Source organism: Plecotus auritus, assembly GCF_963455305.1.
Source record: "Plecotus auritus genome assembly, chromosome: 1".
Lineage (NCBI taxonomy): Eukaryota > Metazoa > Chordata > Mammalia > Chiroptera > Vespertilionidae > Plecotus > Plecotus auritus.
In genome coordinates, this window is record NC_137770.1 from 195,101,489 (window position 1) to 195,389,846 (window position 288,358).

Here is a 288,358-nt window from a genome sequence, read left to right on the forward strand (position 1 = left end):
CGGCCGTTCTAGCGGTGCTGAAGGCTCAGGAGATTTATTAAGCCCCTCAGGAAGGGATAACTTTTCTAGGCTGGGGCAAGAAAGGTTCTTGTCTTTTAAAGACAGCCTCTCTAGACTAGGACATGATGGACTTCTTTGCCTCATTCCCTCATTCCACCTTTTCCCTTCATGGCGGGGTCAAGACAATCCCGAATAAGATTCCACAAAGAAAATGTATCCACAGGCACCTTCTTCGGGCCATGAGCAGAATAATAATCTTGTATTCTTTTTCCAACCCTAATCCAAGTCTCAAGATTCACAGTCCCTTCTTCTGGAAACCAAGGACAAACTTCTACCACAAAAGCCAGAAAGCGCTCAAGCTGTTTATGCCCTACCCTAGTTCCCCGAGCGCGAAGCTTATTTTTAAGCACATGTACAAACAACTCTTTACTATTACTTTGTCCCATAATTTATCTCTCCCGACTATAAACTCACTGCTCCACTTACCTTACTCGGTGCACCTTCTTCTTAAATTGCAGTGTCCTTCACCGTTTCCCCCTATATCAGGTCTCCTGTTCGGGCGCCAGAAAATGCCGGAGCCTGCTGGCATCAGTCGAACAGTACCTGCAAGGTGGGGAGAGGATGAGAAAAGACAGACAGAAAACAGAATGGGATCGGGAGGACTGTAGCACTTCCTGCTTACAGTCCCGAGTTTATTTTTCACCATACATTTATACAGGGCCAGTTACATTCCATACAATACATCATTCCTGTTATGTGGTAAACATAATTATACCCCTTTGTTTTAGGTTTCCTACTAACCTTTACACAAAGTTCCTTATCTTGGCTAAGATTCCAACGGCTATACCTGTACATACACCTTTGATGCCACCTAAGTTCCTTTCCATGAGATAATCTAGCCATGCTCCTTGCTAAAGGATAATTACGCTTATACTAAACTGTGCTTGAAGGTTAACTAAGCTGTAGGGGGCAGAATGTGTGATTACTAAACTATTGTGCTTAAGGGTCTCTAAGCCCAAGCGGGGCAGGATGCATGACTAACCTTGGGAACAGGCAGGCCACTTTGTGAAACCTGCCCTCTCAGGACTTTGTCAACTGAGGTCGCTCCCAACAGAACTGTTTGACATTGAAATTGGGACTCAAAAGAACTCTTGGCCCAGAAAGAAACTCACTACAGACTGATTCATTTGCCTCTCAGCATAACCATTATTGCTTGTCTCATTTTTGGTTCTTATAAGTATATTTCTAGTATCACATGCTCTCACTCATCTAGGGGAAATAATGAACAACATAAACTGATGAACAAAAACAGACCCAGAGACAGGGAAGCATAGATCAGACTGTCCAACCTCAGAGGAAAGGTAGGGGAGGGTGTGGGTAAAGGGGAGAGATCAACCAAAGGACTTGTATGCATGCATATAAGCCTAACCAGTGGTCACAGACAACAGGGGCAAGGGGGCATGCGTGGGGAGGGGTTTGGGATGGGAATGGGGGGATGAAGACAAATATGTGATACCTTAATCAATAAAGAAATTAATTAAAAAATAGGAAATTAAGTACAATGGCAAACATTTATTTAGAAAGAAATCAGTAATTGCAATCATTTTATTTATTTACTAGAGGCCCGGTGCATGAAATTTGTGCACGGGGGGCAGAGAGGTGTCCCTCAGCCCAGCCTGCAGCCTCTCCAATGTGGGACCCCTCGAGGGATGTCCGACTGCCTGTTTAGGCCTGATCCTACCGGTAGGATCAGGCCTAAATGGCCAGTCAGACATCCCTCTCACAATCCAGGACTGCTGGCTCCCAACTGCTCGCCTGCCTGCCTTCCTGATTGCACCTAACCGCTTCTGCCTGCCAGCCTGATCACCCCCTAACCACTCCCCTGCCAGCCTGATTGATGACTAACTGGTCCCCTGCCAGCCTGATTGCCCCTAACGGCCCTCCCCTGCAGGCCTGGTCCCTCCCAACTGCCCTTCCCTGCTGGCCATATTGTGGTAGCCATCTGGTGTCCACATGGGGGCAGTCATCTTGTGTGTTGGAGTGATGGTCAATTTGCATATTATGCTTTTATCAGATAAGATTTATTTATTTATTTGTTTGTTTGTTTGTTTATTTACTTATTTATTTATTTATTTTTATACTTACCCAAGGATGTTTATTGATTTTATTTATTTATTTTTAAATTCCTTTAAAATATATTTTTATTGATTTCAGAGAGTAAGGGAGAGGGAGAGAGAGATAGAAACATCAATAATGAGAGAGAATCATTGATCACCTGCCTCCTGTATGCTCCGCACCGAGGATCAAGCCCACAACCCAAGCATGTGCCCCTGACTGGAATAGAACCTGGGACCTCTCAGTCCGCAGGCTGACGCTCTGGCCACTGAGCCAAACCAGTCAAGGTGATTTTTATTGATTTAGAGAGAGAGGAAGGTAAAGAGAGAGAGAGAGAGAGAGAGAGAGAGAGAGAGAGAGAGAGAGAGAAACATCAATTGGTTGTCTCCTGTAAGCACTCCAACTGGGGATCAAACCCACAACCTTTTGGTGGATAGGCTAATGCTCCAAGCAACTGAGTCACTTGTCCAGGGCAGAAATTGCAATAATATTTAAAGTTGACAAATACCTAATTTTAATTTCCAAATGTGTATTTCTAGAATACAGAAATAAAGTTGATATTTGTAGATTGACCATGTATCCTGTGATTTTGCTTAATTCACTTATTAGAACTAGGAGCTTTTTTGTACATTCCTTAGAATTTTCTACAAGGGCTCTGTGTCCTCTATAAAAAAGAAACTTTTAAAATTTATTTATTTTCAATAGGTTAATTTTATTTACTTTTATTGCCTCACTTCAATGGCTAGGATCTCCAGGTCATTGTTGAATGAAAGTGCTGAGAGTGATTGTTCTTGCCTTATTCCAAATCTTATAGGTTGAATAATAAATTATTCACCACTATGGATTCTACTGACAATTGATTTTTCATAGATATCTTTTAGGTTGAGAAAGTTCCTTTCTATTTGTAGTACAGAGTTTGATCACAAATCAGTGTTGAATTTAGTCAACCATTTTAAAAAAATCTATTGAAATAATAATTTCAGCAATTTTATTATTTTGTGTCCTAGCATGTTTTTCTTTAAGTTTTTACTGATTTGGTTTTATTGAGTTTGCTAGATTTGTAGTTTTAGTATTTCAATCAAATTTGGCAAATTTTCATCCATATTTTTAAAAAATATTGTTTTCTGTCTTCACCTCCTCTCCTTTGGGGGATTTAACCTCTTGTATGTTTAATTCCATTACTAATGCTCTGCCTACTTACTTTTCAGTATTTTTCCCTTTTGTCCTTCATTTTAGAAAGTTAATATCATGTCTTCAAATTCACTGATATTTCCTTCTCCAATGTTTTCCTTTTCAGATCTGGTATTTTACATCTCTAGTAGTACAAATATATATATGTAATTTCTTCCATTTCTCTCCTAATCATGGCCATGTTTTGCTTTGCCTTCTTAAACATATGGAGCTTATTTATATTAACTATTTTAATATTCCTAGCTCTAGTTCCATCATTTATGTCATTTCTCTGTGTGTTTCTATAGTTTGACTTTTATTTTTGTTAATGTATCATATTTTCTTATTTATGTCCACGTACTATAGTTTTTGATTGGTACCAGACATTGTGAATTTATGTTGTTGATGGATGAATTTTGATTTATTCTTTTAAGTAATGTCAGATTTTGTTCAGGTGCACAGTGAATCAGTTGTATTCTTTCAAGGTTTAATCTTGTTTGAAAGGATAGAAAACCCTATAGGGACTAATTTAGCCCCAGTACTAAGGTGATGCCCTTCTGAGAATTTCATCTGATAACCATCCTATATAATAAAAGGCCAATATGTAAATAGACCAAATGGGGAAACAACCAAACTACTGAACAACTGAACAACTGGTCACTATGATGTGCGCTGACCACCACAGGGTGTGTGAGGAACATGGCAGGCGTCGGCATCAGGCAGCAGAGTGCAGAACATGGTGGGCGTTGGCCACGGCAGGATGGTGGAGCAGGTGAGAGGATGCACCAGACCAAGGCAGGGCGCTGGTCACTGTCATCGGGGCGAGCCTCTGGTGGTTACTGAAAATTCTTTGCTCCTGTGCACCACAGTCCCGCCTGGCGCTCGCACCAGCTGCCAGCGCAGGCCCCACCCGCACCTGCAGCTGGCGCTGAAGCTGCCACTTGCACCCACTGCCAGCATCTGGCACCGGCCCTGGTCGCTCAGTGCCATCAGTGGGTGCGAATGGCAGCTGCTGGCCCCGATCATCCCTGAGGGCTTCTCCACCTCCCCCTGCTCCTGAGGGGTGATTGGGGCAGCAGCTGCTGCTCACACCTGCTGATGGCTTCATCCCCACTTGCATCCACTGCTGGTGCCAGCCCCAATCGCTTCGCGCCATCAGCAGGTGCGAGTGAAGCCTGCAGCCACCAGTTGTGGGAGCGGTGGGAGTGGGAGTGGAGCTGCCTGCAGACAGGGGATCAGGGGCTGCAGCGGGAGGGACCAGGTGGGGGTGCGGAGGATGGGCCAAGACTAATCCCTGTGCCTACCACAGCTTCACGGCCCACAGTTTCTTTCAAGGTGCATGAATTTGTTCACTGGGCCCCTAGTGTATTATGAGATGTTTTCACTCTGATTAGAGGGAAGACAAACTTTCTCAGCCTTGTGTGAGATCCAGAATTGCTTTTGCTATTCCTGTTGGGTACTTTCCCACCCCTGACCTTGCATAGTTTTTTTCTCAGATACATGGAGATCAGTACTCAGCCAAAGACTCAGTGAGATCCACCTAGAACTATGGAGCTCTTTATAGAGCTCACTCCTTTTCATTACTTTGCCCTGTAAATTATAGCTGCCTTGAACTCCATCTCTGTCTCCTCAGATAGGCAATACTCATGATCTTTGTTGGGGCTCTCTTCCTGTTCTGTGGCCTGGAAACAGTCTCCGAGCAATAAGCTGGTGAAAACGTAGGGCTCAGCTTGTGATTTGTTTCCCATCTCTCAGGGATCGATCACAGTCCTGTGCTACTGTGGTCCTATGTCTGAAAATTGTTTATTCATATATTTGCATGCATTTTTAATTGTTTAAAGTGGAAGAGTATATTTTATCTCTGTTACTTCATCTGGTCATAATTTGAAGTCTATAATATTATTTTTAAATTCTGTATACTATTCAATTTAACTAGTTACCTGGTTGACATTTACATTTTTCCAATTGTAAAAATTATGCCTAAATATTATGAAAATTATTATGAATTCATGTTTTTATATTTGTTAAATATTTTAGATAAAATTTCTAGGTCAAAGGGTATAAAAACCAAGACTTTTGGGGTAAACTGTATGGCAATGATCTCATTTAAAATAAGTACTGAGATTTCTTAACAACTTATTAAATAACAGTCTTCTTTACTATCTGGTTTTCAGACAAACTGACGCATAATACAAAGGAATGCATTTGTAGGCCAAAGTAGAATCTTGTTGCCTAGAGAAGGTAAGTTATATGATGTGAAAGCTAAATGTGCCTGCGAACTGAGCCCAGGGTGAATAGAATTGCCCAAGTATAGGTAATGCTGGACCAGGCTGAACATTACCATAGGGACACACTCTGAGTCTGGAGGAGTAATGGGTGGCATGTTCCCAGGAAGAAACAGGAAAGAGCTGAGCTAACAATGCTCCAGTTTATTCTTCTCAAATCTACCAAACAGATAAGTCATTTCATTTCTTGGGGTAGATAAAGTTGTGTGAACGACATCAGCAGTTACACTAAGATTTCTCAACATGGAAGAAAATATCAGAAATATCTGTTTCTTAATAATAGTAATAGCTATTGATAATTTCTATATGCCAAGTACCAGGTATTATTTCATTAAATCCTTGCCTTAACCCTAGGAAGTAGGTACCATTTTACAGAAGAGGATGATCCATTGACGAAGATCTAGAATTACCTAGTAGAGTTCACTGTATTTTTCAAGTGTGTTTTCCAGGTCAACAGCATCAGAAGAACTATATGTAGCAGGTAGCACAATTTCCAAAATATGTGAGAAAGTATAATTTTTTATAATTTAATAAAATTTTCATGTAACTGATTTTAACTTTTGCCTAGAGCCACTGTTCCCAACTGATGATAGAAACATTAACCTACTGACATTCAGTTAAACCCAGGAATTTATGGATTATTCTGTCATTGCAGGTTTAAATTAATTCAAATTCATAGTTCTGTTTCACCCCCTTTTCCTGGGGTTGTATCTAAGTTCCAAAGTTATATTTTAATGGTTCCACAGCATTAGACATTTGGTCTCAACTGTCCTCTAAGATTTTTTAATCTTTGCTGTCCCAGAATTTCAAATGCATAATTCTACTCTCCATCTGCAAGGTTCCTTTTCCTCTAGTTGGGCAAGCTCCATCTCTTTTTGGGCCGGGGTGGTTGGAATCTTTTTCAGTTTCATTGTCTATGGTATAATCCTTGTATTTTGCTGTTCAAAATAAGCTTTTTTCCCCTTTCAAAGTTGTAGGCTCTGGGGAATTAAACTTTCTGTTGAACAGTGATATTAGATTCTTGTTATTATTTTTTGTACTAAGGTAATGCTGCTTCTGACTGAATAGGGGAAGAGCAACAAGAAAATTTAGTAATGGGGTAAAGTGAGTAGAGAAAGCTCAGTTGTCTTAAAATATTAGCCTATTTTTTGAAAATACAGAAGGATATCTTGAATCAGAACCTCTGGACATAGTGCTGGGGAATCAGCATTTTAGCAAGTTCCCCCAGCTGGACACTGATATCAGATAGATTACAGAGGATTTTGAGGAGATCAGGGATGACCTTGTTGGTGTTTTAATGATGTGAATACTTGGCTTCTCAGACTAGACATAATAATTTACTTGGATTTATCAGGGTGCATGTGCTAGAAAATCAAGTACATAATTTTGTAATTCACTCTTCCTTTGGCTCTTTTGTCTGGATCTCTGTTTTTCTTCTTTCTTTCTATATTCAGTCTTATTTACCTGAGGTTTCACTCCTTCCCTCTCCTAGATGTGGAAAGAGTATAGCTTTGGATGGGGTGGGAAGATTAACAGTTATTGGGCATCTATGATTTTCCTGAAACATTTTATGATCTCAGTTCATTGATACGACGTCCAGTTAATTATCAGAAAGGTTAAATAAATTGCTAAAGGTAGCATGTGGCAGAGCTGGGATTAAAATCCAAGCCCATCTGATGTCAAAGCCAGACTCCACTGCTTCCTTAACAGAGGCATTAGTGGTGCTCATATTCCCTCATCATCGACATCTCTCCTACTTCCCAGCCATATGGAAGACCTAATCCATCCTCATATTTTCTCTTTCTCATACCAATGAGCAGATTGAGTCTGTAAAATAAATTTTATAAGTTGTATTGTTTTTTCTGTTTTAGATTTACAATAATAATACTCTTGTTTATAGGTATTCTATAGAGTCATAATTTAAGGCATTTTGATTAATATTGATGTGGATTTGAAGCTTAGACTAACAATTGTATGGACAAGTTACCCTCTAAGATCCCCATATTTTTATCTTTTTTGTTTTCTGTGTTAAGACAATATATATATATATATATATATATATATATATATATATATATATATATATATATATACCTTCCTCTGACTAAAATTCTTCAGGTCTAAGGTGCCTAAGAGTTTTGCAAGTGTCCTGGCTCTTGACTCAGTTATGTCACCTCAGTTTCTAAATCTCTTACAAACCTCACACAGAAAGACTGAGAGGATATTATTTCTTGCCCCTTTTTTTGTCCCCAAGTGTCATATGACAGTTTCTAACATCCATCAGATATCCTATGTTGATGATGGGCAATGTAGGTGATAATCTTCTAAAATTCCAAATGAGAAAGGGAAGAAACTTTTTACTTCCCATTCTGTTTAATTGTATATCTTACTATGAATTTCTTCCCAGAAGCAGCCCAGAAACAAATATTTGGGAGAGGATCTGTGGAAACACCACTAGGGGAGTGGGAAAGTGAGACCAGGAAGGAAAAAAGCCAATAAAGAGTGCATCATCAAGCAACTAATGATGTGGTTTGAAATAGGGTAGAATATAAGCCTCAGAGTTATTTTGTTTAAGGGACCACTGAGTTGGGGTATTTCTATACCATCCCCACCCGTCTTGGGTTGAGGGTTGATCTTGGGGGCATTCATATTCAAGAACTCTGTCTGCTGTGTGTGATGGCAGAGCAGGCTTTGGTGCCCATAGAAAGTATCAGGCAGAGAGATGGAGGCGCTGCCATTGGAATTCAGGCTGGCATGCACAGATGGTAAGGGCTGAGGGGATATGGCTGGGCTTCAGCAGCATCTGCGATAGTTCACACCTGGCTCCACTTAGACACATGACCCAACATGAGTTTACCCTATTCAGTCACTGCTTCTTCAAATGTGTGCTTGGTCAGAACTTCAAAAAAATAAAATAAATAAATAAAACAATACTAAAACCTCAAATAAACTATTTATTACAAGAGGGTTAGTGGGACAAATTACAGATCCCACTTCTGTACTTAATGTTGTGGTTATAACTGAAATCCATTAATTTTCCTCCTCCATCACATATTGCAGATTGTCCTCAGCCATAGACAGCACTTGCTCTTCTAAGTTGCTCACTCAAGTATCTTAAACCTTCACCCAGAGGGTTCTGAGCTCCTACTTACTATGTCTTTGTCTGGCTTAGATTCCTGTAAGTTATCACTTTTTTTTTTTTTATTATTCCTGATTGTCTGTATAAAGCGCCTGGGAAAAGCCCCTGAGCTGATTGTTGTCTGAATCCAGTGGCACCTGGCAGAGCCATGCCCTGGAAACATACCTTGTCAGAGGCAGGTGTGTTGTCAGTCCAACCTTTAGCTCATGTGCCAGGTGGTGTATTTCATTATCTAAATCCAGCCAGGCACCAGGAACAAACACAATTATCCAGGCCCACCCAGAAGTGACAATTACAAAGAAGCCACAAGAATGCACATATTTTCTTTATCTTAAACTTCAGTAAAACTTTCTGGTATCTTATTGTATAAAATGAACACACTCTATCAGCTCTGGGTCCCTGTCTCTCTATCAGAGGACAGCTGTCCCACCCAATCCCAGCTTTCCCTACCATCTTTGTGTCTGTCTATTTTATTTTCTCAATCCCCCATCACCCCTACTCAGGACTCCTGTCCACTCTCTAGCCCTGCTGGTTACAGAAAAAAGGGAAATATTTATAATTGTCATCAGGCATGCAAGCACTAAGAGGTGCTTCAGTAGAATTCCCTGAATTCCAGACACATCTCTCCCTATTTGATATCAGCCAATATAGTAACTGATAATCAGGTAGCCTGGTAGCATCATGACTTTTCCCTGCTTGTAACAACTTGGTGTCAGTTACAGGTTTAGGTTTATTGTGAGAGGGCACAGGCCTGGCTGAGGGATCCCCCCCCCCCCCCAGTCCTCGAATTTCATGCACTGGGCTTCTAGTATATGATAAATTCATTTTAACATGTTTATTTCTCTGAGCCTTTTACTCCATCATCCATACTTTGCCAAAGCAATTCTATCTCATTTGGTGCAGACCACTATCATCTCCACATTTCAAGAAGCTATCCCAGCAGCATGTTTGGATGGACTCAAAGCCTCTTTGTCCCTAGTGTCCTGGGGGTGTGGCTGCAGATCAACAAATTCAAAGCTGCTTTATATCTGGTCCTCTCCCATCTTCTACCCTCAGATCCATTCTTGGGGATGATTTATTGCTTCCTACTGATGCAAATTAGTCAGGTTCTGTGGTTTTTTTAGTAAATAACATCTTTCTTCCCAACAGAGACTGTACTTCCTTAATCTGGACGGGCCTGAGAGTTGTTTCTGATTATTGTTCTAAAACAGTGGTTCTGAAAGTAGAAATGTAAATTATAAAGTCCCATCTTGGACCCTACTGAATCAGAAACTGTAGGGGTGGTGGCTCAATAATCTGTGATTTAACAAGCATTCCAGGTGATGCTGATGCATAGTAAACACTTGTCTAGAAGCCATTAGCAGAAGTAGCGACAGATACTCAGGAATGCAGACAACATTTTGTGGGGCATCTACCTTAAGTGATGACTTTTCATTGTAAGAGGAATCTATGATCCTCTAGCAAGGAGAGAGTTGCTTTTGCTACAGAGTTTTAGATGACTTAGTGGTTCAAGATTCTTTTTAAAAATCAATTTTTATTGATTTTAGAGAGGAAGGGAGAGAGAGATAGAAACATCAATGATTAGAGAGTATCATTGATCGGCTGCCTCCTGCAGACCCCACACTGGGGATTGAGCCCACAACACGGGCATGTGCCCTGACCAGGAATCAAACCAGGACCTCCTGGTTCATAGGTGGTCACTCAACCACTGAGATACACCAGCTGGGTGGTTCAAGATTCTTATGTGCATGTACCCAGATGTTCTTATTTCAGATTTCAGTTCCTATTAGGGCCATGAATTTGGCAGAGGGACTTGCCAGGGGGTTGTAAATTGAGCTTTTATTTGTAACTGCTACATTTCCTATAAGATCCATAGCCTGATTTTCAGTACAGTCTGCCTTTTGATATAATCATATGATTTGCTTCCTTCATCTCTTTAATGGCACAACATCTAAACATCTTCACAGGTGTCATTGGCACTGTCCCCTAGCTTCTCAAAACCCAGAGATGTTGCATCAACCAGTGTTCCTATTCCACATCAATCCCATCCCAATTCACCATGGGTAAAACTGTTATTATGTTGCTACAGTAGTATAGGAATTACCATCTTCTCATTGCTGTTCCTCTAGAACAGTGATTCTCAACCTTTCTAATGCGGTGACCCTTTAATACAGTTCCTCATGTTGTGATGACTCCCAACCATAAAATTATTTTCATTGCTACTTCATAACTGTACTTTTGCTACTGTTATGAATCGTAATGTAAATATCTGTGTTTTCTGATGGTCTTAGGCTCTACAGCAGCGGTTCTCAACCTATGGGTCGCGACCCACAGGTTGAGAACCGCTAGCAGGGTCACCTAAGACCATCAGAAAACACAGATACTTACATTACGATTCATAAAAGTAGCAAAATTACAGTTATGAAGTAGCAACGAAAATAATTTTATGGCTGGGGGTCACCACAATATGAGGAACTGTATTAAAGGGTCACGGCATTAGAAAGGTTAAGAACCACTGCTCTAGAAGAATATTCTAAGACAAGGATTCAATTACATGTAAATTAGGCATTGTCTGGAATTGCCAGTACATGGCCTTATTGTATTCATGACTATCCAAGTGAATATTTAGTTTCCCTACCTGCTATAATGGGAAGCAATAAGAGAGGAGGGGATAGAAGTTGGTATTGACTCAGTCAAACAGCAATGTTTGCCCCAGAAAGTACCAGTATGTATGAAATATTACATACAAACATGCATGTGTAGGTTGCTCTTGGAAATCCTTGCATGTCTAGCTACCCAGGAACTCTAGTTCAAATGTATGCAAGGAATTCTAATTCAAATGAAAGAACTCAGAATAACTCATTCTTGAGTAATTTTTAGGTAGATATCTGTGGCCTGTATTTACTTTGTAATCTCCCATGTTATATTTAAATTTACTTTGCCAAATAAATTCTTTTCCTCATGGAAACAAGAAGTAGACAATGGCAAGGGTCATAGGGGATTGTGTGATATTCCAGATAGTGATAGATCCAAAGAAACTTATTCCCAATTTGTTGGGGATGAATATTTTGCTTTTCCCCCACTCTGGATGTCTCTTTCATGTGGAAGGCATTTAATTAGTGTAATATTCACACCCCCTACCCATGCCCTTACTCTTCCCTTAAAGAGGTAAGAGCAACTTATTTGATAGTTGGGTTTAGCAATTTATCTGATAGTTGAGAAACTTGTCAAGTGTAGTTTATTCCTCTTATCTACCATTTCTCTTGACATTTAGCTGTACAGAGAAAATACACATAGGGTTTCACTTCTCCTGCCATAAGTTTTACAGAGCATGCCACTCCACTTGGGGATGCCTGTGGTAATAAATTGTTCCCAGTGATTGAATAAGTATGAGGAAAGTCCCTGGCCTATAAACAAGTCTAGGTAATAAAAGTGGTATTTTGATTTGTCTGTTTGATTCCCCCTTGTTTTTCTCTTAATCAGTCCAAAATGTGGTTATGAAAAGAAGGGTGCTATCTATTATTTCCACCCCAACATTGTCCTATCTTCAAGTCATAGAAAGTTTGAAATTTCTTAACAGACTTTCCTTTTTGTATATAGTTACTTACAAATAATGACAATTGCAATGTTATTCAACTTCTTGTCATGAGTGTAGTTCTCTTCCACAAATCTTCCATCTACAGTTACATTTGCTTTTTTTTTTTTTACCAAATCAGTCATATGTTTCCACAACTTTTCTAGAACTGTGATATATTTTTGTAATTTTTCTATAATTTTACTTCACAAAATTACTCTTAATTCGCAAAAGTTCTTTTTTCTTTTTTAATCCTTATTCGAGGGTATGTGTGGCTTTTTTTTATTAATTGATTTTAGAGAGAGGGGGAGAGAGAGAGAGAGAGAGAGACATTGATGTGAGAGAAGTGCCCTGACAGGGCATTGAACCCAAAACCTGGGTATGTGCTCTGACCAGGAATGGAACCCAAGACCCTTTGAGGCACTGGACAACGCTCCAACCAATTGAGCCACACCAGCCAGGGTTCTTTTTCTTTCATTTGTTAATAACATCCATGCTTCCCATGGTTAACATTGCTACATGTTATGACTGATTGTCTTTTTTTCAGGTATTAAAATGGACTGTTTAATGACAAGTGTGTTGATAAATCTGATATACAGATACTGTGCTAGTTTGAGGTAACCTTGAAGCAGAGACTGAAACAAGCACTTTGGGTGCAATTAGTTTATTTGGCTGTGGGTGGGAGGGATTCTGGTTAGAAATTAGGAGCATAGAGATAGGGAAAGAAGGCAAGTCTATGGAGGGCATCGTACTGAGTTGATTTCTACATGTGCAACAGAAGCGGAATCCTGCTGGCATCCTCTGAGGAATCATGTAGAATATACTCAGAATTATCCCTCCAAGGGACTGGAGATCAGGACGCCAGACCATTTGTCTAGTTACTATCCTCTTCAATTGGTTGGGCGTTGTCCTTGGGATAATTAACTGCTTCCCGCTTCTGGGCCGCCCCCTGTGCAAGCAGAATGAAGAACGGTGGAAAGACACAGCAGGGATTTGGAGGTGTGAGAAATTAGAAGCCTGCACAGGATCTGTCCCCCAGAGCTACAGTTTAAGGTCAAGATGAGCTGAAGGGAAGTGATGCAGAGCTCTAAAAGTGTCTGCTTCAAGTATTACCCAGAAAAGTATCTACCCACAAAATGTTCAAAAGAGAGGAGCCATTTGATAGATTCATCCCATCCATCAGCACTTTAACTGTGGACCTGGTATGGCTAAACTAATTGTTTTTTCACAAATTCAAGTTAAGTTGTTTTTGTTGTTGTTGTTGTTTTTTTAATATATTTCTTTATTGATTTCAGAGAGGAAGGGAGAAGGAGAGAGAGAGAGAGAAACATCAATGATGAGAGAGAATCATTGATTGGCTGAGTCCTACACGCCCCCTACTGGGGATTGAGCCCGCAACACAGGCATGTGCCCTTGGCCAGAATCGAACCTGGGACCCTCCAGTCCACAGGCTGACGCTCTATTCACTGAGCCAAGCCGGCCAGGGCTCAAGTTAAGTTGTTTTGAATCCTTACAAATTCCAGAGCAGACAGATATATCTATATCTTTATATCTATCTATCTATCCATCTTTCTATCTATCCATCTAACTATCATTTCATTGAACCAGTCATGACTTCCATTATCTTGCAATGACTTTGAGTTAATGATATGTATTACTGGAATAATTATGTATTGATATTAATACTTAAATAGCATTAATTGACAGTTAATTAATTGGTTTTTGTAAGGAAATTGCTCCTCCTTGCACTCATTTTTTTTCTTTTTTTAAAAGAAATCTCTATTTTTCAGTTTATTACAATTGTTCCTCTTTTTTCCCCCCATAGCTCCCCTCTACCCGGTTCCCACCCCACCATCTGCCCTAACCCCACCCCCCCCCCCCGCCTCTGTCGTCATCCATAGGTATACAATTTTTGTCCAGTCTCTTTCTGCACCCCCACACCCCTTTCCCCCAAGAATTGTCAGTCCACTCCCTTTTTATGCCCCTGATTCTATTATATTCACCAATTTATTCTGTTCATCAGATTTTTTAGTACTTGATTTTTAGATGCACTTGTTGATAGATACATATTTGTTGTTCATAATTTTTATCTTTACCTTTTTCTTCTTCCTCCTCTTCTTAAAGAATACCCTTCAGCATTTCATATAATACTGGTTTGGCGGTGATGAACTCCTTTAGCTTATTCTTATCTGTGAAGCTCTTTATCTGACCTTCAATTCTGAATGATAGCTTTGCTGGGTAGAGTCATCTTGGTTGTAGGTTCTTGCTATTCATCACTTTGAATATTTCTTGCCACTCCCGTCTGGCCTGCATAGTTTCTGTTGAGAAATCAGCTGACAATCGTATGGGTGCTCCCTTGGAGGTAATTAATCTTGCTGCTTTTAAGATTCTCTCTGTCTTTTGCTCTTGGCATTTTAATTATGATGTGTCTTGGTGTGGTCCTCTTTGGATTCCTTTTGTTTGGGGTTCTCTGTGCTTCCTGGACTTGCAAGTCTATTTCTTTCACCAGGTAAGGGAAGTTTTCTCTCATTATTTCTTCAAATAGGTTTTCAATATCTTGCTCTCTCTCTTCTTCTGGCACACCCATAATTTGGATGTTGGTATGCTTGAAGTTGTCCCAGAGGCTCCTTACACTGTCTTCATATTTTTGGATTCTTTTTCCTTTTTGCTTTTCCGGTTGGGTGTTTTTTGTTTCTTCGTATTTCAAATCTTTGACTTGATTCTCGGGATCCTCTAGTCTGCTGTTGGATCTCTGTATATTATTCTTTATTTCAGTCAGTGTATGCTTAATTTCCAGTTGGTCCTTTTTCATATCCTCAAGGGTCTCACTAAATTTATCGGCAGTTTCTAGAAGATTCTTGAAAAACCTTATAACCGTGGTTTTGAACTCTATATCCAGTAGTTTGCTTTCCTCCATTTCTGTCATTTGTGACATGTTTCTTTGTCTCTGCATTTTGGCTGCTTCCTTGTGTTGATAGAGTGACCTATTGGACCCAGTGGCTCAGCCTCCCCAATCACCTGAGGTGGACACTCTTGGTGCACCCCTTTGTGGGCTGTGTGCACAGTCTTGTTGTAGTTAAGCCTTGATTGTTGTTGGTATCCCTGGGAGGAATTGACCTCCAGGCCAGCTGGCTGTGAGGATCAGCTGTGTCTATGATGGGAGAACTTCTGCGCTGGAGACACCCTTATGAGACAAGACTTGCTTCAGTGGGGCTTTGGTGCTCACTGAGTCTGCCCCTTGTGTGTGTCCTTTATGGATCTGAGGAGTTGTAATCTGGATGGTCTCATTCTGACCACTGGGAGATTCAAGGAGGTGCAAATTTAGCCTCTGCCTGAGGCCATCCAGTAGGACCTAAGGAGAGGTCTGCAGATTCCTCTTCTTTGTTTAGGGTTTGGAGGTGCCCAGATGAGGCCCAACTGTGCAGCAATGCAAGCTGTTGTGGGGCCTTGGGCCTTCTTATGGTGGCTCTGGGGCTCTCTGACCCAGCTGCAGTTTGTTATATAATTTTAGGTTGCAAAGAGCCAGACCATTCATATGCAAAAGCCTCTGTGCACACCTTGGGTGGGGCGGGGTCTCAGGGCGGAGCAAACAGCAATGGCTGACCTTCAGCCCTGCCCTAAGAGGCCCCCAGGTCTCAGTGTCCCTTGGTAATTGCTGCAAGCACCTCTGAGAGAAAGCCACCCTCGAGTTCCGCCCAAAGCCAGACAGTTCAGTTTCTCCCCATATGAGTCTGGGTCCCCAGAGTCTCATCTGGAACTGGAGTTCAGAGCAGTCGGGAGCTTGTGTCTCCCTCCCAATTGAAAAAGACAGGCCCATACTCAGTTGCCATCCCTTTCCTTGTGTGCACCTCCGTACCTCTGCCTTCCACAGTTCCTCTGAGTCTCAGTGTGCTTTTCTCTTTCCTTCTAGTTGTAGAATTTCCACTCAGCCAGCCTTCCTGTGGTTCTGGATGATGTCCATTTTGTCTTTTAGTTGTAGTTTTGAAGTGGTTGTGTGAGGCAGCAATTTCAGGTGTTTACCTATGCCACCATCTTGGTTTCCAACTCTCCTCCTTGCACTTATATGTGTGTAACTCTGGTACAAAAGTTGGGATTGTCTTGTGATTTCAAGATGATGGTTATCCTATTATGACTTACTTTATAAGAGTGAAGTCAGGGTTTCCTGGTCACAAAGTATATTCCTTCTTTAATGATTCGATTGACAAGGAAAGAAGGCAGTCCCCAGGTAGGAAACTGAACTTAAAAACAGGTTATTGAGTGGTGGGTAAAGGTGGGTACAGAAGAGCACCTCTCTTTTAGAACTCATCCAGAATCTGGATTGGATAAACAACTTCAGTTTCAGGGGGGAAATTTCATAATTTATAATCCAGATTCTCTAGATTCAGTTTCTCTTTCTGTAATTTTCTTTTGTTGTCCTCTGGTATGAAATAAAATCTTGTTGAAATTCTTAGTTTATTCTCTGTTGTGCTCATGGGTATTATGTAAAAGTTTTGGTGTTTACTATTGGCCCTTAGTTTTAGGGAAAATAAGCTCCACATCTTGTGTTCCGTTGATGGTTTGTAAGTAAGGGAATCTTTAAGAAGAGTGTCCAATCTATACTGTGGAGACTTTCCCTTCTTTGTCTTTTGTTAAAGAAGGGAAGGCATGTGCTCTGGCCAATGTGGCTCAGTTGGCTGAGCATTATCCCATGTACCAGAAGGTCACAGGTTCAATTCCCCATCAGGGCACATGCCTGGATTGTGGGCTTGATCCCCAGTAGGGGGAGTGCAGAAGGCAGCCTATTGATCTTTCTTTCACATCCATGTTTCTCTAGCTCCCTTTACTTTCTCTCTAAAATCAATTAAAAAAAGAAGAAGGTAGTTGCTTCCTACAGTGTCTTACTATGAATAGTTAAGGGTCTCCTTAAATATTGTTTCACCATATACAACAGTTGATTTACTTCATTTCTAAATCACTTTGATTCAAAACTGTCTCTTGCACTGATAACAAATATACCATTTAATTCTTCGTCATAAACTATTTTATTTTAGTGACCTCTTCAACTACTTAGCGTTAAGGATCGGCTCAGAGGCTGGTCTTATTAACATCTTTAGAAACAATGTGGAAAAGGAAGTGTTCACAATACAATTTCCAAGTTTTCCAATGACTCCAAGTTCCTCTGGTTATTAAAATGCCAAGCTGATATGAGATAAACTGCAGGAGGACCTCATGAAGGTGCATTCGTGGACAGAAAATTGGTATGTGACCCTCAAAGAGGGCAAGAAAAAGATGAGTCAATGCATTTGGGAAGAAAATAACCCAAACTATACTTGCAATGTAATGGCCTTGGGGTTATCCATTATAACTCAGGGATCATTGTAGACTTTTCTCTGAGGACAGAGACCTGTCTACTAAAGGCTACAATCACCAGGAAGGGAAGAGAAACAAAATAAAACATTGCAGCCTCCTGTTACAGAAAATCATGGTGCATATGTGCCTGTAATTTATACATCTGATCCCTATATTCAAGAATATAATGCAAAACAAAACAAAACAAACAAACATTATAGGGTAGGATATCTGAAACAATGAAGACTGGCAATACTGTCATGTAAATGTAGACTAAGAGGATATAAATTCCAAGCCCTCGCTGGTATGGCTCAGTGGATAGAGCATTGGCTTGCAGACCAAATGGTCCTGGGTTTGATTCTGGTCAAGGGCAGGTACCTTGATTGCAGGCTCCTTCCTGGCCCAGGCCCTGGTCAGGGCTTGTGCAGGAGGAAACCAATCATGTGTTTCTCTCACATCAACGTTTTTTTCTGTCTTTCCCTTTCTCTTCCACTCTCCCCTAAAAAATCAACTGAAAAATATCCTCAGGTGAGGATTAACAAAACAAATTAAAATAATAAAAACAGATAGAAACTCTATAAAATAACAGAGTTTGAGAGAAAATAGAACCAAAACTTTCAGAGTCCTTAAGGAGTCTATTTTATATGTGAAGACTAATTAACTCTCTTTTAAGAGCTCAAACAAAGACAAAATCCAAAGGCATTTCTGACTGACAGATTCAGTAGAGAGTAGATTTATGAAACTCATTTCCTGGAGAGATTGTTCCTCATGAAAGTAGAATTTCCAAATAGAATTTAATAAACCCTTCTAGTATGCATTTAAGTTGTTCTTTAAGGAGGGAAAATGATTGTATATTTATTTCTAGCTTTTAAGCTGAATATTCTTATCACCTATCCTCTTGCGTTCATCAGAGACAAGAAAAAAAACAAAAGCAGCTCTTCCTGATCAGTAGTTTCATGAATTGAGAAATTGAAAATGGAGCTGTATAATTAGTTCATGAGTTTCTCAAACATCTGTCACATCATATTGTTTAGTTACTATTGAGACAAGGCAGTGAACATCTAACAGATTTAATCTTTATAAAACAGAAACGTTTCTCAACAATTTCTTAAGCAAATTAATGAATTCTCACCTGGGGGAGCCTAGCCAATATGAGCAAAATCCCTGCTGAAAGAACCTGAAAACTTAGGAATTTCTTTGTGATTTGAGTTTAGTAACTGGACCACCCAGCCAGTGGCTCAGGGGTTGAGCATCAGCCTATGAACCAGGAGGTCAAGAGAAGGATTTTGTAAAAATCAGCTATAAACACTTAACTACAATAACAGTTACTGTTACCATTATCTTGGGTCATTGGTTAACAAGTGTCATTTTTTTGTCGGAATATCTTCACAGGCTAATTAATCTGTGTACTTTCCCTAAATGAGATGTGGATTAATCCAGGGAGAATCTGGCAATCAAATCTACTTCACTAAAATAATTACATTTCCCATGAATCATAAGGTTTTAGGAAATGTACACTCATAGAGAAAATAAACCCTAATATTTTTAAATCAGAAAATATAAAGAGAAGTTATAGTAGCTGATATAAATGATACTATGTCTTTAAGAAAAAAAATTGTTAAGGGGCAGGAAATAGAGAAATAAAAGAAGTGGAAGATGAAAGGTAAGTCAAGGGGCAAAACTGAAATAGGGCCAAGAGTGGGAATTTAGTGGGGAAAAGAATTCAAAAGGCCAAATTAATGAAAGTAGGTCTAGTTCAAAGTAAATAACCGAGTCTGCAGGCAAAGCACTAAATAGAAAACTTGCAGCTCTGGGCTTATCTGTCCTCATTACCAGTGTGACCATTTTGTCGTCTTCACTTTGATTCGGTTATTACACTTGAGACCTTCCCATTTGTATCTGTATTTTCTGACAGGCACCCAAAGATAAGGACCAGGCAAGCATTTCAAATAATAGCGCATAGTTCTATTGGGTCTGCATTTTTAATCAGAGAAAGCTTCCTTGAAACAAGTGACACTCGTGTGCCCTGACTACGAAATGAGTTAAGATAAATGAAGATTAAATAACAGACTTGTTCATCAGGATTTAGGGTAGACTTAAATTTTCACAGTCCATTTTCTTGCTCTCACTTTCTCGCTCTCTCAAGCCTGTATTCCTGCTTATACATTCTCACAACACACATCCACACCCACGCACGCCTGTCATACTTTCTCTACCCAGATGGATGAAATGGACTGAAGCTGGGTGCACCAATGTGTCTTTTATAATAAGTATTCACTGTCTCAGAGTCAGACAAATGAGAAGAAAATAAAAAGCATACTTTTTTTTAAAAGCAGAGAGAAATGACATTTCTATTTTTCTTCCTGTTATGACTCAAACTAACCTAGTTAGGTATCACATTCATATTAAGTAGATATTCAGTTCCTCCATCTGGAAAACAGAAGGTTAAAAGTATGACTGTTACAATTCAAGAGGCTTTCATTTTCATCTTCAAAAAGAAGTATTTGAAATACCTCTTCTTATCCCCATAGTTCAGTGGTCAGCAAACTGCGGCTCGTGAGCCACATGTGACTCTTTGGCCCCTTGAGGGTGGCTCTTCCACAAAATACCACGGCCTGGGCGAGTCTATTTTGAAGAAGTGGTATTAGAAGAAGTTTAAGTTTAAAATACTTGGCTCTCAAAAGAAATTTCAATCGTTGTACTGTTGATATTTGGCTCTGTTGACTAATGAGTTTGCCGACCACTGCCATAGTTCTTTCCAGTCACTAGGTTATATGTGGACTTGCCTATACCAGCAAAAATATAAAAACACACTGAAGAATTGTGTCTTTTGTTATTTTGGAATTGTAGTGGAGCTGGAAGTTTGGGCTTACTGGGAAAGGAAGAAATGCATTACTTTGAAGAGAGAAACTCATTACTTTGAGGAAAAACACTTTCAAAATTCTTTGAAATACTATCTAGGGTTCCCAAAGATGAAAATAATTTTTCAAAAAAAAATTAAGGTCAAATATTAATGGCATTTTAACTTTTTTTTGAGTTTAAGAATAGAGGAAAATGTGTTTTAGATACTTCCTAAGTATCCAAGGGGGGAAATGCATGTTCTGGTGGTTGTATCACCTCTCTTTGTTTCATATTTAGCACATTAGGTATTATTCAATAAGGAAAAGCAGAATTTTGTAAGGCCTTTCTCCTGGCATGAAATCCACCATCTTAAAAGAGAAATCATCTTTTGTGATTCCAAACTTAAACCCCTTAATGTTCTTCCAAAAAGCCTAAAATAGTCCATATATATATATATATATATATATATATATATATATATATATACCGGTATAATAAAAGGATATATATATACCGGTATATATATATCCTATATAATAAAAGCCTAATATGCTAAGTGTCTGATAGGCTGGTCGGCCGTTCAACCAATTAAAGTGTAATATGCTAATGATATGCTAAGGCTGCTCAACCACTTGCTATGATGTGCACTGACCACCAGGGGGCAGATGCTCTGACTGGTAGGTTAGCTTGCTGCTGGGGTCCGGCCGATTGGGATTGAGTGAGATGGGCTGGACATGCCCTGGAGCCCTCCTGCGGTCCCTCCCCAGCTGGCCAACCTCCTGCATCCCTCCCTGGCTACAATCATGCATCAGTGGGGTCCCTTGGCCTGGCCTGTGCCCTCTCACAATCCAGGACCCCTTGGGGGATGTCAGAGGGCCAGTTTTGGCCCGATCCTGCAGGCCAGGCTGAGGGACCCCACTGGTGCATGAATTCATGCACCAGGCCTCTAAAATATATACATACATATATATACACTGAGTGGCCAGATTATTATGATCTCTGAACACACAATAATCTGACCACTCAGTGTGTGTATGTGTGTGTGTGTGTGTGTGTGTGTATATATATATATATATATATATATATATATATATATATATATATTAGAGGCCTGGTGCATGAATTCGTGCATGGGTGGGGTCCAGCCAGCCTGGCCAGGGGGAGGGGACATGGGAGGTTGGCTGACCTGCCTGCTGGTCGAACTCCTGGTCAATGGGACAATTTGCATATTAGCCTTTTATTATATAGGACTAGTGACCCAGTGCACGAAATCCGTGCACATTAAAAGGGGATTAATTAGAGGAAATAATTTAATATTGCTATTTGCACTTAGTAAAATGTATATGAAAACCTTCCTCCTGTCAGAGTCTGGGGCTCACCACAGGACCCAGAGTCAAGTCCCCGCCCACCTCAAAATCGCGTGAGACCCAGACCCAGCTGCCCTCCCTCCCCCCCCCCCCCCCCGCATTGGGCTAGATCCAGACCCGGCCAGTCCCACCCTTGTCAAGCCCTGCCGGGCAGGGGGCATAGCCTCAGGTCCCCCGTCCTGGAACCAGGAGAGGGGCACAGCCTCAGGTCCCCTGTCAAGCCCCACTGGCAGGGGTCGTAGCCTCAGGTCCCTCATCAAGCCCCACTGGGTGGGGGCACAGCATGAGTTCCCCTGACCCAGCACTGGGGGTGCACCTTGAGGTTCCCCATCAAGCCCCATTGGGTGGGGGGCATGGCCTGAGGTCCCCTGTCAAGCCCAGCCAGGCAGGGGGGTACAGCCTCAGGTCGCCTGGCCCGGTGCTGGGATGGGGGGCACAGCCTGAGGTCCCCTGTTAAGCCCCACTGGGAGGGGGGTGCAGTCTGAGGTTCCCCAGCCTGGTGCTGGGGTTGGGGGCACAGCCTGAAGTCCCCTGTCAAGCCCCACCTGGTGGGGGGCATGGCCTGAGGTTTTCCAGCCTGGTGCTGAGGCAGGGGGAGCAGCCTGAGGTCCCCTAGCCCAACAACAGGATGGGAAGCACACCTTGAGGTCCTCTGTCAAGCCCTGCCAGGTGGGGGGTGCAGCCTGAGGTCCCCTATCAAGCCCTACTGGGTGGGGGACATAGCCTGAGGTCCCCTGTCAAGCCCTGCCAGGTGGGGGGCGAGGCCTGAAGTCCCCTGGCCTGGTGCTGGGGTAAGGGGAGAATCCTGAGGTCCCCTAGCCCAGCACCAGGATGGGAAGTGCACCTTGAGGTCCCCTGTCAAGCCCTGCTAGGTGGGGGGCAAGGCCTGAGGTCCCCTGTAAAGCCCCATGGGGGTGGGGGAGGGCGTAGCCTCAGGTCCCTGCTGATTGCTCGTTAAGGCTCCTTATGGGAACTTGGCCTCAGCTATGGGTGCAGCCATCTTTGTGACAGAGTGATGGTCAATTAGCATATTCCCTCTTTATTAGATAGGATATACACTGAGTGGCCAGATTATTATGCATTCAGAGATCATAATAATCTGGCCACTCAGTGTATACTAGAGGCCCGGTGCATGAAATTCATGCACTGTGGAGGTGTCCCTCAGCCCAGCCTGCACCCTCTCCAATCTGGGACTGCTGGCTCCCAATTGCTCACCTGCCTGCCTGCCTGAGCACCCCCTAACCTCCCACATCAACCTGATCAATGCCTAACTGCTCCCCTGCCAGCCCAATCGCCCCCAATTGCCCTCCCCTTCTGGCCCGGTCACACCTAACTGCCCTCCCCTGCTGGCCTGGTCACCCCCAACTGCCCTCCCCTACAGTCCTGGTTGCCCCCAACTGCCCTTCCCTGCAGGTATGGTCACCCCCACCTGCCCTTCCTCCCCTGCAGGTATGGTCACCCCCACCTGCCCTTCCTCCCCTGCAGGCCCAGTTGCCCCCAACTGCCCTACCCTGCTGGCCTGATTGCCCACAACTACCCTCCCCTGCTGGCCATCTTGTGGTGGCCATCTTTGACCACATGGGGGTGGCCATCTTGTGTGAGGGCGTGAGGGTCAATTTGCATATTACCTCTTTATTATATAGGATTATTATATATATTTATATTTATTTATTTTTAATGCAATGATAGAGAAAGCAGAAGACACAGTTAGAGATTTTTCTCAGAACTCTCCTCATCCAGGTCAATTATGGTTCCTACCACCAAACAGAAGTAGACAGCACAGATATCTGACTTTAAAAGTTTAATTTTATAATAGGTTTTCATTTTATCTCTATTCCCCAACTCACTCATAAGACAGTAGTTTCCAAACATAATGAGATCATTATTTTACCCAATAAGTAGAGGCAGGAAGACTTGAAAGAATGACCTGCATTGGATTAAAATTGCTTGTCTCTATATTGCTTTTTAGATAATTATAGATACCTGAAGTAACCAAAACATGTACTTAAGATTTGCAGAGCAGCTTGTCAAAGTCTGTTTGCTTAAGAATACGGTGTTTTTGCTCTTTTTAAAAAATGCTTTGCAGAAGAAACACTCCACTGTGGTAACATATGATGAAAGTGACACTGATTTGGAATGTAAATATATGCAGAGTATTTTAAACTGACAGCACTTTTTTATGTAAAAATACTTCAAAAATATATTCTATATTTGAAATTCAATTGACAGAGATTAAAACAATAGCAATCATTCTATTCTAATTTTTAAAGTATACATAGCGAGAGAATATTTACTCAAAGATACACTTTTTTTACTTTGTTAGAAAAGAGTAGATATCTTAGTGTTTTTGTTTTTTTTTAATACTTGCGTTTGAAATAGAGCTCGTCGAAAAATGGGCTTTTCATTAGATTGGATTATATGAAATTGCTGATATAAAAATTATTTTTAACCTATACAGAGGGTAATTTCACATGATTCAAGCTCATGTATAGACTGCCTCAAAGGAATAATATCAATCCAAATACGGATACTTTTTAAAACAGCAATTCTTTTATGTTTTATACTAGAGGTCCGGTGCACGAAATTCGTGCATGGGGGGAGGGAGGGGGTGTCCCTCAGCCCAGCCTGCACCCTCTCCAATCTTGGACATCCCGCTCACAATCCAGGACTGCTGGCTCCCAACTGCTTGCCTGCCTGCTGGCCTGATTGCCCCTAACTGCTTCTGCCTGCCAGCCTGATCACCCCCTAACCACTCCCCTGCCAGCCTGATTGATGCCTAACTGCTCTCCTGCCAGCCTGATTGCCCCTAACTGCCATCCCCTACAGGCCTGGTCGCCCCAAACTGCCCTCCCCTGCTGGCCTGGTCACCCTTAACTGCCCTCTTGCCAGCCTGATTGCCCCTAACTGCCCTCTGTTGCCAGCCTGGTTGCCCCTAACTGCCCTCCCCTGTAGGCCTGGTCACCTCCAACTGCCCTCCCCTGCTGGCCTGGTCACCCTTAACTGCCCTCTTGCCAGCCTGATTGCCCCTAACTGCCCTCTGTTGCCAGCCTGGTTGCCCCTAACTGCCCTCCATTGCCAGCCTGGTCATCTCCAACTGCCCTCCCCTGCTGGCCTGGTCACCCCTAACTGCCCTCCTCTGCTGGCCTGGTTGCCCCCAACTGCCCTCCCCTGCAGGCCTGATCAACCACAACTGCCCTCCCCTGCTGGCCATCTTGTGGTGGCCATCTTGTGTCCACATGGGGGCAGCCATCTTTGACCACATGGGGGCGGCCATCTTGTGTGTTGGAGTGATGGTCAATTTGCATATTACTCTTTTATTAGATAGGATATTTTGAATATCACCTTACATTTCACAACAATACCACTTGCAATTTATCAGATAAATATTTGTTCATACAACATCCCCAATTTTATTTTCTGGAAATCAGGTGGAAACATTTGGAATGTACATGGATTTAAGGCTCTAATCTAGGTTCACATTTTTAATATGTTAAATATAGCCATTGGTTTGCCAGGACACTTTAAGGAGTTGTGTTACATTTATACACCTATGTATTCATTACCAGAATCAAAATAAAACATTTCCTTTCCCCACCTATGCCCCCACATCTCTAGGCAACCACTGATCTGATTTCTATCACTTTAGATTAATTTTACCTTTGACAGGACTTACAAAAGTGGAATTATATAGTATGTACATTTTTTTCCAGGCTTCAGCCAGCATAACGTTTTAGACATTCATCCATGATGTTGTGAGAATCAGTAATTCATTTCTTTTTATTGTCTGCTATAGTATTCCACTGTATGGATATATCATAACTTTGTTTATCTATTCACCTGTTGAGGAACTGCTATCGGTTTTTGGCTGTTATGAATAAGGAGGCTACAAATACTGTGTATAAGACTCTATGTTTTAATTTCTCTTGGGCAAGTACCTAGGAGTGGAATTGCTGAGTCATGTATGTTTAACTTTAATATTACCAAATTGTTTTTCAAAGTGGTAATGTTACTGGATGAAGTGTGTATGCAGACAAGCTGTGGGTGCAGCCATCTTTGTGACAGAGTGATGGTCATAAGGCCCAGCACCGGGAGGTGTATGGGAGGTCCTCTTCCCCACTGGGTGCTGTTGGGGGTGGAATTCTTGCAATATCTCAAGAAAACAGGATGAGATATGGTAGAAAATTTTATTTTCAAGGAATTATATTCCTGGGTTTCTAAAATCCCATTTTCCTTTCTCTAGTCATAGAAGAAGTGTAGCTGGGGTTCCAGTAAAGCTAGAAGCAAAGCCAGTGTTCGGAGTTTCTGTTCCATGTTGCAACCCAGTCCAGCACAGCATCAGGATAGCTGCAGTCCATTAGTCCATTGTGTGTGTGTGTGTGTGGGGGGGGGGGGGGGTCCACATGGCTGTGGGCCACATGGGAGAATGCAGGGGAGCACGCCCCAAGAACAAGAGTTCCAAGGGTCCCGAAAGCACAAGAGAGCAAATTCCTTTGTTCAGGGGATTAACTATTCCAAATCTTCAAGTGCTTGCAGTGGCCACACCTATTCTGGTCAATGACTTTGTTCCCAGGTGAGACTGACATACTGTACACGTACCTTTCCCATGTCCAACTTTACTGGGCATGCATCTATCTTCCCTTTGTCCAGTCCCTGTCCCCAATGTTTTACAGGGAACATGCCTATAATATCTGGCCTTCCCTTTGTTCCTTTCCTATTAGCTAATTACAATGATATCAGTAACAACTTGGTTTTTAAAAAATATTTTATTGATTTCAGAGAGGGAGGAAGAGGGAGATAGGGATAGAAACATCAATGATGAGAGAGAATCATTGACTGGCTGCCTTCTTCACGCCCCCGTTGGGTATTGAGCCTGCAACGCAGGCGTGTGCCCTGACCGGGAATCGATCCATGACCTCCTGGTTCATAGTTCAACACACAACCACTGAGCCACGCTGGCCAGGCGCTGTCTTGATATTTTTAATGGCAAAAATACAGTTCATTTTCTTTCTATAATATCATGTCTTCCATTTCATGAATTCTCCTCCTCTGCCCCAACTATTACAAGATGACAGAATCAGATGACAATGAAAATAAAAGTGCTCAGGTTCTTCAGTCTTTAAGTCACACAAAGCAAGACAATATTAGGTGTTTGACTAGTTGTTAATAACAGCTTGAAAATGTGTCACTGGGCTGTAAGTATTTTCTGAAGTTCAGCATTTTAGCATTTTAATGTGCAATATTTTTTATAGGCTAGGGTGGGTGGGAGAAGTTGCACATCTAGCTTCTATTTCCTGTTGATTGTAATCCCCTTTGTCAGTAACCTGCTTGAACTGCTAAAACCTTCAGGAGCCTGATTGTAGAAGCCTCCTGTTAAGTGGGAAAAAGTCACCCCTGCCTCTTAGCAAATCATGGTAAACATGTCAGCACGTTATGGAATGGGGTAAACCTTTGAATTTGTGAACATCTGATGAGGAGATCTTTTTGATCAGAACTTTTATGTTGGTTCAAAAGGCAGGACTAGTTATCTTCTTTGTTTACTCTCAGGTGTCTGAGATGCGTAGACACACATGCTGGAATTTTGGGTTAGCTCTCTGTGAAATGTACTTAATACATGGGCTTTTGAGTTTCCCCTGACCTCACCTGGTATTTAAAACTGGAGGTCCTGCCTCTAGGATATATAGTACCTAGATATTCTAAAATAGATATATTAAATCCAGTACCAAATGCAGTTAGATTTTTTTTTCCTGGGTGTTTCAGCACATTTGTACAAGTTGTTAAAATACTTGTTTTGCTGAATTTTCATTAGCACATTCTTAGTGAGATAGTAACATTCAATATCACTGAGAAATATGTTGGACATCTCTAGTAAGTTATTTAATTATTATATTTGTAGATATTCAGAAGATAGTAGAAACTCTAAATACTGGTAACTTAAGGATTCCAAAAATATTATGATGACCCTAATATTCCAACTGATAATAACCACAGCTATATTTATGAAGCACTTATGTTCCAGATAGTGTTCATAGAGCTTTCTATGTATGATTAATCACAACAATCCTATGAGGGAGGTACTGCTATTATCCTCATTTTAAACATAAGGAAACGGAGGCACTAAGAGGTAATCTACTCTGCTCTAGGTTACATAGCTAGTGAGTGTTAAAGCTGGAATGTGAAGTCAGTTCAGCCATACAATGCTAATATTTCAGTTTATTTTTTACTTCTTTTAACTTTATTTTTAATATTATTAATTGATTTTTTTTTATTGAGGAAAGGATAGGGGGAGAGAGAGATAGAAACATCAATGATGATAGAGATTCATCGATCCACTGCCTACTGGGAATCGAGCCTGCAACCCGCGCATGTGCCCTGACTGGGAATCGAACTGTGACCTCCTGTTTTATTGATCTTTTTATTAAACTACAGGTATGAGGTGATATCTCATTGTGATTTTAATTTGAATTTCTATGATGATTAATGACATTGCCTATCTATTCATATGTCTATTGGCCATCTGTATGTCCTCTTTGGAGAAGTGTCTATTCAGGTCTTTTGCCCATTTTTTTTATTTGTATTGTTTGATTTTTGGTGTTCAATTGCTTGAGTTCTTTATAAATTTTGGATATTAACTCCTTATCAGATGTATTATTGGTGAATCTGTTCTTCCATTCAGTGGGTTGTATTTTCATTTTGTTGGTAGTTTCCTTTGCTTTGATTTCTTGTTATCAGTGCCATTGATTTCTGCTCTAAATTCTCAATATTTTTTCCTTCTGCTTACTTTGGATTTAATTTGCTCTTTTTTTATAGCTTTCTAGGTGAAAACATAGATTATTGACTTTAGAGTTTTTTCTTTTGTAATATATTAATTCAGTGCTATAAATTTCCATCTATTCACCATGTTTAATATATCCCACACATTTTTATGTTTTATTTTTATTTAGTTCAAAATATTTTAAAATTACTCTTGCGAGTTCTTCTTTGACCAATGTGTTATTTAGAAGTGTGTTGTTTATTCTCCATATATTTTGGGATATTCTAGTTATCTTTTCATAATTGATTTCTACATTGATTTCATTGTGGTAGAGAGGAGACATTGAATGATTTCTATTCTTTTTATTTTTTTATTTTTATTTTTTAAAAGCTTACAGACATTTTAATTCCACATTAACTGTATAACACAACACTTTGCCTTGATAGGGTATTACTACTTAATAGTAAAACCATAATTTTACTTTATTGTAGGTTATATTTGTCAACTATATTGATAAAATCTTACATATCTTTGCTAATCTTTTGTTTACTTATTCTATCAGTTTCTGAGAGATGTATGTTATAATAATATTGCTATGGTTGTAGATTTACTTATTTCTACTTTTAGGTTCTCTTAATTTTTGTTTTCCTTGTTTAGAATTGTTGTATCTTCCTGGTGAATTGAGCCTTTTATCATTATGAAATGACCTGTTGAGCCCTAGTAATGCTTTTTGCCTTAAAATCTACTTGGTTTAATATTAATATGGCTATCCTAGCTTTCTTTTGGTTAATATTTTGCAGTACATATATATGTTTTTCATTTATTTTTTTATTTTTAATTGTTTCTCTTGTAGGCAGAAAATAGTTGAGTTTTGTTTTTTAATTCCTCTCTGACCAGTATTTGTCTTTTAATTGGAACACTTAAGCCATTCATATTTAATGCTATTGCTGATATATTTGAATTTAAATCTACCATATTTCTATCTGCTTTCTATTAATCCCAAATAATTTATATTTTTCTTTTTATTTGTTTAATTTTTTCCTTTGGATTGAGTCAGTATTTCTTATTTTTTTAAATTTCCTCTATTATCTTGATAGTCATACTTTTTTAAAATTATTCTTTTAGTAATTGAACTAGAGATTAAGGCATGTGTCCTTAAATTCTCAAAGTAATGTAAATTAGTATTATTGTCTTTTTTTTTGATGCTACAAAGACCTTAGCACACTTTAACTCCATTAATCCCCCTCTCAATTTTATGCCATTGTAGCCATGTATTTTAGTTCTTAGTAAATCTTAAAGTTTATAAGACATCATTGATATATTTTATGCAGTCAACATTTATACAGAATTGCACACATAATTACCCGTTTTGTGTGTGTGTGTTTTTTGTGTGTGTGTTTTTTAACTTCTATTTTGTTCTGGAATCTGTACTTCTCTCTGGGATCATAGTTCCTCAACTTGAAGAATATACTTTAGAATTTCCTCCAATGTGGGTTTGAAATCAACCAATTCTCTGTTTATATTTGTCTTAAAATAATTGTATTTCTTCTTAGTTTTTGGAAGATATTTTCCCTCAGTGACAAATTCCAAGTTGGCAATTATTTTCTTTTAGCAATTTGAAGTTATTCCATAGTCTTCTGGCTTCTGTAATTTCTATTCATTCATCCTTCTCAGGTCTCTCTCTTCTTGCCTTCTTGGTTCTCAAGATACACATTAGATTTTTCTTCAGTAAACCTTCCATATATTTAATTTTTTTTCTATTTTCCATACTTTTGTCTCTTTATACTTTGTTTGAATCTTTTCCTCTGACTCACTTTCAAGTTCATTAATTATCTCTTTACCTTACTTAATCTATTCATAAACCCTTACACTGAGTTTCTAATTTGTGTTATTGTATTTTTTCCCTTCTAGACTATAGTTTATTTAGCCCTCTATCAAAATTCTTTAACATTTCAAGCATAGTTATTTTAAAGTTGCTGTTGACATCCTTGTGGCTCTCTCTTATCTATATATATAAAAACCTAAGAGATCATTTGACTGTTTGACTGGTAGCCATGATGTGCACTGACCACCAGGGGGCAGACGCTCAAAGCACAGGCATGGAAACATGAAACAGACTAATGAATCTCAGAGGGGCGGGGTAGGGTAGGAAGAGATTAAACAAAGATCTTATATGCATACTAGAGGCCAGGTGCATGGATTCGTGCACCAGTGGGGTCCCTTGGCCTGGCCTGTGCCCTCTCACAATCTGGGACCCCTTGGGGGATATCGGACTGCCGGTTTTGGCCCAATCCCTGCTGACCAGGCAGAGGGACCCTACCAGTGCATGAATCGGTGCACCGGGCCTCTAGTTTATTTATATTTTCCTTAGTTTTGATCAGGTTGTTTTGTATTCTCTATTCCTCTTTAATTTGGATTGCATATCTTACTTGGATATGGAACATTGTAAAGAAAATATGAAGCCTAAGAGATAGCATCTTTCTTTAGAGAGATTTTGCACTGGGTTCTCAGCTTTAGGGGCACTCTTCTATACCTTTAATTCAGTCAGGGATTGGGATATTGAAGATGGACTACAAAACACCTATTTTCCCTTCAGCCATCATTGGCATTGCTCTAGTATTCTGAAAAAAAATACTTTAATCCTCACTCTACCACCTTTCCCAAATTTTCAATGGCTATTTATTGTTCCGATTTTAAGAGTCTAAAGTACAGTGTTGGTAATTTACAGTTCTTTTAAAAATGACCTGTCTACTTTTTCATTCTTATCTTCCATTATTCCTCAAAATTTATTTCTATTTTGTGAAACGAATTTATCTAGTGCCCCAGGGATATACTCTTCCACTTTATCATTTCTATGCCAGCATTTTCCTGCCTAGAATGCTTACATCTGTCTTCCAAATCATTATCTTTTCCACCTTTTGGGCCTACTCCAGATTTTATCTTCTTTATGAAACCACCTTTTACAACAAGCTCATAGCATTGTTTGCCTCACCTTTTATGTAGCAAGTATAATGCATTGATAATATAGGTTGACTTCCTTATTGTAGGTACTTTGACTATCTGACCTCATTATATCTACATTATCCAAAAATATTTATATCTAATAGTTATATATATAGTTGTTGCTTGAACAATACAAATCTATTTTAAGCCTGCATTGTTTTCTTAAAATCTGGTAAGGCCATTAATCCTGGGTGCATATTTAGCCTGAAACAACCTTTATCATATTTAAGTCATGTGGGAATTCCTTCTAAAAGGGCTATTTCAATCTTCAGGTGGAAGTTAACTTAACAATATACACTGGACTTCTTTTTCTATTTGAACATATGGTTAAGAATCTTATAATTAAGCTTGTGGCATCTTTATAAGTTTGAATTGCATTTTAAGTGCCTTTCAACTTTGCTGAATAACTGAAAGAGAAGTTGCAGTGTTTGAGACATCGATTAATAAAGTCACCAGAAGATGATCTTCCAGAATTTCTAAAATTCCAGAAATTCTTCTAGTTTCTGACATAGAATAAATATCTATTTTCCCCCATTTGTGTTGATGGAGCAGATGTTTTGTTTTGTTTTGTTTTTGTTCCATATCCCCTCTGCCCATTAATTTTAGCTATTGCTCTCACATTTAGTTATGTGTGAGTTCCAACTCACCTCATGTTGATATCATCTATTATCCTGGATCTTTCTACTTTCTTCCTCAGAACCTTCTCCAAAGCCATGGGAATCTATTGGTGCTTCTTGGAAGTGTGGGGGTATTGATGCTCCCAGGGTGGCCCTCAATCACAGAGCCCACAGATAAATGCTTCTGCCTCCAATTTCTCAAGGGGACAGTTCTGCAAGTGTGCTATGCACAGTGAAGAGGTTCAGGGCTCCTATTACCTAGAAAGCATCCTTCATTATGAAACCTTACATTATCTTTTTCTTCTGCCCTAATTCATTACCCCTACCCCATCATTCCTGCTTCCAGGGCTCAAGTTCCAAATAAACTACAACAATCTAAGTCCTTGTCTGATCCTCTGTTTTGGGGGAATCCAAATTAAGACAGTTAGCTAGTTCCTTTATGAGTTTAAGGATGGGCTACAACTATATTCATTTAACAAATATTTATTGAGACCTACATTGTTCCTGGCACCTTTCAGGGTTTTACTGGGAATGCAAAATAAAGGAAAGAGACAAACACTCTCTTCATCTATCTTATGTTGTAGTGCAAATCACAATCAAGTCTTAAAGTTTTTCCATAGTGAGTGAATCTGGATTAGTTTTGTAAAGAGGTAAAGTAGATAAGTTTTTTTTTTAAGCTTTATTGTTCAGATTACTACAGATGTTCCTTTTTTCCCCCCATAGCTCCCCTCCACCTGGTTCCCACCCCACACCAGGCCCTTGCCTCCCCAGCTGTCCTCATCCATAGGTGTAAGATACTTGTCCAATCTCTTCCCACACCCCCACACTCTCTTCCCCCTGAGAATTGTCAGTCTGCTCCATTACCAAGCCCCTGATTCTATTACATTCACCAATTTATTCTGTTCATCATATTTTTTATTCATTTGATTTTTAGATTCACTTGTTGATAGATATGTATTTGTTGTCACTTTGTTGTTCATAATTTTTTTATCTTTACCTTTTTCTTCTTCTCCCTCTTCTTAAAGAATACCCTTCAGCATTTCATCTAATACTAGTTTGGTGGTGATGAACTCCTTTAGCTTTTTCTTGTCTGTGAAGCTCTTTATCTGACCTTCAATTCTAAATGATAGCTTTGCTGGGTAGAGTCATCTTGGTTGTAGGTTCTTGCTATTCATCATTTTGAATATTTCTTGCCACTCCCTTCTGGCCTGCATAGTTTTTGTTGAGAAATCAGCTGACAGTCTTATGGGTACTCCCTTGTAGGTAACTAACTCTTTTTCTCTTGCTGCTTTTAAGATCCTCTCTTGGTCTTTTGCCCTTGGCATTTTAACTATGATGTGTCTTGGTGTGGTCCTCTTTGGATTCCTCCTATTTGGGGTTCTCTGTGCTTCCTGGACTTGTAAGTCTATTTCTTGCACCAGGTAAGGGTAGTTTTTTGTCAATATTTCTTCAAATAGGTTTTCAATATTTTGCTCTCTCTCTTCTTCTGGCATCCTCATAATTCGGATGTTGGTATGCTTGAAGTTGTCCCAGAGGCTCCTTACACTATCTTCATATTTTTGGATTCTTTTTCTTTTTGCTCTTCTGGATGGGTGTTTTTTGCTTCCTCATATTTTCAATCTTTGACTTGATTCTTGGGATCCTCTAGTCCAGTGGTTGGCAAACTGTGGCTCGTGAGTCACATGCGGCTCGTGAGTCGCGGTTTGCCGCTCTGTTGACTAATGAGTTTGCCGACCACTGCTCTAGTCTACTGTTGAATCTTTGTATATTATTCTTTATTTCAGTCAGTGTATGCTTAATTTCTGACTGGTCCTTTTCCATTTTTTTTTTCTTTTGGCATTCTCACTAAGATCCTTTAAGGTCTCAGTAAGTTCCTCAGAGGTTTCTAGAAGATTCTTGAGTAACCTTATAACCATGGTTTTGAACTCTATACCAGTATTTCACTTTCTTCCATTTCTTTCATTTGTGACGTGTTTCTTTGTCTCCGCATTTTGGCTGCTTCCCTGTGTTTGTTTCTATTGGGTAGCTGCTAGGTCTCTTTGAGTTGATAGAGTGGCCTTGTGTGGTAGGTGTCCTATAGGGCCCAGTGTCTCAGTTTCCCCAATCACCTGAGGTTGACACTCTTGGTGCACCTCTTTGTGGGCTGTGTGCACAGTCTTATTGTAGTTAAGTCTTGATTGTTGTTGGTATCACTGGGAGGAATTGACCTCCAGGCCAATTGGCTGTGAATACCAGCTGTGTCTACAATGGAAGAGCTGCTGTGCAGGAGACACCCTTATGGGGTAGGACTTGCTTCAGTGAAGCTTTGGTGCTCACTGAGTCTGCCCCTTGAGTGTATCACTTAATGGATCTGAGGAGTTGTAATCTGGTATGGTCTCACACTGACCACTTGATATACTGGCTCTTAAATCTCAAAGGTGCAAAGTCAGCCACTGCCTGGGGCCACCCAGCAGGAGCTACAGAGAGATCAGCAGATTCCTCCTCTTTGTATCAGATTTGGAAATGCCCAGATGAGGCCCAGCTGTTAAGTAAGGCAGATTGCTGCTGCCAGCCTTGGGCCTTCTTTTGATAGCTTTGGGGCTCCCTGACCCAGCTGTTGCCTTTTCTATAGGTTTTAGGCTGAGAAAGGACAGGCCATTCATATGTAAAAGCCACTGCATACAGCTTGGGTGGGGTTGTAAATTGGGTGGGGTGGGATCTCAGGGAATCACCAGGGTGGAGCAAACAGCAATGGCTGCCAGTCAGCCCTGTACCAGAGAGGTCCCAGCACAGGAACAATGACTACTGTGAGCATCTCCATCTGAAAGAAAGCTTCCCTCGCATTCCTGCCCTGATGCCAGACAGTCCAGTTTCTCCCTATATGTGTCTGGGTCCCCCAGAGTCTTGCCTGGAACTAGAGTTCAGAACAAGTGGGAGCTTGTATCTCCCTCCCAATTAAAAAAGCAGCACATCCGCTTGCCAGCCCGTTCTGTGCCTCCGCACTTCCTACCAGTCTCAATGAGCTTTCTTCTTTACCTCTCTGGTTGTAGTACTTCCACTTTCCCATGGTTCTGGATGTTAGTTGTTCTGTCTTTTAGTTGTAATTTTGATGTGGTTGTGAGAGGCAGCAAGTACAGGTGTTTACCTGTTCTGCCATCTTGGTTCTCCCAGTAGATAAATTTTGAGAGAAGATTGAAGAGAAAGATCCAGAATCCGAGGTAGAGGAGCTGGTATTGATTCCTCATACACAGAGAAGCAGGAAGCCAGTAGAGTCTTAGAGGGAGAGATACATAGTTACAATTTGTTAAAGTTTGAGACTGGAAGGGGCCAAACTCAAGCTTTGCCTATGTCACTATTTTTCAAAAGGATAAAGCCTAGTTAATAAATAGGTGCTTAATAAATAATTTTTGATTTATGTACAAATTGAAGGTTAAGTACTAGTTCGTTCTACTGCACACTTTGAACACCTAATTTAACCTCTCTGTACTGTTTTCTACATCTACACTAAAAAAAGAGAAACATGCAAATTGACCATACCTCTGCTATGTCCACAAGGCACGCCCACCAGCCAATCAGGAGCGAGTATGCAAATTAACCCAACCAAGAAGCGAGCAGGAGGCTTGGGTTTCCCTGGCAATGGAGGAAGCCAAGCTTCCTGCCTGCTCTGGCTGGCCCTGGCCTCCGCTCAAGGCTACATAGTTTCAATTATAGAAGATAAATAAATCCCAACAAAAATGGCAGCAGCCATGGAACTGGAGAGAGCAGGAAGCTTGAGTTGCCCCTGGTGATGGAGGAAGCCAAGTTTCCTGCAGCCCTGGCCTGCCCTGGCATATGCTCAATGCTACAAAGTTTCAATTATAGAAGATAAATAAATCCCAGATACCAGGTCCTCCACTTGGGTTGCTGTGGGGGGGGGGGGCATGGCCAGCCTGCAAACCACCACAGGCCCCTCACCTAGGCTGCCCCACACCCCAAGGGAACACCCACACTGATCCAGGACACCCTTCAGGGCAAACCAGCCGCTCCCCACCCGTGCACCAGGCCTCTATCCTATCTAATAAAAGAGTAATATGCAAATTGACCATCACTCCAACACACAAGATGGCTGCCCCCATGTGGACACAAGATGGCTGCCACAAGATGGCCAGCAAGGAAGGGCAGTTGGGAGGGACCAGGCCTTCAAGGGAGGGCAGTTGTGGGCGATCAGGCAGGCAGGGGAGGGCAGTTGGGAGGGACCAGGCCTGCAGGGGAGGGCAGATAGGGGTGACCAAGCTGGCAGAGGAAGGAAGTTGGGGGTGAGCGGGCCTGCACGGAAGGGCAGTTGGGGTGGACCCAGGCCTGCAGTGGAAGGCAGTTAGGGGCAATCAGACTGGCAAGGGAGCAATCAGGTTGCCAGGGGAGTGGTTAGGGGGTGATCAGGCTGGCAGGCAGAAGCAGTTAGGGGCAATCAGGAAGGCAGGCAGGTGAGCAGTTGGGGGCCAACAGTCCTGGATTGTGAGAGGGATGTCCGACTGCCTGTTTAGGCCCGATCCTACTGGGATCAGGCCTAAACGGGCAGTCGGACATCCCTCGAGTGGTCCCAGATTGGAGAGGGTACAGGCTGGGCTGATGGACACCCCCTTGCCCCCGTGTACAAATTTCGTGCACTGAGCCTCTAGTCTATAAATAAGGATAATAATAATAATGACCTCATAGGATTGTTGTGCATTGTAAATAAAGGACTGTAAGTGAAAAATACAATTTAAATTAAAAAGCCAATATGAATATCAATTGTGGTGTCAGAAATGCAAAAGAGTGTATCTATAAAGGTCCAGGTTAGCACATGTTCTTTTAGATGTATATGCTAGAGAAGTGCAAAGCTCAATGGAAGGTTCTATGACTATTGAATCAGTTGTATTTCCCTTTCCCCCCTCCAACCATCATACAATTAGGTTAAACACTTCGATGGCCAAGCTATTTGTTAATTTTGTTAAATTTGACACAGGTATTATCAGCTTTCTGTGGCTTATTGTCCCTGCCTAATTGTTAATAGTGCTGAGTTTTTTGTTGATAAGGACACTGTAAATGTAAACATAAGTAAAGCAAGAAAACTGCCCTTTTAGGAACAGCTATATAAAAGTATTCTTTTCATTTGTAGACGTTGGAGGAAAAGCCTAAGCCTCACTGATGTTGAGTAGCATGGCTCTATCACTGTGCACATTTCCTTTCTTTTCCCCCTGTGTGCTTGAGAATGCCAAATTAAAAAAGAAAGCAGCATCCATGTGAACCATTGTCCTCAGAACTATAGGCAAGCGAATGAGTATTTCATAGACTTAACGTGACAATGAATTACACATCCAAAACAGGTTGTGTGTGGTTTAGCAAAACAAAATTAAGAGTCATTCTAGGGAAGGACATTGCCACAGCTTTGGCATAATTAGGAATCATCATAATCAAATACAGGAAATTGGCACATCTGCTTTTCAGGCTGTTGATCCAACTGTGCGGCTGCCTGTGTGCGCTGGAGCAAGCGGTTCTGATGCAGCTCGAAGTGTTCTGCAAAGCTGTCTTCGCATAAATATTTACATAATTTTCTCCAAACACCACTAAAAGCAGTTTTTTAAAAATTACTTTTTCTCCCTTGGTTATTATTTTTTTCCATCCCTATTCCTGGTGAAGGAGTGATCCCTTGTTATTCTAAGTAAGGATTTTTCTTTCTTTAAGAGAAATTTAGAGGAAAATCTTGGAACCTGAGAGTTTTATAAAATGAATGAAGTGGTAGCAGTACTTTTCATTCCGTATATTTTTCTTAATATACACAAAGAAGAACTAGACCCAAACCAGCTGTGGGGAATGCAAAGCAGAGGGACAAGAGAGAAGTTGGAGACAGGATTCACTCCAGGTTTTAGATGAATAAAGAACAGAAGGTCAAATTAGCTGAGGTGGAACAGCATAGCCTTGAAGAAGCAATATACCATACCCCCATTTTTTTAAATTATTAAGGTTTAAATAGTCTTCTATGGAAACACTGGTTGAGTTCTTTCACTTTTAGTCATTTAATAATTCTGATAGTTTCCTTTCTGTTAAAATGAGCTAAAGGATCTCTTTTGTCTCCTCCAGTTTAGATGTTTTGTTTTACATTGTTGGAACTACATGTGCCTTTTTTTTTCTTTGACTTTTCTTTTAAAAAATATATTTATTGATTTCAGAGAAGAAGAGAGGGAAAGAGAGATAGAAACATCAATGATGAGAGGGAATCATTGATTGGCTGCCTCCTGCACGCCCCCCACTAGGGATCAAGCCTGCAACCCGGGCTTGTGCCCTTAGCCAGAATCAAACTTGGGACCCTTCAGTCCATAGGCGGGTGCTCCATCCACTGAGCCAAAACTACACATATTTTAAATAACACAAATTTTATACTTTTTAAAAAAAGCAATTAAAAATATACTATATCACCTATTCTATTTTCCCTATTGGTCCGCTTTACCAATGTGCACAAGTCCTATTTTTATTAATGTAAGTTTTATTTATTTTTATTTTTTTAAATTTTATTTTATTGTTTAAAGTATTACAAATAGTACTTCATATGTCTGCTTTTTTTCCCCATTGACCTTCCCCCAGCCTCCCCTACCCACTGTTGCATGCCCTCACCACCCCTGCCCCCCCGGTCCCTCAATGTCTTGTGTCCATTGGTGTGCTTATATGCATGCATACAAGTCCTTTGGTTGATCTCTTCCCCCACTCCCCAACACTCCCAGCCTTCCCGCTGTAATTTACCAGTCTGTTCGGTGCTTTACTGTCTCTGTATATTTTTGTTCATCAGGTTATAATGTTCTTTATTTTCCATAAATGAGTGAGATCATGTGGTATTTTTCTTTCATTGCCTGGCTTATTTCACTTAACATAATGCTCTCCAGGCCCATCCATGCTGCTGCAAATGGTAAGAATTCCTTCTTTTTTATAGCAGCGTAGTATTCCATTGTGTAGATGTACCATAGTTTTCTAATCCATTCATCTGCTGACGGGCATTGAGGCTGTTTCCAAATCTTAGCTATGGTGAATTGTGCTACTATGAACATAGTGGTGCATATATCCTTTCTGATTGGTGTTTCTAGTTTCTTGGGATATATTCCTAGAAGTGGGATCACTGGGTCAAATGGGAGTTCCATTTTTAGTTTTTTGAGGAAACTCCATACTGTTCTCCACAGTGGCTGCACCAGTCTGCATTCCCACCAGCAGTGCACGAGGATTCCTTTTTCTCCACATCCTCACCAGCACTTGTCTTTTGTTGATTTGTTGATGATAGCCATTCTGACAGGTGTCAGATGGTACCGCATCGTCGATTTGATTTGCATCTCTCGGATAATTAGTGACTTTGAGCATGTTTTCATATGTCTATTGGCCTTCTTTCTGTCTTCTTTCGAAAAGATTCTATTTAGGTCCGTTGCCCATTTTTTATTGGATCATTTATCTTCCTTTTATTAAGTTGTATAAGTTCCCTGTAGATGTTGGAGATTAAACCTTTATCAGTGATAACATTTGCAAATATGTTCTCCCATACAGTGGGCTTTCTTGTTGTTTTTTTTGATGGTTTCTTTGCTGTGCAAAAGATTTTTATTTTGATGTAGTCCCATTTCTTTATTTTCTCATTAGTTTCCATTGCCCTAGGAGCAGTATCGGTGAAGAAATTGTTTTGGCATATGTCTGAGGTTTCTCTGTCTGTGGATTCCTCTAGTATTTTTATGGTTCCCCCTTTATCCATTTTGAGTTTATTTTCGTGTATGGTGTAAGTTGGTGATCTAGTTTCATTTTTTTGCATGTATCTGTCTAATTTTCCCAACACCATTTGTTGAAGAGACTGTCTTGACTCCATTGTATGTTCATGCCTCCTTTGTCAAATATTAATTGAGCATAGTGGTTTGGGTCAATATCTGGGTTCTCTATTCTATTCCATTGGTCTATATGTCTGTTCTTGTGCAAATAGCAGGCTGTTTTGAGAACAGTGGCTTTGTAATACAGCTTGAAATCTGGTATTGAGATCCCACCTACTTTGTTCTTCTTTCTCAGGATTGCTGTGGCTATTCGGGGTCTTTTTTTATTCCAGATGAATTTTTGGAGAGTTCTTTCTAGGTCTGTGAAATATGCTGTTGGTATTTTAATGGGAGTGCATTGAATTTATAGATTGCTTTGGGTAGTATGGACATTTTAATGATGTTTATTCTACCAATACATGAACACGGTATGTTCTTCCATCTGTTTAAGTCTTCCTCTATCTCTTTTTTCAGTGTCCTGTAGTTTTCCGCGTATAGGTCTTTTGCCTCCTCAGTTAAGTTTATTCCTAGGTATCTTAATTTTTTTTGGTGCGATGGTAAATGGGATTGCTTTTTTAGTTTCTCTTTCTGTAAGTTCACTATTGGTGTATAGAAATGCCATAGATTTCTTGGCGTTAATTTTGTATCCTGCTACATTGCCAAATTCTTTTATTAAGTCTAATAGTTTTTTGATGGAGTCTTTTTGTTTTTTTTATGTACAATATCATGTCATCTGCAATAAGGACAGCTTTACTTCTTCTTTTCCAATTTGGATGCCTTTTATTTCTTCTTCTTGTCTAATTGCAATGGCTAATACTTCCAGTACTATGTCCAACAGGAGTGGTGAGAGTGGCATCCCTGTCTTGTTCCTGTTCTTAGGGAAAATGGTTTTAGTTTTTGCCCATTGAGTAAATGTTGGCTGTGAGATTGTCATATGTGGCTTTTATTATGTTGAGGTATGATCCTTCTATTCCCACTTTGCTGAGAGTTTTTTATCAAGAAAGAATGTTGGATTTTGTCAAATGCTTTTTCTGCATCAATGGATATGATTATATATTTTTTATCTCTCAGTTTGTTTATGTGGTGTATCACATTTATTGATTTGTGGATATTGTACCATCCTTGCATCCCCAGAAAAATCCCACTTGGTCATGGTGTATGATTTTTCTAATGTAATGCTGGATTTGATTTACTAGAATTTTGTTGAGGATTTTGGCATCTATGTTCATGAGGAATATTGGCCTATAATTCTCTTTCATTGTGTTGTCTTTATCTGGTTTTGGTATTAGGGTAATGCTGGCTTCATAGAAAGAGCTTGGAAGTGCTCCTTCCTCTGATTTTTTTTTGAATAGTCTGAGGAGGATAGGTTTTATTTCTTCTTTGAATGTTTGATAAAACTCCCCTGTGAAGCCATCTAGCCCCGGGCTTTTGTTTGTTGGAAGTTGTTTTTTAGTATTGCTTCAATTTCCTCCATAGTTATCAGCCTATTCATATTTTTTCATTCCTCCTGGTTGAGTTTTGAAAGGTCATATTTTTCTAAGAATATATCCATTTCTTCTAGTTTAACCAGTTTGTTGGAGTAGAGTTGCTCATAGTATTTTTTAGTGATTCTTCGTATTTCTGTGGGGTCTGTTGTTATTTCACCTCTTTCTTTTCTGATTTTGTTTATTTGGGTCCTCTCTCTTTGCTTCTTGGTGAGCCTGGCTAGAGGTTCATCAATCTTCTTTATCCTTTCAAAGAACCAGCTCTTGGTTTCATTGATCTTTTGTATTTTTTTTTTTGTCTCTATGTCATTTATTTCCACTCTGATCTTTATTATTTCTTTCCTTCTGCTCACACTGGGCTTTCCTTGTTGCTCTCTTTCTAATTCTTCAAGTTACAGAATTAGATGGTTTTTTACCAGTTTTTCTTGTTTTGTTTTTTTTTTGAGGTAGGCCTGTAATGCTATGAACTTCCCTCTCAGGATTGCTTTCACTGTGTCCCAAAAATTTTGGATTGTTGTGTTTTCATTGCCATTTGTTTCCAGGATGTTTTTTTTTAAATTTCTTCTTTGATCTCTTTGGTGACCCACTCATTGTTTAATAGTTTGTTATTCAGCCTCCATGTGTTTGAATTTTTGTGGTTGTTTTTACTCTAGTTGATTTCTAATTTTATGCCATTGTGACCTGAGAAGATGCTTGATATGATTTCAATTCTTTTGAATTTGGAGAGACTTTGCCTGTGTCCCAGTATGTTGTCTTTCTTTGAAAATGTTTCATGTGTGTTTGAGAAGAATATATATCCTGTAGTTTTGGGGTGGAATGTTCTAAAGATGTTGATTAAGTCCATATGATCTAGTGAGTCATTTAGGATTGATGTTTCTTTGCTAATTTTTTGTCTAGTAGATTTATCCAGTGATGTTAATGGGGTATTAAAGTCTCCTACTATGATTGTGTTGCTGTCAATCTCTCCCCTGATATCTTCCAGAAGTTTTTTTTTTTTTTATGTATTTGGTGCTCCTGCATTGGGTACATAAATGTTTACCAGAGTTATATCCTCTTATATTGATCCTTTTAGAATTATGAAGTGACCTTTCTTGTCTCTTGTTATGGTCTTCACTTTGAGGTCTATTTTTTCAGATATAAGTATTGCTACCCCACCTTTTTTTTTTTTTCATTTCCATTTTCCTGGTAGATATTTTTCCATCCCTTCACTTTCAGTCTGTGTGAGTCCCTTGTTCTGAGGTGGATTTCCTGTAGATAGCATATATATGGGTCACGTTTTCTTATCCAATCATTCACTTGATGTCATTTGATTGGAGCATTTAATCCATTTACATTTAATGTTATTATTGATAGGTACTTGTTTGTAGCCATATCTTTACTTTATGCGTATGTTCCTTCCTCCCTTTCTATTTCTTGTTTTTACAGAATTCCCTTTAGCATTTCTTGCGTTGCTGGCTTGGTAGTGATAAATTCCCTTAGCCTTTCTTTTGTCTGAGAAGCTCCTGATTTCCCTTTCAATTTTGATTGATAGACTTGCTGAATAAAGTAGAGTATTCTTGGACTCAGTCCTTTGCTTTGCATCACTTTATATACTTCCTTCCATTCCCTTCTAGTTTGATGTATTTCTGTTGAGAAATCATTTGATAATTTGATGGGATATCCTTTGTAGGTAAATCTCTGTCTCTCTCTTGCAACCTTTAAGTTCTCTCTTTGTCGATAACATTTGCCATTGTAATTGTGATATGTCTTGGTGTGGGTCGTTTGGAATTCATCTTAATTGGGACTCTCTGTACTTGTGTGGCTTTTTTCTTCCCCAAATCAGGGTAGTTTTCTGTCATAATTTCTTCAAACAGATTTTCTAATCCTTGCTGCTCTTCTTGTCCTTCTGGAAGACCTATTATACGTATTTTACTTCATTTTGTGTTGTCCCAAAGCTCCCTTGGGTTCTCCTCCTGCTTTTTAATTATTTTCTCCAGTTGCTGTTCAGATTGGGCTTATTTCTCTACCTTATCTTTTAACTCACTTATTCTGTACTCTGCTTCTTCTAGTCTACTGTTGAAACCTTTCATAGTGTTTTTGATTGTAGCTATATCATTTTTGATTTCTTCCTGATTTTTGCATAGGTTGTTGATTTTCTCATCCGTCCAATGTATGAATTCCACGATCATTACTCTGAATTCTTTTCCTGTCATGTTGCATGCCTCACTTTCACTTATTTCCTTTCTTGGTGATTCCTTTTTTCCTATCCTCTGGGGATTGTTTTGTTGTCTCCCCATTCTGACTATTACCAGAAGGTTCAATCACTGAGTTGTGGGGGCCTGGGCCATGTGCAGTGGGAGCTTTGCATCACCCAGTGTCACTGAGGAACTCTGACACCAAGACATGTGGCTGCCATGGGTTGGTGGGAACCATACTTGCTCAGGATCAGAGTCACTGGCACTCAGAGCAGCCTCATGCATGCACCTAGAATCAGGAACCCCACCTGTGCCATGCTGATAAAGAGACCCGTCTGGTGTGTTCCAAAAATCAGAGTCCCCTAGCTCATGCCAGGAGTCATAGTCCCCCTGTTCCAGTGCTGAGAATCAAGTATTGGAGTCTCTGTTGCTTGGTGCAGCCTTGCACTGAGAATCAGTGTGCCTGTGTGTGCATGCGCCGAGAGTAGGAGTCACTGGCTCTTAGTAGGCATGCACTGGGAATCAGGAATCCCAGGCATGTGTGATGAGAAACAAAGTCAAGTCACTGGTCCTCAGTGCTGCCTCTCACGCATAGAATCAGGGTCCCTGGTCTCCTTGGGGGACTGGGTTGCACAGCCGCCCGGTCAGCAGGAAGTCCACTCCTGCGCTGTGAAAAACAGACTTCCATGTGCGCTTGCCCAGAATCAAAATCAGGTGGCACTGCTGCCCTGTGTGGGCGTGGGGTCCAGTAGCACACACTTGCACTCTGTGGTAATCAGGTTCCAAGTGCTCACACACCCAGGCTCAAATTCAGGCAGTGGAGCTGGAGCCACCCTGTGTGGGCATGGGTTCTGGTCTCTGTGGCAGGCAGGTACCCAGTGTTCACACACCCAGGCTCAAATTTGAGCAGTGGGGCCAGAGCCGCCCTGTGTGGGTGTGGGGTCTGGTCTCTGCGGGAAGCAGGTTCCCAGTGTTTGTGTGCCCAGGCTCAAATTTGGGTAGCAGAGCTGGAGCCGCCCTGTGTGGGTGGGCCTGCTTGCATGGGATGGGACCAGCAGTTCCTACAGTGCTGCAGCGAGGCTGCAGGGAGGGGGATGGGCTCTGTAACTCACAGAAATCTGTGGCTGGGATGTCTGGATTCTTGGTGCCTGTGGATCTGCAGCTGTGGTGGCAGGTCTTTGTCCCTAGTGGCTGAAGGTTCCTGGTTTGCATCTGAGACCAGATTGGGTGGTGCTGAGGCTAGGATCTCAGTCTCAAGCAGTTCTGTTTTTCATGATCACATGGTCTCTGTGCCCTCATTGGCTTCCCCTGGAGTGTCCATGGTGGCAGTGGGGTTTTGCTGTCTAAGACTGCCCATTTTTGCAGCCCCTTGGAAGACCTGCAGGATCTAACTGTCCCTAGCTCACACACACACACACCACACACGTCCACACACTCTTCTATTGCTCCCTCACTCTCTCACACACTCTCCCTCCCTACCTATTTTTTTTAAAATAACTCTTAATTGTTCAGATTATTACAGGTGTTCTTCTTTTTTTTCCCCCATAGCTCCCCTCCAACTGATTCCCCACCCCACCCCATGGCCTTACCCCCTGCCACTGTCTTCATCCATAGGTGTACGATTTTTGTCCAATCTTTCCACACCCCTCACACCCCCTTCCCCCTGAGGATTGTCAGTCCACTCCCTTTCTATGTCCCTGATTTTATTATATTCACCAGTCCATTCTGTTCTTCAGATTTTTTATTCACTTGATTTTTATATTCACTTGTTGGTAGGTATGTATTTGATGTCATTTTGTTGTTCATAATTTTTATCTTTACCTTTTTCTTCTTCTTCCTCTTCTTAAAGAATACACTTCAGCATTTCATGTAATCCTGGCTTGGTGGTGATGAACTCCTTTAGCTTTTTCTTGTCTGTGAAGTCTTTATCTGACCTTCAATTCTCAATGATAGCTTTGCTGGATGGAGTACTCTTGGTTGTAGGTTCTTGCTGTTCATCACTTTAAATATTTCTTGTCACTCCCTTCTGGCCTGCATAGTTTCTGCCGAGAAATCAGCTGACAGTGGTATGGGTGCTCCCTTGTAGGTAACTAACTCTTTTTCTTTTGCTGCTTTCAATATTCTCTCTTTGTCTTTTGCTCTTGGCATTTTAATTATGATGTGTCTTGGTGTGGTCCTCTTTGGATTCCTCTTGTTTGGGGTTCTCTGCACTTCCTGGACTTGTAAATCTATTTCTTTCACCAGGTGGGGAAAGTTTTCTGTCATTATTTCTTCTAATAGGTTTTCAATATTTTGCTTTCTCTCTTCTTCTGGCACCCCAATAATTCGGTTGTTGGTATGCTTAAAGTTGTCCCAGAGGCTCCTTACACTATCTTCATATTTTTGGATTTTTTTCTTTTTGTTTTTCTGGCTAGGTGTTTTTTGTTTCCTCATATTTCAGGTCTTTGGTTTGATTCTTGGGGTCCTTTGATCTACAGTTGAATTTCTGTATATTCTTTCTTTCAGACAGTGTATGCTTAATTTCTGACTGGTCCTTTTCCATTTTTTTTTTTGGCATTCTCATTAAGGTCCTTGAAGGTCTCACTAAGCTCCTCGGAGGTCTCATCAAGTTTCTCGGTGGTTTTTAGAAGATTCTTGAGTAACCTTATAAATGTGGTTTTGAACTCTGTGTCCAATAGTTTGCTTTCCTCCATTTCTTTAATTCGTGACATGTTTCTTTATCTCCACATTTTGCTGCTTCCCTGTGTTGATGGAGTGGTTTTCTGTGGTAGGTGACCAGTGGTTCAGCCTATCACTGAGGTGGACACCCTTGGTGCACCCCTTTGTGGGCTGAGTGCAAAGTCTTGTTGTAGTTAAGCCTTGATTGCTGTTGGTACACTGGGAGGAATTGACCTCCAGGCCAATTGGCTGTGAGGACCCGCTGTGTCTACAATGGAAGAACTGCTATGCTGGAGACACCCTTATGGAGCAGGACTGTTTCAGTGGGACTTTGGTGCTCACTGAGTCTGCCTCTTGAATGTGTCACTTATGGATGTGAGGAGATGAAATCTGGTGTCGTCTCACACTGACCACTAGGTACACTGGCTTCTGGATCTCCAATGGGTTGCAGGTCAGCTACTGTCTGAGGCCACCCAGCAGGAGCTACAGCGATATCTGCAGATTTCTCCTCTTTCCTTGGGGTTGGAGGTTTTGGAGATGTCTGACCAGAGCTGCAGTTTGTTAGGTTAAGCTGCGATAGGGCAGGCCATTTATATGCAAAAGCCGCTGCACAGAGCTTGGGTGGGTTTGTAGATTGTGTGGGGCGGGGTCTCAGGGAGTCACTAGGCAAGGGCGTGGCAAAGAGTGATGGCTGCCAGTCAGCCGTCTCTGCATCTCTGCATTTCCAAGTCCCCGCGTCCTGCGCCCCAGTGCAGTAAACAATGATTGCTGCGCGCACCCCTGCAAGAAAACCACCCTCACTTTCTGACCCAATGGCAGACAGTTCAGTTTCTCCCCATAGGAGTTTGGGTCCCCAGCATCTCCCCAGAAACTGGAGTTCAGAGTAATCGGGAGCTTGTCTCCCTTCGGGTTGAAAAAAGCAGCACACCCAGTCAACTGCTGCCAGCCTGATTCGCGTGCCTCCGTACCTCAGCTTTTCAGCACTTGTGCACGTTTCAATGCTCTTTTCTCTTTCCTTCTAGTTGTAGAACTTCCACTCAGCCAGCTTTCCCATGGTTCTGGGTGATAGATGTTTTGTCTTTTAGTTGTAGTTCTGAAATTGTTGTGCGAGGCAGCAGTTTAGGTGTTTACCTACGCCGCCATCTTGGTTCTCTCCCTACCTTCTTGTTGGTCACCATCTTTTTTCCTATTTTTTTTATTTTTTAAAAATATGTTTTTAATGATTTTTAGAGAGAGAGGAAGGGTAGGGGGGGAGAGAGAGAGAGAGAGAGAGAGAGAGAGAGAGAGAGAGAGAGAAAGAGAGAAACGTCTATGTAAGAAAGAAACATCGATTGGTTGTCTCCTACAGGCACCCCTATGGGAGATTGAGCCTGCAACCTGGGCATGTGCCCTAACCGGGAATTGGACCAGCGACCTTTCAGTGCATGGAACAATGACCAGCCAACTGAGCCACACATGCCAGGGCTATAAGTTTTATTAATAGCAGTTAAATTGGGACAGGTAAAGTATTTTATAATATTCTGAATATGTATAAGGACTCTTCAATGTGGAAGGCATATTTGTTCTATGTTAATATTAGCTCTTGGCCTTTGATTCAGCCTACTGGCATTTCTAGTGAGCTTGGGATTTGTACATTCAAGGGTGGTGTAATTATGTTTTTATAACAAAACTAGTGGCCCAGTGCACGAAATTCGTGTTAGGGGCGTGTCCCTCAGCCCGGCCTGCTCCTCTCCAATCTGGGACCCCTTGAAGGATATCCTACTGCCAGTTTACAGGGATCGGGCCTAAACCGGCAGTTGGACATCCCTCTCGCAATCCGGGACTGCTGTCTCCTAACTGCTCACCTGCCTGCCTGCCTGATTGCCCCTAACCATTCTGCCTGTCAGCCTGCTCGCTCCCAACTGCCCCCTGCTGCCAGCCTGCTCGCCCCCAACTGACCCCCATTGATGGCCTGCTCGCCCCCAACTGGCCCACCTGCTGGTCTGCTCACCCCCAACTGCGCCCCCCTGCTGGCCAGATCACCCCCAATAGCCCCCTCCACCAGACTGATCACCCACAACTGCCGTCCCATCCTGGCCTGATCACCCACAATTGCCCTCCCCTCTTGGCCTCTAACCACCTCTACCTTGGCCCCGCCACCATGGCTTTGTCCAGAAGAATGTCTGGAAGGTCTTCTGGAAGGTCTCCCAGTCTAATTAGCATATTACCCTTTTATTAGTATAGATAGAGGCCTATCTTGGTCCACGGGTGGGGGCCGGCTGGTTTGCCCTGAAGGGTGTCCCAGATCAGGGTGGGGGTTCCCTTGGGGAGTGGGGCAGCCTGGGTGAGGGGCTCATGGCTGTTTGTAGGCTGGCCACGGCCCCAAGCAGGGACTCTTACTTCATGGGGGCATGGCCAGCCTGGGTAAGAGCCTGAGGGCCATTTTCAGGCTGGCCACACCCCTTTCAGGGTGGGGGGTCCCGCTGGGGTGCCTGGCCAGCCTGGGTGAGGGGCTGAGGGCCATTTTTAGGCTGGCCACGCCCCCCAGTGACCCAGGCCCCCAGCCACTCCTTCAGCAGCAGCCAGGGTGGGTGGGAAACTTAGCTTCTTCCATCACTGGGGGCATCCGAAACCTCCTGCTCACTCCAGCTCCATGGCCATCACCATCTTTGTTGGGTTAATTTGCATACTCACTCCTGATTGGCTGGTGGGTGTAGCAGAGGGATGGTCAATTTGCATGTTTCTCTTTTATTAGTGTAGATAATTGAGGGGGGTTTACATGGGAAAGGTATGTTTATTTTTCTTCCCAAAGGCATTAGAAAGAGGCAACTTTTCAATAATTTGCAAATCAGAGAGAGGCTTCAAACTAGGAACATATAAGATAGCTCCTAATCAATTCTCCCACTTTGACTTACATTGATATACATACAGATTATGAATTATTGGCTATCAGTTGTGAGATTAATTATGTGTATATAGGAATGCTAGATTGAGTGAGGTTTTCTGTGTAAGGTGCTTATTTTAAACTTTTCAGTGAGCTATACATAGTTTGATTACAGTCCCTTCTTTTCAATGAATTCTTCTGTCATATTGGGTCACAAGACTTTCTTCAACCTAAAGAAATTAACATTAAAAAGGTCTGCTGATGAGTAAAAGAGATAAATGCTCAGTTGAAACTTACGATATTATTGGAAGAAAAGTCAATTTAAACAATCACAATAAATAATAAAAAGTCTCTATTAGGAAATGAATAGAGTACTAGTATACATAGAGGGTACATTTATTTTTCTCCAGAGGGAGTCAGAGAAAAGTTCTTGGAGCAAATTATGTATAAGGTGAAACCAAGAATAATAATTAGCAGTAATTAACAAAATAATCTTATTAACAAAATAGGTCCAGAGGTATGGAAGCATGTCACAGACCGACTGATCTCAGAGGGAAGGGGGATGGGGGTGGGTGGGAAGAGATTAACCAAAGAACTTATATGCATACAGGTGTCCCAAAAAATGTATTCACACTTTAACACCTGATTGGCTTAATTTTGAAAATGCAACATATTTTAATAAACACTGCCTTTATAATTATTCCAAGTGTGTATATACATTTTTGGGGGGTACCCTATATATGCATCGTACATGGAGACAGACAATAGTGTGGTGTAGGCCTGGAGTGGGGTGGGAACCAGGTGAAGGGGAGCAATGGGGGAAACATGGGGGACATCTATAATACTCTCAACAATAAAGATAAATAAAATGAAGAAAAGTAGCAGTGAAACAAAGAGGTGGAGTAGTATTTAAGATAGAAATTTTCCTATGGTATAAAAATGCTATTATTGGGTCATATTTAACTGTATTTATATGATACTAGAGGCCTGGTACACAAATTCATGCAGGGGTGGGGTCCCTTGGCCTGACCTGTGATCGGGCTGATCGGGGCTGGTCAGCCAGGGAGAGGGACCATGGGAGGTTGGCTGTGGAAGCACACTGACCACCAAGGGCAGCTCCTGCGTTGAGCGTCTTCCCCCTGGTGACCAATGTGTGTCATAGCTACTGGCCGGTTGTCTGGTCATAATGGTCACTTAGGCTTTTATATATACAGATAATCATTGAGAAGATAGGATTACTTACCTTTAGAAATATGGAACTTTGGGTTTGTCTGTAATGATAGATCCTTAATTACTTTTCATTTCCTGTTATACTTTTTCTTTGTCAAAAGCCCCTTTTGGGGCTTCTAGTTTAAAAAGTAAATATTTATTATTTGAGCTGCATCATTAAAATCAGGGGTCCTCAAACTACGGCCCGTGGGCCACATGTGGCCCGCCGAGGATATTTATCCGGCCTGCCGGGTGCCGCTTCCTGTCCTGCTTAGCAGCCGACTCGTCCCGGGCCCGCAGTGCACATAGGAATTTGTTCATAGTTTTTTTTTTAAACTATAGTCCGGCCCTCCAACGGTCTGAGGGACAGTGAACTGGCCCCCTGTTTAAAAAGTTTGAGGACCCCTGATTAAAATAATAGAATGTTCTAGCTGGAAAGAATCTGCAAGTTTATTCAGTCCAGCCTTCTTATTTTACAGAATGTTTCTTTAAGGTATAGAGATTAAGAAACACATTTACTAAGTTCTCATGGCTGGTTAGTGGTGGAGTTTGTACTAAATATAATTTCTGATCCTGGTTTTGTGATGGTTCAGTTATCTCAGCTGCTTTTTCATAACATGAGGATAAAGAAATGTATGTTTCCATAGTATTTCATATTCAAGTATCAGGAGAAGAAAGTTAAAAAAAAGGAATAGAAGCAGAAATGGAATGGGATAAATTTATTTATTTTGTTTTGTTTTTGATGTTCTAGTTAGTGGTTTCACCATTGTGATAGTTATGAACGTGCTTCTAAAATTTACAAAATGGACATATTTATTGTTGCTTTTTTCAAAATACATTTTGATTTTAATTATATATTTGTGCTAGTATTTTAATTGAGAAATAAAAATTGTTTTAACCTAGTACAGTTAACATGAGTCTGAATTTCTATTTTTTCCTAATGACATTTAATTTTCTGGTACTATCTTTCTTAAAAAAAAATATATTTATTGTTGAAAGTATTACATACGTTTTCCCGTCCCCTCCCCGACCCCCATTGACCCCTTCCAGTCTGGGCCCCTTCCACCTTTCCCCTGCCCCAGGACTTCACTACCATATTGTCAGTGCCCATGGGTTATGCATATATGCATACAAGGTCTTTGGTTGATTACTTCCTACCCACCCACCCTCCCCCACCTTCCCTCCAAGATTCCACACTGTTCCATGCTTCCCTATCTCTGGATCCACTCTGTTCATCAATTTATTTTGTTAATTAGATTCCACATATGGATGGGATCATGTGGTACTTGTCTTTCTCTGACTGACTTATTTCACTTAGCATGACACTCTCCAGGTCCCTCCATGGTAGTATCTTTTAAGTTAAAGATTAGTTTAAAATTCTTAGGTCAGTTTGTTTGGCTGAATATGATAGTGGTTAAGAGTTAAGGTTCTGGTATGATTCTTGGTTAATTCTGGACTCAGTATTTAGAAGTTTTGTGACTTTAGACAAGTAATCTGACTCCTCTCTATAATTCTATGATGATGATTTACTGAGATAGTTTATTTAAACCATTTAGCCTAAGCTTAGAAAAGGGTTCACTGTATGTCAGTTGTTATTGTTGTTATGAGTCATAAAAAGTCAAGTTCTCAGTAAAAATAATGGGTGTTGGTGGTCTCCAGAAATTACAGGAGTATTTGTCAAAGCCAATAAAAAACACATTTTTACATTTGTGGAATGGCCCAAACCAGTTTTGATATTGTTGTTACCACTGCTGTTGCTAGAAACCAGATTTAGTTTATGGGTCTTGGCTGCCAGATGAATGAAGCCTAGAGCCAATTTTGTGTAAGTGGGCCCCAGGATTCCTGGGAGTGTCTGGAATGTGAGGAGGTTGAAATGTGCGTTAATGTTGCAAATCTCTCTTCCTGCCAGGAGTGACATTATCTGGATAGCTTGGCTTAGCCTGGTTATCCCAACCCTATTGGAGGCTGCACAACTGTGAGACAGAAACAAACAGCCTGGGCCTGGTGAGATAAACCACTGGGGGAATGTGGGAGGGGGGTGCAGAGAGCTTGAACAAGGAAGAAGTGTGGACAGAGAAGTATTAAAATAAAAACTGGAGCAGATCAATCTCATGGGATTCCAACTGGAGAAGATGGGATAACATTTTTGAGATATGAATCAATTTTTTCCTGACATTTTTCATTCTCACTATCCTTCCTCCTGAGCTTATCCTCCATCCCTTCCCCCTTTGCAGACTGAACTTGGTTGGCACATGTGTGGACAGATAACACTGAGAACCAGATTTTACCATTCCTTCCCCCACTTTGGTACTGAAGAGCTTCTCTGATTGGAGATGCATCCTGGAAAAGGGAGTGGGAGTCACTGGGATAGGCTGAGATTGCTTACTTACTTCAGGGACTTTCTACTTGAGTTGAAATTTAGTTGTTAGAACAAAGGAAATAATATTAAATTCTTGAACATCTGAGTTTGCAGATGAGATTAAAATGTAAAACATACGTATATTATATATTTTTTTCCAATTGAATTTCTCATTTCTATCCAAATTAGACATTAGGTAGAATATTTTAGAAAGATTCGTATTCTTGCAATACTTGTGAATAAGGAACTACAAGGAAGTACAATGAAGAGTTTGCTGCTGTTCTCCATAATCATATAACCAGTATTGATACAATATAGCTCTGTTTGAAAACAACGACAATAAACCCTAAAATTTTCTCACTGAATTAAACTAAATCTCTACCTGAGGGATAGACCTTTGTATTTATTCTTTCAACACACATTTATTGAGCACCAATTATATGTCAGGCAGCATGCCTCACACTGGGCATATACTGACAAGAAGCATACATAGTCCAGGGGGAGGGACTGTATGCAAGCAGACAAGCTAAAATTCTATGTGAAATAGGACTGATGGGAATATGGTTCTTACAAGTAATTGTCACATAAGTTTATTTGATTATAGATTCAAGTGGAAATTAAATTATCTGTAATATTAGGATACTGAGAGCACCATGGACAAGTGAGTTCTTATTGGTTGATCTGGCTTGCTAAGTCAAAGTATAAGATCTCACCTCTCAATTACTTACTCAACATTCCAGTACATTTTTGGAACAATGGACAGTTTTAGAAGCTGCCAAGCAGATGGATGAATGGTAACTGACTTAGAAGATCTAGGAAAGTTGAAATGTAAGCTAACTAAAACTGCTGAATCCTGGAAATGCTCTCAAGTTGAAAACACAAGGTGCTTCTGGAGGTGAGAACTCAGGGTGGGGCTGAAAGCAGAATAGGCTGACAGTGTTGCCTGAGGAGCTCTCACTCCTCCTTACTCTCACTTTGCCCCAAGCAGAAGCCTGGAGGTGAACTGGTTGAACCAAAAATGTTTTGTTCTTGGAGATACCAGATCCAGTTAAGAGCAGTTATGGAGATATCATCATAAAAATGAGAAAATGTGCAAGTCTACATTCTAAAAATGAGACCCTGAGAACCCTTTTCCATGGGGTTCTTAATATCCGGAATACTGCAGGTCCAAGTTATATTCTTCAGGCAGGAGATTGTAGGATTCTTCTTTGAAGAAACATGGGCCATAAAAAAGGACCTATAGATATTGTCAGTAATATAGCTCTTCTAGGAAAATGGGGGGAAGGAAATGTCTGCATGTGAGGCTGTGATATAAGGGAGTTAAATCCTATAATTTTTTAGCATGTAATCATTTAGTGAGAAATCAAGATATATCACATTAAGCATGTTAGTTGTTTTTACATAGTATTAGAAATATAGAGATAACTTCAGAAGATGCTGCTAAAGTATTTGAAAATAGATTTATCCATTTTGTTTCTCCTATCAAGGTTTAGGAGTGCAGCGAGAAATGTATTACTTTATAAAAATAAGAAGATATATAAAGACAATCAATATAGTGCCATGGAGTCAAACATATCTGGATCCACCTTTTCTACCTATGAGCTCTGTGACCTTGGTCATGTTGCTTAAATTTTCTGAAACTCAGTTCTCTCCTTGGTGAATGAGTCGGGGTGTGGGGGTGGGGGGAGGGACTAAGCACATAGCAATCATTCAGTAAATAATATTTTAGGGTTATTTTGAATATTAAATGAAATAATATATTTAAATACTTAGTATATTACTCAATAAAGCCTAACTAATACTATTATGACAATGCTTTGTGAAAGATGGGAAGAAAATCAACTCAGAGTAAGAACAGGAATAAATATTTGACTGTGAATACACACCCATAGGCACAGACATGCACACACACACAGAGTATATAAACAGAAGGAGGAGTAAATGAGGGATAAGCACACTATAAGGGACAGTTCTATTTGTCCTTGATGTTTAAGTTAAAAGAACCAGATTAAAAGAAACAGCCAATTCTAGTTCGAAAGATGTAGAGAGATAAAGTTCCTAATAATCTTTTGTTGACTCACCTTAACTCTGCTTTGTGGAACAAGGTGACATATAAATATATCCAAGGGATTTACTGAGTACTTACAATGTGCAAAGTACATGTACTAATTTCAATGATAAAATTGTATAGTCATTATATTTAGTAAAAGTACTTTCGCTTTTATGCTTCCACTTTATTTTTATAGTTGCCCTATAAAATAGTCAGGGTAACACTTTCCAGTTGGCTTTCTTGGGAGGTAGGAGTTGGGAAAAAGTGGTGAAAATAAAAGGAGACTATAGAAGTTGCCTAAATATTAGCATAGATATAGAAGCAACATAGAATAACTTTGTTATAGGTGCCTATGTTGTAAGTCAGTGTGACAATTTGTTTCTTAAATTTCAGTGTGAAGTACAACTGCCAAATGAATCAAAATACTGATATCACCTGGTTTGCACATTCTCCCCTCTATAAAAAATATTTCCATGGAAACTCAAATTGGTTGGTAGAAATGCAATCAAACATACTTAGGGAATTATCTTAAGGGCTGATATAATCAAATTATGACAGCTGATGTCCCCCAATATACTGTAAGTCTGTATTTTCCAAGCCACCAGAATGTCCATCTTAGCTGGCCAAGTCACCTTCATCTCTGGGTGATGCTGAGAGTATGCTGACAGAATTGTGTTCTTTGACTTCATGTAGATCATCTGGTGATACTTACTCTTCGGCTATATTTCAGTACAGCTGGGTAGGTTAAAGCCTTCTTTTATATCAAGTCACATTCCAGGCATGTCTTCTTGATGAATATTACATATTTTAAATTACAATGTAAAAGCCCAGATTCTGTAGGGATTAAAAATGAGTAACATGTCCATATGGCTTTTTAAAATATTCTTATAAGTGCATTAAAAATAAACCCTCAAATTAACTAAAATGAACTTGAGTTCATTTTAATAAGAATGAAGCTAAAGATGATTTATTTATTGGATTAAATAAATATAGTATTGGAAGCATAGGTGCCAGTGTCAGAATATAAACTGCACAGTCAGTGAAATTCTTTATATTGTGTGTACATTTAAGATACTATCAAACTCTTTTTTTTTCAACCCTCACCTGAGGATATGTTTTCCATTGATTTTCAGAGAGTGTGGAAAGGAGAGAGAGAGAGAGGTGTGAGAGAGAAGGGCGGGGGAGGAGGGGCGGTGGGAGAAACATTGATGTGAGAGAGACACATGGATTGGTTGCCTCCCACAGGTGCCCCAACTGGGGTGGGGATCGAACCTGCAACCCAGGTACATGCCCTCAACTGGAATCAAGCCCTCCACCCTTTGGTGCACAGGCTGATGCTCTAACCACCGAGCATGCTGGTCATGGCAATCAAACTCTTTTAATCACTATCCTTATGTTAGAAGCTTTGTTTGTCTTAGCTAGTGAAATGTCACTTCAACAAAACCAAAAAAACTTAAAAAAAAATACCCACATGCTTAGAAAGCAGAAAATAGCAAAATGTGGGAAAGAAATCATCTTTGTAAAGAAAGGTCAGTGCAAACATATGGATCCCAAGTGAAATTAAAATAAGGTTTCTGTACAGACTAGATACTGCGGCAGATAACGGTGCCACAGGCCAGACAGAAGGTTGCCAAGGCCCCAGGCTGCTTTCTTATTTCTGCTAAGCTCAAGACTTTATCCAACATTATTTTGGTGATAACACTTGTTATATATCCTCTGGATCCTCAGATGCTAAATCATGCTGTAATAGACTTTATCCAGGAAACCTAAAGGCCAGCCATATTTCATCATTTCTTAGGTTTCAGTGATTATAAAACAGCCATCTGTACATGTCTGGAAGCATATTTTTATTTGGGTTATTATTTGATAATGTACAGACAATCCAATTACCAATCCTCTTTAATGTGTCTATTTTTTTAAGTCCATAGGAAAATTTTAAATGGTTATATTTTTTAAATTTGTATTTTATTTAACTGAAATGTACATAAGACTTCTTGCATTCATATTAAACCGGAAGATAAGTATTTACACAGAATAACAAAAATACGTTAATTGAAAAGTATTTGACTATATTATCTCTGAGTTTTTTGTTTGTTTTTTCAGTTAAGCAAACTGCCCATGTGCTTAGACTTGGAGATCAGACATAAGCATCCAAAATAGAAAACGCTTTTGGAACTTTTCATTAGAGTACATTCTTTTACTATTGTTTAACATTACCTATCACATTTTTATCTATTAGGTGCTTATATCACCAGCCAGATTCAAAGTAAAAGGTGAGTTAGGTGCTTTAAAAGTAGCTTTGAAATGCGGCTCTGGCAACACTCCCTCCCCTTAACTGCAGACCTTTGAGCCTACATGGTTAAAAACACCTGACAGTAAGCCACCTGCAACAGATGCCTGGCATTCTGCCATTAGAAGTTTATTCTTTGAGATTAAGGCAAATATGCAAATACTGCTGGTCAGCTTGGAGTTGGAGTATTAGGAAAGATAATGCATTAAATATTTATTAGTGATGCATATATCAGTGTGAATTTTTTTCAGATTGTTCTCTTTTTATGAGGAAACCTTGAAGAGCTTATTTGTCTAGACAAGAAATGGAAGAATGTACTTTAATGGGAGCAAGGGAGAGAGTATTTGAGACTGAGCATGGTAGAATTGGGAAGTGGGATTGGAAGTCAGTAGAGAGTCGGAGGATGCTGTTTAGGGGCGGGACGTACCAATCAGGTCTCCAGCAGAAAATAGATGGAAAACATTCAAATTGCATAACCTCATGGAGAGATGATTTATAATGGATGAGGTAGGAATAGGGCAGGAAGAAGTAGATTCTAGCAGCAGAGAGTTGTGCAGAGAGGGCTTCTCACAGAAGCCATGCCCTTGGATAGGAAGGTCGTGCTGACCAAGGGCCAAGGCATAGTGGAAAGAAAACTGCGCTGGGCATATGTCAGGAGACTTGATTCTCTGTGCCTCGGTTTTCTCATCTGGAAGATGTAATATGTTTTCTAGAAAGCAGCTGTGTGTCAGGCTGTACCATTTATATGAAAACTCCAAACAGAGCCCTATAGAGAAGGAAGGTCAGAAGGAAAACAAAGAATGTTTAATTTCAGGAGGATGCAGAAATTAAAAGCTCAGGTAAAATAAAAGGAAGATTTCTTTACCTGAGGCAGGTCCTAAGGCTAATACATGGGAGGTGTTTATATACATGTGCTCATAGATAAATGTTTCAGAGACATAGGTGTGTAAATATTGAATCAACTAAGTTAGCAATGTTAGGAAGAGAGGAAGAAAGAGGGAAAGTGCCGCCCCCCCCCCCCCCCATCCAAAATATTTGCCTGAATCATTAGGATAAAGAATTTTAAATATCTGTTTTGCTAGTGGAGATATGACTAAAGAGACAGCCAATCCTCTTTAATGCTGACTATAATTGATGCAGACACAATTACAGGACTGTCCTGGTCATACTGGAAATGGAATAGCTGTGGTTGTTTAGCAAAAGGGTGATTTTTATCATATTTCTTCAGAAATTTATTTTATACTAACATATACATTTTTAGCCTGCACTGTTAACTTATTAAGCCACAGCAAAGAGATTTAAGAACACTACTTTTTTTTTTTTGACTTGTTTCCCTATGGAAATAGCTTTCAGTTTAATCCCAGCATGCAGTTATGTATGAAGAATGTCAATACACTTTATCTCCTACAAGATACTCTTGTAAGAAAAATTGCTAGTTAATAGGGATGATACACTTCTTAAGTGTGCACCAGGGAAAAGAGAAATTATTTCTTTGATGTCATGTGTTTGGTAGTGTGTTCTGATACCATCTAACACGAATGCAGTTTAAAATTCTGTGTGAAGTCCCTCTGTTTTGACTGTCAATTCAGGGCGGAAAACCATTTTGTTAGAAGTGTCAAGGATATGATGAATGGTGAAGATATCAACTTTGTTAGCTTATTTTTTGACTGCCACATGATTCTTCTTGTACGATATCATGTATGAACAAAAAAGGCATTAATTCAAAGACCAGAAATTCAATGAGTTTTAAACTAATCACCTCAAGGTGCAATGAATTTATCTGCAGTGTTCTTTATATATTGATGTTTGTGTCTACGTTGCTCCCTTGGCTTATATTCAATATTTGTGCCACAAAAAGGAAATCATTAATGAATGCCTTTAAAATGCAAATTTGTCAAGGTCAGAGTTTCAAAAACAGAAGCTTGTATTAAACCATGCACTGCATTTTATTTCTCTTTAATAGTTGGTTAGATTCTCAACCAAACTGTTGACTATAATTGTTAAAAATTAATTTATAAAAGCCATTATCATCCTTGTCTTTGTCTAGTTGAGCTTCATGTGAGGGAAAAATCTTTTGTACAGAAAGGAGATGAGAATATGGTCAATATAAACAATACACATATTGCACTCTAAGGAACTGAGGTAGCCCCCAGAGAACTTGGGTGTAAGTAGAATTTTTGAAAGTGAATCTTGCTCCTTTGAGAACTCTCTTTATAAAAGATGCGCTACATGTCTTGTGGAAGATACCTGTGGCTAGCCCCCCATCTCTAGGAAATGTCCTCTCACCACCAAGGGTGGGGCCCTGTCTGCCATGTTTTGGTTCCATGTTCTGGTTCCATGTTCATGCCTCTGAACTTGAGCTGCAATCAAAGGTGGACACCTGATCCAAACTAAATCATTACAATAAAGTCTCCTGTCCTGGGAATTTGAAATTGGGACCTAGACCTTTCATGTTAGACTCTAGTCTCATCCATCCGCTCCATTACAGTCCTCCCCTTAGTTTCTGTGAGACACGCTGGAGCTTAATAATACTTCCTTTTGTTTTTACCTAGTTCACATTGGTACCTGTTACTATAACCAGATTTACTTCTTCCTTGGAGTGAACCCAATGGATTGGATTAAAGACTTTAGTTTGAAAATGCAGGCTTATTATTGTTAAAACTTTCTGGGACCCTGTTCCAACAATGAGATATCCCATGTTATGTTTCCTTTGAGCCTTCTCACCCACAGTCTCATGCACAGGTACCCAATCTCCAACTTCTTTCCTGGCATCTCTTACCTTCAGAATACATGTATTTCTCTGAGGCCCTTACCTTCCCACCCCTAGGAGTGCCTTTCTTCTGATTTACTGTTAAATTTACAGTTTTGAGTCAATCTAGACTTTAATATTTCTTTGAACACAAGATAAAAAGCAATACAATAATAGTAAGTTTTATTTATTTTGAAAATAGTTTTAAGTGCTCTCAGCTTCTCGATATCTTTCCTCTCCAATTTATCTTGCCACAGCACCTGGTTATCCTTCTAAAAGTGTAGCGCTATTGAATTGAACCCCTCTGATGTTTAAAATTTATTATTGTCTCCATTTTGTCTACTCGAAAATGCTCACACTAAAATGTTTTAAGGCAAAGTCTGGCAAACCTTGTCATTAAAGGTGAGATGCAAATTTGTCAAGGTCAGAGTTTCAAAAACTTTTGAATATTTTAGGCTTGTGGACCATATGGCTTCTGTCTCAACCATTCAACTTTGCTGTGGTAACAGAAATAGTCACAGGTAATATTCAAGCAAATGGGCATGGCTGTGTCGGACAAAACCTTATCCACAAAACAGATCGTATGTGGGATTGACCTAAAGCCTTCTTCATATGGGATCTCAGCCAGCTCTGTCACTTGGCTTTCTACTCCATCCCTTCACACACTCAGGGCTCTACTGACATTAAATTTCTTTCTGTGCCCAGGAGATACTCTGTTCACTCACTACTCAATGCTTCTGTTCCCTTGGATGAGAGTAGGGGTGGGGCATAGGGAGACAGTTGTTGCTCCAAGCCCATTTTCCACAAAAGGTGCCTTTGCATCAACTTTAAGGTAATATATAGTCTTATTACTGGTTAAGAGGATGATGACAATATTCTGAAGATAGCATGATAAAATATATGACTAAAACTCAGTGCTAATATCAGAATACAGGTAATACTATGAAATAGGTAAAGAGGTGGTCATAGATTTGTGCCTTTTATTTATTTATTTATTTTTGGTTACTCCTTACCCAAGGATATTTTTCCATTGATTTTTTTAGAGCAAGTGGAAGGGAGAGGGAGAGACAGAGAGAGAAACATCCATGTGAGAGGGGCACATCAATTAGTTGCCTATTGCATGCACCCTGACCAGGGCCAGGGAACCTGCAACTGAGGTATGTGCCCTTGACTGGAATTGAACTAAAGACCCTTTAGTCTGCCCACCTATGCTCTATCCACTGAGCCAACCGGCTAGGGCCCCCCCCATTTTTTTTAAATATGCTTGCTCTTCTCCCCATCTTAATTAATGATGCCAGACCCTACCCTCAGATATAGAAGCTGGCTATGCCTTTCTTTCTTCAATTTTCTTTTTCAAGTTGCAGGTTAAATGTTCTGTCCTTTATCAGCTCTTATCTCTCCAACTAGCAGTAATTTCTCCCTCTTTGGGATTACACCCAATCACATCACATATGGTTAAAAATAACCATAATCCTATATCATGGTTATTTTTAAAGTATTTTAGTTTAATAAATAGATTATCTATTTAGAGTATCTCTGGGAATAGACTGTGTATCCTAAAGACCACAGATCAGTGCTTTGCAGAGAGTAGGCATTAGAAAGTTATTTGATAAATAAATTTTTAATACTTATAAAGATGGATTTCTTCACATTGAAGCTCCCTTTATTTGATGAAGAAGTGTTAACTCCGTATAAAGATCAAGGTCAAAAGCAAACCTCTGGTTTACTAATCTTTAAAAAATATCCTCAGGCACTGTGGTCCAGGGTTGCTGAACGGAAGCTGGCATTTTTGCTAGCCAAATTCGCTCCATATGAAACCCACTGGCCATTTGGGGATTGACAACTCTCCTACTGCTCCTTTCAAAGAACTTCTTAAGAAAACTGGGATAGATAATCTATGTGCCATATGTGCTGTTAAAATAAAGTTGGATATGCACTAATCAAGCGGTTTCCATGAGAAACGCAAGGCCTCCAAAATATGAAAAATCGTTTTAATTGTGGGACTTATGGTAAGCACTCCAAATAGCAAAATTACATTTCAAACTTTTTTATCTAAAAAACTAGTTTGTACCAAAGCTTAAATATCCTGGAGCAAAAACACTGTGGCTGTTTAAACTGTTATAAAACAAGTTTGAAGCAAGCAAAAGAAAGTTTTCTCTTTCATGTTGCCTGCAAAGTCTTTAAATTAGTGCTTAGCTTAAAAGCAATATATATATATATATATTTTTCTTTTTTTCTTTTTGAGAATGGTGGAGACACAGGTATATCATTCCCCTTTCTCTTCCACAGCAGATTACAGGCAAGAGAGTGAGAATAGCCAAATATGAAGTCCCTTAGCTGAAAGCACTGGCTGAGAACATCCTGATTTAGATGTCAGACCCAGGATAAGCCAGTTTTTTGTTTTTTGTTTTGTTGTTTGTCTGTTTCTTTTGAGGAAAGTGATAGTTAAGGAAGAATTGAGATTGAATACTGTTAATTTTTAATGCACCCAGTGTTTAAAGCCAGCTGTTTATAAAATAAAAGTGTTTTTTAAAATCAAAAAGACAATGTAGACAGAAGCATTTAATTCTATAAATTGCCATCCAAATTTGTTTCTATTGTTATTTTTAAGTTTTATGTTATCACAACATATGAAATAAAGATTACAACAGTAATTTAAATTCTTCTAAGTTATTGTACATTGTAATCTCTTAGAAGTAGGTATAAATATGCAATTTATTTATTTAAAATAATTTTGGAGTGGCAGATTGAAAGACTGCAATTTTTAAATTGAATTTATTGGGGTGACATTGTTTCACAAAGCGATACAGGTTTCAAGTGCTTGCTGCAACTTGCTTCATTTCCCTTCTGAATTGTCTGCTTCTATTTATATTCACTCCTAGTCTTTGAATACTGTTATTTATAATTTCTACCTCTGTTTCCATAGGTAGCTTAAAGGATTTGTATTTGTCTTGCAGTATTCTCAAATAAATAAATTGGATCTTCTTTTTTAAAATCTATTTCTCTTTTTCCTCTAGGGTATCTATGTTTCCCTCGGAGGAAGAATAATATCAAATGAGTGTCATGGATAATTTAAAACTTCACAATTTCTTACTTTTTTTTCATGTATAACCTTTTAATTATAAATGCCAACAAAATGACTAATTTAAGGTTTATAGAGATGATAGAATGTTAGGACTTGTCAATGCCTTTGAAAACAGAATCTGCTCTAGCTACTTTAAACGAAAGGGGCGTATGAAGGGTGTAAATGGCTTCCAGAGGCATTTGGATTGCTGAAGAAGGAGAGGGAAGGCTGAGCTCCAGAAACAACTCCCAGAGCACACCCCAGCACGAGCTGCAAGGGAGCTGCTCTCTACTGTGATCAGGGAGGAGGTGAGCCCCAGATCCATCCAATGGGCCCCCAACTGCTGCCTCCTGCAGGCTGCCTCTGTCAGGATCCGCACCAACAAAAAGGACACCCTAGTCCCACCTTTCCCCCCATGGGACTCAGTTCTGATTCAGAGTCTGGCCTGAGCCTGTACGGCCAGATTCCAAATCATGAGGAAACCCACCTGTAGGGGAGTCTAGGAGATGTCTATTTTAAGCTTTTTCTAATGTGCAGAAGGACGTGTTAAAGGGGAGTTGGATCAGTGTTGGGTTTACCCACAGGGTCCACCATGCCAGGCAACTTTTATTTTCTCTTTTCTTTGATTTCTACCTCTCCCAAGGTGGGATGCTGATAAACAGCAACATGATTCAAATTTGAAAGCTGGTTTAGGTATCAAGTTGTGTCAACATGCATCAAAGACCAATGAGAAACATAACTATTTCCCCATTTCCTTACGTGTAACTTCCTTCTCTGGTGGTGAAAACATGGCTCCCACGATCTATCCTTACTTAATTTATCAATCTCCCATCTGTAACAATTTCTCATCACCACTGTGAGTCTCAGTCTGCAGGAGCTGACCCAACCACCAGCCTGCACTGCCACTCAGGCTGTCCAACTCCCCACGTGGCTGCCACTCCGCCAGGGCACTGTCTATAGCCCATCCCAGATTTTCTGACAACTTATGGGGGAAAGTGATCCCTGAAAAGAATCTCCCTTCCATTACATGGGTTTTCATCTCCCATGCCTGGCTGAACCTTGTTCTGAAGTCCTTTCCCCCTGCTTGCCCCACTCCTGCTCCACATTATGGACAACTCATCTTCTAGTCTCCCTCCCTTCATGTTCATACTCTGACACCCTGCAGTGGGGTGACACGCCTGCACAGAAGCCCATGCTGGCGCTCCACCTCCTCCACGATGAGCTTCCCCCATAAAGAAGTCCTCCTCCCCTCACGTAGGCTCAGAATCCACACATTGGGCAGTGCTGCCTCTACATACATGTCGCACGCACATATAACCTCCTCACCTGGCTTGTTCTTTGACTCTTCATGTTGGGCCACAGCCTTAGCATGTGGCCCTTCTTGGGCTCCACTACCCTATGCCAGGATGCCCCTCCCTGCACCAGGGGACACTCCTCCATATGCTTGGCCTTGGACAGCCTGTGTAGGACCATTAGAGCTCCTGTTTTCCCTGACACCATTTCTTGCCCCTACCTAGTGGCTTTTGACCTGAATTGTTCATTAAGGGAATGGAAGAGCAGATAAATCAGGGATAGGGTTTGATGTGTGGAATGTGGTATCAGAGAAATGGGGGTACAAAATGAGATAAGACCAAAGGTATAATTGTGTATGTATACGAGGGACACAGAGTACATAAGGGGACTTGTTAGCGGTGATAATAGAGCTAATTTGTGATGCTACTGTGGAGGGCCTTAAATTGTCAGGGAATGAGATTTCTTTGGCAGTTATTAGGTAAGTGATTGGCTTTTATACTTCAGAAATAAGTCACATTGCAGTGTGTAAAAGGTATGGGAGACAGAATACTATTAGAATAATTCCACTGAGAATTGAGAAACTGACCTGGACCAGGTCCATGATAGAGGGCACGAGAGGAAGGGATGCAGTTAGAGTGCAGGTATAGATTTTATCATTCCAGAATGCCATTCTGAGTCTGACCTGGTTTGTGAAGGTCTGACATTACACGTGAGATGTGACTTTCATCAAACAAGCTCCCAGGTGTCTTGGATTTTTGTGGGTGTTCTAGATGCTATAGTTGCATCACCTAGATTCCTTCATCAAGACTGAGGCACTCATTCCCCAAAGCCAGGAGTTTGGCTGCTGACAGCTCACCATTGAGTTCCTCCTTAAAACTGCCTTGAGTCAAAGGAAGCTGCTTCGTCCCTGGTTATGGTCCCTCTACAGGGGCAACCACATTGAATGAATGGTCCAGGAGGGGACACAAAACCCTGGCCGCATTGTGTCACTGAAATCAGGACAACTATGAAAGACCATTTCAACTCCAGGAGCTACCCCTGAGGTTGGCTGAGGCCTCCTTTGCAACTTCATCATGTTCAACTTTCCCTCTGAACATTCCTGCTTCTCACACCTGTCACAGTGTTTGCTCCTGAGAGCATGCTCCAATGCACCTCCTGCGTGCAAAGCTCAGAGTTGCAGGTCTGTCTCTGGAAAACTGGATTTAAAACGCATTCAATCCCAAACGCAGATGTTGGTAATCATTCTGTCATTGGTTGACATCCTCTGTTGTCATACATGGAGATATTAATTTTGAGGTAGAATCATTTTGTTCCCTTTCAGGAACTAGTTCAGACATTGGGAAAGTCTAGGTCTTTAATGACTGTACCTGATAAAAGTTTAAATAAGCTTTGTCACCTATGGGTACTGAGGATTTATTTTCTTCCTCTGAATCACTGGAGCTGTGTAATGAATCACTCTGCATGTGATGTGACGATGATTCACTTCCAGTGTGGTTCTTCACTTCCAGGAGAGTCGTGTTTGTTGTTGCGGATGTAACACAAAGATATCTACTGGTAAATATTATAGATCACATGATTTTTTACACAGAAAGGATACATTTATTTCACTCTCCTATGTATATGATTGTTGCTTATTTGCCCCTCCTGTTTATTGTCTGTCTGGGTGGGAGACATAGAAATAAATTAATGATAGGATGTTGGAGAGGTGAATTCCTGAGAGGAGTGGGTATAAAATATGTGCTTAGAAGATTGTCAGATACATAGTAGGTACCAAATATTTGTTAAATAAGAGCTAGTAAAGAAATAATTAAATAAAATTGAACAAGAAGTCCATGGGAGCTCTGTATGTGGAAGAGGGCCCCGTGAACACTTTTAGTTATCAGGTGTCAACCTCAAGATACTCTACTAGTAAGTATGTAAAACCGGATTTAAAAGGGTTTCGTATTCAGTAGCGTATTTTTTATAATGAGGTGATAAATTATAACATTGAATTTGAAGTTTGGTTTGATACAAAGAATTATTTTCAAAGAGTAGGGACTTGTATGGATTGTGAAGCAAAATACTTCAGCAGACATCTAGATAATTTGATAAAAATATTTTAGATTTATTTATCTAAATAATTCAGTCTAGCCCCACGTCTCTCTCTTCCTCTCTGCTTTCCCTCTCTAATATCCCCTTTCGTTTTCTCTCTCTCTGCTTAAAAATCTGCATTCCCTATCCCATTCTTGATTTAAAACTGAAAGTTAAACCCAGTTCCAGAATGTCTGCTATGGTGCAAAAGTAACTTTGAAACCTTAACCTGGCTAGTGTCTAGCTCAGGGGTGGGCAAACTTTTTGACTCGAGGGCCACAATGGGTTCTTAAACTGGACCGGAGGGCCGGAACAAAAGCATGGATGGAGTGTTTGTGTGAACTAATATAAATTCAAAGTAAACATCATTACATAAAAGGATACGGTCTTTTTTTTTTATTTCAATAGTTTTATTCATTTCAAACATTTTAACAAGAAGAATGTAAACACTAATTATTATAATTTGAAACTTCAAAAAATGGAGGAATCATAGCACAATAACATACCTTATATTGAAGATGGCAAAGGCAAAATAAAATTGCCTAACAAAGGAAAGGTACAAAAGCCTTTCAAATTAGACTTAAATATAATAAAATAATTTAAAACTAAAACAAATAGAAAAGAAAATGTGTAAACAGTAAATTAAACATTTTTCTTTAGTGCAACTTCCAAATTATGCCCGGGACGTAGATGTAGATGGCAATGTAGACTGGGTTGAAAGGTTTTTGGTCTTTAAAACATCAGCTTCAGTGGGAACAGTGTTGTTGGTCTCCTTTTTAGCTAATGCTCTGATACTGTGCTCTCCAGGGGCGTGTCTCCCTACATCACCACGATAACGTGTCTAGGCATTCCCAGGGTGATGTCGGGGGACGCGTCTGCAGGCATTACAAGGAGCCTCTGGAAGATTGAGAGGTTGTTCCTTCTACTGAATGGGCGGATATAAATCCGCCCACTCAGAAGAAGGAGCTGCGGCCATGTTTCCCGAAGTTGCCATGTTAACACTGCTGCTGGTGAAGGAGCGGAGGGGAGAGCAAGAGAACCCTCCGCTCTTTCGGCTCCGCGGGCCAGATAGAACAGCCGAACAGGCCGGATCCGGCCTGCGGGGCCGTAGTTTGCCCACGGCTGGTCTAGCTGTTGCAATGCCCCAGTCCTCACACCTGGTAGAGGAGACGAGGTGTTGCTATAGTTACTGCTCCTTCTTTGTGGTTTGGTGAGATCGTAAGCCTGCCCTCATTATTGTGTGGGAAGTCAGAGACCAACAGCCTCCTTCACCAAGGACTATCCCAGGGACTGCCCCAGTTTTAGCACTGAGAGTCCCCTGTCCCTAGACACCCCTCATCTGGAACAGATCAGGACAGTAACTAATGCATTTCCCACCGATTTTTATTAGGTGAAAGTGATTCTGACAATTATATAATTATTGATTAATTATTGGTCTGTGCCAGGAGAGGCCACGTCTCTGCTTCGCTGAGACTCTTATATGTGCCAATGAATAACATGAAAAGAGTTTCAGAACCGAGCTGAACTAATTACCCAAACAAACAAAAGAATGGTGACAAACTTCAGTATATCAATCACCTCTACTGGCTTTGTCATCAGGAAAGAGGAACTGAGTGGGAGGACTTGACTAGGGCCTAGGAATTGGAGAAAGGACAAATTTTAAGGTATTCTGTTTTATTTTGGGACTAAAAAAAGATAGTTTCTGAGATCAGTTTGTGGAGTCCCAGAAGATGAGCAGAGTCAAGAAGCTAGGGGAAAAGAAAGCCAATAAATGTGAGTTTAAAATACTTCATCATGAGGATATGTCGCAGGCATATTGAATGCGGCTGGTCCTGAGGTCAACCCTGGAGTCTCATTGTTTATCTGGTTTTGCTGCTTTTCTGGGCCTAGAGCTGAAATACAACTGAGGCCTAGATGCTATCGCTAGGGAAGAAAGGTCACACTGTGGATGAGATCCCATCTTAGAGACCTTTTGTACTTGGCCCGTTGTCCTTGCCCTGCTCATATCTGCCTACCTACCATAGCCCCATCAATACCTTTCCAGACCCATCAATTAAGAAGTGGTGGGTCAAGTGGATGGTACTAGAATTTCCATCTCCAAGTGGAAATTCGAAACTGAGGGTCCATCTGTATTTATTGAAGCTCTTATCTGTTCATTTTTCTCGGTTTAGCTGCTGTAGGATGATATAGTCTCCTAACTGGTCTCCCTCCTTTCATTCTTGTTCCTCCAAGTCCACTGTATCATATCAACATGAATAATCTTTGAAAAACATAGATCTTATTACTTTATCCCCTATCCCACCCTCTGGGTTAAAATCATCTAATGGGCTCTTAGCACACCTAATATAAATCTTTATCACAGTTTACAAAGCATCACATAATGTGGCCTCTGCCTACCACCCTTACTTCATCTTACCCACACAGCTCCAGCCACATGATTGTCTTTCTGCTTCTTGAATGTGCTAAGTTAATGCCTATGGAGAGTTGCAGGAGCTGGCAATGTGTCCTCTTTCAGCTCCTGGAATAACTGCCTTCTTTTGGTTCCTCATCTAGTCAATTATTCTCTATGATATTAAAATATTTTAAATCTCTGCAAAGCACCTTTTAATATGGACATTTATTTATTTTTGTCTCTTTTCCTTCCTTGACCAGACCTTAAGCTTGGTGAAAGCAGGTGCTTGTCACCTTGTTCTGTGCATTAACTGTAAGTACTAATAGATAATTGATATTAAATCTTTGTTAAAGTGACTGGTTTCTATTCTCAAAATGCTTATAAACAAATCCAGTTGTATATCAAAAATAACTTAAATGAAAAGTTGCATACACATGAAAACAAACAGAAGAGATAGTAAAAGGCAATATGCAAATAAGTCCTATGTGAACTTGTTATCACAAAGCATTGCTTTAGTTAAAACACAAAGGAGGAGGTGACACATCATATTACTGTCAATCATTGTAAGTTCTAAAAGCCAGTGTCAACCAGGAGCAGGCAGAAGACTTAGGTGGAAGTGGTGGAAAGGAGAAAGGAGGGGGCGGGGGGAGTGTAGATTGACTACACAGAGAATTTGAATGTAGCAAACTTCAGCTCCTGCACTAGTTTGGTAAGGCAGCCTGGCTTGCCCCAAGATGAAATTCTTAATATTTGGAGATTGGGGTAAATGACAGTGGAAAAAAATATTTTGATGTACAATTTTCCATTCCTAGAGATTTCTCCCCTGTCCTTCCCCTCCTCCCTCCCCACCGTTCCTTGGCTTGGCGAGATGAAACTACAAAGGAGGTTTATAATAGAAAAAGAAGAAGTTGCCTTCCTAGGTGGAGAGTTGGGGAAGTAAAGAGTGTGTGTGTGCTTGTGGTAGTGGGGGTGGGGAGGAATAGTCTATCGCCCCCCTTGGAATTGTTAGTCTTTGGTCTTCGATCTCAGCGACTCAAGCTGCTGAAATAGACCAGGCCTGCAGGATATATGGGTATGCTCAGCTTCTACAGGACATTTGTTTTTCTAAACTCCTCCTCTTCCCAAAATTTGGCAAGCATTAGTCATTTTCAACTAGGCAAGAACGCACAAGTGTGCTTGTGTGGCTGCGGGCTTCAGATCAGGCCCCGCCCACACGGAGCCGGGGCTTGGCCCCGTTGCGCTCTTGGCTTTGGTTGGAGTGGCTACTCCGAGCCACTCGCCCGGGGCCGCTCAGCCTCCACCCCTAAAGGGGACCGCCCGACTGCGCCGCGCCGGGGCCGCGGAGCACAAGGAAGAAAGTTTGCAGTGCCCGGGGGAGTTGGGCCGCCGGAGGAAGGGAAGGAACCAGAGGACCCGGACCTCCGCTCTGAGTTTGTGCAGCCGTCGTGGCGTCCGGGGGCGGCTGCCCGCCGCGCACAGCAGCCACCGGGCTTCAGGCCACCCTGAGGAATGGGACTCGGGGTCCGATCCTAGGAAGGAGCAAGAGGCTGGTCTGGAGGCCGGGGAGGAACTTCTTCCGCGCGCTGTCGCTTGGGCCCTCATTGTCTGCAGAAACTCTCCGGATCCGCTGGGGAAGGACTCATTGCTCTCCCGCCGGGATTCGTCTGGATTCCGGAGGCAGCAGCAGCTGCGGCTGCCGCTGCAGAGTCTCCCTTTGTCCTCTGTGGACCTCCCTCCCACTCCTTCACCCTCCCTCTGTCAGGGAGTGGGTTCCGCTGCTCCAGGCGCCGGCGCCCTCGCAGCTCGTCGTCCTCCCGCCCCAGGGTCCTGGGTGACTCCTACCACCGCCGCGTCCCGGGGAGCCCAGCCGAGGGGGCAGTGAACTGACGGAGTCGCAGGTCCCCGCCGCAGGATGGTGGCGCGGCTGACGCTGGCCCGCAGTCCGGGGAGCTGGCTGGTCCAGGGGCTGTGGCTGCTGGCGCTCGGCGGTCCCGGGGGGCTGCTGAGCGCCCAGGAGCAGCCCAGCTGCAGAGGTGCCTTTGATCTCTACTTTGTCCTGGACAAGTGAGTGCCAGAGGGGGTCCACTGTCTTGTGGTGCGGGTGGCCTTGGGTGAGTTGTGGCTGGGGAGCAAAGATGTGTGCGCGCCCTGGGGAGAGGAGTTAGAAAAGCGTGGATGGCTACCTTGTTGCTATTTCCGGGCAGAGGGCCAGCGCTTTGGGATCTTTGCGGGCTGGGGGTGGTGATAGGAGTCGTCCAGAGGTGCTGGACTCGGGGAAAGTGGGGTAGTCCCTGCTTGCCAGTCCAAGGGCCTCCTGGGAAATGGAAATGCGGCCACGGGGGGTAGCCTCTGTGCCCCTGGAACCCAGACCAGACTGTTTGTCAGCCTCCCTGTCCTCACCCAGTCACTCTGGCTAAAGTTTGCTTGGTTTTATCCTAGGAAATGCCTAGGGTTAACAAACCCTGTGTGGTTTGCATTTCCTGGGAAGTGGGCTGTGTTTATTTTAAAGAGCGGGGGGTCCTGCTCCAAACTATTAGCAGGCAGGTGGTCCCCAAAGATGGGTTGACTTTCTCAATTCTTGTAGCACCTTAGTTTCATTACTGGTATTGTGACTTTGATTCTAGAAGCGGCCCCATGTACATGTTTGTTTTTCTAATTCGTTCTATTTCTTTTCTTTTCTTTCTTTCCTTTTTTTTTTTTTTCCAGGTCTTGGAGTGTGGCCAATAACTGGCTTGAAATTTACGATTTTGTCAAGCAACTTACAGAACGATTTGTGAGGTATTTCTTCCACTTTACTTTTCTAGGGACTGGAGTGTGAAGTTGAGGGAAGTAGACCAACATGTAGGGTATCCCCATCGCCCTTTTTTTGAAACCTTTTGCAGGAAAAGCCTTCAGTGAAATGTGGATGTTAAAGAGCCTCCTCAAGATCATTATTACTCACATGCTCTTATTAGGACAGACCTTCACTGGTTGAGGGCTTATGTCATCTGGACCCCAGAAACTTGGCTCAGGCTCTGGGGAAGCATCTTCAAATACTATTCCACATGTCTTTTCTTTTTTGAATTTTCATCTGTTATGAATTTCAGTTATGCTTTCTCATAATTTATCACATTAAAATTTTTATGCTAATAGTATTCATAATATATTTTCCTTTCCACACGATTCTTAGCATTGTAGAGGTCCTCATTAAAAAAAAAAAAAGTGTTGGTAAACTTCAAATGAACATGTGTTAATAACCTACTACCAGAAAAGGCACTTGTGTGGATGTTTAAAGAAATGACTTGTGTTTACAAAATGTGTGGGTGGGTGTGTGGTGCGTTTAAAATTTAACTGTTCTATATATGCAATAAGCCTTACTAGGAAAGACTCCTATAAAAAGAAGAACTACTATGCAATCCAGCACACTCTCTTATTTAGAGGTAACTAGGAATTAGTGGCATTCCTACTTGAAAATGGCCCCCAGACACTAGGCTTTTGAGGCTTTTTTCCCCTTTCATTTTTCTTTTTTAAGGAAAAATATGCAGTGAGCAAATGCAAGTTTATCAAGATAATGGAAAGGACACAAAAAGGAGCTGTATTATTAAATATTGCTTCTTTCAGTCTCGTTAGCCCAAATGTTGTCTGTAAAACAGGCTTGGATGATCAAAACATTTTGAAAGTCATGTTGCAAGTAACTTCAACAATCTGTAGAGGCCTAGGCAATCCCTGCTTTCAGTTATTGGCAGCCATAAAGTTATCCCTATAAAAATGTATGCTTGTCCATGTTCCATCATCACTCTCCTGCATCAGAAATCAAGTATAACACTCATTTCTGGACAGTGTCAGAGGTAAAAACCGTCTAAGAAAGAAAAATAAGGGCCCTATGTCCTTAAATGTCAAAGGCAGAAGAAAGTTGTTTATACATTTTCTGATTTAATCCAAGAGTGTGCAGAGAGTGTCACCTAGGTTTTGATTGAGAGCAATGTACAACATTTTTAAGAAGTGAGGTTCTTATTCATTCAGTCTGCTTTGCAAGTTGGACTTCTGTAATACAGTTTCTGGCTCAAGTTTGGTTGCTCCGTTACTAATGATACAGTGTAGGAAGTGAATAAAGGGTGACTACTGAAGAGAATGACTTTCAAAATATGCATGGGACATCATTCTGATCTTCGGTCTGTGGGTTTTAGATTCATATCTTCTGTTTCCAACCTGAGTAATAGTTGCAAAGAGTGTCTTGGAAACAGGAGCCATTCTGTGGTATAAATGCCTAAAGCTTAAAAGATGCAGCTCACGGGGGCAGTTGTTGACAGTTGGAAATATGACCTTTGAGACGTAGAAAATTGAAGATGCCTAATCAAAATGGCATTTGTTGATCTCTTTCACATTGTCCATAGCACTCTTTAAGTATTCTTACTTCAGGATAACTTTTTATGAAATTCATAATATAGTTGTAATTAAGTCAAACTGGCTACTCTCCAGCCCTCGATATTGCTAGCCACAGTCTCTCCGCAGGGTTTGGTCTCCTTTAAGGAGATGGGGTAGAACATCAAGCAGTTTCTCAAAAGAATTTTTCATGGACCTAGAATTTATCTTTCTAGTAAGTCTCTTCCTAAACGGCTCCAAAGGGCATGGAGGAGTGTTTGCTGAGAAGCACTGCCTGAATCCAAAATGACGTATGCAATAATGTTAAGCAGAGTTAGTGTATCTACTTAGGGGGTTCCATTTAAAAGAAGCCTGGACTATTCAGTGAGACTGATTTCAAATGAGTCTCCCTAACTATATATCTGTATTGTGTCAATATTTCTTTGAAACATGTTTTAATTGCCTCTCTTCTTATTTTGCAGCCCTCAGATGAGAGTATCTTTCATTGTGTTTTCTTCTCAAGCAACCACTATTTTGCCATTAACTGGAGACAGGTTAGTGCATTATCATGTCACTGCAGGCTTTTAGCAGAGACTAATCTTAAAAGAATGATTGATATTCCAAGTGGTGATTCAGGCCTCTCAGTGGAACCAAGCAAATGCACAGACAATTGGGTTCTCTTCACTAATAGAGGGGAAAGGAGGTATGAGTAATATAAAAGAGCAGATAATCTGAAAATCAATATCATTCATATTGGCTGTGGAATGTACAATGAAACCCAGAACTCTGCCTACTTGTATATTCACTACCTCCCACCTTTTCCCTTCTCTGTTACTGTAAGTAGTTCTACATCTTTCTTGTTTAGATGTAATATATTAATCAACTAGGAGTTTGAAGAACATTAGGGAGGGAAAGCTACGGATCTATTTGGATAATTCACTAGATGCAGCAGACATTCTGAATCTCTAGTCTTACTCGGAGGTGCACTGGTGCCGAATATGTTTACTTTTGTAAAGGAACTTGCTTTATATTATACTAGAGGCCCGGTGCATGAAATTCGTGCATGGGAGGGTCCCCTCAGCCCAGCCTGCACCCTCTCCAATCCGGGACCCCTCGGGTGATGTCCGACTGCTGGTTTAGGCCCGATCCTGGAGATCAGGCCTAAACCGGCAGTCAGACATCTCTCTCACAATCCAGGACCACTGGCTTCTAACTGCTCACCTGCCTGCCTTCCTGATTGCCTCTAACTGCCCCATCTGCTGGCCTGGTTGCCCCCAACTGCCCCCCCTGCCAGCCTAGTCACCCCCAACTGCCCCTCCCTGCTGGCCTAGTTGCCCCAAACTGTCCCCCCGACGGCCTGGTCACCCCTTATAACTCCCCCTGCTGGCCTGGTTGCCCCCAACTGCCCCCCCCACCCGCTGGCCTGGTCACCTCTCACTGCCCCCCTCTGCTGGTTGCCCCTCACTTCCCCCCCCCCCCCCGTCAGCCCTCACTGCCCCCCCTGTTGGCCTGGTCACCCCTAACTGCCCCCCCCGCAGGCCTGGTCATCCCACGCAGCCCACTGCTCAGTCATTTTGGTCGCCCCTCACTAACCCCTCTGCCGCCTGGTTGCCCCACACAGCCCACTGCTCAGTCATTTTGGTCGCCCCTCACTAACCCCCCTGCCAGCCTGGTCGCCCCATGCAACCTGTTTGGTCATCTGTTCAGTTGCCATGGTCACTTAGGCTTTTATAGATATAGATTAGTATGTATAGGTATATATGTATATATATTACACACATATAAAATACATATATGTAGCTCACATTTTTATAAGACATACTAGAGGCCCGGTGCATGAAATTCATGCATGGGGCGGGGGTGTCCCTCAGCCCAGCCTGAACACTCTCCAATCTGGGACCCCTCGAGGGATGTCCGACTGCCCGTTTAGGCCCGATCCCGGTGGGTTCGGGCCGAAACAGGCAGTCGGACATCCATCTCACAATTCAGGACTGCTGGCTCCCAACTGCTCGCCTGCCTGCCTTCCTGATTGCCCCTAACCGGTTCTGCCTGCCAGCCTGATCACCCCCTAACCACTCCCCTGCCAACCTGATTGATGCCTAACTGCTCCCCTGCCAGCTTGTTTGCCCCTAACTGCCCTCCCCTGCAGGCCTGGTCACCCCTAACTGTCCTCCCCTGTAGGCCTGATCCCCCCAACTGCCCTTCCCTGCAGGCCCAGTCACCTCCAACTTCCTTCCTCTGCCGGCTTGGTCACCCCTAACTGCCCTTCCCTGCAGGCCCGGTCACCCCCAACTTCCCTCCTCTGCTGGCTTGGTCACCCCTAACTGCCCTCCCCTGCAGGCTTGATCACCCCCAACTGCCCTCCCTTGCAGGCCTGGTCCCTCCCAATTGCCCTCCCCTGCTGGCCATCTTGTGGCAGCCATCTTGTGTCCACATGGGGGCAGGATCTTTAACCACATAGGGGCAGCCATCTTGTGTGTTGGAGTGATGGTCAATCTGCATATTACTCTCTTATTAGATAGGATAGAGGCCTGGTGCACAGGTGGGGGCCAGTTGGTTTGCCCTGAAGGGTGTCCTGGATCAGGTTGGGGGTTCCCTTGGGGCATGGGGTGGCCTGGGCGAGCGGCCTGTGGTGGTTTGCAGGCCGGCCACGCCCCCCAGCAACCCAAGCAGAGGCCCTGGTATCTGGGATTTATTTATCTTCTACAATTGAAACCTTGTAGCCTGGAGCAGAGCCAAGCCTCCTGCTTGCTCCCTGGCGGCAGCCATTTCTGTTGGGATTTATTTATCTTTTATAATTGAAACTTTGTAGCCTTAAGCGGAGGCCAAGACAGGCCAGGGCTGCAGAAGCTTGGCTTCCTCCATCGCTGGGGGCAACCCTAGCCTCCTGCTCTCTCCAGCTCCATGGCTGCTGCCATTTTTGTTGGGATTTATTTATCTTCTATAATTGAAACTTTGTAGCCTTGAGTGGAGGCCTGGGCCCACCAGGGTGTGTGGAAAGCTTGGCTCCCTCCATTGCCAGGGAAACCCAAGCCTCCCTCCTGCTCACTCCGTGGCTGCAGCCATCTTGGTTGGGGTTAATTTGCATACTCACTCCTGATTGGTGGGTGGGCGTGGCTTGTGGTTATAGCAGAGTGATGGTTAATTTGCATATTATTCTTGTATTAGTTAGGATGTAATATATATGTATGTGTCTCTACACACAGACACACACACACACACACACCCACACACAGAAATACACAAATCTTTTGTAAAAGGTATGGCTTTTCCAAGCCAATGTCACAGTATTTCATATGACCATTTCTATATCATTTGAACCCACTGTGGCAAGTTGGAAATAGTCAGTGCCATATTTTAAAGAATGACTAGTTTCCATGGGATCAGTTTTGTTTACTAGACTCTTGAGTTCTTTGCTTTTATATATACTTCATTTAATACAAGGTATGCATGATAGCTCTTGCTCAGTTCTTTTTTTCTTTTTTTTTTTTCATTTTAATTTCTTCAATGATTAAGGTATTATATATTTGTCCTCATCCCCCCATTACCTTCCCAACCCCCCTTGCCCAGTTCTTGTTGAATTAATTAATGAGTTAGCATTATTTTTAAATCAAATTTCTCCAAACTGTAGTTTTAGCAGGGGAGACTGGTGGAGTGTGTTTTGTAAAATATGTGGATTTCTCAGGAGTGTGAATTTTTACGTGTGAATTTTATAAATTATTGTGTTATGGAGGAATTTATGTTTTTTTTTATAAATTATTTTTCTTTAAAAAATGTCAAGAAAGCATAATATTTAAAAGGATTCAGGGAGAGAATTTATATAAACTTAAAATTTATTTGTGCTTTAAGTATTACTTTTCCTGGAGGGGAAGTCTGTAGATGCAGGGCAGGGGGGCGGTTCCAGCTTACAACCTCAGTCTTCTCATCCATACTTCCCTTCCATACTTTTTAACGTGCACCTGGGTTTCTTCAAGGGCCAGAACAATAGCAGTCCCTTATAACCCATAAGCAACATCATTCTACACTCACTGATGTGACAGTCCTTGACTTCATGGGAATAAATTTTCTTCACTGTCCGGCTTAATTTCCAAAGAAACAGATTTGGATCTGGCCTATCCTCTAGAAGAAAATAAAAGAATAATGGTAACATTTATGGAGTGCATATGTAGAGAAAAGCACTTAGCATAATGCCAGACATATAGTAGACTCTCAGTAATTGTCACCTGCGTATGCCATTCCAGGTGCTCTGTCAGACACTTTACATACGGGTCCTCCAGTGCTTTGAAGATGAAGTGTAATCAGTGGTCTCCAAGTTGATATTGCTCAGACATGTGCATGAAGAGTTTAAATCATTAATTTAAATTAGAGGTTCTTCTCTTCTCTTGGTTGAATCTAATAGGGGAGAGATTGGAATGGGATAAAGAGGCTTCTATTCGAAGAGACAGCATAACATTGTTGTTAAGAGCCGCTGAACCAGTATCTAGCTAAATGGTCACAGACAAGTTACTTAACCTCTTTTTTAAAAAAGATTTTTTTAAGATTGATTTCTAGAGAAAGAGGAAGGGAGAGGGAGAGAGACAGAAACATTGATGTGAGAGCCAAACATAGACAGGCTGCCTCCTGCCTGGGAATCAAGCCTGCAACCGGGCATGTGCCCTGGCCAGGAATCAAAACTGCAAACTTTCAGTGCAAGGGATGACGCCCAACCAACGGAGCCACATTGGCAGGACACTTAACCTCTTTATGCCTCCTTTTCCCCCCCATCTACATACTGACGACAATGATGATGATCATAACAATAACTACCTCATAAGATTGTTGTAAGAATTGAAGTCAGTGAGTGCAGAGAATATACGACAGAATCTGGCACATATATATTCAAGAGGTGAAAGCTTTGTTGTTACCTGGAGCTAGGGAATATGTAGTAATTAATGATCAGGGAAGAACTGTGTTTATATAAAGATATTATTGTCCTGTTTGAAAGGATTTATAATACTCCAGGCAGAATTTTAATAATGCTACTTGCAACTTATTTTGCTTGCCTGTCTCTTGGAAATAAATATACATTTATTTTTATTGAATTTAACTATTTGTGGCATGTTGAATTAGTTTGGGATGGCAGAAAGAACACTAAGAAGGTCTGGGTTAGAGTTCTGGTTTTGCTACTTTCTGACTTGGAGACTTGGACCAAGTATATACTCAGTGTGTTACTTTTTATATGTATAAATTATAGACAAAAACTATCAAGTTTTCTTAAGAGAGATGTTATGAAGATCAAAATAAGGCAGTGCATAGAAAAGTACTTTGTATATCACAGAATAGTCTCCAGCAAAGGATATTGTTTTCTGCTTCTAGTTATTCTTATACTAATTTTATTTAATTAAGTCAGTAACTTTTTAAATTCTATGGTCCTCTACATTTGGATATTATAAGATAATTTTTCATCCATTACGTACTTTCAAGTGTGTAGAAACAATTTGCATATTTAGATGCAACATCACTGAACAAATATTTCCACAACTATTGTGGATCTTTGTGTCAAAGCCTAGAAATGGGTATTCTACGTGTCAACTTTCTTGATGGTGTATATCAGACAGACAAACAGATCTGCATGCGTGAGCAACACAAAAGTTAAGTAAAGCAGGTTTCACAATTTTGGTTCTATCACTCATAATTCTTCAGTACTGTGGTGAATATGAGAAGTACCTCTTTCATGTTTCTCAGTGTTGCTAAATATTTTCAGTAGAGATGAAGCAAGATTGGAAGGCAGTATGTCCTTATGGTAGGGCAGTGTCTTCTGTTAGGGTTTCAGCATAACATCTAGTGCTATGTAAATGCACGAATAGAATAATACACATGGCAGGAAATGACCAGTTATACATTTCATATATTCATCACTTAGAAACTTTATTCTTTTAAATATTTCAATTCAAAACACTCCCTTCTATTCTCTTGTCCTCATGATTTTTATCCTCCATATATCTGTTAGTCCCTTTTTTCCACCTTCCTGCATGCCTTCCTTATAAGATTTATTGAGCATTGTGGGCTCTGGGAGTAACACAAAGATGTGTAATCTAGTGTGTGTGAAAATAAGGGGTGTGCACATATACACCAATAGTTCAGGGCTGTATTACAGCATCAAGTAAGAAGAAAGTGCTGAGTGTTTTTCAATATGGAAATATCCAGCCTTTTAATATTAGAGAATTTAAACAGGACTAATTTTAAAGGATACTTTTAGTTTTTGTGGTATGTAATTGGGGATAGTGAATTATGCTCAGTTGTGTTTAGTATGGTCTTAATGATATAAAATGATTTGGTTGAAATCATTTAGTGAACAATTATTAGGTGCTAGGCAGTGTGCAAAATGCTTTCCATTCATTACCTCATTTAATCCTCATATCAACTCCATGTAATACATACTATTATTATCTCAGCTTTACAAATGAGGAAACTGAAGCTAAGAAAAGTAATGAAGCTTGTCCAGGGATACTTAGTTAATAAGTGGTGATCAGTATATCAGCCAGAATGGTATCTTAATGTATAAAGTAGATCATGCCACTCTCATGCCGAATACAGTCTGATAGTTTGGAATAGAAGAACACATTTCCCAGTGGCCTAAAACTCCTACCTGATTGCCTCACCCAATCCTCTGGTACAACATTGGTTTCCATAGGCTAGCCCACTGGCCACCTTTCCATTCCCTAAAAAGGCCAAGCTTGTTTCCACATTAGGAAGTTTGCTCTTTCTCCGCCCCAGGTCTTGTCCAGGACAGGTCATTCTTGTCATTTTGTCCTTATCCCATGTGTCACTTCCTCTTAGAGGCCTTGCTTGGCCATCAAGTCTGAGGGAACCCTGACCTGCCTCCTCAGTAATTTCTCACAATACTCTATTTGGTTATCACTTTTTGAAATTATTCTATTAATTAATCAATTTATTTTTATCTCCATGACTCTAATGTAAAGTACATGAGAGCAGAGGGGTCTTCTTTGTCTTGTTCACCCATATATCCAACACCTAGAACACAGCGTGGCACACAGTGGATGCTCAATAAACATTTGTTGAGTGAATGGTTGTTTGCCTGACTCTAGAACCTTAGTTATTAATTGTTCTAATGTTTCCTCTCTCTTTGAAAAATGATAAATGATGACATATTTGCCGGTTTTCTCATTCCTATTCTTATAGATTAGTTATACATATTTTCAATTCTGTTTTCAATATACTTGTCCCAAGATTTAAAAAGTTGTATTTATTTGATCTGAACACAGTTACCCATTACTTAGGAAAAAAATATTCCTTGGCCTGATTTGTTGGAAATTGAAGAGAAGTCATTAAGTTTAGATAATATATGCATTTCTATTATTTGAAAGAATTTATTCTAATTCCTTATAATCTGAATTAAAAATGTACTTGTGACAAGATAGTCCTTTTAAGAGTTATTCACTTACAATTGACTCATTCATTTTGTAGGGACATATGACAGTCTCTGTAAATGTTTAGAAGGTTCCTATTAGCAGTTCTCCTTTTTAGGGACTATGTCTCACTGAAATACTAGCACCAGAGTGCAAAGATAGGCATGTGCAAAATTAGACATTGCAGCCTTGTCCATAATAGTGAAAAACTGTATTCAATATAAATGCCTATAAATTGATACTGTACTTAAGAGTATATACATAGAACAGATACTATGCAGCCATTAAAAGAATTGGAAAATTCATATATATTGACATGAAAATATATCTAAGATATATTAATTGAGAAAGGAAAGTTGCCAAACACTCTGTTAAGTATGATTTTATTTTTTAAAATAAAAACAAAATCTTTAACTGTTTTTATAGTTGTGGGAACCCCTTTCACGTCCCGCGTGGTTCAGGGTTCCGGTTCAGGGTTCGGGTTCTGGAGAAGGCCGCACACAAATGGAAAGAGACTTGGAAAAGTATTAATTTGGAAATATTGGGGGCCAGGCGGGAGCCCAACTCTAGTGGAAGGACTACCCTTTGCTCTGGCCTTGCAATCCCTTTTATTGAGACTATGGGATACGCCCATAACCTTTAGGCAGGAAATTCCAATAACAGAAATTTACATAGGAGAAACAGAGTTGGAGGCTGCTTCAGCTAACAATGTTTCAACTAAACAGTGAGTGATTAAAACATTTAAGGTTGTTGACCAGCCTTCCCAGTTTCCTGTACACATCTTTCTATTAGTGGTAGAATGATTGGTTTCCCGCAATAGTTTTTTTTTTTTTTTTGTGTGTGTGTGTGTGTGTGTGTGTGTGTGTGTGTGTGTGTGTGTGTTTATAGAAAAAAGGCTGGAAGATCTGCAACAAACTGTTAACAATGTTACTGTGAGATTCAATGTGGGGAATGTCTTTGTGTTTTAATTTCCATGCATGTAGGCTATTCAACTTTATTTTGACAATAATGTATCATGTAAAATTAAGCAAATGCTTAAATTAAAAAGAATTGTTACTGACTTTTTCTGTAGCTAGAGATAGCTATCTTGAAATAAGAATGAACCCAGGGGTTTGAAAGAGTAAGCACTAGGAACAGAGCATATCCAGCTCTTATACTGGAGGGTCCTGAAGTCTTCTTGTTAAAATGACAGCACCAGGACTACACCTTGGGTAAATAGACATAGGAGCTAGACACTAGCTGTGTGACCTTGGGCAAGTCACTCTGCCTCTTGTTGCCCAAGCCCCTTGCCTGTTAAAAGGAGCTTAGCATCCCTACCATATGGTGATGTTGGGACAATAAACACATAAAATGTGTGAGAAGGCCTCCTTGATGACTGGGTGGGAAGGAGGCTAGTGTGGAAATGAGATTTGGAGGTTATCAGTGTACACCATTATTATCATTTTCAACATGCTGTGCCAGGATTATAACTGAAGGGATTTGCTCAGGGTGACACCGCTGAGTAGCTAGACCTAGAATTCCCTCCCAGGTCTGACCCCAAACGTGAACCCTTACCTGCCACACCGCCAGAGACTCTGTGTTCCCCCTTCACCAGCTTTCACAATTAGTCAGAATTTGTCACAATTCAAAGACATAGTCATCCTCTGAATTTATTCTGTTATGTTGAAAACCAGTGATGTGAGGAGAGGAAGTGACTCTAGGGTTTAAAAAAACTCTAATAGGGAAGTAATGACTCCTGTTTAGAAAAGCCAGTTTTGGCCACACACTGTGCTAATCCTGAGGGGTCTGGGCATGGCAGCAGCTCAGATCCTGGTCCTGGATATGTTAATACTTCCTTTCAGTGAAATTCTACATCTGTTTTGTGAGTGTGTTCTAGAAAATTAAATGCACTGTTACTCATGCCTGTGAGGCAGCCTGGCCCCCTGAAGTGGTAGAATGCAGAGGTCCACTTCTCATGGCCCAGGAAGGCATCGAATGGGGAAATAGAATAAAAACGTACAAAATGCAGTGATGGACTTCAGGTGTGATCTGTGTGCCACACGTTGGCTAGTGTAGAATAAGTTGGAGAACAATCTTTCACAAAACCCGGATTGTGTGGAGCATTTTGTAAGCAGAGACGTTTGAGTCAGGACTGCTGCCTTGGGGTCACTGGTTTGGACTGGAGCAGAGACTTGGGCATATGTTAGCCTTAGAGTGACATGTTAGATAAATAATAAGCACGTTTGTATATGAAGCGATAGCTAAATTTAGATAATAGAATATATTAACAATGTTTGTGTTTAGAAAATAATCTTTCACTGTTTGGAAACCTTAAAATATTTTTTTAAGTTGAAGAACAAATAAGAAAACAATTTTCTGCAATTTATCATTCATGCAGTATGTAGTATAGCAGAATATAATAACACAATTAAGTAGATAATTGGAGGAGTATGTGTGAATGAATGAACAGGTTTCCCCTCACTTTTTTTTTAATTTCTGTCAGTCTGGTGAATATTGTGGCTTATTAATGGAAGGAGACAATAAAAATAGATAAGGTTCATTGAGCACTTACTATGTATCAGACATTTTGTTAAATGCTTTATATATAACTAGAGGCCTGATGCATGAAATTCGTGCAATAGTAGGCCTTACCCTGGCTGCTGTCACTGGCTTCCCTCTGGCACCCGGGACCCAGGCTTCCCTTGCAGCCCCTGCTTCATGCAGAAGGTCTTCCAGAAGGATGTCTGGTCTAACTAGCATATTACACTTTTATTATTATAGACTAGAAGCCCTATGCATGAAAATTCATGCAAGAGTAGGCCTTCCTTCCTCCCGCTGCTGGCACCGGCTTCCCTCCAGCACCCGGGACCCAGGCCGGCTTCCCCCAGGCCGCCTGCAGGCACCCAGGACTCGGGCTGGTTTCCCTCCGGCCCGGCTTTGTCAGAAAGGATGGCAAAATGACGTCCAGTCTAATTAGCATATTACCCTTTTATTATTTTATTATAGATAGTTCAGGTAAAGTACAGTGCTAAGTGGATCATTAGTAATTTTATACAGACAAAAATAAAATTTTGAGAACATTGTTTTGTTTCATATTCTATTCAATCTACTAAGGTTTACTTATAAAATAAAAATTTTATTATATTATATAAACGGGTTATTATGATAAAATTCTCAGGTATTGCCACGTTTTGTTTGCAGTTACCATTTATTTTAAAGACTAATGCCCCTGACTAATAACATCTTAAGAATACATAACCAAATCAACCTATGATATAAACACCTATACATTTATGCTTATGCCATTATCCAAATTGGCATTGGGTAGCATAGATGCCTGTAGCTTTTAGCTTTTGTGGTAGATTGTTCTTTTGTGACCTCCAATGAAGCATAGAATGCATACATACATATATATGTGTATGTGATTATATATGTAATATGTGTAATATATAAAGTACATGTGTATGTAAAATAAATATTCATTTAACTATGTAATTTAAAAAATCTGGGCTGGCTCTATTGCTTACTTTAATCAAGATTGTGACAGACATAAACATGAAACAAACTGTACCAGTTTCAGGTCTGAGACTTAATAAGGCATGGGCGTTTCCTTTTCTTGTGGTCTTGGTGGCCAGCTGCCATATGAAAACTTTGACAACCATGAGACCACCATGGTAGGAGGAACCCTTGCTGAGCCACATGGACAAGTCACATGTAGAAGAATACAGACTCTGATCAGCAGTCCTAGCTGGGCTTCAAGGCAATAGCCAGCATCAGCACCAGCATCAACTTGCCAACCATGTGATGGAGATCATTTCTGCTCTCCTAGCCATTCCAGCTTCCCAGCTCACAACCTGTGAAGCATAGCTGCCCATTCCATGCACCGTATTATGAGAAACAATAAAATGTGTTTATACCACCAATTTCTGGGTAGTTTATTATACAGCAATAGATAACCACAATAGAAATTGTGGGAAGCTCAGTGACCTTGAGGAGACAGAGTGAAAACTGGAAGAGCAGTGACAAATTGTTATTGGAGGCTGACGCAGAGATGACCATTTTATGTTCACGGAGTGAACAAAATCCTACCAGCAGGGGAGTGACTGATGTCAACCAATAACAATAGCAGCTACAACTTACTCTGCACTTATTAGTATGTGCCATTTAATCCTCACAATGACCCCACAGGGTGGATATTTTCATCCCTATATAGATGAAACAAGATAGGGATTAGATTCAGGGGTGGGCAAACTTTTTGACTCGAGGGCCACAATGGGTTCTTAAACTGGACCGGAGGGCCGGAACAAAAGCATGGATGGAGTGTTTGTGTGAACTAATATAAATTCAAAGTAAAGGAGCGGAGGGGAGAGCAAGAGAATCCTCCGCTCTTTCGGCTCCGCGGGCCGGATAGAACAGCCGAACGGGCCGGATCCGGCCCGCGGGCCGTAGTTTGCCCACGGCTGGATTAGAATAAATCTCTCTTCTCTGTGGCTATATGCCATACTATCTCAGAAACTGTACTTTTTCATTTAAAAGAATATCCTGGTCACTCCCAAACCCCTTCAGTAGGACTGACTGGCAAAACAGGTAAGGAAAAGAGCATTCCAACAACATGGAAAAGTTTTAAAATTAGATTAGGCCAGAGGTTCTTAGTTATTATTTCCAAAAAATACCCCATCCCTATTACAAAGCAATTAGAATTAGAATCTTTAGATAAATAAGGTAAATTAGAATCTTTTAATTAAGGCACAGAAGAGATATTTTAAAAAGCCTGTTAGGTGATTACAGGCACAGCCAGGGTGGAGAACTACACTGCACCTGTAGAGAGGTATGTGGGAATAGCCATGGTCTATGTGTGAGCTGTTCTCACATCGGAATCACAGTGTTAATGTGGGGGGTGTGTGCAACAGATGTGTGTAGGTTGGTTGAATGAAATCTGGAAAGAGCTTTGAGATCTGGAACGTTAAGATAATGTGCATTGAAAAGTTCAAGTACTATAGAGATAAATTGTATACTAGTAAATGCACATCCTTCAGCATAAGTAGAATGTACTTAAAATTGTGCCTTAATTCTGTTAGTTGGGAAATTTAGAATTCTCTGCCAACCTATTTTTTATGCCACTATTTGTAAAAATACATATTTATTTTAGTATGACATCATGAACACCTTCCACAGTTCAAAGTGTGATAGGGATGGAGAAAAGCCATTGACGTGACACAGTGCATGGCAGCTGTCGTTGCTGTTTCCTTCCCTTCCATTCCTTCTCTTGTCTTTTTATTCTTCCCTTCCCTTTTTATTTTTTTAATGTATTTTTATTGATTTCAGAGAGGAAGGGAGAGGGAGAGAGAGAGAGAAACGTCAATTATGAGAGGGAATCATTGATTGGTTGCCTCCTGCACGCCCCCTATGGGGGATCGAGCCACAACCCCTTGACAGGGAATCAAACCTGGGACCCTTCCGTCCGCAGGTCGATGGTCTATCCATTGAGCCAAACCGGCTACGGCCCCATCCCTTTTTAATCTCTTCCTTTCCCTACTCAGCAGAGAAATTTGAGAGGTACTAACAGAGATGGATGTGTTAATTTTATAGATTAAAAAAGTGTCAATCCTTATAGTTAATTAGAGTTTGGTTGCCACTTCTCAGAAAAACAAAAACAAAAAAACACCAGTTAAATATACCATTTGTTTAAATCTTTCCTCTTTCCAAAAAGTATCTGAAGCTGCGCAGAACATTGCAGAAAATTAACAACACATAAAAATAAAAGTAGCTTTAACCTGTTTGGCTCGGTGGATAGAGCATCTGCCTGTGGACTGAAGGGTCCCAGGTTTGATTCTGGTCAAGGACAAATGCCTGGGTTGTGGGCTAGGTCCCTGGTGGGGGATGTGCAGGAGGCAGCCGATCAATGACTCTCATCATTGATGTTTCTATCCCTCTCTCCCTCTCTGAAAGCAATAAATAAAAACAAAACAAAACACACATAAAAATAAAATAAAAGTAAAGTAAAGATCTTGGAAAAGAGGATGCAGCATTATGATAACCATAGGTGCTTCACAGAATTTTGTGAATGAGTAAGAAATTTACTGTGGGCTTCCCAGTAAGAGGAGAAGAAAGTTTACATAATGTAGTTAGCAAAAAGGAGGAAGTGTGTAGCGATTACTCAGGGATGACAAGAAACTTCTGCTTTGGGACCTTATAGGTGACATTGTGTGTCAGGAAAGCAGCACACGCCCTTGACTACAGCTTCATAGCAAGTAGTTTCAATATTGCTGTTCCTTGTAGTTGAAGACATACTGTTAAAGCCCAGCTCAATAAGGTTGATCTTCTAAGGTTGAGATGCTGGATTTTAGCTGATCTTTACAACGTATCCATTTTTTTCTATGTTGACTTTTATCATTAACCTTCTTGCTTTTTATTAGAGATTTCTTTAAGTCAAAGTATAGATGAATGAGTTCTGTTTTTAGTCCGCTATGTAATTTTGCTTTTCCCCAGTTAACTGTTTACTAATAGAGAAATTTATCACCTATATTTGGTTGTTGGGGATTCTTTGAAGGCTTGAGATCAGCCCTGCCTTGTTTTGGCTTTCTTTTTCCTTAAAGTGACATTTATTGATGAAGGAGAGGCTGACAGACTAGACTGTGTTGTCTGTCTGGAAGGTAGCAAGACCAGGACTCACCTGTGTTGATGGTATTGGCGATGGGGAAGGAACGCCTTTCCTAGGATGACTATGCACCTGCAAAAGTAATGGGGGGTTTAGTGCCACCTAGAATATTACGGTGGCAGGCATGAGTGTGGGTAGAAAAGTGAGACGTGCTCTGCTTCTTCCAATGAAATAAGCTAGCAGAGACCTACCTTCCCCAAAGACTCTGAATTCCACATTTGTCAAGTTTTATTTATTTTAGCTTAGAGTCTTCTGCTGGTGTTGTCTGGTCCTCAGGGGTGATGGGGAGCTGAATCTGCACTGAATGGAGAAAGCGATTTTTGCCAGTCAGAATCTGTTTGGATAAACTTGAATTTCAGTTGTCTTTTTCATTTTCTTTTTGACAGCAAACATTAATGCTTGAGGACACGCTGACACTCATTTCTGGAAAGCACCAAATATTTGTTTTTTTATCTGTGAGACTCAGACAGAATCAGTTTCAAGTTGTTTCTGTAGATACTACACATAAATATTTAGTTTATAAATTATGTAATTTACTTCATCATCTGTGGAATTATGAATTTTTTTCCTAGGGTAGGTTGAAAAATTTATTGAACACTTACTTTGTAAAAGACATTATAATGAGTAATAAGTGCAGAGTAGGGGGATACATTATACATACCACACATGGGGGTAGCCCATTGTAAACTTCCAGTCTTGTTGAGAAGTGAAAATATTAAGTGAAATTAATATTTTAAATTATTTTAAAGTATAATGTATTTAAGAGACAGTTATTTATTGTAGTGAAAGCTAAACATTCATAATTTTGGAGTACCATAGAAAGAGAATGTAATGAAGTTAGAAATAGGTTCAGAATAGGTAGATTTTAAACCAAGTATCAAAAAAGACAGCATATGTTATTGGAGATAACTAAATCAGGAAGGAGAAAGATTAAGATCATATTTTGAAAGTTGTCCTGTGTTTTGGGGAAACTTCTTGAGAGAGAGAACTTATCTGATAATAACTTTCATTACAATATTAAAATATAATCAATAACTTACTTTTAAAATGTGAGTGAGGCTCTTATGAAGACTCATTTATTGAAAGTATTTGAAACACAAAAATGCAGCATGACAAAATAATAAATTTTTTATTATTTTTGTCATGTGTTTTAATAGTATATGAGGTATATATAGTATATATACATATTGTGTATGACCCCAGTAAATTCCTTGATTTTCAGATAATATGAAAACTTGAATTTCAGTTCTCTCATCAGTCATCTATCATGCTCAGTAGTGTAACTGCTCTTCATGTTTATTGAAAGCATTATACTTAAGTTTAATATTTCAAGACTTTTATTTAGAAAGGTATTTTTCTTTGCTTCTGTTTAAAAACTAAAATTCCCAAAGCAATATATTAAGATCTCTCTTCTGATCTTTTAAGTTTAAAAATTAGTTTTGAGTTTATTTTGGGTTATTTTGCAACATTAGAGTATTTATCTCTTAAGATTCTTGAAGTGTTTTTTTCTTTTCTTTCTTCTTTTTCTTTTTAAAAGAGTCTTGGGAATCTGTATTAAAAAAACTGAAAAATGTGTCTTCTCTTACTCATACACACAAAATACCTCTTACTATTATAGTCATACTTTATTTCAACATACTCCATTGGGACAACTAATTAGTCATGATGAAAAAATATTCTATGGTTCTTTCTTTTTTTAATTCATACTATTCTTCTGAATAATCCATTGTCATCCATCCATCCATCCATTTATTTTTTATTTGTTCATCTCCATTTATTCTTTTATTTGTTCACCAAATATATATTAAATATCCACAACATTCAAGAGAATGAACTGGTGTCTGGATGGATGAGAAGGTGCTATAAAATTCCCTACATCACGAGACTTATGACTCTGGGAGACAAAAGTAGAAAATGTTAATTTTCATAAGTAACATCATTAAGTAACACACTTTAGGAATTTGCAGATAACGAGGAAAATTTCCAACTTGTAGGGAGGTGAATTAAGTGCTTCAGAAATATTCTTTCAGTTAAGCTGACCTACTCAGTCCTTGGTGGTTTTTCTTTTTTCTTATGAAGTAACATATTTTACTCCTTAGCATTTAGTAAAATAAATATGATTGAAGGTAGATGTTCTCAACTCAAAATTAAATATGATTGAAGGTAGATGTTCTCAACTCAAAATTAGTTTATGCTTAGATTTTCAAGATATTTCACATTTTAATACTTTTATTTTTTGTAGTTAAAACACAAATATTATTATATACTCATTAAAATGACAAAAAGTATGAAGAGCTATCTGCCCTCAAAGCTCATGCTCTTTCCTTTTCTTACTGAAGAAAGCTTAGTTGCAATGCTGCCATGTGTTTTGAGAAGTGCTTATTGTGATCTTTGCTCATTTTTGTTTACTTTAATATTATAAAACATTATTTTCAGAGGCAAAATCAATCAAGGCTTGAAGGACTTAAAAGCTGTCATTCCAGTAGGAGAGACATTCATCCATGAAGGACTAAAGAAAGTAAGTTTTTTGACATTTATGCATACGGGAGAGATGTTTTCTTATGCTATGAAATAATTTATAGATCTCTAGTCAAACTGAAAGATCCCATTACATATGTATCTTAGAAAAAAAATTAAATTTGTTTAGTTGTTTTAGGAATGAGGCTGATATAAAACATTAATTATCATGGTATTAAGAAAAATTTAGATGGTATTTTGCCTTTTAAGAATTTTTTATTTTTATTTTATTTTCTCTATGGTTATATTCAGGGTAGCCAACCAAAGCTAAAAATATATGTCATTTAAACCCAATAGTAACTACTTTATAAAGTAAATATATGTATATTTCAATAAAATATTTAACACAAATACTGTATTTTAAAAGCCAGTCCATAATATCTTGATTTTGTCACACTTATAAATTCAGCTTGAATAGAATATGATGGTTCAAAGTTAAGATTAAATTGTGAGTTGGATAATTATTCTTCATTTTCAGGCAAATGAACAAATTGAGCAAGCAGGAGGCTTAAAAACCTCCAGTATCATAATTGCTCTGACAGATGGTAAGTTGGAAGGTCTGGTGCCATCATATGCAGAGAAAGAGGTGAGTATTGAACTAAAACTTTTCTTTACACCCCAGTGTATTCATTGATAGCCTAATATTTGAGTAATTAACCTCTCTCTCTGTCTCTCTCTCTCTCTGTCTACCTCTGCCTCTATCTGTATTTCTCTCCATAGGCAAAATTAGCCAGGTCATTTGGGGCTAGAGTTTATTGTGTTGGTGTCCTTGACTTTGTACCAGCTCAGGTGAGTAGAGCAGATATGTAAACTTTAACCTAAATCATATAATTGTCTTAAGGATAGTTTATTAAATTCCTTTCACTGATGCTAAAGATAATCTATAAAAATGAGCATATTCTTGTATGTCTTGATTAATAATGTCTGATCTTAACAGGTTTCATTACTGAAAAACAAAACTCAAAATTTATTGAACATTTATTTGGTTTGGAAGAACTAAGGATAAACATTTGGGTTAAAATAATATAAGTACTTCTGTTCTTTAACTCAACTGACAAGATTATTATTACAGTCTTATTTAAGTGTTTTATTTTGATTTAAAACTAGACCCATAGGAGTTCAGGGATTTAGAAAATTTGCTTATGAGAAATCTTTAATAATTTTCTTTAAAAAAACATTTTTTTTTTCATGAAGTTTTAAGGCTTCCTATATTTAAAAATTTTTTTGCACTCACAAAGTGATTTTGCATTTAAATTTTTGGTTGAGTATGACTCCTGTCTCTCATGACATTTACAGCTAGTAGAGTTCTGTACTGTTTTGAAATTGAAATTTGAGGCCAACGTAAAGCTGATCTCAGTTCATTTCATTGTGATGCATTTAGAGTATCCCTAGTGCAGTTTCTGACAGGCTACAGGAGGGGATAAATCTTGTGGTATAATTCTTCAGAAGAACATAATTAAAATGTAATGAAGTTTATAAAGTGTTATATGTCTCAACCACCTCTTAATTAAATTTTTCTCCTCTTTCTAAAGCTCGAAAGAATTGCTGATTCCAAGGAACAAGTTTTTCCTGTCAAAGGTGGATTTCACGCTCTTAAAGGAATAATTAATTCTGTGAGTATTTCTCTGGGGGCAGGAAAGGCTCATAATTTTAGATACATTTTAAACTGTAAGAAGTAATCGTGATATCCAGTTCAGGTGGTCATTATCTAAGAAAGAGATTAAGGAGGAAATTCGTTCGGCATTGCAAACACTATGTAATTCTAAAGATCTAGATTTTGTTTGTCAGATTTGGTATTAATTTTTGCAAATTGAGCTCTGTGAGATTGGGTTTGTGATTTCAAGTTTAAGATTTTCATAAACAATCTTAGATACTTCTACCCTTTGAGCATGGCGTTCCTCAGCATTTTGATAGCTGGAGAGTTTTATAGGCTTTATAGAAGCAATGTCAAATAAAAATTTGGATTGGGATGTGTGATTACTCTCTTTCCAATATGGTATTTCCTAGCTATCAGTCAGGCAACTTGAACCACCGGCTGAATATTTGACTGCTCTTGTTCTTTCCATTTTAATGATTAATAGTTTCACTGGAACTCATAATATTTCTGTTTCGAATTCAGTGGAGCTGTCTCTGGTGATCATTAGAATCTGGGCTATCCTAAACAGGGTATGGGGAAGTGGAGTGATGAAATGCAAAGCAAAACTCCTGGGCTTTCACAGCTGAGGTTTATGTTTCGTTTTACTGCCTTTTGCTAGAAGCACTAGGAACAGTTGCTATTAAGTATTTATGATATTTTGGTAAACATCATCCTAAAACGGAAGTGGATAATATAATATTCTCTAAGTCAAAGCTTTTCCTTTAATCTTTAGGTATTTATTGAAGGGGGAAATATTGTAGTTTCTTCTGACATTGGGCTCTGGCATTTAAAATTTTTCTTTAAAGATCATGTTTTTCAGAAACACAGAGTGATGTTTATTGAATTTGGTTTCAGTATTATGTAAGCTCGTTTTCTTACTTAATTAATGGAGCTTTCAGAGAAGACATGTAATTTGGCCTTATCACATATTAGTACTTCTTGTGGACAGGCAAAATGTAATGCAGAATGGAACAGAGATTTAAATATTTTAGGAGTTTACATACATTAGTAGTTTTTATGAAAAATTGCAATATTTTTATAGCTGGATACAAGATAAATACTCTACAACTGTGATTTGCTTTAAAATTATAGGAATATGGGTGGACATTGCAAAATAGAGGATAATTTAACCCTATAAATCAATCAATCAATATATTGTATTTTAAATAGAATTTTATTGTGATTGGGAATGTATAATTATTTTAATAATTATACTGGCAGAGGGAAAAGACTTTACTGAGTTATTCCCTTTGGAATATTTTTTTTCTCTATATAAAAAATTTAATTCAAAATTCTCCACATGACTAATTTCCTTTTCAAAAGTCTTTATGGGTTGTGATTACAGATTTATCCTTCAAGAAATTAATAGTTAACCACCAGTGGAGATAATATTGTTGTTATTACCTTGTTATATTTATTTGTTAAATTTCATTTTTTAAAATGTGTATTTGGGAAACTTTAGAATGGAATTTCTAACTACAGTCTTTCTTTCTTGAAGTTCTTGATGGACTTTAGCTTGAGTAAATTGTGTTGAAAGACTTAGCATATGTTGGAGCAGAAGTGGAGAAAAAGGATCCCTCATTCACTGCTGGTGGGAATGTAAACAGCCACTATGGAAAGCAGTATGGAGATGCCTCAAAAAATTAAGAATAGAGCCTCCATCTCTTTTCAGAGAAGACATGTAATTTGGCCTTATCACATATTAGTACTTCTAGTGGACAGGCAAATTCTTCTTCAAGGAATCTACTTAAATAAGACAACTTATCTTCTCTGAAGGGGCTAGAAAATAATAATAAGTTGAGTTTTGGAATATGGTGATCCCCCTGCAAGAATTATGAAGTGTGGGGATTCGGAGGCAGGAAATTTCAGTGAGCCACCCTATGTGATAAAAAGAATCCTATAACGTAATTTATGTTAAAATGACAATATGGCTAGAGTAAAGTTGCCAGAAGTATGGGTTAAGTTTGATAGGTGAAGTCGTGGAAGATTTTTGTGGTAGAGATTGGATTGTGCTGTGATAATTGGAGTAGATTGAATTAGAAACAAAGAACATAGACTTTTAGGAACAGCCCGGACAGAGTGGCTGAGGCACAGGAGGGAGTGTGGCTTGGCCTGGATCATGGAGGCATATGGGGGATAAACATTGACCTGTATGCTGGGTCCAGATTATGGAGGCCTTCAAATGCTTGGATGGAGAATTTGCACTTACCTCATAAATAATTGTGGAATCATGAAAGATTAATTTAGAGTATTAAATGTATATGATAGCAGTGAATGTTTAGAAAGAATACTTTTATGATAATGTAGAGGATGATTTGGAAGATAGAAAGGTGTATTATAAGTCTCTTGTAATAATTTTTGTGAGACATGGAGAAAGGAAACTTAATATAGTGGAGACAATATGGTTGGAAATAGAATGACCTGACTGAGTTCCAACCATACCACTGCCATGTGGCCTGTATATGTTCTCTAATGTAACCTGAGTTTTAAAATTCTCATCAGCCCAATGGGCATATTAACATCTGTTTCATTGGGTTGTTTTGTGAATTAAATGAGATGATGATTAAGAATGATCTAACTCAAAAGGACTGGTAGGAAGCGAGGAATGGTATGAAGCTGGGACTGTGTAGGAGAGGAGTCCCCTGAGAGAGATGCCAGCATTCTAAACAATCAACGATTTCCAGGGGTCCTCAAACTTTTTAAACAGGGGGCCAGTTCACTGTTCCTCAGACCGTTGGAGGGCCGGACTGTAGTTTTAAAAAAAATTATGAACCAATTCCTATGCGCACTGCGGGCCCCGGGACGAGTCCAATTCCTATGCGCACTGCGGGCCCCGGGACGAGTCGGCTGCCAAGCAGGACAGGCAGCGGCACCCGGTGGGCCGGATAAATGTCCTCGGCGGGCCGCATGTGGCCCGCAGGCCGTAGTTTGAGGACCCCTGATAGGCCTAAAAGGGCACGGCATTGATATGTGAAAGGATCAAATCTAGCATGTGGGTCATAATAAAGAAGAGTGCTAGATGATGTTGTTACCCATAGTCAAGTAGTTGGCCATGCCTTAGTTCTAAATCCTTAGGCCATGGGACTAGGGAACCAGTCAATAACTGGGGAAGGGGATTCAGTCTTCCCAAGACAAAAACTATGTGGAATTTCAGGACCCTGCATTCAGAAAAGAGCCACCATTCTTGTGGGGGACCCTGTAGTGCAAATTAGTGATGCAGAGCAGAAACCTAGTTTTTAAGGAGGAAACGGGATCCCTGATGGACCATATTTCCTCAGGGCTTATTTCAGGCACTGGGATGCTAGGTCTTTTGCAATAAAACTAGGTGGAGAACCTCAAGGGAAATGACTAATAAACTCTGCCCTGTCAGAATCTTATCAGTAGACAGGGTCAGACTGAACTCTAGGTATGAAACGTTTTTCTTGCTGAGTCAGGCTCTGAAGCCTCTGGCAAATATTAGCTGGCAGCTGTTCATTGCTGTTGTTACTGTCATGGCAGAAATAAAAAGGTAAATGTGGTAAGCTTTAAAAAGTTAGTAGGACTTGAGAGCTCACTGGATATATGATGAAAAGGACAGAGAGGGGCTCGCATGCCCCCTTGGGCATTCTCATCCTGACTAAGACAACTAACTAGAAACAGTGAGAAGGAAAGCTCTTTTTAGAGAGTGTTAGAAGACAAGGTGGAGTTGGGTAGAAGGGCAGAGAGAGAGATGCTGAATTTGGCCTCAGGAGAAATCCTGGTGGGAGATGTCACTTCAGGAAGTGGAGGTCCAGTGAAATGTTCAAGTGGGAAAACTTCAGAATTTTAGTCATTGTTCCTCCTCTTGTTCTTTCTTCTTTCCCATCGCCCACAAACACAAGGGTATAATTCTTCTATTTTCCACTTTAGATTGACATTTATTTTTGGTTTCTTGGAAAAGTGAGTGCAGGACTTTTATTTAAAAGTGAAATATTTAAACTAGTATAAGTCAGACTGACATGTGAGTACCACGTGGTTTCTAGTTTAGTGTTTCATAATGCAGTGCTGTAGAAGAACACATTAAAACTTTTGAAAATCTAGGATTGCTGAAAAAATATGGAAAGAATAAAAATCAAAATGCTCTGTGGAAAACCCCTCCTCCTTTTCCCTTACCGCACCTCCCCCACCCTAAAAACAAGACCATGGGATGTTTTTCTCTTTGCAATTATTTCCATAATTTTTTTGATAGAGTACCTCAGAAAGTAGTAAACAGAAGAGATGAATCACTTGTGAAGCTGGTTGTATAAATAGCCCTCATCAAGAAGAATTAAGAGCTCTGCATCCCGGGTGATGGCAGCTACTGTCCCAGTTCCTAAGTACCTAATGGGGAAGTACAGGAAGGTAAATAGGAAGGGGATGATTGCTCACACGTGTAGGAAATTTAAATAAAACTGTAATACATTCTTTATAAAGGGAAAAAAAGTGCAACATACATTTAAAAAGTAACTTCATTCCTAGTGCTGAAAATAGAAGCTTCCTTGGACCTTTAGAGCTAAATTATTTCAGTAATGTCTATTGTTGTTAGGTGTTTTTTTATTTATTTAAAAGTATCTAAGAAGGGTGTCTAAACTATGTTTTAATGGAATGATAAAACATTGCAAAATCATTTCCTCTTCAGGTAAAACATTTCCATAGAAGAGGGTACATAAACATTCTAGTAAGACCTTAGCTTAAGTGATTTTAGCAGGTTCTACTACGAAGGTTGACTGGTTAGTTGTGGAAATCTTTATTTATAAAATCATGGTTGGATAAAAAGCCTCAAGTCTGAGCTAACTATAAAGATATATGCACAGGGAGAAAAACAAAACTGGCAGGACTTACTCAAAATTGGAAAACAGTGTCTACGACTATTTTTAAAAAGGACTGGCTATAGTGTAAGGCTCACTATAAATCAGATTCTTCTGGGCTTCTGTTTATCCAAGGATCTTCGGTACTGAATAGAGATGAGGTGTCTCATCAGGACATCTTTCATATTAATTGTAGGAAAGTTGGGACTATATTTCCCTCCTCCTTTTTATGCCTAGTGTCTAATATAACATCGAGTAAGCAGTCATTGCTTAATTCAAATTTATAAATGAACAAGTCAATAAAATCCATGCCTCCTGAAATTATTTTTGTATTTTTATAACATAGTTATGGTGTATTTAAGCATTAAGAAAGGCAAAAACTTTTTTTGTTGTTGTTGCCAGAAAATGCTTTATTCTGGTTCCATATAACTTAGATTTCATCCTCTTATATATATTCCACTCTATTAAGATTTTTGGTTACAACTGATAAAATCCAAGTTCATAATAGCTTAAGTAAGGGAAATAAAGAAAGTTATTGGAATATTATAGGGTGATCCCGAGGAGGAAATTGCCTCAGTTGCAGTTGGATCCAGTGAATCGATCGATCCTCATTCTTAGGGTCTCCTTTCTTTGTAAATTTTGTCAGTTATTCTATTTGCCTCATTCTCTTCTTGCTCAGGTGAGTGTCAGGTGAAGTAATTGTCAAAGGTGTCAGGCTTACAGGATCTTCAGTTAGCAAATCTGTTGAAAAGAAAGAGCTATTGTCTCTGGGCATCAGTCTATTTGGTTGCAGATAAAGACTCTGATGGACTCAGTTGGGTCAAGTGCTCATTCTATACTGATTACCTTGTGGACGGTATGTGGACTAGCCCGGGTAGCCTGCCTGTTTCCATAGAGGTTGGGAGCAAGGTGGAGAGGGAGAAGGCATCCTGACCCATAGCCTCACTAGGACACAGGCAGTGGAGAAGTTTCCCCAATAGAAACAGGAGCACCGTTCATAGACATGTTAAAGATGAGAAAGTGTTCTTGGGTAGGAAAAAGAAGTCAATAGCTATTACAGTCCAGTCCAATATAGTCAAATAAATTTAAAATTTTTTGACATGTATTCTAATAAGGCACTCCATTTCTACTAAATTCCAATGAACTAAAAAATAAAAATAGAAAATTTGCTTTAAATTATACATTTTATTTACTGAAATTTTACAGTGTTATCTTGACATTCATTGTCCAGTGCCCTATTTGCATTTGCACAATCATTTTACTTAATACTAACATTAGTCACTTTTTTTCCTGTAGTTGGTTGGGATCGTAGGTTAAGGAAATCAAATTACTTTGAATAAATAATTACAGCTTTGTGATATTTTGTGAGTAAACTAAACTGATAACATGGGTTTATATAGCCAAAATTAATGCTCAGTGTTTATTTCTTAGCATTTATCTGTTGTGCTGCAAAAGGAGATGACAGTTAGAGGCTTTCCTATTCTTGAAAAAGCAGATTCAATTCAGTAGAAGGCCATTGAAAAAGAGGAAATAATGGTTACGATTTATGACTAACTGTATCATCAGTGTAAATTATAATGGGTAAAATGCATGATTTCTCAGTTATATCTTATTTTCCCTCAATGTTGTAATTCCTAATTCATTCAGAAGCACTTACTGAATATCTACTATGTTCAAGGTACTTTTCTGAGTGTTGGGTTACAAACATGGATATGGTACTCCTGACTTTTCTGAGCTAACAGTTTTTAGGCATATGTGTTTGATTATAAAATTAATAGAAAAACTGATAAAGCTTTTTTTCTATTCTTGTTGGACAAGAAATACTTTATTTGTCACACTATATTTTGGAAAATCAAATTGGAACAAGTGTAGAGTTAGAATGCCTGGCAGATCTATTTCATGTTTCAATTAATAAAACAAGAGAATGGGCAAATAGGACTAATATGAAATAATATATGCAGCAGAGTGAGAAACATGCTGGGATGCAATTTCTTTAGATTCTTAAACAGATAGTACATTTATTATTACTTTATCCCATAATTTCCATGTGCTTTTTGTGGAAAGTCTTCACCCTGTAAGAAAACATTAAATGATCGTTCTGAGTTTGTGCTGATCAAAAGAAAAGAAAAACAAAAAGTAGAGGCAGATAAACTCTTGTTTCAAATCAGTTCATTTTTGGCATATTTCTCTGATAGAGACATATTTTCTCCAACTGTATAATCAGCACTCTGCATTTGTTGTGTTTGGAGCTGAGAAGAGTCAAATGCAATGATTATAACTTACATTCCTTCCTAGTTTTCTTCGGGTAAAAGTGTGTTTAGAAATTTGTCACTTGTGCTTGTACTACTGGCTCACGTGCAGAGGAAAGGAGACTCCATATTTAGAAATGGTCAGTTCAGAACACGCTGTATTGAGCAACTGGTGTTTTGAATCTTCAAGCATTTTTTTTAAATGAACTCAACCAAAACACGTGATTACAAATTACAATTGCTTTTCATTGAACTATTACCTCTTAGATAAAAATATATTCGGTAGCCAGAGAGGAATAAAAAGTATAAAAATGTATATTGAAAGGGAAAAGGCAAATAAGAAAAGATTGTGAGAAACATCTTTCCAGTTGTCGTAGCTGCTTATTTTATGCACATATATAACTAATTACTAAAGCTTCATTCTGTGGGGAGCTTTAGAACTAATGCTGTTTGGTGACTTTTTTCTTATAAGAATTAAAATTGGAATCCTTTATATTTGAGATGAGCTCCTATAGTGCTTAAAGCTGCTCAGTAAATCAGAAAAAAAGCCTGCCTTTTAGACTTTATTATTATCTTTAGTGACAGTTTCTGACATGCTACATGTCATAGAAATTAGCAATTTCTATCTGTTAAAGGCACACCTACGGTGCTTGTAAACTACCTGCAATGTTCTGTTGTAGGTGGTGTTATATGCCCAGAGTCAATGTTAGAAAATGATTGCTATGGTGAATATTTTGAATTTTAATAAAGTTTTTAAAGTGTTGTAGATGTTTAGGTATTGAATTTAAGTATGCGAAAATATTTGGCTTTTAACTTTCTTGTGTTAATATGTGGCAGGCTTTTCATCATACATTTTAAAGGAAGCTTTCAAGACAAATACATTTTAAATAGGACAGAAAGTTTTGATGAGGAGGACAGTGACTGTTATTACAGAGAGTAAACATATAAAACCATCTTTATGCATTTTATTCACAGTTTGCAACAACATGCTGGAATGTAGAATTTTTACACAAAGTACCAGAACTTAGAATTCTATGTATTTTAACATCTTTTCTATTATAGATTTATTTTTACTCGCTTATAAACACAAATTTTGCAGATGGTCTTGTGTATACCAATAGCTACTCTGTCTAGACCTCTTTCTCTTGGAAGTCCACACCTTTAGCTTCTACCCAACCTGTGCCCATGTGTGCAACTGTAGGTTAAAAAGGTTTAAGACCCTGTGGTTCAAACACATAGGAGGGAGAGAAACTAAGAAAAAGAACAACGGAAGACAGACCTTCTTCAGGCACACATGTAGGCAGACCTTGTTTTCCAATGTTGGCATTCTGTTTCAGAAAACATTTTCCCTCACGCTGCTTGCATTTCTTGCCTTACTCATGGTTCTGCTGCCTGGATTTCCATGTTTAGGATTTTTATGGCTAAAAACATCCTCTTCATTTTTCCTAGGTGTAATCCTATCTAGTTGTTTGAAGGACAATCAGTTCACATATTCAGATGTACATACAGGGTGGGAAAAGGAGGTTTACTGTTTGTATGGAAAATCCTATCTAATAAAGAGGGAGTATACTAATTGACCCTTATGCCATTGCAAACATGGAGGCGCCCACAGCCAATAAGGAGGGAATATGCTAATTGACTGCCCCGCCCTCAAAGATGGCTGCACCCACAGCCAATAAAGAGGGAATATGCTAATTGACTGCCCCGCCCTCAAAGATGGCAGCGCCCACAGCCAATAAAGAGGGAATATGCTAATTGACTGCCCTGCCCTCAAAGATGGCAGCACCCACAGGTACAAGATGGCGGTGCCCAGTCCTCTCAGCCCCCCAACTGCCCAGGGCTGGCCCGAGGCACAGGCAAGCCTCAGATGGTGGCTGCCCAGCTGCCCAGGGCCACCTGAGACTCAGGTAACTAGGGCCAGCTGAGGCTTACACTGACGGCAGTGGCAGCAGTAGAGGTGTAATGGGACGTCGCCTTCCCCTGATTGCTGGGTTGCCTCCCGCCCCTGAGGGCTCCTGGACTGTGAGAGGGGGCAGGCCAGGCTGAGGAAAATTCATGCACTGGGCCTCTAGTAATCCTATCTAATAAAAGAGTAATATGCAAATTGACTGTACCTCAACTACACCCACAAGCCACACCCACCAGCCAATCAGGAGTGAGTATGCAAATTAACCCAACCAAGATGGCTACAGCCACGGAGTGAGCAGGAGGCTTGGGTTTCTCTGGCAATGGAGGAAGCCAAGCTTCCTGCACACCCTGCCCAGCCCTGAACTCCACTCAAAGTTACAAAGTTTCAATTATAGAATATAAATAAATCCCAGATACCAGGGCCTCCGCTTGGGTCGCTGGGGGGGGCGTGGCCGGCCTGCAAACCACCACAGGCCCCTCACCCAGGCCACCCCATGCCCCAAGGGAACCCCCAACTTGATCCGGGACACCCTTCAGGGAAAACCAGCTGGCCCCCACCTGTGCACCAGGCCTCTAATCCTATCTAATAAAAGAGTAATATGCAAATTGACCATCACTCCAACATACAAGATGGCTGCCCCCATGTGGTCAAAGATGGCTGCCCCCATGTAGACACAAGATGGATGCCACAAGATGGCCAGCAGGGGAGGGCAGTTGGGAGGGACCAGGCCTGCAAGGGAGGGTAGTTGGGGGCGATCAAGCCTGCAGGGGAGGGAAGTTAGGGGTGACCAGGCCTGCAGGGGAGGGCAGTTAGGGGTGACCAGGCCTTCAGGGGAGGGTAATTAGGGGCAATCAGGCCGGCAGGGGAGCAGTTAGGCATCAATCAGGCTGGCAGGGGAGTGGTTAGGGGGTGATCAGGCTGGCAGGCAGAAGCAGTTAGGGGCAATCAGGAAGGCAGGCAGGCGAGCAGTTGGGAGCCAGCTGTCCTGCATTGTGAGACGGGCAGTCAGACATTTCTCGAGGGGTCCCAGATTGGAGAGGGCGCAGGCTGGGCTGAGGGACACCCCCCCATACACGAATTTTGTGCACCGGGCCTCTATTATAATAATAAGTAATAATACAAGTACAAACTGTATTCAAAACTTTAAACCTACTTTTGCCTGACCTGTATTAGTATCGATGAGTTTATGCAGTGAGAACAACTACATTGAAATGGATTATTTTAGGAGGCAAACTCAGTAGTGATTGTGTTTAGAAAAGAAGTGTCTATGTGAGACGGTGGGGTGGGAAGGGACAAAGACAAACTTATTTCATATCAAAAATTTGCCTGAAGTCAGTTCCACATCCAGAAAACATAGAGAAAAACAAAAGAAAATTAAAACCCCATATTCTGCCTTCTAGCTCTGAATACCCTTTCTTTTTCCAGGACTCAGGTAAGTTCTGCAGGATTTGAACTGTGAAACCTAAATACTATTGATGTTATTACTTTTATGGAAAAAAAAAGAAAAAAAAAAAAGGTGGTTTTGCCCTAGCCAGTTTGGTTCAGTGGATAGAGTGTCGGCCTCTATGTAGACTGAAGGGTCCCAGGTTCGATTTGGGTCAAGGGCATGTACCTCAGTTACAGGCTTGATCCCTGGCCCTGGTCAAGTTATGTGAAGAAGGCAACCAATTGATGTATCTCTCTCACATGGATGTTTCTCTCTCTCAGTCTCTCCCCCTCCTTTCCACTCTGTCTAAAAATCAATGGGAAAATATCCTTGGGTGAGGGTTAACAACAAAAACAATAAAAAGTCTTCTCATATCAAATAACAAATTATTATTTTTTTAAACACAATTTAATTTTAGTTTTCCAAATGCTTGCTATGTCCCCAAACTAGAGTCAGGACCTCTGGTACCCTGTCTTTTAGGTTCTGGATGATGCTGAGAAGTAAAAAATATGTGTTTTATCTGTATAACACAATTTGCAATAGAAACCAGTAAAAGAATAAGACAATAGAGAAAAACTAAATAAAAAGAAAGTGAGCCCCATGAATTTGGGTATCCTATATAATAAAGAGGTAATATGCAAATTGACCCTCATGCCCTCCCACAAGATGGCCGCCCCCATGTGGTCAAAGATGGCCACCACAAGATGGCCTACAGGGGAGGGTAGTTGTGTATGATCAGGCCAATAGGGGAGGGCAGTTGGGGGGGACCAGGCCTGCAGGGGAGGGCAGTTGGGGGTGACCAGGCCGGCAGTGGAGGGCAGTTAGGGATGACCAGGCTGGCAGGGGAGGGCAGTTGGGGGCAACCAGGCCTGCAGGGGAGGGCAGTTAGGGGCAACCGGGCTAGCAGGAGAGGGTAGTTATGGATGACCAGGCCAGCAGGGGAGGGTAGTTGGGGGGAGACCAGGCCTGCAGGGGAGGGCAGTTAGGAGGTACCAGGCCTGCAGGGGAGGGCAGTTGGGGGTGACTGGCCCAGTAGGGGAAGGCAGTTGGGGGTGACCAGCCCAGCAGGGGAGGGCAGTTGGGGGTTACCGGGCCTGCAGGGGAGAGCAGTTGGTGGCGATCAGGCCGGCAGGAGAGCAGTTAGGCATCAATCAGGCTGGCAGGGGAGTGGTTAGGGGGCAATCAGGAAGGTAGGCAGGTGAGCAGTTGGGAGCCAGTAGTCCTGGATTGTGAGAGGGATGTCCGACTGCCGGTTTAGGCCCGATCCCACAGGGGATCGTGCCTAAACCGGCAGTCGGACATCCCCCAAGGGGTCCCAGATTGGAGAGGGTGCAGGCTGGGCTGAGGAACACTCCCCCACAGTGCACGAATTTTGTGTACTGGGCCTCTGGTCCTCTATATTATTAATTCAGAGGATGCTCTAAAATTTTAATTTATTCAAAGTTAGTGGTTTTGGGAATTTTAAAAGAAACCTTTAAAATCCTCAACAAATGGAAGTCAAAGTTTAGTGATATTCATTTGAAGATAGGAAAGAAAACAGATTTTAAAGATTTCTTTTGGTAATATAAAAGGAGTCCAGGAAAACAGGCAACTAAATTTCACTAGTTTGTTAGATATTAGGATTTATAATGGTTAGACTGTCAAAATGGGTGGTAGAGTGCACTGGTTAGAAGAATGGGCCTTGGACTCAATCAGACATGAAACTGGCTCTACTCTTTCAAAATTAGTTATTCCAGGGCAGCTTTTAAAAAATCTCTGTAAGCCCCAGTTTTCTCATCTGTAAAATGGTTATAAAAAGAGTATGTATTCATAAGACTTGGGAGGATTAACTGAAGAAATTCAGATAGAGTGCCTAGCACAGTTTCTGGAACATAGTGATTGCACAACCAAAAAAAAAGTGATAATTATGATTATCACTGTTAGTAATTTGTTTGAATTTTTGACTAGTTATATTTGTATTCAATTTAGAAAGTTGACTGTTGTCATCCATATTAGTATTTGAGGATTTAAAAGTAAGGATTAGGTAATGATATAAATATTACATGCATTTGTAAATATTCCTTAATACTACTATCACTTTTTAAGTGAACTGATGCTTTTGTCAATTTATATATATTTTATATTCCAAAATCTCAAATATGCAATTTTACATGTAGTGTGTGCAAGATTTTAAGTGCCCTGATTTTATTAATGGTATTTGGCTTGTTTTTAAATTTGGTCGATGGTGCTATTGGCTCTCTCTGATGTCAAATAAAGTCAACCTCCTTTATTTGAAACTATTTTCTATTTCTATTGAGATATAATGAAGACAGATAGAAACACATATTTGAAGGAATATCCTTACAAGATCCTCTGTTGTACAAATCATGGAAGTACAGAGTATGAAAGATAATGCATCAGTTATGACAATTGGGACACCTGATCAAATGTTCAATCAATCAATAACAGTATTTAATTTGATAAAAATTAACCAGAGTGTTTAAAGTATTTGTCACTCTCTGTCCATTATCATTTAGTGATGACAATTTTAATAGTGGACTCATTTTGAAATCTTGAACATTTGATCTAGTCCAATTACTTAGTGAGAATAGGTTATGAACTACTTTGTATTTATCTAACTGATTATTTAAAAAATGTAATGATGTAAACTTTTGCACACAAACATTAAATTAGTTAAACTTCTAGTTGTTTTCTTAAAAATAGGAATATGGTAAACTCCAGATAGAAAAACCAAAGTTAGGATAAGTATTATTTTCTGAGCATTTATATACTTTCATCTTTCTCTTTTTTTCCCTACCACATTCTCTCTTTGTCTTTACTTATTTTTCATTTGGAAATGGTTTTGGTGAACTTAGCTACAGATTATGGGTTCCTGGCTTTCCAACATTCACAATTGATTGGAAGGGGAGATGCTTTTTCATATAAATTAACTTTATTTTTGCTTTATTTTAGTCCTAATATGATTGTTGCTTTGCTTACTAGATAGATCTTAATACATAGTCTCATTACTTCATGCATTCAGTCGGTGTTCCATAAGTGTTTATTGGTTGTACTGAATGTAAAAAACAATGTGCCAGTCCAGAAAGAGTTGAGCAGTGCAATGTGATTCTATTTCTATACTCAGAGTTCGTCTTCTGAACAAGGAAGTGATTCATCCACTCATAATAAGATATAAAGTCCCAAGAAATTTTAAAAAATGAAAATAAACTTTAGAGAAAGGCAGGTTGGTCTGTGGGAAATTCAAATGCATTGTGTATTCTTGTGTATAAATATATATTTTACAAGTTACTGCAAGATATAACCAACCTTTAACTATACATCCCTGCTTAATGTAACTTGATTTTTTAAAAAATTTCAGATCTGAGTGTAACATAAATTGCTAAATGATCCTGAACTTATTGTTTAAAATCAAATACTTTACAGGGCATTAATAAAGTCTAGTTTCAGAGATATAGACCATCAGTGGTACTTGAAGGCATTTAATCTTCAGAGAGCTCTATAAGAATTGTTCATTTAATCTTGTTATTGAAACTATCATTTTAAAAATGCTTTGATAAATTACATCAAATAAAGACGGAAGTCAACATGCACATTTGTCTTAAATATTATAAGATCTGATTTAATTATGGTCAATTTGGTAGGAGAGAGAAAACCAACATAATTTCAGAAATTCACACAGGTCACTCTGGGATACATATTCTTTGACATGGCCTTTGTAAAATCTCTTTATAACTTTTTGATTTACCTTGTTCTAAGAAATATTTTTTTAACAAATTTCTATTTTCAATAGACTAAATCTTTAAACTACTCTCATACTTCTCCTTGATGCTTGAATCGTTTTGCAGTGATTCTAACAGAGGTGTGGCTAAGAACCAATAAAGAGATTGTAAACTTGGTAAAGTCCGTAATAAGATCTGCTTTAAAATAAGTTCTTACAGAACTGCTGGCAGAGAAAACAGATTTGAGGGTTTTGTGTTTTTCTTTGACCTTCCATTTTGGTGGCTCACTGTTCTCACTTCCATTTCAGATCCACCAAAGCTAGAGTTATAATGTGTTTGTCTTTTAAGTTGGAACATTTTTAGCTATGTATTCCTTTAGCAAAACTTTATATATTTTTTCCTTTATAGTCTTGTTATCTGGATTATGTCAAAATATTTAAAGATATTAGTGATTTAAGATACTTCCCATGCTAGAGTACACTTTAACCTTTGACAGAAGTCTTCAATTCTTAATTCTTTTTAAAGAAAATATATTTTTATTGACTTCAGAGAGGAAGGGAGAGGGAGAGAGAAATAGAAACATCAAAGATGGAAGAGAATCATTGATTGGCTGCCTTCTGCCTGCCCCACACTGAGGATCGACCCTGCAATTGGGCATGTGCCCTGACCAGGAATTGAACCATGACCTCCTGGTTCATAAGTCAATGCTCAACCACTGAACCATGCTGGCCGGGCTTAACTCAATTCTTAATCGAACAATGGTACTCCCTTCTCAGTGGATAAGATAAAATAGCAGAGCCAGAGGAGGTATTTGGGTATGGAAAGTTTTTGGGATGCTATGGAATCTCTTTGGTCATTTCTGCATTTAAATAGACCTCATCTAGAATTTCTCAGATATTAAATTTTACTACATATGTTTCCTAATCACTAGGTGAAAAATGGATTCACTGGGAAACTGTCTAAAAACAGTTGCCCCCATTCAGAGATGCATAGTCAGCAACAAAAATTCCCTCAGTTGAACCAGCTGATTTTTAGAGTCTGACAGTTTATATTTTCACTGTTGTTAAAGAAAGCACTGAAAATGTTATTTCCTGCTATAGTCCTTCCTTCCTGTTCTAGTTATGAGCAGGAGATGCTAGAAACCACTGTACATGCATTATCTGTTTTCAACTCCTGTCAAGAAAGGAATGTTGTGCAAAGATCATCTGGAGTTTGTCTGACTTTGATAATGTAGTGCAGAGCAGTTCTAAAAATAAAGACAGGATTGTTGTGTCCATTAAGAGCAGCCTATTTCATCATTGTTGTTTTTCACTTGTAGCCTTGTGCCTTGTATGGCGGTTTCTATTTTTCAGAACAAGCTAAGAAGAGCCATTCTGTGTCTTTGCTCTGGGAATGCGGGTACACAGAGTCTGTGTTTCTGAGAATAATATTTGGCTCAAACAAGGAGCCAGTGTCCTGCAAGTGTCATGTCTGATACATATAAGCAATCTGAGCATTCATAGGGATTGAAGCTTTACAAAATAAAGTCTTAGAATATGTACTGAAAAACAATACAAATTTCCTAAGAGCTTGGTAACTGTGTATGTGATAGTTAATAGATTTTTCTCTGCCATCTGGTGAAATTAAGGGGAGGACTCAAGATTATTAGTAGTCTTATAATTCACATGTTATAATTTAGTTCTATATCTTGGTCTTCTCTGTTTCCTTTTTAGATACTAGCTCGGTCATGCACTGAAATTCTGGAATTGCATCCCTCAAGTGTATGTGTGGGGGGTAAGTGGTTAGAATTTAAAAATACCATGTAAGAAAATGTATTTTTTTTCCTAGTTAAAATATATGATTTGAAACTCATGTTGGAAAGAGAATAGCAAAATTAACTTTTTTGGCATCTTTGTCTGTAAGAATTTTTAAATAATTCCTTGAAATATTTCTATTTTAAATTCAAATTTTTAAGACTGGAGTGTTATTTTAAATAATGAACATATTGTGTGACAGGCTTTTAGAGTCTTCTGTATATTTAGTTCATGTTTGAGACCTTTCCTATGACAAGTAAAATAAAATATGAAATTTTGTCTTTTATCTGATTATACAGACCGTCATGGATCTGTAGATTTTTAGCTCCATGCTTTGATAACCAGGCCAAAGGCCAGTATTCCACCAGCTCAGGGCACATAAGGAAGTGACTTAGGGCTTGATGGCAGGAAGGAAGCAGGTGGCTTCTTTAGCTGGTGCTAAGTACAGACTCAGGTTTTAACACATCAAAGCCATCCTTACCCAGAGCATGAGTCTCTTTGGCCTATTCTATTTCTCATTCATGTCTGACCTGGAGTTCATTTTAACCTGACTTTACTTAGAAAAGGAAAAATAATTTGGTGGGGGAGGAAATGTGCTGTGACGTTGACCATCAGCCTCCCAAGAGCAGGACATGGTGTTGACTTCTGCACCTTCTAGTCTCCTTAACTAATGATTACTGAGCTGTTTAGGAGGAATAGTGCATTGGACCATCCCAGCAGTTTTATAATTCCTGATTCACAGATGGGGAAATAGGCAGAGACAAGTTTCGTATTTGCTATTAGTAATTGTCTTATCAGACCCCTTTGTCTGACTGACTCTAAAACCCATGTCCTCTTTTTACCGAGTCATATTTTAATTATTACTGCATTTTATTTTAACTTATGAGTAAAATTCTTTTTATAACATATTTAATGGCCTGTGAGATGGCAGTATTTTCTTCCATAGTTACTTATTATGTATGTGTTAGATTATGTGTTAGATAGGAGGTGTCTGAGGGGATTGAGAGCCAAACACTATTAAAACAGTTATATCATCTTGCAGCTAAGCAGCACACATTTATTTGCCAATCAAGATTTTAGATGTTAGCTTTTTTTTTTCTAGCATATTATTTCACTCTCTAACATTAAGTGACTGCTCCTGTTATATACATAGAGTACAATAAGTTAAGTCAACTTAATTTAGTGACTGGCCATGGATAATCTGTAGTCCAAAATGCTTTACCTCCGGTGAGTTATAAATTTGTATGCAATAAAAAAAATGAATGTGGGATTAGTAATGTGACGAAGCTGTTCAAGAACTCTGCATGGTGTGTCATACATACATAGATTACAGAAAACACAACACATGACAGTTCTAAGAACCAAAGCACAGGAATCATTGATGTTCTTTACATTCTCATACCTGAAAATAGAGAAAAACAAAGAGGTTTTATTTCTTCTCATGTTTTCCTAAGCAGAGAATTTGGGGAAGTTTGTATGGTATATAATATCTCCACTTTTTCCCTAAAGGGTCTAAGAAAGCAAGGAGAGTTGGAAATAGAGCCATGTCTTCTTTGTTATTAGTTGGCTGAATAGTGTGAAGAAATTCATTCTTTCTACCTTCATATTTTCAAATTATGTCTTTTTTTGTGTAAAGCAGTGATTAAAATGTTTATTTTTCTTTTTACTTCTAGAGGAATTTCAAATCGTTTTGAATGGAAGAGGATTCAACTTGGGCAGTCGCAATGGCAGTGTTCTCTGTACTTACACAGTAAATGACACCTACACCAAGAGTAGGTCCCCATCACCTGTGTTGCTTTAATATCTGCTGAGCAAGTCAGCGTCAGATGATTTCCTCTTTTCCCCAACTGAAACCAACAGTCCGATGTTTTTTAACAAAGGAAAGGGAAATGAAGTCCCATGATAATAGAAATAGTAATAATTATTTAACTGTTATTTAATGAAGGCAATGTTTGTTCATAGCTTAATACATGTTGGATGCCATTCTGAGTAGCCTCATTGTACAGACGATGGACTTGTGGCTGAAAGGCAAATAACTTGCCTGTGGTGACACAGTCAATAAAGGGCAGAGCTGAGAGTTCAACCCAGTTTTGCTGTCTGTGCTCTGTAGTGACTACAACTGCCTGATTTGACTGCCTCTTTTTCTAGATTTATTTCTCATCACTCTTGCTTGAAAATCTAACTCACTTGGACTACTCTACTACTTATTGTCACTTGTTTTCTTTACCCAATTTTCCAATAATTTGTCAATTAGGTTTTTGAGACAGGCTTTTTGTCTTATATATATTTTATATCCCTAGTGCCCACCCAGCATAGTGTTTATTGATAATTATCATATTTACGGAATTGGGTTTTATTTTTCCTAGCTTGGCTTTTAAAAAAGCAGATTAGTATAATGTTTTTATCTTCATTCTGAGAAATACTCCACTTACATGATATTAGTATTCTGAGCATTTTGGGTATCTGTTAAGACATTTTTTCCTCATTGATGATTATAGCGTCTTCTAAAATTTATACTGGAAGGCATATGCTACAACTCTGAACTCCGGTAGAATTATTTCTTGAGAGGTTCATCTGCAATTTTGCTGTTTATCTGATGGTACTAAACACTCCAATTAGCGTAGCTTTGGCTGCACACACAGTAACTAACTGTTCAATATGCGTTTGTTGAATTAAAGTGGGGATGATCTCAGCATGATAAATGTCATAATGAATTTCTTTTCTATTAAGATCATCATTTTGGTAAGGCAAGACAATAACATTTTTTAACAAATTCTCTTAGTGGTAGGTCCCAAAATTGAAGAGGACAAATGATTTTATTTTTATTCAGTAGTCTTCTGTACCTAAGCATTAGCTTTATCTAACTCCTTTTGATTACATAGCTGAATTGATTTTACTACAAACATATCTTATACTTAGCTACATAAGAGTAAGTTTATTAAAGTAAGTATTCAAACAAATAAGTAGAGGTAGATTATATTTTCATCATTCCCATTCTAGGATTATCCATTTGATCATGTAATGTGTGAATATTTATAGTCTAGGTCATTTCCTCACATATTGTTAAAATTACAAGGGAAACTTAATCATGCAGCTTTATAAAATATAGAAATATAGATTTTGTATTATAGATACAACTGTTTTATTAAACTCTTGAAATAAATTCATCCTCTTGGACATTCATCTTCATTTTCCCATCATTTCTAAATTCTGTTTTTAAATATATATACCATTTATTTAAAAAAAGCTAAGGTATTTGACAAATTAGATCATAATTTCATAGGGTCTACAAATATATGTGAACTTAGTCTAAGTAAAAATGTCATGATTTATAATTTACTGATACTATGTATCAATGAAGTATATAACCTCTATTTTTAATTCTTTTTTTTCTTCTCCTCTTTCTATAGATGAGTGTCTGTTTGTTTTTTCATGCTAGTATATCTTATGTTCCATACTTGAACTCTGATTGTCTTTGCCCTTCATATTATTAATAAAACTGAGATTCATAAAACCCTTTACCAAGTCTATGGCATTTTATTTTCCAGGTGTAAAGCCAGTAAGTGTGGAGGGTAATTCTGTGCTTTGTCCTGCACCTAGTCTGAATAAAGTTGGAGAGTAAGTACTTCATTAAAAACATTTTAAAACATTTAAGCTACCAATTATTAGGGAATGGTGACAGATGTACATTGGTTATTTTATTGTATTTTTTTGTATAGTTTGAACATGAAATAGCAAACCCTAAACAAACTACTCTGATTAGTACTTCGCCTATACTCTTAGTTTAATAAAATCTGTTATATCTTATTTCTTAACTATTGATTAAAAAACTCTATAAATATTTATCTGGGTGGGTTTGAAAGCTATTGTTAGAGCCTTTAAAAAAATCAGAGCCACAGCCATTATTTTGAACTTCAGAGTATGTAATTTACCCATGTACACACACACACAAGTTCCAAAGTGAGATTTTGACTAATTGCTATAGTTTTTAAATATTAAGATTACAGATAAAAATGAAAATGGCTCAATAAGGCACACCTCAGACTAGGAAATACTTTTGCTTTAATTTGTTTCTCAGTCCTGTGAAAGTCTATATTCTTACGTTCTTCAGTTAAAAGAAGGGATATTTAGTTTGGGAGAAGACCTTTATTTGAATCACCTATACACAAGTAATTTTACTAGTAATTTATTATTTCCACTTACGATTTTTTATATCCTCTCTATTAAGAAGGAAATGATTGGAAACACTTCAAATATTCCCTAGCCCAATAGTACTGGATACAATATGCTTATGATAATGAATAGGATACAGTTTTGTGGTTTTTTTTTAGGATCACTTTCAACAGATCTTGAGCCTAGAATAGAGAAAGTAAAATATACAAGGCCCCAACCCAAATTCTGGATTAGTGTTCAAATAATGAAGATTATATTTTTCTCTATGGAACCCAAGAGAATCATGTTAGTAGTTTGAAGTTTACCTGAGCACTTATCTTCTGTGGATGCATAACTATTCAAGATATCTATTGAACATCACTTCGGGTCACCTAAGTAAATCTGGGCAGTATCAGCTGTCTCTTTTAAATTGATTGAAGGAGTGCAAGACTATCAGACTCTTTTTTTTTCTTTCTATAAAAATAGTTATTTTCTGTGTTATGTAATAATCTAGTTTTATGGATAACATGCTCCTGACTCTATCAGACTATGTCTTGGAATTTGAAGCAGATCCATTTTGCCCAGAGCCAGCTTAGCCCCAAGTGCACAGTGAGACTCCACGACTTTCTGAGTAATCATATCTGTGTTAGCAGTGATACATGTATGGACTTGATGTTTGGTTCTATTTTAACAAATCTATAATTCCATATTGATTCTCCTGATCATTCTCCTCCATCTGCTCCCGTAGCTGTCTTTTCTGTCTTAGTCATTGGCAGCTCCACCTTTTTTTGTGGTTCAGGTCAGAAACCTTTGATTCATTAATTTTTTCTCTTACATGCAGGCCATCAAAGAACCTCATTAGCTCTAATTCCAAAATATGTTTGGAGTCCAATCCTTCCCCACCACCTCTACTGATACCATCCTAGACCAAGCTACTTTCATCTCTTGCTTGGTTTATTAGCCTCTCCACTGGTTTTTCTGCTTCTGTTCTTGGCAGGAGTGATCCTGTTAAAGCACTTAGAATCGTCCATAATGAGTTCCCCATTCCACTCACAGTGAAAGTCGAGTCACTGCAATGTTTTACAAGGTTCTACAGGATCTGGCCCCTCCTAAGTCTCAGACTTCATTTTCCTTTTGCCCTTTCCATTATGGTCACACTGGCCTCTTTGCTGTTACTTAACCACGTCAGCTTACTCCCATACCAGTACTTTTACACTTGCTGTTCCCTCAGCTTGAAATGCTCTTCCCCATATGGTTCACTCTCTCACCTTCTTCGTCTTATTCAGAGGCCTTCTTCTTAGTAAGCTCTTCTTGGTCACCTCATGTGACAATACAGTCTTATTGTGTCTCCTTCTTGCTAGGGTGAATTTTGTTTGCCTTGTTTCTCGCTGTATCTCTAGCACCTTACACATGCCTAACCTACAGTAGATTCACTAGATATTTGTTACCTGAAGGATGAATACATTTTTCTCCAATACTTTATTTACTACTTATATAAACAGTTAAAAGAGCACATTTGGTTGCTGGGGGCAGGGCCTCTATCGGTCGGAGAAAAATGATCAGATTCCTATTTTGGAAGGAATGCCATTTAAGAAAGCAGAAAACTATCTTGGATTTCTTTTGAACATTTATATCCATTTATTTGGGAGCTTGCTCTGCCTGTAAACTCACAACCGATAAGGCACATTGTTGCAAGATCCTGGGGGCTGAGGGAGAGAGACCAATTTGAGGATCCTGGTAAAGGACTAAGTGAGAAAACTTCCTGTTCCTCCCTCCCTCCCCGGACTCCAGGAGCGAAGAGCCACAGGTTTCAAAGTCCAGGTGGCCTCCTCTTCACCCCACCCTTGTTATCAAGCTTCTTTTAAAGCAACACATCTTTAAAAATTAAGTTCTTCTGTTTTTGTTTTCTGTATTTTTTTTTTATCATACGAGTCCAAAAAACAATGCTTGGGAATTCATTCTCAAGAATTCATGTAGAACAGGTGGCCTAGATTAAAGCCTTGGCAAGATTCTTGGCCAAGCCAAATCAAAAACCCAGCAGATCATGCACAAAGGCAACAGTTCCGGTGAGAAATGATGAGTTACTTCTGTCGGGTACAGGATCCCAGAGTTGGTCAGTTTAGGAGCCAAGGTCCTTCTGTCCTTGAAAGTATGAAACCAGGTCTGTGCCAGCTCAATACTGCTGCTCTAGGAAGCAACGACAGCTACAGATAATTGAAACACACACAAGAAAAAAAAAACCCTGTTTATATTTCATTGAGTAACAAGGAGCTCAGAATAGTCTGTTGTGTTTATTTGCCTCTTGCCAAGCCCAGAGCTGCCTCAGGAGAGGATGCTGACTGTCCTTTTCCAGAGAGCCTCTTTTGCAAAGCCATTGGCTGTAGTGACAGGTGTTTCTTCTGTTCCTTTTTGCGGATGACCTACCTCGTCCATAAACCACGGGAATGAAGCTGACAAACTGCTTAGAACGTCTGTGTACAGTTCAAGTGCATGGTGATTTCTGTGATGCTCTTTGTGTTCAGACACCCTGAGGTTACCATATAGGTCAGGTTTCCTCTTGGTGCATGGCCTGACAATTAAGCTGATTGCAGACAGATTATTAGCACACTCTGTATGCCATGGATACGCTCTGGAGAAACTCTCATCACTCTGGACAGTGCAGGGCCCTTGACTCACCTGAACCAAATGACCATCAGTACATTTTCTAACCTGTGCTTTCTGTGTGCGAATCCCTTCTCCCTCCTGCCAGGAGAATGGATGCAGTACCCCCAGATGTGCCCTCTAAATGTTTTTCAATTTGTCATTTGCTGAGAATAACTGAGGAATAATGGTATTTTATCTTTTAATTCTTTTAAAAAATTTTTATTGATTTTTTTTACAGAGAGGAAGGGAGAGGGATAGAGAGTTAGAAACATTGATGAGAGAGAAACACCGATCAGCTGCCTCCTGCACACCTCCTACTGGGGATATGCTCACAATCAAGGTACATACCCTTGACTGGAATCGAACCCGGGACCCTTTAGTCTGCAGGCTGACACTCTGTCCACTGAGCCAAACCAGTCAGGGCTATTTTATCTTTTAATTCTAAGAGGAAAACTTGGTTTGGGGATTCCTTCTTGTGTTGTGTTTCTATTATCTTGGATTTTTAATAGTAGTGTCTACTTAAGGAAGACACCTTACTTTCTTCTCCAAAGTAATTATAAAATGCAATATGCCTGGTCTGTCCAAGATACTGAATGAGCTTTCTTTAGAATTTGCCTTTGGGCATAGCCTCCTTTTGAAGAGACTACCATAGAGACTGCTGATAGTCTTTAGTGACTTGTAGATAGGCTACATTCAGGAGATGTGATTTTTAAAGATCATATAGTGCATAATAAATATCAGACATGACAGGCCATCCTTGTTTGGCTTGTGACACTAATATTTCACCTACAAGCAAACTGAGATTGTTTTGGGAAGAAGCTTTGTCTAACATAATTACTTTTGATCTTCTTTTTCTTTTTTGAAATCAAGTACATGATGCCACTGAGGCAAAACTTGAGAAGATTTTATTTGTTAGTGTATTCGGTATTTAGGGACATCATTATTTTTTCTACTAAGTATGTTGCAAGTAATTTGGAGCTTTCCTTTGCCTTGACTTTTCTTCAGATGCTTTTGTATCTCTCTTCTGAGATTGGATTAAAATAAACACAGCTGAAACACTCTAGCCTTGTAAGGTGACGGATGCTTAATATGCTTGCTTAATTATCTTTTGGCTAAGGTTTCAAACCCATTAAGTAGCTAGTTAGTCTATATTTCAAATGAACACATCTGGCCCAGCAATGAATGAAGGTTTTTCCTGTGTGAGGGTGACAGATGTGGTGATGGTTTCCCCTGTTCCCTCACTTAAATAATTAACAACAGGCTGGTGAAGTAACCGTAGACAGACAGTCTCAAAGCCAGATGTGTAGTCTTAGAGCTGGATCCATGGGCTTGTGCCTCATCTCATTAGCCTACTCTAACAGTTCCTTTCTCATCTTTATGTTATATTTCCTTGAATTACATTTGTTTGAGGATTATTTCTTGAAAACCCAGGGCTCATGAATTTTGGTTTGCAAGAGGGTAACATGAAATTGTTGACTTGGAGATGATAACAAAGGATGTAGCAGAGTAGTTAGGACATAGATTTGCATTCGGAAATTGATATGGAGTGAACAAAAGTTAAAACCACCTGGGCAAATCTTATGCATGTATATCACCAGTTAGCCTTGTTGAAGTGGTTCTTTGAAGTACTTTCTTTGAGAAAAATCTTTTATTAAATGTCTTTATTTGATAGAGATTTTTAGACTGAGTTGAACAAATTCTTAATATTTAAACAGAAGGTATGTGAAGGTGGTAGTAGTGAGGTTGTTCTTTTCGATTTCTTTCATTGGACACAGTTTAATTTTAAAATGTCACATAATTAAACAAATTATCTTACCAAGAAAACACTGGAGATAGTTTGGAAGCTTTTTTCTGCCAGTGGTGCATTTGCACCGGAAGTCTTAAGTGTGAATAGAAAGGACTCTGTGAAGGTCTTTGAATCCTCCCCATTTCAGGGTAGGCGCCTTGTGTACAGTGCAGGTGTTAGCAGTGTTTTCAGGATGGGCTTATTCTCTGACCCTTGTTTAGTGAGACATCAGCAATAACACAGCTGCTCTGCAATAGTTGAGATCTCAAACCTGTAATTTGGCAAGAAGAACAGAGCAAATTGGGTAAATATACATAAACACATTGTGAAGAAAGAAAAACAGAACAGAATAAACTGGAGCCTTATCCTACAGCTTGTTTGATAGAGATTATTTAAGGAGGCATATGGTATAGTTAAATGTGCTTTCAAAAATGTTGGCCAGAATCTCTGGCATATATGAAATAAATATCTAATTCAGATGAAACTGATAGTATTAGTTCTCTTAAAAGGCAGTGTGGGGAGACACTTGACAGAGTGTTTTTAGTAAGAAGTGGAGGAATATCAGCGAATGTGGAAAATTTTAATCATCTGGTGCTGATGGGTCATTGAGATGAATGGTGTGGTAGACCTGGGATTAGAGCCTGAGTTGATAATAGAATCTTTTTTTTTTTTTGTATTTTTCTCCACATTGTTATGTTTCTAATATAATCAATTTTCCTGGAATAAATTGATTAATTTCATTACTCTTTCTTGGTTGGACAAATTCAGCCTTTAACCTACCTTCTTACATGAACACTTCTTTTCAATATACCTATGTATGTACATCTATACAATCTCTCACTCCATTGTCTCAGTAGGCGGTGATACAGTCCCAACTTTATTCTTCTGTTTTCTCTAATGAATGAGACTTTGATTTGTTTATTTTTTATCATGGATACCAGGACATTCTTTATGTCTTTATTTTGGATATAAACATTTATGCATTAAAGCTGAGGACCCTCTCTGTTTCTCTATTTTGCTACCTGCCCTTCAGTGGTGGAACTTTTATCTTGTCTTCTACATGGTGTATTGCTTTCTTATTATATAAAAATGTGATAAGTTTACCTAATCTGCATTGTATTTCTATTTTAAATATTATGTTCCATTCTGGAAATTGTCTTTTAAGAGGGATAACAATTTAAGCCAGTCTATAGGTGGCCAACAAGATGTTGCCAAGTATGGAAATATTAAATAGGATGAACTTTAAAATTCTGGCAAAGCTGGATTCAGGAGTGACACATCAGCTCTGTGCAAACATCAGGTCTGGTCTGTCATGTAAGAGATAGATTTGACTTGTTCTTTATTGCCCCAAGTAAAGGAGAAAGAAAGAGTGAAAGGTAAAAGGAGGCACATTTCAGTTCAATATTGGGAAATCTTTCTAACAATTAGAATTATTTAGAGAGTGTTGGTAACTAAAGTGTTCAAAGAGGGACAGCTATGTGATGAGGTAGAAGATATCCTTAAATATGTATGTAAAACCTCTTATGTATCTGCTTCTAATTTTTATATTATTGAAGCTTTTGCTATTACTAAGACATTTGACATTTTTTGGATGAAAGGCACTAAAAATTGAGTGATTATTTCTAAGTGCCATTTTTGTATTTTATTAAAATATGCAAATCAGTTAAAAAAGAGGTTATTTTCAGTGTAATACTGAAAACATTTACTATACAACATAGCTGTTATGTGCCATACATCTCTGAATATAGCTTTGTTTTTCTTCTGAAATCTAACAATCTTCCTGACAATAATCTTTGTTTTTAGTTATATTTTGAGATATCTCAAAAAGAAATTACTTTATTTAAGAATCTTTTAACCATATTGAAGAAAATATTTTAGACAAAACATTAATTTATATAAATTCATAACTAGAAGTGAATTCCTCAAAGTATTCACAAATATGAAACTTCATTTTGCAACTTTTAATCTTTATTATTCATAAAGCTAACTTTTAAAAAGCTCTGCAGAGTATTTAATAGTAGCACTTAATTTCAAAATACCTTAAGTCACCTTAATTTTAATAACTTTTTGAGTAGTTGCCAGTTTAATTTTCAGTATGTGCAAATTGGAGGTAAATTATTTATTACTTCCAGCAAATGTCTTTCACAATTTTATTTAATTTTTTCACCCTTTTTAATGGATTATAAAATGGCAGTCTTTTATTGGATATGCATAAAGTCAGTAGCAAATGAATACCTTGCAGATAGGTTACTATGGATTGAAATGTCAATCATATTTCATGGAGTATGAAATTTCTCAGATCAGAGTAGCTCTGACATATGGCACTGAACTATTCCCCTGTTTTGGAATTGTCATACATCTTTAAAAATTAAATAAAAGCACTTTGACCATTAGGCCTTATTAAATTTTATTTAATTAATTATATATCACAATACTATTTAATATTTTCTCATATGGAATAAATTTAGTTTTGTCACAATTAATTGAGTACCAATTGATGTTAAAATGCACTTCAAACAATCTTTTTGTTATGTTACATTGTTTGGGCTGCTTCTATCCATCTACGTGGGGAAAATTTTTTTAAGTATGGAGTAAAGAGTGGAAGCAATTCTAAACAATGTAGAACCAATTTATAGAAAAGGAACTTGAAAGAGCTGTTAGTTCTCAGCCTTATCTTCCCAGACCACCATGTGTTATCTGTCCTATGGGTTGGTCCTGTCTCAGAAGGTTCTTCCTTGTGTTTCATGACTTTACTTTCTCACCTGCCTGGCTGTTTCTTCTCACATGCCACCTCATGCTCTTCTTCTTGCAGTCTTTTAACTCTCAGTTTTCACCATGATTGCATTTCTGACCCACAAACACCTCCTCTTCTTTTTCTTGCTGATGAGCTCCACATCTTCAGACAAGATCTTTTCCTTAGTGCAAAACCCACTATTCAAATGTCCACTATCCAGATGTCTACTAACTCACTTAGATTTCCCATAGTCACCTTACACTTGAAGTTCCCAAGTTAAACTCATGTATTTCTGTTCAAACCTGCTTCTTTTCCTATGTTTTCTGTGTAAATTTATCCACCCACTTGTGCAAGATGGAACCTGTGAAGTCATCTTTAGTCCTTCTTCCTCACCTACAACCAATAAATGTCCGAGTCCTTTTTATTTTAAGTCCTAAGTATCTCTCAGTTTTTATTTTCACACCACCCTCATTGCCACTATTTTTAGTTCTACTTTGATTCTTATGTGAAACGCAGTAAGATAATCTTAACTGGTCTTTCTACTGCAGAAATTTACTCTTCCAACCCATGCTCTACACTGCAACAAGAGTGATATTTGTAAAACACAAGTTTGACCGTATTTCTGCCTAGTTTAAAAACTCTTAAGACTAATTCCAAATGTCTAAAGAGGCATCCTGGATCTTTCCCCCTACCCCCTTTTTAGCCTGAAGGCATATTTTCTCACTCTCACACTCTGGGTTGCTGTATATTCAATGGCTTTCAGTTCCTTGACTGTTCTTTGCCTTTCTTGCCTTCCAGCCTGTCAAATAGTGCTCCATCTTCTTGAATCCCCTTCTAATCTCTTTTCCTAACTCCTGATCATTCTTTAGGATTCATCTTAGAGGTGAATTCCTACAGGAAACCTTTGTTGATGCTCATGGCAAGGCTGAAGCAGTTGTGTCTCCCACCTTGTTCTCTGGAACCCCTGTGCATATATCTATTTTAGTTAATATCACATTTATATTATAATTGCTTATATGACTTCCTTTCAATTACATTGTAATGCTGTGTATTGGTTTTTTTTTATTATTATTGGTTACTGCAAGCCCTATTATCAAGCACATCCTAGGTTGGCCTATTGCAGGTAATTTATGAATATGTATTTAATTAACTAGTAATAGAATGATTGAGTGATTGATCAAATAAGCTTATTGGAAAATATTCATAAACTAATTTGGAATGCAATTTTAGATTTTAGGTTTAACACACAGCTCAACATTGTTACTTTTGCCCCACCCTGTATGTAATTAAGTAAAAATGACATAGCTTTAATATATTTTTGTTTGTAATAAAAGTTCTATAACTGAGAGTATGGGTTTACTGTCATGATTATATAGAAGCAATAGGAATGAGAAATCCATATATACTAACAGAAGTAACATGAAAAATGACAGAAAACATTAAACTCATATACTGGAGCCTTGGAGTAAAGAAAGTCAAGGTATTGAGTTTGGTTAGAGGGTAAGATGGTTTTATCAATGTGTGTCAGCAAGTGAATAGCATAGTTTTGGACAAAGGTCTTTTCCCAGCAAGCGTGTGTGTGTGTGTGTGTGTGTGTGTGTGTGTGTGTGTGTGTGTGTGTGTTCACAAATATCCCAGCATGTAGTAAATGTTATTATAGTTATAATGAGAAATATGTGACTATAGTGAAAAATTAAAGGAGTGATACTAAGCTCTTGTCCATGAGAGAGATTTAAATATAAAACCCTAAAATATTTACTGAGGATTAAGGTAGTATGTGGTAGAAGTGACTACAGAGTCAGAGAAGTCCAGTATTTGGGCAAGTTACCTTTTAAGCTTCAGGTTACTTATTTGGAAAATTGAGGTAATACTACTTTCTACCTCATTGGCTTACTGTGAGAATTAAATGAGAAGGTAAATTTAATATGGCTTATAGTTAAGAATTGATAAATGCCATAATTATTAATATTGCTGTTGACAGCAATGCTATGATCAGGAAGGTGAGGATTATATTTTTTCAATTGAGTTCACATGTCAAAAGATTCACCAGGTAGCTTTCCATGTCTGTGGAGTCTTTTTTTTTTAATCCTCATCCAAAGATATGCTTGATTTGAGAGAGAGAGAGGTGAGGGAGAACATTTATTGGTCACCTTCTATACATGCCCAGACCGGGAGTCTAACCCGAAAGCCTTTGGTGTAAAGGACTATGTTCCAACCCACCGAACCACACCAGCAAGGCCTCCAGGTCTGTGGAGTCTTAGACAAGTTTTATTTGACAGCAGCCACATTATACTACACTGAGATTTGGAGGATAATGTGCAGTTATTTTGGTTGCCTACAAGATCTCATCAGCATACATTTCTACCATAGAAAAGAGTCAACTTTCTTATAAAACAAAAACTGTTCTACTGATCACTTGAAAAGTGAATCAATATGATTACCTGCAATAATCATACTTTATTATAAATCAAATAATTTTCCCCTAAACTAAAACCATGTCATGTCACATGCTTCTTGGTACATGCTTTAAAGTAGAGGAATTAAGAACTAGGAAAGATTATTTTTGGATTCAACTGTGCTTAGTCTTCAACAAAATAAAACATGGCATTCAGTTTTGCAGAATAAGCAATTAGGTTTAAGTTTTCTTTTTTAAGTAAGCCACTTGGCATTCTATGGTGGAATAGTTCAGAAGTTCACTTAAGTTGACATAAACTCCCTAAGTTCTCATTTTCTTGTGGATTTAACTAAGCTTTGTTTTAAACAGAAAATGTTTTGAAGAGAATATTTTACAAGAAATATTATTAATAGGAGTATTCCTGAATTTTGAAGGAGAATTTTGGAGAAGTTTGCTAGTAGTCACTTTCCTGATGGTTCTCTCTCTATATAAATCCAAACTAAGTTCACATTGAGAAAAGAAACACATTAAGAACTTCTATTTCATCAAGCATGTGTAGTATGATGGAAAGAATTCAAAATTTCTTAGAGTCCTAGTTTTATCACTTTCGGCACGGTAATGAACATTTCTGGGCCTCATGTACCCCATCTGTAAACTGTGGAACTACTTCTTACTTGAAGAGTTATTGTAAGGATTAAATGAGATAATGTCTATAAAATGCCCATGATAGCATCTGGCACATTGCAGGCACTAAATAATAACTCTCATTTCTTCTCTCTGGCATCTTTATTGAAAATTTTACCAGTACCTTGAGATTGTTTCTGTTTAATCCTAACTCTCCTTAACTAACATATTTGGCACTCGATTCAAGGTGTAGGAAGAAATCTTTTAAATCTAGCAAAATTCTACTAATTCAGAGTAATTAAGGCATAGTTTCTGGCTATTACTTTTTGGAATTTAGAATATTTTATGAGGATTGGAGCATAGCACTTTATAGGAGCCAGATTAACAAAATGTTTGCTTTCATGAATCTTGTGATGATAGTAATGTTTAGAGATAGGAAAATAAGGTAAAGGGGAATTAAGGATATTTTATCTCTTTTTAGATTTTTTGAACTTGAAAAAAATCTAATTGTTACAGATTAAGGAATTTTTTCTCCATATCCATGGGGAATACATTCCAAGATTCCCAGTGGCTGCCTAAAACCAGGGATAGTACCAAAACCTATATGTAATCCATTTTTCCTGTACATACATACCTTTCACCTAAAGGGAGCATTTTGCCACTTCTCTTTTGGCATATCCGAAGCACTACTTTTGCACTTCGGGGCCATTATTATATAAAGTAAGGGTTACTTGAACACAAGCACTGAAATACGTTGATAGTCAATCTGATAATGGAGAGGGCTAAGTGACTAAACAGTGGGGAGCATTTACAGCATGGATAACTGGGCAAAGGGATGACTGGGTCCTGGTAGGACAGAGCAGGTAAGAAATTCATCATGCTACTCAAAACAGTATACATTTTAAAATTTATAATTTTTTTTAAATTTCTGGAATTCTCCATTTAATATTTTCAGACCACAGTTGACTGTAGACTTATCTAAGTAAAAACTCAGATAAGGAGAGGATTATTGTAAAAAATAACAGGGATTTCTGAATGTTTCTACTTATGTTAATACTTTTAGGAACAATTAGATCACTTACAGAATTTGCCTCTGGCTAGTCCAGTAGGAACTGGAACTAAGAAAGAAAAAAGCTGGAATAGCTGATCAAAAGCTTGGACTTTTTAAGTAGACTTTCCGGTCAGTTTTGAATTATGTAAGGAAATAAAAATATCCCACAATATTCTAGCTTTAAATTTATTTTTAATTTTTGTTTCTTCATTTTGTTTCAGAACTCTTGATGTTTCAGTGAGCTTTAACGGAGGAAAATCTGTCATCTCGAGCTCATTAGTAGTCACAGCCACAGAATGTGTAAGTACAAAGTTTGCATAAAGTTGCCTTTTAAAAATAGTTCTATCCAGAAATAACTTCCAGGTCCTCAGTGTTGAGCATACTATAGTAAAGAAGGTATCCTATCTAATAAAGAGGGAATATGCTAATTGACTGTCACACCCTCACAAAGATGGCGACACCCACAGCCAATAAGGAGGGAATATGCTAATTGTCACACCTTCAAAGATGGCAGTGCCCACAGCCACAAGATGGTGGCGCCCAGTCCCCTCAGCCCCACCGGGGCAGCAGGTGCATGGCACGGCCGGGCCTGCCCCCAGGTGCGTCCGGCCACTCCGCGCGCCTGCCTCTGGAGTCCCCCAGTCCCCTCCGCCCCTCAGCCGCCCAGGGCGGCCCAAGGCTCAGGTAACCAGGGCCGGCGGAGGCTTGCGTTACCAGCAGTGGCAGCAGCAGAGGTGTGATGTGGGCATCGCCTCTGCCTGATCGCTGGGTCACCTCCCGCCCCTGAGGGCTCCAGACTGTGAGAGGGGGCAGGCCGGGCTGAGGGACCCCCCTCCAGTGCATGAATTTTCATTCACTGGGCCTCTAGTATGTAATAAATGAGATCATTACAAGGAAAAATTTGTATAGAGTTTAAGTTATTTTTTTCCCCTGTGGCTGCGTTTAAAGGGAATTTTCAGATAGTATACATTTTATTTTGATATTTATAAAATTCAAGTCATATTTAAAATAAAAATAAGCTATGAGAATGATTTCCAAATGAAGCATTTCTTGAAATATTAAACACATGAAAAGAATGCTTTTTTGTAATGAAGGTTGCATTATAGCATCTAAGACATTTATCCCGTTTTTGAAATTATTTGTGCATCTTAATAGAATGAGCTATTATTTTATCCATTTTACTGTTGGTGCTTTCTCATATGAGTAAGGAATTTGATTTTGATAGCTTAATAATATCTCAGTTTGCAGCTATATTTTAGTTGAGATGTTGATTTATATTACCTAAGATGCAGTGTTTTGAAATGTAAGCTCCATTGATAAGATAGTGTTTTCTTTGTAGTTAATTTTTTGGGTTTATGGAAAATTTTGTATTAGATTGTTGTACATGGAAACAGAACATAAAAATGGACTGATCACATGGCTATTATTTTTACAAGTATATTTTCCTCCTAAAAACATGTAAATTAAAGCAAAAGGGAAAACAAGCATCCATATGGGCCCTTGGTCGCTATGAAGGTCTCTGGATAGCTCTATAAGTACATGTTTCTATTTTGAAAATAGCTAGTTTTATTCCCCTTTTTACCTATAGTTCATGTTGTAATTTGTAGGTTTGGTGAATGTTGCATTTTGTAAGTCTTCTGATCTCTCCGGATGTGGTTGAGATTACAAACACTTGTGGTATAGCTCACTGTTAAGCTCACTGAAATGACATTCTTTCTCCATCCTTCTTCCTATTCTGCATCTCCAGCCGTCTTTTTTCACCTCTTTTCCACACAAGCAGGAAAAGAAATCTTTTCTGTATCCTGTAACCAGGCATGATTGCAGTGTGCATGGATGCTGAGGCTAAATGACTCATCGGAAATTTATACATTAGATGTCTTAAGGCAGTCTTTCTAGATCTTGCTAGTTCTCAGGAAAATGTAATGTGACTTAAAGTGGTTTAAGAGTGAGGTGATTTCAGAAAAAGGGACACCGGCTGTGTCATAGATGGAGAGTGAAGGGACAAGCTGTAATATTAAATAAAGGATCAAAGTAATTTTCATGGAAAAGAGAGTTGAGAAAATACTTAAGGAAGTGAGCCCTGAAAATCACTCAAGTGTTTCATGCAGAGGGAGCAGCTAGAATAAAGCCTGCGGTGGGACTGGGTCTTGCAAGTTAAAGAAGAGCAAGGTGGCCAGTTTCCTGGAGTGGAGGCAGTTGCGGGGAGTAGGAGTGTTGAGATGAGTCGGAGGGAATGGAGGGAAGGAGACAGATTATGCACGGTTTTGTAAGTCATTGTAAAGACTTGAGTTTTTCTTCTGAGTGAAACAGGGAGCCATTGAAAGGTGACTTGTTATGGCAATGTTTTAAAAGGATCATTCCAGCTCTTATGTAAAAATATACTTTGCAGGGAGGGTCCAAAGTGGAAACCTGGAGACAAATTCTGTGGCTGTTTCAGTAATTCAATTCTAAGCAAAGGGAGCGAGGCTCCACTATGGAGATGGTGATGGAGATGGTGAGAAGTTGTTGCATTGAATTTAAATATATTTTAAAGGTGGTGCTCATGGATGGATGCCTCGACAGATTAGATGTGGGTGTGGGAGAAAGACATTATCGCGCTTTTTCATCTGAGCAACTAGGGTGAGTTGTCTTCAGGTTGAGTAATTTTTGGAAGAGGACAGTGGGTAATATTATGAAAAATACCCGGGCATTGTATTTAATTGATATCCAGTCTTTCTGGCATATTCAGATGTGATAATTAGGTGAGATGCACTTAGTGATGTTACTCATAATAAGGTGATACTTTGGGTTTTACAGGCATTTGAAAACCAAACAGAAGAAAACACCATTACTTTAGCAACTGGTTAGTTCTTGTGGCAACCCCACAAACACAGAAGCCTCTCTCTGCGTTCCAAGAACATCCGGGCTTAATCCTGTGAAGGCACTTATGTCACTGAACTGTCATTTCCTGTTTACGCCTGGCCTTTCTCAGCAGTCTTGAGATGTTGATGGCAAGGCTTGTGCCTTGCTTATTGCCCCCTCCCTTGCACAGGACTCATTCTCCAAAATTATTTGTTCAACGAATGAATGAAGGGAGCTGTATATCTAGTTTAAAAGTGGGAAATCTAAGGTTTAGATGGAAGAGATTTAAGATTAGAGCCTGAGGAGGGTATTTGGGCAGTCATTTCTCTTCTATCTCAGAAGATCTCCTTAATGTGTCTCTGTTTGAAAAAATACAGTTAAAGGTGTCTTCTCTCCCTCTTCCCCCCCTATCCTCCTTGGAACCACTGCTCTTCTTCTGAATCACTTGGAATAACAATACCAAGAATGAGTTTTCTGAGCATGTATTAAATGCAAGACATTGTGCTCAGCACTATATATGAGTTAATCCCTTCATGACTTCATGTGATACTCAAAATTCAAGAAGAGGCTATTGGTTATTTAATTTTACAGTTGAGAAAACTGAGGAACAAAGAGCTACCTTCAACTGTTAGTGCACATTTACGTAAACGTGTTAGAAGGTACTTTTTCTGTTAGGTGGACCCAACCCTCAGCAGGGGTACATGGTTTGATGCACAGAACATGTGCTGATTTCAGCCCCTGCTGTGCTGAAAGAGGGTGGACTTGGAACCCAGAGGCTCTGGAGGATAAATCACTTGGTCAGTTTCCCAGTTGAGTAAAGGCTAGAAGTGAGACTTGAAATCAAGTCTGTCTTCCTCCCAGGCTGAACACCTGCACAACCTGCCATTTGTAGCCAGGTCCCAAATGGATTTTTATAAAACAGGTTGGTAATGTGTGTGTGTGTGTGTGTGTGTGTGTGTGTGTGTGTGTGTGTGTGAAGTCAGGTAATTAGCATTTCAGGTTTTGGGGCTGTACTGTTTTTGTCGCTTCTACTCAACTCTGTCATGTTGTGCAAAAACAGCTATAGACTTCTATAAACAAATGGGAATTGCTGTGTTCAATACAAATATGCACATTGAAATTTGAATTTCATGAAACATTCTTCTTTTGATTTTTTTCAGCTATGTAATAATGTAAAAAAAAAATCTAGTTTTTCAGAGATCTTATGAAATAGATGAGTTGATTTAACCTTTGGGCCACAGTTTGCTAATTTGTAATATGGAATATTCCAAAAGAATCAGTAAATGCAATTGTCACCTACTCCATGATCCCCACCCCCCAACTCTAACTTCATGGAAACAAAATTGTGAAGACCCATTTCCCCCTTTCTGTGTCTGTTTTATTTTTAAAAAGGTTGCTGTGATTATTTTCTAAATAGATTAAAACATGCTATTTATGCAATTTTGGAATTTTTGACTGATTCCTCTTTCCCATAGTTATTTTGACGGTGTAGTAGTGACTCTGGTTTGTTTTTATATTTCTGTGATTCTCTTAGCTGGAATTTCAGTTATATTTGGCAAAGTTTTTGACTGTACATTATAACTTGCTTTTAATGAAGTAAAGGAAATTAGATGCAGAGAAAGTTAAAAAACGTAATGTATCCAGGATGACTAGAAAATCTATTTCTTCTACCCTAAGATCAAGTTCAATATTCTGATATAGTTCCAGTTAACCAGTAAAAGAGTTTAAGCCTCATGGTCTTGACAACATCTGGGTACTAACTTGCTGACTGGACTCCTCAGTTAACTTGTATACCCTAATCCTTTTAGACATCTGAAAATGCTACTTGTTCAAAACTATACTAGTAGTTAGAAAGAATTGTTCTAACAAATGGCCAATTGAAAGGTCATTGAACAAATGACCAATTCCTTCTGTAATAAAAGGAATTACTACTTTTTAGAAATTTGTGTTTCATATCTCTTATTCAGCTTTTTCAGGTGCTAGCAGGTCCCTCAAACTCTGTGCTTTAGCCAAAGTTGTCTTTTTCTTGTTTTTGCAAAAATCCATTAATTCTTCCCTCACTCCCTCCCTGGGCTTTCTTATGATTCCTCAAGGAGGTCCTCTCAGAACCTTAGACCAGGTTAGCTCCAGTATGATATGTTTCTATCGTAGTTTCCTTATATACTACTCAGGTTTGTAATGATTTTTTCAAGGTCTGTCTCTCCAACTAACCTGTGGGCTTCATGAAGATTTGTCTAGCTTTGTAACTTTGGTACCTGTTTAACCATGTACCATTGAAACAGAAGCATGCCTAACCAGAAGTGAGAGGTGTTTAGGTTCTGCGTATGATACAAATCTGTGTTATCATATCTAGTTCCATCTGACTCTAAGTCTTCAGTTTGCAGCATGTTATCTGCTCATAGGACTGAAGTCTATTATGTATTTGACCTCTCCTTAATTTGTTTATAAAGTATGTGAACAACGAAATGATTTCCCTTTCATGATTGAAGTCTTTTATGCACTGATAGTGGCTCTGGAAAATCAAAACAAAGGAACTGGGACCGTCTGAACTTGTATACAGTAAACTGAGCTAATGTCTGGGACCAGGCATCCAGAGCTGGGTTTCATACATTTACAGCAAATCCAGGTTGTCTTAAATTCTGTGCTTCCTCTGACCTATTTCTATCGTGCTTAGCTTAAATATGAAAAGGGCTAGGTCTGTAGATCTTTAGAAAGTGTGAATTTTTGTTTTAATTTATTGTAGACAAATATTTGGAATCAGTTGAGATAATACTGTCATACTAAATGTAAACTGCATCTAGACATGCATAGTGTTTTGTCAATTGTTCCTAATAGGGACATTTATTTTTAGGGAAAATCCAGAATTTTAATTGCCTATCATGCCCAGCCCATCTACTTCAGATTCCGTCAGCATCATTTTCCAAATTTCCTACTCATAACACATTCATAGAAAGAAAAAACAAACCACTAAACTTTTAGCAGGTCCATACCCTCTGGTTGCATATCCTTATTTCTGAACACAAGGTTTGAATTCTAAGAAAGGAAGCCAGATGTTCAGAGAATACTTTTGAAAGCTGTATAGCACTTCTTCCATAGGGTGTCACAGTTTTTATGCATTTCTTTGACATTGTTTTTCTGTTTGCTAGATTTTAGAGCTGAGCATAATCAAACCTGTAAAGAGTTGCATGATTTTTCATGAATGTTTAGAATTCTGTGTATAAAGATGTACTTTGAGTATTTTCCTAAGTAGCCTGATGTATATTTGAATTATTTTCTTTGGTTTAAAGAGAACTTCAATATTTGTCTGGAAAATTTCTATAACGTGCTTATCTCCCCCCCCCCCCCCCCCACACACACACACCACACACACACCTCTTTCTATGTGCAAGATGCTTATTTAGATGTTTAGGATACATCAATGGCCAAATGTGGAGCTTATGTTTTCATTCTCCTTAACTCTACATGAATAAGTTGCTAGACGTGTAGATGCCTTTTTATTTATTATGCTAAGTTATTTTTTATGGTAAATATCATGTAACAACATTTTTGAGTGCCTTAAGAATGGTTTGATAGTAGATAGAAAAGCTCTGTGAAGATAGTGTGGGTGTGACGTTTTTCTAGTTATTTTTGCTTTCTGAAAGAGAAATTAAATGAAATGATCAGGGATTCTAAGTGATACTTTGATGATGTCTGTTTTGGTTCATTTGTAGCCTAATATCAGTTACAGAAGAAGCTTCCATGGTTATTTCCTCTTCCATCCCGATGAAAAAATTAGAAAACAAATGACAGCTTTAAATGTTCACGTGTACTTGATTCTAAATCTTTTTCTGAAAATTTCTGAAGTTAATTAATGTTTTGTGGTGTATGCTGACAATTATTTTAAAAATTATTTTTTAATTGCAGTTTACATTAAACATTGTTTTGTATTAGTTTCAATGTACAGCATAGTGGTTAGACAATCATATTCTTTATGAAATTGATCCCACTGTTATTTCCAGTACCCACCTGGCACCATACCTAGTTATTACAATGTTATTGACTCTATTCCCTATGCCGAACTTTACCTCCCTGTGACTGTTTTGCAGCTACCAATTTGTATTTCTTAACCATTTCACGTTTTTCACCCAGCTCCCCAGAGGATTGTTTTAAAAGTTATTTTTATACTAATATAATTAGTGGATTTATTGAAACTGAAAGTCTGCTAATAATAAATACCTTTGAAAATTGATTTGTTTTGGAACGGTTTCCAAGCCACAATCTAGAATCTCGTTGCTTTGCTTTTCACTGTGATATTAACAGATGATCAGGAAATGACACATTTCAAGATTTTTCAGGCTAACTGAACCAAGTATATTGTACTAGCCCTTCCTTGCTAATACTTTTGAAAACTACCTTTTCTTCTTTTTTCCAGTTATTTGCAAGTAACTGTTTACATAAAGATTATTATATCTTTTTGTGCAATGGTCACTACGTATTACACTTCCAATTCCATTATAAAGTGTTCTAATTAAATGCTACTAGCATTCTCACTTAAACATCAGAAAGTCTCTATTTGATCAATGCTAACATTTTCCAAAGTGGATTCTAGGAATTCCTGTACCTGTAGGGTAGTGAAAACATTATGAGAAAAAACAAAGGCTTCTGTGCTGATATTAAATTGGACTTTTTTTTTCTTCTACAAAACCATTCAGAGCTTTAAACATGTTAATGGGCAAAGTAATTTTCTAGGAGAGATATAATAGTCTGGCTTTTCCACAGAGTTTCTTGCTTCAGGAACAACTGGCTTTCTTATTTGATGGATTAGTATAAATTAGGTCTAATTTTAAGCAAACTTTAATTTCTCTGGGCCTCTATTTTTCAGTTCTTTTAATACTTTGACATTCTAAAACCCATACTGGTAGGTTCTCTGCCCCGCCCCCAACCTCTCTGTCTATCAGCTCTTGGGATAAATGTGGCTCTCACCCTGACTTCTGAGCTTCTACTGAATTGTTTGGAATGCCAGAAAATGTATCTCTGAAAACCTGCCTTATAAAGTGCCTTATAATGTTTTCATCCAGACAGTGTATGAATTTATTTTTTTTTCTTCCCTGAGTTCTTTCCCTTAAAAACAAAATGAAACATTATTACTGGGGATCCCACAGAATGGGTTAGGTAGAGACACCTTGCCCCCTTGGAATCTTTAGCTTTACACTAAAAATTCAGTCAACATTCTTCTCTGTGTTTGTGGATTTTGCAATCTTATTTCTTTGGAGGCCATTCTCTCAGTAATAGCCTAGCTTGGGGTATCCACTGGTAAGTGGGCTGGACCTAGCCCCTGCTTCCTAGAGTTCACAGCGAAGACTTCTTGGGGTCCTGACTTCAGTTACGCTGTGTAGGACGAACAGGTGGTTGCTAGAGGAAGGGGGTTAGAGGCAGAGCCCAGCGAAGGGCTTTTGGGCTGGAGGAACTCTACACTAGAAAGTAAAAGAACACTGCTGTGGCTTTTGTGGGGATAGCGTTCAAGCTGCCCTGAGAGATTGTCTGATACATGAATGCACGCGATTGCATTCTTGAGTTGGTGCATGTATACCATTTGCCAACAAGAAACGCTGTTGTTAACTTTTCACCTTGGTGATTTTTTTATATTCATCTCTTCTATCATTAAATATATAAAGTAAATAGTATTCCATCCTCAAAAAGTCTGGGGAAATTCTGCATAAATTCTGCCTGGAGGTAATCATGCTTGTAACAATCCTTTCCCAGAGACGAAAGATAAGGATCATAGGGACCATTCCTGTAACCCAAATAGTGATTCTTTTCTACATTCCTTTAAGGCATCATTTAAAACAATCTCTAGCACTTTGGAAGATTTTATATTTATTATTACTTGCCTTATAATAACATATATGAAATAGAATATAAAGCAATTTATATACCTTAAAGAATTTAAAGGAATAGAAATCTGGTTTGACATTATTATGCTTCCTGTATTGGTTTCTGGTGTTTCCTAAAAAAAATGTGTATTGGGTGCAAACAAGAATTATTCATACCTGTTGAGAATATTTTTAATCCTCACCCGAGGATATGTTTTTATTGATTTTTAGAGAGAGAGGAAGGGAGAGAAAGATATTGAGAAACACGGATGTGAGAAACATCAATCGATTGCCTCTTGTATGCCCCCTGACTAGGGATCAAACTCGCAACCTAGGTCTGTGCCCTGACCTGGAATCAAGCCTGCAGCCTATTTGGTGGGATGACTCTCCAACCAACTGAGCCACCTGGCCAGGGCAAAGCTGTTGAGAATTTTTAAGAGTTTATTTGAGCCAAACTGACATTGATGGGAAACAAAATCTCATCAGATTGAGAAAATGCTTCAGAGAATGCCTGTTTTGCAGTTTATTTTATACGTTAGAATCAAAGGCCCTGCCAGGTAGCTTAGAGCATTGTTCTGATACACCAAGGTTTTGGGTTTGATCCCCAGTCAGGGCACATATAAGAATTAACCAATGAATGCGTAAATACGTGGAACAACAAATTCACATTTCTCTCCCTTCCTCTCTCTGAAAAAAAAAAGGGGGGGGGGGAGAAACATTCACTAGAATTTTTCACACAAACAAGCAAACAAACAAAATGCCACAACAAAAAACAAAAACGTATCAAAGGAGGAGACCTAAGGACAGTTACATGAAATCCATTGTTGGTAGATTAAGGGGGCAGGAGAAAGCAAAACGGAAATCTCTCGGACAGGATAAAACAGAGACACACGATAGTTAATAATAACAATAGACAAGCTCAGTTAAGATAAAGGTTGGCCTTTGTCAAGGAAGGTACAGTCCTAGGACGTGACTGCCAGCCTTGACCTGCTTTTTCTTAGGATTTTTATGTTCAGACCATCCTATGTGGTTACTCTCAGTCCCTGAGTTTGCAAGGCTCATCACGCAGGCCTCCCCTGCGCTTAGTATGTGGCTCCCTTTGGTCCACAAGGACTTGACCATTAGCTTCGCTGACCATCTTGTTTTTGTTTTCTCCCTCCTCCAGTCTAATGGGATTGCAGCCATCATTGCCATTTTGGTGTTACTGCTGCTCTTGGCCATCGGTTTGATGTGGTGGTTTTGGCCCCTTTGCTGCAAAGTGGTGAGTAAGAAGGATTTTTAGCTACTCCTCATTTAACTAGTGAGATATAAATAAGGCTTGGAATGTGAATCAATGCTACATTGTTCACCAACAGCAACGTTTCAATTAGCAAATTGAACTTCATTAGTTTTTAGCACTATAATAAATTCTAGAAAACATGCATGCCAATAAATATTTATTATAAAACTTCATCTCAAAAATATTTCAAAATCAGGTGTGGAGGAGGAAGGGAAGAGGAAGGTAGAGGAGGTCATAGAGATAAAGGCTTTTGTACTAAGTACAAAAGAATTTCAAGTACATTGAATGGTATTTTCTTCTGGATTTATTGGAAGAAGTTGATCATCTATCAGGTTTTGTTTTGTTTTTAATTTATCTTTATTGATTTTAGAGATGGAGAGAGAGAGAGAGGTAGAAACATCAAGGATGAGAGAAAATCACTGACTGGCTGCCTCCCACACGGCCCACACTGAGGATCTATAACCCAGGCATGTGCCCTGACCGGGAATCGAACCGTGACCTCCTGGTTCATAGGTTGATGTTCAACCACTGAGCCATGCAGGCCAGGTTGTCAGGTGTTTTTTAAGTGCGTATTGAATCTTTCATTACCTCTTTGAAAGATCAACTATTTCAGAACCTTCTCTGTTTGCTTCTCAGAAAAGCAGTTTAGAAATAAGTCATGTGCAAATGTTAGGGGATCTGTTAGACAGTCACTTCTGAGGTTATGCCAGTTGGTTTTCGTTTGTATCGTGTTTCATGATTGAGTAAAACCTCTGAAAGAATCAGGGTGTAAAATAGTTTTCTACTGCTACTGTATTAAATTGCCTCACATTGGGTGGCTTAGCTTAAAACAATGCATATTTATTATTTAACCTCGACATAATCACAGATCCAGCATGGGTCTCACTGGGTTAAAAAGTATCAGCATGGATACATTCCTCCCTTAGTGCTCCAGAGGAGAGTCTGTTACCTCACCTTTTCCAGCTTCCAGAGGCCACCCACATTCATTGATTAGGGATCCCCCTCCCCTATCTTCAAAGCCAGCAAGATGCATCTCTTCTGTAATCACGTCTCCCTCTCTCTACACCCAGCTGGGATGGTACCTCCAATGTTAAGGAACCATGTGATTAGGTTGGACATTAGGATAATCCAGGATAATCTCCCATCTCAAGGTCTTTAACCTTAATCACATCTGCAAAGTTCCTTTTGCCTTGTAAGGCAATTTAGTCACAGTTCCAGGGAATTAGAGTGTGGACATCATTGTGGGGCTGTAATTCTGCCTACCACAGGGTGGAAGGTTGAGTGATAAATCTTAGCAGATTTTAAGCAATCCAATTTGGATTCTTCAGGCTTCATAGAAAAGATTATCCTGAAAAGCACTTTTTCAAAGGATGCCTACTACTTATTTTGATAATGTTCCTCTTATTAGGAGCACATCATTTAGAACTTTGTATTCCATAGATCACAGTATTGTTTTAGGTAATATTACTAGACTGCCTTTCCCTCTCATCTCTGCTGACTGATTTCAGTTTCCTTGCAACATCCGCCAGTGCTTTTTGTATTAGTCCTGCATTCATTATTTATTGTACTTCAGCCTGCTTTCACGAGGCAACTTTACAATCCTTTATCTCAGAGCAGTTGGCCCATGGAGGAGATACAGAATTAAACAACAGTAGAGACAAGAAGCATCCTGTCTCTTTGCTGAACTAATCAGTTTCCTGCCATAGCAATTTATGCACAAACGGCTTCCTGTTTTAATCTTGATTTTCCTAGATACGACTATTGTAGGGTGGCTAGCATTCTTGAGTCTCAAATTTAAAAAGCAAAAATGTGCCCTAAAGTGATTTGTACTCATTGCTTTTTTTAATTTTAAACTTTGCAATGCTGGATTTCCTTCCTTCATTACTTTGCAATTTCATCCATTATTGGCCAGAGGGCTCAAAAGTGTTAAAATATATGTTTTTAAAAGACACTTGCAAAAACTGAAGCAGGCCTCTTTGGGAGCTCGCTGGATGTGCTCAAATGAGGTCTCCACTATCATTTTGGTCGTGAAAATAGGGCTATTTTGACCCTAAGACTCTGCAGATTGCAAATCACATAGTGTATTTCCTTCTGCCAGGCCTAGGGCACCTTTAAGGTATGTTTTCAGGATGTGAGGGCTTCCAATCATGAAAGCTTGCTACTTTCTGGAGCTTATTTAACAGAGACAACCAGTTTTATTTTACATTTAGAAATATAGATTTAGAGAGCAGCTAGCCAGTGTATGAGCTGATACTTAGATCTAGGTATAAGTGAATCACAGCTAATATTTCCCAAAGTAAGGTTTGAAAGCAGAGAGAAGGTAAAGGCAAATTTCTGTGTTTAGCTCTTAGCAATCTAATATGTGCCAGTATTGTGCTGGGAACTGGGGGGTGGGTGTGTCTGTACAAAAATGATTATAATATGATATGAAAACATATTTTAATATGAAAACACAGAACTGTGGGTAAAATGTCAATGGAGGGTCTAAAGTGCCTCAGTAGCAACAGGTGTAAACAGGGAGAACACAAAGGAAGAGGGATTTGCTAGAGTTAAGGGACTGTTTTAGAGGAACCTGACTAAGCTGCTGACTCCAAACTGAGTTTTGAATAATGAATAAATTGTTGGCAGTTGATGGGGGACATTTCTGATGAAGTGTGTGCAGAATTACTAGATATTCTGGCATGCTTTGGGAAGGCCTAGGCGGAGGCCTCAGGTGCCAGTGGCAGGGAGGGGTGAAGGACGGTTTGGGATATAGGCATGAACCCCATTAGGGAGGGCCTCCTCTGTGTTTTAGGAAGTTTGAGCTCACCCTGGGCATGAGGAGAAGCCCCCGGAGAGGTTTGATCAGTATAATCCCCTGAAAGGAGCTTTGCTTGCTGCTGGGTTAGACGTCTGGTCCTCAGGGGGTAAGTCTGCACCTGACGCAGTTCCATCAACAATTGAAATGGAAAGCCAGTGACAGGTAGGGCATCTTAGAAATGGTTGGAGCAAAGTATCTCTAACAAAGTGTGGAGAGTTGGAGAATAACATAGAGTCTAAGCGAGCTAGAGAAAAAGGGAGAGGTGATGGGAAAAGAAGGGGCAGAGGAGACTAACCTTGTGAAAGAAAATGTTGAGTGTATCAGGTGGTGTAGTATAACTACGGGAACTTTATTTTACTTTGTTCCTTTTATGGAATATACCGTTTATGTGCAATGCTGGAATTAGAATGTGGTTATTTAAATAATTCTTTTCATTAACTTATCAGGGATCAGTTTGACTTTGATTATCTATTGTTAGCAGTGATATTACTTTTTAAGGGGAAAAGAAATGCATTTCTCTCAGCGTGGTGTTGTACAGCTTTCTTTTTGGTTGAGTGTGTTTAAGTATCAGTGGAAGAGATTTAAAGGTATGTCTGTTCTCTGGGCATGTTTAGATCATGTCTGTGATTCACCTCTTAGGGAGTCACATGCTCAGAAACTCTTATCAGGATAGAGAGCCTGGGGGAAAAGCCCTGAACAGAGGCCTCAATATTTGTCACACTTTTCTTCATTCAATGGTTTCATATTTTATGGAGATATGAAAAGATTTGATCATTCATTGTTTAAAAATTACAGTTTCATGTATAATAATGGCTCAAATATGACAGTGTTACTTGTATCTTAGACAGTGATTCTCAGTTTGTTTGTTTTTATCATGCCTGAGGGCCCCTAGAACAGTGGCTGTCAGATTTCAGTCATGGCCATTCTCCCTGAGGGGAAGGAGGGCTGAGACAACTAGGGGATCAGTGCAGTTCGGAAAGCCCTGTGTGGGAGGCTGGCTAATGATCTCTGAAGTTATCCGGGTCTTAATCCCTGTACAGCGAATGTTAGCTTCTATGCGAAAGGGACTTTGTAGATGGGATTAAATTAAGGATCTTGAGATAGGGAGATTTTTCCAGTGACTTAGGTGGGTTCCTAGATCAACCATTGTAGTTCATTATTTAATGGATGAATAGAGAAACATATATTTCTATATCACAGATTTAGGTATGTTTTTTTTTTTACTCATTCAATAATTATATTTTAACTAGAGGCCCGGTGCAGGAAATTCGTGCACAGGGGTGTGTGTCCCTCAGCCCAACCTGCACCCTTTCCAATCTGGGACCCCTCGGGGGATGTCCGACTGCCAGGCCTAAACCAGCAGTCGGACATCCCTTTCACAATCCAGGACTGCTGGCTCCCAACTGCTCACCTGCCTGCCTGATTGCCCCTAACCGCTTCTGCCTGCCAGCATGATCACCCCCTAACCACTCCCCTGCCAGCCTGATCGATGCCTAACTGCTCCCCTGCTGGCCTGATCGTCCCTAACTGCCCTCCCCTGACAGCCCAGTCACCCCCAAATGCCCTCCCCTGCATATTCCCTTTTTATTAGATAGGGTTTTTTCTTTAACATATTGGACAGCCCTAACTGGTTTGGCTCAGTGGATGGAGCCATGGCCTGCAGACTCAAGGGTCCCAGGTTCGATTCCGGTCAAGGCCATGTACCTTGGTTGGAGGCACATACCCAGTGGGGAGTGTGTAAAAGGCAGCTGATCGATATTTCTCTCTCATAGATGTTTCTAGCTCTCTATCCCTTCCCCTTCCTCTCTGTAAAACTTCAATCAAATATATATAAAAAAAGAAACATTTAAGATTCCTCCATATCTGCCTGGCTGGTGTGACTCAGTGGCTGAGACCCCAGGCTGGGGCTGGGAGGGGATCGCTCTGTGGGGCCGTGGGCCCCTCCCAGGCTGTGACCCCAGGCTGGGGATGGTATAGGATCGCTCCATGGGAGTGAATTTGTTTTTGTTTTTTATAAAGGGTCAGGAGGGCCTCTGGGCAGCATTCTGCTAGGCCGCTTACTCTGCTGGGACTCCAGTGGGGCTTAGAGGACTGGGCGCCGCCATCTTGTGGCTATGGGGGCCGCCATTTTTGTCATGGAGTGATGGTTAATTTGCATATTACTCATTTATTAGATAGGATATAATCGGGTTTCTTTAAACTCTGTATTTTAATTTAGTTTAATTATTCTGAGAAGGGGTTCCATAGGTTCACCAGATTGTCTCTGAGGTGCTTAGGATGAAAAAGGTTAAGAAAACAAAACAAAACATGCAATAGAATCTGGACACCCAAGCTGCTTTTAATATGAGACTATTTTAAAAATTTAAATCTTTCAGTTTATTTTAATGAGTATTTTCAAGACTAAAAGAGAAATGATATCATTCAAAATGTTGCAGAATAGTGTCTTTTCTGTGGCTGGGCTTTCCATGACAAATAGAAATCTAAATCAATGATATTTGGAGAACTTTATCTAGTAATAATCATAACAAAAGAGCCCTCATGCAAAGCTGACATTTTTGGGCACTACCAATAGTGAATTATGGAGTGTGTTGAGTTTACAAACTATTCCATAAGGGAAAAAGTTCTCATTTTTGTATGAAGTTATTTCTCACCATCTGTTAAGAGTCTGTATCCTGCTCATTGAGTATCCTCACATCCTCTTTTACAACTGCTTTTCTTTAACAAAAACATCAACAGTATCCTTTCTTTTTCCTTAAATAAAAAAAAAAATGGGACAGGAAAGATTAAAAATAAACTTATGTATTGAATCATGAGTGAGATAATAGAAAATGTGGATGTTTTCATCATTGTTTAGCTTAGAAGACATGTTGGGTTTACGGCAGATTTGTTGTACTATCAGGATAGCAGAAATGACAGTCGTATAGTTGCATCATTTGGAATAACGAGACACTCCACAGAATTACAGATGTAAGGCTAATGAGGTGGCAAACAAAGGCTTTCTGGAGTGTTGTCAATTAGAGTGTGTTATACAGCTGCAAATATCTGAATATACTGGAAATGATCAATGTTCACTCTGCTCTAGTGTCGTTGGTCAAAGTTCTCCATCCTCAAGGGAATACTCATTTCCCTTAGTGCATTTAAGACATCACATAAAGATTTCATAAATCTTAATTTAAAAAACCATTTTAAGAGTTATCTTTTTAAAGCCCAATTTGTTTATAAGTAAGTTGAGCTTTCATGACGAGGATATATCTGACTGGAGCTCTAAGGAATCATTTTCTTAGCCAGCAACAGCTGTGCTGTTTTTTCTAAATAGTAATAATGCTTCCACATTCACTTGTTTTTTATTATTGAGGAGGGCTCTTGGTGCCTTTATTGAGTTACTTTGAGAGCAGCTTGATAATTTTTTTTTTGGAATGCACAATAAAGTAGAAGTAATTTAAATTTTAATATGCCTTCCTTGCACCATTAATTAAAATGATTTATGTTTGGTTGCCTCCTTGAAATATAGTGTGATGTTAGTACTCATTGCTTCCATGGTGATGTTTTTCAACAGAACATCATTTACAAAACGGGGTATCAAACTCTTCTTGGTTCTAGTTTATTTGCCTTGACAGCAGTACCTTTACTTAACTCCTGGCAGAATAAACTCTCACACTGTTCTTTCCAGTCCTCATTTGGCATTTTTAAATGACTATTCATTGACCAGATTTCCTACCAGTTATTTGTTAATGGTAAGAATCCTTTTCTTATTAAAGATATTTATTGATTTTTAGAAAGAAGAGGGAGAGAGAAACATCACTGTGAGACAAACATTGATTGGCTTGTCTCCTACATGCTCCCTACTGGGGATTGAGCCATAAACCCAGGCACGTGCCCTGACTGGGAATTGAACCAACAACCTTTCCATTGCACACGATGATGCCCAACCAACAGCCAGACCAATCAATCTTTGACCATTGATGAGTCTGTCAAGGAGGAAAGGAAAGAAAAGGAAAGGCAGGATGAGGTAACCCAAATCGTATTTTGGTCTGGATGTTGAAAGCATCTAATTTTGTGAGATTCAAAAAAGGACTTTCCAAACAGCAATGTAAGAGACTTTGTACTTTTGCACTTCAGAGGAAAGGAACTACACTTGCTCTCTGATCTTATTAGAAAGAGAAGGGAGAATTAAACAAAGACCCACCTATATTTTTAAACAAATTTTTGTAGCCAGTAAGAATGATTTCTCTATTGTCTGTGGGCTCATAGACACTTAGATGACATTGCAGATAAACTGGGCATTTGTTTTTGTCATTGGCAGGAATCAGTTCTGAAATAGTTCTTGATCTACAGTTGTTGTACAGTATCTTTTTTAATTCAGTGCAGTTCACTGTTGACAGTTCTTTTCACTCTTTTCTGAATATCAGAACATATGATTGCATCAAGCTGGCTGCAGGCTCCAGTGCTGACATTTTCTAGCGCAAAGAATGCCCACATCACTCGAGCATTTGAAAAGTGTTAATGAGCAGATCAAAAGGACTGTTGCCTGAAGCAGCTAACTTTTTTTTCCCCTAAGAAATTGGCTCTCCTCCAAACTGAAATCTTCATTCTAGCAGCTAAGTAGATGAGATGTAATCCTCCCCGATGATGATAATAACAAATAAAAAAAAATTGGAGAAGAATCAAACTCTGCATATGGTTCATAAAGTGGTGAAAGTGTTTTCCAGAATCTTCAATACTGAGCTAAAGGATGCTAAGTAGAAAAAAATCCTGGCAACTAGGCAATATTATGCCTTTTAAAATCTGCAAATTCTCATAAAATATGGTGCATATGAATACATCTTTTTCTGAAATGCATGTGCTCTTGCACTATTTAATACAAGAATGAGATTCTCATGACTGTTATTTTTAATGTATTTGGACTAACAGTAAGGTTTCCTGTTCTCCTGCACTAGTTTGACTGAAATGTAGGGATATCAGTTGGACACAGATTTTGCCATTTTTGGCTTTTGGGTGGAATGGCTTCAAATCATTCCCCCCTCCTCCTTTGTTACTTATGAGGCCACGTGGTAGAGTGAAGAGAGGAAGCATTTTGAAACATCAGACACATAAGGAACATTTTATTTTCGGTTCCATCATGTCTAGGTTAGGGATGTTAAGTATGTGAATTATCAAGTTATCTCTCAATAAAATGGGGATGATAAACTTTTTCCACATAGTTACCATAAAAATTAAATTATATCTATCTGCCTACTTTTTATTTTTTTTTTAATTTTTTTTTTAAATATATTTTATTGATATTTTACAGAGAGGAAGGGAGAGGGATAGAGAGCTAGAAACATCGATGAGAGAGAAACATCGATCAGCTGCCTCCTGCACACCTCCTACTGGGGATGTGCCCGCAACCAAGGTACATGCCCTTGACCGGAATCGAACCCGGGACCCTTCAGCCCGCAGGCCGACGCTCTATCCATTGAGCCAAACCGGTTTCGGCTATCTGCCTACTTTTTAAATTCATTCATCCATCCGTCTATCTGTCCATTCTTCTATGCATCCTAGCCAGTAACAATTATTTAACAAATCTTAAGCCTTTTCTTCTACACTCTTTCCCTTTGCAGTCCAAACTTATTTTGAAAGGATGTCATATGCCAGAAGAAGTTGAACTCAGAGTTTGAAGGTAGATGGGCCTGGGTCCTGGGTTTGAATCCTAATATTAATGTTTTCTCTTTGTATATCCTTGAGCAAGTTATTGAAGTTGGAGTCTCCGTATATTTAAATGGAGAGAAGCATAGTAACTGCATAGGGTTATATGACAGAACCAATAAATGGTGGTAGTAATATTAATACACAAATGAGCCATAGAACTGACTCAGTTTCTGAAGGTAGTATTATTTTTTGTGGTGATGGGTGTGTCTCTTAATTTACCAGGTCAAAAGTTGACTTAGGCAGAGTTTTAAGGCTGTTGTTTCTATTGTTAACAATGTAGAAAATGTATCTGCCAGGATTTCAGAATCAATTTAAATTTATAATAAGTCATGCATTTAGTCATTTGTAAGATTAATTACATGCTATTGGAAAAACAAACCCTAATGTTCTTTTCTATAATAAGGTGAATACAAATGCTTTAGGCATATGGCCTACTTAATTATGGAAAGGCATAGAAGCAAAAGTCCTGGTGGAAACATTATGATTGGTAGTATTTTTTGTTTGTTTGTTTTTTTAACATTCTATTGGAATTTTCATCTTGGAAAGGGCTACAATTAATTGAATTAATTTTCTAGATGAAGAAACTTAGGGGTAGTCTTACATCTTCCCACCTACCTTTCCTCTGAGCACCATTGAGTTCCTTAGTTCTCAGAATTTATTGGTTAAGAAAAATGTGATGCTCCATTTTCTTTGGAACAAGCAATATTTTAGTTTCATGGAAATCATCTCTGTTTATTATTTATTTATTTTTCCTTCCTATTTTTCTCACAAATTTAGAGGTTGGCTATGAGCCTTTTAGAATGTTCTCAGCTATTTCCTTCAGTTTACTTTTTATTCATATTTCTATTACCTGCTGCTTGCAGAGCACTTTATTAGACACTAGAGATATTTATAAAGAAGGGGAAATGATTATTGCCCTGAAGAAATCTACAGTCTTAAAGAGTAATTGAAAAATTCAAAAATAAACATATAAACCCAAGTTAATGAAGCATAATAGTTCAACTGAACAGCAAAATATAGTTTTAGAAGTTTTAAAGCTTCCAGATAAAGCAAGAGTAAGTTGATGGACTAGTCTGTGAATGCTGGATAAGATTTAACATGGAAATGGTCATTTTATTTGGGGTAAGCAAAGGGATCTTTGGTCTGCTTGGAGTAGAGGGACATGTAAAGAGATATTTGTAAATTGGAGATTAGGATGGAACCACACTGTGCTGAGGCATTTGAACAAGGAGAAGAGAAGACTGGGCTCATGTAAATGTACTGAGAAAGAGCTTTGGTTTTCCAGATTGTGGCTTATGATACCAAATAAAGGGTCTCCAGTAAGGTGAAAGAATGCAAAGACACCTCTTACTATCCTTTTGTGAGTTTGTCAGCAGTGATCATATAAGGATTGGATTTTTGTTTGTCTATATGAATACTATGCAGGATGAGGATGGCATTAAAAATGGCAGAATCATGGAGAGGGATGTCCAGTAATTCTTGGAAGGTTTATAGAACAAGGTTGTGGATACCATTTATGTCCTTAGAAATTTATATCCCTGTGCAAGATGTACAGGTAATAAGCAGAGTAAATTTTAAATCCTCACAAGGAAATGAAAATGAGTTTAGCTATATAATACTCAGACTTAGTGGAATGAAGGATGTACCTTGGTCCTTTTCTAGTGAGAGAAATTTAAACAACACTTCATGGTAATTTGCAAAATTAAGAGTGGAAGCATGATTTGTAAGGGTGTTCCAATAAATTTCAGTAATTCATTGATTTTAATTGTGGTCATTGTAACCATTGACCCATTTTGACCAGAGAAATGATCAATTAAGTTTCTGTTAGAAAAAGATTTACCTGACTACATATGTTAGAATGAGAGATGGATTAGGGATAGAAAAACAAGCTAGATGTCTAATTTAAATAAGAAGAGAATGTAGACATTGATGAGAAAAAAAAAAAGCAATGGTAATTAAAGACTTATCAATCAATGTCATCAATATGTTATTAGTTAAAATGCATAAAATGGGAGTGAGGACTGGTGGGGTGCATCTCTTTCTTCTGAGCACCATTCATTTACTGATAATGGGTATGCCGCACTTAAAGTGCTATTAGCAGTTCTGGAAACCACACTTTGACATATTGATCAAATGAATATATACTAATGAAACTGACCAAGATGAGCACAGAACTCAGAGCCCTTGCATGAGAAATGGGTGTGATGTTTAGCTTCGAGATGAATAAGTTCAATAGATACATAGTTATCATCCTAGTATTCAAAATTAGGAACTGCTCTCTTCTGGAAGAAAAATTAGTTGTGTGCCTGTATATTTCCACATCCTAGGGTCAGGACTAAAAAGTGACATCTACAGAGAGGGAGGCTTTGGCTCCTTTGGGGGAAAACACTTTCAAATGATTTGAGTTTCTTGAGAAAACACTTTCAAATGATTTGAGTTTCTTGACAATGGAATGAATTGTTTTGTGAGGTAGTGAGTTTCTCTTTATTGCAGGAATTCAAACATAGTTGGGCTACAACTTGGTGGGAATTTTTCACAATATTGAAGTTTTGGTTGATTGTGAAAAATGTTGTACTAGATATTTGTCAGGTCCAGAGAATATTGAGTTTATGATTTTAGGTAGTGACAGTGGGAACATAATGCAAAGAATCTGCCCTTCTTCCCTGGTTCCCTCCTCCCCTTCCTATTCCTCCCTTCCCCTCTCCTCCCTTTTTCTTCCTTCCCCTTCTCTCCCCTCTCCTACTTCCTTTCTCTCTCTTTGTCCCTTCCTCCCTCCTCTTTCCTACCTTTCCTACCTTTCTCCTTTCTTGTCCTTCTAACTTCCTTTTTTTCCCCTTTCTTTCTTCTCTCTTACAAAATAGAAACTTTTAACTGAGTACTGGGAATACAGTGAGGAACAAAGAAGACAAAAAAAACCCACCCTTATGGAAGTTTCAGTTTTTTGGAGCTAAGAAATGTTATCAACTCTGATAAATGCTAGGGAAGAACAAATAGGCATCTGTAAATATGAAGGGAATCTGTCTGCTTTGGGAAAATTGGGGGAATTTGCCAGGGGGTCAGATTTTTCAAAGAATCTATTGGACATGGTAAATGATTTGGTGAAGTCACCTAGAAGAGAAGAAGAAATTATAGAGTATGTGAAAAATTTGGAGCTGCAACTAGAAAGAATGATTTACTTGAAAGAAACAGAAAATAGGAAGAAGAGTTGGCTTTTAAATGAAAATGTTTAGGTTGCTTTTGACTCTTGAGTGTGAAATGTTGATGGATCTGGTTTTCATTGGTTGCTTTTGGACATGTAGGTTGATAATGCTATGAAGTGCTTCTTTGTTATAAAGGAAATTTACCTATAGCTTTATAACCTTAACTTTTTTATTTTACCATAGCATCCTTTTAAATTTTAATCCTCTACTGGCATTTATTTCAGGTCTAACTGTAAAAACTCACAGATTTTTATCTTTCAAAATTACCAAAAAGAACTGGAATTTAATTTTATTGATATAATAAAATTGAATTAAATAAAAGGGTTCAATAGAAACAACAGCATTTCTTGTAACATTAAAAAAATAATAATGAGTTAGTTTGAGATTCAGTTATATCTGTGGGGTTGTAATTACTGTCTGTGTATTTTTTCCTAAGATTTACATCTAAACTAAAATTTGATGAAAATATTATACATAAAAATGGAGTCAGTTCTCTCCTCATTATCAATAACATTATTTTTTTTAAAATATATTTTTATTGATTTTAGAGAGAAAGGGGAGAGAGAGAGAGAGAGACATTAATGATGAGAGAGAATCAATGATTGGTTGCCTCCTGCATGCCCCCCACTGCGGATTGAGTCTGCAACCTGGGCACGTGCCCTGACTGGGAATCGAACAGTGACCTCCTGATTCATAGGTCGACGCTCAACCACTGAGCAATAACATTAATTTTTTAAAAAACCTTTCATTAAGGAAAGTTTCATATGTACACAAAGAAAGATTAAAATAATGAATCACCCTTTTCTCCTTCACTCAGTTTCAATTTCTGGCTAACCCTAAACCCAGATTATTTTGGTGAAGGTATCAGAAGCATATTATTTAACTTGGAAAAATTGTAGTATATATCTTAAAAGTGCAAGCAGTCTTTGCAAAACATATTTAAAATAATAGTAATATACCTAAATAATAATGATTCCTTGATGATTTTAATTTTCTAACTATTATTTTAAACTTTTGAAAATGTAATAACAATTGAAACATTTGACATTAGATGAAAAGAACAATTATATTTACAAAGTCTTTATTTGTTTTCTTTTGTTTTGTTTTTAGTTAGTATAGAGACTTGGATATGTACCTGAATGATCAGAAGCCACTGACACTTGGTCAATAATTTTCTAACATGGTGGTACAAAATCCAGATACTCCAACCAGAAAAGGTCATTTAAATTAGATGGAGAGGTCTATTTCTCTCACTTAAAGAATTAACTATATAAAATTTCATGAAATAATATATTAAGTAATTATTCACATAAAAAGGAATGTTGGCTAAAAAGTTGGTTTGTTTCTAGGTTAAAGGCTGGGGAAAGAATATGTTAATTTCCCTGTCATCTCAACCCAGAGCATGCTAAGTTTTGTATTGCCAACCTATGAAAAAGTCAATGAGTCATAGCAGGGAGATTTTTCAAGTCAGTCCCTACTCTGTCTGAGGGGACATACTGTAACCCAGTGGAAAAAAAAAGTTTGTATTTTGACATTAGAAAAACCACTTAGTGAAGCTTTGTGCAAAGTAGTTGACAATTTTTGTTCTTGTTATTCACGTGACATATGAAGCTAATAACATATTTATACCATAAAGATAGAATGAATGAATGTGTGTGGAGGAGTTTTGTGAATTTTAGGTGCTTTTTATTATTTTGCCTAACAAATGATCCACAACCTTGTGTCTTCAAACCATAATTTAGTGTCTTCACGGTTCTGTGGAGACTGGCTCAACCAGGAGGTTCTCACTTGGTGTTCTCTCATGTGATTGCGGTCAGGTGGCAGCTGGGCTGGAGGCATCAGAAAGTTAAAGAGGCTCTATGTCCAAGAGAGATTCTTCCCTCACATTCTGGCACCTCAGCTGGGAAGGCTGGCACAGTTGGGGGCTGGCCATGTGCCTGTCTCTCACCACCTAGCCATGCCGTAAGGTTATCCTGGGCTTCCTCACAGCTTGATGGTTTCAGGGTAGACATGACATGACAGCAGGCTTCCCCTAGAATGAGTGTTCCAAGGTGTCAGGGGAAGTGAAAACACTTCTTTTGACCTAGCCTCAGAAGTCACATGGTATCACTTCTACCTCATGCTAGTCAAAAGCTAGTTACAGGAAAGTCCAGATTCACAGGGAGGAGCATGCTTATTGGATAGTGGGGGGGGGGAGGAGGGAGTGGGATGGGGTGTTAAGGATCACTGGGGACATCATTGGTGCTAACACAGTATTTTACTAATCTAATTATTTTATACATCCTTACTGTTTCCCCTCTATGACACAAACATTTTTATTTTATTCTTTTTATTGTTTTAAGTATTACAAATAGCAGTACATATGTCTCCTTTTTTTATTTCCCCATTGACCTCTCCCCTACCCCCCAGTACATGCCCCCCCCTCAGTGTCTTGTATCATTGGTTATGCTTATATGCATGCGTACAAATCCTTCAGTTGATCTCTTACAGCCCCCCACCCCCAACCTCCCCTGCCTTCCCACTGTAGTTTGACAATCTGTTCAATGCTTCTTTGCCTCTGTATCTATTTTTTCCCCAATTCTTTCCTTTAAAAAATCTTGCCTCTGCAGACTAGAAATAAACATATAATAACAAAAAATGTTTGAGTCCCAATTTTAATGTCCAACAGTTCTGAGTCCCTGTTTCAATGTCAAACAGTTCCTTATGTGTACATGTCAGGAGTGATATCCGGATGGTGGGCACATGGTGGCAATGCAGGTCCGACCCTCTTTTACATTTAATTTTTTTGTTTCTGGACAGGTTATCAAGGATCCTCCTCCACCACCACCCCCTGCACCAGTGGAGGTAAATGAGTGCTTAATAAGTGATGTCAGTGTTTTTTAGATATTATCTCCAAATTTGACCAATTACATTATTATTAGATAACTATGATACCCATGTATTGACTTTTGAATTCATGAAAATCAATATTGTTTGTCCTCTTATGATTTCTTGCATGTGCTAGACGAGATCAACAGTACAGAGATTTAATTTACTTTTTATAGCAATATATCAATAGTTCCAACGTCACTTATTTTGTCTTTAAAAAGTTCGAAACTGCAAGCTGGCAGTTCCAAGATTTTATTACTTTCTTCAAAATGATTAATACAGTAGTCTCCCTTATTCGTGGTTTCTCTTTCTGTAGATTCAGTTACCGGTGATCAACTGTGGTCAGCTGAGGTCTGAAAAATTAAATGGAAAATTCCAGAAATAAACAATTAAAAATTTTCGTTTACATGCCATTCTGAATAGGGTGATGAAGTCCACGCCATCCCATTCTGTCCTGCCGGGGAAGCCTTTGTTCAGTGTATCCCTGCTGTATGCCCGCCTATTAGTCACACAGTAGCTGTCTCGGTTACCAAACTGCTGTCTCAGTGTTGCAGTGCTTGTGTTCACACAACCCTTATTTTATTTAGTAATGGCCCCAAAGTGCAAGAGTAGTGATGCTGGCAGTTTGGAAATGTCAAAGAGAAGCTGCAAAGTGCTTCCTTGGTGTGAAAACGTGTAAGTTCTCAATAAGAAAAGAAAAAAAAAATGCTGAGGTTGCTAAGAGCTACAGTCAGAACACCATGAATTTTCCTAATTTATAACTTAAACTATATCATAGGTATGTATGTATAGAAAATACATCATATATATTAGGTTTGGTAATATCTACAATTTCAGGCATCCATTGGGGATTTTGGAGGGAATAAAAGCTAAAAGCGGGCTGTTGCACTTTAAATAACTATTTGTTAGCCAAAATTGTGTTAGCAACATGAAATACAAAATATACTGCCTTGTGCATTTTTAAAGCTTCTCAACTACCTATCTTTTTAGTACAAACTTCACAGAACTCAAACATACACATACTTGGATGCTTTACATGACTGTTGAAATGCTCTCCCAATTTTAATGTTTTATCTTTTTAAAAATCAAGTGATGAATAGAAAAACACACACAAATGATGCTCTTAGCAACTTTTGGTAACTTAGTGAGTAAGGGAGATTCCTAAAATTGTGGAAAGGAAGTAATCCTCCTATGTTCTGGAACTCCAGGGGAAATTTATGCCGTAAGCATCCATACATCTACATGTCTCATATATAACTTGTGCTGTGTTTCTTACACATGAATTGCATTATTCAGAAAAATGGTTCATTGTGAACCAGTCCTGACTAAGCAATATTTTAAGAATGTAATTGAACCAATTTTTTAAAATTGTATCTAAATAGGAGGAAGAGGATCCTCTACCAAACAAGAAATGGCCAACTGTGGATGCTTCCTATTATGGCGGTCGAGGGGTTGGAGGAATTAAAAGAATGGAGGTTGGTATCTTTAAAAAAAAATAGAAGCCACTAATTTGGAATATGAATTTCTAGAACTATTAAGCCATGGAAACTGTACTTTTTATAATTTAATATCACAATACATCCATTTTTTACTTAACACTGGGTCTTTTGCAGATATTCTTTTTCTATGGAATCATCTTAGCCATTTCAAAACTCTCCAAGAAGAACTAACTTCATTAGTCAAAGAACTGCATTGATACCATGTTTGAGTTCTAAAGGGCGAAACAAAGTTAGGGTTTTTCTCACTATTTTGGAAAAAATTACTGCAGAGAACATCAATTTTAAAGAAGCCAGCCACTTAATATTGCAACAATACTCATCTTTGAAAAGATCCAATAGCTATGTACTATTTGAGGAGAAAAATGTTAAAATATTCAATAGTATGGATATGACCTTATCACAAATGTAGAGGAAACACAGGCTTTTTTTAAATACAGCTTTTAGTTACCACTTATGAACAATCATAATTAATATTAAATATCTTTTATTAGAATGCATTGAACTTTTTGACTGACTCAAATTGTGGAATGAATTGAAGTTTAATATTATATTTTTAAAATTAAATGAGGTCTTCTTACCACCACATAAATATTCTTCAAAGTGATTAATCATCCTATCTAATAAAAGAGTAATATGTAAATTGACCATCACTCCAATACACAAGATGGCTGTCCCTATGTGGTTAAAGATCCTGCCCCCATGTGGACACAAGATGGCCACCACAAGATGGCCAGCAGGGGAGGGCAGTTGGGCGGGGGACCAGGCCTGCAAGGGAGGGCAGTTGGGAGGGACCAGGCCTGCAAGGGAGGGCAGTTGGGAGGGACCAGGCCTGCAAGGGAGGGCAGTTGGGGGCGACCGGGCCTGCAGGGAAGGGCAGTTGGGGGGGGGACCAGGCCTGTAGGGGAGGGCAGTTATGGGTGACCAGGCTGGCAGGCAGAAGCAGTTAGGGGCAATCAGGCAGAGGCAGGCGAGCAGTTGGGAGCTAGCAATCCTGGATTGTGAGAGGGATGTCCGACTGCCCGTTTAGGCCCAATCCAGATTGGAGAGGGTGCAGGCTGGGCTGAGGGACACACCCCTCGGCACAAATTTTGTACACCTGGCCTCTAGTATATAATAAAACCCTAATATGCAAATTGACCAAACAGTGGAGCAATTGGCAGAATGACCGGTCGCTATGATGTGCACTGACCACCAGGGGGCAGACGCTCAATGCAGGAGCTATCCCCTGGTGGTCAGTGTGCTCCTTCTGTGGGAGCACCACTCAGCCAGAAGCCGGGCTGACCGTTGGCGAGAGCAGCTGCAGTGGCGGGAGCCTCTCCTGCAGGTGGACAGTAAGGAGCAAGGGGTCCCGGACTGCTGAGAGAGGGGTGTCTGATTGCTGGCTTATTAGGGCACAGGCTGGGGTGAGGGACCCCTTTGCCCCCTGTACATGAATTTCATGCACTGGCCCTCTAGTTAATTAATAATATGCAATCATTGCCAGCACTGAGCCCTTAACTAGTTCAAATAGGCCAGCATCTCACCCCAATGAGAATTGAAAGAATTTTTCATTGATATACTGCCGTTACTATTAAACAAAGACCTTCACTTTTTCTCCTTATTGGTTATCCTTTAATTTTACTTCTTGATAAGGAATTTTTTTATGTTGTGTAGTCATGGCACATGTCTTCTGTCATATCTGCTTTGTCCCATCACTGCCTGCAGAAGTCAATTAGCTAACAACCTTAAAACTGTTGCAATTTTCTATTTTATACACTTCAATAAATTTCAGATTCCCAATAAAAAGTTGCCTCTTTTTAGAATAAATTTTAGTAGTTTTCAAAAAAAGCCTAGGCCTACTTAACATGGTTGTCATTATCGAAATGGTTATTCAAGTCATCTGATCGTGATTGTCACTTTCTTAAGCACATTACATGTTAAAATAATGCACATTATCCATAAAAGCTTGCCACTGTATTGTTGAAATATCTTCTGAGACAAGTACCTCATTGTCAATAAGCCATGGAAAAGGCAAGTGCTAAAATCTATTAAGTTTGTCTTTTGGAGAGAAGATTGCATCTGTGTTTGCCTGTGGGTACCTGGGATGAAGAGCATAGCTGGGCTAGCTCTTGTTGCTTGATACAGAAGGAAGGTCATTTTCCTTCAGCCTAACTTTGCTATGCCATTCTAGCCTTGGAGGGGTGGGAAAGAGTGGATTAGATATTCCTTTGCATATAAAAAAACACTTATAAATAAAAGTGTTACATGTGGATATCTATATATGCTATCACAACTTATTTTAGTTTAGTTAGCCTCATTTTTAAATGAATGTGTAAAAAGATGTTTGCGAAGGGAAAAAAAGTTTTGACATGATATACCACAAAATGTTAGAATAGTTTTCTCTGCATGGAGTGATTATCAATTTGTGCTATATATTTCTCCATTATTTCCTAATTTATTTGACATTGAACTTACAAGGGTGAGGTAAAAGTAGGTATATAGTTCTGAGTATATGAAATAGTTTATTGTATTATTATTTACTAGTTATTGTATTATTTTCTATACAAACAACTCTAAATCTATTTTTGCCCAACCCTGTATTCAGAATAATAAATTTAATTCCATTTTGAAATCTATACTTGTAAATACCACATGACAACAAGATATGGATGTGTTAGTATGTGATATATTAGTATATTTTTGATGAGTAAATAATGTTCTTGTTAAAACTCTAGGAATTATGCCAGATTTTTGCTAGTTCAATATTTCAGTGTCCCAAAGATTGAGATCTTTTTCTAAAGAAAAGCATAGGCATGAGCTGAATGGGTCCTAAGTTAAAGGGTATATTATTGGCTTATGCTCAAGAAAGCCAAGGATTCACACACATTTTTTAATAACTTGTATTTTGAGTTTTAAGCATTATTCTCTTAACATGTGAAATTATATTGCCTTTTTCTATTCAGTTGAGAAAAATTTATGACGGACTCACTCACTTTTAATAATTGAGGTCCCTTTTAGCTTTAGATAATTCTGGCTACATTTTATGGTGTATTCCATCAATAAGATGGAAATGGGAATTAGGATGACAAAAAGTGAAAAAATTAAATGTGGGCATTACAAAGGGGAAATGCAATACCTAAAAATACACAATAAAAATTGAAGTGATCATTAAACATCATTAAACTTTCTCAAACATGAACTTATTTAAAGTTGGAGGGGGAAAACAGAATACATAATCTGCTTTAAAATTTTGCCTATTCAAACCTGGAAAGCATTTTCTTTTTAAAAATACATTGAACTAAGGAAAGTAAAAGGAATTCTAGAAATTATGACCACATCTGAATTACGGAACACATCTTCATAACTAATGCTATTTTAAGCCGGTATAGGGATTTTACTTAGAACTATGGTAATGGAAATTTGCAGAAAACTGGAATTGAGCTGATGTTAATAACAGCTGTTAGCACAGCTGATCCACAATACCTAATGACTTCTAATGTGTGTTTCTGCCAATTCAGCGTGAAACTGTTTTTGTTTCTTTTCTTGATTCTGAAATTGCTCCTTTATAATATAACCTCCTAGTCATCCAAATATGCTCTGAAAATTATGGAATATTATTGTTTATCATGAAAGTCAAGCAGAGTTGGAAGAACTTAATTATCTAGCTTGAGCTTACTCCCTCCCCCCCCCCCCCCCGAAAAAATATCCATGTATACGAACTCTGCTAAGTCTCCCTTTGGTGATTTAGTCTTGTTATTCTTTTATCCTTTGTGACCATCTCAATGTGGTCAAACTAAAATACTAAAATGAATACATATACTTGTGTATATATTTAACTGCTTTTAAGAGTTTTAGGAAAACTATAAAGTTAGACTTTGAGATTGTTTGTTTTGATGTTTGTCTGATGGTGATGATGATGAAACAGCTACTTCATGAACTAACACTAGTAGATTTACTTAACGAATTTTCTTTAGAATTCAGCAACCATATTTCATAAGTGTAGTGTCTTGATAGTTGAGTTCCTGGAAATGCTACATTGGGTCAGAACTCTAGTTTAACTAGCTTTAAGTTCTTTATCTGAGAATGGGTTTTCAGTGAAACTTGGAGGGAAAATATGATTTCCATGACCTTTGTGATACCAGCTGTGAAGGTTAGGCTGAGGAGCTGTATATGTTAAAAACTGTCATTTCTAAATAGATCTAAAATGTATCTTCTGAATTATTTTCTGAGTTATGATACTTATATGTTTACTTAACTGTTCATCTTTTTCCATTTTTTGTCTTTCCCCTTAAAATTGAGACTTTACAACTGCAAGGATATGTATCCTGATTTTAGGGTTTGTAGTTCAATTTAGCTGTATCTAAAGATTTTAGAAGTCTTAGTTTATCTAGGTGAAGGTGCTGTGATTTGAAGGAGAAGGTCATTTCTCTGGAAGGAGAGCCAGCTATCTAGTTCTAAAGGTTTAATGGTGTTTAAAGCAATTTTAACACCCTCATAAAGAACATTCTAGTACCACTGATCACACTGAGAGATACAGATACATTTTTAATGAGTCAATAGGGCCCAATTGAAATTGAAAGCCTATTCTAAAACTATATTAAAAATGGCTAAAAACATCTAAGTAAGCCTTACCAAAAAGCTGCGAATAGTTCTTTCTATAAATAGGGATTATCTGTATTCCCACAGACTAAGGTCATTAAAATGCTTTAAATGGATTTAACAATTTTTTCTTTGTAGAAATCACTTAACTCTGCTGAGTCAGTGTGCCCTGGACAGACCTTCCTATTTCTTTTTAGAGCTTCATTTATGTTATCTCTGTCATCTTTGGTAATGTCCTTGGGCTGCATCTTATTCCATGCTCATATATGAAAAAGTTGAGCTCAGATTTAGCTCTTATTTCTTGTTCATTTTAAAACAGAGAAAACAATTGGTTGACCCTGTGGTTTTTCAAAGTCCAGAATTTTCAGAGAATGAAATTCCCTAAAATTTGTGAAAATCCCTGGTGTTTCTTAAATTTTCTTTCCATAACAGAGGCTTTTTTTCAGCTTTGTCTTCCTCAATGAAAAACTGTTATATCAAGTAACCATACTCAGATGAGAAAATGAGAACAGGAACCAAAGACTGAAAGTTACTTTATAAAATCAAGCTTTATAAAAGTAAGGAAAAAAAATATGTAATTATTTTACTTCTGAAGGCTAAATATTTAAATCATACATTTTGCCTCAGACTTTATGAAAAGTTTGGGAGGAACAATGAACTCCTTTGTGTAAAATACATTTATAAAATTCAAACCTATTTGAAACTTATTAACCTGTTTCAGACTATCTGCATTAAAATCCCTGCCCTGCTACTTACTAGCTGAGTGGCTTTGGGTATGTCACTTAATCTCTCTGTGTCTCAGTTCCCTCATCTGGAAGGCAAACTACAGTATCTTAATTGCATTTTCCTATGGACTAAATGCAGATCGGCACATAGTAAGCATTCAATAAATTCTAATTATCATTATTATCATCTATCTCCCTCAGTGCCATCAGTATATATGGGTATGTGTTTAGCTGGAAGAGGACCCTATCCAATTAAAGAATAGGATTACAGACTATCATGCATTATGAACTACCAATTAACTCCTTATTTGAAACAATGGAGAAATGGTTGCTTTAAATTTTAACTCCAGATTTATACAAAGGGTCTTTTATTTTTTTTTTCTGGGATCTTAATGTTAAGTACACAAGTAATGGTGATAAACTTATTAAATCTCAGAAGAGGAGAAATTTACAGTTAGTCTACCTACGCATCTTCTTTTTACTCTGAGGTGGTGAACTGAAGAACCATTGGTTAAATCGTAACTTATTTTTCCAAGACACTGTATGTCTGAGATAATTTTTCCCCCTTTGTTTGAAAGGTTCGCTGGGGTGATAAAGGATCTACTGAGGAAGGTGCACGGCTAGAGAAAGCCAAAAATGCTGTGGTGAAAATCCCTGAAGAAACAGAGGAAGCCATCAGGCCTAGGCCACCTCGACCTAGACCCTCGTACCAGCCTCCTCAGACAAAGTGGTACACACCAATCAAGGTATTGCCCAAGTTTTGTGTCATTTAGCTGAAATTTCCCACAGAAACTGTAACTCTTTTTGTCCTCCCCACCCAAGTCTCTGAAGGAGGATCCAGGTCCATCACATAGCAGACATGCCGTCTGCATTAGAGCAACTGAATATTTTCTCAGCAACAGGGACCTCCTCTTCTTATTACTTACTTATTCTTTATTTTAATTTATGAAAAAAGTGAGAGTAGAGAATAGGCTGTTCCATCTTCATTTTAACTCATGTATTCAGCCAATAGAGGTTGAGTGTGTTCCTTAGGAATTTACAAATCATGTTCCCTTTAGGGTCGGCTGGATGCACTCTGGGCTTTGCTGCGGCGGCAGTACGACCGGGTTTCCTTGATGCGACCTCAGGAAGGAGATGAGGTTTGTATGTGAGGATGTGTTTGGAAAGACCTGACTGCTTGAGTCTGTATAATGAAAGTGAAATAATAATCAAAACGAATTTAAAGCCCTCAGTACACGTGAGGAAGGAATTATCATCTCCTATTATATACAGTGCTTAATCAATTATCTGTTGTAGAATACATCTAGATGCAGTTTAATAAGTCCCTTTTCAAGTAATACATTAAGAAATTATGGCCCATTGTGCACTTGCTTTAATGAGCACACTCTTTGCTTCAGCCTTTGACTTGGATGATGTCATGTTCTGAGGTTTCACCCAATGGGGAGACAGACTCGGGGTTAGGAATTGAAGTCTTTCTCTACCATTTACTAGCCATGAGGACTGGAGAACACGTGTCAGAGCCTCTATTTCTTGGTGTAAATATGTTATTTCCCTGCCTCCAACACTTGATGAATCTAATTTCTTAAATATATGAAAGTGTCTTTGAAAGCATTATAGAAATATATACACACATACACATATGTATAGAAATATATAAATACACATACACATGTGTATTCATTTTCTCTACCAAATATGCCTATTTGAAGCTTTTTTGTTTTTGGAAATTTGTCTAGAATTACTCCAGTTTTATAATTTCTTTAATATATCGGCACTATTTGCTCTTGTATCAATGTAAAGAAAAATTGTTTAAAACCTTTTGCTATGTAACAATAGTGAGTTTTGTTGAGAAACACACCACTGTTAGTGGTAACAACAACGTTTTCATTATGTGTCAGCACGACCGTGAACACCATTCACTTCAGCTTCAGAGGACTTCGGGTTCATCCAGGTGCAATAGCTATTTTTTTAAGGATAAATAAGTGATGAGACTCATATTTATTTTACAGTGCCAAGCTAAAGTTATATTTAGTGTTGTATGATTTTGTCATGGTATTTAAAAGACAAAAATGTCTAAATCTTATGATTTTACTTCTATGAGATGGGGGTGATTTTAGAAATATCTGAGTTCAACCATTTAGGAAATCCAATTTGAGAAAATATTCCTGGAATATTCCCAGCAGATCACTTACCCTTTGCTAGTACCACAGGTAGAGAGAACGAGGTAGTTTTTGAAGCAGACTTTTTCATTGCTAGACCGCTGTGGTTTATGTTTAATGGTACCTCTGTTTAAATGTACGCATGATTTGGAGTTCTGCTTCTGCAACAACATATAGCAACTCTACATATCATTCAATATACTAGACTTTCTCTTCCTCATGTTAGACATTAGTTCATTTGTTCAACAATTTAAGTGTTGGGAATTGCTAACACTGAAGATGTACTGGCCAGCAAAAAAAGACAATGCTCTCAGCACTCTTGCCAATACTTTATATATTCTTTTAATTCCCATAATTAAAATTTATTTTTCAGTCTTTTGAAATTCCTACTAATTTTGATTTAATTAAGTAATTTTTTATTATAAATATGTACAAGTAATGGCATCAGGTAATACTAACCAAGGGAACAGGTGGTGTACAAAGTGTAGCTTTTGCTCTTAAGAAACCTGAAATTTGTTTGGGAATCGAGACATATATAAAAACTAGAGGCCCAGTGCATGAAATTCGTGCACGGCGGGGAGGGGGTTTCCCCTCAGCCCAGCCTGCACCCTCTCCAATCCGTGACCCCTCAAGGATGTGCGACTGCTGGTTTAGGCCGGATCCCAAGGATCAGGAATAAATCGGCAGTCGAACATCCCTCTCACAATCCTGGATCGCTGGCTCCTAATCACTCACCTGCCTGCCCACCTGATCGCCCCCAACTGCCCTCCCCCTGCTGACCTAGTCACCCCTCACTGCCCCCTCTGCCAACCTAATTGCCCCCAACTGCCCCCCTCCTGGCCTGGTTGCCCCCAACTGCCCTTCCGTGCTGGCCTGGTCACCCCTAACTGCCCTCCCTTGCCAGCCTGGTCCCCCCCAACTGCCCTCCCCTGCAGGCCTGGTCCCCCCCAACTGCCCTCCTCTGCAGGCCTGGTCACCCCTAACTGTCCTCCCCTGCAGGCCTGGTCACCCCCAATTGCCCTCTTCTGCAGGCCTGGTTGCCCCCAACTGTCTTCCCCTGCAGGCCTTGTCCCTCTGACCCTCCCAACTGCCCTCCCTTGCAGGCCTGCCCCCCCCCCCCAACTGCTCTCCCCTGCAGGCCTGGTTGCCCCCCAACTGCCCTCCCCTGCAGGCCTGGTCGCCCCCAACTGCCCTCCTCTGCCGGCCCAGTCACCCCTAACTGCCCTCCCCTGCAGGCCTGATTGCCCCCAACTTCCCTCCCTTGCAGGAATGGTCCCTCCCAACTGCCCTCCCCTACTGACCTGATCACTCACAACTGCCCTCCCCTGCTGGCCGTCTTGTGGCAGACATCTTGTGTCTACATGGGGGCGGCCATCATGTGTGTTGGAGTGATGGTCAATTTGCACATTACCTCTTTATTACATAGGATGTTTATTTCAGAATGTGATCTTGAATGCATACAGTACTTTTGGAGGAATTTTGGATGCTTTTTCAAAAACATAGGACTTATGTCTTTGGAAATAGGTAGGATTTCATCAAATGGAGTTAGGTAGAATGAGCATTTCCATTGATGAAGCACCATGAGCAAAGTCTCTGAGGCAGCCATGAATACTATCATTTGTGGATTACTAGGAAGTATGGAGGTTGGAGGTTAAAACCAGAATAGGTTGGGAACAGAAGAGATCTTTGAGTTTGGATAAGTTGATATATTTGGTTTTTAAAAGGATGCATTATTCTTATTCATTGAACAAATATTTAGGTAGTACCTAACATGTACCAAGAATGTTGTTAGATACCAAATAAATTTAACATTCTTCTTAATGTATAGTGCTGGAATGAATATTCCACATATTGTCCCAATAGATTAAATTGGTATTTATTTTTCCATGATTGAAGACTAATGCTTCCATTATTTTGATCAAGATTTCCTTTGTTTTTAGTAATTGGGCATACTTTCATTTAATATAGTGTCAAAGCCTTCTATTCTAACTCTTGAGGTCAAATTGCTTCAAAATTCAGAATTTTTCAGAGTCTAGGGATTTGATATAGCCCATATGTCATATTTATGTAAAAGCACCTCCTGATAATTATTCAGACATTTTGCTACAAAATTATTACATTGGTAAAAGTGGATAAATATAGACTACTAGAAGCCCGGTACATGAAATTTGTGCACAGGAGGGGGTGTGTCTCTCAGCCCAGCCTGCACTGTCTCAATCTGGGACCCCTCGAGGGATGTCCAACTGCCTGTTTAGGCCCGATCCCAGTAGGGCAGTTGGACATCCCTCTCACAACCCAGGACTGCTGCCTGCCCTCCTGATTGCCCCTAACCACTTCTGCCTGCCAGCCTGATCACTCCCTAACCACTCCCCTGCCAGCCTGTTTGCCGCTAACTGCCCTCCCCTGCAGGCCTGGTCACCCCTAACTGCCCTCCACTGCAGGCCTGGTCACCCCTAACTGCCCTCCTCTGAAGAACTGGTCTCCCCCAACTGCCCTTCCCTGCAGGCCCAGTTGCCCCCAACTTCCCTCCTCTGCCGGCCTGGTCACCCCTAACTGCCCTCCCCTGCAGGCTTGATCACCCCCAACTGCCCTCCCTTGCAGGCCTGGTCCCTCCCAACTGCCCTCCCCTGCTGGCCTGATCGCCCACAACTGCCCTCCCTTGCAGACCTCATCCATCCCAACTGCCCTCCCCTGCTGGCCATCTTGTGGCGGCCATCTTGTGTCCACATGGGGTCAGTCATCTTTGACCACATGAGGGCAGCCATCTTGTGTGTTGGAGTGATGGTCAATTTGCATATTATCCTTTTATTATATAGGATTAGATAGGATAGAGGTCTGGTGCATGGGTGGGGGCCAGCTGGTTTGCCCTGAAGGGTTTCCTGGATCAGGGTGGGGGTTTTTTTGGGGCATGGGGCAGCCTGGGCGAGGGGCCTGTGGTGGTTTGCAGGCCAGCCACGCCCCCTGGCAACCCAAGCAGAGGCCCTGGTATCTGGGATTTATTTATCTTCTGTAATTGAAACTTTGTAGCCTTGAGCAGAGGCCTGGGCCCGCCAGGGCAGGCGGAAAGTTTGGCTTCCTCCATTTTTAGGGGCAACCCAAGCCTCCTGCTCTCTCCATGGCAGCAGCCATCTTGGTTGGGTTAATTTGCATACTCACTCCTGATTGGCTGGTGGCTTTGTGGGTGTAGCAGAGGTATGGTCAATTTGCATATTACTCTTTTATTAGATAGGATAAGTAATCTCAAGTTAGTTCAGGTCAGGCTTAGCTTCTTCTAAATGAATTTTGATGACAAACTTTGTACAAAACTTTGTTTTCAAAGATTTTGTATTTCAAAAGTTTAGATAAAAGATAGTAAGTGGACCTTTATTATGTGTGATTAATTAAACTAGTTTTTCCACTCTACACTATGTATGCTATTTATGATTTTTTGTTTGTTTTTACTTAAATGCAGGATTTTAAGCTTAGTAAACATCAATTGTTGGTTTAATTAATTTGTTATTCTGTCAGATATATATTGACTCTGTGTGCTTGACACAGTCTGACTTAACCTTTCTTTATAATACCTATTTTTGATAGTTTTACTGCTTCTAACATTTTGCCACTTGAAAATTTTTGTCACTTTTTTTAAGTACTGTTAAAACCTCAGTGTGATCCTGAATGAGAACTTTCCCCACAGGTGAACACTCCACAGTTAACTGACGTTAGTATGGGAAAGATAGGAACCACCCAAAAGTACAATCTCAGATTATCATTTTATTCACAAGGTTATTTTATAAATTTTGTTAAATTATTTGCTGAATTTAAGGTATAATGTTTATTTATATACTCCCCCATTCAACCAACCAATGATGCAAAATTATTTGATCACAGAAATCAGGTAAGTTTGACATGAGTTGCTCTTTTGCTTCTTGCTAGTTATCTTTTATAATATTTATTATTTTTTTAGGCTGGGGTTTGATACAAAGTTTGTAGGTATCAGCATATATTCTTTTCCCTTTAGACAGCTTGGGAAGTCTTTCTCCTCCTGCCTCCTTTACTTATTTCCCATCTCCCATTTTCATGTTTCACAAAGATTATTAAGAATATGTTTCTCTCAACTCCACATCATCAACCAGGTCCTCTTTATTTGATAGAATTAATTTCAATGTAAACTTCTGATCCCACATACATTCATAACTATAACCTGTACTTTTTCAGAGATTGTGATTGAATTAGCAAGAATCATTTCAATACTTAGCAGAATTAGTGTTCTGTATCTTAATAATTTAGAATAACGGAAGAGTTCCAATATGTTTACATTATGTTTCAGAAAACCATCATACTACATTGGTTACATGGTCTTCAGAATGCTTTTCCTTTCCCCCTCCCTCCCTCCCTCCCTCCCTCCTGCGGGGGGCCAGATGCGGCTGGGGCCAGATATGGCGGGGATTTCCCTTTTCCACGTCAAGCAAGGAAAGAGAGATGAACCAACCGGTTCTAAGTGGAGGTGGCCAGGGATTGAGAAATAAAAGAAAGAATGAAAGAAAGAAATAAGATGCAGAGATAGATTTAAAACTGGGAGCTGGGTGGAACCGCTGCCACCTCTGATGGAGAGGCAGGGACCCTGTGCCTACGCAGCACATTTATTTTATACCCCCAAATACCAGGAAGTAACACCAAAACTTAGGATCAAAGGAGCTTATTTGCATTCTTGAGTAGGCCCTAGCATTCCTGGTGCTTGCCTGGATTTACATATCAAAGTCCGATAGGCCGACACCTGGGCTGAAATGAAGGCCAAGCTGATAACATGTCCAGCCTTTTGGGGGAAGCATGTTCCCAGTGTGTGGCTCTGCCTATCGCCCTGAGTTCAGCTGACAATAATTAAAGAAATGCCCATGTGCCTTCCCAGGCGGCCCTCTACACCTCCCTTCTTTCCTTCCTTCCTTCTTTCCTTCCTTTGTCTCTTAAACACATTTATGTCTCCTATACTTTCATCTTCAGGTTTGCTCATTTCTTACACCAGTTCATGCATTTCTTACATACTATGCTAATTTTCTTTTTGGCTTCATTTGAAAGACTGAAGACTTTCAGTTGCTCTGTTCTTATCTTCAAGAGTACAGTAAATACTGTTATTGACGAGGCCTACCATGTGACTTTGTGATACTTGTGCCAAAACGAATCTGCACCAGAGGACACTTAATCATAGTAAATATTTTAGTGGATTTTATTTAAAATTATTTACAAGAACTGAACTACATCAAATATTATTATCCAAAACAGTAATATTTAATTATTTGTTTAAATAAAATCATAATTGCATGGTGCAATGGCATAAATCTACTGAGACTCCAGCATCTTACAAATTTTATTTTATGAAACAAGAGCATATAATATTTCTTACATCCCAGTACTCTTTGCTTTGGAGTGTTTTTTATTTGAGAGACCCAAAGTACTTCCCCCGTAGGAAATGCGGCTCCAGAGGCCCAGAGAGACTCAGGGAGTGGAGCAGGTCAGGCACAGCAGTTTTGCTAGATGGGAAAAATGGGGTGCTGTGCTTTGGTAGTGCTTAACCTGTGCGTGCGAAGGAGACCGTGGTTCACCATTACCTCCTACTTATTGTGTCGAGTTGGTGAAGTCCTCATAAACTGCCTGAACTCCATGGTTTTCACCACATTTGCTTCTATATTTGTTTCTTAGGATTACATAGGTAGAGAAAAATTTAAATGTAGGAGGCTAGGATGTCCAAGTGGCAGGGCCATCTTCTCTGGCTCTTTTTGTTGGAGTTTCTTGGTAGCCAGGACATAATCATTGAATGAGATTAGTCTTGGAGTTGTTTTGATTGCATTTTTTCATATAAATTGGTGAATAACTTTTGCAAATAATTTTGTTGTTTTCCTGTACTCATAAAAGCTGGTGTGTGTTTACTACTGAATATACTTCTTATGAAGTATTTGTTTAATGGTATAGGACAGTGGTCGGCAAACTCATTAGTCAACAGAGCCAAATATCAACAGTACAACGATTGAAATTTCTTTTGAGAGCAAAATTTTTTTAAACTTAAACTTCTTCTAACGCCACTTCTTCAAAATAGACTCGCCCAGGCTGTGGTATTTTGTGGAAGAGCCATACTCAAGGGGCCAAAGAGCCGCATGTGGCTCGCGAGCCGCAGTTTGCTGATCAAGGGTGTAAGAGGTGTGTGTGTGTGTGTGTGTGTGTGTGTGTGTGTGTGTGTGTGTGTAAATATAAAGCAATTTGTATGTTATAGGAATTAGGTAGGCTTTTGGAAAAATATTCTAGTTGGAATTGAATGCAGTGTGTTTTATATTGTCAGGAAAGAAACGAGAATGCTTTCATTTCCGAATTTTTAAAGGAAGTAATAGTCTTTTAGTCTTTTTTCTTAAAAAAGGGAAAAGAACAAACTTTATGATGTTTAAGAAACAGTAAAACACAATTGTTTTCAGGCTGTGGCTGATGGCTCCAATATAACAGAACCTCTGCCTAGTCAGCGGCACATTTTCTACCCTAGAAAACAATCTTGTCATTTATTTATAAATTGTTTACTGCAGATTCTGCCTCCTGTGAGTTTAGTTTAATAAACAAATCAGGGAACACAGAACTAAACCCAGAGTCACGCACACTTATTCTGCAAGTCAAATACTCTCCTTTCATGACTCAGAGGCCGCACTGGGCTCATTTGCAGAATCCACGGCTGAATTGAAGTCCTTGATCAAGTAATTGAAGTTCAGGCATAAAGTATCAAAGCGGCGCGAGCCATCTCTGCGTCCCTCGCTCCCGCTACCTCTCCGCGCCGCCAGCTCCTGCCGAGGCGGCGGTCCGTGGGCTGCTCACCCGCCGGGCGCGGGCTTTGATTGGGGCTGCAGCTCCTCCGAGTCATGAATGTTTCAGCGCTGGCGCGAGGTTAGGGCCGCGGCCAGGTGTGAGCTAGCAGGTTGTCCCCGACATCTGTTTGCAGCAGCGGCAGCGGCCTCCCCAGCCGCCAGCGAGCGGCCGGATTGCCAGCGGAGGTGGCTGAGAGCGGCTGGGCCGTTTTGGTCTCACCCGCTGCCTGGAGGCCCGAAACACCAAAGGTAGGAGCAGGGGTGGACACAGCTGCGCTCCCAAACTTGCCTTAGGCACAAATAAAGAGATCTAATGCAGTTTGACTCCATTGCGGTGGGGAGACCGGGACAGAAAGCCACTTCAGAGACAACTGAGCGCTGCAACATCTGCCGCCAAGTTTCCAGGGAGTGACGGGGGACAGCAGGTACCGATCGAAGCCTCCACGTAAACAACCTCCACTAAGCCAGGGACTCTTTTGTAGGGCCTCCATCAAACACGCTGGAGTCCGCAGCAGGAGTTTGTTTGGTTTTTCAAAGCAGTGTTTTGTTTTTGCAGTAACAAGGTAACTTATAAATGATGCATTACCACGCGTTCTCCTTTTTTGTTGTTGTTGTTGTTGTTGTTTTAATTTGAAAAGGGAGAGTTAGAGAAGCAGAAAGGCAAAGAAAGAAGAAAGCGCAGCACCAGTTTTGGAGTTGTTCCACAAACCCATTAGAGCCCCACGGAGCTTCTTGGCTGTAGCTGAGGTTATGTTAACCTTCAGGCTGCAATCCCTTGTTCACCAGTAAGCAGAGGTAAATTTATATACTGCCCTGGAAGGCGCCTAGCAATAGTAACACCCGTGATGTACACCCACTGCTTGTTTTTATTTATTTTTTAAACATATTTTTATTGATTTCAAAGAGGGAGAGAGAGAGAGAGAAACATCACTGAGCCATGCCAGCAGGGCCACTGTTTGTTTTTAAACTTATATCACGGGGCTTCTTATGACATGGAGGTGAAATATAACTTGATTTTTTCTGATGGGTACATTCTTTCAGTAAAGTGAAGTTAGGAAAATTGCTTGGACTTTAATTTTCTTCCTCTTTATAAAGGCTTCATGCCTATATTTGGATATTAAAAATAAGATTTTAAGTCAAAAGTAAGAACTTCATGTTAAAGGCAGCATTTTTCTTTTCTGAGTGGGTTTCCCCCTCTACCATCTAGGTTCAGCCAGAAAAAAAAATTGTGTAATTTTCTATGGGAATATGGCAAAACTCACAATTGTGCACACACAGATATATGACATAAAGAACTGTTTAAAACAGTCAAGTAAAGCCCCAGGGTATGGTAAGATAATAAAGACTCTATAGTAATGTAAATTATTATAATTAAGAAAATTTAGGCCAGCCCATGTGGCTTAGTGGTTGAACATGACCTATGAACCAGGAGATCACAGTTGATCCCCAGTCAGTGCACATGCCTGGGCTGTGGGCTTGATCCTCAGTGTGGGGCGTCCAAGAGGCAGAGAATCGATGATTCTCATCATTGTTGTTTCTATATCACTCTCCCTCTCCTTTCTTCTCTGAAATCCATAAACATAATACATTAAAAAAAAGAAAAGAAAATGTAGGCTCCCTCACCTGAGGAACCCCCTGCATGACCATTTGAGATGAAGGACGGGTGCTGACCTAAAGGCGTCCTTTGGAGTGGGAGTAGCCAGGGAACAATGGCCTGGGGACAGATGCTAGTGTGTAGCCATTTTCACCAGTTAGTGGTGAAATAAGCAACGTAAGTGCCTGGTGACTTTCCAATTGAGCTACATTTATTTTGTTGAGATGACTTTTGTTATTTATGCAAATACAATTTTAATATTCAGAAATAATGGTAGCTGCTTAAAAAACAGCCCATTCTGACAGAACTCAATGTTAGTCTTCAGTTTTTAAAAATCTACCGAAACAAACCTGAACAAAGGGCAGGTTCATTGAAAAGGCACCAGAGTAACCGATAACCTCAGAGGCACATGGTTTAAGACTGGGTCTCCTGTTTACATCTCTTGTTCTAGATTTATGTTCACTCCTCTGACCTGTCCTGCTCTTGAAATCTCATGCTCAAATCAAACTGGCCTTGCCCTCCTCGGTGTGGATTCTTCAACCATTCTAACCCTCCCAAGGATCACTCTGACTTCTTGATGCTTACAGATCACCCAGAGCTCAGAAAGATCAATCACTTCATCTTCAGACAGAGTGAACTCCTTGATAGCAGAGATTTTATGCCACATGGCCTGTAAGCTCCCATCACGTTTGCAAACTATAAACCACTTATGTTATCAAAAAGATTGAAATCTTCACTCAAGTGGTTTGATTATGCTGCTAATGACTGCATTCTTGAACTTAGTTTTTAGGTTCCACCTCAATACAGAGTGGGGCAAAAGTATGTTTACAGTTTTGAGTACGTAAAACAGTTTATTCTATACTAGAGGCCCGGTGCACGAAATTGGTGCATGGGGGCCGGAGGGGTGTCCCTCAGCCCAGCCTGCACCCTCTCCAATCTGGGACATCCCTCTCACAATCCAGGACTGCTGGCTCCCAACTGCTCGCCTGCCTGCCTGGCTGCCTGATTGCCCCTAACCGTTTCTGCGTGCCAGCCTGATCACCCCCCAACCACTCCTCTGCCAGCCTGATTGATGCCTAACTGCTCCCCTGCTGGTCTGATTGCCCCCAACTGTCCTCCCCTGCAGGACTGGTCGCCCCCAACTGCCCTCCCCTGCTGGCCCGGTCACTCCTAACTGCCCTCGCCTGCTGGCCTGGTCCCCCCCAACTGCCCTCCCTTGCAGGCCTGGTCACCCCCAACTGCTCTCCCCTGCACAACTGCCCTCCCCTGCTGGCCATCTTGTGGCAGCCATCTTGTGATGACATGGTCACAGCCATCTTGTGACCACATGTGGGCGGCCATCTTGTGCGAGGGCATAACAGTCAATTTGAATATTACCTCTTTATTATATAGGATTTATTCATTATTGTATTATTTTCCATAAGAACAACTGAAACTACTTTTGCCCCACCCTGTATGTTGTGTCATAATAGATCATAGGGACTGTAAGGAAACCCTTTGTTTTAGCATGAGTCAGTGTAATTGTACACAAAATGCCCACAGTACTTTCATACCTTTCCTATTCTTAAAAAAAATATTTTTATTGCTTTCAGATAGGAAGGGAGAGGGAAAGAGAAATAGTAATATCAGTGATGAGAGAGAAACATTGATTGGCTGCCTCCTGCATGCTCCACACTAGGGATTGAGCCCACAACCCGGGCATATGTTCTGACCGGGAATTGACCCATAACCTCCTGGTTCATAGGTTGATGCTCAACCACTGAGCCATGCCAGCCTTGCATGCCTTCCCTTTTTTGTATACTTAAATGAAATAGTAGAGAAAAAATATCAATTAAAAAAAACACAATAAAGTGATTGCTTACCTTTCATTTCTGTAAGATTTGAAATTTTACATGGTTCTTTAGGCCAATTATGATGTTTCATCCCTGGGAAAAAGTACCTCTAGACCTTCCTATCCTTTATGCTACCAGTAGTACCTTTCATTCTTATTATTTCTTATCTTTATATTTCCTGGCATCCTTAAGGTACCTTAAATACCCTGTTTAAATTAGTAGAAGTAATTATTATCTTTGGATCATACATATTCGAAAGATAAATTTTTACTAAAATAACCCATATCATGAACATGCCATTCTTATTACAATCCCACTGACTGATAGATGTGTGTCTACTTCTGTATATGGGTGTGCATAATATGATTAACATAAATATATGTATATATTTCTATAGGACATGTTTTTCTCAGTGCGTATGTCATCAACTAATGTCTGTTTCAATGGAAAATAACAAATTTATTAGAGTACTTTTTCATACAACTTCTTAGCTTAAATAAACCCATTTCTTTATTATGCATATTAGCTGGCAAAAGTGTTGACTTAATTTGGTTCCCTAATGTGAAATATAGAATATACTTAAATTACCAAAAATTTTATTTGTTCAAGGAAAATATAAGTAGAACTTGGATAGTGAATTGCCTTTTTACTGTCCTGGTCCAGACATAATTTGTATTTAGTCTCATCGTATACATTTTATGTACTAACTTATAAGTTTAGGTAAAGATTTTTCTTGGTTGAAGTTGATCATCAACCTGCTTGTCTAGTATGAAGCACAATTTTAGTTTGAATCAAAATAAGAGATTTCTAACATTTTTTTAAAAAAATGAAGCACTATTTCTTACTTACAATAAATTTTTCTACTAAAGCTATTTCCTGACGCTAAGGATTTAACGAAGAGTTTATTGTGAATTCAGTATATTTCATTCAATTAACATTAATAACCCCAGTGAGAACAGTGTGCACACACTCATATACACAGGATTCTATGGGTTTGCATTACACACATACATAATATATCACATAATATTTTAATTGCCTAACAGAGTTAGTAAGAAAATTTGTAAGACATCTATATATATAAAAGCCTAAGCGACTGGCCAACTGGCCAACCTGCCGGCCATCTGACTGTCCGGTAGCTATGATACACAGTGACCACCAGGGGGCAGACGCTCAACACAGGAGCTGCTGAGACTTGGCAGCTGCAGTTCTTGGGTGACACACCCGGAATCAGAGAGGAGGGAGCCCCATTCCAGGGTGCATTACCCAAGAACCACTCTCTCGCAATCCAGGACCCCTTAGGGGATGTCGGAGAGCCCAATTTCCACAGGCCAGACCGAGGGACCCCACCGGTGCATGGATGCACCAGGCCTCTAGTCTATACTAATAACAGGGTAATATGCTAATCAGACTGGATAGACTGGACGTCATTCTGGACGTCCTTCCTGAAAAAGCTGGGGCCCGGGCGAAGCTGCTGGGGTACCAGGTGCCTGGGGCTGTGGCCAGTCCGGGTGAAGCCGGCCCGAATTCCAGGTGCCTGTGTTCGGCCAGAAGGAGGGAAGTCTGGGTTCTGGGTGTGGGGACCGAGGCAGAGGTGGTTAGGGGCGATCAGGCAGGCAGGCCAGTGGTTAGGGGTGATCAGGCTGGCAGGTGAGCAGTTAGGAGCGATCAGGCAAGCAGGTGAGCAGTTAGGGGTGATCAAGCAGGCAGGTAAGCAGTTAGGGGCGATTAAGCAAGCAGGCAGAGGCAGTTAGGGGTGATCAGGAAGGCAGGAGAGCAGTTAGGGGTGATCAGGCAAGCAGGCAAATGGTTAGAGGCGATCAGGCAGGCAGGCAGAGTAGTTAGGGGAGATCAGGCAGGCAGGCAGGCGAGTGGTTAGGAGCCAGCGGTCCCGGATTTTGAGAGGGATCCCGAATTGTGAGAGGATTCAGGCCGGGCTGAGGGACCCTCCTCCCCCCTCCACACAAATTTCATGCACCAGGCCTCTAGTGTTTTAATAAATATTTAAATAGCATATTTATTTACATGGCATAAAACGTTCTATAGTTATGAGCATTTACTTTCTGATTATCTTTCTCTGATCCTCATTTATCCCCTTTTTCCTACCTCTTAACATTGGTTGATTCCTAAGATTTAACCCTTGATCTTATGTTTTTTTTCCATCCTACTTTTCTAGAGAGCACACAGACTTTCACTGTGTCACTATCATCATTAGGCATGTCATTTTTTGAAAATCTATCCTCCCTCCTGAATTTTGCTTGCATGTCTCTGTTAGCTTATATGAATTTTCCTCTTGGATAGTCTATTGTCACAACATTATCTGTGTTTACCTGGACCTACCATATTCCCTGTGTATAGCTTTCAAATTTTAACTTTTCTCTGTTGTTCTCTCTATCCTTCACCTGATGTATCTAAGCTAAGGCCCAGCAGACCTTATGGTTCACACAACTCAATGAGTGGAATAAAGATTTTAACTTCTAATTCAGAGTATGTTGTCCTATGTTAACAAGTCACAATATTTCCCTGTAATGTTCATAAGATATGGATTCAATGAAAAGAATTGTGTCTATTAATGCCCCTCTTCATTTTATTATAATTGAATAAAAATGAGCTATTGATAAATATATGCATTAGACTCTACTGATTCTTAAGAGAGACATCATTTTAACATTGTAGAATTTAAATGTTTTTGTTATCAGGACTTATAATTTTACCTTCATAATTCTACCCTGCAACTAAGCTACTTGAGAAAATTAAGGTATCAGTGCAATTCTCAAGTGGACAAATTTGAATTATTTCTTATAAAGATACTAGAGGCCCGGTGCACGAAATTTGTGTACTCGGCGGGGGGGGGGGGGGGGAGGGGCAGAAGAGGGTCCTTCAGCCCGGCCTGCGCCCTCTCGCAGTCCGAGAGCCCTTGGGGGATGTCCAACTGACAGTTAAGCCGCCAGTTGGACATCCTTAGCACTGCTGTGGAGGCGGGAGAAGCTCCCACCACTGCCGCTGCACTCGCCAGCCTATGAGCCAGGCTTCTGGCTGAGCAACGCTCCCCCTGTGGGAGCGCACTGACCAACAGGGGGCAACTCCTGCATTAGCATCTGCCCCCTGGTGGTCAATGCATGTCATAGAAACCAGTCGTTCCGCCATTTGGTCGATTTGCATATTAGCCTTTTATTATATAGGATGGCTGAGGATGCTGCTGCATAAAAGTGTTATTTATATTGGGTGATGATTTATCATTTTTGGATGATGATTAATTTTAAATTTATAATTAAATTTATTTAAATTTTTATGTAATTAAATTTTTATAAATTTTAATGTAATTAAATTTATATAAATTTATAATTAAATTTTAATCTATTAAAATTTTCAGAGTTATAAATGCATGACACAATTCTTTTCCCTTAGGTTGAATTCTGAGTAGATGAAGGCTTATACTTTTTAATTCCCTTTATCAGGATATGTTTATTTTGTTGCTTGAAGTTGCATTCTTCTCATTTTTTTTTTTCCTAAAGTAGATTTAATACTAGTTTCATAGTCGATTGAAGAGTTTTCAGTGATGGAAATTCTTGTGATATCTGTATTTATCCCAGTGAAATCATACATTATAATGTCAACCTATTGCATAATCATTTTCTGTGCAGCGGCTTAGTGCAGTTCATAGAAGTGCTGGCTCTTCGCAACGAACAGTGAGAAGAGGACTGAATCTTAAGTTCAGTTCCTACTCTCCACAAGAAGTGGCATGGCTTTACCTGTCCTCTGAATCCAGATTTATAGACTAGTTTTATGGGCTTAACTAGATCAGTTCCTCTACCATTAACTACTTAAAGCAGGGCAGCTGTCTGAGCTGTTGGTTGTAAATTTGCTAAAGTTTACTTCGTTAATCTCTGATACAAAAGGCAGCAGATAACAGGATCAGAGTTTCAGGACCTCTGGTTTTTATAGCCTGAAAGGAGGATGAGAGGGTGGAGGGAGTGGGGCATTGAAGAGATGGGAGGAAGTGTTACATTGGGGAAAAGGGGATAACTTCTGTCATTAATCTTAATTAATTGCCAAGAGTGTTCAATTTGAGTTATTAATACTGAAGATAAGCCCTTAATATACTGTTCATGCTTTGGCATCAGATGCTCTATTATGAGATAAGAGGTTTAGGAGGGAGAGGTATGTGTGTATGTGTGTTTTACATAAATATTTTCATTTACATCTTTCAAAGATTTCCCTGGCTTAATATTCAGGTCTTCACCTTTAACAGTTACTGTGGAACAGTTAGGAATTATAGACAAGTAACAATAAATCCAAATAAAATCCCTGGGCATAGCAATAGCAGTAAATCTGAGTAATATTACTTTCATGTTTACCAGAATACAAAATACTTCACTAAAGATGAAATGTGAAATAGAAAGAGGGAGAATCAAGAGCCAGAAAGAAGAAATGAAGGGAGGAACAAAGAGAAAGAAATGAAAAATGGGGAAAAGATATTATTCTTATATGTGTAAGGTTGCATATTTCACTGCTGCAATCCTAACCATTTGGAGTTAAACAAACGAAACCTTGAAATGACTAAGAAATCTCTTCTTAAAATATCTTTTCCTCTCTCTCCCCTGGTAACTGTTCCATGCATGTATTTTGGGGGTTAAACTCCTTTCACCATTGAATCTGTTATTATTCTGAGATACTTTTCAATGTGCAATTGAACCTAACTATATTAATTATAACCATTTTGGCTATGGAAAAAATGTCTTGTAATTCTTCATGGAGAAATCTTTTAAAAACAGATAAAGCTCAAATTTCAGAAATATGATTTCAGGATTGTCCCATGTTCTCCATACATTTGGACAAACTAAAAAGAAAAGGTCTGTAATGAAAACATACAGCACACTAAATTAATTTAGATTTTACTGAATTTCAAATTTAGTTTTTACATGTATATCTTATATCTGATGACTGTAACCTGAATTTCAGTAGTCAGAGTCAGTGGCTTGAATAGTATTGTCTCCAAATTTAAAATTATAGATTTGGCTCTGAGATATATATTTCTTTTTTACAGCAATTTTTTGTTCCTTTTATGGTCAACTTTAAATGTAAATAGAAAAAGCATGAAATAGTGTTCATTTATTTTACTTATCCACCTCTTTATTTTTTCATATAGTAACTGATGATTGGAGAGACTAAAAAAATCCAGTCTGCAGATGTCAAGAGTTTAGATTTTTAATTTATAGGTAGGGGAGACAGTGAAGTTTTGGAGCTGAGCAATAATATGATCAAGTGAAATTAGAATTAGGCTCTTGGAAAGTTTGCAAATAAATTTGTGACAGGAGTGGAGAGAATATGTGGTTTTCTGTATATCCTAGCCCAGTATCAATGTGTTTATCTTTGTATGTAGTCTCTCATCATGAGTCACAAAAAGAGTCACATAAAATAATGATGTAGCTGGTCTGGTGGATTATCATGTTGTCATTTCTTGGATAAAGTAATTTTTTTTTTTCCAGTAGAAATCCCATCCCGCCCTCTCTTCTTTGATTTTTTAAGAACAGTCAGAAATGTATGGCTTCAGATATATTTTCTTGATTTGTCAGGGGTCGTCTTTTTGCTTCTTAGAGCTATTTAGATAGACAACAAGCTCAGGCTTACTATACAGATGCATGTGGATGCATGTGTGTGTTTACATGTGTGTGCATGCATGTATATGTGGGGGTTGTTTATGTATCTAATGGGGCGGGGACAGAGCATTGTACTTGTTAAAGGCACTCATAATTTCAGGAAAGAGCAAACAATTTATAGGAATGATTTAGAACTCAAATTCAGATCACAGTTATTGAGTATCTACTATTATGTAGGTATGTTCAACTCTTAACAGTATTAAGAGTTAGGTGTGATATTCCTCCCGTTTTGCAGATGAAGACTGTGAGACCGAGATGTTTTGTGAATTCAGCAAGGTTACATAGCTAAAAAGTAACTGAGCCTAGAGTCAAACCCAAGTTGTTTAAATTTCCAGTTCAGTGAATGCTGTCATTTTACGGTGTGACACTTTATTCCGTTCCCCATTCAGTCAATAACTGATTGAATTGAAGCTATTATATAGGTAGAGAAGTACTTTTAAAATTTCAGTTTTGAATTTGATTCTTCTGTGATGAAATGATCAATTTTGTGTCTATGTCTGTACCAATATACCGATAAATCATTTCAGCAGGTCTTCAGAATGTATGCATATTACTCTGTTATATATAACATTTAATTTTATATATAATATTAATTTAATATGATATATATTTAATTCTGCATGCATATATAAGTAAAAGGCAGTATTTAGAAATGGCAGTAAATTCCACAGAAAATTTATTTGCATCTTAAAAGTAGCATAATTCAACCCCTTGCTATACTGTAAACTTCCACCCCTTCTTTAACTCTGTGCCTCAGAAGGAAAAGCAGATTTGAAGGAATAAGAAGGATGATATAACTTATACATGCCAGGAATTACAAGTACTTTTCTAGGCTGGAGTACGAGTCTGGTAGTTGGGAAGTAAGTTATGGGAAGAAGGCAGAATTACAGATATTCCTAAAGTCCTTGGTTGCATATTGGTAAGATCACAACCAAAGGACTTGTATGCATGCATATAACCAATGGACACAGTCACCAGGGGGTGAGGGCGAGAGTGGGGGTGGTGGGGGACAATGGGGGGATAAGGACACATATGTAATACCTTAATCAATAAGTAAAATAATAAAAAATAATAAAAATAAATATAAAAGAAAAAATACCAAAAAAAAATCACTACATTTGGAGTCATTAAACTTGACATCGCTATACTGTCATTGATCATCTTGAAACCGAGCATAAATTTCCTCATCTCTTTGGTCCTCAGTTTTCTCATTTGTGTATAGAGAAAGAAATGATCACAAAGATACTTTGAATTTTAGCAATCATGTTTTTCATCTAATTCCAGCCAGGCCAGCTCTATGAAGATAGAACTTTTTCTGCCATGTTCACTAGGATAACCCCAGGACCTTGCCCTGTGCCTCTCAGCCAGTAGGCTTCAATAATCTTTGATGAGTACAAGAATTTTTGTAGATAGAAAGTTAGGTTCATTGTTTACAAATCTGTTTAAATTCACACTTTTTTAGTAATCAGACATTTCATGAGGCCACCAATAATTAAAAAATACATATAAACATTTTATAAGCTACTATAAGAATTAAAAAGTGACATATATTTCTCACAATATTCTGGAACATGTTTGAATGTTATAACAAATATACAAAATATCCATAATGAATATTTGGCTATCAATAGTTTAAAATAAATGGAAAATACTGCATATGGAAGAAAATAAAGAGGATACAGATTTAAGAGAAAAATATATTTAAATTTTATGCCAGTTTTGTCTTTATAAGACCTCTACTTCTTGCTGCTTTTCTTCTTTCAAAAAAAAGAGAAGAAAGATATTAATGCATGATATTTGATTATTTCCATTGTCATTTTGATGTGTTGCAACTTGCTGCCTAGTGTCACAACAGCAAAAGAATGTAAAAGCAAAGTTTCTTTTATTTGATACTAGTATAAGCAGTGGAGTTCTAATGTGTTCCCATCATTAAGTCATATAGCTCCATGGGACTGTCCTCCCATTGGGCCACTTTGGAATCGATTTTCCAAGTTGGGCTAGAACTAGTAGACAAATGCTAAATGAAAATCAATCACTGTGTAAGTCAGCTAAATACACTCTTTTATTAAGTGTCGGTTTGTTTTTCCTATGGATGACAAGTAACACTTTCGGTGACCTCTAGCCTTTGAATGCTTTTAACATAAACCTTGAAGGTCTATGTCTTGATCATAATTTTAATTTTACATTAGAATTGTCTTAATGTTGATCAATTAGATAAAAGTATCTTTTAGCTTTTATTTATAAATAGAAAATATTTGAATTATTATTTTAATCACAAATTCTTAGACCATTAATACTTCAAATGTCTATGAGAAATATTTCATTACAAATACAATGTTGATGGAAATAGCAACCTGGTATTGGGAAATACAAGGATCTAGCAAATACCTTATACCTTAGAAGATAACTCTATGCCTTAGCTAACAATGTTCCTTAGCTAACTGTAGTGATGTTGGGACAGTGTCAGGAACCAAAACTGTGACAGCCAGCATAGAAAGTCAAAACCTGAGAGATATACTTAACTAAAAAATTTAGAATATAAGTCTATGGAAGTCAGCATACATTACAATCATTATTTACATCATCACTAATGCTAAAAAAACCAACATAATCTATAATGCAGTAGCTATGTGCCACGCACTGTACTAGTTATCTTACATATGTTACTCTAATTCTCAAAACAACTTGTGGCAAAGGGCTTTTATCCCCATTTTATAGATAAGGAAACTGAGGCTCAGAAAGTCCAGGATCCTGCAGATAGATGGTGAGTGAGTGTATTAACTTTGAGCTTTAAATAGCTTATTGGAAATTTTAGTTAGCAGCTTAAATTCTACTTTAATTTATGTTTCACAATTAATTGGACAAATATACAGAAAATGCACCACAGTTTAGTATGGTTTTTGTTGTAATTTATAGTCTCATGAGTATAAACAATGAAATTAATTATTGGTAAACCATTTAAATGACATAGGCATCACTATATGCACAAAGGAGGTTAACAAAGGTCACCAATTGGTAAGTGATGAAACTTAAACTCAGAATTTAATGTCACCAAAGCTTCACTTACTAGTACATTACACTGGAATTACTGACTTGTAAAGATACAGTTTACCAATGAGTAAATTCTTGGGGCATTGCAGACCCTGAGATTTTATGTGCAATAATTATTATTTATATATTTTAACTGGGTGTATTGGCCTCCATTTTCTCAGGAAGACCTCCACAGAGGTAAGGATTATGGCAGTATGGTCACCACCTGGGATGGTGACAGCTGCTGCAGCTGAATCCAGCCCTTGTCATCATGAATGACCTGCATTTGACACTTTATCCCAGCCATCCCTGTTAATGTACAATGTATTGCATTAGAATAATTATGACCTGTCATCCTCTATTTAACAGACAGCTCTTAGTCATCCCAGACATGCAAATGTCATGTGATAATGTACCAAACCCATGCTAGTTCCTGTGTTCTCAGCCTGTTTGTGGGTTCCTGTGTCCTCTCTTTCCTTTTTTCCCACAATGTTCAAATACATTTTATACCTAAATTAAAGCAATTTTAGTTTATTGCTGATATTGAAATGGTTAGGTTCCTTCATTTTTAGATAATAGCCAGACATTTATTAAGGGATAATATTTTCTGAACATAAAGCATGGCCAATGGATTTAGAGTCTCTCTTCATCCTGCTAAAAATACTGGTGAGCTGAAGTAGAAATCAGAGAAAGGAATAGTAGTGCTGACTCAAGGAAAGGATGATGACCACATCCAAATGATATAAATCATGTACGGAGGGTACTATGCCTATATTAAACATTTTTATTTTAATTTACAGATCTGAGTGACTCCCAGGGACTTTTTCTTCTCTCCTTTCTTTCATTTAGTTTGAGGGAAAGAAACACAAGGGGATTCACTATATTATTGAAACGGAACCTCCACCGTGATTTCAAGTCATCATAATGTTGTTGCAGATCTGTTAACTGGGTTTAGAAATAACTTTGGCCCAGAGAGTGAGGATTGTGACTTTTTAATAGACTTGTATTATCTTTGTTTTGCTTAAGGCTCTACTCATAGGCTTCTGTTATGGTTTATTTTACTTAGGAGAGTTAATCTAAAATGTGCTACTGAATTTCTGTGTATCTTAATTTGACACTTTAAGAAAACAAAGTAAGTCATGCCTGAAATTTGGAATAACACATGCCTTCTATTCATTATGTGATTTACCCCAGCTTTATTGTCAGAAATCCAAGTTCAATATAATCTTTTGCATTCATCAGCTGATTGGCCTTGAGCAAGTTATATAACCTCTCTGAACTTTTTTTTTCCTGAAGCAAAATTTTTCAGCTGAGGCTTATATCTGAATCACAGAACAGAAAAAATAATATAAGAAACTATTTTCTCATTCTCCCAAGTATGTTATACAACTAGCATATGGCTTTCATGAGAAGTTATTTTATCATATGCAATAGAGCCTTCAACAGTCTTAATGTATTCATTTAACCCTGGTTGTGAAAGGCCAATGAGGATTTAAAAGTTATTTCCACTTTACATATTTTACCACTATTTTTCTCATTAGTTGAGAATAATGCTTTGATTTTGCAAGCCAAAATGAATGCAGTCAACTAGTAATTTATTTTCTTTAGTTGCCAGATTATTACTCAGTAAAAAGGAGATTTCTCTGAATTAAATTTAATTTCTTAAATATGTACATTCTGGATAAAGTACAATTTTATAACAGCAATGAATGGTGAGAAGATAAATCTGTTTTTAGATGGGCTTATTCTATTATATATTTGTGATATTAAATTTCTGTATACATTATGTTATATTTGGAATGCAGCCTTTTTTAGAGTTTGATAATATCCACTGACAAGATACTTAACCGTAGATAATAATTATGCATGACTATATGTTTTTACCATAAGTTGTATTGTCACTCAAAAGTGACCTTGATAGGGAAGGTCAGTTAAGCATTTCATGAGAACCATAGGAAAACTGTATTTCCTCTGATGGTTCCACAGGAATGGATTAGGGCAGCCCACATTCAATGACTGATTGATGTGAGGTCCCAAGGCTTGGCTCTCTACCTCCATTCAGAGCAACTCGAGGGGCCATTGCAGCTTCAGAGGTCCCCATGGGATTGATTGAAGCCTCTGTTGAGAATTGAACAAGGTGTAAATTCTTTCTTTGCCCAATCCTAACTCCTTCACAGAAACAGGCTGTTTCTGAAAGCACGCCCTAATAAACATTTTGCACACAAATATTCGCCTGAGAGTGCTTACAGGGACATACAACGTAACTTAGTAACCCTTCACTATCCTGTAATACCTCAGTTACATTCCTGACTGTATTGTTTACTAACTCTGTGCCCTTAAGCACATTCTTAGGCTAAAACTCATTATCTTTTTCTTAGTATTGAAAATGGAAATTGTATTATAATAGCACTTACCACACAGGGATGTTTGAAGATTGAAACAGTTAAAACACATAGCTCAGTGACTGTAACTCAGAAAGTCCTTAATAAATATTTGCTATTATTATTTTACCACATTTTAAATTATATTTCCAACACTGGTAGTGTCTATCTTTCAATTTCATGCTCACTCTACATTTTATCATTTTAAACTAGAGGCCTAGCGCATGATTGAAATCGCACGAGGAGGTGCCCCGCCTCCTGCCTCCTCATGTGGCCACCCTTGCTGTGCACACAGCCTTCTACTGATTGGTCATGATGGCGTGACGACCATTAGCATATTAGTTCTTTATTATATAGGATATTCCACTTTGGAAGAAAAGCTCACTTTCTCTGCTTTCAGCTTATTAAATTTTTAAAATTTTTAGATCATTATGAAGTGGGCAAATCTAGGATATATATTGGCATGTAAGAACAAATATAGTAGGGCCTTCTGTGATGCCCAAAATAAATGTAATTCAGGCTCCCTGTGGTGTAATTCAGCTCTTGTTGACTGCACGAGCTCCTTCATCCATTCTCCTTATACCAGAGGTGGGAGGGCTGAATCTGGAGGAATGCTACATGAACAGCTACAATGAACTTGAATGGCTGAGGTGCACTGATAAATAATGAAAACTGAGTATTTAGGTTTCAATTTGTATTAGGGATCTGAGATATGTAGATTGTAGGCTTTTTTTTTCTTAATATATTTTTATTGATTTCAGAGAGGAAGGGAGAGAGAGAGAGAGAAACATTAGTGATGAAAGAGAATCATTGATTGGCTACCACCTGCATGCTCCACACTGGAGATTTAGTCCACAACCTGGGCATGTGCCCTGAACCAGGAATTGAACTGTGACCTCCTTGTTCATAAGTGGATTCTCAACCATGGAGCCACACTGGCCCTACAATTGTAGGCATTTTAATGCAAACACACACACACACACACACACACACACACACACACACACACACACACACCATAAAAATTGCCTCCCTAGCTTTATTTTATGTCATAAATACACTGCTTCATTTTTGTGAAGATTGTATGAGTTAATACATCTGAAATGCTTAGAATACTTACTGGGCATACAGTAAATGCTGAATAAGTGTTATATCTTTTAGCCATTGATAACAATACATAGATCAGTACATTTCTTCCAACAAAATGATGTAGGATGGATGATGATTGACATGGAAATATGGAAGCTGAAATTGTAATGGGAATTTTGATGAGTAAGATTATTCCATATTTAGGTTAACTACTACAATATAAAAAAAACACTTTGGGGCATATTATTGAAAAGAGATTTCCACCTTAGATTTTTGTACATATTGCTTAACATAGTAAGTTGTCTTCTCATTGGACAAGAACTTTCCGCATATTTGCTTTCTAATCATTTCCTTCAGAAGGCAGGAGAGAGCACCTCACACTCATCACTTCAGGAGCTCCTTGGGGAAGAATCTATCTCCATTAAAGCTGCTTGAAACTAAGCCTGGATTCATGAGTTAAATAATTCAGGTCATGTTTTAAAAATCAAGAATTATCTACTTGAGAAGCATTTATACTTAATTTTAAGAAGCGGAAGAATAGAAAAGTGTGGTGTCATTAGGCAATTATAAAAGAACTATAATTTTCATTGAATTTCTTTGTCTTCCTGTTGCCAGGAGTCACTCTGCTGAAACCTTGAGCTCTAGGGAGAAAACACTGGGCTAGGAGGAAGGAGAATGCAAGGGCCAGGAGAGCCTGGCAGCAGTGGTGGACATGCTTAAATGTATTTAAAAGATTAATAGGCTATTGAGATTTAAATTGCCAACACAAAGCATGTTACACCAGATTCACAAACGCATGTGTAACAACCATATGGGCTACAGCTTAGGCCAATGGCGTGCTTTTGTGTTGTGACAGGCATAGATTAGGCCTTTTTTATTGTGAAGGCTGAAAAAAATACCTTTTATTTGTCACTTAAATGCAAATATACACTTAAAGACAAGAACTCATGTTTACACCCACCCCCACCCCAAGCAGTACAGTACATTATTTTTTTGGTGTGGTGCCAGAATATGATATTATAAAAATCTGACCGTCTTTCTCCTACTGCAGCAGTTTAAAATGGACTTGTGAATTAGTGGTTTTTAATGAGTATGATAGTAGTAATTATCCCTATATATAATGCAATATATTAACCACCATGGATAACACAGTAGTAGTACTTAATGTAATGTACTACTTTTTCAGCATTATTTAAATTTTTCTGTAGGGACTGAATTGGTTATAGAGAGGTTGGCATGAAAATGCTGATGCATTTTGGATACATTTAATGGGCTTGAATTCTGCAGTTCTCTTCTTTTTCCTGCGTTCCCATCACTCTTCTGCAGTTCACAAAGATATCCTCTGGAGTAAAATATTTTCTAATTTGTATGAATAGCACTACCAGTGCTGTTAGGCTTTGCAAAGCCTCTGGCAGGTTTAATTAGCTTGATTCAAACTCAGAAATGAATGAAGTCTGCTTTCAGACCTTGCTAGAGAACTTGCCACTGCGTTTAGTGGTCTTGCTTCTGAACTTCTATATCTACATGGACAATAGTACTGTTTATAATCCACTGCAGGAAAGCTTTTGCAGAGTTGAAACAACAAATTCCTAAAAGTGAGGAATGGGTAAGCCAGTTATTTACGAGTAAAAACTAGGATAAAATAGTAAGCAGATGTCACAATACATTTCTTGTTTTTACTGAAAAGCAAAATACCATTAGTGGGTTTTAAAAACATGGGTACAGTGCTAGGTACTTGGTTGATGCTCAGTATAAATATTTGGCTCAATGGATATTTAATTGTTCAAGTTGTGTTAGTGATGCACAACATTTTATGATTTCTTTATTTCTAGACAGATAATGAAACAAAAATCTGTTTTCTTGAGAATCTAGGCAGTATCTCTATCAGGGTAGGTATAAATTAGAGTTGGGAGTTAGTAGCTCAAGTGAGTGCCAGAAAAAAGTTACTTGCAGATAGATACTTTTCTGTGGGTGTATTACAGTGATAATTTAAAGGAAGATACCTAAACATTTATGAATCTGGCAAACAATCTTGCAGAAAACTTTTTCTTCTGCCGTATTTGATGCTGTTTTAGACGGTTATATGAGACTGGTTTTTAAGGAACTTAATTGAGCAAAATATGAATCTTTTGAGATTTTCTTGTTACTGGTAATTGCCTCATTAAGAAACTGAAATGGGTATCTTGTTTTCTTAATGCTACTGTTGAGACTATAGTGATTGGCTCCTATTCTTTATAGCTGAATTAAAAGCTTAATTAAGTTTATGGGTATGTTCTTAAACTGTATAAAATTAAGACTAATTCATTTATTTCTTTTGTAAGAGTAAAGCAAAAAGGTTATCAGCAATACACTTTTTTCTTCTTTGTAACAAAGATTAAAATGAGAAATACCTTCAAATGATTGAGTGAATACGTAAGCAAACTTTTTATTGCTTGCTGACTTTGGGTCTAAAATTGTGCAAGACATGGAAAATGTAAGCATAGTTGTTATCCTTGTGTGGTACTAGGTAGGAATGATTATAAGTGTAAAGGTCACTATAATCCATTGTGCAATATATAACCAGAGCCTGAAGTGAAATACTTTAAATGTTGTGCAATAATTTTAAAATTAATTGCTTTCTAACTATTTCATGTTAGCTCTTTCTCCTTCACTGTCTTTTACATTTAGTAAAGGATTTTTATTTCTTTTGCATCATTCTTCAGTCTCTGAGACCAACTTGAATAGTGTTGAAATATTTCACTATTTCCTTCTCTCAGCGATTATACCTGAACTTTTATGAGGAAATAAATTATCTTCAAAGGAAAAGAAACCTTGATAGAATTAGAAAAATGTGACAACATTCTAGCTGTTCACTTAGATTGTGGATGTGACATTAAGGGGAAAACTTCTTGTATGGGAAGCCTCAATGCAGGGTTCTAAAGTAGCGCTACCAGTTATAGTGCTGATTTAGGTAAGATAATGGCAATAGTTTTGAAAGAGAATAGCCAAGTTCTGCTGAGAGAAGATCTGAAAATAGCATAGTGGGATAGCATTATATCAATTTAAAGCCTATGTGACTAGAGATTGCTTAAAAATTCAGCAAAAGATAATGACATCATTTGTAGTACTTATTGAAGAGAGGTGTATGAAACAACTGAACTTTCAAAAGTAGCATCAGAATGATACTGGCAATGCTGTGAGGTACTCCCTACATTTAGAACTGTGAATAATATTAGAACATGTGATCTGTAATCAGGTTGTACACATGGCACATCCTGATAAACCCCTTTTTCTGCCTGAGCCGGTTTGGCTCAGTGGATAGAGCGTTGGCCTGCGGACCAAAGGGTCCCAAGTCGATTCCGGTCAAGAACACATACCTCAGTTGCAGGCTTCTCCCTGGTCAGGGCGCGTGCAGGAGGCAACCAATCAATGCATTTCTCTCACATGAATATTTCTCTCTGTCTTTCCCTCTTCCTTCCACTCTCTCTAAAAATCAATGGAAAAATATCCTTTGGTGAGGATTAAAAAAACAACACATTTTTCTTACAACTTTAGAATAGGACCAAAATTCTTGGTGCTTTTTTGTGGAAGAGGCAATTATAGTTTAAGTAATAGATCCCATTGGAAGCTGAGTCATCTCTTGAGCGTATATTAACTAAGTGTCACTCTTTAATGTGGCTCTCCCAACAACTGGGCTGCAGTAGAAATGTACTACGTAGCATTGCAGTGAATGTGAAATAGCAAATGTTCCTTGCAAAAACAAGTAGCCAACGGACACACATGTGGGTACTCATCTCTATTTCACCTTCGAGTTCCAAGTTCTTTTCTTGAATTCTAAACATGTCTTAAAGTTTCTTCACATTGCAGTAACCGTAGTCAAAAGAAATAAGACTTCCTTCTCCTTTTATTCCATGTACCTTAGGCACGCAAGTAAGTAATGTACTGTCTTGCACTTTGGTTTCTACTTTGCTTCCTCATATTAGTTTTTGATCTAGGCTTCACCCTAGTTACTGTTCCTTCTGGTATTTTCCCTAGGTTTAGGTTCCTTTTTTCCCACCCAGCTGGCCTTTGGATTTCTCTTTTTCTGTTCGTTATTTCTTCCCCTGTAATCTACTCTCCCCGCAACTCTTCATCACTACTTCAATTTCACATTCGCTGACCATGATGGACCATCATAGGTCACATGTAATTTCAGGAATGCAGTTTCTAGTTGAGGACATTGTGGCCTGCATAGGGTGGGAACAGAGGGGTGGGGGTGTTCACTGGATCCAGCCCACTCTGTGCCGGTCCTGCTGAGTCAGCCTGGCGGAAAGGGTGCTTGTTCTAACTGGCCAAAGAGGTGTTTTTTTGTTGTTGGATTTTTTTTTAAGGGAACATAAAAATTTTAAACTTTTCACATTGGTAGATGGCATACACTTTAATTTTAGGAGCATGTTACAAACCTCTCCATTCTTAGTAACGGCCAGCACTATTTAGTTTTTTCTTGATAGAATGCCCAGAGTCAGTCCTCTGAAAACATACACAATCGCACTCCGACTAGAACAGCCGTGGGCAAACTATGGCCCGCAGGCCGGATCCAGCTGTTCTATCCGGTTCTCTTGCTTTCCCCTCCGCTCCTTTACTTTGAATTTATATTAGTTCACACAAACACTCGATCCATGCTTTTGTTCCGGCCCTCCGGTCCAGTTTAAGAACCCATTGTGGCCCTCGAGTCAAAAAGTTTGCCCACCCCTGGACTAGAATGTATGTGTCATGAAAAGAACTGTGGAATAGATAGTTCTTTGGTTTGGAACTTGATTAATGAAGGTTTTTTTGTTTTTGTTTTTGTTCTTGACCCTCCCCCGCTCAAGATTTATTTTGAAGTTTTATTGAAAACAAAAATCTATAAATCAAACTATTTGCCAGTTCAATGTCTATAGGAATAGATGACACTTATTAGAGTTTATCTAATACATCTAGTTTATCTAGGTACATCTCCACAGTTCTCCCACTATCTCTATGAGGCAGTGTGCTACATTTTATAAATGAGGAAAATAAGATGGAAAAGATACAGTGCTTCAAGTAAAACGACTCTCAAATGATAGATTTTGTTTTCAAAGACAAAAAGAACCCACATTCCTGACCACTTCTTTCGTCTTGTTTTATCGCATTGATGGTTATTTGCTGCTGCTGTTACCACAGAAAGTCTATTCTATTGCTTTTTTCATACACAGTTTATATTTGAGAGAAAATGCAAAATTATTAACAGCTATTTAGTTTCTTCCAGGAATTTGATTCAATGATAAGATTATAATCGAGAAAAAGTAACTTCGTTTTTGTGTGTGTGTAGAAGAGGTAGGGTAAAATAAATAAAGTGGTAAGTTTTTTTTTAATTTATCTTATTACAAAAATAAATATGTACCTATTAGAAAATTGCAAAGTTTCAGGACAAAGAAGAAAAAAGTATCTTCTTATATCACATAAACCAGTTTTCTGAGTTTTTTCTGAGCCTGTTTTTAAAAATGTAATTGAAATTTACTATATAAATACTAATTTCTATTATTTAAAATTATATCATCATTCTTAAATTAAATTTCAAAATAACAGTCACATAAAATTATTTTTTATTTTATTTTATATTTTTCTATCGCCATTTATCCCTCATACTCTCCTCTACCGATCCCTAACCCCCTCTCCCTACCATCACCACACTGTTGTTTATCCATGTCTGTGAGTTCTTTGAATCTTCCTACAGTCAATTTAGGAATCCTCTGTGTTTGGATATTTAATATATTTTTATTGATGGGAAGGGCACCATTATAACTAATGCAGCAATGATTACTTTGATTCCAATTTGGGTTTAATCGAGGAGAAAATAGATAGGCTTATAATGAAGAATTAGAAAGGAATATCTTTTTCCAAGGAAAATCATTAGGAGTTGTGGTGAGTCGTTTAGAGAATTACACAAGGAAATCCTCTCTGCAGTGCTGTTCTCCCCTCCTGGACTGCCTCCTCCACTCCTGCTCTCAGACTGGATCACACATTAAATGTTTAACCCTTTTCTCTTCTTGGTGACATTCTTCATGAAACAAACTTAACTATGGGTTAGGCACATACAGGTAGGATTATAAACATAGTTACTTTCATTAGTGTTTTGCTTGAATTTAAAATTGAACTAAATATGAATATTAAAGGCCTTACTAAATTTACCTACATCATGGATATTTTGTGGGCAATTCGAATTTAGAGTATGGTGATATCAGTTGGTAAAAAAAAGAAGAGAAAATATTAACTATCCTCAAAGTAACATTATATCAGCAGTTTGCCATAAATTTGAACTACACCAGAATACTGTGATGAGGTAAGGAAACAGAGAACGGGTGGGAAAAAGTCTCTAGGTCATGGGATACATATGGACTTGTGAATGCGTTTAGACATTGCACAAATCAGATTATCCTCATTTAGTATTATTTGTAAGGATATATCATTGATCTAAACACCATCTAAATTAATACATTTGTGGCAAATAAAACAAATTAAATATGCTCACTTGCTCAAGAGTTCCTATTGTCGATCTGGGAAGAAACAGCGAGCGTTCACAGTTGCAGCTTCAACCTTGCCAATCACAGACTTCCTGTAAGTGCACTGCAGTTATTTGGAACCTTTTCTGGGTTGGCATGGGCATTCTTTTGCTAGATTACATTTATGCATTAGTGCCATCTGTGCCCGCCGTACCTTCTGTGAGTTAGCCCTGGCCAAATGACTGGCATTTATCTGGAAGGAGAGAGAGAGAGGGGAGAGAGGGGGAGGTTTGAGTAAAGAGAGGGCGGGGGGGGGGGGGTGCGGGGTTGAAAATATGAATGAGAGAGATCCTAAGGCATTTATTTTACTCATTGTTGGCACAAGTGGAATTTAGAAAAGAGACACATCGGTAAGCATAAAATATTTGCAGCTGGTGTTTCTGACTTCAACCCTTACGAAGTTAGCTCTATTAATTTGCTTCTCTTAAAAATGTATATAGAATAGCTATTTACTTTTAGACTGGGATATGCAAAAGAAGTTCAACTCTTTAAATAAGGAAATACAGCAAAACATTTGCAAAATCTTCAAGTTGAGAAAAATTATGTACAATTTGAATATGTGTGCACTTCTTAAGTGACAGTGAATATACATAATGTGATTTGGGTTTCGTTGTTTAGATTTGGTAGACTGCTTGAATTGGACTCTATTTTGGTAAATGTATTGAAATGTAGACTTACGAATATTACAATCGTGTGTAGGAAAAGTATGGTTCTATATTCAATGTATAATTAGTACTGAATTTATTTTGTAGAATCTTTATGCGATTATATTGTTTTAAACTGTAAGTTATTGCAAAATAGATCAGCAACTTCCATACCTAAAATACACTCTAGAGTAGTAATTGGGAATACAAGATAAATAACTCTCTGATCAATAAGAATATATATGAAGAGTTTCAGCTTATTTATACTATTATCTACATATACATTATTAAATATGTTTTTATTTATTTTAGAGAGGCAGGAAGGGAGAGAGATAGAAACATTGATCAGGCCCCCAACTGCGTCTGTATGCCCTGTCTAGGAATCGAACTGGTGATCTCTTAGCTCATGGTCGATGTTCAATCATTGAGCCACACCGGCTGGACTGCATATATTTTTTATACCTACTCTTAGTGGGCTTATCTTATTTTCATATGGTAAATTAGAAGAAGTACAATAGAATTGGGGCAGAGGGACTGTGAGAGATGGATAGAGCACAGTACTGAGAATTAAGAGTTGCAAGGAAGAAAATGAGAGAACTGAGACACAAGACCTGGACAAACACTGCAGTCTGGGATCATTTAATGTAAGAAGAAAACACTTCATATGCCCTAGAGTGCCCTGAGAATATTGCTGGGCTATATCCTGGCATAATGATCAATAGCCATCATTATAAAGCTTTGTCTTTGATATGAGAACATGTGCAGACAACTCAGATAAGGAAGATGGAAATGTGAATACATTCTTGAAAAGAGTCCCATTCAAAATGGAAAATATATGCAGTTGTAGGACTTAATGTATTTAATCTACAGTTAAACTTATGTACCAGCCTGTATTGAGCTTTAAGTTCTAGACATCCAGAGAAAGTTCACTTTCTGTAGTTTTAGAGGTATGGTCTCTTTTCTATATGTTCCCCTAATAATGTTTTATATTCCTTTTATAATGTTCTTCAGACCTAATTATAATGTATTTAATTTATGTATTCCAACTGGATTGTTTAATAAAGGTAGGCATTTTACCTTGTATTCCCAGCCAATATTTTGTTATCGCTAATGTGGTTTTGAAAGATCTATACAAATGCCTAAGATACAGATTGACTCTCCTGGCTCCAAATCTCGGAGCTGCCATTTACTTGTGATGGCATTTTGAGTAAATGACTTGTCTTCAAGCATCAGTTTCCTCATCTGTTTATTCAGAAAACTAATACTTGCCCTAGAGGACCACTGTGATGATTAAATAATTCTAGTGCTTACAAAACCCTTAGGATAGCACCTGGTACATAATAAGGACTAAATTGTTTAATGGCTGGTTAGTAAGTATTAGTATTGCTGTTGTTGTCAAGAAAACCATTGATTATGTACATGCGGACTATCGTTGGTTGTGGTTCAAATTAGTTCAAATTATATCTTTAAAAATGATTTTTACTGATTCCCTGCATTTTATTATTTTTGACTATGTATCAATTTGGACAGATCTTGAGAATTACAGTGATACTGCCATGTTAGCACTACAAGAAAGAAATACCACAGCAATTGCTCCTGCCCTGGGCCCTGGGGCCTGTCTCAGTTGAAGAAACTCCATGTGGCAGAAGCCTTAGAAACAGCTATCCAGCCCTGGCCACTGTGGTTCAGTTGGTTGAGTCTTGTCCCATGCACTGAGAGGACGCTGGTCGATGTTTCTGTCTCTAATCTGTTTCTCTCTTTCTCCCTCTTACGTCTTCTCTTTCTAAAATCAATTACAAATATATTTTTTAAAAAGAAAACTCTTAAGAAAAAAAGAACAGCTAGTGAGAACTTTATTCTTTCATTAACACCAACTAGAATCTTTACATTTTTGCCTTTGATGACCGAGTCTGTGAGCTCAGTAGTGGTCAGCTACATCCACCAGATGGTAGGCAATAGAGAAGAAGACCTCTACAAGGGCCACTCTAATGGCTAAGGGGAGGGAACAGAGACTCTCAATTATCAGGATAATTTTTTCACTCTGAATTACTTATTCCAAACTATTGCATATAATTAAGATTTTGACTGTTACCCTTCTATTGAGTTTCAGATAGTAATAAATCTAAAAAGAATTTTGAATTAATATTTGAAATGTCAACTATATTTTACTGTGTGTCTTACAAAAATACATATTAAGCAATAATAATAATTTTTTTTTGTTATGTGCCATCATTAGTTTTATATCATTAAAACTGATTGTCTAGCTTGGTATATACAATAATTACGATAAATATATACATAGAGAGAACCACACATTAGTAATTTATAAGAAAACATATTATATATTAAAATAAATTAATAATAAATGTTTTATGTAAACATAATTTCTCAATAATATTTCTAACAATAATTACTGTAATATGAGGACTTTTTTTGTGTGTGTGTGTCTTATATTCACCTTATCAATGATTTCTATAAAATATGATAATATTTGAATTGATTTTAAACTCCTATAAATAGTAATCTTATTGGGTAAAATATATATATAACATAAAATTTACAATCTTAGCCAAGTATACAATTTAGGAGCATTAAGTACATTGATGGTGTGCAACTATCACCCCCACGCATCTCCAGAATGTTTTGATCATCCCAAACTGAAATTCTACACCCATTAAGCAATAAATCCCCATTCTCCTGTCCCTCCTAGCCCCTGGCAATCATTGATTTTCTGTCTCTGAATTGGATTATTCTATGTACCACATAAAAGTGGAATCATACAATATTTGACCTTTTTTTGTCTGGCTTATTTTACTTAACATAGTGTTCTTTTTTATTTATTTTTTCTTTATTGATTAAGGTATTACATATGTGCCCTTATCCCTCCATTGCCCCCCCACCCCCCAGCTAGTTCCCTCATCCCCCCCCCCCTCCAGTGTCTGTGTCCATTGGTTATGCTTATATGCAGGCATACAAGTCCTTTGGTTGATCTCTCCCCCTTACCCCCACCCTCCCCTGCCTTCCCTCTGAGGTTTGACAGTCTGACTGATGCTTCTCTATCTTTGGATCTGTTTTTGTTCATCAGTTTATGTTGTTCATTATATTCCACCAGAGAGTGAGATCATGTGATAATTAACTTTCTCTGACTGACTTATTTCGCTGGGCATAATGCTCTCCAGTTCCATCCATGCTGTTGCAAATGGTAAGAGTTCCTTCCTTTTTACAGCAGCTTAGTATTCCACAGTTTTCTTAGTAGATGTACCACAGTTTTCTAATCCACTCATCTGCTGATGGGCACTTAGGCTGTTTCTAAACCTTAGCTATGGTAAATTGTGCTGCTATGAACATAGGGGTGCATATGTCCTTTCTGATTGGTGTTTCTGGTTTCTTGGGATATATTCCTAGAAGTGGAATCACTAGGTCAAATGGGAGTTCCATTTTTAGTTTTTTGAGAAAACTCCATACTGTTCTCCACAGCGGCTGCACCTCCGCATCCTCGCCAGCACTTGTCATTTGTTGATTTGTTAATGATAGCCATTATGACAGGTGTGAGATGGTACTTCGTTGTTTTGATTTGCATCTTTCAGATGATTAGTGACTTTGAGCATGTTTTCATATGTCTCTTGGCCTTCTGTATATCCTCTTTCAAAAAGTGTCTATTTAGGTCCTTTTCCCATTTTTTTTATTGGATTGTCTACCTTCCTTTTGTTAAGTTGTATGAGTTCCTTGTAAATTTTGGAGATTAAATCCTTATCAGAGATAACATTGGCAAATATGTTCTCCCATGCAGTGGGCTTTCTTGTTGTTTTGTTGATGGTTTCTTTCGCTATACAAAAGCTTTTTATTTTGATGTAGTCCCATTTGTTTATTTTCTCTCTAGTTTCCATTGCCCTAGGAGCTGTATCGGTGAAGATACTGCTTCGGCATATGTCTGAGATTTTGCTGCCTGTGGGTTCCTCTAAGATTTTTATGGTCTCCCATCTTATATTTAAGTCCTTTATCCATTTTGAGTTTATTTTGTGTATGGTGTAAGTTGGTGGCCTAGTTTCATTTTTTTGCACGTATATGTTCAATTTTCCCAACACCATTTATTGAAGAGACTGTCTTGATTCCATTTTATGCTCTTGCCTCCTTTGTCAAATATTAATTGAGCATAGTGGTTTGGGTTGATTTCTGGGTTCTCTATTCTATACCATCTTGTCTATATGTCTGTTCTTGTACCAGTACCAGGCAGTTTTGAGAACAGTGGCTTTGTAATATACCTTGATATCTGGTATTGAGATCCCGCATACTTTGTTCTTTCTCAGGATTGCTGCAGCTATTCGGGGTCTTTTTTTATTCCAGATGAATTTTTGGAGAGTTCATTCTAAGTGTGAAATATGCCATTGGTATTTTAGTAGGGATTGCATTGAATCTGTAGATTGCTTTGGGTAGTATGGACATTTTAATGATATTGATTCTACCAATCCAGGAGCACGGTATGTTCTTCCATCTGTTTATGTCTTACTCTATCTCTTTTTTCAGTGTCCTGTAGTTTTCTGAGTAAAGGTCTTTTACCTCCTTATACCAGGTATCTTAATTTTTTTGTGTGCAATGGTAAATGGGATTGTTTTTTTTTTAATCTCTCTTTCTGTAAGTTCACTTTTGGTGTATAAAAAAAGCCATAGATTTCTGGGCATTAATTCTGTATCCTGCTACATTGCCAAATTCATTTATTAAGTATAATAATTTTTTGATGGAGTCTTTAGGGTTTTCTATTTACAGTATCATGTCATCTGAGGATAATGACAAATTTACTTATTCTTTTCCAACTTGGATACCTTTGTTTTCTTCTTTTTGTCTAATCACTATGGCTAGCACTTCCAGTACTGTGTCAAACAGGAGTGGTGAGAGTGGGCATCCCTGTCTTATTCCTGTTCTTAGGTGAAGTGGTTTTAGTTTTTGGCCATTGAGTATAATATTGTCTGTAGGTTTGTCATATATGGCTTTTATTATGTTTAGGTATGATCCCTCTATTCCTACTTTTCTGAGGATTTTTATCAAGAAAGAATGTTGGATTTTGTCAAATGCTTTTTCTGCATCAATTGATATGACTATGTGATTTTTATCTCTCAATTTGTTTATGTGATGTATCGAGTTTATTGATTTGTGGATATTTTACCATCCTTGCATCCCCGGGATAAATCCCACTTGGTCATGGTGTATGATCTTTCTGATGCAATGCTGGATCCGATTTGCTAGAATTTTGTTGAGTATTTTGGCATCTATGTTCATGAGGAATATTGGCCTGTAATTCTCTTTCATTGTGTTGTCTTTATCTGGTTTTGGGATTAGGGTAATGCTGGCTTCATAGAAAGAGCTTGGAAGTGTGCCTTCCTCTTGAATTTTTTGGAATAGTCTGAGGAGGATAGGTTTTGGTTCTTCTTTGAATGTTTGGTAATAGCATAGTGTTTTCAAAGCTCATCCATAATGTAGCATGCATCAAAAATGTTTTTAGGTTTGAATAATATTCTGTTATGTGTCTATACCACATTTGTTTATCCATTCTTCTGTCCATGGACATTTGGGTTGTTTCCACTTTTTGGCTATTGCAAATAATGCTACTCTCAACATGGATTTAAAGTGTCTGTTTGAGTCCCTGCTTTCAATTATTTGGGTATACTATACCCAAAGTGGAATTGCTGGATCATGTGAAATGCTATGTTTAATTTTTTGAAAAACCACTGTACTGTCTTCCACAGTTGCTGCACCATTTTATAATTCTTCCAGGAATGCATGAGGATTCTAGTTTTTCCAAAACTTTTTATTTGCTGTTTAATTATTTATCAAATTTTTGATACTAGCTAACATAGTGGAACTGAAGTGGGATGGGGACAGGTTTTTTAGCATGTACTTTTCTACTTTTTTTTCCATTTGTAAACAGATAGTATGCATTACAACTCAGGCATTTTGCTTGACATAGGAATAGAAAGATAAAATACGTATATGATAAATTATGGTAACCTCATAGCAGCCTTCTAATATAAGAACTATAGTTAGACTTCTTAGTTCATTAAAAATATCTAAAATGTGTTATATTCAGCTATCTCTACATTTGGTGAAATTGACTTATTTTTAAAATAAGTTACTTTAAAACATGCAGATCTTTACAGAGCTTTATAAATTCTCAGCTTTTATTCTAAACTTAAAATCAAATGTCTTTGTTTGCTTCAATGTGGAAACCATGTCTTCTTTCCAGCCACTTAACTAACACAACTTTCTAGGTGGGATGTTGACCTGTGGTTTGTAAAATGGAAAGGTTAGAACTAGAACCTTTTGAAATAAAGTTAAACATATTTCCTATCTCACTGATAACATGGTATAATAAACTGTTTTTTTAATAAACATGATTGGTATTGCTGCGTTAGGTAAGTTTAATATTCAATGAAATTATATCAGAAACATACATAAACAAATCTTAATAGATGATTACTTCTGAAAGAAATTAGATTCAAACTCTCACTCAAAAATATTGATTGTTTTCTTCAACATATAGTAATCATGAATAATTCAGCTGACCCTTGGCATTCTTAAAAGTTTTCCAAAGCCATTATTTTTTGAGTTAATTTTATTATACAATCTTTCGAAGGCAAATAACACAGGACATTGAACAGAGAAGCATTGATCAAAACATCAAACCTCAGAGGGAAGGTAGGGGAGGGTGGGGGTAAGGGAGAGAGATCAACTGAAGGACTTGTATGCATGCATATAAGCCTAACCAATGGACACACACCAGGGAGTGAGGGCATGATTGGGGGAGGGGTGGAGGGCAGTGGAGGGGATAAGGACACATATGTAATGCCTTAATCAATAAAGAAACAAAAAGGAAAAAAAAATACTGATTGGTGGCAGAAAATTCTAAGGTCATTTTGTTAGGTATAGTTTGGGTTTTCCCATAAATGTGAAAGGCAACAGAAGAAATTACTTTAAAAATTATTCATGTCTATATGAAAACTGAATGATGTCAATTTTTTTTTTGTCAGCATTTGTTCAATACTGGTTCATGGACACCACCTCTGTGATAGCTAGTACAGTTAAGTAGATAGTTGGATGTTGTTACCCTAACAGTAACTGCTAATTAATTTATTCGATGACTGCTTTATAAAGGTGTTATTTTTAATATTGCTCAATGAGAAATGACCCCAAGTCATACAAAGTGAAGGACTCTTTTGATATAATCCTTTTAAAATCTGGGAATAAATATTTTTAAAATCTGAACAATGAGATATCAACTGTGGCAACTTGAAGTCCTGAAGGTTAGTATGATTACAACAAAGAGATTCTATTTTTGTTAGTTCTGAGTCTCAAGAGATTTGAGTCTGAATTATTCAAAATTACTATAAAGTAGCTTTTGAACCAATATTTGTGCCTGGAACTCAGATTTGCTTTGTCTTATTTTCATATGTTCTGTTTTAAACATATGTTAAGTTGTATATTTAAGGCTAAAAGTACCAAAAAGCCCGCATCAAAATCTGTTTTCTTCATTATCAAAGACTTCAATGCCATCATCATTTGGAAAAAAGAAACACTGAATATAGCATGTCTGTAGAACAGACTTTTAATAGCACCAAATAGATTGAACATCTGGCTTTCTTTTCACAAGGTGCACTGATGTCAGAAAAGTCTGAATAAAAATGCTGATAGGATTGTCCAGGTTTGGGGTTTGCCAGTAGAAGAATATTTTATTCATTCAGTCTACTCTAATCCCATATACAGGTGTTGACGTTGATGAAAAAATACAATGATACCTATTTAGAATGACCAATCATTGATATTGAAATCTAAAACTGTGCTGCTGCTGTTGGATTTTTCTGAGGGATGCCATTCAAACATCACAGTACATTGTCACCTCACATAGCCTTTCTGGCTGCTGTGTTATGGTATGACAGCTCCACACAGCTTTTATTATGGCATTGTACCCATGCATGGCTATGAGCACTTCTCTTTTGTTTCCGTCAAAGAGATATTTTCAGGCAATGAGGTTTTGAAATGGAATTTTTGTTGTCACGTAAAAAAAAAAAGTGTACCAAAAGCTGCATTACTGCAGTTTTAAAGAAAGCAAGCTTTATGAATACTAGATTTTTTGCAATTGAAAAAGGCAGTTTCTTATCTTTTCATTTCTTGTTCCTGACTCTGAAGAATGTTCTGGAATTAATAATTCATCTAATAATCTCTCACCAAAAGAATAACAACAGTGCATTGCAGATTAAAGACCTTTACATTAATTTAAAAATATATATATTAAGTGAAATTGAATTATCAAGTTATATTTTATTCTTTTAAAGAAAGTTTTCATTCTTTTTAAGCCTGAATCTTTACTTGTTGATAAAGAGTCTAGATTTAGTGTCAACTAAATCTTAAAGTTTCACACTTGTCATTAAGTGCCATCAATCTTGAGAGAATTTAAAGAACATGTGTTTTAGTAAAGCTGCGTGAATTATGCTATATTGTTTTCAAATTTAATGATGCTATTAATGAACAAAAGTAGAATGATTCCTCCTTGATGCATAACTTGATCTCTGGAATTTTATTGACATACATAGAATAGCAAGGGGTATGCCACTTGTGTGAAGAAAGAATATTGATGTCTTTGACAGGGAATAGCAGAAGCAACAAGGAAAATAAACACCCACGGAATCAGTTAATTGGGCACTGATGTAATGTTTCACTACTGCATGATATGTTTACCTGTGGTTAGGTTGCTTATAATGATCACTTCATGCTTGTCAAAACATGTGTTGTATTTAGATATAAGAAACATAATGGACTTAGAATATATACTTTTATCTCTACTCTGAATGTTGGTGGTTTCAAGCACGGAACAGACTTCATTTCGAACCATCTGCTCTCTATTTAAAATTGACATCCAGTTCAGTTCCTCTCTGGTGCCTGCGTGTTTCCCAGCTTAGAACACTTCTATCCTGCAGGTCAGCCTTTACCTATTATGCCTAGCCATTGAACCAACATATAAGAAATGACACATCTAGGAGCGCTTGAATATTCATATCACAAAATAAACCAGGAAGACTATTGCCCATGGAATGATTGCCACTATTGCTGAACTACAAGTCAGTTAGTAAAAACTAAAGTATAGTTTCCTACTTTTGTGTTTGTAAGTTTAGACACGTGAACCATTTATTTTATTTTATAGCTTACTAATCATTGTGTTATTGGATTGAACTATCAATATTTATATAAATATCAATATAAATATCAGTTATATGTTTCAGAGCTATATTAGCTGCATGAGTAAAATTCAGTGTTTCAAATCCAGTAGTTATTAATTTGGTGAATGTTTTTAAGCACTTGAACTGAGGAGTGAGCACTGCATTTGCGGTGGTAGTGAAAACAACATCATGGAGATTATAGTCTAGGACAGAAGACAGAGTTTGAACAGATGCTTAGATATCTTTGTTAAAAAATTAGACGAGTTGTTATAATGCTGAACAAACTTTATTATCTAGAGTATGATTATATTTTTAAAGTAGAATATTAAGTTTATTATATTTTTGGTTTAGAAAATCATTTTGTCTTTGACTGTAGACAATCAAAATGTGTTTTTCTAAGCTAACTGAAAGATGGACTCTTTATATCCATGTCTATCATTCTATCTACCTATCTATCATCTGTCGACCTATAAATAATCTATTTTGCACTAACACAAGACCCAATACTTGACTTGTTGATAGACAATTCCAGTTTCTGGTTATGGGATTTAAGCTGAATAATTACATATAGACAACCAAATGAAGATTAAGTAACCAAAGGCAATAACTTTTTTGTTATATGACTCTTAAATGTGCATGCCTTTAGTATTTTTGAGTTCTATGGACCAAAAAGCAAACTATCCTTTGTACATAGAAGTAACTTAGTACACATGAGTAAGTAATTAGTATTCTGAGACACTATCACAATCATATTTGTTTACTTATTTTAATGTATCTATATGCTAGTACAGGTATAAATGTTTAAACTCTGAGTTTATTCTTTCCATTGGGGAGATTAATTATATCTCTAGAGATGGTTTAGTATTTTCACAGTTGTTTTAAGAATCTTGTTAGTTTATATGTTTTTTTAGATAAGAATGCCTATATTGATTTCAGGACAAAATTAATGCATGTTTAGTTTCTTTTCAAACTGTGAGCAGGGATTCCCATTAAGTGCCATTGTCTCTGATCAGTGAAATAACCTCTGGGTTACAGTGGCATCTATCCTTGCAATATAAATACCTCTGGTTAAGTATGAAATTAGTGTTTAGACTTGTATCTGCACATAAAAGCAGGGTTAGCTGGGAATTTAGACATCTGACAAATGACCCATATTTCTATGGATACTTTTTAGTAGAGACAGATAATGAAAATCTGTATGAATGAAGTGTAGAGTGAATTCATCAAAACATTTTTATTAATAACACATAGTTATTAATTTTTTGACTGGGACAACATATACTATTTTGGGGTCCTAAAAGTGAGGGTTTAATTCTTAGAAACTTAGCTATGGATAAATCATTTCATCCTTAGGTTCATATATATTAGGAAAATCTCTCAATAAATATTTTTCAGTGCTAATGATATATAAGTTTTCAGGATTTCTCCTTAAATGTACCAAAAGCAGTTTGTTAAGTCCAATTATCTCAATGCCTAATTTTCTAGAGGGAAATACATGAATTGCCTAAAAAATGTTTGCTCTATGGTGTTAATACTTGAGGTTAAAGTTTTAAGCCTAGAAAGTATCTAGTGAAAAAATTAGTGTTTTCAAGCAGCATTCTTTCATACTGAGTAAATTAATTTGTTCTATTTCCCACCTGATTAAACAGTAGTAATGTAATATGCCTTTCATTTGGATTTTTCTAACATTTTCCTAAATGCATAATTTAAATAGGGATTGAGTTTTCAATTAGCCATTATCTGACCTAATGGTTGGTGTTTGAATTCTTTATTCTGATATTTTCTGGGAGTGTGTGTGTGCACACACAGACACACACACACAAATCTATCCTTTCTAATAGAAGAGTAATATGCAAATTGACCGTCACTCCAAGACACAAGATGGCTGCCCTTATGTGGACACAAGATGGCCACCACAAGATGGCCTGAAGGGGAGGGCAGTTGTGGGCAGTTAGTGGTGACCAGGCTAGCAGGGGAGGGCAGTTAGGGCAGACCAGGCCAGCAAGGGAGGGCAGTTGGGGGGGACCCAGGCCTGCAGGGGAGGGCAGTTGGGGAGGACCAGGCCTGCAGGGGAGGGTAGTTGGAGGGGGGGACCAGGCCTGCAGGGGAGGGCAGTTGAGGAGGACCAGGCCTGCAAGGGAGGACAGTTGGGGGGGACCATGCCTGCAGGGGAGGACAGTTGGGGGGACCAGGACAGCAGGGGAGGGCAGCTGGGGGGACCAGGCCTGCAGGGGAGGGAAGTTGGGGGGGGAACCAGGCCTGCAGGGGAGGACAATTGGGGGAGACCCAGGCCTACAGGGAGGGCAGTTGGGGGGACCAGGCTAGCAGGGGAGGGCAGTTGTGGGCAATCAGGCCAGCAGGGAGGGCAGTTAGGGGTGACTGGGTCAGCAGAGGAGGACAGTTGGGGGAGATCAGGCCAGCAGGTGAGGGCAGTTGGGGGGGACCAGGCCTGCAGGGGAGGACTGTTGGGGGGGACCAGTACAGCAGTTGAGGGCAGTTGGGGGGGACCAGGCCTGCAGGGTAGGGCAGTTGAGGGGGAACCAGGCCTGCAGGGGAGGGCAGTTGGGGGTGACCAGGCCAGCAGGGGAGGGAGTTAGGGGCAATCGGGATGGCCAGGGAGCAGTTAGGCGTCAATCAGGCTGGCAGGGGAGTGGTTAGGGGGTGATCAGGCTGGCAGGCAGAAGCAGTTAGGGGCAAACAGGCAGAGGTAGGTGAGCGGTCGGGAGCCAGCAGTCCTGGATTGTGAGAGGGATGTCCAACTGCCCGTTTACAGGTGGTTGGACATCCCCCAAGGGGTCGCAGATTGGAGAAGGTGCAGGCTGGGCTGAGGGACAAACCCCCCCATCCCCCCCGTGCACGAATTTCGTGCACCGGGCCTCTGGTATATATATATATATATATATAAAAGCCACACGACCAGAACAACTGGTCGCTATGACAAGCACTGCCACTGGCCCACTGGCCCAATGGGGGTGGAGCCAGCTGGCCAACCTCCCGCAGCCCCTCTGGCCAGCTAGACCCCACCCATGCACGAATTCGTGCACCAGGCCTCTAATAGAGAAATGAAGAGAGAGAAAGTTGGTACATGTGAATTTTAAGAGCTTTGAAAATTAAATCATTTAACATGTTAGCTCAATGTGCTGTAAAGTAGATGGGAAGTAATCCAGATGTTAATTTTGTATAATTAGTAACTTTGCTTTTTAAAAGAAGATTTGTAACAGTTACTGCTACAAGGGTCTCTGTATGATAGGGTCCCTGCTTGCTCTCTTACCTCCTTTTCCACTTTCTCCTTTGCTCAATCTGCTCCTGCCACATTATCATTATTACTTTTCTGCAGATATGCCAAAGACCCTTTCACCCCAGGCCTTTGTACATGTTGGTTTCTCTACCAAAATTTTCTTCCCCAATATAGTCACAGTTTCGTTGACTTCCCTTTAATTATCTGCTAAATACTTTTTATAAAATGATAACTCCTCCAACAAGGGTCCCAAACACACACTCATATATAATGCTACTTTTTACCTCCTTACTCTGATTCAAATTCACCTTTTTTTTTTTTTTTTGGCATGGATATTCATAAGTGGTGCTATGCATTTTATAATGCATCACATTAATTGTTCTATTAAGTGACGCTGAGATAAATCAGAGAAAGCAGGTGTAAAACCTTGATCTGTCCTATTGATTATTATACACTAGAGGCCCAGCGCACAAAATTTATGCACAGGTATGGTCCCTAGGCCTGGCTTGTGATCAGGGCCACTTCCCTGACTTCCCGCAGCCAGCCCCGCGCCCCCCTCCCCCTGCCGCTGCCACCCACCCCTGGTTCCCTGCTCGCCATCAGATGATCAAAGCCTGCCGGAGCGGAGAGGGACTGAAAGGTCGGCCCTTCTGCCTGCTCGCCGGCCCCGCCCCCCACTGCCACACACCCCAGTTCCCCGTTTGCTATTGGGCAATTGGAGCCTGATGGCCAGGGGGAGGGACTGAGAGGTTGGCTGTTCCCGCCCGCTTGCCGGCCCCACCCCCACTGCGGGTCACCCTCTGTGTGTGGGGAAACTGGTGGGGCAGGGGCCTTGGCCTAGTGCCACCTGCATCCCCTGCCACCCACCCCCAGTTCCCTGTTCATCATCGGGCAATTGGAACCTGCCAGCTGGGGAAAGGTACCAAAAGGTGGTCAGTGCGCCTCATAGTGACTGGTCGAGCGGTCATTCTGGTTGTTCCACCATTAGGGTCAATTTGCATATTACCCTTTTATTATATAGGATAGAGGCCTGGTGCACAGGTGGGGGTCAGCCTGCCCTGATGGGGGCCCCTGATTGGGGTGGGGGTCCCTGCTGGGGGGTGAGGCCAGCAGTGGTGAGGGGCCATGGGCAGTTTTCAGGCTGGCCATGCCCCCAATAAGAGTGGGGGGTCCTTGCTGGGGGGCAGGGCCATCCGGGTGAGGGGCTGCAGTCATTCTGGTCTCTGGTCATTCTGATCGTTCTGCCATTTCAGTCACTGTACTTTTACTATATAGGATTTTTTTACATCGCCAACATTACTCTTTGGTAAATTTATTTTATTTTAGCATAATATTTCCCAGGCTCATCTTCTACATTTTTGTTTCATAACTGGAATAAAATATTCAATCCAAGAAGCCCTAGGTGTTTCTTAGTAGATAATGATATTTAGAGAACACATTTTAGATACTAGGTATGCTGTTTGTTATTAGGTTGCCATTGTTTCTAAGCATTTTCAGCAGGTACAGCTAAGAAATGCAATAGGTTTGAAAAAAATCACAACTATATATTTTAAATTCTAACTTATCATTAATGGATCTGAATTTATACTTTTACCTTTTTTTCCTCTTATATGAGAAATCTTTGCCTTAACAATATTAAAGTACCGCCTTATATTGCTCTACCCTATAATATATACATATATTTATAGCTAAAAATTAATAATTAAATAGTATTAGTAAAATTAAGACTGAGTGAAATAAAACATTTGTATGCTGCTCTATTTATCCTTAGATTATGTTCTGTTGTTAGCATATAGGTAAAGTGCTGGGTTAAGTTAGTTGAAATACTTGTCTGGATGTTGTTATGTATCCAATTTATTGAATTCAGTTTATTTCCAGTTCTTCTGTCTACTTTATTTGATTTCTATTTGCCCTATCCATTCTTTGTTCTTTTGTGTTTTATTTTCTGTCCTCTTCCGAGTTAATATAGTATTTTAGTATAATCCATTCCATATCCTCTGTTATTTTTGTCAGCTGTATTTCTGTGCTATTATTAAGTGGTTACTCTAGAGATAAAAATATGCTTCTTTAATGTTTCACAACCTACCATTAAATATTATAATAGTTTAAGAAAAGTAAATAAACATTACAGTGGCCTAATGTTCACTTGCATCTCCATTTCTGTACACTCTTATTATCATACTAGAGACCCGGTGCATGGATTCATGCACCAGTGGGGTCCCTTGGCCTGGCCTGTACCCTCTCACAATCCAGGACCCCTTGGGGGATGTCAGAGAGCCCGTTTCAGCCTGATCCCTGCAGGCCAGGCCGAGGGACCCCACTGGTGTACAAATCTGTGCACTGGGCCTCTAGTATGTATATAAGATCTTTGGTTAATCTCTTTCTACCCTCCCCCTTTTCTTCTGAGATTCATCAGTCTGTTCCATGTTTCCATGCCTGTGGTTTCCACTCCTGCCTTGAGCGTCTTCCCCCTGGTGGTCAGTGCACATCATACCTCCTGGCCACTTGGCCGGTCAGCTGGTAACTTAGGCTTTTATATATATATATATATATATATATATATATATATATATATATATATATACATACATACACACACACTAGAGGCCCGGTGCACGAAATTTGTGCATGGGGGGGTCCCTCAGCTGGTCTGCACCCTCTCCAATCTGGGACCCCTTGGACATCCCTCTCACAATAGGGGAACACTGGCTCCTAACTGCTCACTTGCCTGCCTGCCCCTAACCACCTCTGCCTGCCTGACTGATCGACCTTAACTCCTCCTCTGCCAGCCTGATTGCTCCTAACTGCTCCCCTGCTGGTCTGATCACCTCTAACTGCTCCCCTGCTGGCCTGATTGCCCCTAACTGCCTCTGCCTTGGCCCCGGTACCCAGGAGCCAGGCTTCCCTCCTCTGGCCAGCCGCAGACACCCAGGACCCAGGCTTCCCTCCCTCTGGCTGACTGCAGGCACCTGGGACCCAGGCCGGCTTCACCCGGGCCAGCCGCAGGTGCCCAGGACCAGGAGCGGCTTCACCCACGTTGGTCGTAGTTGCAGGCACCTGGGACCACAGGCAGCTTCACCTGGGCCCAACTTTGTCAGGAAGGACGTCCTGAAGGTCGTCCAGAAGATGCCCAGTCTAATTAGCATATTACCCTTTTATTAGTATAGACTAGAGGCCCGATGCTTGACATTCATGCAAGAGTAGGCCTTCCTTCCCCCAGCTGCTGGCACTGGCTTCTCTCTCACTACCGGCAGGCACCCGGACCTGGGCTGGCTTCTCTCCGGCCACTGGAAGGCACCCGGGACCCGGACTGGCTTCTCTCTGGGTGCTGGCAGGTACCGGGGACCTGGGCTGGCTTCCCTCCAGCCCTGGCTTCATCCGGAATGACGTCCAGAAGGACATCCGGTCTAATTAGCATATTACCCTTTTATTATTATAGATAAATATTTTACTTTTACATATGTTATGAATTCAATAATATTACCATTTAAAAAACTCTTTATTGTTAAAAGTATTACATGAGTCTCCTTTTTCCCCATTGACCTCTCCCTGGCCGCTCCCACCCCCAGCACATACCCTCATCCCCCTACTGTCTGTGTCCATTGGTTATGCTCATATGCATGCACACAAGTCTTTTGGTTGATCTCTTATCCCCTCATAGGTTGGATAGTCTGTTCGATGCATCTATGTCTCTGGTTCTATTTTTGTTCATCAGTTTATGTTGTTCATTATATTCCATAAATGAATGAGATCATGTGATATTTATCTTTCTCTGACTGGCTTATTTTGCTTAGCATAATGCTCTCCATTTCCATCCATGCTGTTGCATATGGTAAGAATTCCTTTTTTTTTTTTTTTTTAAAGCAGCACAGTATTCCATTGTGAAGATGTGCCATAGTTTTCTAATCTACTCATCTGCTAGTAGGCACTTAGGCTGTTTCCAAATCTTAGCTATGGTAAATTATGATGCTATGATCATAGGGGTGCATATATTCTTTCTGATTGGTGTTTCTGTTTTCTTGGGATATATTCCTAGAAATTGGATTAGTGGGTCAAATGGAAGTTCCATTTTTAGTTTTTTGAGGAAATTCCATACTGTTCTCCACAGTGGCTGCACCAGTCTGCATTCCCATTAGCAGTGCAAGAAGGTTCCTTTTTCTCTGCATCCTCGCCAGCACTTGTCGTTTGTTGATTTGTTGATGATAGCCATTCTGACAGGTGTGAGATGGTACCTCATTGTCATTTTGATTTGCATCTCCCGGATGATTAATGACTTTGAGCATGTTTTCATATGTCTCTTGGCCTTCCTTATGTCCTCTTTTGAAAATTGTCTATTTAGGTCCTTTGCCCATTTTTTTATTGGACTGTCTACCTTCCTTTTGTTAAGTTATATCAGTTTCCTGTAAGTTTTGGAGATTAAACCCTTATCAGAGATGACATTGGCAAATATGTTCTCCCATGCAGTCGGCTTTCTTGTTGTTTTGTTGATGGTTTCTTTTGCTGTGCAGAAGCTTTTTATTTTGATGTAGTCTCATTTTTTTTCTCTCCTTTGTTCCCATTGTCTTAGGAGCTGTATTGGTAAAGATATTGCTAGGACATAAGTCTGCTATTCTGCTGCCTATGGCTTCTTCTAAGATTTTTATGGTTTCTCCTCTTCCATTTAAGTACTTTATCCATTTTGAGTTTATTTTTGTGTATGGTGTTAACTTGGTGGTCTAGTTTCATTTTTTTGCATGTGTCTGTCCAATTTTCTCAACATCATTTATTTAAGAGACTGTCTTGACTCCATTGTATGCTCTTGCTTGCTTTGTCAAATATTAATTGAGCATAATGGCTTGGGTCGATTTCTGGGTTCTCTGTTCTGTTCCATTGGTCTATATGTCTGTGCTTGTGGCAGTACCAGGCAGTTTTGAGAACAGTGGCTTTGTAATATAGATAGATATCTGGTATTGTGATCCCTCCAACTTTGTTTTTCTTTCTCAAGATTGCTGCAGCTATTTAGTGTCTTTTTTTATTCCAGATGAATTTTTGGAGAGTTTGTTCTAGGTCTGTGAAATATGCCATTGGTATTTTAATGGGGATTCCATTGAATCTACAGATTGCTTTGGGTAGTATGGACATTTTAATGACATTGATTCTACCAATCCATGAGCAGGATATATTCTTCCATTTGTTTATGTCTTCCTCTATCTCTTTTTTCAGCGTCCTGCAATTTTCTGAGTATAGGTCCTTTACCTCCTTGGTTAAGTTTATTCCTAGGTATCTTAATTTTTTTTTTTTTGCAATGGTAAATGGGATTGTTTATTTAGTTTTTCTTTCTGTGAATTCACTATTGGTGTATAAAAAAGCCATAGATTTCTGGGTGTTAGTTTTGTTTTCTGCTACATTGCCAAATTCATTTATTAACTTTAGTAGTTTTTGTTGGAGACTTTAGGGTTTCCTATGTACAACATCTTGTCATCTGCTAATAATGACAAATTACTTCTTCTTTTCCAATTTGGAAACCTATTATTTCTTCTTCTTGTCTAATTGCTATGGTTAGCACTTCCAGTACTATGTCAAACAGGAGTGGAGAGAGTGGGCATCCCTGTCATATTCCTGTTCTTAGGGGAAATGAGTTTAGTTTCTGCCCATTGAGTATGATGTTGGCTGTAGGTTTGTCATATAAGGTTTTAATTATGTTGAGGTATGATCCCTCTATTCCCACTTTGCTGAGAGTTTTTATCAGGAAAGTGTGTTGGATTTTGTCAAATGCCTTTTCTGCATCAATTGATATGACTGTGTGATATTTCTCTCTCAATTTGTTTATGTGATGTATCACGTTTATTGATTTGGAGATATTGTACCAGCCTTGCATCCCTGGAATAAATCCCACTTGGTCATGGTGTATGATCTTTCTAATGTAATGCTGGATCTGTTTTGCTAGAATTTTGTTAAAGATTTTAGCACCTATGTTCATCAGGAATATTGGCCTGTAATTTTCTTTTTTTGTAGTGTCTTTATCTGGTTTTGGGATTAGAGTAATACCGGCTTCATAGAAAGAGTTTGGAAGTGTGCCTTCCTCTTGGATTTTTTGTAATAGTCTGAGAAGAATAGGTTTTAGTTCTTTGAATGTTTGGTAAAACTCCCCTGTGAAGCCTTCTAGTACAGGGCTTTTGTTTGCTGGAAGTTTTTTGATTCCTGTTTCAATTTCATCAGTAGTTATCAGCCTATTCAGGTTTTTTTTTCCTTCCTGATTGTGGTTTGGAAGCTTGTATTTTTCTAGGAATATGTCCATTTCCTCAAGATTATCCAGTTTTTTGGAGTAGAGTTGTTCATGGTATTTTTTTTTACAATTCTTTGTATGTCTGTGGGGTTGGTTGTTATTTCACCTCTTTCATTTCTGATTTTGTTTATTTGGGTCCTCTCTCTTTGTTTCTTGTTGAGCCTGGCTAGAGGTTCATCAATCTTGTTTATCCTTTCCAAGAACCAGCTCTTGGTTTTATTGATCTTTTGTATTAATTTTTGATCTCTATGTTATTTATTTCCACTCTGATCTCTATTATATCCTTCCTTCTGCTTATTCTAGGCTTTTCTTTTACTCTCTTTCTAATTCTTTAATTTCAGGGTTAGATAATTTATTGCCATTTTCCTTATTTTTTTGAGGTTGGTTTGTAGAGCTATGGACTTCCCTCTGAGGACTGCTTTCATTGTGTCCCATATATTTTGAATTATAGTGTTTTCATTGTCATGTGTTTCCAGGATGCTTTTTATTTATTCTTTGATCTCTTTGGTAACCCAATCATTGTTTAATAGCATGCTATTTAGCCTCCATGTGTTTGAGTTTTTTCATTGCTTTTATTGTAGTTGATTTCTAATCTTATGCCATTGTGATCTGAGAAGATACTTGATATGATTTCTATCTTCTTGAATTTGAAGAGATTTTGCCTGCGTCCTATTATGTGGTGTATCTTTGAAAATGCCCCATGTGCACTTGAGAAGAATGTATATTGTGTAGCTTTGGGGTAAAATGTTCTAAAGATGTCAATTAAGTCCATCTGATCTAGTGAGTCATTTAGGATTGCTGTTTCTTTGCTGATTTTTGTTTTATTACTATTTTTTCTTTAACCATTGATGTCATAAAGAAATCTTACTTCTTTTATATATTGATATTTCTTATTTATTCACATATTTACTGTGTTGTTTTTTTTTTCTATATTTCTTTTTGGAAAGATAGGCGTCCACCTAGTGTCTTTTTCTTCAGTTTCAAGAACTTCTTTTAGCACTTATTGTTTTTGAAGTCTATTGCAAATTAATTGTTATATTTTGCCTGTCTTAAAATGTTTTTATTTACCTGCATTTTTAGTGTTATTTTTTTTAATACTAGGGGCCCAGTGCATGAATTCATGCACCTTGGAAGGAACTATGGGATGCGAGGCTGCAGAGGGCACAAGGGTGGGTCTTGGCCCATCATTCCGCACTCCCGCCCGGCCCCTCCCACCATGACCCCTGTCCCCTGTCTGCCAGCAGCCCCGCTCCTGCCACCACCGTTCCCACGCACTGATGGCGCCGGCCCTGCTCTCACCCACTGGCAGCGTGGAGCGATTGGGTCCAGCGCCTGCAGTGGGTGCAAGCATTGCTGGTGTTGTCAGTAGGTGGGAAGGGTGGCTGATGCCCATATTGCCCCTCAGGAGCAGGGGGAGGTGGAGAAGCCCTTAGGGGCAATCGGGGCTGGTAGCTGTCTCTCGCACCCGCTGACAGTGCTGAGCAATCAGGACCAGCACTGGGTGCTGACAGCAGGTGCGAGTGGCGGCTCTAGCACCGGCAGCAGGTGCAAGCAGGGCCAACGTCAGCAGCAGGTGCAAGTGCCGGCAGGACCGCGGTGCACGGGAGCAAAGAATTTTCAGGAACCACCAGAGGCTTGCCCCGATGACAGCGATCAGCACCCTGCCTTGGTCTGGTGCCCCCACTCACCTGCTCCACCATCCCGCTGCAGCCAAAGCCAGCCATGTTCAGCACGCACCCCCTGGTGGTCAGTGAACCTCATAGCGACAGGTTGTTCGGTTGTTCCACTATTTGGTCTATTTGCATATTAGTCTTTTATTATATAGGATGGAACTATAGGTTGACTTCCCCTGCCAATTTAGCATTTTAGAGAGTTCCATTGTCTTGCATTTTTCATTGTTTCTGACAAAAAGTTGGCTGTCATGCTTATGAATGTTTTCTCTGTATACAGATAGTCCCCAGTTTACAGTGGTTCAATTAACGATTTTTTGACTTTGTGGTGATGCAAACACAATATGCATTCAGTAGAAACTATACTTTGATTTTTTTCTCTTTTGCTGGGCTAGTGATATGCAGCACAAAACTCTGTCATGATTCTAGGCAGTGGCAGTGAGCAGCAGCTCCTAGTCAGATACATGATCATAAGGGTAAACCACTGACACTTTACAGTGCATTTATTGTTTCAGAGAATTTTGCCTAACTGTAGGCTAATGTGAGTGTTCTGAACAAATTTAAGATAGGCTATGCTAAGCTATGATGTTCAATAGTTAGGTATATTAAATGTATTTTTCACTTATGATATTTACAACTTACAATGGGTTTATTGGAACATAACCCCACTATAAATTGGGGATGTGGTGATGAAGGACAGAGAGGTATGCTTTTATGATAGTCTTTGGTTTTCATATGTTTTATTTTAGGGTGTCCCAAAAAATGTATACATATATTTTGAAAAATTATAAAAGCAGTGTTTGTTAAAATACATTTCATTTTCAAAATAAGCCATCAGCTGTTAAAGTGTGTATACATTTTGGGGGGACACCCTATGTATATAATCTGATATATGTTTTTTTATGTATTTATTCTGCTTGAGAATCACTAACTTTTTTAATATGTGTATGTTTATGCCTTTTATCATTCTGGAAAGTTCTGAGTGATTATTTTTTCAATTTTTCTTCTGCTCCATTCTTTCTCTTCTCCTCTGGGACATCAGTTACTCATATGACAGACTATTATATATTGTCCCACAAATCTCAGATTCTCTTTAGTCATTTTTTCTTTTTGTTTTTCAATTTGAATAGTTTCTATTCTCCTACCTTCAAGTTTAATGAGTTTTTGTCCTGCTATATCCAGTCTAATTTGTCAGGCAAACTCAGTATTTCCCTTCATGACATCTACTGAATATCTATATGGTGTGTGGTCTCCACTGTAAAATGGGACATTTATATATTGGACTTCCATTAGAAAAGAGTATATGGGATTTATACTTCAGCTCAAAATCTTGCAGTTTTATTTCTAGCAGAGGATGGGACAATTTCTCTCATATTATCTACAATCATATACACATAAATCTTTTTATACCTCACATATATTGATAGGCCTCTGATATATGTTATATTATGTATAGGAGAGGGAAAGATGATAGTATGTGTTCTCTCTTCAGCTGCTACATGAAATCTCCACTCAAAGAGCGTATTGTGTCCTCAAGTTGGCATTCCTCCCTGTCCCTGATATTCAGGTTTTCCTGGACCTCTTAAATTATCTTGTATGTGTTTCTATGTATGTCTGTGCTTTGTATACAGTTTTAAATTTGAATCACTATTTACTGTTGTACAAAACATGAAGGTTTAGTAAACTCTTTTTGAGGTGAGAATATAAATAAATCATCTATGTTTGAAAAGTCTAAACTAAAGTGCAGTTGTATGCTTCAGCTTGTCAATGGATATTTATGAGGTGAGTATGATACTATAAAGGTTCTGGCAGTGAAATATATCCTGCACAGATAGCTTGTAAAGGAGCTTGCAAGTGTTAATGCCAGCAGAATTTTAATGCTCAAGAGATGGGAAACTCGACACTTGCTCTGGTTAATGCTACTTTTACTGGCTACAGTGAAAAGGAACAGGTGAAATCAGCTTTTTATAGATACTGCGATAGAACTGGGGTCTATAATATGTCATTTCCTAGTATTGTCTTGTTTTCTTCTTTTGGTTTAGTTAACTACAGAGCAGTAACATAGACTCAGACAGTTTTATTTTGGGCATCGACTTCTAATCCTACTTACTATGATACTTAAGAGAGGTTATTGCTGACAACAGTTTCTGAAGAAATAGCAATACATCTCTTATTCTAATAGAAACTTGCTATTGCCTGAAAATCAGTTAGGTGAAGTTAAAGCTGACATATTCTAATTGTGAATTTAGCCTTTGTTATGACCAAAGTTTTGTTTGTGATTTACTCTTGGTACATTCTGTTTCTTCCTATACTGAGGGAAAGTGGGGAATGGAGTAAAGCTTCCACACAGAGCTCTGCTTCAAGAGATGAACTGGAATTAATACATGTCTAGTTTATACAGAATAATAGTGTGCTTATTTTTATCCTAGCAGCTAAAGAAAATGAAGTTCAGCATTCAATCTTCAGATCTAAGGGATTTATTTTTATAAAAGAACTTTGGGGATTTTAAGAATAGTATAGTTTCAACATGGTTGCATGTATAAACCTCAAGTTTATATTATCTATGTTAAGTTAGCATCTATGTTAACTAAAGTTCAGTTTTACCATCATTTGAAATCAGCTATCTGCAAAGTACTTTATTGAGTCCTACCACAATTAGAAAAGGAAACAGAGAAGGAAAATAGACATGATATGATCTTTTTGTTTGAAGTAGAGGCTGAGGCAATATATTTGTTGGAGGGTTTTAGAGGTTTTGATGAATTTGGAGTTTTTATGATTAAGAAAATTGAGAATTAAGGAAGACATATATATCGGTTTATATTTACTTACACCTAGTCTACTTCTAAAGAAGTACTGAGAAAAATACACAATAAAACTTCAGGGTAAAAATAGAGAAATAATCATGGGCCAAAGTGAATATAGAGCTACACCAGAAAATATACACGGAGGGTAGCCATTGCTTTTAGAACATCATGTAAATATGAGCTTTTTGAAAGCAAATGCACAAAGAGAAAGACTGAGTTATATTGTTGCCATTATATAATAAAAGGGACGCTCTGAACTCCAAGAATTCACCCCTTAGTATCAGTCTCCTCAATAACAATTTTCCAAAATGCAAAATTCCATGAAGAGAATGCTGTAATGTTGTCATAAACCGAGGGAGGCATTTCTAAAAAGAAGTAAAGAAATCAAGTCTAGATAAACAGATTACTGGTGATCTGGCTTACCATAGGCATGAATATCCTGAATAATAGTTATCAAACTACATTTTTAGTGCAAACAAAAACAAATCTTATACCAAATTGCAATCTTAAAGGGTAGGTGAGAGTGGAGCTCCTTGGGTCAAATTAAGATGGAGAGGCTTGCATTGTGCCCACTGGCTCCCTTCTTGCATGCCACCCCAGCCATATGTCCCTGAGGCACCATATGGAGCCCACAGGACTTTGTGGACTGCCGTATAAACAAAACACTGAACTAGAGAAACAGGCTAAGATTTCACTTAGATCGTCCTTCTCAAAGATAGTTTGCCAACTGATCTTGAGAGAAAAGATTCCAAAGTTATTACTGATAAGTGAATGAAGTATAAATATTTGTAGTTGTTTTTTAAATAGAGAAATATATGCCCTCAATGCTGGGCATTGAGCTATGAGAACATTGAGTGCTGAAAAAATGTGACATAATTGGTAGTTGGTGGTGATTTCTGGTAATGTTCAAGTTCCTAAGCTGGCTTTTAAAAACACAGATGTCCAGCCCGACCGGCGTGGCTCAGTGGTTGAGTGTTGACTTACAAACCAGGAGGTCATGGTTTGATTACCGATCAGGGCACATGCCAGGTTGCGGGATCAATTCCCAGTGTAGGGTGTGCCGGAGGCAGCTAATCAGTGATTCTCATCATTGATGTTTCTGTCTCTCTTTCTCCCTGTTTAAAATCAATAAAAATGAAAAATAAAAATAAATAAAAACATATAGATGTCTAGAAAGGATTCATTTTCCTGATTAAATTTACTCTTTGAAAACTGTTTTTAAACCATCAAATACATGAATATACAGAAAAGGTATAAAGTAGAATGGAAGAAACCATATACAATTCCACTACTCATAGCATGTTGGTGTACTGTCCATTAGTTGTCTTTTTTTCTTTACACATATATTACATAATCACAGTTATGTATATATACATACAATTTGACATGTTTTTTACGTATCATTTCCATACATCTTTAATTTTTTATTTTAATGGCTATAAATATTTACTTAGATAGACTAATCATAATTTAACTATTTTCTGATTTTTAGACAGAAATAAATATAAATAGACTGATTATATTTTTGTTATAATTAAAAATCTTATGGTAACTTTAAAAAATCTTTGTGTAGATATTTTATTGGCCTGAATCCCAACATGAAATCACTGAGGCAAGGAATATAAGTTTTAAAAACTATTACTATATACACTGCTTACCATATAGTTTTTACCTATTTATGCTTTCACTAGCAATACATGGAAGTTCTTTTCTTGCCATAGAATTAGGTAATGTGATCAATATAAGATTACATAAGTTGGTAAACTTTAAAAGAGAGGAAGTTTTAAACCATACTTTTATTAGATAAAATGTTGCCATACCAAGATCATAATACAGTGATATCAATTTGTAATATATAAATGCATTTCTAACATGTTACAAAAATTTTATTTTAAGTTAGTAAACATGCCCATAGTAATCTTGTTTACAGTTAAGTTACCTAACTGATTATTTAATGTACTGAGAATATAAACTGTAACCGAGTCAGTCAATATCTAAATTATCATTTTTTAAATTAACTTTCCTTAAATGTGTTTGGCTATAATCTAAAGTCAGTAGTTAAATTCTATTTGTTCTGCCTAAACCTTAATTTCTTTAAATATTGAGAAGTTTTACTCATAATCTCTTACGTCATGCAAAAAGAATAAATTTAATAATTATTTCATTGCATCCAAGGTATATTGTATTCCCAAGGCAAAAGAATGGTATACATTCATAGTTCATTTTATTAAAACTGTATCCTCAGATACTAATGTAATTTGATTTTATATTGACTATATGTTGTTATTGTTGAAGTTTATGACCTAATGACTTATAAAGCAATATAGTAAACTCAAATTGGTTGTATTGATTACCTAATTGAAAAAATTGGGCAAAAGTATGGGTGTTGCCTAAAGCCTCATAAAAACAGTATATCTGATTTTATCCATCATTTAGACGCATGATTTTATGTCAATAAAATTTAGAAAAAATATTGAATTAAAAATTGAAAAAATAAAAAGTTAACTTCATGTTATTTTTTCATACTAATAATTTTAATTTATAGTATAATATTACATTATATTCTGTAAATACTTATGCCACTTGAGTTCAAATTTTTAAAATTATTTTGTAAAATATAACAAGCATTTATATTACACATTTGTTTAACTCTTGCTAACAGAAATCTTGTGTTCGTCTATTAGCATATTACAAATTTTAATTGCTTATTATAAAGACTATATAGTCCTATCTGATCCTAGTATTACTCCACATAGAGAATAAGGTATTACAATTATAAACATATGTCTCTATGTGTAGTTCTATATATTTAGTTTATATTAAATAGACTTCTATTAAGCAATTTAATTAACTTTAAAAATATTTTCAGCATTTCTTCTATTCATCATTAAAGTGAAATAGTCTCAGAAAAATGATCACTAGTAACTAATACTATTCTGTATTCTGTACTATGCTTAAATGGGTTGTATGTTCTACCTATTTTATACTGCTTTGCGTGTTACCCTGATAGCATACCTTTATTATGTAGGCATTACAAGCATAAGATATGAAGTCTTTTAAACCTTGTCATATCCCATTTCCTATAAATGAAAACTGCTCTGCAGTGTTCTGGCATAGACTGCTTGCCATATTATCAGTGGCAGCCCAAACATTCATGACCTTGAACATAATTAGCATTATCACGATGTGTTTTGTACAATAGCATTGAATAATCTTTGAAGGGCCACAGAGACCTAATCACAGTTACTTACAACCAGTGTGTATTACCTTGATTTAAGAAAATCCCAGGAAATTGATGTTAGCTGCTAAGCTGAAATAATCCCCTGGGAGTGAGATGTCTGAAAGAATACTGAATAAAATTTTCCTTCTGGCCAATAGCGTCTATTTTTCCTGATTATAACTTTTCTATCTTCTCTTTACTGCTACTCTCTTCTGTTTCTCCATATTTTCTTCTCTCCTTTTCCACCATTGTATTCTTCTCTTTCGTAATTCTGTTTTTCTCTCTCAAATTCATACTTATTCTGTATTTGAATTTTTGAGGTCTGGCTTCTCCACCAGTGGAGGTTTAGTCATTTAGTATTCATTCCTTTATACATTCATCATGCATTTGTTTCTAAGTGATTACTTATTACAAGACTGCTCCATGTTAGATACTTTGTAGAAGCAATTAGAGGGAAGATGGATAATAAGTTCCTATTTCTTTACTGAGAGTATACTATATGCCAGGCACTGCTCTAAGTGCTTTATACATATTAACAGATTTAATCCTTATAACAGTCCTAAGAATAGGTCCAATTTATTATTATTATTATTTAAAATATTTTTATTGATTTCAGAGAGGAAGGGAGAGGGATAGATAGAAAGATCAATGATGAGAGAGAATCATTGATTGGCTGCCTCCTGCACGCCCCCTACTTGCGGGGGATCGAACCTGCAACCCAGACATATGCCCTTGGCGGGAACCTTTAGTCCACAGGCTGACGCTCTGTCCACTGAGCCAAACCAGCTAGGGCTAGGTCCACTTTTTAATCATCATTTTACTTACGAAGAAACAAGCACACAGTAGGCAAATGTTGCCCATGGTCACACAGTTCATGAGTTTCAGAGTGGTATGATGAGGTTTGGCTGCAGAGGACATGCAATGGGACCTTTGGGGAAATGAGTCCCATGACTGGGAGAACTAGGCAGTGCTTAACAGAACTCCTCCAAGTTTCCAACTTTTCAGTTTGTGTAAAATGAAAGTACACCCAGACATTATCAGCTCTTGATAAAAGCGAAACACACTAAGTCCATGATTAGGAGGGGAGAAGACATTTGGTTGTTTTTGTTAAGAGGTGTATAAAACACAAAGGTGTATACAGCATGTAGGAGGGGTTTTGAGGTACTTGAATCAACATACATTTGGCAGCTGTAATCAATACTTAATCCCAAACTTTGGAAGAATTGAAGTAAGGACCTCAGGGTCAAAATCAATAGGGTTTTCTTCACTCACACTTCTATGTCTTTAATTAAACCACAGAATTTAGGTCTGGAATGATTTAGGTGTTGAAGTTATTTTGAAAATTCAGGTGAACTATCAATCTCACTTTTTATTCTATCCAGTTGTTTAAAGTAAATGAATCAGGGTCACCAAGATTAATCTGGGATGAGAACAGAAGTGGTCAGAACAACTGTAAGCTTAGAAAGTGGTACTAATAGTAGTGCTAATGCACTGTATTTATTTATTTTAATATATTTTCATTTCAGAGAGGAATGAAGAGGGAGGGAGATAGAGACATCAATGATGAGAGAGAATCATTGATCAGCTGCCTTCTGCACGCCCCACCCTGGGGATCGAGCCGGTAACCTGGGCATGTGTCCTGGCCAGCAATCGAACCATGACCTCCTGGTTCATAGGTCGATGCTCAATCGCTGAACCATGCAGCCTGGGCTAATGCATTGTATTTAATAAGCATGTGTTACTTTTCAAGTTTTCACTTCTGTATCCTAGGTAGGTGGGAAAGATACAAATAAACCAGGTTACATATGAAAAAAAAAAAAGAAGTGGTCAGCCTTATATCTACAGCTAGTTAATTAGCGATGAAACTCAAGTAAAAGTAGAGATTCATGGTATCTTCTTTTCCAAATAAGGCAGAAGAGAGAAACTAACTTGTTTGGTTCATAAATACACAAGAAAAATGTCATTAATTCACATCATTGCCATTATAATACCATTTCTCATACGTTTGTTTGATTCTGGAAAATTGCCATAAGGTAATATTTTTAATGATCATCCCTGTTGTAATTGCATAGTCATTGCATACACTGTTGTGGCTTAGAAAAAACTGCTTTATTGCTTTGATCAAATATTCATTCATTACATCATGTTCCTACCTGTCTCCCTTGAAACAAAAGTTTAGAAAAAGATATGTTATGAAGATAACATCTTTAATGATTTCTTGGCATTTGGTATCATTATTAACTAATCTGCAGAAGAGTATTATAATTCACTTAATACTCGTTTTACAGACCTTATTTGAAGATTCTAGATAACACAAAAATACAGTCTGAGTGCATGGTCTATGACCATTGGATTTACCAACACATTTTGACCTCATTCTAAAGTGCTTGTCTCTATGCTTTTTTCCTACTTTCTTTTGCACACATATTATTTGTAGAAAGTAGTAATAAAATTGACAATTACAGTAGCAGGTTGCTTCCAAAAACATTTAGAAATAGATAATTTGATGACTGTTTTCCTTTTAATAAAAAAACTAATGGAAACAAGTTTGCTTTTATCCTTTAGGCTATTTCATTCATTTCTGAAATTCCAAAATTTATTGAGTAGTCATTTTGTTAAAGGAAAATGGGACTAAAATCCTGGTCTTGTGTTCCAAGTTTTCTTCTCCAACACTTGTTGTTTCTTTTGAATATCGTAAATGAATGTATTGTTCAAATTGAGAGGGAATAAAGAGATGTTCTAATATTTGAAATTAGAAAGCAGGTATTATGAAAAATAGAAACATCTCAACAAGGTGATAATGTTGATCCTAAAGTAGAAAGCAGTATGCTAGTTTTTGGGCTTTTGAGGAATCTGTACATGATTTATGTAATACAATGAATCACCAGTGTCATACCAAGCAGAGGGAAGGTGGGGGGGACCCTTTATCACTAATTGGAAACTTGGTTTTTAAATGAATTTTAGATTATTTACAATTACATATGAAACTATGTGTCTCCACAGCCATCATGTGAATTGCTAAGGAATCGGAATGGCAAAGTCTCTTTGGAAATGTGCAATACAAATAAACAGTCACCATTTGGAGAGCACACATAATGGTGGTGTGCATTGTGGGCACTGGTCAACAACAATAGACAAGTTGTTGTGAGTCTCTTGCAAAAGCCTTTTATAAAAGAGAAGGGAAAAAAAGAGAATCACAAAGTGATGGCATCTCCTCTCTTTCTCCTAGACTCCTTATCTTCAATCTCTTACCACTTAAATGCACTCCTCATGTATACATTTTAGAAGCATTAACTTTATATCACTTTTAGCAGCACCATAATGCATAAAGGAATACTTTCATCTGAATTCATTATAGAAAAAAGCATACAAGGTTGTGGCTTTGATATTCTTATTGCTAGGACAGTATCACTACACTTTAAATAGCAATAAAATATTTCCCTTTTCCATAGAATTTTTTCACTCTAATTTTACCATACCATTGTGTAGATGAAGTCGCTGTGGAAAATATCTCAATGAGCCATCATCCTTTAACTCAAGGGAAAAAAAATTATGGTTTCCTGTGTTATCTTAACATTGACCTTACCTTGGGTGATTGTTTATTATATTATGGTAGGAAAAATAGGCATTCTTATGCTTTTTTGTAATTGCTTTAATATTTCAATAAGGATTTGTTTCTCTTCTAGGGCCGGTGCATAAACTTCTCCCGAGTTTCGTCTCAGTAAAAAGAAAGAAAGACCAAGAAGGTATGAAGATAGTACATCTTCACACTGCTGATTTCCAACCAAATGAAAAACAATAGTGCATCTTAGAAGTTTTTGGAAGAGCAGCTTTATTCCTCTCAGTCGGGAAATGTTTTCTCTGCCTTCTGCTTTGCTTGCACCAGACATTTTCAAACACTTGTTCTGCCATCCACCTGGGAGTTGATGAAACCCAGTGGTAACTCATGATTCATGGCATTGAAAATGAAAAGGACCATTAACCCTACATGCCACGACTTATACAAAAGTTTGCATGAATGTGTAGAAAAGGAAAACAATAAAAAACAACAGCATGAAGATGATATCAAAACGGAGACCACAAAACTACTGGCCGTGATGGATCTTTAATGAAGAAAGGAATGTTGAACGTGGTAACATGGCTCTCGTGTTTTCACATGGCAAGACTGTGTATCCACAGGCAGAGGATGAGATTTCCTGCCAGACTCAGCAAATAAAGGAGTCTATTGCCTTAAAGCTCTGTCAGATCACAAAATCCTTCCATGTTCCCTACCGCAGTGTGCCTTTGGGAAGCTTCTGCCTGGAAAATCTTGTCATTCTAACACTGAAAAGTGCACACGCATGACAAAATGTAGACAGTATGCCCCCGGGTATTGGTAGCAAGCAAGATTTTGCCCTATCGTTTTTCAGGACACCTTTCTTTCATTATGCACTTGGGAAAGAAGACAATTAATAGAGCATTATTACACAGGAAGACAGCCTCTACCCAGAGGTCTTGAGTGGAGTGTGAGGGACTCATGATTTGAGAACTTGCCCCTGTGATTGGTAGACTCACCCCTCTTTCTACGTTTAGGGTTTAGTAGTGCGTAAAGCATCAATATCTGTAAACATACCAAGGAGTTTTGTTTGCTTTTAATTTAATGGAAGCAGTAACCACAAAGCTTCCGCTCAGGGTTTTTTCTTTCTCCAAGTCTCCAAGGGCTCCTCAGCGTCACAAGCCAGCAACTCTCTTTGCATGAAAATTTCAAACTTTAATTAATATAATTAAAGGCAACAGCAAGCAGCAGCCTGTGAAGATTTTGCTCATCTTTTTTATGCCTTTTGACATTGAATGACCTATTACTGTATGCACATTACTTGGATTTTGAGGGGCACTTTATCTTGGATATGATTCAGTAGAGAAGAAAAGACCTCCACTCACCAATTTGAAAATTAAATATTCAGGAGGATCGGCCACCACAAAACATCGAAAATGTATGTATTAGAATTTTTTAGAAAAACCACCATCGTGTTATGTCGACGATGCCAAATTATGTTAGCGTGAGCGGAAACACGGTGGGGGAGGAAGAAGGCAGCAGCTGAAGAGAAAAGCTCAAATGATCTAGTCACTTTCGATACTGTATTTCAGATGCGAAATGGATATTCGACACGAAACCTGACAAAGTGCGCCAGCTTTGATGTGAACTGGTACAGACAATGACCAGTGGCTGGGTCAGTGGGATGTCTCTCTGCGAGCACAAAGGCTTATCAAATGACACTAAAAATAAGTTCAACAACCATCACGTTGGAAGGGAGAAGGCGAACATTTCATGTTTGGCGGGCATGTAAGTGCACAAGATGGAAAGAGCGATTTGGAGCAACCCAGTATAATTACCCCCATTGTGCTCTTCATGGCAATTTCAAAGGACGGGAGTGATACTGTGGGTTGGTGTCCAGATTTGTGGTGCTGCTCCAAGAAGCCTGATTCACACACGCAAATATATGTATGTACATGTATATCTTCTAGCTTGAATCTTTTGCTCAAGTTTATTTATGTCACTGGCTGGCTGGATCCAACGTCATGTGTCTACATATTCATAAATAAAATTTTACCTGTGCCTCTGCTACCATTTTCTTTAAGCCTACATAAACTCAAGCCTTGTTTGGTTGAACATATCATTGTCCTGGTTAGTTTCGGGGACAGAATTATATTGCGTCCCCAAATGTCCCCTGTGTTCATAAATGATACTATTTGCAGTAATTATCCATGTGTGCAAGTGTGACTTGGAAGCCAGATATACACCCAATGAGTTCTTGTAGACCTTTGTTCTATATTTGCATCTGGGACAGGGCTTATCCCTGTTTTCTTTAAATTGGCACTTCGTTTCTCATCAGTGCACATTCCTAAATGGCATGTATGAGTATCAAGAATGCTTAGAAGCTGAGGCTTTTGCTTTGGTAGTGACTTGGAATTTCTCTAGTATCATATGGCATTTGCTACGTGAGCACTGTAAGCAGACCTCTGCCTTTAAATGGCAAAGTAGCTTTCGGTGGATTGTCATGCAAATGTGTTTGCAGTTCTAATACCACTATGAAGAATTCTCAGTGATGACAGAGAGGCATTGGTCTATATGTACTCTAAAAAAGTACGGTTCATAATGTTTAAAGACAGATGAATTTCATTGCACTGAAAGATATAAGTCAGCTTTATGTTATGACTTGTTCTAATCAGGCTAAGTAGCAAGTGAGAGGACTTTGCTTTAATGAGTACTGTTTTCTCACTGCATTGAAAACCTCTAGACCTTTCAACCAGGAAAATAAAAGGGTAATAAAGAGCCATTTCCATAAGTTTAATAACATTTTATATTTTATGTAGAGAAAAAGTTCCTGTTTAATTTTTTTTGGACTTAAGTTCAGTCAAGATTTCTTTTCTGTGAATAAATGAGTAAGCCTTTAGCCATAATCCATTTGTGTTGCATAAGGTTGCAAAAACAATTAGGTGGGAAATGACTCCTAACTTATGTGTCTACTCTGCCTGGAAAGAAAGTTTTGAAGGCATCTATATATATTTCATAACAATGTCTGTTCTTTATGGATTTGATCCATAAATATTTATCTATCTGAAAACTTTGATACTTGGAATGTTTTCCTTAAAGCATTTGGTGCTCCAAGAAAAGACATTTGGTGCTAAGAGTTGCATCACTGATGCCTTCCCCAAGTTACTTCTATTTTAACATTTTATATTTCCTTCCCAATGAGATGCAGAGTAAAATGTGAGACCCTCCATCAACTGGGAGCAGCATCTGTCACTATGGATAATTACTACTTTGACAAAAATATATAAGGTTTAAACCTCCTGTATTCCAGATTGTTAGAGAAGAAATGATTTGCTTATATTTCCCTTGCACTTTATTCTAACCACTTTAAATAATAAATTATTCAATAATTGTTTTTCAAATAAATCTATACTGGGTATAAGATCTGGTGTTCCTGTGAATTTAATAACTTTATCTAATATCAATGACCATTGTTTACTGCTCAGAGGCAATGTATTGGTTTATTTTAAAAATTAAAACAATATTATGGCCTACAAGGTATCTAAAATATTTTTGAGCATCTTACATATATTATTTAATTTTTAAAAAGACAAAATATAGTTAGATCACATTTATAAGTATTGTAAAGCAAGTATTTTTTCATCACCAAGCCTTGGGTTAACTTCTGCTAGGTTTTGTACAGCATCACATTGTTAGGAAATTTATTAGTGTTTTATTACTACTGGTAGTTTTTGGTGGGTGTAAGTGCACAGGAGAGAAATGCATACATTCTTTATTTTAATGTGAATGGAAATGTATAATCTAGAACTACAGAACAACTTGGTACATCTGCTATATGTTTAAGGAAAGAAACTTGCAGGTGAGATTGGAGAACATTGTTTGTTTGCTGGTAATAAAGTGAGTGTAACCATGTATTCTAGCCTCAGAGTTGGATTAATATTTCTCTTAGTGAGTGTTTATGGCATATTTCTGAGAATACTTTAATTTTAATATACCTCTACACTTACAAGGATCTAATTCTGTCAATTTGACGAAGAAGAAATTCTTTCTCATAAAGAATGTAGACTAACAAAGCCCAGTGCAATTTTTTATTTTTGTGCTCTTCTGCCGAAAGAAAATGCTGATAAGGAAGTATGCAGTATAACATGCACCTTTATTAAAACGTGCTCATTCAGCTTGCTTTGCAAGAACTATATTAAGATAAAGTGTGCGTGACTATGTGTGTGTGAAGAATCTAGTGATGGAGGGCCTAGCCCCTGGTCGGCAAACTGCGGCTCGCGAGCCACATGCGGCTCTTTGGCCCCTTGAGTGTGGCGCTTCCACAAAATACCACAGCTTGAGCGAGTCTATTTTGAAGAAGTGGCATTAGAAGTTTAAGTTTAAAAAATTTGGCTCTCAAAAGAAATTTCAGTCATTGTACTGTTGATATTTGGCTCTGTTGACTAATGAGTTTGCCGACCACTGGCCCTAGACCATAGACCTCACCACAGCTAGCTTGCTAACATTGAACAGATCAGCTTCTCAACCATAAGCTGGAAATGCATTGGAGACATTTAAAGTCTGTTCCAGCTCTGACAGCATGTCAGTGAATATTGTCACATTGGAGGCTTTCATATTTATGTATTTCATATTTTTAATAACTTGGTTTATTTGTAGGGCATGGCAATATTGGCTTTGTAAACTGCTACTTAGTTACAAATAATACATTGAACTCATAATCCATAATTTGATAATTAGCCATAATAGAGTAATTTCTCAATTAATTTCCTATTACTAGAATTTGTCAAAGAGCAACTGATAATAAAGTTTATATCTGATGAAATCTCTCAAAAGATGAGTAAACTTGAGAAACAGATTTGTGTATTTCTTCTGACATTACAGTCTTAACAAGTGTCTCAAAGGCATATATAACAATGTACAGAAATTATGACAAGATATATATGCCACCAGTTTTATTGATTGAGGTGCTTTGTACCCTGCAGAAATTTAAATCATTAAATTTTTATTTTTTTTAGTCAAAATTGAGGGGGGATCTTAATTTACAAGCACTATGCCTATTTTTCCCATAGAAAGTATTCAGTATTTATTAATTTGAATACAGCTTAGGACAAACATATAGTATGTTGAAATTGGTAACCTTTCACAAAGTTACCATCATCATACTGTAGGAAAAAAACCCTGAAAGTAAGAATTAAAAAAAAAAAAAAGTATCCTTAACATTGCCGCCAAATTACTGTAAAGTTATTTGTATCTTAGATGAACTATATTTGCAAGGTTGTGTCAGTGTCAGTGGATAATCCAAAGTAAGTTGTAAAAGTTATTAAAATGTACATTTAAGTAGATTTCAATTTGATAGAAACAACGAGTTAATATTCTAAAATGTAGTCTAACAAAATGATATATGCTGCCTTTATCCACTAGAAGGCAAGGTGATTTTGAACAATTTAGACATAGAACAAAGGAACTGAGAGCACCCAAAGTCAGATGATAGAAAAGAAATTGTTACATCAGGTACTAAATTCAAAGCAAATCTGACCTCAGCATGCTTTGTACTCCACCATCTGATTTGTATATGTCATTGGTGAAAGAAAAACTGACAATATAAAATAAGATCCACTAGTTCAAGCAGATGATACCTGTGAATGGAATTTTTACTAGTTGAAATTCTAATGTGAAATGAGATGATTGTCATCATCACACTAAAGTTTTCTTTTTTGAGTTATTTTTTAACAACCTCTAATTCCAAAGTCTGTTAATTAAACAGCAATGACAGAACTTCATCTTCTTTAAATACTTTGTTTGTGTGAGGTTGTCACATAGGAAGAAAGATTATATTTTTAAACAATATGTTCAAGTGTAAAAAATCTTCAACAAATTCTTAATGTTTAACAAAAAATGGGAGAAAATTCCAGGACTTTTGTAATTAACATCTTGGGATTCTTTATAGGGAACTGGATATTTCAGAATGTTTGAAAGGATTTTAAATAATTTTAAAAGGATATCAAAGACTAAATATGCCCTGGAATATTCGGTGTACTTTTTCTCATCTTAAGGCATATTGATCGGTATAGGTAGTTTAATATAACACAACACTAAAAGCAAAAGAAAATTATTATGGCATTAACAATTGTTTATTAACCCTGTGTTCCTGTCACCAACCAGAAAGTACTGAATGAGGTATTTATATAAATAATTTAAAATATTCTAATTCAAAATGATAGTGGCCAATTCCGAGGTGATTTCAAAATTAAATCTAGTGAGCTGTAAAAATAGTATACCCTCAAATTATTATTTTAAAATCATGGAAAAATGGAAGGCATTTCTTTGTTTTAAAAAATATTTTTTCAACCCTTTAAATATTAGTCCAATAAATCTCAACCCAAGGTCATTACTGCATATGTTTATAATTTCTAACTTTGAAAAGACACATCAATTAAATTGAGAAGAGAGGGCTTGTATTTGCTTTTTATTGCTTCTACAATAAATTATCACAAACTTTGTGACTTAAAACAACACGAATCTCTCTTCCCTTACAGACCTGGAGGTCAGACGTTCAAAATCAGTTTCATTGAGAAAAAATTAAGGTTTGAACTTGGATGGTTCCTTTTGGGGGCTCTGAGATGAGAATCTTGTTTCCTCCCTTTTTTTTTCAGCGTCTAGTGGACACCTGTATTCATTGGCTTGTGGCCCCTTCCTCTAGCTTCAAAGTGTATCATCACTTTGTCCTCTGCTCAGTCACCAGATCCCCTCTTTTCTCCCTGGCCTCTTTCCTCCTTATAAAGATCATTGTGGTTGCACTGGGCCCAATCTGATAATCCTGGTTAAAGTCCTCATCTCAAATCCTTGACATAATCATTAAGCTAAGTCTCTTTATTATGTAAGGTCACAGTCACAGGTTCTGGGGATGAGGACATAGCCTACCACATAGGTTATAATAATTTTCCTTTCACTACATATTTTCCTTGTATCTGGTTCAATAAGAGAATATGCAAGTTGAGTTCAGCTCCATTAAATCTTTGCTTTCCCAAATTCTTTTGATATTGTCATCACACAAGGTGATTATAGTTTGGGAGGAATTCCATTTGTTCCCATTCTACTGCTGCATATTTTACTTGAGGTTTTTTTCTCAGCAAAGGAAAAATGCCAGAGGATAATTTCTTGGAAGATTTTTGCCAGATGGTAAGCCTTGAACAAGGCTGAGAAGCATATGGGCAGGTCTTTTGTTGCCTCTGGAGTTTTTACCTGGCCTATCTGCAGAAGCCCAGAAGTTAACCTGGATTTAGTGCCTGTAATACTTTCTGCTGTCACACTGAAAATCTGTTTAGCCAGTACTGAAATATCACTAGAGACAAAGGACAAAAATCATTGATGTTCTAGCGCTAACATCAGCAATCCTAATATATAAAAACCCTGGGTCCTAACAACCAGTAACGACCAGAGGCTGACCAACCAGAAGTCAGTGCTGGCCCCGCCCCCAAGCAAGTGGATAGGGGCAATCAGGCAGGCATGCAGAGTGGTTAGGGGTGATCAGGTAGTTAGACCAGTGGTTAGGGGAAATCAGGTAGGCAGACAGCCCCTCGAAGGGCTGGCCCCACCCCCAAGCAAGTGGTTAGGGGCAATCAAGCAGGCAGAGGGGTTAGTGGTGATCAGGTAGATAGGTAGGTGAGTGGTTAGGGGCTATCAGGTAGGCAGACAGCCCCTCACAGGGCTGGCCCTGCCCCCCAGCAAAGAAAGAGGGAGGCCCAAGCCAGCCAAGCCATTGCACCCCAGCCTATTGCCTGCAGAGGGAGGCTACTGGTGGCAGGGGAGGGAGGGCAGCGCTGCACAGATGGCAAGCAGTGGCAGCAGTGAGGCCAGCTGCCTGCAGCCCAAGGAAGGATAGCTCCGATAGGGCCTGATCTCAAGCCAGGCCTAGGGACCCTACCCAAGGGGTCCCGGATTGTGAGAGGGTGCAGGCTGAGCTGAGGGACCCCCCCCCCCCCGAGTGCACGAATTTTCATGCACCAGGCCTCTAGTAGACATATAAAAAAGAACTTGATAAACACTTCTTAAATTATTGTATTAACTATTTTGTCCTAAATCATGTGGCATTTACCTATGGCATACCCTGTGCTTTACCCAGCTCATTCATTCATTCATTCCCATCTTACCAATCATTCATGAGGAGATATTATATATATCTACACTAATAAAATATAAACATGCAAATTGACCATACCTCCGCTATGCCCACAAGCCATGCCCACCAGCCAATCAGGAGTGAGTATGCAAATTAACCCAACCAAGATGTTGGTGGCCACAGAGCTGGAGCAAGCAGGAGGCTTGGGTTGCCCCCGGTGATGGAGGAAGTCAAGCTTCCCACCCACCCTGGCCAGTCCTGGCCTCCGCTCAAGGCTACAAAGTTTCAATTATAGAAGATAAATAAATCCCAGATACTTGCTTCCAGCCGGCCCTGGCCTCTGCTCAAGGAGGTGCTAAAAAAAAAAAGAAAAGAAAAAAAGGAGGGGCTGGGAGCTTGGGTCACCGGGGGGGTGGGGGTGATCAGGCCAGGATGGGACGGCAGTTGTGGGTGATCAGGCTTGTGGGGGGCAGGGCCACTGGGGGTAAGCAGACCAGCAGAGGGGCCAGTTGGGGGTGAGCAGGATAGCGGGAGGGGGGGCAGTTTGGAGTGAGCAGGCCAGCAGGGGGGCAGTTGGGGACAAGCAGGCCAGTGGAGAGGGAAGATGGGGGTGAGCAGGCCAGCAGGGGGGGCAGTTGGGGGTGAGCAGGCTGGCAGGGGGGCATTGGGGGCGAGCAGGCTGGCAGGCAGAGTGATTAGGGGCAATCAGGCAGGCAGGCAGGCAGGCAGGTGAGCAGCTGGAGACAGCAGTCCCGGATTGTGAGAGGGATGTCCAACTGCTGGTTTAGGCCCCGATCCCTGTAAACCAGCAGTAGTACATCCTTTGAGGGGTCCCAGATTGGAGAGGGTGCAGGCCGGGCTGAGGAACACCCACCCCTGCCCCCCCCCCATGCATAAATTTCATGCACTGGGCCACTAATATATATATATATATGACCAAACGATATGATTAGGACTACATATATAACTGGGACTATATATATAAATATTTAGTTTCATATATGATGTATATTCCAGAACATACATTTCCACAACAGAAAATTCAACAAATGATTATTAAATGCCTACTAAGTAAGGGTTAGGCAATATGTGGATCACTAAGGAAATGATAATGAATAAGTTGAATGTACATTCTAGCAGAGAAAAAAACACTTTAAGCAAATTGGTAACAAGTGAAATGAGCATGCTGAATGTGTAAGTGCTATGGTTGCATATAATAAGAGGATTTAACCAGGTCTAGGGATTCAGGGAGAAAGTATTAGATGCAAAATCTTTGAAGGGTAAGAACACAAAGGGAGGAGAAAAGAAAAATGTTGTAGAGAGTGGGAAGTCGTGTCCTGGGATTAATAAAACCTGAGATTATCTGAGGACCAAGAGAGATGAATTACAGAATGGAGAGCCAGGAAGAGTGAAAACAGATGGGACAGGATGGTGTAGGAAGGGATCAGAAAGTGTAAGGATCAGAATTTCACTATTGCTAACTATCTTCAGGATTAAAAAGAAGTCAGTCAGTAAGTGTGTGAAGGGCTAAAGCAGGAGAGCAATATTATCAGGTTGACATTTTGAAATAATCACAGGTTAGAGGGGAAACCATAGAGGAAAGGGTGTATTAACAGCTCTCTTTAAGTCTCACATCCGTTTGCATTGTGTGGATGTTATATTTCTGTGTTTGTCATAATTTAAAGTCCCTTTGAATTATGGGAGCATTTATTTTCCAGTACCTCAATTAAAACATATTCCCCTCAGTTTTAAACAGATGCCATGTGTTTAAAGTTAGAACTAGTCATTCTTGCTTCCAGGAGGAGTACTATTTTGAATAATTGGGCCCACAGGACCAACCGTCCCCCTTGTCCCCACCCCCACATCCACCCCCCATCTCCATGGGATTTCTCACCCCTGTGCCTAGATCTGACTTCTACCCAGGTGTTCTATTGCTGCTCTGAAATTTTCAGCTTTGCCCTCGCATTGGCAGGGGGCAACCTGCTCATGCTAGTACAACCAGTTTGACAATATTGGGGTGTCCCTTCCAAAAGAGATAGCACAATGCACATTACAGTGTTACCCTTATTATGTTACTCTTGATTTGAGGGGCTTCTGCTGCAACTGGGACAAAAAAACAACAACACCCTATTTTCAATTATGTTATAACTAGAGGCCCGGTGCATGAAATTCGTGCATGGGGGTGGGGGTCCCTCAGCCCAGCCTGCACCCTCTCCAATCTGGGACCCCTCAGGGGATGTCCAACTGCCAATTTAGGCTCACCCGCCTGATTGTCCCTAACCACCCTCCCCTGCCAGCCTGATGCCCCTAACTGCCCTCCCCTGCTGGCCTAATCGCCCCTAACTGCCTTCCCTGGCTGGCCTGATCGCCCCTAACTGCCTCTGCCTCGGCCCCCACCACCGTGGCTTTGTCTGGAAGATGTCTGATCTAATTAGCATATTACCCTTTTATCAGTATAGATTGACTAAAACAGGAGCATTCTGGATGCTGGGAAACAGTAGTGAAGAGGGACAAGATCTCAGCTTTCATAGATTTTACATTCAAGTAGGGAAACAGAAAATCAACAATGGGACTTGCAGAGAGATGCTCTCTCATAAGGGGTCAAGTATATAACATATGGCATATGTACCGTGAAGAAATAAAGCAGGATGAGATAAAAACTAAGTAGAAAAGGATTTGAAGTTGAGTTGGTCAGGGAAGGTGTCTAAGGGCATGAAAATTCCAGGTAGAGGGAAGAGCACTTTCCTAGGTCCTGAGACAAAAAACAAGCAAACAGAAACCCTCAGTGAGGAGAGGAAATGGAGTGGAGAAGGGCAGGGGGTGGATGAGAGAGTGTGTTATGGGAGCAGTAGGTGAGGTAGGGCTGTGAAGGCCAGGTAAGCAGTTAAGATTATACTCTGTAACAGAAGCCAGCTTTTGGAGGATTTGGGCAGGATAGTGACATGTTCTGCTTTATACTAGAAAATAAGAATGACTCTGGCTTCTGGGTGGAGAGCCAGCTTTAGGAGGCAAAAAATGGGAGCAGGGAGACAGGTGTAGGTGCTGGAAGATTCTGTTTTGATAATTTTGTGTTAAGTATAACACATTTATATATTTTTCAATACAGTGATTAATAATATAGAGAAATTACTTCAAGTTGATTGTAAGCTTATTAAAAAAATATCAGGAAATTTAAAATCTCATTCTCGACTTGCTTATGCGCTGGGATACCTGGGAAAAGAAGCTGTCTTTCCTCTGCTCCTCCGTAGTGAACCAAAGAGCCAGGCAGCCCGTGCCTCAGAACTAACTCAGTGACTGCGAGTCATGCTGTCACAGCTTCCGTCGAGTTCTTCCATGTCAAGTGACTCTCAGATCTGAGTCAATCAAATTGCAGCTGCACAAAACGGAATTTCTCAGCATCAAACAAGTCTCAGAAGGTGTTTTTATTTTTCACCCCCAACCCCCCACCCCCCGAGATGGAAGGGAAATAAAATGAAGAAAAGAGAAAAGAAGGAGGAGGGCTGTGCAACATCATAGGAGGTTGAGCATAACTGGAGAAAATGACAGAGGAAGTTTTCTTGTGTTTTTAAGAATGAAGATGCCCCATACTTCATTTTAAAGTGAATGTGTTCCTACGATGTACTAGTAAACTCTCCATCTCACAATTTCACCTTGCTGACTCCATTCTTATGTTACTTAAGGAAGTGAGATGATTCAGGAAAAAATACTCAAGGGATGGTAAAATGATTCTTAAAAGTAATATAAAAAATAAACCTCTCTGAAAACTTGCAGAAATTTTGAGGTATGGTTGCTCCAAAACTGATGAGTGGGTTTGAGGTAATATGTGGATCTTATACAGCAAGTTGCCCCCACCTGTTAACTGTTCTTTCCCAGAATTAAACAGTTAATAAATTTAAAGTTAGGAAAACAAACATCTACTTCAAACATTGTTCAAGTAATAATCTTAAGCAAGACATTAATAAAATTAATGAACTCTTTAAACAATAAATAAACACGCCCTGACTAGTTTGGCTCAGTGGATAGAGCATCGGCCTATGGACTGAAGGGTCCCAGGTTAGATTCCAGTCAAGGGCATGTACCTTGGTTGGGGGCACATCCCCAGTATGTGCAGGAGGCAGCTGATCGATGTTTCTCTCTCATCGATGTTTCTAACTCTCTATCCCTCTCCCTTCCTCTCTGTAAAAAATCAATAAAATATATATTTTTAAAAATAAATAAATAAACAAAAAATAAAATTAATAAACTCTAAAATAATAAAAATAAAAGGGAAAAGGTTCTCCTGTTAAATTTCCCCTAAAATATAATGCCTTATGCCAATGGGCCTTGAGTTCTTGGGAACAAATTATTAAATTCTATACATGCAATAAGAATAGTGTTTATGTCTCTCATATTTTTTGTTACTTTATATAGCTACACACACACTCCTTTCTAGGATGTATAATTATTTCAAAAATGCTATGAATGACTCATAATATGAACTTTTATGCATTTCACTGGCCCAAGGATATCCCTGAAGTAATTTGACATATAAAAATAATCTGCTAACATTAATATCTTACATTTACTATATATATCATTTTATAACTTTTCAAAGTACTTCTACATGCATTATTTATTATTTTTATTTAATAAACATGTACTGGCTACATATTATGTATGCAGTGCTAATTTGACCCAAACCTAGGCAAATCCTATCTAATAAAAGAGTAATATGCAAATTAGCCATCACTCCGTGACAAAAAATGGTGGCTCCCATAGCAGATGCTGGAGGCATCTCCCCGGCAGTGTGAGCCCAGTGTCTGCTCCTTGGCCGCAGAGGGAGGGGAGGGGCCTCTGGCCAGAGGACTGGGCACAGGACACTGAGCTCACATCGCCAGGGGCGTCCGTGCCCCGGCTGCTCTGTGCGGAGGGAGGGGAGGAGCCAGAAAAAATGGATCTTTCCAGTTCCTGATGCTGACAGGGCCCTATGGGTGCTGGGGTCCTTGGCCTGCAGCCCCCAGTCGCATCCCAGCAGCCCCAGTCACAGACTGGAAGCCCCCTTCCCACAGTGTGGACGTGGCCAGCATGGCACCATGATGAGGGGGTGTCTGGCAGGCACGCTACAGACATCAAATCACTGCTGCCACAGCCGCCCCCCCGCCCCCGCACTCACAAGTTGTATGGTCCAAGGGGGCAACTCCTGAGGCGCGGCTCCCACGGCAGTTGATGTGCACCAAGTCGGGCAGGGAAGCCAGACCGGAGAGCCCAAGCCCGCGCCCCCGAGTACCTGAGCTGCTGGGTGTCATGGGCCGGGTCCCTGAGGAGGCCCCAGGACAAGCATCTTCCCAGAGGCTGCGCGGAAGGAGGGGAGGAGCCTCTGGCTAGAGGCCAGGGTAAGGGATGCCCCCCCCCCCGCATCCCCTGTGCACGAATTTTGTGCACCGGGCCTCTAGCCCTATCTAATAAAAAAGTAATATGCAAATTAACCATCATTCTGCTACACCCACAAGCCATGCCCACCAGCCAATCAGGAGCAAGTTTGCAAATTAACCCAACCAAGATGGCTGTGGCCACGGAGCGAGCAGGAGGCTTGGGTTTCCCCGGTAATGGAGCAAGCCAAGCTTTCTGCACACCCTGGCTGGCATAGGCCTCCACTCAAGGCTACAAAGTTTCAATTATAGAAGATACATAAATCCAAACAGAAATGGCTGCCACCAGGGAGCAAGCAGGAGGCTTAGCTCTGCTCAAGGCTACAAAGTTTCAATTATAGAAGATAAATAAATCCCAGATAACAGGGCCTCCTCTTGGGTTACTGGGGGGTGTGGCCAGCCTGCAAACCACCACAGGCCCCTCGCCCAGGCTGCCCCATGCCCCAAGGGAACCCCCACCCTGACCTGGGACACCCTTCAGGGCAAACCAGCTGGTCCCCACCCATGCACCAGGCCTCTATCCTATCTAATAAAAGAGTAATATGTAAATTAACCATCACTCCAACACACAAGATGGTTGCCCCCTGCCAAAACCGGTTTGGCTCAGTGGATAGAGCGTCAGCCTGCGGACTGAAAGGTCCCAGGTTCGATTCCGGTCAAGGGCACGTAACTTGGTTGCGGGCACATCCCCGGTAGGAGGTGTGCAAGAGGCAGCTGATCGATGTTTCTCTCTCATCAATGTTTCTAACTCTCTATCCCTCTTCCTTCCTCTCTGTAAAAAATCAATAAAATATATTTAAAAAAAAGATGGTTGGCCCCATGTGGTCAAAAATGGCTGCCCCCAAGTGGGCACAAGATGGCCACCACAAGATTGCCACCAGGGGAGGGCAATTAGGGGTGACCAGGCCGGCAGAGGAGGGAAGTTGGGGGCGACCGGGCCTGCAGAGAAGGGCAGTTGAGGGGACCAGGCCTGAGGGGAGCAGTTAGGCATCAATCAGGCTGGCAGGGGAGTGGTTAGGGGGTGATCAGGCTGGCAGGCAGAACCGGTTAGAGGCAATCAGGAAGGCAGGCAGGCGAGCAGTTGGGAGCCAGCAGTCCTGGATTGTGAGATGGATGTCCGACTGCCCATTTAGGCCCGGTCCCAGTAGGATCATGCCTAAATGGGCAGTCGGACATCCCTCGAGGGGTCCCAGATTGGAGAGGGTGCAGGCTAGGCTTTGGGACACCCCCCCGCCCTGTGCACAAATTTTGTGCACCGGGCCTCTAGTTTATTGTAAAATTGTGCTGTAAGGGTGTAGGTGGAAGTTAGAAGACATGGCCTTTACTTTACTCAAGAAAAAAAAAAAAAAAAAGTTGTACAGCATGAATCCTGAGTGGCTCATTTGGAAATAACCCTGATCACATAAAATGAGATTTAATGCTAAATGAGGCCTGTTTTATATGGGCAACCCTAGATAAACTCTACTGCTGAGAGTACCTCATTTTGCTGCCACATCATTTTCCATGTATATTAACAGCCTTTCCGAGGAAGCAAAATACTTTTAAATCATTCCATTTGTTGCAAAACATTACTTTGATCTAACTCACAGGTCAGTTAAGCGCATAAAAATGTAGTGTACCCTAAGGGAAAATAAAACAAAACAAAACAGAACACCATAAAAATGATGAGGTTAAGATGTTGGACAGGATTCCTAGGGAAAAGGGAGGCTTCTGGAGGAAATTGTTTTCAGGGCCAGCTGAAGGACATTATGATAGAGGTGATTGCTTTAACAACTTCAGAGGCAGTTAATGTTGAGCAAGCAAGGGAAGGGAACCCCAGACAGAGAAAGGAAACTGAAATCAGAGTCCTAGTTTTAATTTCCAAGGATCCTATGGTGAAGTGACTCCTCACAGTGCAAAACTGAACTAGATGTATAGTTTGCTTTGTTACCTTGTAATAATTAACTGTACCAGGCAGTTATTCTGTTTTGACACCATTATTTCCCTTCCATTTTGCCAACTGACCCACACAAAGCAGGTAAAGAACAGTGCTGCTTAGGGTGAAGCCAGGCCTGGCAACCTTTCAGCCATCCACAGCACCCTGGTTTTCTGATAGCCCCTGGAGCAGGGCGGGATGATGTGTCTGGGGTAGAGTCCTGGAAGCAGAGGCATTACTTATGCTTTTTTTTTTTCTTTACTTATTTATTTTTCTTTTTTTTTTTTAAAAATAAATCTTTATTCAGGTTATTACAATTATTTCTCCTTTTTCCCCCCATAGATCCCCTCCACCCAGTTCCCACCCCACCTTCTGCCCTTACCTCCTCCCCACTGTCCTCATCCATAGGTGTATGATTTTTGTCCAGTCACTTCATGAACCCCCCATACCCCTTTCCCCCTAAGAATTATCAGTCCACTACCTTTCTATGCCCCTGATTCTATTATATTCACCAGTTTATTCTGTTCCTCAATTTTAATTCACTTGATTTTTAGGTTCACTTGTTGATAGATATGTATTTGTTGTTCATAATTTTTCTCTTTACTTTTTTCTTCTTCCTCTTCTTTAAGAATACCTTTCAGCATTTCATATAATACTGGTTTGGTGGTGATGAACTCCTTCAGCTTTTTCTTATCTGTGAAGGTCTTTATCTGCCCTTCAATTCTGAATGATAGCTTTGCTGGGTAGAGTAATCTTGGTTGTAGGTTCTTGCTATTCATCACATTGAAAATTTCTTGCCACTCCCGTCTGGCCTGCATAGTTTCTGTTGAGAAATCAGCTGACAGTCATATGGGTGCTCCCTTGTAGGTAATTAACTGTTTTTCTCTTGCTGCTTTTAATATTCTCTCTTTGTCTTTTGCTCTTGGCATTTTAATTATGATGTGTCTTGGTGTGGTCCTCTTTGGATTCCTTTTGTTTGGGGTTCTGTGCGCTTCCTGGACTTATAAGTCTATTTCTTTCACCAGGTGGGGGAAGTTTTTGGTCATTATTTCTTCAAATAGGTTTTCAGTATCTTGCTCTCTCTCTTCTTCTGGCACCCCCATAATTCTGATGTTGGTACGCTTGAAGTTGTCCCAGAGTCTTCTTACACTATCTTCAACTTTTTGGATTTTTTTTTTTTGCTTTTTGCTTTTTCGGTTGAGTGTTTTTTGCTTCTTTGTATTTCAATTCTTTGACTTGATTTTTGTGTTCCTCTTGTCAGTTTTTGGGTCTCTGTATAATATTTTTTATTTCAGTTAGTGTATGTTTAATTTCTAGTTGGTCCTTTTTCATATCTTCGAGGGTCTCGTTATATTTATCAGCCTTTTCTAGGATATTCTTAAAAAGCCTTATAACCGTGGTTTTGAATTCTATATCCAGTCGTTTGTTTTCCTCCATTTCTTTCGTTTGTGATCTGATTCTTTGACGCCGCATTTTCATTGCTTCCCTGAGTTGGTAAGGTAGATTTGTGTGCTAGGTTTCCTATATGGCCCAGTGGGTCTGCCTCCCCAGTTAACCTGAGGTGGACACTCTTGGTGCACCCCTTTGTGGACTGTGTGTACAGCCTTGTTGTAATTAAGTCTTGATTGTTGTTGGTATCACTGGGAAGAATTGACCTCCAGGCCAGTTGGCTGTAAGGATCAGCTGTGTCTATGCTGGGAGAAGTTCGGTGCTGGAGACAGCCTTATAGGATTAGACTTGCCAAATTGCAATAGCCTCTGTGCTCAGCTTGGATGGGGTAGAGTCTCAGTCTTGGCTTCCCGTCAGCCTTACCCTTGCGCGCACGTGCTTGCCTTCAGACCTCCGCCTTCCCTGGCTCCTGAGTCTCCGCCCGAGAGTCCAGACTCCCCCCACAAGAGCGTGGGTCCCCAGGGGCTTGCCTGGAACCGGGGTTCAGTGCAGTCAGAACTGGGGCCCAGTGCAGTCAGGAACCTCTGACTCCCACTAGGGAAAGCCTGTGGCAACCTCCGCAGCCTTTGTGCGCACTGGCACGCGCGCGCATTCAGACTTCTGCCTTCCCCGGCTCCTGAGTCTCCCCCTGAGAGTCCAGACTCCCCCCGTAAGAGCGTGGGTCCCCAGGGGCTCACCCAGAACTGGGGTTCAGTGCAGTCAGAACTGGGGTTCAGTGCGGTCGGGGGCTTCCTTCTCCCTTCCGCCAGAGAAAGTCAGCCAGGCTCTCAGCCACCCTTCCTCTCTGTGCGCACAAAGACCCTTTGCCATACCTCCAATTCTCTGTGAGCTTTTCTCTTTCCTTCTAGTTGTTGCCCTCAGCCAGCTTTCCTGTGGTTCTGGATGGTGTCCGTTCTGTCTTTTAGTTGTAGTTTTGAAATTGTTGTGCGAGGCAGCAGTTTAGGTGCTTACCTATGCCGCCATCTTGGTTTTTCCCGCATTAGTTATGCTTGGTACCAGAGTGTGATGACCCCAAAATGAGTGCAAACCATGCCTAAGGTCAGGGAGTTGGCTCTGTTGCCAAGAGAAAGACACCAAAAACTGACCGCGAAGGTCAGAGCCATATAGCAATTGTATAAGGAATGAAGAGCAATGGCAAGAACAAAGCCAGGAAGAGGGGAAAGGCCTTGAATCTGCTCATTCATTATTTTAATTAAAGAATATGGGCAGGTACCTACCTGGAATCTGTCTCTGCACTAGAAGATGGGAAACAGCTGTGAGAAAGAAAAACTGGTCTTGCCAATCTTATTAAAAAGTGAAGACAGACACGGAAAAGAAGATGCAAGATCAGGAGGCACATACAGAGAAATAAAAGCGCTATAAGAGCAGGTAATGGGAAGGGGCTAACCTAGTCTAGGTCATAAGGGAAAGCAGTGAAGTTTTTGCTGAGACTGGGAGGATGAGTATCCCTCCCCCCCTCTTTCTTCCCTCCCTCCCTCCCTCCCTCCCTTCCTTCCTTCCTTCCTTCCTTCCTTCCTTCCTTCCTTCCTTCTTTCCTTCCTTCCTTCCTTCCTTCTTCAGTCCTGTCCACTTAACAACATAAGTATAATATAAAAATGGCACATAATAGGCTCCTAATGAATATTTTTTTAAGGAGTTAAAAAATGATTATTCAGACTCCTAGTTCCTTCCAGGCTGAGTAGTCCCATTTTTCCCATGTCCTCCCTATTACAACTAATAATCCCTGAACATACAGGGAAAACATGGGAAGTCTCTGAAAGGAGGAAAGAAGGTAAGCTGCTTAAGGACTTGAGAGACACCTGGCAGGTGAGTCCCCTGAGTTTTCTCTCTGCCTTGTTCCAGACAAGGTGCCTGCAGGAAAGACCTCCTGGCCATGGGGACTGATGCCCAGTATTGAAGCTGATCTTGTTCCCTGTCTTCTCTAGGTAAGCAGAACATGGTTCCATCCAGTGCTAGACTGCATTTTATTTCCCTTGATTCCACTACCAAAATGCAATGGGTAGGAGTGTTTAGAGTCCTCCCTGGGACAGGTAACAGATTTTTCAATATATTTTTTTTATTGTGCTAAAATACACGTAACATGTAATTTGCCATCTTAACCACTTTTAAATGTATAATTCAGTGGTATTAAATGCATTTTTATTGTTGTTCTACCATCACTGACCTCCATCTTCCAAAACACACAATTAAGCATTTTTGGATATGCTGCAACATTCAAGTGGTTTGACAGCTTTTTATCATTTTTACAAATTGACTGATATTCCATTTTCTCTTTTTTTTTTCCTTTTCCTCTGCCAAGGGTATAATTAACACATCAGTGTGTGTGTGTGTGTGTGTGTGTGTGTGTGTGTGTGTGTATACTCTTTTGAACTACTTTAACTTGTTCCTTCAGATTTAACACTAAAAGGCCTCAAGGCTACAGTTATAATGAGATTCATATTTTGGAGGTTACATTAGTATAGCAATATAGTTCATGCTGTTGTTCCATAATTTGCCTAATCAAATAAAATGAGATCAAGCATTACATTGGAAGAGTTCAACCTCTACATTCATACAAAGTTATACTTAGCTAATCACATAAGAAATCACTCTTCTCCCAGGATTTTGTTTCCATTTTTAAGCTAGTTAGAAGTCACAAATTAATTAGTGTATTCTATTCCTCTCTTAAAATCTAGTGAGACCATATTCCCTAATAAGTAAAACCAAAATAATGAGAACAATGTTTGGGGATTAGTTAATAAATTAGTTAACTAGTTAATAAATTAGTTAACTAGTTAATAAATTAGTTAACTTAGTAGATATTTATTGATTGTAGCTACATACCAGGCACTTTGTTGGCCACTTATTCACAGGAGTGAAAAAGACAGAAGCATGATCCCAACCTTCCATGAAGCTTCTTATCTCTATGGCTGTTATAACAGATTACTATAATTCTTATATCTTAAAACAACACACATTTAGAATTTTGTCCACCTTCCAGTCAAGATGGCAGCAGAGGTAAATGCTCACATCCTCGCACAACCAAATAAAAATTACAACTAAACTACAGAACAACCATCATTCAGAACTGCTTGAAATCTAGTGGAACTGAGATGATAAAGAAGAAGCCACATCTCTGGTAGGAGGGGCAGTGATGTGCAATGGGCTGGTCCCAGGGCCACATTTGGTGGGTAAGAATTGGGAGTGATATCTCAGCTTTGGAGGTCCCCCTAAGGAACAAGCGATCTCAGCCCTACACCAGGCCTGAAAGCCCAGGGTTCCAGTGCCAGGAAGAGAAGTCCCCATAACTTCCGTCTGTAAAAGCCAGGGCGATTAAGGCTGAGGGAGACAGAGAGCTGCTGGAGTCCCAGGTGTTCCCCTTAAAGGGCCCATGCACACACTTACTCAGACTCCCTCTAGAAAAACAACAGGGACGTACGGAGAGGAATTGTCTGGCATCAGGGCAAGAGCTAGAGAGGAAGTTCTGGCAGAGGCTATTGTTCCTTTGCTGAGGTCTCACCTTACAGAGCCAGCAGCCGGGCACTATATCTGAGTCTCCATCAACATGGGTATCACTGTTCAGGCTGTCCTGGTGATTCTGTGAGACCCCACCCCACCAACTTTCCTGCCCACTCAAGCTGTTTCTGGTGGCTTTTCCATGCAAATGACCTGTCTTGATCATGCTTCAGACTTTCCTAACATCTCTCAGATAAGCAGTAGTTGGCCTTGTTGTGCTAGTACCTCTTGATAAGTGGCCCCAGGTCTGACACTAGGGGGAGTCACGGGGATGAGAATGGGTAGGGGCTTGATGAGAGTGATCAAAGTCTGGATGTGTGTTTCAGGAATCAGAAACTAACCTGTCACAAGAATAAGTGTTCCTAGTGGCTGGGAGCAACTGGCTGGGTTGCACAGGTGGGTTTCTCAGAAACAAATGGTGAAGTGGAATTTGGGGTGCAAATGTTTACTGGAGATCATTAGCTGTGAAAGAGTGGAAATCATCTAATGATTTTTTTGTGGCCACTGGGTGAATAATCTGTGGATCATTCACATAGTTAAAATAAATAGTATCAATGTGGATGAATCAGAAGAATATAACACTGAGTGAAAAAAACAACCTGAAATAAGATACTTGACATATGATAAACTTTACATACATTTTAAAAACAAACAGACCAATAGTATATTTTATGGATGGATAAATAGAGAGCAAAACTACAAAAACATCTATGGGAATGAGACCGATCACTTTGGTTACCTCTGGTAGACATGAAATGGGAAGCAAAGGGAGTTTCTGTGAGGCAAACATGTCAAGCCCCATGCTGGACACAGGAAACACTATAGCTAATACAGTAAAATGTTAACATGTTTTCTTTTATTGGTACATATACAGGTGTCTGTTATAGTATCTTATTTAATTGTTGCATGTTTAAAGCAGTACTTTAATGATTAAAAAAATCATCAGGGACACTTTCTTAATTCTACAAGGCCAATAATATTCATTTCCAAAATGATATGTGACTTTAATCTTCACTTTCTGAGGACCAAACCTCTATGAATTGGTGACCAAGTGAATAGTCAGGAACATACATTTGGCTAAACACACATGCACACACATAAACATCCTCTTGGTGTAACAAAAATACAACGTCATTTAAAGGCTAAGGCCAAATGCACTTGTCTTTTCTCTTTATTTGATGAATTCTTCAAGGACGAGGACTGTGTCCCTTTATGCTCCACCAGCCATACCTGGCATATTGTGAGCACTCAATAAATAATAATTAATTCAATCCCTTAATAATTATCATGCATTTACTCAATAAAGAATAATTAATGACAATGAAATGACTGAAAAGAATGGCAAAGGTTGAAAAAAGTTATAAATGAGAGATAAATGGTGAAAGAATATATAAATGAAAGTGTGAACAATATTATAATTTTTGTGGACACTTAGAACTTGAGATCTATGAATTTGACATAGATATTTGACATCTTAGATGTTAGGACACTCTTGTTCTTTCAGTTCATGTTGTTCCCAATGTCTCAGCTATATTCACATACATTTATATAAACCTGCATTATGCATTTGTGTGTACGTATATGTATATACATATGTTCCTATATATACCTATGTATGCATAAACTCACATTTCCCATCTTGATCTATGAATCACTGACCCTTGACAAGTCTGTAAGGTATTACATTTACCTGTATGTGCACACGCACATGTATGTGTATTTGTGCATGTGTGTGTGTGTAATAACCCCTCCACTTTGTAACACCATTGACACTGTGGCAGCCTATTTGACCCCAGATCATCAATGCCCCATTGTTAACTAATTATAATACTACCAGATTACTATTTAGTTTATCTCAAATTAATTTGTAAGGAGGTATTGAGCTATTAGCAGTTCAATGAATTACTTTCTTACTTTAATAAGAATTGTCGATACCTTCCTCTGAAAATACGTTTAACAGTGTGAATTCCAGACATGCCTATGTTGAAAACAGGGATCCTTTTGGTGCTACTCAAATTCTGTTTATTTCCACTAGTGGCCCGGTGCATGAAATTCGTGCACATTAAAAGGGAATTAATTAGAGGAAATATTTTAATATTGCTATTTTCCCTTTCTCTATAATAGAGATGAAAGAAAATTAGCAAAATGTATATGAAAATCTTCCTCCTGTCAGAGTCTGGGGCATGCCATGGGACCCAGAGTCAAGTCCCTGCCCACCTGCATGCCTCAAAATCGTGCAAGACCTAGACCTGGCCGGCCCCACCCCCATTGGGTGAGATCCAGACTCGGCTGGCCCCACCCCCATAAAGCCCCACCGGGCAGGGGGTGCAGCCTCAGATCCCCCAGCACACCCTTAGGTTCCTGAGCCCAACAGTGGGGTGGGGTGCAGCCTGAGGTCCCCCATCAAGCCCCGCCAGGGGGGGTGCACAGCCTCAGATCCCCTGGTGCACCCTCAGGTTCCCAGGCCCAGCCGCAGGGCAAGGGGCACAGCCTGAAGTCCCCTGTCAAGCCCTGCCCGGTGGGGGGCGCGGCCTGAGGTCCCCCGGTGCATCCTCAGGTTCCCGGGCCTGGGGCCAGGGCAGGAGGTGTGGCCTGAGGTCCCCCCGTCAAGCTCCACCAGGCAGGATGCACAGCCTCAGATCCCCTGGCTCAGTGCCGGGCAGGGGTCATAGCCTCAGGTCCCCTGGTGCACCCTCAGATCCCCAGGCCCAGCACCAGGGCGGGGTCATGGCCTGAGGTCCCCCTGCCTGGCGCCAGGGCAAGGGGCACGCCTTGAGGTCCCCCGTCAAGCTCCGCCGGGAGGTGGGGGGGGAAGGCACAGCCTCAGGTCCCCCACCCCGCCCCGGTGCCATGCAGCCTCAGGTCCCTACTTGATAGCTCATTATGGACAGGAACCCCACCTCCGCTATGGGCACAGCCATCTTGTGATGGAGTGATGGTGTGAAGACCACTTAGGCTTTAATTAGTAAGACACTTTTACTACTCAATTTCAGATGGCAAGTGGAAAGTAAATTAACCCAGTCATCACTTCCACATATCTAGCTTTTCCATCAAATAGATGAAACAAGCAAAATATTGCCTTTGAATTATTTTGCTTTACTTTTAGGTTGTACAGATATAGTTTTATTAAAATTTAAACCAACATTCAGAAGTCCATTTGGTAAACAGAGCAGCACACTAAAAATCATCTGTAATGTTATAAACCAATTTAAGTTGATATGACCAGAATCATCTCCTGAATTTTCATTTGTTTTTTTAACCTTGGACGTCTTATCTGTGACTCGTTCATTTATTTTGTTCCTTTCCATAACTGCAAATGAAATTACTGTTTACCTCATTCAGGTTCCAGTACTTGCCTCTCAGAAAAGTGAATGAATGTCTGAGTTGGTTCCACAGAGCAACTAAAAAGAGTGAGCACCCCATTCAAAGAACCATGTAATTCACCCAGGCTTTTACTGATGAGACCAATTTTGCTAAAGCATGAAAGCTTTTTAAAAAGAAGATAACATAAAAAAAATAGATGTAATAAAAGGAATGAGCCCTTTAGATGACAGTGGGGTGGATAATAAGCATTTGATGGTATGCTTATGAGTTATTTTATTATTTTATTCTAATAGCCTAAAAGGTCCTTTAAGAATCATCTAGGTGGATGTGTGTTATACGGGGATAATAGTTGGTTTACCATTTGACTTTAAAATAAACTTCAAAGTCAGAGAACTTCCTGTATTATGTTGATTGTTTAATTATGTACTTTTGAAAAGCATGGTTTTCATATGCAAAATATCTTCCCTACACAACAATATTTTAAAAGAATTATCTTACTCAACATGTAAAAATATAAAAATAAATAGTTAAATGCAACCAGGGAAATTGGTTGATGAGTCCACTCTACCCCTTTAAAATTCACCTTTGTCTCTAATGCCTGAGCTGTCACTGAAGATTAAAGACAGGATTCAAGGAGGGCTATTTCTCATACTTTACCTGCTCATTAAATGCCAAGCTAGTTTTTTACTCAATTATATATCTGCCAATGAAAATGGTGAGCAAAGACAACATCAAGGCCATGTTTTCACTTTGATCATGGCTAGCTAGTGAATTACAGGGTAGTGAGCTTTCCTACAACAATTTATATTGACCTGGGCTTCATAAATCTGGTACAGTAGGCTGAGTTGCTGAGCTGTATGTTGTGATCATGTCTTTCTACTAACAACATTAATCACTTGCTCGAGAGGAAGTAGCAATTCAAGAGTGTTCTGTCTCATGCTCTCACCAGAAAGGACATCTTAACAGAAAGCTTTGATGTTGCCCTTGTCCCTCAGAGGTTTCTAAACTCCTTCCTCTTTTGGTTTCCAAGGTCTAATTTATTTTGTATTCCTTATTAGGCAAGTAAAAAAAAAGAGCAATAAATATACAAATTATATCCCCATGAGAACAATATTATATTTGTAAACCAACATTTCTAAAGAGGGGGATAAAGTTAAACGAATACTAGATGTATCTGCACATGGCAAGCATATGAAAAATTTAATTTTCCATGTCTAGATTCACTCAGAGTTGGATATGTATTCGAAATAAAATAATTTTATGTTTTCCCTTGTGATGGACTGCTTCTAACTCATTTTTAAAATGAATAATTTCTCCTTAAGGAAGTACTAAACTTAGCTGGAAACCAGCCAACACATCTGTCTCTGAAATGTGCCAGGGCAAAGATATTAACAATGAGTCCGATAGGTTATGCATCTGGCCACCAGCATTCTATGTGACAAAAAGGAGAGCTATGACTAATATACAGGAAATTATGTCACTTGACACTATAGTATAGTAGGAAACAAAATAACAAAAACAAAAAATTAGTCTGGTTTGAATGAAATGAAATTGTTTTAGGATCATACACTGTAATTACACCATTGTTTCAGTGCATAAATAGGAGCATAACTACGTATTTTTTACTAAAGAATTACTAAAATACATTACATGCCCCTTTACACTCTGATTTTTCATTTGCCCTCCTGTAACTGTTATTAGATAACTCTTATGGGAGATTTAATTGGTTTTATGTGCAAATTAATTTGTAATCAAGTTGTCAATTATTTTTAAAAAGTAAGGTACAATGTGTTGAACACTATTATCCCTGGCCCTACTGGCTAGTTTATAGAATATTTCTTTCTTTCCTTCATTCTCCTGTTAAAACACAGCTTACGTGAGTACAAGGTGTGTAGGGGACACTTAGTGTTCATTCTTAAGGCAAATACGATGGCATTTAATTGGGGGAGAGAAGCGTTCTCAGGATTTATTTTTTTCTCACCAGTGTAGAACACATGCTACACTTTCAGAGAACGTTGTTTTCGTCCTTGGTGCTATCATCTGTGATAGTTTTACAAAGCCACTTTAATAAGAGTTGCATTGGATACATTTTGTCAGACTGACTTCTTTCATATGATTGGCAGTTTTAATTACTGTTGATAATATAGAATTGCCAATTATATGAGACTGGAAATCGGAAGGTCAATTGAGTTTACTTTTAAAAATGTATATAAAATGGTAATAATTTTCCCCTATGCTTTGTAGGAAGAACTAAAGTTTTAATCTCATTTCTGCCACTAACTGGCAGCTTATAAAGCCATGCATTCTCTCAGCTTTATCTGTATGATGAAGACCATTTTTAATACAACAGTCTCATTATGGATATAGAACCAGATTGTTGAAAGATTTGTTCCCTGCTTATTAAGTCATCTTTAAACCATCTGTACCTGAATTACATTTTTTCTTAGAATAAAATTAAACTGAGTATATGGGTAATAAAGACATTTAAAGAAATGTTGGATAATACAATTTAAGCACTAAAAAAACAATACCAAAGCCAATATTATTTTGTACAAATACGTGGTAATATTATAGTAAAACTACCATATCAATACTTCTTTTCTATAATGTAAAGGAATGCTTACAAATCATAAAAGCACAAAAATGTAAAGAAGGAAAAGCATCTTAGAGGGATTAATGTTACTTTAGAATGTTTGCTCTCACTTAGTTTTTCTGTTCATACACTACTTTGTATTGAATGAAATTTTGCAGATTAGGATTTCTGGATATGGTGAGCAGGAGTTTAACTGACTAATTTAAGGTCATATGGCAGCCACTGGTAGATTACTATCTGCCTGCTTCAAAATTATCCTAATCCTTATGCCATTATCCTTTCCTCTTTTTTTTAAAGATATATTTTATTGATTTTTTTACAGAGAGGAAGGGAGAGGGATAGAGAGTTAGAAACATCGATGAGAGAGAACCATCGATCAGCTGCTTCCTGCACACCTCCTACTGGGGATGTGCCCGCAACCACAATACATGCCCTTGACCAGAATCGAACCTGGGACCCTTGAGTCCACAAGCCGATGCTCTATCCACTGAGCCAAACCGGTTAGGGCTATTCTTTCCTTTTTAATGTTATTTTGACACTTAATAAAGTCTGGTCTTAATAAAGTTTTAATAAAGTCTGCAAGTATGGTCACATAGGGGGTACACAAATACAGCCCATTTTGGGGGTAAATCAGTATAGTCCATAGCAGGGACACATTATAAAATAAGGTTAGAAAGAAAAGTGGACTTCTTAGAGGAATCTTATTTAGATCACAGAATCTTCATAAATGATCATTTATTTATTTATTCAAAACTATTTATGGACCCGAGTAATGAGCCAGGCATGCTAAAGTAGTAAATATATGGATCCTTGACTGTGTGCGAGTTGGAGATAGGGAGAAGTGTGTGACATAAGTAAGCAAGTAAGTATGTGGGTAAATTAATAAATGAGCAAATGGCTACAGAGAGTAAAAGTGCAGTGAAGACTATAAGCTGGGTGCTAAGGTGGAGGGTAACTGGGGAAGTCTCTTTCAGATAAGGTTATCAGAGGAGAGAGTACTGAGAGGAGGCAGCATGTGAATGGAGATATAGAGAAGAAGAGCTGGAAGAGAATTCTGGGGTGGGAGAGATTTGATGAGCTTGAGAAACAAAGAGGAGGCTAACGTGGCTGGGGCCTGGTGAGTAGGGTAGGGGCTGTCTTTTGTAACAAAATATGTATAATGGGTGTCTTAAACTGCAGAAACTTCTTTGTAACAAAATATGTATAATGGGTGTCTTAAACTGCAGAAACTTCTTTTCTCACAGTTTTGGAAGTGGCAAGTCTGAGATGAGGGAGCTAGCATGATCAAGCTGTGCTGAGAGCTTTCTTCTTGACTTGAAGATGGTAGCTTCTTGCTATGTCTTCGCGTGACCTGTCCTCGGTATGTGTGCATGAAGAGAGAGAAAGATCTCCCTCTCTCCCTTTTCTTATACAGGCACCAGTACTATTGGATAAGGACCCCACGCTCCTGATATTATTTAACCTTAATTACCTCCTAAGAGTCCTATCTGCAAGTATGGTCATATTGGGGTACACAAATACAGCCCATTTTGGGGGTAAATAAGTACAGTCCATAGCAGGGACACATTATAAAATAAGGTTATATACTCTATAATGCAGTGCCTGATAAGGAATTTGCATTTTATTTAGTGAGCAAAGGGAAAAATATAAAAATAGGATAATCTTAAGTATTACACTCTGTCTTTTTTTCAGCTTCTAGAAAATGTATTCATCCAGTGGACATTTATTAAGCTCTTGTATAAAAGAACTATGCCAGACACTAAGATTACAAGGATAAATCAATTGTAGACTATCACCGAGCTGCTCACAGCTGAGGAAGCACACAGGACAAAAATAAATGCACAGGAAAGAAGAGTCTTTTCAACAAAAGGTTTGGGGACAACTCTGATTCCTATCTTGCAGAATACACAAAATTATTTGGAGATAAATTATAGCTTTCAATGTAAAAGTGAAAGCTATAAAGCCTATAGAAGTAAACAGAAGAGACTATCTTTATGACCTTGAAGTACACAAAGAGTTTCTTAGACAGGACAAATATGTATAATATAATGCATTAATTATTAATCAATTATAACATACAATATAATATTGTGCAACAATACCAAATGTTGGTGATAATGTGAAGCAAACCAACTCACATTTCTAGTGGAATTGTAAAATGGTATAATCATTTAGAAAAACAGTTTAGTAGATCCTAATAAAGTTAAACATATACCTACCCTATAACCAGCAATTCCACTCCTTTGTATTTACCCCAGATATATGAAAACAAGTATCCAATAAAAACTTGTACATCCATAATAGTTTTATTCATAGTAGCCAATAATTAGAAACAATTAAACATCCATCAACAGAAGGATAAATGTCAACTTGTATTATATTAATTTGATGAAAAAATATTCACTATTGTAGACAAATCACAAAAATACATTAAGCCGAAGAAAATAGCACAAAAGGTTAATTACAATGGATTATATTTATAGGAAGTTGAAGTGTAAGCAAAACTAGTCTTTAGTGATAAATACTTTAAAACACAGTTCCAGGGAGGGTTCAGGTGGGGAGGCAAGTACTGGCAGGACAGGGAACTTTCAGGGATAAAGGGAATAATCTGTATCATGATTGGATAATGATTGCACAGGTGTGTCATTTGTCACAATTCATCAAACTCTATCCATAAGCTCTGTACATTCTACTACATGTAAAATATACAAAATAAAAACAAAATTTATTAGTAAAATGTGATGAATAATAAGAGGGAGATGCAAAGAAGGGAATTATGCCCCAGAGCCTGAATAAAGTGCAGATGGATCAGGGATTCAGTTTGTAATTTAATCTGACTTATTTGGGAACCCATATTGGGCCCAACACTTGATAATAGTATTTCATTCCATCAGGTGCCAAGCTCAGTGGCTCCATACTTCATTTTCTTCCCACCTGTTAAGTGCAAACAAATGCTTCAATAACTGCCATGAGATTCCAACCTTAAGAAGAAGGTAGATTGAAATTCATGATGAGATATGAATCCTCCCATTAGGAGAACCCTTTGCCTTTGTTCGGTTGAGTTTGATCTGTGCTAGGAGAGTGGAGAATCTTCCATTTTGGAGCTAGTTTCTGTTGTTATTCTGTCACAGCCTGAGTGCTAACCCTCAGGGCACAGGGCAAGCCTCATTTGTTCAGTCTCAATATTAAGGGAAGGGAGGGTGGTTCAGCTTTGGCCTCTTTGGGAAGGGTGGGGATGCCATTTTTTTAATCTTAACTTGTTAATGTTAAGTACATCCAGAAGGCCAGTGGTTGAATAGTAGCTTTTAAGTTCAAGAACAAAATGAGATGAATTAAAATTAATAAATCCAAGACAGCAGATTAAAACATGTAACAGCTTTTTTTTAGAATGATGATATAAAAATAAAGACTATCTGCACAGACTTGGATAAATATTTGAATTCCTTAAGACTCATTTATATTTTTTCTAAAGGACCTTTTACATCTACCTGTTTCCTGGACATGTCCCCCTTCAATCGAAACAGTGCTGGCAATCATCCATACTATATATGCATTTTTCAAAATCTTGAGACCTGGTTACTCTTCTTTTAGTCAATATAATATGCTGAATAGGATGAATTCCTTTTTATTTTATTTTATTTATTCATGTGTGTGTTTTTTCCCCACAAATATTTCCTGAGAACCAGCTGAGAGCCAGGCACTGTGTTGACTTAGGGGTAACAAAGATAAAGAAGACACAGTCCCTGCCCTCCAAGAAATCCATGCAAAGAATTTCATGAAACTGCACAGAAGGCTAATAAAATTGCCCCTGGTGACAAACTTCCCAGAGATGACAGAGCACAGCTACTCTTCCTTTCATCACAAAAATGTACAAAAGGTCCTTTTACTTCACAAGCCAACAGGAACCTTTCATTCTAGCAGTGCTTCCTACCTTTACATGAGAACCAGGAAGTGTTTTGTTTTTTTAATTTCTTCTTTTTTTGTGTCTGTGTGTACATAAATGAATTATACAATAGACAACCAACAGCCAGTTTATACTCCCTGCTGTCCTTCCAAAGCTTCATAGCCAAAAATAAAGGTGCTGTGGAGGTGGAGAACCCAATTTCCATTCTAAGTTTCACACAGTGGGCTTCAGTCAATTAAATTTTCTGTTCCTAAGATACAGTTGCTTATGGAGGCAAGCAGAACCCACATTTTTGGGAAACAATGATCTTGGTCTAGAGGGACTGTCTTCCTCTGATACCTGCTGAGAGTGAGGTCAAGGGATTCTGCTCAGTTGCTCCAGGGGTGTCATAAAGCCCATTTCCTTTCCTTTCCCAGGCATCAACTTCTTGTTACCTGGGTTTTGACTCCTCTAAGCAACACAACAAACATCTTGGAGAGGGAAACAACATGTTTGTCGTTCTTTTTATCCTCACTAATGCATTGGAACTAGGCCATCTGGCTGCCTTTTGGGTAAATCCATTTTATAACAAGATTTTTTGTGTGTGTGATTCAGTAATTAAACCCCTTTGGATAGAGTTCAAGATGGACCTGCCTTATGCTGAATTTTGCTTTATAGCAAACTGTTAGTCACAAGTGCCAGTGAATTTATAAGTCAGGATGAGAAATCTCTTCTAGATTTCAGAAAATTAACCAGATTGCTGAGTTCCTTTGACCTTCGGCTCATTCTTCAGAGGTGAGCAAGGTGAGAATGTGTTTCACATTCTATCTCCCTTCCCCCAATAGCATTATTAAGATTGTTATCTGCCTCTCTATCCTAAATCTAACCCTCTGAAATAGTAAAGTTAAGACAGGAGAATCTTAATGTTGTTACTTATTGCTGAAGTAGAGACAACATAGTAAACTTGTCTATTCAATCATTCATTCAATAAACACATGCTAGATTCAGAAATAACTGAAGAAACCTGTGAGCTCAGCTTCATTATAACATGATTCATTATAGACCCAATATTCCTTTCTTGTTGCCATTGTTATGTGAGAGCTTCAAACATCAAAATGTGATTTGCCATGATCTCATTTTAGAAATATTTTCTGGGAACAACTTTTGTTTTTCTTTTGTAAATACCTTGCCATCCCTTAAATTAAAAAAGGACAAAACAATGCAAACATGTGGTTAAAAGTCAAGTGCTCAGTCATGTTTTTCTTGATATCTTGGGGGGAAATTTTTAGCTTCTTGGACAGTTGTGCCCCCTATTTCTTTTGCCATGAGTCATGGAAAATTCATATTCAGTTTGAGAATTTTCTTTTAGTTACTAATTCATATGAAAATTACTTTGCAAAACAACATCAATTTGATTTGACTCCCACTCTTTGCTTTTCTTGTTCTTTCTTTGTATCCAGTGTCTGATTGGTGAAATGGGCCATCTCTCAACATGCCTATGTGTTTTCTTAGCTATGATCTAGTTAAAACGCAATTCATATCAGTAGCATTAAGAGCTTGTTTGACAAGCAAAGCAACCCTCTGTGGCAGTTAATTGGGAAACAATTTACTCTTATATCAAGCTAAATTGTTTGAATCTTTTAGACAGACAATGGGCTTGGAACTTCTCCTCAGGCATAAGAATATCTTGTCTTAGGTATTTGAGTTCTGGCATTTTCCCTGCTTGGACATAGATTTGCTTTCTTTTTTGTGCCCCTATGAATGTATGGTCTAGCCTCCTTGAGTAGAGAAAGAATGTTCCTGAATTCTTAAAGATTCATCAGATGATACCAGACTTCAGAAAATAAGTGGTAACTAACTTTGTGGCTCATCTATTGCTGACATAAACCACATCCCCAGAAATGGGTAGCTGACATTTGTAATTAAAGAGGAATGGGCTATACAACTTAGGTCTTGAATCTGCAAGGGCTAACAGGGTCACTCAGCAGGTTTAGTGGCACAAGACCCTTTGTTGAAATTACATTTGGGGCCACACTTGGGAAAGAGTTCTGTCCTGCTTGCAATTAAGTTTTTAAAAACTGCTTATACAATTGTGGTTCACTTTGAACTTTCTGGAAATCAACTTCATCGTGAGATTTTTAAAGCATTTTTAGTTCTGGCTGGGTCCCATACTCTAAGAGAAAATGATATAATTAGAAGCCAAGGTATGCCACCATCCAGGCATGTTTACCAAGAGGCAAATTACCACAGATGCTAAAACCTCTGGAGCTCCTGAGTTTAGATAAAATTAAAAATAGCTAATCGCAATATTGTGAAATCTGTTTTTGTTACATGTTCTTGTGAGCACCATAGCATGATTGTTTCAAAGGGTTATCAAACTGATCTTGTGTTCACAGGATTTTTGTGTGGTAGTGATTTTTTTTTTTTTTTTTGGCTTGTGAGTTTTGTTCTTCTTGGCCACAGTGGAATGCTTTCAGTATAATGTATGGATATTGGAAATAACTTAAAGGCATATTGATGAGTTTTGGAAGCCCTTCTTATTAGTGAGGGGTAAACTCCTCTGGTTGTTGGGTTAAGACAGCTCTTGTAGATTTAGCTTCCTAGAGTTAATGACCCAGGTTTGCAATGGTGACTGAGCTGATGAAGTCTAAGTGAACAGGAGTAAGAGACACAGTGAATACTTGAAACTGCAAAAACAAGATGTGCATTAATAGGATTGCCGATGATGGTCAAATTAGTGACCAAAGCAATGGAGTGTGTCACTGTTTAATTAATTAATTACCTGTTTTTCTAAGAGTCAAACCTGTGATTAAGTACCACGGGGGAGATGCAAGTGTGGTTCCAGATAAAGGACCAAAGGAGACCATCTTGGAGAGTTGGCAGAAATTATGCCATCGGTGGGAAAGTCAGTATTGCATGAAGAGGCCAGAAGTCTTTGAGAGTTAGTAGATGTTTAGTTTTTATATTTCTTCTTAGATACATTAAATTATACATCTTAGTTTTATTAGAATTAAACTATGTAGAGATTATAATTAAAACAAAGGTGTTCATCTCTCATACTCATTTCCCATCCCTCAGTTCCACTTTCCAATATGAACCCTTTCAGCTATTTCCTGTGGTATTCTTTTCCATTTGTTTAAATAGGACAATAATATTGTTATTCCTTAATTTAAATTTTTTATAGATTACTGTTTGTTTTCTTACTATAGACAATAAATATTTATTGCCACTCTCCCACCCAGGCATCCCTAATTACAGGCATACCTGTTTCCTTCTTCTATCATCCTTATCTACTTTTTTACCACTTTTGATTAAGTCACTATTCAGTATGTACATTACTGTTATTACATAGAATTAATTACTGCTGAGCTGCTTGATGTAATAAAGTGGCTTTCCATTGTTGCACAATTTTTGTTGTTTCTAGAGTTAATTGTCTTTTTCATTTATTTACTTATAAATTGTTAATTAATTTGTAAAATTTATGAAAGAACTGACCAAGCACATCAAATAAGCTATTAATTAAATTCGTTTTTTTTTGCCTGACTGGTGTGGCTTGGTGGTTGAGTGTGGACCAATGAACCAGGAAGTGTATTCAATGCCCCTGAGGGCACATGCCGGGGTTGCGGGCTCTGTCCCCTGTGGGGGGCATGCAGGAGATGGCCGATCTCTCCTCATGAATCTCTCTCATCATTGATGTTTCTATCTCTCTTCCTCTCGCTTCCTTTCTGAAATCAATAAAAACATATTGTGTAAAATTATTTTTTTCTTTAAGTCCTCTCTATTCCTCCAGGAGTTTTTCATTTGATTGTCCCAATCTTGACTGTCAATCACTAGACCTTCCAGGATTTCTTCACAGCCATTTGTCCTTTTCTGTCTTTGATCCACATTGCTGGCTTTCATGTCTTCTACATTATTGATTCACTCTCTGATTTTGTCAGAGTGCATCCTCAGGTAGCTTTCATGAGAGATTGATGTTTTGAAGTATCTCATGTTTGAAAGTATAGTATCTGTATTCCATTTTCTCAATCATTGGTTATTTGACTGGCTATAGGATTCTAGGTTGTAAGTTATTTACTTATTTGTTTATGTTTTTAGAGAGAGGAGAGAGAGAGAGAGAGAGAGAGAGAGAGAGAGAGAGAGAGAGAGAGAGCGCTATCCATGGTTGCCTCCTACATGTGCCCCAACTGGGGGATCAGGGATCCAACGGCAACCTGGGTATGTGTCCTTGCCCTGACTGGAATCAAAACCCTCCACCTTTTGGTGTATAAGACACTCCAACCAAGTAAGCTGCACCAGCCAGGGCCTAGGTTACTTTTTTTACTGTCTTCTATTTCAGGCTGCAGTGCTGCTGTGGGTAAGTCTAATATTGTTCTGATTACCAATCCTTGGCATATGATTTTTTTTTTCTCTCCAAAAACTTTATTTCTTTCCTCTTTTCTTTCTTTCTTTCTTTCTTTTTTTTTTTTCTATCTGTGTCTGATTTAATTGTTTGCTGCAGAATGCTCAACATAGCACATAATTACAAATACTCAGGTATGCAAAAGAGGATAGTGCTTACAAACAAATGGGAGACATGATTTCCTTTAAGTAAATACTTACACACAGCTCTGTCCTATAAGCACCTGGATCTAGGTCTGCCTGGGGAAGCGGCCCTGCCTGTGGACTAACAAAGAGGTCAGGTTCTCCTCTCCCTGTAATCAGTGCATGGAATCAGGGTGCCAGTGGCGGTGATCACCATGAGCCCATTCTAGAGCCCTCCCCAGCCTTCTACACACGATCTGGTTGGGTAAAGACATTGGAATTTATGGACGGTCAGTGGCCTATAACAGTGAAGTATTCAGGTGACTCTCTTGATGCCTGTGTCTAGGTGAGTCACCTAGGTGACTTTTTAGCTCATGGTGCCGTCTAGGACCCTGAAGACTTTAGACTAGGTGTCCTTAGGGAAGGCCTTTCCCCTCTGTCTTTGAAAATCTTCTACCAGCAGTCCCCCCCTTCCCCCTCTTACATGATGTCGGCTCCTTTGTGCCCCAGGGCATCAGCCTCCACCTCACAGTGTTGAAGGGGTAGGAGACCACGCCAGCCACAGCAGTCACCCATCTCCATGATCATCCAGCTCACTGTGATGTGGGTGTTCTTGGGGACAGCGATGTACCAAAGTAGGCAGCCCGGTAAATGCTGATGCCCGGTGTGGAGACGTTGAAGCCCTAGTATAGGCCCCAGATGCTGCCACTAGATAGATCTTCACTAGACAGGCTCCAAGGCCTTTGAGTTCCCACTGGGTGCGGATCCCCCCGACCTCCCACCACCACTTTGCTCCTCCTGCACCCCCATGGGTTCTGGAGAAATCCAGTGGGTAGATGAAGGAGAGGCAGCAGAGCCAGAGGCCAGGTTGCCGGAAAAACACTGCGTGTGCTCGTCCATGTCCATGTCTAAGACCTGCTTCTACTTATCCTTGAAGGTGAAGTTAAGGGCTTGTCGGGGGAAGTAGCAGATAACTCCTTGGGGATGCACACGATGCAGTCCAGATGTCCTTGTATGGCTTGTAGGACACAATCTGCTTACTGGCATGTTGCATGTGCCTGCGGAGCTGTCCTAACAGTTCACAACTTGAAAAACCAGTTCTTTTAAGTTGTAACTGTCCCCAGGACAATGTTGCAAGCCACTGCCTGGCAACATTGCAATTAGCGCACAACCGAGGACTGCACTTTATTCCCGCTTAAAATCGCATAGACAACTATAAAAGGGGGGGAAAGAGCCTAAATTCAACAAAAGGCATTAGCGGGATCCAGCTGCCCGTGCGCAGGTCATAGCGCAGGCCCAGAGAATGCATGCGCATCCGAGGCTGGGTCTTGTCTTTTCAAAAGCTTTTTGCAATCTTTTCTTTACTGCATTCCTCTCCTCCACCCCCCTCCCCGCCCCCATTCCTGCTCTTCCTGCTGATACCTTTAAAAGTGAAATCACAAACACGTGTTCGTAAGTTCTAGGTAACTTATTCGTATTGTCTTTAATAATTTCCTCTTTGACTTAAAACATTTTTTTCTAGAATACCTGTAAGTTAGATGTTCATCTCCTGAATTGATGTTTTTTTTTTATTTGTTTGTTTCTTTGTTTTGCCTTTTAGTTTTACTTTCTGAGTCAATTCCTCAACTTTATTTTGCAGTATTCCCATTAATCATTTATATTTCTTCTCTCATATTTTTAAGTTCCTAAAGCACTTTCTCATATTTCAAACATTTTCCATTATGTTATCCTGTTCTTATTGCATGGATACAAACCCTCTTCCTACTTCCATGAGAATATTAATTATAGTATTTATTGTTTTTTCTTTTTTCTTCTCAAATGTCAGGTTTCCCTTTATATTAAAAAATAAGATGTGCACATGTATGAAAGATTCTCAGTGTTCCTATTAATTAAAATAAACAAAATTCTAGGTAAAATTTATGTAAAATATGAATTAAATGCATTTTGGACCTAGATAAAAGAAAGTGTGCAGAGACGAAAAACAAAGTGAAGAAGGAACCCATGAAAGTAAGACAAACCCAAGCCTACGTGACCCTGAGGGATGCTAAAGAGAGAAAGACAAGGAAAGAGATCTCGGGGTTACTACTCTTTGGATACACCTTTAAAAATACTTTGTCATTTCTTATTGCCTTAAATTTGATTTCATAGCATAAAGGTTTTCCTCAGTTATACCACTGTGTAAGGCAATGAGAAGCAGATCAGTGGGGTGAAGATTATAGAAGAGGGGCAAATAGCAACAGAATTCTTGGTGGATAGAATTTCAGAGCCTTTTAGTCTTTTGGGAGCAAGGAAACACTTTCAACCATTTATCAACAGAAATTGAATGAACTGAGAAATATTTATTTTACTTTTCTTCCATGCAAAACTCTTCTTAGGGGTAAATTGAGTTAGGTTTTTATAAGTGACTAGAGGCCCAGTGCACAAAATTTGTGCATGGGTAGGGTCCCCAGGCCTGGCCAGTGATCAGGGCTGATCTGTGCGGTGACCAGCAGGGCAATCCGGGGGCCCTCCGCTGGCACCCGCCTTGGCTGGCCTGGGGCCTGCAGGCTGAAGCCAGCTCCTGCATTAAGTGTCTGCCCCCTGGTGGTCAGTGCACATCATAGCTGCTGGTTGTTCAGCCAGCTGTTCGCTGTTCAGTCGATTTGCATATTAGGCTTTTATTAAATAGGACTAGAGGCCCTGTGCATGAAATTCATGCATGGGGGCAGGGTCCCTCAGCCCAGCCTGCACCCTCTCCAATCTGGGACCCCTCGAGGAATGTCCGACTGCCCATTTAGGCCTGATCCTACTGGGATCGGGCCTAAATGGGCAGTCGGACATCCCTCTCACAATCCAGGACTGCTGCCTCCCAACTGCTCGCCTGCCTGCCTTCCTGATTGCCCCTAACTGCTTCTGCCTGCCAGCCTGATCACCCCCTAACCACTCCCATGCCAGCCTGATTGATGCCTAACTGCTCCCCTGCAGGCCTGTTCCCCCCCAACTACCCTCCTCTGCAGGCCTGGTTCCCCCAAACTGTTCTCCCCTGCAGGCCTGGGTCCCCTGCAACTGCCCTTCTCTGCAGGCTCGGTCGCCCCCAACTTCCCTCCTCTGCCGGCCTGGTCACCCCTAACTGCCCTCCCCTGCAGGCTTGATTGCCCCCAACTGCCCTCCCTTGCAGACCTGGTCCCTCCCCTGCTGGCCATCTTGTGATGGCCATCTTGTTTCCACATGGGGGGCAGCCATCTTGTGTGTTGGAGTGATGGTCAATTTGTATATTACTCTTTTATTAGATAGGATAGAGGCCTGGTACATGGATGGGGGCCAGCTGGTTTGCTCTGAAGGGTGTCCCGGATCAGGGTGGGGGTTCCCTTGGGGTGTGGGGCAGCCTGGGCAAGGGGCCTGCGGTGGTTTGCAGGCTGGCCACGCCCTCTGGCCACCCAAGCAGAGACCCTGGTATCTGGGATTTATTTATCTTCTATAATTGAAAGTTTGTAGCCTTGAGTGGAGTCCACGGCCAGTCAGGGTGTGCGGGAAGCTTGGCTTCCTCCATCGCCAGGGAAACCCAAGCCTCCTGCTCACTCCATGGCCGCAGCCATCTTGGTTGGGTTAATTTGCATACTCACTCCTGATTGGCTTGTGGGCGTGGCTTGCGGGTGTAGCAGAGGTACGGTCAATTTGCATATTACTCTTTTATTAGATAGGATAGCTTCTCTCACTTTCCAACTTGAATATGTGATGATCCAATATGGATTTTGTTGTTGTTGTTGTAAGCTAATAATATTCCATGTTAAATCAAAGCTCCTCTCCACTGCTTGCTCAGACTTTTCTTAGTAACTGACCATTTCACACTTTCCAATTGTGATGACATGGCTAAAGCAAGAAATTTTTCTTTTCCCTATTTAAATCATAGGTCTGTATTAAGTTTATCTTTTAATAATTTTTCAACACAATTTAAATATTTTAATTCACAAATGGGCCAAGAAAAGGAGATATTATTTCTCATCCTTTAAGAACAGTGATAATCTAATACTGAGAGTCTTTACAGTAGTGTCTATCTCAAAAGCATTTCAGAAACACAAGTGTTAGGGAAGAGGAACATATGTCTCAGCAAGCAGGTGGCTGCACAAGAAAAGGAGCTCTATAATGGCTGCTCTGCATTTCTGGAAGCTCAAAATAAATACTGCATAAGCACAGCCTTACTATAGGCATAACAGACAGCAGAGTGTGACTTAATGATCAAAAAATAGAGAATAAAAATTCAGCTACAGGTGTTACATGCTGAAGCATGAAATGGAGGCCCTGAACCATGAGCAGAGTATAGCCAAGTAATTTTAGCACTTTTGCAGGATTTTAAAATATCTGGATTAAACTAGTCTTTTTAAAGAAGAGAAATGTTATTCTTTTAGTTATTTACTTCACAAACCTTAGTTGAGAGCCTATTCTGTGCCATGCCCCACAATGGATGCAGAGATGTTCCAAAGTTCATAGTCTAGTAGTAAAAATGAACAGCAACTTTAGACATTACACTATGGGATAGTGAATTCTGTAATGAAAGGAAACAAAGAATGTTGTGTAAGGAGGGCTACCTAACTCAGCCTGAATGACTCACAGCATAATGTTGAGGCAAAGTGAGACTAATTTGGAGTAAGAATGGTTAGGAGGGTCCCTCTAGGGAAAGGAAGAAGTATGTGCAAAAACATGAGAGACTTGGCTCAAATCAGTAATTTTGAATTGAATACAGTGATATACAGAGTAGATAACATTATGAAGGTCCTTGCCTGAAGTCTCTGTGAAGCCATTGTAGGTTTTAAAAAGATCAGACTGATAGCAATGTGGCAAGCAGGGTAAAGGGGATTACAAATGAAGGCAGGCGAGACCAGACACAAAGCTGTTACAGTAAACAAAGTAAGAAATAATAAAGTGCCAAATCAAGGTAATCACTATTGATATAGGCATATGTCAAAAATTTAGGAGATATTTTAAAAAGTAGAATCAACTAAAACTGATGACTAATTTGATATGAGGTGAGTAAGGGAAGGTGATGGGTTCAAGATGATGTTCAGGTCCTGGATTGGAAGAGTGGGTGCAGGTGCTGCTTATTCACCCAGGTAGGGAAGTCTGCAAAGAGAAGCATATGTGAAGGGAAATTGTTTTGGTTTGAGGTGGGTTCTGTTTACACTGTCTTTTTAGACATCCAATAGGGACTTCCATGGGTGGTTGTATATAAAGACCTTGAGGTCAGGAAAGAGATCTGGGTTTAGAGATGTACCACTGAGAGTTATTGCATAGTGATAATAATTGATGCCATTAGTATGACTATATTACGCAGGAGGAGATTTAAGGGCCAACTTAGAGAAATACTGATTCTTAAGGAACAGATAGAGAAAGAGGACATTTTAAAAGAGACTGGGAAGTAATAGCTGGTGAAGTCAGAGTATCACCATGTGAGAGTGATCTCCCCAAGGCAAAGGAGTTCAAAGGAAGAGCCTGGATTACAGATGTAACTGCTGCCAGGCAGACAAAGGAATTAAGGCTTGAAAAGTGAAAAGAGTGATGGTATAAATTATCATCCAATATAGATAAATTTAAGAATGGAAGGATTGTGGTGATTGATTTTAATTGTTAACTTGAGTGGGTCATGGGGTTCTTGGATGTTTGCTAAACATTACTTGTGGGCATGTCTTAAGGATGTTTCTAGGTTAAACTGGCATTTGAATCAGTAGACTGAATAAAGCAGATTGCCCTCTCCAGCTTGGGTGAGCATTATCCAATCAGTTGAGGGTATGAAGGGAACAAAAAGCAGACAGAGAATTTGCTTTCTCTTCGTGACTCCTAAGTGAGAACTCTGGTTTCTCCAGCTCTTAGACTGGGACTTGCTTATTCTGTGTATAGTGTGGTTATTTTTCACATTTCAAATCTACTATTACTCTGGAAGAATGAAAATAATTGAGGGATAGTGTGGCTGTGGTTTCTAGTTAGTTTGTGCCTTTCCTGGATTTTCTTTGTGTAAGCTCTTGAGTTCCAGTGATAATCACTGTCTATAGAATTCACTTTTTCCAGAAATCCGGGGGAAATCAAAGTCAGGAATAAGAAATCTTAAAAAAATCTTAGAAAATTATTTTGTCATTTGACTAATAGAAGATATAATTCTGTATCAAATGAGCATATGGAGAATTTGGGCAATCTCTATCAACAAACCCATTTATCTCATCTAAATATGCTATTTTATTCCTTACCTGGGTTTGTCTTGGGATCTTGTTTCTTAGCTGCATCTCGGCTTTCTTGACTCTATGCTTTGACTCCAATTTCTTCTCTGAAACAACTTTGTTGGGGTTGGTAGCTCACTTCTTCTCCAAAACTCACTCTAATACCACTAGAATGTACATGACTCATGGGGAAGCCAGGAAAACCACTTCCAATCCTTTTACCACTGTTTCTGGCCCAGGCTGTAGTTTCCTCATGCTGTGATCTTTTTGCTTTAAAAATCCACAGACTAAAAAATAGCTCTTGCCCATCTAAAATTTTTTTCCATGCAAATCATCAAAATCCACCCTGATCTTAGCAAATGGGGGAAGTAACTTGATTCTTTCCAATGCTGGAAACCACCTTCTTGTAACTAGTTCTCTCATTTCCCCCCTCGTTCATCAGTAAACTTTGGAGACTTCTCAAGATTTTGTTCCAATGCAAAGGATCTAGTCCACCCTTCTTGGAACACTTCCTTGATTTACATTTGTGGGGGTTTCCAAATAACATAAGTATTCAACATGAATATTTTAAATTAAAACTGGAGACATTTTTTATCCCCAACAGAGCCCTAGTCATGAATCTCTCAAGTCTGTTCTTTGGTGTCAGTTTGTACTACGGGATATGGAGCCTTCCTAAAAGCCCAGGTAGTACAGGGGTCTTGATATGATGAGGTGACTATGTTGCTATCCTGATTCTGCAGCTGGCCAAGTGGTCACTGTTTGGTTTATTCAGCAGGAGTTTTTGCAAAAAATTACTTTGATGAGAGTAAAATAAAACTTCTGTTATTTTTTCCCTTGGAAGATAGATGTAGGAAAGATGGATCAATAAGTACATTTTGATTAATTAACTATGAAGAGAAAATGGGAGAAAAGTAAGGAGGGTCATCAGTAAGGGAAGTTTCTGGAATCTTGATGGAGCAAGTGCTGATATTGATTTCAAGGTCAAAGACTAGAAGATAATGAAGTTAAACTTGGCTTGTCTCTCATATGGTATGTGCTTAGAGCAGAGATTCAGGGAAATTTGATTCTTCTATACACAGATTGAATTACGTGATTATGAATTTCTGTAGAACGAATTAGCTTTAATTCAATAAGAAATAACTTGGTAAAGAAAGAATATAATGGTCAGAGCAATGACAAAACTTGAATTGTTCATGCTATATTGTGGCTCTAAAGAACACTGTGATACTAAGCAGAATGAGATGAAATGTTTTTACCTATTTTCTTACTGCTGCTCGATCTGTTATTCAGTGTTCGCATAACCATAAATGTTAAATAGCCTATGAGGGAATCAGGCTTGTGTAACTGTACCTGTTAGGACATAGCTGTGGTCTAGCATTAAAGATTCTTAATTTATTTTATTGATTAAAAGGTAAACTCACATACACACATGTACACATATATTCCTAAATTGGTGATTAGATAAATATTTAAGTATGTAATTATTAGATTGCTGTGTATGAGTAAACAAATGAGAGAAATTTAAAGCACTGAAGTAGCCTCAATGTATGAGTGATACTTATGCATATTAGTTCTTCAAAAATGTTTAATGAATGAACAAAAATATTCCTCTCAGAGTATCAGTGCAGAGTTTTACCTGAAAACTTCATGTCAATTTTGTAATTTACTACGTACTTATATCTGTCTTAGACTTAGTATAAGTATAATGTTTCACATTTATAATAACATCTAAAGAAGAACAAAATTAATGAAAAGTTTTCTTCCCCAAATCCTTGAGTAAGATGGGTTTTCCAGAAAGATATATTCAGTTTTTATCCTATAGTTTTGTGTACCACTGAGCACACCAAAGTGTCAAAGTGTTGTCCTAATTTAATGGGTCACAGCTGTGGATGGACAGTAGAAATACTAGGTTACATTTTTAAAATGCCAATGTCTGGGTATCACCAAAATCTCATTAAATCTAAATATCTGGAGTAGATTCTTAGCACTGATATTTTTATAATCTCATCAGATGAATCTAATGTGCACCCAGTGGTCACTCTGCTATTATTGGGGACTTACTCCACTTTGAGAAACATGGATGAGGTAATATTGGACACTACCCTTCATACCTACCTTCACATCTTGAAATTGTTTCATCACTAGGACCTCAGAATAGCTGTAAGTACAACAGTAAGCTGATTGCAGGGGACCGGAAACCTGGTTCTCAGTGAAACCCAGGCTTAGTGTGTGGCCCTGGGAATCCTGAAGATCAGCAGACAAGCTACTGATTCTACAGTAGACAAACAGAACTGCTATTTCTTAACACTTTGGCTATTGATTTTCCCCCCATGGTAACTTCCTACATTTAAGGAAATTTTTATTTGACAAAATTAATTGTTGATTTTGGGAAGTAGTGAATAATTATAACTTTATCAGTTTGACTTTTTAAAAGCCCACCAAATTCTCCAACAATATTTTCAGTATTTGCTGAAGGATGACATCCCCCTTGCCTTAATCATGTGCCAGATTCCTCGTAAACCTGGACCATATGCCACTGCAATTTGTTGATGGGCCCAAGCTGTTTTGGTACATAAAAAATCCAAGGGGATTAGAATGGCTCAATCCTCACTGTGAACAGAGCAACGGCAGTAGGGCAGCTATATGCTCATCTGGCTCTCCTTGTCTATACATTACCTGTGTTCTCTTCATTTAGGTCATTGGTAACCCCAAATATGGAGATTACATCAATGACTGCAAAAAAAATGCCCTTTACCCTAATAAATTCTTTCTTTAGATGCTTACACAGAAACCAAGTTTCAGAGACACACAGATTATGCAAATAATGGAATAGCGAGCATTATGTGCACAAGCAGGAAATGCTTTCACAATTTTGGCTTTAGGAAGGTCCTGGGGGAATAAGCACTCTAAAATTGATGAGTGACATAAAATATTTTTCTCCTTTATTGGACTCCTGTTTTCTGCTCAGTACAGTTGATGGTGTTATTCTCTGTCATCAATATTTTAGTAACTACAAGTTTCTCTGTTTCTAATCAAATAAACCTCTATGACTCTTGACTTGAAATCAGAATCAGATGGTTGATTACATTACTTACATTTTAACAATAACCTTTGGAAAAATGTAATTTTCTAAAAGATACTTTCCCACACTCCACTTTTCCTTTCTATTGCAAGTAAAACTTTCCCCAAATAAAGAAATCATTGTGATTTGTTTCTTATGTCTTAAGATCCTTGACAATTCTTGATAGAAGACACTTGTTTTAAAAATCTGACATAGTGTCTTTAAAGGTGAAGCAGTAAAGCATATTGATTTAAAATCTACTAGTTTTTCATACTGCTAAGAGTGCTTTATACAAATATGAAGCAGTGGGGAAATACTGTTTATTCAGATTCCTATGTTGCTATTAAAGAACTCACACACTGCACAGTTCTGTGTGGATCTTGGAGAATAGGATACTTGAAATTATAGTTGAAGTGAAAGTCATTCAAGCCAATGCAGGAAACATCTATGCGTTTTCTTCTGCCCAATTCAAGAATACTCTCTAAACTTTTCTGAAAAATCTGCTTTGAATGCTTGTAATGACGAGGAATGCCAGAGAGCCATTCTTTTTGTTTGAATCCTACACCCTGCAACTTTCATTCAGAGCTCTGCCTTTAGAGAACTCAGCAGAATAATTTTAATTTTGTTGTTCCTCATGAGCCCCCCCACCCCTAAATACTTGTGTGAAAGACACACCTCTATCCCCAGGAATTTGACAGTCATGATGACTAACTCTATACACGCATTTGCCTTTTACTAGAAACCCCATCCCCATACACAGGGAGTGATGTTGTCACTTCGTGGCCCAATAGCATTACCATGATGTTGCAACCGGCCAATACCCACATGTGCGTTCAAAATGCATTGGGCACATACAGGATAGCTGTTCAGTCAGTCACCGATGACTGAGTGTCTCTTTTCAGCAGTCAGAAAGGGATCATGCTTTCTTGGAAATGCTCCTTATTTTCGTTGTTGTTGAGTATAGTTGTGGCTTATTTAGTAGATATGACATCACACTGCAAAAAGGGACTCACATCCAGTTCAGATTCCCATGGGTGGGGGAGTCTTTCTTAATCACTAATTAATTAAATCACTGCCTCTTTACACCCCTTTATCAAGTTATGTGGTTGTTTTTTGTAGTTGAAAGTGGCACATAAGTCTGACTGCTGTAGGAAACAAAGTGATTATTATTATTAATTATTCTTGCACAAGCAAGAAGACTTGGTGTTTAAGTCTGCTGCTGCTGCGCTGGGCCCTGGGTTGGAGCCACCGTGAGTACACATGCCCCATTTAAGAACTTTCTCAGGTCACTATACCCTTGTGGGTCTTGAGGATGTTCAAGCCCCATTGACTTTCAAAGCTAGATGTTTGGGGGCTGGTCACTCAGGTGCAGATCTTAAAAGTTGGGGTGTCAGAAATGGGGTTCAAATCCTTCACTCCTCAGGGAGAAGCTCGGAGTTGTAAGCTCCTTCCTGATTGTAGGTCACCATGCTGGGGGTGGTGCCTATGATGAGATTGTGTCTCAGTCTCTCCTACAGGTTTAGATGTGGGTGTTTCCATGTTTGCCTGATGTGGAGGAGTCGCTCAGCTAGATTTGTGGTTTCTTTCAGAGGAAATTGTTCTATATGGAGCTGTAGATTCGCTGTGTCCCTGTCAGGAGGTGAGTTCAGGATCCTCCTGTGTCATCATCTGGAACCTCTTTGGTCAGCACATATTTATGTGCAGGCTGGTCTCTGGATCCCAGCGTTTCCTGGTGGAGCTGTAATCCTGCTTGCATGGGATGCTGGGAATCTGGGCTTCTTGTTCTTCCAGATTATCACTTCATCTGGTGTGTTCCCACTTGCTTCATTCAGTAAAGGCAGATGCTATAATTTAGAGCGGGGAGCTACACATATGGGGAATAATTATATACTTTTTATTATTTCTCATGCCTTTGTTTATCTCATCCTCTCCTAATCCAGGTAGGCTTTCTCCATGTGGTAGGTGATACAGTTATCAATAGCCTTAAGTTCATAGCATTCCAACTCAGTGATCTTACAAAAATTAAGATGTTTCTGTAAGCCCCTGCATGAAAAATTATAGGAAGGTTGAGGCCACATATGTCTTTCTGAGCTGGTGACTGTGGCCACTGAGTGTGTTATCACAATGGGTCAGGCCAGAATCACATGCCTCGGTTTATTCCCATGTTCCAGGAACTGGGTTCTCATCTGATCTCTCTACCTCTTTTCCATGTTGATATGGAAGGGAAAGTGGTATGGTTTAATGTGCACATAATTAATGTGAATGAGTTTAGGATTTGAACTTTCTCAATGAATTTTGAAATTTTACATGCTGGAGAAACATATTTCTATAATTATTGTGCTTCTGCTGAACTCTGTTTTTGAAATGGCCTAAAAAAGTGAATACATTATTCTAAAAATATTGTTTTTTGTTCTGAGATCAATTATATCATTAAACCCACCAATCATCTCTGTCACATGAAAAATATCTAAGGTGGCTCTGAGTTATAAAAATTGTCTTTCAGCCCTGGCCGATTTGGCTCAGTGGATAGAGCGTCAGCCTGTGGACTGAAGGGTCCTGGTTCGATTCCGGTCAAGGACAGATGCCCAGGTTGCAGGCTCGATCCCCAGTAGGGGGCATGCAATGGTCCTCTCTCATCACTGATGTTTCTATCTCCCATTCCCTCTCCCTTCCTCTCTGAAAGCAATAAAAATATTAAAAAATTGTCTTTCAGCTATCAACTTAAAATGATTTCAAAGTCCCTTTTTGTCAAATGAAAAGTTCACAATTCCAAACTGTTTAAAGAGGTATTTATTTAATTTTGAGAATTTTATAAGCTACCATTTAAAAATTTTCTAAAATCTTAGAACATCTTAAGTCATTCTAATACACAGAGTACAAGATGTGGGAAGTGTGAAATTAAAAATATTTTCACTAATTAGAGATGACCTTATATAGTTTCACCACTTATAAGTTATCAGGACATATGTAACTTGTGAAAATGATTTTCATATCTTACTTCCAAACATTATGTATTTGCTCTTCATTTAAAAAAAAACATGTAAATATACAAATGCACATATTAAGATATACTTTTATATAAATAGGAGTTAAAAATCCATTTGTTAAGATATCCCAAAAAAAGCATATTATTTATATCTTTCTCCATCACAGAAAGGACACCTTTCTGGAGGCATAACAAACTGGTGCATTAGGTGATAGAAAAACATCAACAATGTCAAATACATTTTTCGCACATGTACTGAAAGTACAGTAAGGTGAGCATAAATTTAAAACAAAATTTTTAAAGGAAATGGTGAATGGAAGATTAATGGACTGGATAAAAGTGTTAAGCAGGTAGATAAATAAATGGAAATCTGTTTTAAATCTGTTTCCATAACATCACGTCACAAAAAGGGGGCGGAGGGGGGTCATAAGAGGCCATGCTTTTAATAGACAAGTTGGGAAAATCAGGCTGATGTTTTGATATGATTATGCCAATTGGCATCTAAACTGGGTGATTCACATTCTTGGCCTCACATCTTCTTGGGCCACTTTTTACTCCAGCCTTTGCTGCAGCAGCAGGTGGTGTGTAGTGGTAACATGACGAGATTTTGCCTGCACTGCCATATTTGGGCCTCCACAGAGTAAGGGGAGGCTGAGATGATGTCAGCTGGTGCTAAATGTAACAAGGAAGCAGAAAAGGGTGCCAGTGTGGGGAGAGGGGAGGGCCCCAATTTTTAAAAAAGGGTCAGTGAAGTTCTCACTGGGGATATAATATTGCAACACAGACCTGAAGGAGCGAGGGAGGGAGTCTTGGGGGGATAGATGTCCAGGCACAGGAAACAGTGCAGAAGCTCTGAGGCAGCAGTGAGGCTGGAATGCTCACGGGTACCCAGGAAGCCAGTGTTTCTGGAAAAGAGAGACAGAAAAGCTGGCACTGAGGTCAGAGATAATGGTACCCTGATGTAGAGCCTCATAGGCCTCTCTGCAGATAATGGCTTGGGCTCTGACGAGATGGGAACTCAAAGTTTTGAAGGACCAGTATAATGTGGCTGGTGTGTTGAGACTAGACTACAGATTGTGTGGGCAAGTGTGGAAACAATTGTCTGTTAGGGGCTATTGCAATAATTCCATCAAGAGGTAATAGTGGATTTGTAAAAGGTGGGAGCAATGGATGCGGGAAGATGAGGAAAATTGTAGGTATATTTAGAAGGTAGAGCCAGTAGAATTTGCTAACAAAGAAGATGTGAGTTATGAGGAAAGGCATGAAGGATAATTGTATTATCTGAAAGACAGAAAGGAAGAAATCACTATTAACCAAGACTGGGAAGACTGACAGTTGGTAGGCTGGGGAGGGGATCAGGTTTTGGATACAATATGTTTGAGATACCTATTAGGCATTCAGATGAAAATATCAATAAGGCATAGGCTGGATATATGTGTCTGGAGTACATAAGAATGCTTAGGAAGAATTATAAATTTGGAAGTCATCATCATATAAATGATATTTAAAGTAAAAAAACTTGGTGAATCACTGAGGTAGGGTGTGCAGGGAGAAAAGAAAAGGGGTCTTGGGCTGAGGTCTGGGTCACTCCAAAGTGTAGAGGTTGGGGGGCTAAGGACAGGCTTGTAAAAGAGCCAGAGAAGGAGTAGACATTGAGGTAGAGGGTAACAGGGACAGTGTGAAATCTTGGCAGCCAGATAAGGAAAGAGTTTCAACAGTGTAACCACTGAAGGGAGGTATATGAGATGAAGATTAAGAATTAACCATTGAATTTAACAGTATGGAGGTCATTGCAGGTCAGATGCAGTTCAAGAGTAAGAGGCAAGAAAATGAAAAGCATATGACTTCACTTATATGTGGAATCTAAAGATTAAAAAAAAGATAAAAACAAACAAAATCGAAACTGACTCAAAGACACAGAAAGGCAACTGGTGGTTACCAGAGGAGAGAGGTGTCCGGGGGTCTGGGTGAAAGAGGTGAGGGATTAAAAAGAACAAATTGGTACTTACAAAATAGTCAGGAGGACATAAGTAAAGCATAGGGAATATAGTCAATAACTATAGTGAATGACACTGTGATACGATGTATGGTGCTGGTGGGGTACTGGAAATATTGAGGGGAACACTATGTACCAGTAAAGTATATGACTGTCTAACCACTAAACTGTGCACCTAAAACCAACACAGAATAACACGGAAAAAAATAGTGAATACAAACAGTATTTAAAGGGAAGACCAGCATGGTGTTGTGGCTGGAAGGGGTCCTTGAAGTCAAGAGAAGGATTCTTTTATTAATATGGAAGAGATAATAGCATGCATATAAGCTGTTAGGAGCTATTCAAGTAAGAAGGAAAATTGGTGATGGAAGAGAAAAGAACGAATTGCTGGAGTTACAGCCTTGAGTAGACAAGAAGTCATGTGATCCAGTATACAAAGGACCTTAGATAGCAACAGAACGTAAAGTACAAAGTGACAGGATGACAGGAAGGTAGGAAGAATACATGGGCACAAATGCAGGGTGGTGGTTAGATGTGGTGATGCAAGCTTATTTGAGTTGGTTTTTATTGTTTCTATTTTCCTGTTAAAGGAAGTAAAATCAAGAGCTGATGTGAAGTTGGGAGAGGATGTGTTGGGTGGATGAGGGTAGAGGAGGTTTGAAATGCTCCTTAGAAGGCTGGGAGAGTGAATGGATTAGGGCAGTGGTTGGCAAACTCATTAGTCAACAGAGCCAAATATCAATAGTACAATGATTGAAATTTCTTTTGAGAGCCAAATTTTTTAAACTTACACTTCTTCTAATGCCACTTCTTCCAAATAGACTCACCCAGGCCATGGTATTTTGTGGAAGAGCCACACTCAAGGGGCCAAAGAGCTGCATGTGGCTCGTGAGGCACAGTTTGCCGACCACGGGATTAGGGGAACACATTTGGTTCCTGAGCAACATTATGGGCTTGTTTGACAGTGGTGCACCTACATTGAAAGTTGTGTGATTTTTTTCAACCATGTTCACCTGGGTTGGCACTTGCAATCAGAGACTTGAATATAACTAGGATGGGGATTTCACCAGTCTACCATGTTACATGAGAGCCGAGCAAGGGAACTGAGGATGTATACAGGGAGGATTTTTGAGATAGCATGATTTATACTAGACTTATGTTTTCTTTTAAATTAATTCTCTCAACTGACTTCTCTTTTTCTAGTAAAGCTATCAGCTGTTACTCATCCAACTTTGGAATCTCAGAATCATTTTGGTATCTCATTTCCTCTCACTGCCCAGATACACCCAGTCACTAAGTAGCAGCTGTCACATCATTCTCATCCCAATGTCACTGTAAAAGAAGGTGACTGCAGGAGCTGATGGTGCTTGGAAGGGGGGTAGCAGCCTAGCGTCAGAATGTGGAGGTTCTAGAAATCCGAGGTAAAGAATGCTATCATTAATTAAACAGGAAGCCATAGACTTCTTACCTGGTGACAAGCTTCTTTAGCATATTCTCCCAAGAGAACCATGAAGAAGTTGCATGGTCCTTAGTGACTTAACCTCAGAAATCTCAGAGTAGCCTACTACACTAATAAAAGCCTAGGTGGTCCTCGCGCCCTCACAGGACGCCTCACATCATCACAAGATGGCCACCACAAGATGGCTGGCAGGGGAGGGCAGTTGGGGGAGATCAGGCTGGCAGGGGAGAGGTTAGGTGTCAATATGGTCAGCAGGGGAGTGGTTAGGAGCCAGCAGTCCTGGATTGTGAGAGGGATGTCCAACTGCCTGTTTAGGCCCGATCCCTGTGGGCCTAAACCAGCAGTCAGACATCTCTCGAGGGGTCCCAGATTGGAGAGGGTGCAGGCTGGGCTGAAGGACATCCACCCCCCCCCCCCACCCCGTGCATGAACTTCATGTACCAGGCCTCTAGTTTTTGTAAATAAACTGTATTGGAACACAGGCAGATTTATTTCTTTACTTATCATCTATGGCTGCTTTCCAACTTCCACAGCAGAGTTGAATGATTGCAACAGAAACTGTATGGTCTGCAAAGCCTAAAGTAGTTACTATCTGACACCAGGAAAAAGTTTGCTGAGATCTGCTCTAAAACATAAAAGTGTCCAAAGTGGGAGTTTTCAAATTGACCAGTCATGACCTTCGTCGTAGAACAGTATATACTGTAAAAATTGACAATATATATAGAGCCATATCTACAAAACAGTTCAAATTTCTCAGTGAGATTAGAGGGGAGTCCCCACTCCTCATTTCCTCTCTCCAGGGATGTTACCTAAGACAAGACAAAATACATGATCAGATTTAAACATTAATTTTGGGACATTTGCCAGACCAGATGGTTAGAAAAGCTAAATACCATTGATTTATTTCTTACCCTTTGTGAAGCAACATTAGAGACAATGGACCTTATCAGAACAAATGAGAATAAACAACAGAATTCAGATCAGAGGAGAATTAAGAACAAATGCTATTGGATTTTATTATGCTATAATTAATTTTGTATGTAGAAAAGCACTAATTATTAGCAAATTTTAAACTGCACCAACCAAGCTTTATCTCAGCAATTTTCAACCTTCTTTTTTAATCTCATGGCACACATAAACTAATTACTAAAATTCTGCCAATCTGACCAAAAAACAGGTATAATTTTGATTCATTCACACTGGACAGCTATTGCTGTGTTGGCTTTTGTCATTATTTTTTTTTTTATTTGACAATCTAAGGGAAAAGAGGTCAGTGCCCCAAAGGAGTCAGGTTGTAAAAATTCTTCAGCACACTAGTTGAAAAATCGCTGCTTTATCTGATGACAGCTGGGCAAAGATTGACTTTCCTGTTTCCTAAATGTCGCTTTTCCTTGTTACAATAATGTTCAGCGCCCTGAGGAAGCTCTCTTGCAAAATGCAGCTCACCATTCATTAAATGCCTTTGAGCACTTAGTACATTTTGGAGGCTGGAGAAACAGAGATTAGGAAGAGCTGCTCTCTGCAAATGATGCTGAAGAACAGTGGGGATTTGCACCCACAACTGCAGCAATATTCTTACATCGTTTCAGGTCACAGACCTTTATGAGACTGTGTTCAAAGCTGCAAATCCTAATTTAGAAAAAAATGTGTAAAGGCACATATAAGAAAATTTTACAGCCCTGACCGGTTTGGCTCAGTGGATAGAGCGTTGGACTGCAGGTTGAAGGGTCTCAGGTTCAATTCCAGTCAAGGGCATGTACCTTGGTTGCGGGTACATCCCCAGTAGGGGGTGTGCAGGAGGCAGCTGATCGATGTTTCTCTCTCATCGATGTTTCTAACTGTCAATCCCTCTCCCTTTCTGTCTGTAAAAAAATCAATAAAATATATTTTTTAAAAAAGAAAATTTTACATATAATTTCAAGGTGTTTTTTTTTAATTTCCTCAAGGTCATTTATGAAAGTCCATATGGGGGTTAATCCCATTTTTAGAAGTTTGTGGAACAGCATGAGCACAACAGAAGGAATGTGCATACCTATGCACATGTGTACATGCAAGTGTCTTAGTTTCTTCAGGGGATTAAGATGGGAAAAAATATCTAGGTGGGAGCAATGGTTTATGCAAAAATAATAAGATATGATATGGCAGGGGAATTAGGAAATCAAGTCAGTTTGGTATAACACATCCTTAATGGAACACCAAAGCCTTGGAGATGGGGCTAACAAAGAGACTAGAGATTGGATCACACCAGGTTTTGTATATTGTATGGGTAGACCTGTCTCTTTCCTTCTGGGATTATACTCCCTAAGGGGACACACCCTATGTATGGGTCATGCCATTTATCAAGAACACTTAAAAGACGTATTTGTTTGCTTCTGGCTGGTTCATTTTCTCTTGCCTTGCTTTCTCTTGCTTCCTTTTTTTTTCTGAATTAAACTACATTCTACTAAACAACAATATTTTATAGACAATAGTCTAGAATTAATTTAATTTTGTAGTATGCCTGCTAAGATTTTTTTATTTTACCTAGTTACACACAAGGACTTGAGATCCTGAAAGGCACTGACTGAGTCCACACAGCTAAAGTGGCAGAGCTGGGAAGTAATCCTCTTTTGACTCTAGGATTTATTTATACTGAGTCAAATAAAGTTTTATTTGAAGAATAAGTGATTATTTCTGGCTAATGTAGAATGCTCCCTTAGGATAAGTCAGGTTATTAATAAAACCATACTTTCTATTTAGTAATTTTATTTAGGCCAAGAATTTTTAAGGGACTGGGACTTATTTTATTTTTTAGTGATCCTTCACTCTTACTTACCCTTACTTTGGTTTCCATTTTGGTAAAGAGAATGCTGGAGAAAGGTTTATCACTGGGGTTGAACTGAGCAAGCCGGACAGACTGGAAGGGCTAAGACCTGGATTATAAGGCACTGGGAATTCCTCCAAAACACAGATTGTAAGCAATAGATAAAATGTGCATCATAAAGAGAGTTACACATTAAGAATGTTTGAAAAATGTCCCTGGCCTTCGCTAGGGGTGGTAAAAATATATCATTAGATAATCACGAAGCGGAGAAGGCAATGATGTCAGGGATGGGAGAATGTCTACATATTCACAAATATAGTCCCCTCCAGTGCCAACTGTGGCTTCAAATTCTGTCTGCTTTGCTTTTAACATAATAGCTGATTTCTAGAAGGCCTTTCCCAAAGTTAAGCCCAATTAGCACATAGACTCTTATTGAGAACTACATGCTAATTAAAGACTACCAATCCTGAGGTGAAGAGTAAAAGGAAGGGATGATGCAGGAGTGAGTTTTGGTTGTGAGAAGATTTAGAACATCCAGCCACCAGGGAGATCAGACTGAGGTGTGGCGTGTCAACATCAGCTGAGTGCAGTTTAAGGACAGTCAGAACCCAACAACAAGAAAAATAGAGACAATGGTGGTTGGCGACGTCAACAGGGAGGAGGCTTCATAGAACGGACCTGGCTTGCTCTGTAATTTTGCTGAGGGCCTGCTCTGAATGCAATACATTAAGATCCAGCACATGGTGAAATAATTTATTATGAGACATTGAACCATGTTTGCAAGAGAGTAAAACAGGTCAAAGGCACCGCCCAATGTTGCGTAAATGATGGGGAAGCACTGTTTGTGTGTTCCCCTCTGAAGGACAACCTCTAACCCTGCTCACCCGGAGCCAGGGGAGTCACAGCTCTGTTTATGGGGAAGTTTCTGTGATCTTTCCAGCATGCTTTCCCCTCAGCTGCACCCCAAGCACAGTCCCCTTTCACAGCCTTGCATCATCTCCTCGGAACCAGGCCAGGTGGAGAGGGAACAGCTGTGAAGGGATAACTGGCCAAAGCCCCAAGGATTCTACAGAGGGGCCAGCAATCCCCTCTTCCAAGGAAACTTAAGGAGCCTGAGGGCACTTTCAACAAGCACAAGGGCACTTTAAACACACAGAAGGGCAGTGTGAGGAGAGAGGAACAAAATACAAGCTGAGTGCCGTGACCACACTGCAGGACAAAAGGCATTTATAATGAGGCTAAAAGTTTTGTGTATTTATTAGCATTTGGTAATATGATGACAGACATGTTTACTAAAGCCTAAGAACAGATGCTTTTAATACAATAGGGCATGGAATCCCACAGCAAATCACAGAGTCCTACTGTATTTTCATAATTAAAATACATATTTTAAAGATCCTTTCAACGGTTCAGTGTCACAATATGACTTATTTTTATTAAAAAATCTGTTCTTTTTCTTTTAAAAAAATCTTTATTAAGTTATTATAAATGTATCCAAATCCCCCCATCCCCCCCCCACCCCACTCTCATTCACCACCCTGGTGTGTGCATCCATGTCCATTGGTTAGGCTTATATGCATGCATACAAATCCTTTGGTTGATCTCTCCCTCTTTCTCCCACCCTCCCCTACCTTCCCTCTGAGGTTTGAGCATCTGCTCGATGCTTCTCTGTCTCTGGATCTGTTTTTGTTCATCAGTTTATGTTATTCATTATAATCCACAAATGAGTGAGATCATGTGATATTTATCTTTCTCTGACTGTCTTATTTCACTTAGCATAATGCTCTCCAGCACCATCCAAGCTGTTGCAAATGGTAGGAGTTCCTTCTTTTTTACAGCAGCATAGTATTCCATTGTGAAGATGTACCACAGTTTTTCAATCCATTCATCTGCTGATGGGCACTTAGGCTGTTTCCAAATCTTAGCTATTGTAAATTGTGCTGCTATGAACATAGGGGTGCATATATCCTTTCTGATTGGTGTTTCTAACTTCTTGGGATATATTCCTAGAAGTGGGATTAGTGGGTCAAATGGAAGTTCCATTTTTAGTTTTGTGAGGAAACTCCATACTGTTCTCCACAGTGGCTGCATCAATCTGCATTCCCACCAGCAGTGCACGAGGGTTCCTTTTTCTCCGCATCCTCGCCAGCACTTGTCGTTTGTTGATTTGTTGATGATAGCCATTCTGACAGATGTGAGATGTTACCTCATTGTTGTTTTGATTTGCCTCTCGTGGATGATTAGTAACTTTGAGCATGTTTTCATATGTCTCTCGGCCTTCTGTATGTCCTCTTTTGAAAAGTGTCTATTTACATCCTTTGACCATTTTTTGATTGGATCGTTTATCTTCCTTTTGTTAAGTTGTATGAGTTCCCTGTAAATGTTGGAGATTAAACCCTTATCAGAGATAACATTGGCAAATATGTCCTCCCATGAAGTGGGCTTTCTTGTTGTTTTGTTGATTTTTTTTTTTTTTTTTTCTGTGCAGAAGCCTTTTATTTTGATGTAGCCCCATTTGTTTATTTTCTCTTTAGTTTCCATTGCCCTAGGAGCTGTATCGGTAAAGATATTGCTATGACTTAAGTCTGCTATTTTGCTGCCTATGGCTTCTTCTAAGATTTTTATGGTTTCCCATCTTACATTTAAGTATTTTATCCATTTTGAGTTTATTTTTGTGTATGGTGTAAGTTGTTGATCTAGTTTCCTTTTTTTGCATGTATCTGTCCAATTTTCCCAGCACCATTTATTGAAGAGACTGTCATGACTCCATTTTATTCTCTTGCCTCCTTTGTCAAATATTAATTGAGCATAGTGGTTTGGGTCAATTTCTGGGTTCTCTATTCTATTCCATTGGTCTATATGTCTGTTCTTGTGCCAGTACCAGGCTGTTTTGAGAACAGTGGCTTTGTAGTACAGCTTGATATCTGGTATTGAGATCCCACCTACTTTGTTCTTCTTTCTCAGGATTGCTGCAGCTATTCGGGGTCTTTTTTTATTCTCTATGAGTTTTTGGAGAGTTTGTTCTAGGTCTGTGAAATATGCTGTTGGTATTTTAATGGGGAATGCATTGAATCTATAGATTGCTTTGGGTAGTATGGGCATTTTAATGATGTTGCTTCTAACAATCCATGAACACTATGTTCTTCCATCTGTTATGTCTTCCTCTATCTCTTTTTTCAACGTCCTGTAGTTTTCTGAATGCAGGTCTTTTACCTCCTCAGATAAGTTTATTCCTAGATATCTTAATTTTTTTTTTGCAATGGTAAATGGGATTTTTTAAAATCTCTCTTTCTGTAAGTTCACTATTGGTATATAAGAATGCCCTAGATTTATTGGTGTTAATTTTGTATCCTGCTACATTGCCAAATTTATTTATTAAGTGTAATAATTTTTTGATGGAGTCTTTAGGGTTTTCTATGTACAGTATCATGTCATCTGTGAATAATGACAATTTTATTTCTTCTTTTCTAATTTGGATGCAATTTATTTCTTCTTCTTGTCTGATCACTGTGGCTCGCATTTCCAGTACTATGTTGAACAGGAGTGGTGAAAGCGGGCATCCCTGTCTTGTTCCTGTTCTTAGGTGAAATGGTTTTAGCTTTTGTCCATTGAGTATGATGTTGGCTGTAAGTTTGTCATATAAGGCTTTTATTATGTTGAGATATGATTCTTCTATTCCCACTTTGCTGAGCATTTTTATCAGAAAAGGATGTTGGACTTTGTCAAATGCCTTTTCTGCATCAATTGGTATGATTATGTGATTTTTGTCTCTCAATTTGTTTATGTGATGTATCACGTTTATTGATTTGTAGATATTGTACCATCCTTGCATCCCTGGAATAAATCCCACTTGGTCATGGTGTATGATCTTCCTAATGTAATACTGGATCCAGTTTGCTAGAATTTTGTTGAGGATTTAGCATCTATGTTCATCAGGGATATTGGCCTGTAATTCTCTTTCTTTGTGGTGTCTTTATCTGGTTTTGGGGTTAGGGTAATGTTTCTAAAATGATTCTTCAGAACTGTCAATAGATCCATGATATGAACTGTAATTATTTTTAAGGGAATAGCAATTGTTATCATTTATTCTGATCTCATTCCTCTAAATTAAAAGACAGTATTACTAACACATATCTTGGGGAGTTATGAAACACTTTTCACCCTCTATTTTGGTTCTTTGAATGACTTTCATTGCTGTATATTATTGTGACACTTTTAAATCTCTCTGTACCTGTGTAATTGCAGCTGCAAAAGGGAGATAATATTAGAATCTACCTGCCTCAGTTGTTTGAGAATTAAATGGAATAATATATGTAAAGTACTTAGCAAAATACTAGGACATTGAAAGTATTCAGTAAGTGCTAGCCATAATAATCTTTATCATCACCACCATTACTCATTTAAGTTCAGGTTAGTCAAGAATACTGTAATTTTTAAATGATACATTTTGTTTGAAGATGGCATATAACTTATTTTTTTCATAGTTATTACTACTGTCTGATTTGAAAACATACAAAAATTTAGCATCCTCCACATTTGCTTTGCAAGTGAATCATATATGTATACATGGGGAGAGGTGTATTTTTTGTTTGTTTGTTTTTTGTTTCAATTTCAAATTCTAATAATATCTAGGTTTAATTTTCAAGAATGGTAATGTTTGATTTGTGACAAATTTGAAAGTCTCAATAATTAAAATCTGTTGATAATCATATTTGCATTATATATTTTATCTAATCTTTAAATCTAATATACCAACATAGAGTCTTGGATGTTTTTAAATTCGTTTATTTAAAGAAAATGTGAAAATACTTGTATGCCAATGTGGAATGCTGAAAAATGTGTCATTCAGAGGAAGTTGGAAACATGTGTGAACCTCAAACCCATCTTGTTTGCTGTGTTTTGAGGCACTGGGTTCTCAAGCATTATTGAGAAATGTTCAGAGATGAGTGGAAAGTGTTTTGAAACCAGAATATGTACGTCAGTTCCTATCCACCACAGCATGGAGCCCTCCCTTTGTTTAAAGGCCAGCCAGGCATTGTCTTTGGATGTTCATGTGCCCATCACAGTGACATAAATGGGAGTGTCATGTTGAAGACCTTCCAGCCTTAGCTACATCACGGGTTGGATATTTTAGATCTAGATACGAGTAGTTTCTAGGCCTAGATAACGAGTAGTTAAATGCCCCATAATTAGTTTTCAAAAAGCTAAAACATGATTTAATACGTTTTTTAAAATTGATTTTTAGAAGGGAGAGGGATAAAGAGATAGAAATATTGATGAAATGAAAGAGAAACATCATCAATAGACTGCGTCCTACACGCCCCCCACTGGGGATGGGGCCTGCAACCCAAGCATGTACCTTGACCAGGAGTTAAACTGGTGACCTCTTGGTTCCTGGGTCGACGCTCAACTTCTGAGCCACCCCGGCTGGGCACTACAAATATAACTTAATTGGGATAAGTCCTACTCTAATAAATAAGTAATGTTTCCCAGGCCCCTGTGTAGAAATATAATTCCTTGAAGTGGTTAACACTTTCATGTTTCAGAAGTTCTTCCTTTCTGGCTTACCATGACTTTAGATTCCCTAATAGTCCTTTGTCTGAGACACTCTCTAACAGTAGATCCTAAGACAAAGGCTTCCATATAGGTAGTTCATTCCTGAATAACTTGAAAGCAAGAAGCAAGTGATACTGGAAAGTAAGAAGTGGTGGGGGATTGAATAGGAAGGGGGCGGGAATTGAATATAGGGATGCATTACTGGGTTGGCTACACTACTGGTGCTCAATCTGTGGTTCCTTCTGAGGAGCCTTATGGTATATGTCTTATAATTGACCAACTGGATACCTAACGTGTGGACATCAATCCTTTAGCTTCTGTCTCCTCTCCCATTGGCCAGTGGAAGCCTCCCTGATATTTATTCCCTTGCAGTTCCCAATGATGCATGTGTTCTTACAGATTGCCCCTAACTGCCCTCCCCTACTGGCCTGGTTACCCCTAACTGCCCTCCCCTGCTGGACTGGTCACCTCTAACTATCCTCCCCTGCAGGCCTGGATGCCTCCAACTGCCCTTCACTGCCAGCCCAGTCACCCCTAACTGACCCTCCCTTGCCAGCCTGGTCACCCCTAACTGCCCTCCCCTGCAGACCTGGTTCCCCCCAACAGCTCTCCCTTGCAGGCCTGGTCCCTCCCAACTGCCATCCCCTGCTGGCCTGATTGCCCACAACTGCCCTCCCCTGCCGGCCATATTGTGGTGGCCATCTTGTCCACATGGGGGTGGCCATTGTGTGTGTTGGAGTGATGGTCAATTTGCATATTACCTCTTTATTATATAGGATGTCAACACAGTGGAGTTAATAATGATTTGGGAGCTGTCTTTATATGATGATATAACTCAACCAAGTCACTGTCAGCAGGGCAGTGAAGGAGACTGAATCTGCAGCAAAAGTTGCCCACATGCTGAACAATGACATAATGAAAAACAAATTGGGAAAGGACAGAATTCTGAGTCATGTTACAAAAGAAGCTTTTAAGTTTCAAGGAAAATTTGGTAAACTCTCCTTGGGAGTTCTAGTAAGATGCCCAGCGCCATGAATTAAGTGTTCACGTGAGAGAATTTTAGAAGCCAGAAGACAGATGTTTAAATATGCTGATGCTATTTTATTTGATGCTAAAAAAGGAGAATTGTTTGTCAAATCTAAACTGTTGCTGAGAAACTAAGAAAGGTATTTCCAAAGTAAGATGCCAGTAAATGCTGAAAAACCTTGGGGGCTGCTTGCCAAGGCTGTAAACTCTATTTGTCACAATGCCTGTGTAGTACAGAGTTCTTCTAAATATATCTTCTCCATTTGTTTTTGTCATAGAATTACATACAATGAGAGGTCATACACCTGAAATCGCTTCTTTTAGCTTTGTCAGAAGCAGTTTTGTTTAATATCAACTGCACTGTTAAAATCTACGAGGACTCAGATTCATTAGGTCCTAACATTTTGAGGGTTAGAGGTATTGTCTCATTCCTCTCTGTATGCTCTAAATTATCCCACTCAGTGGTTAATACATACTAGGAATTACATGCCACCCAGACTTGTGACCCGATGAATGAACTGTAAGAATAGACTGAATAAATTACTGACTAAAAATCAATGTAGAGATGTTTCTTTTTTATATACTTTTTCACTGGGAATCGAGTCCACAACCTGGGCATGTGCCCTTGACCAGAATTGAACCCAGAACCCTTCAGTCCACAGGCTGATGCTCTATCCACTGAGTCAAACTGGCTAGGGCTAGAGATGTTTCTTTAATATTTTGTGAAATAAGATATTGAGCAGATATGGTAAATAGAATCTTATGAAATTGCTAGTATATTATTATTTTTGATCTATAAAAATGGTAATTTCTTGTAGTTCTGAATATTAGTAGTTTACTTATCTTTCCTCTTTAATTTATCATATTTAGAATAAATCATAATTTATTAGACTCCTATTAAGGGCTAATTGTTCAGATGTCTTTTTCCATGTTATCTTATTTAATCTTTAAAACGACCTTAGAGTAGGCAGAATTCTAAAATGGCCTCCAAGATGCCCATTACTGCTGCACATTTTTGTACATTACCCTGGCACTGTGAATCTCATAGATTTTACGTTGATAATTAGATTATGTTAAATGGCACTATTGACTTTAAGAAAGGTTGATTATCTGGGTGGATTGGACCTAATCACATGAACCCTTTAAATCTGGGTTTTTGAGGTCAGATACAGAAGTCAGACATTAGAAGCAAGAGAGGGACTTGCCATGAGGGAGATTCTCAGCTGCTGGCTTGCAGGTGGAAGGACCACATGGGAAGGAATGGGGGCAGCTTCTAGGTGTGAAGAGTGATCCACCTACAGCTATTAGGAAAACGGGGCTCAGTTCAACAACAGCAAGCACAGGAACCCTGCCAACAGTCCTTGTGCTCTGACAATGACTCTGAACCACAGATGAGAAATGAACAAGCTGACACCCAAGTTTCAGCCATTGGGACTGTGAACAGTCTAGTCATGTGTGAGCTATAGAGACTGAGAAAGACTAAATTTGTGTTGTGTTTTGGTCCCTGTATTTGCAAGAGATAATTGGTTACACAACAACAGAAAACTAATACAAATCCTTTACACTCTTTCACTTCATTTTACAAAAGAGGGACAGAGATGAATAACTAATATACAGATATGAATAACTAATTTTCTCTCTTTTTTAAAAAAACAATATTGGGGTGACAATGGTTAATGGAATTATATAGGTTTTAGGTGTGCAATTCTATAATACATCATCTGTATATTGTATTGTGTGTTAACCACCTTAGGTCAAGTCTCCTCCCATGACCATTTATCCCCCCCCTTTACCCTCTTCTACCTTCCCCACCCCTTTTTCTCTCTGGTAATCTCCATACTGTTGTCTGTGTCTATGGGTTGTTGCTGTTGTTGTGTTTTCTTTTTGTTTAATCCCTTCACCTTTTCACTGAGCCTCCCAAACCCCTCCCCCTCTGACAGCTGTCAGTCTGTTCTCTGTATCTCTGAGTCAAGGATGGGCACAAAGGGCTTTAACGCAATACTTTTGACTTTGTGGTTAATATGTTTTCTAATGTGTCCTACTCTTTGTAAAGAGCTTTGGAAGAGGAAATGAGAATTCAAGAATTAGAGTTTTGTCAAGACCATGGTAAAGTCTCATGTAGGCAAGCGGTCATGCATAGGGTATTTCCTTTACTTGTGGTTATATTAAACATTTTACATTTCTGGGTGTTTTAATGATGAACATAAAAATCCTCTGTGCACGCAATTTGGGTAAGATAAAAAAAACATTTGGCAAGAAAGAATCACATGATGTTGGGTAAGATTATCTTTCTGGAATGGCAGATGCATTTGTGGTAACTTTCAGGGTCATGGGATCCCTCCTTATTTATTTCTCCCTTGCTGAGAAAACAGCACACCAAGTCCAACGTTTTATGAACTATTTTTAAAATAAATCACATTATGATATTTTGTCACATGTTAGTATGTTTTCTATGAATCTCTAGGAGTAAGAAAAGCAGCATTTAGCAAAATCACCCAATATAGGCTTCATATTTTATTATGTTACTAATTATGTGTGTGAGAGAGATCATTCTGACTTGTAGAACTATGCATTTTACTTAGAATTTTATATTGTCTTTCAAAATAAATAGATTTTATTGTTTTGTTTTTGTCATATAATTGTTGTATTTTATGTAAATTATGTAACTGAGAAAAGTCCTATGGAGTTTTTAAAAGGTTATTCATAATCCCAATACCTCATAATAATTTTACTGTTTTTATTAGCTTTATTCTAGACATAGTTTTATGTATATATGCAGACCAAAAGGATAAATAGAACAATATATATATATACCACAATAATATTTTAAAATAAATAAAATTTTACTTGGGAAAAAAGAAATGAAACGTATGCTGAATTTTCAATAATTTCCTTACCACATGACATGTTAGCTCTAAAACCCTTTGAAGCAGAAGTGGGAAAACTTTTACTGCAGAAAGCCAAGTATTATATATTTCTAATATTTAACATTAAAAGGTTGTAAGCCACACGTGGTCTCTGGAACTTATCTTCTTGTGTGTGTAGGGAAAACACAGGGTGCATTTTATAACATTTTTACAAATTTACAAACCATTCTTAGCTCCAGGGCTGAACAAACCAGGCCATGAGGCAGAATTAACCCAAGATAAGAATTCAATATTATGTCAAACATTAAAAGATTAGAGTTATTTTTAGTAAATTCTTTTATTAAAGTACTAGAGGCCCAGTGCACAAATTCGTGCATGGGTGGGGTCCAGCCGGCCCAGCCCCAATCGGGGCGGATTGGGGCCGGGCCAGCTGGGGGGAGGGGCCTCAGGTGATTAGCTGGCCGGCCCTGCCCCCTATTGGGCTAGGAGAGGGATCAGGGGTGGGGCCAGCCATGGGGTGGGGCTGTGGGCCAATTGGGGTGGGGCCAGCCGAGGGCAAGGGCTGTGGGGGGGGTTGGCCAGCTGCCCCACCCTCAATCTGAGTGGGACAGGCTGATCAGGGGTGGGGATGGATGGGGGGAAGGGCCGAGGGAGGTTGGCAGGCTGACCCCACTCCCTGATCCAGCTGGTTCGCTGGCTGGCTGCAGTGGGCATCATAGCGACCCCTTGTACCAGTTGTTACAGCGTTCCGGTAGCTGGCTTTTTATATACAGTATATAGATATTATAATACAGAAAATACACAAATCATGCGCATACAGCTCAAAAATTTTCACAAAGTGAACTCATTGAGTAATAAGCTAAACTGAATTAAAGAAAGTTAACATTTCTAGCAACTCAGAAGTATCCCCTTCTACCCGTGGCAGCCATGGAGGTGTTGCTTTCATCTTTCTTTAAAGAGACTTGCTATTCAGTAGCCAGGTGTGCAATGACAGACCACCCTGAGCTGTGCCTCTTTCAGCATCTGTGACAGCTGAGGCCTATCCTTCTGTGGTAACCCTCAGTCAATAACTAAACACAGTGGGCTCACTAGGGCCTGCCTACTACTTCCCAACTCCTGTAGTTGCTAATCTTTTTGCACAGCTTCCTAATGGATTGACTGAGACTTTCTCAAACCTGCACTCCACTCTGAGGTTTTACTTGTTCAATTCTGGTTCCTTTCCCAGGTGTTGGGGCAGCACAGGATGGGTATATAAACTTTCATTCCCAATCATGCTTCCATCCCACTTATATCTATCAGGTGTTACCTCTCAGTAAACCTGATGCACTCTTAATCCACCTCAGCAACTGCTTCCTGGAGGACACAAAATGACACCTGTCCCCTTCCATCTCTTCCTCCACCCCTGTGGTCGGCAAATTGTGGCTCGTGAGCCACATGCAGCTCTTTGGCCCCTTGAGTGTGGCTCTTCCACAAAATACCACGGCCTGGGTGAGTCTATTTTGAAGAAGTGGCTTTAGAAGAAGTTTAAAAAATTTGGCTCTCAAAAGAAATTTCAATCATTGTACTGTTGATATTTGGCTCTGTTGACTAATGAGTTTGCCGACCACTGCTCCACCCTATCAAGCATAACCACTACCCTAACTTTTACCACCCTCTGTAGTTTCCTCGATTGAATTTGATATCAATGGAATCATACATTATGTAGTCTTTGTAACTGACTTATTTTGCTCAATATATTGTTTGTGAGATTCACCTTTCTTCCTCTTATGGTTGTAAATTGTTCCTTCTTGTTCTTTGGTTTTCCATTGTTGTGAATATACCACAATTTATTTATCCATCCTCCTGTAGATGGACAACAGGTGCTTCCAGTTTGAGGTTATAAACAGAGCTGCCATAAACATTGCTGTACATGTCTTTTAGTGAACATTTGATTCACACCTTTTGCTTGGGTTTATATCTAGGATTGTAATTGCTGGGTCATATGGTATCCATATACTCAGTTTTGGTAGATTTTGCCAAACAAATTTCCAAAGTTATTTTATTAACTTACACTCCCACAAGCAATGTATGATAGTTCAAGTTGCCCCATAAAAAAGAATCTTTGCCTGGCCATGGTGGGTCAGTGATAGATCATCAACCTATGAACCAGGAGGTCATGGTCTTATTCCTGGTCAGGACACATACCCAGGTTGCAGGCTCCATCCCCAGTGGGGGGCATGCAGGAGTCAGCCGATCACTGATTCTCTCTCATAATTAATGTTTCCATCTCTCACTCCCTCTCTCTTCCTCTCTGAAATCAATAAAAATATATATTTTTGAAAAAAAAGAGTTTTTTATTTTAGCCATTCTGGTGGGCATAAAGATATATTGCATTCTAGTTTTCATTTGAAGGTCATTGTAAAACAAATGCAGTTGAGTACCTTTCATAAGTTTATTGGTATTTGGATGTTATCTTTTGTAAAGTGTCTTTAGGTATTTTGCTCATTTTCTATTGTATTGTATTTTGTTGTATGCATTTTTCATGTTAATTTTTTTAATGTTGTTTATGTATTCTGGATAGGAGTCTTTTATAGAATATATACAGTATAGTTCAAATGTATTCTATTATTTTTGCTGTTGTAATGCTTCCTACCGATGAAAAGGAATTCTTAGTTATAATATAGTCTAATTTATTTTTTTTATTTATGGTTAACATTTTTTGTTTCCAGTTCAGAAAACATTTGCCTACCCCAAAGTCCGAGGATATTCTTATATGTTTTCTTCCAAAACCTTTATTATTTTAGCTTTAACACTTAGCTTTTGACTTTATTTTTGTATACTGAGTGAAGTAGTGGTCATGATTCAGTTTTTTAATATGGATATTCAGTTTTCCTCAGTACAATTTATTGAAAAAGTCATCTTTTCTACAATACACTGAATAGTCATCTAGATTATAAAAGAGATGAAAATTTATTTACCCTCAATTTAGTTCCAGTGGTCTATTTTTTTCCTTCCATTATTACCATCTTTTCCTAATTTCTAGAGCTTTGTAATATATCTTGATATCTAGCATTGTAACTTCTGGCTTTGTTCTTCTCCAAGAATGCTTTGTCTATTCTTGGGTCTCTTTATTTTTATATAAATTTTATAATCATCTCATGATTTTCACTCAGTTTAATAATATTAAATCTGTGAATCAAGTAGATGACAACTGACATTTACAATACTGAATTTTCCAAACTATAAATATGATATAGCCTTTCATATATTAAATCTTCTTTGATTCTTCTTAGTGATATTTTGATTTTTTTTTTTTTTATGGTGTGGAGATCTTGTACATATTGCACTATATTTATTTCTAGATATTTATTAACTCATATATTCTTCTATAGATTCTTTTGGACTTTCTATATAGTCAATCAAGTTGTCTGTGAATAATTGCAGTTTTAATTCTTCAATTTCAATACTTATTACTTGTATTCTTTTGTTTGTTTTTGTTTTGTTTTATACTTCAGATTACAAGTATGATGTTTAGTGGTACTAAGGTGATAATAACAGTCATCCATCTCATTCTGAACCTTAGGAGAAAAACTTTCTGTAATTTCTTATTAAATATGCTGTTTGGTAGATTTTTGTAGATAATCTTTCAAAGATGAAGGGAGTTATTTTTATCATATACTAGAGGCCTGGTGCACGAATTCCTGCACCAGTGGGGTCCCTCAGCCTGTCCTGCGGGATCGGGATGAAACCAGCTCTCCGACATTCTCTGAGGGGTCCCAGATTGTGAGAGGGTGCAGGCCAGGCCAAAGGAACCACTGGTGCACAATTGGGGCCGGGGAGGGACACAGGAGATTGGCCAGCAGGGGAGGGACCATGGGAGGGCTCTGGGGCATGTCTAGCCTGTCTATCTCAGACCCGATCCGCCGGACCCCAGCAGCAAGCTAACCTACCAGTTGGTGGATAGTGCATGTCATAGTGAGCAGTTGAGCAGCCTTAGCATATCATTAGCATATTATGCTTTGATTGGTTGAACAGATGACTGGATGACTGGACACTTAGTATATTAGGCTTTTATTATATAGGATAACTGTTGAACTTTAGAGATGCTTTTTTGTATCTATTGAGATTATACCATAAGTTTTCTTCTTTTTTATTTATTTATTTTCTAATGTTAAACCAATTTTTTATTGCTGTATTCAATATTTTGTTTAAAATTTTTGCATCTATTATTATGAAAAAGAATAGCCTGTAACTTTTTTGTTTTAATATCCTTGTCAGTTTTGGTATAAAGATTATCTTGGATCCATAAATGAGTGTTTCTTTTTTCTAACCTCTGAAATGATTTGGGTAAATTATTTTCCTTAAATTGTGGGAAACTTTACTGAAGAAACTATCAAGATCTGGTGCTTTCTTTGCAGGGAAATTTTAACAATGAATTTACTTTCTTTAATGGATTTATAATTATTAAATTATCTACTTCTTTTTGTGTCTACATTGGTAATTTGCTTTTCCAAGGAATTTGTTCATTTCAATTATACTGTCAAATTTGTTGGTATAAAGTTTTTTCATTATAGTTCATCCTTAATTTTTTATTATATCTAGGATTTGACTCTTGTCTACTTTTTCATTACTATTATCAGAAATTTGTATTATTTCCCTTTTGGGGGCTGGCATTGTTGCAATGGGGCTATCAATTTAATTAATCTTTTCTAAGAAGTGACTCATGACAGTTGATTTTCCTCTACTGTAGTTATTTCATCTATATCCCTATATCTGCATGTCTAATTTTTTCTTTCTTCTCTTTCTGGGGGTTCAATTTGCTGTGTTTTTTTCTAGCTTCTTATGGTGAAATATTAGGTCATTGACTTAACCTTTTTCTTCCCAATGTAAGCATTTGAAATTATACATTTTTTATGGCTTCACTAAATCCCACAAATCCTGATATTTTCTAATTCAAATGTTTCTAATTATCTAACTTCTTCCTCATTTCTTTTTGACCCATGAGTTATTTAGGAGTGTGTATTACAAGTGTTTGCAGCTTTTCTAGGAATATTGTTGTTAGTCATTTCTAATTTAATTCTTTTGTGATAAGAAAACTTACTGTGAAGTATTTAAGTTTTCTTGATATTTACTGATGATTTTTTTCTTGGGCCAGTATGTGTTCTATCTTGAACATCTGCTGTGCACTGGAAAATAATCTGTAAGTTCCACTTGTTGGGTTAAATGTTTATTAATGTCAAGCAAAGTAAGATGGTTCATAGTATTATTCAAATATCCTCTTTCCTGTTTGATTTGTTTTTAACTACTTATTCTATCAATTATGACAGAATGGTATTAGAGCTTCCAACTATGAAACTGTGCTTGCCTATTTCCTCCTGTAGTTTTATCTGCTTTTCTTCCATGTATTTTGAATTTCTGTTGTTATATGTACATGCATTTGTGATTTTTTTATATCCTCGCAATGATTTGATTCATCTTCCATGAATTTTCCTTTTATCTCTGGTAATACTCTTCAAATCTACTTTTGGAATTAACACAGACATGACAATTTTCCTATGCTTACTGCTTTCATGGTATATGGTTTTATAATTACTTCAGTTTACCTCTTAAAATGAATCATTTAAAGAAAACACAGAGTTGAAACTTCCTTTTTTATATAGTCTGACAATCTCTGATTTTTAAGTGGACACTTCAATTGTTTTCTATATAGTTCAATTACTTCATTTAGTTGGGTTTATGTCTATCATTTTGCTATCTGATCTCTTTGAAAGTCATTTTGTGGAATTTTTTTTCCTATCTTATTTACCACTTTCTGTTTTTAATCATGTATGTTGTATTTATTGCTTTTTTGCTTTTAAGGTGGCTTTCTTCTTTAAATTTATTTGTTTTTCTCTTACATTTTATTTTAAAAGTTTGCTGGCCAACCTCATCTTTTATTTTTTGTAATTTCATCTTTGAAAGCTTTGTAGTATTTGTGGGTGTTTTGGTCTTTACAAAATGTCTATGAAGAACTGTTTTTATGATTTCCTTTTCAGTTGCCTTAACTGATATTTACTCGTAACTGGTATTTAATCTTTCACCTGCAACTTACTTATGTTTCAGTTCTTTATTTATTCTCTTCCCCACCTAAGAGTTTCATACTGATTTCATTGTTATTGTTATTTTGAGTGAAGCTAATTATTTGTTACAGATTCATGTAGTTTGAAATACAGATAGTGAAATGAACCAGTCAGCTTCTTCTTGGAATTTCTGTTGCCAGTACCCGCCATAGATCTGTCATTTCATTTGTCCCAGGGACAACTTTCTTATAGTTGTTACGAGAGGCCTGGTGCACAATATTTGTGCACAGTGGGGGGGGCCTCAGCCTGGCCTGCATCCTCTTGCAATCTGGGACCCCTCAGGGGATGTCGGGCCTAAACCAGCAGTCAGACATCCCTTTCGCAATCAGGACGCTGCATGCACCAGTGACCATACTTTTCATACAGGTGAAAGGCATCTTGCTGTTGTATGGGCAGCTACATTTTTTTGCCCTGATTATAAAAAGTAGTACATCACATGATCCTTCTGAGGCAGTAGTACCATTTTCCCCATCTGATGGGTGGAAAAACTGAAGCAGAGAGAAGTTAAGTAATTGGCTCTGTCACACAGTTATAAGTGTCAGAATCAGGGCTGACCATAAAATGTGCAAGCCAGAGTCCATGCATGTCATCGCTGTATCATCCTGTTTTTTCAGTATTAGAGTAGCCTTGCCAGGTTTTAATTTTTAAATCTAAGAGACTGTTCCCAATATATAGGGTAGGGTCTCTAGGTCTGGCCAGCGATCAGGACCATCTGTGGGGCGACCACCGGGTAGGGCAATCGGGGAGTGCCCACTGGCACCTGCCTTGGCTGGTGGCCTGGCGCCACCCACTGGCCGGCCCCAACCCTTGCCACCACTGCTGGTCGACTCCCTTTGGGGCGGGGGGTGGGGAGCAGGGCAGAGGAGTGTGCATCATAGCAACCAGTTGTTCTGCAGGTCGTTTTGCTGCTCGGTCAATTTGCATATTAGGGTTTTATTATATAGGATTATTGTCAGTGTTCAAAGGGCTTACTGAAGAAGTCTGTTAGCTGAAAACTCTCTGACAATTACTTTCTACTTTTTTCCTTGATCCTAGATTACCTTCCAAGGCTCCCTAAGCTAGCACAATAAACGTAAAAGTACCTGATCAATACCGTTTCTCCTTCAGCTTCACCTCCCTCTACATCCTGTGGTCTCAAACAGGATTTCAAGCAGGGTCTTACCATTCCCTCATGTGATACAAGCATACCCCTAGTTCTTGTCTCTCTGAACAAGGGATATATGTATAGTCCATTTGTGACAATGCTCTTTAATTTTAAGAAAACTCAGAAAACAGAGGCCAAATCTCATCTTTCTCATGCAGTTTGATACATGTTTTATAGTATTTTTGCAAGTATACTTTGGGTTTCTGGTTTTCTAAAGTTTTAATAGATATTATTTGCCATGAGTTTCAAAGAAAAGAAATGTAAAAACAACAATTTTATTCTGCTAAATTTAACGGGGAGTCAAGCCAGTACTTTTTGAAGCTTTTGGTTTATACTACACTTTCAGATAAAGATTTGTGATACTTCCTCTGCACTTTGAGTGTTTTAGGATTTGGTGAATCCTGCAGTACCAATTTTATGGCACCATGAATAACACCTTCGTCTCAAGTATAACCTATTAAAGGAGACAGCATTGTACTGAGTTTAATGTCATGCTTTTGAATTACACAGGCCTGTGTTAAAGTGTTAAAGCTACCACACACCTGTTGTATGAGAATTGAGAAATTGCTTTATTTCTCTAGATCCTATTTTCTCCCTTTGTATGTTGGTGATGAAAATACTTACCTCATAGTGATATAATTAGATAAATGTTTAAATGAGATAACAGGAGAGAATTGGTGTATAGTTATTGCTGAATAAGCAGCAACAATTATGATTATTATCCTAGATAAAGATGTTTGACTCAAATTAGAATATTAATTGTCATAAAGTTATATTTCAAAATTCACCTTTCAGAATCCTTGGGTAGAAACATATAAGTAACTCTTCCCATACAAATAAAATTATTTTGCTGGAGAATCAATAAAGTATTTTAGAAATGATTCCTATGTCCTAGGACCTTGACATCTTAGCTTACTGGGAGAAAAGTTTTGCTCATGTAAGTCTATGCCAGCTGGTGGCATGTTATCTTTTGTTTTGTCTACACCCTGACCTTTCAGCTTTATAACTTCCAAATGTTTATGGTATGATAATTGCCCTTTTAAAATTGACACAGTGATTAAAATTGAAAATGAGAGCCAAGACTCGTCTCATAAATAGGCTGGATCTGAGCATGCATCTGTCCAGCAAAAATCTTCTAAGCAAGCAGGCACGCATTTCTTTGCTTGCATTGCAAAAGTAAAGGTGACATTTATACCATTCAATAATTTTTCTCTCCATCTGCATATTCAATGGTGAGATTTAAGTTGCCAAATGCTACACTCACGTTGATACTACTCCTAGGCTCTGTTTCAAATATTCAGCTATTAAATGGATGTATCCAGAGCCTTGTTGACATAAATTTCTTATAAATTTCAATTTCTAAGAAAACACCTCTTCAAAAAGAGAAGAGGCACCACAGTAGAACCCCTCATACGCCAGCTGTTTATCTTGCTAACAGACCTGCCAGTTTCATCCAAGTTTCCCAGATTCTATAACAGGTTGTCCTAACTTCTTTCCTCACCTAGGGTCATCTATATAACTTTCTTCACACCTGAATAGAGATGAATTGCAATTATTCAAAACTATTTTTCTCAGGAGCTACAGGGGAAAAAAATCCCCAAAGCATAGTAGAATGCCTATAGTAACTTCAATTTTATGCTATTCAAAAAACATAGAGATTCAGAGGAAAGATTTCATAGCAATACAAAATTTTTATTTAAATACAATTTAAATCAAGTCAGATGTGAACCAGACACAGGGATTTTATTTTTTCCTCTTCCTTACATTGCTTTCATCTGCTGAAATTCTAGTCACAGTGGCTTTCTTCTTGTTTCTTGAGCATGCCAAGCTAGATCCTTTTGACTGATCCCTCTTCTTGGAAGACTAATCTCCATATTTTTATATGTCTGAATCTCAATTCAAAAGTTTCCCCTTCAAGAGGACTTTCCTCTTTAACTCAGTGCCCTGTTTTATTTTTCTTCAGAGCACTTAACACTATATAAAATTACAGATGCTCCTTGACTTACCATAGGGTTACATCCTGACAAACCCATTGTAAGTATAAAATATTGTGAGCTAAAAATGCATTTATACCCCCAACCTACGGAACATCACAGCTTAGCCTAGGTTACTTTAAATGTGCCCAGAACATTTGCATTAACCTACAGTGGGCAATTATCTTGAGTTCCATCTCAAGAGTAACTTCCTTCCTCTTCTCACCAGAAGCAGGAGACACAGATGAGCGTTTTGCAGAAATTATGGGATGTGAAAACAAACAAAATATCCAAAAAACACTGTCAACACAGCACACTGCAGAGTATTGGTTGTTTACCTTCATGATCCCAGGCCTGACAGGGAGCTGTGGTTTGCTGCCTCTGCCTGCATCACACGAGGATATCACACCACATGTCTTTAGCACTGGAAAATAACAAAATTCACAATTTGAAAGTATGGTTTCTAGAGGAAGCCTATTGATTCCATATCATTGTAAAGTTAAAAAAAATTAAGTCTGGACCATATGTATTTTGTCTTTTAAATAAAAACATTCTCCCTCTACTAGAATGTTATCTACACGATAGGAGGCACTTGTTTGTTTGTTTCATTATTCCCCTTTGTGTAAAGAGTGTTTGTAATATAGAAGGTGCTCAGTAAATACTTGTTGAATAGGTGAATGAATGAATGACATCTGCCAACTAGACTTCAGCTTTCTTCTAAGCTTTCTTTTGTGAAGTTTGATTCTAGCATCTTTTGTTTTAAGCTGGGGTCTAAGCTAACCACATTAAATTATGGTGACCACACTTAGTTCATCTGTGTTCTGCTTTGCAGCTAAATAGAAGAGGGTTTCTTTTCTTTCAAAAGCCTGAATCTCCTACTGGTCTTCCCACTAAGTCCTGTATCTGAATTTGAGGAATGCATCTAAAACGTACTCTTTGCTAGGAAAAGAACATTGACATCACGGGGTCAAATAAATCTGACTTTCTTCACTTTCATACTGTTCTGATTGTCTCCCTTCTGTGGGAGACAAATGCTTATAGTG

General features: G+C 38.9%; 1 protein-coding gene across 3 annotated transcripts; it reads left to right on the forward strand.

Moving 5' to 3' along the window:
• Positions 1-69,778: 69,778 nt before the first annotated feature.
• ANTXR2 (ANTXR cell adhesion molecule 2) lies at positions 69,779-219,366 on the forward strand. Of its 3 annotated transcripts, none has more exons than XR_013960008.1 (18): positions 69,779-70,678; positions 71,321-71,392; positions 73,438-73,509; positions 89,438-89,519; positions 89,997-90,104; positions 90,239-90,307; positions 91,051-91,131; positions 106,975-107,035; positions 108,729-108,827; positions 110,604-110,673; positions 122,662-122,740; positions 132,299-132,394; positions 146,900-146,944; positions 148,351-148,443; positions 154,349-154,516; positions 154,829-154,909; positions 215,606-216,892; positions 217,047-217,522. XR_013960008.1 is itself a non-coding variant. In XM_080657553.1 (18 exons), the coding sequence occupies exons 1-17, from the start codon at positions 70,527-70,529 to the stop codon at positions 215,642-215,644; spliced, it is 1,467 nt and encodes a 488-aa protein (XP_080513679.1). In that variant the 5' UTR covers positions 69,779-70,526; the 3' UTR covers positions 215,645-215,665; positions 217,047-217,515. The 3 variants fall into 3 exon arrangements, 2 of the variants coding, with proteins under 2 accessions (XP_080513679.1, XP_080513678.1); XM_080657553.1 differs by having other exon boundaries at positions 215,606-215,665; positions 217,047-217,515; XM_080657552.1 differs by having other exon boundaries at positions 215,606-219,366.
• Positions 219,367-288,358: the final 68,992 nt, after the last annotated feature.

What these genes read in the sequence shown, in the direction of transcription:
- ANTXR2 (XM_080657552.1), top strand. Translation starts at nt 70,527, where the DNA reads ATGGTGGCGCGGCTGACGCTGGCCCGCAGTCCGGGGAGCTGGCTGGTC. An exon ending in TCCATGAAGGACTAAAGAAA is followed by an intron (nt 89,520 to 89,996) that starts GTAAGTTTTTTG and finishes CTTCATTTTCAG; the next exon opens with GCAAATGAACAAATTGAGCA. An exon ending in GAGGAATTAAAAGAATGGAG is followed by an intron (nt 148,444 to 154,348) that starts GTTGGTATCTTT and finishes TTTGTTTGAAAG; the next exon opens with GTTCGCTGGGGTGATAAAGG.